The sequence below is a fragment of the Astyanax mexicanus genome, chromosome 14 (genome assembly GCF_023375975.1).
Source record: "Astyanax mexicanus isolate ESR-SI-001 chromosome 14, AstMex3_surface, whole genome shotgun sequence".
Taxonomy (NCBI): domain Eukaryota; kingdom Metazoa; phylum Chordata; class Actinopteri; order Characiformes; family Acestrorhamphidae; genus Astyanax; species Astyanax mexicanus.
The window spans coordinates 16,171,288-16,409,283 of NC_064421.1; the positions used below are offsets into that span (position 1 = coordinate 16,171,288).

The 237,996-nt window shown below is 37.2% G+C and overlaps 3 protein-coding genes and 2 long non-coding RNA genes across 21 annotated transcripts; 3 read left to right on the forward strand and 2 right to left on the reverse strand.

The window, feature by feature from the left end:
• The first annotated feature begins 39,604 nt into the window (after positions 1-39,604).
• On the forward strand, positions 39,605-109,781 carry sntg2 (syntrophin, gamma 2). Of its 7 annotated transcripts, XR_007424076.1 has the most exons (18): positions 39,605-40,141; positions 58,086-58,223; positions 58,729-58,785; positions 60,536-60,593; positions 63,301-63,344; positions 67,187-67,228; positions 72,192-72,279; positions 73,265-73,356; positions 81,345-81,472; positions 85,639-85,768; positions 90,019-90,057; positions 90,660-90,776; positions 92,471-92,542; positions 93,328-93,537; positions 101,729-101,821; positions 104,134-104,244; positions 108,152-108,287; positions 108,757-109,781. XR_007424076.1 is itself a non-coding variant. In XM_015607901.3 (17 exons), exons 1-17 carry the CDS (start codon positions 40,073-40,075, stop codon positions 108,212-108,214), a joined length of 1,551 nt encoding a protein of 516 aa, XP_015463387.1. In that variant the 5' UTR covers positions 39,605-40,072; the 3' UTR covers positions 108,215-108,354. The 7 variants fall into 7 exon arrangements, 6 of the variants coding, with proteins under 6 accessions (XP_015463387.1, XP_022528779.2, XP_049319850.1 ...); XM_015607901.3 differs by lacking the exon at positions 108,757-109,781 and having other exon boundaries at positions 108,152-108,354; XM_007257436.4 differs by lacking the exons at positions 108,152-108,287; positions 108,757-109,781 and adding an exon at positions 106,042-107,066 and having other exon boundaries at positions 39,607-40,141.
• A 101-nt stretch (positions 109,782-109,882) lies between these two features.
• On the forward strand, positions 109,883-152,264 carry tpo (thyroid peroxidase). 4 transcript variants are annotated; one of them, XM_015607902.3, is made up of 14 exons: positions 109,883-112,845; positions 112,954-113,094; positions 114,376-114,459; positions 117,837-117,924; positions 118,036-118,199; positions 120,640-120,772; positions 121,720-121,849; positions 124,452-124,658; positions 132,855-133,367; positions 140,796-141,054; positions 142,062-142,232; positions 144,752-144,989; positions 145,284-145,492; positions 149,476-152,264. In XM_015607902.3, exons 3-14 carry the CDS (start codon positions 114,378-114,380, stop codon positions 149,511-149,513), a joined length of 2,232 nt encoding a protein of 743 aa, XP_015463388.3. In that variant the 5' UTR covers positions 109,883-112,845; positions 112,954-113,094; positions 114,376-114,377; the 3' UTR covers positions 149,514-152,264. The 4 variants fall into 4 exon arrangements, with proteins under 4 accessions (XP_015463388.3, XP_049319847.1, XP_049319848.1 ...); XM_049463890.1 differs by having other exon boundaries at positions 118,039-118,199; XM_049463891.1 differs by lacking the exon at positions 114,376-114,459.
• A 12,693-nt stretch (positions 152,265-164,957) lies between these two features.
• On the forward strand, positions 164,958-166,908 carry LOC125781113 (uncharacterized). The gene is made up of 2 exons (XR_007424258.1): positions 164,958-165,374; positions 166,446-166,908. It is a non-coding gene; the product is annotated as an uncharacterized LOC125781113 (long non-coding RNA).
• Positions 165,354-170,244, reverse strand: LOC111193229 (uncharacterized). Of its 3 annotated transcripts, XR_007424256.1 has the most exons (6): positions 170,178-170,244; positions 168,825-168,941; positions 168,318-168,377; positions 168,088-168,235; positions 166,903-166,994; positions 165,354-166,552 (listed from the first exon to the last, which is right to left on the reverse strand). It is a non-coding gene; the product is annotated as an uncharacterized LOC111193229 (long non-coding RNA). The 3 variants fall into 3 exon arrangements; XR_007424257.1 differs by having other exon boundaries at positions 168,088-168,182; positions 168,825-170,238; XR_007424255.1 differs by having other exon boundaries at positions 168,825-170,238.
• Positions 170,245-179,425: 9,181 nt separating this feature from the next.
• On the reverse strand, positions 179,426-237,116 carry LOC103033015 (1-phosphatidylinositol 4,5-bisphosphate phosphodiesterase beta-4). Of its 6 annotated transcripts, none has more exons than XM_022673055.2 (39): positions 237,028-237,116; positions 234,727-234,853; positions 227,839-227,927; positions 225,246-225,326; positions 225,001-225,060; positions 224,550-224,693; positions 221,195-221,274; positions 220,875-220,928; positions 220,191-220,272; positions 219,305-219,405; positions 219,003-219,060; positions 218,331-218,439; positions 216,789-216,999; positions 214,586-214,679; positions 214,317-214,396; positions 213,972-214,056; positions 213,771-213,861; positions 212,557-212,652; positions 212,168-212,262; positions 210,608-210,688; positions 210,306-210,450; positions 209,203-209,287; positions 201,927-202,051; positions 199,250-199,301; positions 197,293-197,395; positions 196,830-196,994; positions 195,051-195,255; positions 193,792-193,880; positions 188,760-188,904; positions 188,493-188,545; positions 185,935-186,000; positions 185,657-185,772; positions 185,317-185,392; positions 185,003-185,178; positions 182,897-182,998; positions 182,590-182,647; positions 182,412-182,498; positions 182,245-182,281; positions 179,426-180,205 (listed from the first exon to the last, which is right to left on the reverse strand). In XM_022673055.2, exons 3-39 carry the CDS (start codon positions 227,920-227,922, stop codon positions 180,126-180,128), a joined length of 3,651 nt encoding a protein of 1,216 aa, XP_022528776.2. In that variant the 5' UTR covers positions 227,923-227,927; positions 234,727-234,853; positions 237,028-237,116; the 3' UTR covers positions 179,426-180,125. The 6 variants fall into 6 exon arrangements, 5 of the variants coding, with proteins under 5 accessions (XP_022528776.2, XP_007257500.3, XP_022528775.2 ...); XM_007257438.4 differs by having other exon boundaries at positions 212,168-212,265; XM_022673054.2 differs by lacking the exon at positions 234,727-234,853 and having other exon boundaries at positions 212,168-212,265.
• Between the last annotated feature and the right edge of the window lie 880 nt (positions 237,117-237,996).

A 237,996-nucleotide genomic window follows, 5' to 3' on the forward strand; every position in this document is an offset into this window, starting at 1 on the left:
ATTTACTGCTAAAAGTTCCAAAATGTCTTTTAACTTGCCAAGGACACAAAAGCCACTTCCTCGTAGTGATCATGATTTACTTCACTTGGCATTTTTATGTGTGTACATAAAATGTATTTGTTTGACAGCACTTGGATTGACCAACATACAGTATAATTGAAAATCCAAGGATCTGAGCAAAAATCTAAGAAGGATAATTATAGATTTACTAATTCAGGAATGTTTCCTGGATTCATTTCTAAACAACTGCAGATTCCAAGATCGGTTATACAGGAGTCTGGCCACTTTGGCGATATCTGGAAAATGCCCAAACCTTCTAATCTGAGATTATTGATGATCAGGAACTGAAAGAACTAAGAACTGAAATCTGCTGAAACACCAACATCATTGTACAACCAGGCAAGTTTACATTACCGTGTACTGAGAGGCTGCCATCTAAGAAAAAAGCTGCAGCTCCAAAATCGGCACATTTAAGTTTGATTTATTCAGTTTTATGGTAAGACAAAGATGTTTGAATTAGTTATGATAAGACATTCAGCCCCAAAGACACTGTTTTCAATCATCACTGATGGATTTTTAACCTTTCAGTTTGTCAAAAACTTTGCAAAGTATTGCCAATTGTTGTGTGCAAACTTTCATTGTTGTTGTTCTTGTTTGGTTTGGTAGCCTCTTTCTTCTTTTAGTTTTTTTATACTTTTATATAACATTTTACAGTATTTCTGAAAGCAACTGCTCTGCACATGTATTGTTATAACCAGAAAATAAGTAATTAAAAGCCCAGTAAATATTGTCCAGAAATGTCTGCGTATGTAAATTTCCAAAAACCATGCAAGCATGAAAAATTAAACACAAGATCAATATATGGCACGGGTCCTTTTAAGAGGGAAGAAAAGCTCTTCTGACACTACTAGAAATTATTCCAGAAATAATTGTGCAACATATTATAGGATCAGTATCATTTCTTCTGTCTTTTAATGACCACCAGATTATGATGAATGGAAGCACATTTGTGGTAGACGAGAGTCATCAAGCATAAATTATTCCACAGTGATCTACTGATCACGCAGTACGGAGGCAGAGAGATGATGGAGTGGTTTAGACTCCAAGCAGTCCTCATGGATTCCCCAGTCAGACAACTCTTTTGTTCTGTTCCAGCTTCCAACATGAGTCAGTCAATGAAGTGTCTTGAATGCAGATTACCTGCAGCTGGAACACGGCAAGAACTGAATTCAGAGACTCTAAATTAGATAGCACTTTACAGCCTTTTGGAGGTTATACCAAAACTGATGGTACAGTGTTTTGACAATTAGTGCAAATTATTCCACACAAACATCAACTAATCAACCTAACGAGAGATTCTTTATCATTGATGTCTTGATCATTGATTGATAATGGTAGATGCTCTGAACATTGCAGTGCTGTCCCAACTTCTACAATGTTAATTTGAAGCAGAAACAATGATGTACTGTAGCTACTGCTACCATGTATACAATTATTGACAATACTTTACAATATGTAATATGTCCTCTAGCTTAATTTAACCAATTTCCGCCTAAAATAACATACCAATATTTTAAGGCTTTTCACGCTAATATTAAATAATTCAAAATTATAAACTGCTCTCTTTCACTGGTGAGTTATAATAGTGATCTGCTCCTGGGAGAGTCCTTTTTTCTCCAAAGGACTGTAACCGTTATAAGAATAAAAACTACTAATTGTATAACTCATTTTGCATAAAAGCAGGTGTTTATGCATTCTCTACTCCTGAGGGAAAGATATTATGCTGTGTTTTTTCTGTCACCTGATTGGCCGACAGATTTATTTGACACTAGTTAGGACATTTTTAAACAGAACTAAATTTAAATTATTAAGAATGTTGTAAATAATAGTGATCTGAGACATAAGTTTAAATGTTTTTAATGATTAATATAATAATGTCTTAACTCGTATCAATAAATCATTAGTTGAGACATTCTCTCATAAGTACCATTAATTTATGTACAGTTATTATAAACTGTTACTCTTTTTTCATGATTTTATACTTTTTAACCATTTTTTTAGAAATTTGAGACAACTGCAGTTCATTTAGAATTATTATTGAATATTATGCTCAAGAAAGAAATGCATTTTCTGGCTGTGCGCAGTGTCCACTCACAGTGTTATGACAGAAATTTGGGCATTTGAATGCTAACAATTGGTGTTAATGTCACTAGCTAACGATTCAATATTTTTGTCACTTATTATATATTATATATAACTGTTGGCAATATCAGAATACGTTGATCTTGTGTGTTAATTAACAAATTAATGAGTAAAAAAGTAGAAATTTTATTCTGTTGTCTGACCGTACAGGTATTCTAGGCAAATCTTGTACAGACGATGACATGTATTACTGTCAGCAGCACTGCCTGAGGCTGGAACACAAGAAGATCTACATTCAGAGACCGAGCTAGCTAACATTTCACAGCTGCCTTTTGTTAAATCATACCAAGACCATTGTTATACTGACCATTGAAGTCTATTTCCACACAGCAGTTCTGTCAAATATAATGAGAAGAATTGTGAACTGATGAGAGAGGTTTATGTCTGGAGTGTTGATCAGTGATTGATCATGGTAGATGCTCCCTACGTGACAGCCCTGGAACATCTTGCGAAATGTTAAGGTGAGGCAGACGTCCAGTGGCGATGAGTAGCTAGACTGCCCTTAACAAGCCTCATCAACAGTTATTTAGCAAATGCTTTGATTTTGTGTAAAATTAGGAAAATGCTAAGGGTGATGTCACTTAATTAAACCAAGGCAATTAAACCAAACCCGTCATGTTGTAATGTTTTGATTCTTGACACAAGAAGTAGATACACAGCGCTGTCTCTGTGTCTGTGTGAGTGACAGGCTGCTGCTGCCTGTGTGACAAGCATAAGGGGGGAACGGGAGCACGAGGGAGGGCAGGAGTAAACACAAGGCAACCGCATGGCCTCCATCCACATGGTTGGGTATGTGTCAAAAGCTGTGCACCTCAATCCAGCACAGTTTTGCACAGATATTTCCAGTTACAGCTAAATTCACACTTTTAATCCCAGAAAAACTTTCTTATTTACCTTTTAAAAAGCATTTAAATGCCTGATTAAAGGGCCGATCACTGTTGTTTTGCTGTTTTCCTTGGATTTTGAGTGCTTGGCGCTGACTCAGCTCTTGATTGGCCTGGACGCCAGACAGCGCGCGGGTGGGGGCAGGGCTAGTGACATCATAGGCCCTGCATTGTTTAATATCGCAATATATATATCGTTAAGTGAATTAGTACATGCCATTTGTGTGTTTCGTTCAGCGAAAGGCATATTTTTTGGGGCCTCGCAATACCAAACACGCACTGACACGCCCTAAAACAAGTTTCTCAGTGCATAGTTGACAGCTCATCTACAGATCTCTTAAATAGGGTGCCATATGTGTTTCTTAAATTGTTTTGATGTCTTTAATATTATGGAATGCTATTTTGTGGCATTTTTGTCAATCTTTTCACTTTCAACACAAAAAATACCAAGCAGATAAGAGCATTAATGTTAGAAACACATTGTTAGGATTCCTTATGTACTGCCATGTTGGTGTAGAGTTTTAGAGTGTATACCTCGGAAATAAGTGTGGTCTTTACCAGTGAAATACTAACAAACAAAGCTCTTTCTTTCATACAAGCCTGTTATTGAAACTAACTGCTCCTTTTATAACAGTGCATCTGAAGATGTTTCACATCTGTTTCGGCAATGTGTAGCAAGTTCTGTTCTGAACTATTACATTTTATTCAACTTAATATTTTCTCTGACTTTTAGTTTGGTTTATTTATTTCTGAAAAATCCAATGATGATCAGTAATCTAATTCAGTACCACAGCACTTCCCTGTGTCTATGTTTTCCACATCCAAAGTACAGGTCAGTATACTGGCATCTATCAATAACCTGAAAAAATAATGGGTACACTGCATCAGGAAGTGAAGGATCGAAATCCAGTAGAGTAAAACATGTTGTTTATGGACGTTAGTGCAGCAGCTATCTACAGCTAATGAGAGAACAAGACACTGGGTGAGGAAGAACGTCAAGGCTGGAGTTATTTCTCATCCATATTCTTCTCTTTTTTCTTTTCTTTGTGTTTTCATTGTAAATCAGTGTATACGTAACACTGTTTATCACTCACTTTTTTACTGAATAACCTTTTTAGAAGAATAAAGTGTAAATTGTGCGTGACATTGCATCAGATCTTGCATGTGTTTTCCTGAAAAAACATATTTTTAGACAGCAGACAGACTTGCCACAGGTTCCTCCTGGTGAAAGATTGTATAGTTTGTGACCTCTTGTTGCTAATACATCATGTAGTGTGCAAACCACTAAAGGATTCCCAGTTACAAGACAAGAAGTTGTGTTGTATGAAAGTCCTGAAGTGATTGCATGGCGTGCTGTGTCTCCAGGTCATCCACAGCGTCAATATAATTTATTTCACTGTAAATCAAGCTAAATAAACTGATTTTAAGTACAATAATCAAGGTTATGGAAAATGAGACTGAGTACAAAAGAAAGGATGAGGAGTATAACCTCAGTATCTTTTCAGTATCAGTATCTTTTAGCAGATTGTATAAAGCTGAAGGGCAGACTTCTCTAGAGAAGAGCTTCAAATTAATCATATCACAAACAGACATAATGTGCCTAATATGTGAATAGTTTTATTGTATTCACAAAACAATGTAAATGTCAGCGTTCATGGATCTCTTTATAAGGTCCTCTGGCTGCACACATTTGCAGAACACTGCTTTAAAGAATCTGGACTTATTTAAAAAAAAATGAGGGGGGCATTGGGGTCTTTGAGTGTGTGATATGAACACAATGGACTGCACATCAGGTTTAGGTTCAGCCTTTGCTTTAGTCATCTTAGAGAGAAAGGTGTTTAATCAAACTGAAATTGTTTTTTTCAGGCATGAATATTACAGCATATAAATATTACTTATTATGTATAACCCCGTTATTTTGAACTAAAATTAAACGATTTTTCTTTGATAATGGATTACAGTACCAACATTTTGTAATTATTATTCTAATCACCCTTTTTTGTATCCTCTCTGGCTGCCCTCTGTGTCCAATTGGCAGATATTTTCTAGATTAGGCACAGAGCCAGACTACTGAGAGCCTGCCCACTTCCTGTCTCCCCCATTCTATTAAAACATGACTGCAAACTGCTAGAGAAAGCCCATAATAAATGGGGGTGAATTAATAGAGCTGAGCAACTAAAAATGCTAATTAAAAATAGTAACTATCCACTTGGTCAAGATATTTCTTAAATTATTGGAAAGTTTAAACAAAGAAAGCTTGCCTGAATATTTCAGATTTTCTTCAGTAGCAGATGGATCTGGTGCAACTTCACTGCACAACAAGGTGCTTGGCAATACCATCACTAATTAAAAAAAGGGTAAAAAAAAAAAAACAGCAGCACTTGTTGACTGGAGAATTTCTGATTTATTAGCAATACAAGAATAACCAACGCGTTTCGGCTCTCAGGCCTTCATCAGAGTTAAAAGACAAAAATTAATAACATTCCAGCTTTTAAAACACACATGATTACAAAACAACCAATGAGAACACACCAAATACTAATGGTCACATGATCAGCCAATAAGAGGCTGGCAGCTCAGTTCCACAGAGGAAGCACTTCCACCCAAAACTTCTTAAAAGTCCTTCTGAAATTCATAAACACAGTTAGTCATCCATTTTATGGAAAAAGACTTTTGCTCAAGAACACACACACACAGGCTAAAAACAACCAAACTGAGATACAGACACATGTTTCCCCAAATTACCTAAAGGAACTCTTTTATCGTAAAATTCTCAACAGGTTTTAGTGTCACGTCCTGGCCCTGTTTCCTGTCTGTCCTTGTGCCTGTGTTTTCCTCACGTGACCTGTGCCCCTGTGTTCTGTCTTAGTACTTTTCCACCTGTGTCTAATTTGTAGCTCCGCCCCCTAGCCCCAGGTGTTTCCACTTCCTGTGTGTGTTAAATAGCCCTCCTGTGTCAGTGTTTGCTGTTGGTCTTTGCACCTTCCCATGTTGTTTTGTCTCTCTTCGGTTTCTCTTGTTTCTAGCCACGTTTCCTCAGTTGTTTTCTAGTTCCCTGTTTATTTCCCTGTTTACTCCCTTGCCCTGTTTAGTTTTTCCTGTCTTGTTTTAGTTCCTTTATTATTACTCCCTGTTAGTTTATGTTAGTGTTATCTCTCGTCTGTTCCTTGTTTATTTCGTTATTTATTGCTCCCTGTTTATTTCTTGTTTATTCTTGTTTATTCATTTGCTTCTTATTGTTACCCCCTCGTTTGTTTTGGTTTGTTTCTTTGTTCCATGTTTATTTGTTTCTTTGTTATTTATTTAATAAATTCCCTTACCTGCACATACGTCCGCCTCCACGTCTTCCTGCCTGCAGTTCCCGACATTTAGGCTGTAAAGGCGCTAGCAATACTGCTACTGTGACCTGACTGATTGGTGAACTGATGCTGGAATTACAGTCAGAGCATGTTTGAAAGCTTTAATAAATATATCTCTGATAATATCTAAACCATTTTGAATGCTTCTGTGTTATGAAAATTTGCTCATTTTTTAGTATTACAATTATTAAATGTTTATAAACTCCATTGCTCCATATGAACCCATTCATTTTGACTTAGACTTAGAGCACCTTCTGGTGAAGCGAAAGAAAAGATTCTCCAGCGGCTATTCTCCTCCCTATAAGAGATTCTCTGGTAGGGTGTAGTAGCTTCTAGCAGGGTTTGCTTTTAGCCTAGCACCCACTTACTTCTTCCCTTCATCATGCAACAACATTGTGGCAGCGTTACCACAGTGACACTTCCTGCGGTTAACTATTCTTCAAGCACATCTTAGAGCTCAGCTAACATTTTTATGTTGTGTTTTTTTACTCTTGCTTCAATATCCTTCCAGAGCAGAGCTTAATGGTTGGGTGTGTGCAAAGACCTTATAGGCAAGTCTCAGAATGAGTTAAGTAAGACTTAAATTAAGCTTCTTGGCTTATATTGGACACAAGAATCAAAATAACTTGAGCGGTGACTTTTTGTGCTTATTTTGAGTTCTGATTACTTAAAAGGTCAATATTCTAAGTAAGGCTGATTAAGATTATTATTCATAAAATAACCAAAATAGTCGTACACTTATAATACTTATTGAGGCAAAAAATCTTATCAGAGAAAAAATAAAGTTTAGAACATTGATCATTTCTCTTGCTAAGAATTATTTTTTTTTGCACTTCACAAATGCCTTATTATATATCACTTCCTATGTACCTAATTCATATTATTTAATTATGACAAGGTAAATACAGTTTTCCATTTGGTTGAAACATATTGAAACAATTGTAAATAAGCAAAGAAATCCATTTACAGGTTACATTTTCATTATTGGGGACTATAAGATCCCAGCTATACCAGTATTAATAAATTAATACGAGTTGCAAAGAATGAATCTAAAGGCTTAGTTGGTAATCTTCCTCCATATATACCCCAACCAGAGAAGTTCTTCATATTCAGACAAATGTTTCTATTTACGCAACACTTGCATCCAGTGACACAAATATGTCACGATGACAATCATTGTCTCTTGTGATAGCTTGAAGCAGGAAATATTTAGAGCTGTCAAGAACATACAGTACATAATAAAGCAGTAAGGGAGGAATCTTCCTGTCTCAGTAGGTGCAATAAAAGTCTTTAATTACCCACAGATGAGCAGACCTTTCAAAACCATTAAGATTAAGGGTGTGCTAAATGGGCCATATCTACCGCACTGTTCACTCGTTATCACGGTTCTATTTAGGAACATTCCTAGAATCATAACGCTTGAAGAACCTGAAAAACCGAGCATTTTGGAAGCCATGTCTCTCTCGTTTTGACGCTTCTCTTGGTGTGTGAAGTTAGGGCACGTTGGATAAGGCACACTCGAGTGCCACAGATGTCATTTACTTCTACCATCACTCATGCATGCAGAATTGAGGCACCAGGGGACACGAGTGCTGGGCAGGGACAGAACATTGAGTTTTTTATTGGATTGCTCTGCACAGGGCTGACAAAATGTGGGCTAATTGCAATGGAATGGGACTAATCCAGACTTTATATAGGCCACGGTGGAGGGCACGTCTAGGTCTCACAGCTACCTGACTTCAATAATAATAGGCAATGGAATCTGGAATCATAAAGAGATGCTTCTCAAAAACGCACCCAGCCCATAACCCTGCTTTAATGCATCGTCATGACCTGTACTGCAGCCAAACTGTTAACTACACTGCAAAAAATCTATTGGCAAAAACTAGACAAAATATATGCAAATTAAGACAAATATATGTATATATATATTAAGCTAAAAAAATCTGCCAATGGGGTAAGCTAAATTTTCTTAGTAAGATTTCTTACAAAAAGCAATGGCAAAGTCTCAAAATGAGTAAAGTAACACCTAAGTCAAGCAAAAAAAGTCACTGTTTTTGGACACAAGAATCAGAATAACTTGATTGCTGCTTGAGTGTGGTTATTTTGAGTTCAAATTACTTAAAATATGGTACAAATTCTAAGTAAGAATGATTAAGATAATTATCCCTAAAATAAGCAAAATAATCTAACACTTACACAATGCTTAGTAAGACAAAAAAGTCTTATCAGAGAAGAAAATAAGATTCACTGCCTTAAATGTAGAAAATTTCACTTGCTAAGATTTAGTTTTTTGCAGTGTAGTCTTATTCTTTTAATCTTTTAATCATTTGATACAATGCAATTCTGTTGAGAAGTATATAAAGTATATAAAATATCATCTGAAGTATGAATGAGTCATGTAAACTTCAACTTCATGTCATTCCATTTTTCACTTAAAACTTGTGTCTGTACAATTATACGATTGCAGTATAAACCCTAGGTCGCTAACAGCGGGTGATTTTCACCCACACAGTTTTTTTATGTGATTTTCATTGTGTTGCTGCTGTCTGAGATGCAAGGGACTTTGGGAAGCTTCAGGGAGGTCATTGATGTCATTAATGTTATCGTTGATTCCCTCCTCCCATCTATGTTTTTTTCAAGAGGCATGTGTTCAGGTGATTTTAATCCGAAGTTAGTGATGGAGAGTAATACATTGTATAGGGAGTAATTTACCTGATGTTAGTGTTTGTTTTTATTTTATGTGATGTTGTATGTGTAAAATTAAAGAAGGGTTCCAAAACTTGTCATACAGTGTATACCCAATGTCAGAGATAAAAGCACTTACTCTCCTAACACCTCTAACAAACTAACTACTTCTAACCTCTTTTCCTTCTTCCCTTTGACCTCATTTAGGCCCTGCCTAAAACTGTTTTTTTTTACCTTGAACTTCTATTACTCTATGTACATCATTATTGTAAGTTTCTTTGGACAAAAGTGTCTGCCAAATGTAATGTAATGTAATGTTAGTAATTTTAACGTTAGTGTTCTAGGGTTAATGCAAAAAATACACTGAAATCTCAGAGGAAAAGATTCTGCCTTAATAATTTTAAACAATACAATACAAAATCAAATGCTGCACACATTACAAAGGCATGTCTGTGGACGAAGAGGGTAAGAGTAGTGAACTGACCTTCCTGGAATCTTGATCTGTCCCCAGTAGAGAATGTGAGAGAAATTTTAAAAGATGCAAAAACATTTCCTTGGTGCAAAACATTTTTTGAGTGTTGTGAGAATGAATAGCAATGTCACAAACTTGTAAATGCTTTACTATCCCAACTTTTGTGTGAGAGTTTCAGGCCTGAAATACAATATATCAAATATCCTCGGGTCATACTGTTTTTCATTGGCTTTAGCTGGTTTTCAGGTCATAGAAAACTAGACTTGTATGTAGAAAAGCAATTTGTATTTTGAATGAGGAACATTCCATGATCTGCCAAGAAAGTGATGTTTGCTTTCTTACTGAGTCTGCTCTATGTATTCACTCAAACTTCTTATATCTTGTCCTCTCTTTTTTGTAGTACTTTTTTTTTATATCTCTCTGATCTTTTTATCCTGTCTCTTTTATCTATGTGTCTGGCTAATCAATTTCACTGTTTTTTAGCAAAAGAAGCTGCGTATACTTTATGATAACAGTAAGAAAACTGTGTTATTTGGTAAATGATGCCCACTTCTGCTTATAGGTTTTGCATTAAACTCACATTTAACATCTCTTTATAACCAGAGCAACTTACAAAACGTCTTTCTTATCCACTCAGAAAATATGCCCCCAGTTTTTCTAAATATATCCTTCAACTACAATGCTCCTGAAAACAGGGGTCACAGCTGATACTTTAAAGGCTTCCTGACGCCTGCATTCAAAAACATCCAATGCAGAGATGAGATGTTTTGAAAGTATAATAAACTCTTTAAGTGGAAGAGTAGCAATCGGTCAGTGAGTGAAGGCATTAATTGAAGACAGCAAAGGACTCAGCTGTTCAAACATCTAGCTATTCATCTTAACACCTGGGTGCCAGTACAGAAAAAAGGCCTTGATTCTTGTCTTCTATGCAAATTGATGCCTTATGCCAAGCTGTTCATGAAGCTCAAATGGCTCTCGGTACAAAAATAGATTTTGACCATTGCAATCATGTTTGATGCAAATTTACAGGTTTCGTACACAACACACCATTCAAAAGAATTCGTGCAAATAGAAGTGTATTTACTAAGGAATTTGTAACATTAACACAAAGATATTCTGTGTGTGACTGAAGAAGAATTGAGAAAACAGTGTTCCTATAGCTACATTCATCTTGCTTTTATCTTCTATGCAGCATCTAACAGGTTTAGGTTAAATTAAGCTGTAGGTTACATTTAGGTTTAGATGAAGTTTAGGTTGACATACAAGTTAAGGTTAGGTTTAGGTTGAGGTGTGGTTTAAATTGAAGTTTAAGATGTTTAAATGTGGTTTAAGTTTGAGGTTGAGGTGGAGGTTAAGATTTGGTTAAGGTTGAGGTATAAGTTTGAGGTTGAGGTGTGGTGTAAGTTATAGGTATAGGTTAAGCTGCAGGCTGCAAGTTTAGTTTGAGGTGTAGGTTGAGTTTAGGTTAAGGCTACTGTGTAGTTAAAGTTTAGGTTAAGTTTAGGTGAATTTTAGATTGAGTTTAAGGTGTATGTGAAGTTTAGATGTAGATTTAGGTGTATGTTAAGGAGCAGATTAAGTTTCTATTTAGGCTGAGGTGTAGAGTAAGTTATGTGTTAGGTTGTAGTGTAGCTTAGGTTTGGGGTTTGGTTGAGATGAAGTTTAAACTTAGTTTGGCATGCAAGTTAAGATTAGGTTTAGGTTGAGGTGCAGTTAAGTCTAGGTGCAGGATCACGTAATAAAATGACACGGGTTACTTCATAATTAGTTTTTTGCGTATCTGGTTGTGTTAGTAATTTGTCCATATATTTAAGAGTCAAAGAATATTTTGCACATATGGTTTGAATCCTAGGATAGTCATTTGAGTCCAGACTGTAAATGTGCCTTTGTTTGTGAGCATCAGAGTTTTGATTAATAGATACAGTAAGCGTTATCCTCTTATAAGCTTCTTACTTAATATTTAACACATGGTGAGATTGTCAGATGATGATGACAGTAATGTTACAGTATAATAATGAACAAAGTTCCACACAATCAGTTGCAGTGCCACTTCTCTATGGCCATCGCATTGGCTGAGCTCTAAATGAAAAGTAGTAAACACTTGATGATTGTGTTTGGCTCTGTGATCTGTGCTTTAGAAAAACTCACTGTAACCAATAGAGATTTTTACAAACCCGGACAGGTTAAAGATCAAAACTTAAACAAATTAAACACAGGCCCATTACTTCCTGACCAGAGTCAGACCAGCGAAGCAAAGAAAAAGTAGAGGAAGAAGAAGAAGAAGAAGGTCAGCAGTGGTTGCCCTGCTGCAGATGGCTTTTTTAGAGTTGCTGCAGAGGTGGAGATTCTGAACAGAAGAGAGATCAGGTTGACAACCACAGTGCCCTGCATGCTTAGAGGCAGAACATGAGCAATATTTCACACAGACTAAAACACTAAAAAACAAAGACATTCTTTTCAGAATAAAACAGACAGTCAGGGGACTGAAAATGTAGTCCTGTGTATTGGATAATTTTTTTTTTACACAATTGTAGTAAGTTAAGGAAAAAAGAAACATTTTATTTAACATTACGCTAATTTTAGATCCTTTTCAGCTTTCTGACATTTTTCCTAGCATCTTTTACCTGCACATTCCCTCATAGATGGCATAATCACCAGGTACTGAACTTTACTCATTTGAACCACAGTGGTTGTAAATGTTCAGTGAAACTATAGTTTTGGGAAACACCTAAATAGCTTAAACAAGGTTCACACTATATAAATTACCAACGTGGTTATCTCTACATTTCCAACTGTGGTTTTGAGAAATAGTTGCTTTGCAACTTCATCATTTAGACTATGCAAGTTGCTGACATGTACACTATATTGCCAAAAGTATTTTCTCACCCATCCAAATCATTGAACTCAGGATCTAATCACTTCCTCGCTTTTACACACATTAGTGAAAGAATGAGTTGCTCTCAGGAGCTTAGTGAATCCAGCGTGATACCATGATAGGATGCAGCACCTGTGCAACAAGTCCAGTCGTGAAGTTTCACTACTCACTACTAAATATTCCACAGTCAACTGTCAGTGATATTATAACACAGTGGAGGCGACTGGGGAAAAAAAGCAAGCGGATGCTTAGGAGTGTCACAGACCTCCAATCTTCATGTGGCCTTCAGATTAGCTCAAGAACAGTAGAGCAAAGAGAGTTTCATGGAATGGGTTTCCATGCCTGAGCAGCTCCATCCAAGCTTTATATCACCAAATGCAATGCAAGTCAGTGAGTACTTTAGGCAGTGTAATGTACTTAGTAACTATGCCTTTGGGAAACGCACTCTGGCTAGTTAAAGACAGTATGGTATTCTTTTTTTTTTGTTTTTTTGTTTTTCATTTTTCAATTTACAAGGCCAATTACCCAGCCCACTCATTAGAATCCCTATTACTAGTGATGCCCCAACACCCGGAGGGTGAAGACATGCCTCCTCCAATACAAGTCAGCCACCGCCTCTTTTTATGCTGCTGCTGATACAGCATTGCCGAGTAACATCACAGCGCGTTTGGAGGAAAGTGCAGCGACTCGGTTCTGATACATCAGCTCACAGACGCCCTGTGCTGATTAACATCACCAGAGAACCAGCAATCTCCTGATCATAGTGCCAGCTATTAGCCCGCTGGACCACTCGGAGCCCTGTGTGCTGTTCTTAAATGTTTATTTCAGAGACTACCTTTTCTTAGCTAGTTTAAATGTTGGTACTGTACCTACAAACCTGGAAGATCAACGTTGGGCAGACCCCTGCTTCCAAGCTTAACATTTTCTTGATCACTCATCAGGATATGTTTTCAGACTCCTGTTCATTTTTAGCCTTTTCTCTACGTTGGAGGGAACTACCAGACACAACAGCGCCCTCTGATTAACCGCACTGAGACTCAGAAGTTGAAAACATTTGAACTTTGTATGACATTGCGTGTCTGTCTCTGTGGACTTTTACACAGGGAAAATCTGCATCTCTGCCGAGCATCCCGTTAAAAAAAAAAAGTGTTTGAAAGTGCAGCTGTGAATTTTTCGCGCTCAGTGTGAAAAAAAAAAAAAGGACAAATATAGAGCACGGACCTTTAAATATTAAGTACACATGCATTACTTGTACAGTACGGTAGGAGCCTTGTGTAAGAATGTATAAATGATTAGTTTACCGAAGTAAACTTCATGTTATGTGCAGTAATGCATTAGCTGTAGGAGTGTTTGTGTGCTATTTTTGAAAGTATAATGAGCACATGGACTCAGCTGTAAGTAAACTAAAGTCTGTGCCCATTTTGGACAGAAACGTAGCACAGAAGGAGAATAAATTAGCCGTGTCTGAAAAACACACGTCTATTTATAGTCTTTTAAAGAGGTCCCGGTTCATATTTAACTATGGGTGTACTTTTATCTCTGCCAAAAATTTGGATAAGATCAATTTTAGATGAACAAATTAAAATCTACTTAAAATCTTTGCCACCATTGATTTCACATTGTCATCTCAGACTCAGACTGGGCTTATAAGAGGCATGCAAGAGCCTCTCTGTGAGCAGCAGCTTAACAGATAGCCTTGCTTCCTTTAACTCTTATTAATGCTGAGTGTGTGTGTGTGTGTGTGTGTGTGTGTGTGTGCATGTGTGTGTGCATGTGCGCATGAGTGTATTTAGTGTATAGCAAGACTATATGTCCTCATTAGAATAGGTCTGTTCTTCAGGTGCATGATGAAAACATGTTTTTGTGTATAGACACATCAGTGTAGATTATTGGAAAACACTATTTCTACTCAGAGAGAGTTCTCTGTCCAGAGTGTATTTTACTGCAGTGTTTTAAAGTACTGTAACTGGGAACTGAATAATCAGGAAGGCCAGACTGTCTGCATTATGAGATATTAAACATATTATAAAATAGTCATTTTAAAAAGTAGGCTATCAAATATAATGAAGCAGTCTTGCCAGATACAGTAGATTCTGCCCAATTTCAGTTACTCAGCACATTTTGTTTTTTAGAATAAACTCCATGAGAGTTAATATCAACTCATTTTAAGTGTATATGCGTGACCATTGAATAAACTCTTTGACAGAGTTAAAGTAACTCTTTCCTGGGATTTGGCATTTTAACTCTATTTAGGAGTTAAATCTGAACTGTTGTGGGAGTTAAAATACTAAAATCCCATCTAGAGTAAAATACAGCTTTTAACTGGGTTTAATTTTAACATAAACTACTTGACATTGTTAACTGTTAATGCAAAACAATGTGTTATTAAACTAATATTATTAAAAAACATTATAATATTCCAAAACCATGGAACATTTAGGAGAAAATTACAACAAAAAGCATCATTACTGATTACAATAACAATTTCATACTCAACAAGTGTATGCCAGTGTATTTTTCCATTGCATGAGAACAGCGGTACAGAATAGAAGATGGTAACTTGCTCTTATAGCCAACAACACTTCAGCTAGGCAGACAACTATTATATAAAATATAATGAAATACCCCATGGAAGGTAGCCCTGGTGGGCAAGACTTCACACTGATGGTAAGCTAAGATTGGAGGACTCGCCCCACTCGCCAACTTCTAGTCTAAATTGGAGAATAAACTCACATAATTTAACATTTTCACACATTTTCCAGATTTTCGAACTCCAGACATTTGCTGTGTATATATAAACTATATGTAAATTGTTTACTATAAAAAAGCAACACTGCTACTGTTTACCTAAGATGCAGCTCAAAAGCATGCTTCTAATTTACCAAATAAACCATAGAAAAAAAAGAATCAACCAAATAAAACAACAGCAGCATACATTTTAACAAACAGGATAGCAGATATGTTATATTATGAACAGATATTAAATTATATTATTTCTAGAATCTATCTATTAATTCTGGTGGTTCAGTTTTCAACTGGTCATGTCTTTTCAGCACAGCTGCAGTGCCATTGACATGCAATAGTAACCTTCGAGGCTTTGGGGATACAGGTGTAAAATTGATGTTCTTAAAGTAGTTTGTAAATCATTTGTTATCTGGAAACTGATCTATATATTGTTGTGTCCCACACAGACACAAGGACAACATAGAAACTCCACACAGAGACTTGAACCCAGGACGCAGCTCTGGGAGGTGAACTTGCTAACCATTAAACCACTTTGCTGCCCAATTAACTCTTTTTATGTGTGCACAGAGAAATTACCAGCTGTAGTCAATCATGATCACCTTGATCAACTTTCAATGTCAGATTATAAAGATTTAGCACAATCTCATGGTTAAGAATAAAAAAGCTCTTTAAAGTTTAAGGAAACTAAACTTCTAAACTAATTAAACCTATTTTTTCCTTAGAACCATATGTGAACGGCAAGATCCATTTAGGAACTTTTATTAATAAGACTGTAATCCTGCTTTTCTATTTCATAGTCTCTATATCCAATAACTAGGGAGGTCTCTGAAGGCGTTTTAGCTACTTTTAATTCAGCTTTTTTAGGGTCACATCCTCTATGCTAATAATCTCTAACCCAGACTTGAGTAAATGAAATTTTGTGTCGCCGGAATGCCCTGCCTAGTGCGACAATGCCAGCAAATGCCAGTCTGATGCACAATGATTTCCCATGGCCTTTTAGCTGCGTGGTCTCCCTCATTCATTATGAATAACACTAGATCTAAGCCCCTTCAATGCTAAAAGACTTTTTTTCCTTAGCCCACTCACTTGCGTTTGATGCTACACATGTACAAGGTGTCATCAGCACGCCGCTCAGATTGGCTTTCAGATGAAAAGCTCACTTTATCTGAGAATTGCGCTAATTAAAGAGCTGCTGCTGGAATTTGCATTTAGCTTTATTCTTTCTGCACTTTCAGAGATAATTGTTATTCTTGCAGTCGTGTTATTTGGGGACAAACAATTAAAAAAATCTACTGAAGAATCTTGTAGTGTGTTTATGTTTCTGTAAACTCACTGCAAATAGACACTTTTAGGCTTTTGTACTTTGGCATAACTGCAGACATACAGATAAACATACTTTTTTTATATGCTTTATGATATTTAGTTGTTAGTAATTTATTTATTTTTGTTAAAGTAATAAATGCACCCAAAAGGACTCAACCAACAGAAATTAAACTTGGTGGACAGTAGGGCTGCAACTAATGATTATTTTAGTAATCGACCAATGTGCTGTTATTTTTTAGATTAGTCATTGTCACAATTTTTTTTTATGCCCTAAACATGTTTTATGCTCCCTATTGTTAGGGCTCCTGAGTCAATGTATGTTTTATCCCACCTTGACAGTTAAACTTTAAGAGCCCTAGAACGATTTTACAGAACATTTTATTAGTTTGCTGTACCTATATTACCCTAAAGATGACTATTATAGTATAAGAGACATTTATACAAGCCAGATGTTGTTATTTTCAGGAGAATATTTAAATATTCCTTTTGAAATATTCCAAATGAGATGTAAATATTATATAGATATTTAATAGAATTTATTTATTAGCTTAAATTTGACCATCTTTTGCTAAATATTTTTATTAGTTTCCTATATTTTTTAAGAATTATATTGAAAGGGAATGTATAAAAAGTGCTTCATAGCAAGCAATTAACCATAATAAGTTTACATTAAGTCATTTTTAATTATTTAGGTTTGTTATTCATTAATTTTTACTTTTATGTTTTACCATTACTATTATATTTCTTTGTATTGCTTTATGTATCAATGTGGTGCTGGTACTCCCTGCCTCTGTAACCCAATACCTGGACCAGTCATTTGATCAGCCACTCCTTATCCTGCTCTTTGTGCAGCAGCAACTCCATCACTCCAGAGACAGCAGGAGCACTAAATATGGGATTTAAATGCTGATAAAATGTTTACATGTGTAATGAGCTGATTTGCAGTTACTACAGTTGTTGTATTTTCCAAGACACAGAGAGAGTGAACAGAATATGTGCCACCATTTGCCCTTTTACCACGTTTCTCCACATTACCTTGTGTACTGTGCATCATCACACTTGATGGCAATGGCACATCGACAATAATATTCTGCCCCAACATCGTTGCAGCCCTAGTGAGCAGTCATCGCATTGTGACTGTCATATGGTGACTCAGCATAGCAGATGGTCGTCTTCAGTAACTAATCCTGCTTTTGCAGCAAGAGTTCTTGTTTGTAGTTTACATGCATCACACATCCAGAAGGCCTGGTGTCAGGGTGTGGGGTGCAGTTTCATAAGATTGCCAACATTAAATTAATGAGTTCCTGCTACCACTGCAACTACCTTTTCTGAAAGAAGATGCTCGTCCACAAACTGCTGCAGTCTCAACAGCTTGCTTTAAAGACACATACAGACACTATGCCATAGCCAGCAGCATCACCAGACCTTTACCTGATTAATAATTTATGGTATGCTATACTAATGGACAAGCTATTAACATTCCACCGCTACCGCAAAATCTGCAGTACCTGCCAAAGAAGGTGGGATGTATTACAGAATGCCATTAGGAACCTCTACAACTCCATGCTGAATAATAGGGCATGTTGCTTTACACATACTACACAGCTCAATAAATATAGCTGATATCAGTGTAACTGTTTAACCCTTCTGTTATGTTCATTTGTCAGGAACAGCAATGATGTTCCAGGGTCAGTTTGACCCAGTGCATGTTTAATTATGATAATTAAAATCCTAACATTTGTTGTTCATGTTGCGATCCTAACAATCGCAACATGAAGAGGAGAGATGCATCACGGCTGGACAAGCTGGTCAGGAGGGCCCGGGGCAGTGGTTGGAATGGAGCTGGACTCTCTGGTTACAATAGCTGAGAGAAGGACTTTGGATAAACTGCTTTCTATCATGAACAATGATAGTCACCCACTTCACACCACCATCATGAAGCAGAGGAGTGTGTTCAGTGGCAGACTGCTGTCACAGAGCTGCACAACAGACAGACTCAGAAAATCCTTCATTCCAAGAGCCATCAGACTCTTTAACTCCTCCCATCAGGGACTTTTTCTCTATTCTTCTGTTTTAATTTATGTTTGAATCTGTTTCTTATTGTATTGTGTTGTTGCTGCTGGATGCCTAAATTTCCTTCGGGATAAATAAAGTATCTATCTATCTATCTATCTATCTATCTATCTATCTATCTATCTATCTATCTATCTATCTATCTATCTATCTATCTATCTATCTATCTATCTATCTATCTATCTATCTATCTATCTATCTATCTATCTATCTATCTATCTATCTATCTATCTATCTATCTATCTATCTATCTATCTATCTATCTATCTATCTATCTATCTATCTATCTATCTATCTATCTATCTATCTATCTATCTATCTATCTATCTATCTATCTATCTATCTATCTATCTATCTATCTATCTATCTATCTATCTATCTATCTATCTATCTATCTATCTATCTATCTATCTATCTATCTATCTATCTATCTATCTATCTATCTATCTATCTATCTATCTATCTATCTATCTATCTATCTATCTATCTATCTATCTATCTATCTATCTATCTATCTATCTATCTATCTATCTAAAAAAACAGTGTAAATCTTTCAGTACTCCATTACTAATTTTTCTATCAACAATTAGTGCAATGATGCTCCTTACTTCTGACAGGTAATGGTTCAATTATGATAGTTCAGTCGTTTTCATAAAACAAATACATGTTCAAACTTTTTTTTAATGTTTCACTACTTTATTACTTTTGAAAGACCAAGATATAAAACAATAGTTTTACATAACACTGAAACATAACATTGCGATGTAGTTTTACTCTGTTTTTGCTTTTTCATGTTATATGCAACAGTATGTATATCACTTGGCCTTAGCTATAGAAGTAACCCAGCAAAGTACACTGCTAGAGTAAAAATGATTCACTTCTGAGCAAAGAGACAAGTTTCCAAAACAATTAATTTATTTTCCACACAAAATAGAAATCTCATTCACACTTATTTTTACTTTAATTAAAACATTGGTACCAAATCAAGAACACAATTATTCTATTAAAACAAAGGGCTCTTTATGCAACTGAACACCACTGCATAAATCCACACATCCAAGGGGCCTGGAGATACAGGTAGACAAGAGGAGAAAAAGGGAAATTTAACACCCCAAAATCTGAGAAGATATCACAGCTTAACACCTCAAACTTTAAAAAGTGACAAAACTATTTCCCTAATGTTTACTCTTAAGTCCAACCAGGCTTCCAAGAACCACTAGCAAAAGTGTAATGATGGCAGTGACTTAATACAGCCTATAAAACCTCTACTTTAATCAACTGAGCAGAACCCAAAAGAAACCCTTATATAAAATAATAATAATCAAAAGAAGCAGATAAAACAAACAAAAACCAATATACTCAAAATAGACCAAAACGATCTCAAAACAAAAATCAAAATAAAAAACAAAATCGTTACAAAACAGCAGCTAGCTAGAGGTCAGTCCTACAAAAAAATTAAATTGAAAACTGTTAAGAGACTTACATCACTTACAATATCTTGAACAAAAACAAGAACTTGTTTTTACCTTAAAACCCAAATGGCTGGGCCTACCGTACATAAAATCAAGGCAATAGTCATGAACTGATCCTAATAAAACAAACAGTCATTAAACATAAAAGATAAGAAATACTAACAAAGGACTAACACCTCTAGCTTTTAACCAAGTACTTAAAAACAGTAATCATTACCTTAAAAGCATGAACAGCATTGGCTTCAAACAGGAGCTTCCACCAGCAGCTAGAGGGGCAAATCAAAATGGAGAGCAAGGGCGCATGAGTTGTCTGCTTTAAGGAGGTCAAAGGGGCTAATTTACAGGGCCTAAGCCAATCAGAGCATGGAAGAAACCATTTTGCTAATTAGCCACTTCATGAAGGGGGGAAAACAGCAACAATAAGCATAACCAGGAAGAAACAAAATGGCCGCTCCAGAAAGTGGAACACAGCAAAAAGCAAAAAAAGGTCCATGCCATCACATATATATTGATTACACTAATTAAGGCAAGCAGAAAAAGTTTCATACTGAAAAAAATACTTTTAACTATTTTTGCAAGACCTTGAAACTTTAAAAGAACATAACAGGAGGGTTAATGTATTGTTCCTGGTAATCTTTATCTTCCTTCTGAAAAGCACTACAATCTGACACTTCCTTCTGGGTGCAACTATTTCTCTGACGATAAGTGTATATTAATTACTGATGCAATGATAACATTTTTTTTTTCCTGATACCATTATTGAACTCTTGGTTCAGCTCTTGATATTATAATGATGCAATATTGTTTCTTTTAATCTCATTTTTAATAGAAATCCTTCACTTAAGATGTGTATCTAAAAGTAGGCTAGCATGCTTTTCATACACTCAGCTACCCCACACAGAGAAACACACAGCTAACATCACAGTGCAAGTGCTTGAAGTTTCAGGCTAGACCTGTTCAGTGTTGGCTTAGATTAATTCCACTCCCCAGTGTCTGATCCAGGGTTTTCTGCTGATATTAGCCTTGTATCAAATTAATACCATCTGTCATTGTAATTTATTCAGAATATTTAAAGTACAAGTATACTTTTATTATACATATATCATCACTAAAGCCAAACCCAATGTAAAAGGTTTTTGTCTTGAGAACAAAATACATCTAAAATGTAGTTTCTTAGTACGCTAAAATAAATAAAATGTCAACCTGTATCATTTCTAAATGTACGTTTTATTAAAAGATGAGAGAAGAACATATAAAAGAAGGCATGGTGCAAATCCCTTTATTGAGCTTCACTAGAAATTCATTTATAAGAAAGATGGCTTTGAGCACTTTTGCGACTCCTATGGAAATGGAGGAATTATGCTAGATGACCAAGCTCACTGTGGGGAAAATACGCAATAAAAAACAAGCTGAGATGTTATATGAATATATTATGCTCCTTTAGGCCCAAGTTATACGAATGCTAGAACATTAATAAAAGGTCACATGCTTGCACTAAAAAGACACTAAACTGAACAACTGGGATAGTTTCTGGAGTAATATATAGGTAAAAACATTTAAAGATCAAAATCATTTTGTTTTTTCAGTTTACATACTCTTCATAAAGCCTGTGTTGATATAGTGTATTGTGTTTTGTTTATGTGAAAATGATGTCCACCTTGGATTAAATAAAAATTGCTTCAGATCCTTCCATTCCAAACATTAACTTTATTCTTAGGGATGCCTTGCCTCAGTAATCCAATACTTTTCCCTGTCTAGGGATCAGCCCTTCCTCCATATACTCTCTGTGCAGCAGCATCTTGTGGTAAATTCAGCAAACTTGCAGACTCTTACACACCTTGTTCTGGCATGACATGTGTTGGTCAGTCACTTCTGGGAAGGCTAAAAAACCTGTTAGATTTGACGGTGAATTCTCCAACACTTTAGAGCTGTTTTTAAGCTTTTATAGCCTTATGAACCTCAATAGCACTTCTTCTGAGAACCTCTAAAACCTCATTTGTTTAATTCAGTAATACAGAATAATTTTCCTCACTACATAAATGGCAAGATTAATATTTTTCTCTCATTTGTTTGATATGGTTCTCCTTCTATACATTTAGGACATTGTGATTGTGATTAAGTATTAGGTCTCCTTTAGAAACGGTTTATAAACAGCTTTGTATATGTTTAAGTCATTTATTTTATTTTTACTTTTATTTATTTTATTGTTATCTTGTGCAGTTCAGTGAATTTTTCTATAAATTGAGTAAATTGAGAATTGCATATTTTTTTTTAAATTTTGGTAGTGAGCACTTTTAGAGGTAATGAAGTGAGTAAAGTAATACACTTAACCCCCGAGCCTTTGAACCTGAAGAACCTGACACAATAAAATCGAATTTTAAAACAGATCTTGAGTTGTTTTGCTGCTTTAGAATCTAAAAAAATGACAGCTGCTTAAAAACATCTTGTTTTAGATTTCACATGAATCATTAACGAATGCTTCCACAGTCATTGTTGCTCTGAAGGGAAAGCCAGTAAAAAAACGTTGATTCTTCTTTTCTAAGAGCTTCAACATTAGCTTTGATCTTGATATATAGAACGGTGCATATTTTGATCAGTCTAGAGAGAGACGAGCAGAGGAAAGAAAGTCAGAGAAAATGTTCACTGCAGGAGGCAGTGGAGGAGAGTGGGATGGAATGAAGATAAGATGAAGTCTTGCATTGATGACCTCAGATTCATCCTTAAAATCATCATCACTATCTCATTACAAGATAAATGATGAATGAATGCTATTAGTGAAGGTTCAAAGTTTAAAGACAATACTGTTTAATGATGTTACATATTTTACATAATAACAACAACCAACCATATACACTCTAAAAAACAGAGGTACGATATGAGTACTTTTTTGTACTCGAAGGTACACTCTTTATAATTGTACCCTCAAAGGTACAATATTGGTCTTTACAGGGTCAGATTTGTTCCCTCTGAAGTACAAAGTCATTTCTAACAGCAATAAGTACAAATTTGTACCATTTAGCCAGCCAAAGGGTACATTCAGTATTCTGTATCACTGCACTAATAAACTATATATATATTTAAATTGCACATTTTTTTTGAAAGCCAGACAATTTTGTATCATCAAGTTTTTGAGCCATATTTAGTTGATGATAATGTTTATAATCTTTATGATCTTTACTGCCACAAAAACCATGGGTACAAAAAAGGACTTTCACTGAAAGGTACTTTTTTGTGCCTCAATATAAGGTACAGCCCCAGCGACAAGCTTTGTACTCTTTTAAGTACAAATCTGTACTTATATTTCTTAGAGTGTAGGGAAAGAGGTCTGAGGTACAGCCTCTGGTTGTGTTCTATCAGCAGCACAAACACAGGCTCAAGGCTCGAGAATCAAGTACTGCAACAGCCATCATGACCCTGAGCTTCAGAGGAAATTCTTACACATGCAAATAAAGATCATTTTAAGGTTTGTTTGATATGTAATAAATATAGTTTGAGCATCGGGTGGATGTACAAATTGCTGACAAAACCCAGACAAGCAGAAATCAAACAATTTAAACACAGTTCAAAATAATCAGTCTCATTTTATTACCTGGACCTCCATCTTAACCTCAACTTAAGCTAACACCTCCACCTAACCCTCAACCTATCCTTAAACTTAACCTACAATTCAACCTAAAGCTAAATTAAACTTACACCTCAAACTAAACCTAAACTTAACCTATACCTCAATCTTAACCTCAACTTAACCTAAATCTCAGCCTAACCTTAAACTAAACCTATAGTTCAATCTAAAACTGCATTAAATTACACCTTAAACTCACCCTAAACTCAGGGCTTGTGTGTTTCAGAACTTTCGAATCGGACAGTTCTTCGCGCCTGACACTCTGGCTGAAACTCCACCCTCTTTGACTAGGTCTGCCTAACAACAGAGCGATCTATCTTCTGATTGGCTCAACGAGAGTACATTATAATATACAGCCGATGGATTGGCAAGCGTGAGAAATACCATGTGTGGCGTGTGTGCGTGAGACTTGAGAACACTGCCTAAACTAAACCTATAATTAAACCTAAAACTAAACTTAACTTACACCTTAAACTAAACCTATAAGTCAAAACTGATGTAAACTTACACCTTAAAGTAAACCTATTGTTCCACCTAAAGCTAAACTAAACCTACAATATAAAACTAAACTCAAAATTAACCTATACTTCAATCTTAACCTACACTTCAACCTAAACATAACCTAAAACTAAACTTACACTAAACCTATAGTTCAACCTAAATCTAACCACTGACCAGCACCATAACCTAAATTTAACTTAATTTGACTCTTAGCTTAACTAACTTAGCTTAACTAACTAAACCTAACCTAAATGTAAACCTATGTAGCTACACTACAACCTAAACGTAAACATAAACTAAACCTTAACCTAAACCTAAACCTAACCTTCTCAACAACCTAAACCTAAAATTGACCAACACCTTAACCTAAATCCAATACACCTCATCCTAAACGTCAACCTAAGCAACCTACATCTAAAAATGCCTGCTCTTAACCTAAACCTTGACTTTATCGGCACTTCACCCTAAACTTAACTTGTGTCTCAACTTACCCTTAATCTATACCTTAACTTACACCTCAAATCTAAATTTAATTTACTCCACCTATACATGATTGAAAACCTTATTGTTTGTGTGGAATTTTATTACCATTAATTGCTTTTTAGAATCTCCATAACAGAGATAAACAGCATGAATATACATCACCACCAACGGACAGTAGTGTGAGCTGTAGTGTGAACTATAAAATATGCTCAAAATATCTTTGTGCAAATATCACAAATTTGTTGGAGTGTACTTTTAGTCATAAATGTATAAATTATATGAGATATTGTAGCTCACAGACACCACAGCAGGTTGTCCACCCCAGCAGCACTGGAGAACAGTAGGCTTCATTTAGGTCATGGTTACAGATTTGGGTAGTCATCACTCTCCTCCATGCTGCTAATCTTGGATGTTGCATGAGCAGCAGAAATGCCTCGGAGGAAAAATGTTATTGTCTTAGCGTTCCCAGACTGGTTCACGCCACACAATGAAGAAGGAACCGGGACTGGCACATTTCCAAATACATTAATTAAAAATAATGAAAAAAGGCAACAAAATAAATAAATAATGCCACCAAATGTTCACAGTGCATCATAAAGTAATGACTCTCATTATATTCATTTATGTTTTTGCATGTTTTTGTTTGGGCAGAGTGGCTGAAGTTGTAAAACATTAATGGATTTATGGCTTGTGCTGTTTGTTTTTGTTTTCCATGGCCTGTTAAAGGGAGATGAATGTAATATGAGTGAACATGAATTTATAGCAAGAATTATTAGATGCTTCTTTGCCTGGTTGAATGTTTCACTCTTAAGAGGAACATCTCTTATAGATGGCTTCAGTTGTAGAACTAGTTTTTGTATGTTCACCCTTACTAACAAGATAACATCTCACAACATACACAGGTGTGTTCCCTGCTATTTCCAGAGGATCGACACTGACATTCCAGGATTTACGGACTGCTATTCCATGACTTCTGGCTCCACATGAGAGTAGCCAATTATAGTGTGTCAAAATATATGGGGACACCCTTCTGATAAATACTTTTAGCTGCTTTAAATTATAAGTTGCACCCATTGCTGCCACAGATGTGTAAATATCACACACATACACAGCTGTAGAGAAGTATAGCCAATAGATTAGGACTCTCTCTAGCTGATAAACATGAACATATTTGCATTATGCCTAAAGACATGTGTGCCGTGAGCTGTGGAGCAGTGGAATTGAGCTTTCTAGAATGTTGTTGCTCCATCCAATACTTAAGATGAGTTAGAAAGATTAATAATAATTGCAATAAAATCCTCACAGCAGGATTAACTGTTTTTAAAACTCTTGATTTCAAAAGAAACCAAAAATAAGTAGGTGTCCCATTACTTTTGGTGTACTGTATGTTATGTCTCATATTGCTGTTTGTAAGTTTGTCTAATTTGTGTTGATGTAGCATATTGTGTTTGCGCTTTCACAACAGTAGGCCAATAAAATGAAAATGTAACTTTGTTGCATCCAGTCCTTCACGGCTGTGGAAGCTGCATGAACTGCCTCCCACAGTCAACACAATACAGAGTAAGCACTACATTTATATTCCCCCACAGTGTGACTGAACATTTGATATCAAAGAGAAACCTGACTTTGATGTGCGTCTCTGGCTGGAGATCTAACAGTTGTCTGTGACAAATGAGCACAACTGCACTGAATAACAGGACGCTTTTTAACAAAGTTACGGAGCTCGGCTGATGTTTTGCATGGGCCGGACCGAGCCGTCGTATCCTTTCATTTCATTACATGGATGGAAAACGGAAGATCACTAACACTGATCTCATCCTGAACTACATGCTAATGCTTTTTCTATCCAGACTATTCTGTGCCCCGCTCAGTATTTCCTAGTTCCAAGTGGGAAATTTCAACTAAAATGCGCCAGTAAGTTCGTACCCTAAAGTTGCTGGAGCCTCACAAACCCTGAGATCAGAATCCAGAATGACTACTCTGCACATCAACAGTAGTAAAAGCAGTAGTGCATCTTAAAATGCGATTTCCAATGTCTGTTGTAGTTTTAATGCTAAATGGGTTATATTTTCAGAGGCAGCTTGAATTCATGCATTTCCACAGACTTGATTTTGCAATCTGTTTCAATATCCTACCTATTCGTTCCTGCTTGTCAGTTGATTTATCATTATTTAATTTCAAGATGGCGGCGCCCGGAGAACTACCTCAATGTACTGTATGTATAAACAGTCTAAAAGCACTGTATTTCAGATTGCTGGAGGTGAATAGAGACAAACAAACGTTTGTTATCATGTTTCACTACACCATAATTCCATTTCCCCTTTAAAACAATGTTAAAACAAGGTGTAATATTAAATGTTTCCGAAAAGTTTAACAGAATACTTCTAAATCAACGTAATGTCTGACATGATCGTCATTAGGATTTTATTATATTTTGATTATGAAACCACTTTAAATACCTAAGGGTATTTTTCCATGGTGTGTAAAATACATATAATACATTATTATCACTGGAATTGCTTGGAATTTGGACAATGCTAAAAATTATAACCTGGGACATAAAAAGTGATATATTTTAGTTAGATTCTCAAAAAAAGAAGAAAAACTCAATTCTATTGCATGTATTTTTCCTTTTTTTTCTTCAAAATTCTAAATACAATTATTAATCGTTAACTGAGCTTAACCTATTAACTATCCAAATGGATGGGATGGATGGGAAATGGATCTCCTTCTGAACTGCATGCTAAAACTCTTTCTATCTCTTTCTATCCAGACTTATGTTGCGTTTTATTCGTACTGCACATCCACAATCGTTAAACAATAGACATCAGCAACCAGAGTCTGAGAGAGCACAATTAGCATTATTAGTGATAGAAGGAGTCCTAATGAATTGGTTGGGGAAAAGGCCTTCCAAATTGGAGAGAAAATGGGATAAAATAGATTTTTTTTTTATGCAATCGTATCCCAGATACTATCAAAAGTGGTTGAAATGAATGAAATCAGCGTGATGTCTTGCTGGTATGCATGTGCTCAGGTGTGATGTAATTCTCACCTCTGACATTCGCCTGACTTCCGTGGTAAATGGAATGCAGCATTATTATATCTAAGACCTGTTATTAACTTGATGCCTGAACTCACAGGTAGCTCCTAGCAATTTGAGGGGTTAAAGGTGTGAATCTGCAGGTGACCAGTGCAATAAAGGGCATGCAGTACGTGAAAGAGAATTCAGATTATTCTTCAAATCGCTACATACGTATCAATTACGCCTGGTGTTAAAATTCACTCTCTTTTTCTGGGTTAGTGCTCGCAGTAGCATGATAATGAGTCAGACTGTGGAATAAACTCCATATCCCAGTATATTTAGTTCCCTTTAAAAAGCAGTGGAAAGCAAAAACAAACAGAATACGTGACTGCAGCCATAAAACTATTAATGTTTTATGACTTCTTCCATTTAAAACAAATAACAATGCAAGGAGAGTCATTAATGTACAATGCAGTGAGATGTTCTAATGCGGGAGGGGATGAAGGGTGGCTGTTCTATGCCTGAAGGGACTTAATATAATGCTTTTAGTATTCCTAAATCCTGCATTCTCTGGATAAAACACAAATGTAAAGTCCAGCACTAAAAAGCATTGTAATAAAGGGTACATTAGGACATGAATGTAAAGGCATATAATGTTAAATACAAGTTATTAGGTTCAAATTAGGTACATATTGTACATAAAGTTCTGTGCCTTAAGTGTCTTAGAGTTAAGAACCCTGTTAAGAGCCTCTTTATCATACAGTATATCTTACATAAGGGCAGTTCATGGTCTCACGAGTCCCCTGGGTGTAAGCGTAGTATATTAGAATTAAGAACCCTTAAGTATCACTATCACACAGCAGTATAATGGAATAATCTTCCTCCACACCCAAAAGCGGTGAGCAGCCACATCAATACCCAGAGAGTAATTGTGGGTTATGTGTCTTGCTCATGGGGCACATCAGCCATGGATGCCATTTCTGGGATTCCAAGCCTACTTCGCTAAATCTTAGATCATAGTTGCCCAAATATCATTACAGAAAAGGTCAAAGGACTAAATGTATGCATACATAATTATATGCTGTTTTAGTTCTTTCATTCGCAAAAGCAGACAAGACATGCCATTAAATATTTATTTAAAATGAATCTTTATTTTAGAAAAGTATAGATTGGAAAACATAATGGGTTCAGCACAGAGTTGAAATAACAGGGATTGTTAAGAATAGTCAATAACTGCAGATTGCACACTTATACAGTACCAGTCAAAAGTCTGGACACACATTCTCATTCATATTTGTTAATTTTTGTATTATTTACTACTCTGTAGATTAAAATTAAAGACCTAAAAACTATAAAAGAACACATGTGCAGTTAGACATACCCAACCAAGGTGGTTTGAGACAAGTTAGAGCACAGAGTTAGAGTGCAGGAAAAGCAGTTAAGAAGTGCTCAGCTGGAGAACCATTCCAGGTTCTACCACATAAAGCTGAGAATGCCAAGAGTGGGCAAAACTGGCATAATTTTTGTTTTCTTTATAATTACATATTTTATGTCTTTAATATTAATCTACAATGTAGAAAACAATAAATATAAAGATAAAAACATTAAATGAGAAGGGGTGAGTCCAAACTTTTGACTGGTACTGTATATTAGTAAGTCTATTGACAGAAATAATTACATTATCTTTAAGTATAAAGAAAGTCTAAACTTTTAGCTATTGTGAGTGATAGTACAAACCAATTCCGAAAAAAAAAACATTACACGACCAGTCAAAGTTTTAGAACACCTCACTATTTGTTAGTAGTCCAATATCAGTACTTATGGCCCAGACAAGGTGCTTTTATTATCCCAGCAATGACCTTACTGCATCTTACTGCATTTTACCTGTCAGACCTCTTCTCTTTCTATTCACTGCTAAAACTAAGACTTAGTTCAATGTTAAGCTGCACACTAAAGGCATGTGGCCATGTGGGTCAGCCAGAAATGACTCTTCCTGTACCAGTTTTTTTTTTCTAATTTCTGAGAGTCTTTTAAAGGTGTAGGAAACAGTACTCACCACGCTCTGGCTTCATCTGTAGTTTCTCTAAGGAAAACACTTATACTTTTAAGAATTGCAGAGTTATCTGTGTTTCTGTGTCTGTTCCTAGTTATTATAATGAAAGTGGGAATGAGCTGTGTGTGAGTGTGTAAATGTAAATACAGTCGAAAGTACGGTTACATTCTGTTTCAGCACTGCTTTACTACAGAAAAAGGCTAAATTGTAATGTTTTTGCATCCATTTGTAAAGCTCAGTTTATTTTCATTGCTACAGACCAGCTGTAAGTTGTTAACCAACTACTTGTTAATTTTTTATCAATATACTGCACAATTGTAAAAAAAAAAAAAAACACGACAACAACAACATATACATTAATTAACATTATTATAGCTTATGTGATAAAGTCTAATTATATACTGAAATGTGACCTGTGTAGATCCTTTCATTGTATTAGCTGTGTTTTAGTGCTGAGGGTCATGAAAAATGTAAGCTTGCTTATAACTTGCCAGTTAATTGCAACATGCTTTAAAATCAGCTATTCATTTGTCAACTGGGATTGAAGTAGTATCATCTTGGTCTAATGATAACTTTTATATTTATGAGATTATTTTGTTTGGTGGGGGTGAGCTGAGTTCATTTCTCATACTGGAAAATGGGGGAGGGAAATTGTAATATTTTTTTCCTTTAATGAATGTCTTTAATTAGAGGTATTGAAGGAGTTACTGGGTATTTTATATTTCTGAAATAGCTGGCTGAAGGTCATGAGCTGCATACTGTCTTTAAAGAGTTGCTCCATATTACTCACTCCACTCTGTTTTCATGCTGGAAATACAAAAGGTTTCCTATTATCTGGAACATAGGGTGTTGACATATGGTGGTAAAAATAGATGGTTAGAACATTTTACATGCACGTAGGTCCGTACTTGTTTCCACCATGCAGCTGAAGTTGGGTTGAAGGTCATATTCATAAAGTTTAGGTGGCTTAAAATAGTCCTTCAGTGTTCCGCTATGCTAAAGTTATATTGTACATAATTTCAGTGTCAGATATACTGTATTTTATTAGCTACGAAATAGTAGTATTATAGTATTTATAGTATTTATCTACTATTTTTATTGTTATTTGATGTGCATACATGACTTTGCCAGGCAAGAAAAGACCTTAAATGTGATTTTTTAAATATATAATGGTGAATGATCTAATGTATGTGTAATGCACACATAGTCTGTCTGGTCTCTCAAAACCATGAATCAATTGGCAAACTGTCTTTAAACTTGGTTTGGTGGTTGCTTGGTACTTATATGACTGCATTGTGTAAAGTGTAAAGTTTGGTGGAGGGGGGATTATGATTTGGGCTCAGCCCCTTAGTTCTAGTTAAAAGAAGTTTTAATGCTTTAGCATAACAACAGATTTTAACCCTCGTGGATTAAGAATGAGATGTCACTCAAGTTCACATGTGTGAGAAGGCAGAGTAATATAGTGTAATTTATTATGAAAACTCTGAATTCAGCATACAGAAAGCTGCAAAATAATTTGTCCAGCAATGCGGGGTTGGTTGGGGAATGTTCCTTCAGAAGAAGAATCAGTGCTATTTAAAAACTATAGCATGTTGGTCATAAAAGTCACATCACCCAATTATATGAGAAATTCTTCATTAGCTGTGAGGCTTTGATACATGCATTTGCTACATGCTTCCTAAAACCCAGACCAGAAATAATCAAAAATGATTAGCTCAGAAATCAATTTATTCATTAATGGTAGATCAGGAGTAACCCATGCATGAAGATGGGGTCTCTGGGCCGCTGTGAGTGCGGTGAGCAGAACTGTGTAGATTGAAGGAGAGCCTCAGTAGAGAGTCATTCAAAAGAAACTGGGAGAGGAGGAGAAGTGGAGGGGTGTTTGAGATAGAACTGGCTTCAGTGGTGGAGATAGAGATGGCTTCAGTGGTGTTGATAGAACTGGCTTTAGTGGTGGAGATAGAGATGGCTTCAGTGGTGGAGATAGAGATGGCTTCAGTGGTGTTGATAGAGATGGCTTTAGTGGTGGAGATAGAGATGGCTTCAGTGGTGTTGATAGAGATGGCTTTAGTGGTGGAGATAGATGGCTTCAGCGGTGGAAATAGAGATGGCTTCAGTGGTGGAGATAGAGATGGCTTCAGCCAATATTTCACCAAAGTCGTCTGCCGATGGCAGGGAATTCCCTAAACATCTTGTGCCAACTGTTCCAGTGTGTTCGGCTGCAGACGGTTTCATTAGGAGCGGCTTCAAGGACATGGCACACGCTCTGTGAATAATCCTGAAATGAATTAATATGGCTGCTAGATCTCTGGATCTTAAAAAGGTATTACCACAAGTCGAATTTCAATGCAGAAGACTGGAGTGGAAGTGAGTCTGCAATGCTGGGCAAAAAGTACTCAAAGAAATTCCTCTAAAAAAAGATGTAAAAGCTTGTGGTGAGTGATTAAAAACAGATATTAGAATTTTTACACTGTAAAAAGAGGTGCTGCACAAGTACATATTAGTTTTACCAAAGTGCAAACAGTGCAATTGTTCTCCCTTAGGTATAACAAGAGAAAAAACAACTGCAAAGGAATTTGCAGTTACAAATAGTGTATTTTCTTTAACTAAAGATACTGAAGACATACTTTTAAAGGTAACTCCTAAACCCCAATGGCAAGAGATTGTTACCACCCCAGTAACAGTTTTGTATCACTGTTTTGGAGATACTGTAAGTTATTTCACTCGTAATAACAATCAAACCTATTCTGTGTAATATAGAAACAATTTTAAATGTTATTTATAGAACAATCTACATTTTTTTCTAGTAATCCATTTAGTTTAATCAGGTGTCCTGTTGGTAAAATTGAACCACTCTATTTTATTTAAATGAGGCATTAAAAGTGTTGTTCTAACTAACCCAAAATACCATAATATATAATATGTTTTTTTAACATCAACAAGAAATTAATTAGTCAGATTTTACTGAATTCATGTTTGTTTGAAACTGAGAATTGCCCACCAAACAGAAATATCCTGTGGGCAGTGTCCTATGGGCAGCATTCTGTCGGCAGCATCCTATGATCAGCATCCTTTGGAAAGCTTCCTGTGAGCACTAATGAAGAGCTAGGATTACCAACACCACTTGTAACACACAGCGCAACACACACTACTAACACACCACCACCATGCCACCAGATTCATTGCAGTGCTGAGAATGAATAATCCACCGCCCAAATAATAGCTGCTCTGTGATGGTCCTACGGGGCCCTGATCATTGAAGAAGAGGGTTAAAAGAGGGGAACAGAGTATCATGAGAAACAGATGGACTACATAATGTTTGCTATGACTGTGTGTATGTAAATGGTCCGGTGAGGTCCTGAGCTGAAAAAATGGACAGTAAGTGTTGGACATCTATATAAAGATGGCAGTTAAGTGGTAAAAAACAGAGGAAATATATGTAAAGTGTAGTCAAAGTAACCCAGTAAGAAAATGCTGAAATCAGCACTTGAAATAAGAGCAAACCAAATTCATTAGAAATGCTGCCCAAAGTATGCAGCCCCACGGCTACCGGTAGAGTTAGATTTTCTTAATTATCGCTCAACCCTAGAATCCCTCCCTCATTCCACCAACCTATTTCCATAGGCCTTTTCAAAAGATGAGGAATTACTGTGTTTTTATCACAGTACTTTCACCAAGACTGATTGCACACTCAAGAAAACGTTAAACTCATATCATTAAACAGCTCTTTTTCATAATAAGGCAGTTTTACTACAATTCAGCACTTCATTTCTGATTCTTTTACTTGCTTTCCCTTAAACCTAATGCAAACAGTTAAAACAGTTAATGTACCAGTGCTGAGTACGTGTCTATTCTGAATGTAAATATGTTTCTGAAGTTTTTAATTATTCTTTCTGTTTTAGGTCTTAAAGCTTTTGAGTTAGCCAACCCTACAATACAAATTAAACATTCTTAAAAATATAATACATAAAAGGGAGTTTTGAATGCTGAGGTAATCACTGTAGTGCTTAGTTGACCACAGCAAGGAATAGTGTAAAATGGTCTTAAGGCAACAATAATGAGACTCTGCGATTTTGTGGTTCATCACAGTAATCTGTGTGGGTTTTAGACTCCAAATCTGTCCACCTCCATTTCTCCAGTCCCAGTTCCACACTTAGGGTTGCCAGGTATAAATAGCAGCACGCAGCAGCACAGTGAAAATGGACGAGATAGCTAATTTTCTGTTGGACAGATAATCTCCAGGCTTCAGGAAGGTTGCTGAGTAATTCAGTACCACTACTAGCGTAGTAGAGACGGGCATATCTGTAAAACATATATATACAGAGTGGCAAGTGACAACGAGTCATACTCAGTAGCTGATCAGTAAATATATATATATATATATATATAATATATATATATATATATATAAAACTCTGGCCCAGAGTTTCTTGTCTGGGGAGCAGCGGGTAAGGCAATGTCTCTCCAATGTTTGGAAATTGGACTCATGTAACCATTTCATATGCTTGCTTGAATTTTATACTGATTGTTTCTTTAAAGATTGTATTTAAATTTATAGAATCATCAGAATATTACCCCATCCCAAGTTTTAATACAACCAGAAACCCTAGAACCAGAAACACTATCTTTTTAGTTCCTTTGGAACCATTTTTTCTATGGCATTTGTCCAATATCTTTTTGGTCCCTATTTTTCAAGACTGCAGATAAAAAAATTCCAAAATACATGAAAACTAATAAGTCTCTCCAAAAGTTTCCTTGCCACAGCTGATTAAACTTTACATGTTGGTATGTGTCATTGTTGTTTGAAAACGAGACAGAGATTGATAGCAGAGATGCAATATCCTCCTGCGCCTGACTACAGACTGAAACATCCTTTCTTCAGCAGTGCTGCTCACTGAACTTTTGCATCTCTCAGTCTCAGTCTTGACAGGCTCCCGATCAGTCCCTAGATTATGAAAGGCAGTACAGGATCACAGCAGCTTTTCCAGTTGAGGAGCTAATGATCTCCCTGCCTCAGTCAGAGCTGCTGTACTCTCCCATTGTGTTTTACCCTGCCCTGTAAACTGTCAGTCCCAGCATTTGGTAATCACCAAAAGCCAAACACGAGGTTGTAAGACCTTTTACTCTAATACTCATCACAATTGTGTAACTATTCTGATGACGGCTTGAAGGCATTATTCGTCTTGAATGCAGAGTTTTTTTCATTAGGTCTCAAAGAAGCTTATCACTTTGCAGAGCTGTTGACTGTGTGCGGAAGGAGTGCATTAGGGACTCATCCATGAAATTTAAACAGAAGGTCGATATCATCATTAAATGGAAAATTTCAATCTTATGTAATCCCTAAGGCTTATCTGCTATAAGATCTTTTACTGTAGAACAATACTGCAGTGTGTTTATACACTAACAAGACAGAAAAAAATACAGAATAGAAAAGCATATGTACTAACATTTGTAAGCTTCTCTCTAAAGATCTGAAACTGAAAGAATCAATGCCCCACTTCTCTTACGTTTCTACAGTGTGCAGTGCTGTTAGAACTAACAGTTCTTGAGAACTTTGGAGGTCAAGGTGAGAGCTGAAATACCAAGACAACCTTTGGATTGAACTGTTTAAATGCTGGCAAGACGAATCCCAAACCCTTGTATGACTGCAAAGAACCTGCTTTAAGGTGCATTTATCTGTCATATACAGTATATACTGTGTGTACCCTGTTCCTTGGAAGCTCTTGTGTGTGGGTGAGCATTATCCTGCTGAAAAGTAAAATATTTAGAAGCCCTGCCATGAGAGTCAACACATGTAGCCACATAGTACCCCTTGTACCACTACTAGGGGTGACTCACTGTCATATGCTATGGTTTCCACAGATTATCACACCAACAGTTGGGGCAGTGTGTTGCTCCACAGCAACAACAGGATTGAAGATCTCACAATAAGGCCTCAATACTCAAATCACATCATTGTTGGATCCCAAAGACTTAAAAGACGCTACAGTTCCACATTCAAGACACCACTATAAATTAAGATGACAGTGGATGAGACAATAGATGATGACATAGATGGCACACAATTCATTGAAACCACTATCCGTCTTCTCTTAGTATAGCAATACACTCCACCTCAATAACTGTCTACATGGCAAAAACTGTCTTTGAGTGGCAGAGGCAAAACATTAGATGCCTGCATCCTCCCTCCCAGAGCAGCGATATTTGGATCCTCGATCAAATTGGTGGTCTTTCACAAACAGACCCCTGCTGCCAGTGTAAATGAGAACTCTGCTTGGAGATGCCCAGGTCACATCCCACAGCTCCCGGATTTGAGAGGCAGCTCTGAATCCTGAGCAAGCCCTGGTTATATTCTGCGAAATGAGCACAATATATAATAGACAACAGCAAAGCAGGAGGAATGGGAAAATTCAGCATCAGAAGAAAATGTGAAAACAGTAATAAGTTTCTCTGCTGTGTTTCACAAGCCCTAACCTCAGGGGTATGCTGCAAACTCTACAAGAGCTACATGAGAAAAGCCACAATATTCTCTATAAGTCGGTGGATATGGATCTCATAAAGATGTGTGACTGCATATACCAAAGCATCTGTTAAGTGAGGTCAAATTTCTCATGTGTACAACTGTATGTCCAAAAGTGTTTAGACACTTCTTCAGCATTGACATGCCACATGTGATAGAAGAGACACTGGTATTGCGTCCCATGACTTTTGCCGTGTCCCACAGAATCTAAAGAACACTGCATTGATATGCAGGCATGTGTTTTCTACTTGCAGGATGTGATTTCTATTAGAGCCATTTGTTTGAATGCAAGGACAATTCTAGCCAGACATTGCCGGTAACAATCCTTTACCAACCACTGTGCTGTCAACTGTGGGTGATAATGCCTTCTATAATTTGTTTCCGGTATGGTGACACTGTGGATGGAGGAAGGTAAATGCGTATACAACTTCGCAAATCTGGCTGCTTTAACTACATCGTTTATGATTTTGTGGCTGAATCCAAGCAAATCGTGTCTACAAAGTTGCCAAATGTATTGTAAGCCTTTTCTAAATAAGGCTAAATAAGTGGAAAATTTTAAAAACAGATGTCATAATATCTCTTCACACATGTAAAAAAAAGTTCTACCCGCCACAGACTACAGAGTAACATGCACTGTCACTCATGCATATTTTCATGCAATTATAATTCCCCAGTACATATTAATATATTCATATGATTATGTTGACAAAAATGCCAAGTACCAATCTGGACTAATGAGTACTTGAATTGAAACACACCAAGTTAATTGTATGCAGTAATTTCAGAGACTTTCAGCAGTAGTGTAGGGTTGTTTGATGTGTTCAGTGTTTCTACACACACACACACACACACACACATATTATAGTCAATCTATAAAACACAGTTAATAACTATTTGTTGTAGATTTTCCTCACCAGGAGGTTTTTTATGTCAAGTATATCTTGATCGGTTTAAATTAGCTGGGAGCAAGTAGGGGGGAAAGTGCAAGGAGAAATGATGCTTTGATGCTAAATTGTTGATGCAGCTTTCCTTGAAAATGTGAAATTTCTCCAGGGTGACCCACATGCTCACACACGAGGAATAACAACCATCGCAAAGGAGCTGAGCAGCTGCCTCACAGTCCTATGTGAAGGTGTCTCCTACTACCTTGGGTAACTGCTTTGTCATGCTGCATGCTCCAGAACACACCAGGACAGTGGGTGGTGCGAGTCCTGGATTCCCCTCCGATATCTCTTTTCCCCCTTGACAAAGTTTCCAGAGTCCCTGGTTGTTTGTAGATGCCCTTCTGTCAGGGTCCCTGTGTCAAATGCATGTTTATCAGCAAGCACATTTGAACGATGGTGACCAACTCTTTCTGAAGCCAAGCTGCTGGATCTGTAGTTGGATCCATGCCCAGCCATGCTTTACCTCCCACACCACATCACCCGGCATGAGGGATCGCATTAGGAAAGCACGAGTGAGGTGCCGAAGCGCTCTTTCGCCATGCACCATGTTGCTTACAGCATCTCAAACTTGTGAAAGACCCTAGGAGAAAAGGAGGTCCATTAAATTTTCAGCTTTTACCTGCAGGTCTGCAAGCCTTATCAAAAAAGCAGCAACAACATCCATATTGTTTTGCACCAACTAAGCAGTGCAGTAGTAATTAAATTAGGGGTGAAATTAGGCTGAGCTGCAGAACAGTCTAGAAGCAGGCCATCTGTGGGCAATATATTATGAGCTTTAATCAATTATCATATACACATGGGATTCTGTAGCTTGTAAACAGCAGAAAAATGCCCAGTTATGTGTGCGGTCTTTAATTTAAAGGAAAAATAAGTACTAAATGACAGCGTGTGACAGTAAAATGTCTACCACATTCCAATGTTAAAACACTGGAGAGGTCTGTCTGTCTCATCCCTCCTCCACAGACATGAAGCTCATGGTTCAGCTCAGGGTTGAAGCTACACTAATGACTCCATCAGTATAACTCTGCCTACTGTTTTCTATAGCTTGATGCACAGCTGGCTGCATTAGCCAAAGCTACAAATCTGTTATCACAAACATAAAAGCCTATTGCTCCAGTAATACTGTACACACTCTGGAGTTACAGTTACTACTTTACAAATTCTAATAAAATACTGCTTAACTGTTCAGGAGAAAATTAAACATCTCTGCATCCGTCTTGTAGTTCTTCTGGGTTCTGGAAATCAGGAGGTATACTCTGCAAGAAAATCGTTTTTTTTAACAGGTTGGCCTATGCTTCTTCCATGTTGCACTGCTGATTAACATCATTCTGAACAGATTTTGGTCATTCAAGCCACTTTTTTTAATTATTACACGGTCCCTTCATTTATATGTAAAGAAGTATATCTAAAACCTATTTTTGCTCTTTTGTTTTCATTTACCTTTTACTAGAGGGATTTTTCATTTGTTGCCTTAGGGCAACATTATGTATATAGATCGTGAAGCAGTAGTTCTCTTTTTTGGACTGATATATCAACAGGGACCCACAAGGTCATAAAAAGTGAGCTGATCAACAATATGAACAAATCTAAATATCATAATATATTGGGTGAATTAGAGTATGCCCCCCTCCCAACTCAGGAATACTTATGCTTTCAATTTGAAAAAGAAAAAAAACTCTTAGGGATTGCTGCTTTTTATGCACAGAAGATATAACACATATATTGGTCCTTTAATTGAAGTAACACGAGACACACGAGCAGCTAGCCGGTGGCAGACATCTCCTTAGTGCATTATAATGTAGGTCACTTGAGAATCCCTGCACTGCAAGGAGGTGAAGACACAGAAGAGGTTGCTAGTGCCCTCTAGCAGTGCTTATGATCATGCCTCCTCGTTCAGAGGCATCCCAAAACGACCTTACTGGGGCTATAAAGAGCATAAGGCTTTTGAACAGTGGACTATAGCATTCTCTTTCATTTCCCTTCCTCTGATTTCATCCTAACGCCTCCAACTGAACGATCATCCACTTCACACGATAGAGCCTAACGCCACATCAGCCCAGGCAGGCGGGCGGGCGGGCGGGCAGGCGCTGAACGGTTAAATCGTTGCCGTAGCAAACAGGCAGGCAGGCAGGCAGCAGGTGGAGAAGAAGGCAACACGCACTGCACCCGTATTCAAATAAACCCCGCCCTCTGTGCGCGGATTGATTAGTAGTTCAGACCCAAAAGCAGCCCCCAGAACTGGCCAATCCGATCCCTTGATTTGCTTGCCAGTATGCGCTTCTGACAAATCCTCGCACAGAGGGCGGGAGTCTCTCCACCAATCAGCACGTGCGGTAGGCGGGGCTCGTCGGAAAACGGGTAGGTAAAAACTAACGTACATCAGCCCGCTCGCCTGAGAACGGCACGGCGTCGACAACTTCAGACAGCGGTTAAACGGAGCGCAGAGACGGTGGAAAAACTTCATTTTTTACGGGAACTATGTCTCTTCACAACCATTCCCCACACGAATCTCGCTAATTTACTTCTGCTGGATGTTCAGAAAGCTGGAAACGTTAGAGTGCCATTAGTAAATCGACGTTTGTAGCTTGTCGTTATTTAATTTTCCCTGTTTGTTTAAACCAGTGGTAAGTTAACGGACGCCGTTAGCTGGTGGTCAGCAGGACTGAGGAAGTGCTGTTTCAGACCGGGATGAGCGGGAGATGCTCGGTGTTCTCTGCCTTCTGCGGTGCACGGAAAGACTGCCACGGTGAAGCTCGTTAACCGAGTATTACTGGATAAATGACTGAGCAAAGTGTGTTTGACTCCAGCGGACTAAGCCAGCGGCTGCATGGGAAATGAACGTGGCCGGCAAACATCAACCCGATCTGTTAGAGCGACCTGCCAGCCTTTTAGTACCAACATGGGTAAGCGAATATTATCACTCGCCAAACTAATACAGCTGTGAGAATAGAAAACCAACTTACAGGGTTAATGTAACTGGTATCTGAATAAGACCTGTTTTTTCTTTAAATTATTAAATAAGCTAAAATTGTAACATTTTCTGCTGACATGACTAACCTAACTAACGTTAACTAACTTAACTATCTATCTATCTAGCAAGCTAGCTAACTAACTAACTGTTAGCTAACGTTAGTTAGTTAGCAAGCTAGTTAACGTTAGTTAACTTAACTAGTTAGCTAATATCTAGGTTAGCTGCCTAACGTCTGAGGTGATTTGTTGTAAGAGAGAGAACTATTAATAATAAATACGTTAAATAAAAGTAAAGTTAAGGTTATAGGTTACTTGTGTAACACTGGACGTTACAATAAGTATAAATTGATCAATAGTAACTTACTTAACGTACGCCAGAATATTGTCTCAACTAATTATGAATTTAAGTAACGTTAATCATCGCACACTTTTAGACTAGTGTTTTAGTTCATTACTATTTGCTAAATTCATAAGCATTAATATTCAGTAATGATTCATAAGGTCTTAATTAGAGTTACTTAAGACATTACGTAACCAAATAGTGTTTATTACTGTCGGAAGTAACGTTACTGTTAATATTTTTACACGCACAGAGCACACATACACACACACACACACACATATGGGAAAAAAGCTCGGGGAAAAAATAAGGGGCAACTTCAGTTTCTGACGCAGTTTCTCTGATTTTGCTATTTATAGGTATATGTTTGAGTAAAATGAACATTGTTATTTTATTCTATAAACTACGCACAACATTTATCCCAAATTACAAATATAAATATTATCATTTAGAGCCTTTATTTGCAGAAAATAAGATATGGCTGAAATAAAAAGATGCAGACTTCAGGCCTTAAATAATGCAAGAAAAAACAAGTTTATATTCATAAAGTTTTAAGAGTTTAGTGTATAATATTTGGTGGAATAACCCTGGTTTTTAATCTCAGTTTCCATGCATCTTGGCATGTTCTCCTCCACCAGTCTTGCACACTGCTTTTGGATAACTTTATGCCACTCTTGGTGCAAAAATTCGAGCAGTTCAGCTTGGTTCGCTGGCTTGTGATCCTCCATCTTCCTCTTGATTATATTCCAGAGGTTTCAATTTGGTAAAATCAAAGAAACTCTTTATACCCACTAATTTATGTTAATTGACTCTATTTACTAAGCACAACATTAATGGGCAATATAGAGATCATTGTGTGATCATCACTATATAAATGCTATGTAAATAAGTATTAGAGATATGTATACATTTCAGTGAGATTACAATTAATTTGCTTTGTTGTTTACATTTGCAAAATATGTTTTTTTTTTTATCATTTTGATCTGATAGCTGTTTGATCCATGTGACCAATATCAGAGTGAGAGACAGAGAGGGGTAGACCTCCAGCATACAATGACCTCTAGTTTTCTAGTGCAAAAGAAGAAAAACTCTTACATCTATTCTACATGCAGAAACCTGCTCTTAACATAAGACATGTATATAAAAAAAATAAGCGTCTGGAATTAACAGAAACAACCAATCAGATTGTGTATTTTTTACAGTGTAGTACCATGTAGTACAGACGACATATGGAATATTTCTGCCCTTACATCTATTCATAGAACTGTCTCTGATGTTTCCGATGAAAAAGCAGACACTGTACCTTGACAGCATCTTGAGAAATGTCCCAAAAGTCCCTTTTCTTAGAATTTAATCATATACTGGAGGTGAATTTGATAAGTGTGAAAGTGTGTCCTACCAGTTCATCAAATCACTATCTTAAAATGGAACTGCTATGGAGAGTTTTGTTGAAGGGCCATGCTCATTTTGAGGAGCTGGATTGCAGATTGAAAAAAAACACACACACATACTCTAAACCTTCAAAACTCCTATTCCTTTACTGTTTGATTAGCCATATCTAAATGTAATGCATTTAGTGCACAACGGTTGGTATGATAGGCACAATAAAAACTCTACTTCTTGCTACATTCAAACATTTCTTACAATGTATAGTATAAAAATCCAAAACAGCCCTTTAGATATCTGTGTTTACTGTCTAACTGAGTCTTTCAGCATTGACATGGTAATGAGTGCAAGGGCTGCAATGACATAATTGACAATGTAACTGCATTGCACTACAAAAAGTGATGGCAGAAACACAGTGGGAGCAGGTTAACAGCTTCTCACTCAACCAGTTTACACTCAGCTTGGTCACCAAAAAGAAGAACTCAACAGATTACATATTTTCTTATTAAATAAAAGAACATTTCACATTTAAACATTAAATAATCATTAGTTGCATGTGCAATAGACACATCATAAAATATGCTTTGTCACACAGCATTATTATGATCATGACATAATGTTAAGACCACCTCTTTTTCTACACTTACTGTACATTCTATCAGCTCCACTTGGCATATAGAAGCACTTTGTGGTTCTTTATTTAAAAATTGTAGTCCTTCTGTTTCTGTTTCTCTGCAAAGTCCTGTTTTTCAATAGTCAGGACTTCACAGGATCACCACAGAGCAGCTATTATTTGGGTGGTGGATCCCTCTCAGCACTGCAGTGACACTGGTATAGTGGTGGTGTGTTAGTGTATGTTCTCCTGATATGAGTGGATCAGACACAGCAGTACTGCTGGAGTTTTGTAAAGTCAGAGAAAGAAGCTCTAAATCTGTTGCTGCACAGTTGGTAATCTTCTATTCCTGCATCGCATCTCACAGGACACTGCCAACAGGATGCTGTTGGCTGGATAATTCTGTCTGGTGGACTATGTTCAGTTCAGCAGTGACACAGGTGTTTAAAAACCACAACAGCACTGTTGTGACTATGTGTTTAAAGTGTGAGTAAACTAACAGATTTTTACATAGTCCACGTTGCATTTGAAAGAACAAGTGATTTGTCCAACAAACCCAATGTATTCTTTTAAATTACACATTTTCTGTTCAAGCCTGGCTGGTGCACCCTAAGAGGTTGAAAATCAGTTCTGCCTAATGTTGATGCTCCCGCTGATCTAAAACAAAAAAAGAAATCCTCTGGTTGGCTCCTTCCCACCCTGCCTGTGCCTCACTAAGCCCCACCTCTGCACACTCCTTATGGACCCCCTAAAGTGTATTTTTAAAATGCGCTGAGAGGGCAGGAGACCCGCTGATTTTGAGGGTTGATGTACTCTTTGATTACAAAGAGCAGTAAAATCCCTAGGTCTAGAATCCCCAAAGCATCTTACTGCTTTAAGCTCATCTCAACTGGTAGAGAAAGAATTCATTGTAATGCTCAATCGACCATTTATGAAGGGTCTTGGCGCAAGGATGATTTAGGGAAAGCTAGTATATAATATACACTGCTCAAAAAAATAAAGGGAACACTCAAATAACACATCCTAGATCTGAATGAATGAAATATTCTCATTGAATACTTTGTTCTGTACAAAGTTGAATGTGCTGACAACAAAATCGCACAAAAATCATCAATGGAAATGAAATTTATTAACCAATGGAGGCCTGGATTTGGAGCCACACACAAAATTAAAGTGAAAAAACACACTACAGGCTGATCCAACTTTAATGTAATGTCCTTAAAACAAGTCAAAATGAGGCTCAGTATTGTGTGTGGCCTCCACGTGCCTGTATGACCTCCCTACAACGCCTGGGCATGCTCCTGATGAGGTGGCGGATGGTCTCCTGAGGGATCTCCTCCCAGACCTGGACTAAAGCATCCGCCAACTCCTGGACAGTCTGTGGTGCAACGTGACATTGGTGGATGGAGCGAGACATGATGTCCCAGATGTGCTCAATCGGATTCAGGTCTGGGGAACGGGCGGGCCAGTCCATAGCTTCAATGCCTTCATCTTGCAGGAACTGCTGACACACTCCAGCCATATGAGGTCTAGCATTGTCCCGCATTAGGAGGAACCCAGGGCCAACCGCACCAGCATACGGTCTCACAAGGGGTCTGAGGATCTCATCTCGGTACCTAATGGCAGTCAGGCTAGCTCTGGTGAGCACATGCAGCCCGTGCAGCCCTCCAAAGAAATGCCACCCCACACCATTACTGACCCACTGCCAAACCGGCCATGCTGAAGGATGTTGCAGGCAGCAGACCGCTCTCCACGGCGTCTCCAGACTCTGTCACGTCTGTCATGTGCTCAGTGTGAACCTGCTTTCATCTTTGAAGAGCACAAGGCGCCAGTGGCGAATTTGCCAATCCTGGTGTTCTCTGGCAAATGCCAAGCGTCCTGCACGGTGTTGGGCTGTGAGCACAACCCCCATCTGTGGACGTTGGGCCCTCATACCATCCTCATGGAGTCGGTTTCTAACCGTTTGTGCAGACACATGCACATTTGTGGCCTGCTGGAGGTCATTTTGCAGGGCTCTGGCAGTGCTCCTCCTGTTCCTTCTTGCACAAAGGCGGAGGTAGCGGTCCTGCTGCTGGGTTGTTGCCCTCCTATGGCCTCCTCCAAGTCTCCTGGTGTACTGGCCTGTCTCCTAGTAGCGCCTCCAGCCTCTGGACACTACGTTGACAGACACAGCAAACCTTCTTGCCACAGCTCGCATTGATGTGCCATTCTGGATGAGCTGCACTACCTGAGCCACTTGTGGGGGTTGTAGAGTCCGTCTCATGCTACCACGAGTGTGAAAGCACCACCCACATTCCAAACTGACCAAAACATCAGCCAGACAGCATAGGTTCTGAGAAGTGGTCTGTGGTCCCCACCTGCAGAACCACTCCTTTATTAAGTGTGTCTTGCTAATTGCCAATAATTTCCACCTGTTGTCTATTCTATTTGCACAACAGCAGGTGAAATTGATTGTCAATCAGTGTTGCTTCCTAAGTGGACAGTTTAATTTCACAGAAGTTTGATGTACTTGGAGTTTTATTGTGTTATTTGAGTGTTCCCTTTATTTTTTTGAGCAGTGTATATATAGCACCAAGACTGAGAAACTGAGAAACTGTTCTGTAAATAAGGTCTTCCAATTATTGAAACATTATATATGTTTCAATAATTGGAAGACCTTATTTACAGAACAGTTTCTCAGTCTTGGTGCTGCTGCCCCCCTGCTCTGCGCTTTTTAAGAATTTCCCTGCTTTAACACACCCCTGCTACTCTGAAAGGGCTTTTTAATGAGCGGATTAGTGGGATCAGGTGTGTTGGAAGCATGGAAACCCTAAATGTATGATGTTCGGTAGAGAGTGCTTTACATGAATTGCTAAATTTAGGGTAGGTACTGAATATTTAGAAACTAAAATTATTCATTTGAATATAGCAAGTAAACACAGAATTATTTACACCAAACAATGATGTATCTAAGGCCACCTGCGATTCTAATTGCATATATTTAGGCTATTTTATTTATGCACTGGTAAAAAAAAAAAAATAATAATAAAAAAACTGATTAATTGTTTGGTTGAGGCCAAAAATGTCAATTTTGGTGCATTTTTTTGAGGATTTTATATAGTTCATATTGATATCATAATTAAATTGTATTGACCATTTTAATTAATATATTATGGTATTAATTTTGGCCACATCACCCAACTCTAAAAATAGCATTAAAGTTTCACAATATTATAAAAGTATCATAATACTGCCATGTACTCTGTATTGTAATAAAAAAATCATATCATCATCCATCATAATAGCAGTATTCGGTTTGAAAGCAGTCTATTTTGTATATGTTTTAATGTCTAATTTGAAGCTATTAGGGTGTTTTTTGTATAATTGTTTGTTTGCAGTTTAGATGCATGCACTGCTTGAAATTATTAATATAAATGTTTAAAATACTGTTCATGTAAATGTAACCCTGAAATACACACTCCTTTTTAGACACATGAAGACCAAGATTTAAGTAATTAGCTGGTGATTTAAACCCAGCGTGCGAAATGCTAAACTCTGCAGTGCCGTGGTCCTCCAGGACTGGAGTGTGCCACTCCTGGCTTAACCTGTGTAATGCTGACAGCCAGAACAGTTAATCCTCAATGAGCCATCACCAGAGCGGGATGTGTGAACACTGTTCACATTTTGCCTGACAATCAGACAGAACTCGGGAGAGGAGGTGAGATGCACAAGTTTTCATCTTGTGTACGAATGTGTGATTGAAAAAGATGCCCTTTGATTACAGACTGATGATTAAAGAGGAATATGATGGCCACTGCTGGACAGGGGACTTTAAAATGGAAGGTCAGAGGGCTCTATCTTTGTATGGATGTCCTTAGATATGCAATCAGTATTTTTCTACAGCTTTCTACTGAGGAGCTGCGATATTAGATGCCTTAAATAGCACAAGCTGTAGGTGCTGCAGCTCACAGGGAAACTGGCATGGAAGGCTGTGGCCAGCACTTGTGACTGGATTGGCTTTAGGTTGTTCAGTGTACCAGTGGTTTAAATTAGATTAGAATTTTGACATGAGCATTTTTGCACAAGCATTGACAAGTCTCTAAAGATCTGCATTGATTGAGAGCAATTAGGGAGCAATTTGATGTTGCTGCACCCGTTCCTCTACATGATTTTTCAGTCTGAAAAGAATCTGATTTGAGCTTGTAGTACTGGGGCTGTAATTAATGGATTCCTGTCACATCAGTCTTTAAAATCCAAGCCACGTTTATAGCTGTCTTGTGTGAAGGATGGCTTTGTCATTTTTTTGGCCATTGTGGCTGAAACACCCCAGCATATCTATCAGAAGAACATTTATTGAAGAAATTGCACGATAGCGTAGCTTTCAAACACTAGACGTTCTAAAGGTACAACATTGATCAATCTATTTTCTAATGTGGCTAGTGCGTACAAATTCCAGTGACCAGCTGAGTTCTCTTAGAGTGCGATTATGTTTGTAGTTTAAATTGCTTTGATCTGAAGCAAAGCAGAAAAATTATAAATAGCTGTAACTTTTCTTGCAGATTTTAAGGTTCACACTGATATATTAGACATTGAATTTAAACATGTACACACATATTATGTAAGTAGGAGTGGGTGATCTGGTAAAAATATGTTATTTTTGTTCAGCAGTGGTTTTCCTCCAGGCACTCTGCTATGCAGGCCATATTTGCCCAGTCTCTTTCTCACAGTGAAGTCATGAATACCATAGCTGAGACAAGTAAGGCCTGCAGTTCTTTGAATGTAGTTGTGGGGTCTTCTGTGACCTCTTGGATGAGTTGTTGCTGTGCTCTTCGGGTAATTTTGGTCGGTCAGCCACTTCTGGGAAGGTTTCCCGCGGTTTTACATTTTTGCCATTTATGAATAATGGCTCCCACTGTTGTTCGCTGGAGTCCCTAAACTTTAGAAATTACTTTAACTTTTCCAGACTGATATATCTCAATTGATTTATCAGTGTGAAAGCAGCTTGATGCTGCACATTATATGTAAAATGAATATGTAAATGCATTATTATACTATTACAGTATCATTGTATGAATGTCACAAAGCAAGCAAGCAGTCAGGACAGTACATTTGAAGAACCTTATATTTATTTGTTTTATTATTAGAGTGTAATTGTTTTATAATGTTTTATAAAAGTGTATGCAAGCTTAATTTGAATTCTTTTATGCAGGCTCTATTTATTGAATGTCATGCAGTTTGGCAACCTACTTTTTTTGTAGAACATTGAAATTTATAAACATAAAATTGCAGATGGGCAGTTTTGTAGTGTTTTCCCAGCAAAGCAGAATTTTTCCACAGCCATTTATTAAGTCAGCCAAGGGACCGAAAAGTTTACCCCAAACAGCTGCTCAAAGATACGTGCAGATCCTGTGAAATTATGAGTATGGTGATGAGTGTTCTTGGAAAGTTAATGAACATTGTGTCTGGTCTTGCATAACGTATGTGTTAACCTCTTGATAGATGGTGCATTTGGTAACAACAAAGTCCTTCCAAACTACATTAATAATGATTTGTTCACACCTGTGAATGATTTAAGACATTTAAGACATCAGTTATTTTATACAAACTGCCAAATATTTCATACAGCTGTCTGCTGTTTCCCTAATTATCAATTGCATTTGTCATGCAGATCACAATACATTATACTTTACTCTGCAGGACTGTCCTACCCACCAAAACAGCTATTAGTTTACTGCATTGGTCCTTACATTCAGATTAGTTTAACTAGTGGTCAGAACCTGTAAAGCAGATTTTATACATTTCTATAAGTTTTCGATATTTTCAATGTTTTTTTCATTGATAATTAACTAAAGTTCTTCTGTATGCTCAGTGGAGCTGAAAATAGATAATTGATGTAGAAACATGCAGGTGGTCATAATGTTATGCTTGATCTGTGTATAATGATATAATGCTACAGTACAGTAAGTGATCTGACAGTTGCTTTGATTTTATAAATGAACATCTGATATGTATACATAACTGTATCTTGTCCAGAATAACAATGAATGCAATTTATAAAAGTATATTCTAGAATGTAAAATCATGGAACTGGAATAAAGCAAAACATACTTCTGGATGAGGCTGGCTTTATCCTAAAGAAACTTTCCAATGTCTTTCAGCAAGGCTCTCATAAACAGTAATGTTTAATTTTGTACTGCTGAAACTGATTTATGATTCACAGGAAAAAAGTGCAGAATTTTCAAATAATTCTCATTTGGACATCAAAAAATTAGTAAATCCTTATAGAGTAAAATTATACATGGCCACATGACTAATTATTTTAACTGACTTGTTTGTAATTGATGACTAAAGAATGGATGAATGGATGGATAGATTACATTTAACCTGTATGAAAAAATGAAAAAAGGGGGAAACTCTCTTTTACAAACTGGTTATCTAATACAAACTAGAGCAAACAGACAAGAGGGTGCCCTGTGTTTCCCAGATCCAGAAAACACGCTAAAGAACTGCAGTAATTTGAAGTCACACTACCGATTTTCCAGTCGCCAACTGTTTTTGTAAATTGCTAACAAAACCCTTAAGTCAAAGGCAAATCGGCAGTCACTGTGTGTGAAAGACTGAAAAATGCAGTGTGAGAGCTTGCCAAGTGATTGCTGAAGCCTCACAAGTCGGCAACAAATATCAAGCAGGTTGGATGTCTGGACCTGTCAACGACTGTAAATCCGGCAGTGTGAAAAGGGTTGTGAGTGCAAGACAAGGGGTAAGGGAAAATCTGAGGGTGGAGTTATACACACCTGTCTTTATCTATTTTCTCATCCATATTCTTTTCTTTTTTTCTCTGTTTTCATTGCAAATTCTCACACAGATCTCTTGTATCGCTTGTTACTTACTAGACACTAATTTTGAAAATTAATTATAGCATTACATCTGCTGTTGCATGTGTTTTTGGATAGTAGCCAGGCTTGCTGTGTGAAAGGCTTCCTCCTGGTGAAAGATTGTGTAATTCATAGTCCTGTCATGATAATTTTTTGTGGACGACATATGGACCCAGAAATTATTGCGATAAACGATATTTTTGTAATTTTAAGACTATTAAATGCCACTGACATAATGACAGAATAGCATAAAAATGCAAGTATTCCCTTTTTAAAGACAACAAAATTTGAATTAATCATTTGTTATAATTAGTTTGGGAATTATATACTTATTTCTTCACCTACTTTAGTCCACACTCTGTGTATGAAGTCACAGTTATTGAAACATGACTGGCTAAAATACTGTTCGTCGTTATATATGTGAACAAATATACAAAAAACACAGTAGACAACATTACGATTATCAAAAATGATTTGAGGTCATGATTATTTATTGTACAATAAATCGATATTGCAATTATTGGGACAGGCCTAGTAATTCATGATCCTGTTTTGTGTCGTGTGCAAACCATAAATGACTGACCAATTCCCAATTACAAGAAAAAAAAGTTGTGTAGTCTAAAGTGTGCACTGAACAAGTGTAAACACAACTTAAAACAGAACATAGTCTACATTATGTCTCCAACAGTTATTTTGTTTATAGTGTTCAACAACACTAACATTAAACGACTGACTTCTATAGAAGAGCTTAATTCCTGAGGTCAAGATGTATTTTAGTTTTTTATTAGAGAAAATCTGTTCATATCATGCATGCAACACAAACATCTTAGATGATAAATTAGGCATTTTTGTCAATATGTTGACATTTGTTTTACCTCTAGTGCATTTCCATACACTGAAATAATGCATTATATTTACCTGAACCTTACTTGAATGAAATGCCCTCAGTAATTGATGTAGTTCATTCTGAACTGGAATTGAAGCTGCTTGGAGGCATGAATCATTTAGATCTATATGTAGGGAGATGCATGGACTGCACGTTTTGATTCCCCTGAGGCATTATGAAATAAGACCTGCTGCCTATCTTTACCTTCAACAAAATAGAGTTTTCATTTTGTGGCTGGTGCCCTTCCAATGCATAGCAATGACTTAGCAATGAGTTCTTCAGTTATTACTGCAAATAGATTTCATAAATTCCATATTTTCAACAGTGGCCAGCAGTTGATTATTGCAAATATTGTTGCAAATGAGTTTTGTGTACTGTTTGTGACTTTGGGAGAATGGGGATTTGCTAATATGAGGCATCATGAATAGTGGTAGACTGATTAATCGGTCAGCTGATTGTTCAGGCAGACTAATTGCATTTTTGAAAAGGCAGAAAATCTTACATAGTTTTTTTTACTGTTATTTTACTTTATTATTTATTTTTTATTATTTATTATTATTTACTGCACTGCAGACAGAGGGCTTACAGGAAACAAATCAGTGCGAAAAACAGTGTTTAGTAAATGTTCGTTCAAGTTTAGCAATTTGATGTCTAAATTATTATTGATTCAACAGTATTTTATCAATAGCAAAAAAAAACAAAAAAAAACATTGATGCCAGAATTCTGTATAATCAACTTCCTCTATAAATATTGTAAATTAAACATTGTTATGCTTCTGCTGGGAGCATGTTTTTTACCCTTAGTCCTAATGTTTAATTTTGGCACATTACTACTCCAAATGTTTACCATGCTTATTGTCTTGTAGTGTTATATTTCTTGTTTTCAGGATTAGAAGTCATACTTACAACTGGGCATGTGTTGTTAGCAGGGCCCCATCCAGCAGTATTAGCTATGTGCACAATAAATCATTAGGTGTGCCATTTCACTGGCTTACGCTAATCCTCCTCAGTGGCTTTTTACACCGCTATCACACCTACAGACAAGCTGTAATAAATCTCCACCAGCAAATGATTCTGCAATTATTCCACAGATCAAGTGGATGGCACTGTATTAATGCTGTCCTCATATGTTTACTGACCCAATAAAAGGGCCTCTAGCCTTCCATCATTATTCTTCCCCGCCCCATATTTGCTCTTCTGCTCATTTCTATTTTGATTCAGGACAGGTGTGAATTTTAATGCACATCTTGGCATTTTAAAATTAAGCTTGTTGTGTCTTTCCTAAAGATGTTGATGTTTTAAAGACAATAAGAATAATTGCTAAATAAAAGATGGTGATTAAGATGACACTGGTGATGAAATCATTTGTCTTTGTCAGATTTCATATTAATATTGATTATGTGGAGGTCTTTCAAATTAAATGTCACCAGGTTGTGCACATACTGTAGTGAGGAAAGGCAATGAGATGTAAGAGGCTACATACACTGACATGATAATATCCTGTCCTATGACTTTTGATAAAGGATTCTTATTTTTTCCTACTTGCCCGTGTTGACTGCATAGTGGCAATTAGGATTAATAGGCACTTTTGAGTCAAGATTCAAGTAAAGATTAGTAATGGTATTTGTACTTGATATTGGCAGAAAAACTGGTATTGTTGCATCCATACTAAAAAGGTGCAGGATTGAAGGTGGCCGTCATTTCTCATCATCATTGTAGGGATTACCCTCTGGGATAGAGAAAATCTATTATACACTTCACAGCTAAGAGCTACCAGTTAGTCATAAAGGTAAAACAATTAGCCTCAATGCATGTGAATATTTTCCCAGTCAGATTTGGTGAACAGTTGTTGAATGTAGGTAGATCAGATTTACATTAAGCTGCTAAAGTGACTGTATATTGTTTTATATTTTTAAAAAGTCACATAGTGTGACATAAATGCCAATGATTCCCTTTTAAATGACTCTTTGGAATAAACAGTTACCTCTTAATCCTGTTGTAAAAGCTATTTTCACTTGTCCTAGCTGTGGGGAAGATGATATTCTTGGCTAAGAGAGTGAGAGAACCAGCCCTGAAGCAGTGTAACATTATCAGGTCTGATCTCCAGTCAGCAGTTGACCTCCAGTCTCCTTCTAAAATTGCTTTGATTGAGGCAAGCCAGTGCCCAGATTCTTAGAGAAGATGCTGTGACAGACTTTGCTGCACAAATCAAACAGCAAAGTGTGGATTGTTTTAATTAGCAATTATAATATAATTGCTAATTAATTATATGAACCTTTTAGCAGGAAAACAGACTCTTTTTATGAAGAGGTAGAAAACTGAGTAAACTAATTCCACGTGTGATAAGTGATGCTCACCTTTTTAGTTCATTTCATTTTTGCCAGTAAAACATAAAAGTGAACTGCCATTTGATTTGATACACAGCACCGCCAGGGGACGAGGCAGTAGGCAAGAGTGTGGGTCTTCTGCCGGGTTTAAAAAAAATCATATTTATATATTTTGTGACACCAAAAATGCTTTTTTGTCATTTTCAGTTAAAGAATTTCAGTTCCGAATATTTGGTGCACCCCAAATTAAATTAAAGACCTTAATGTGATGCTAGCTTGAAATCACGTTGTCCCTCAGACTGAGGTAGCCTACTAGATAGAAAAGCGGAGCAGAAAGTGTCAGTAGATACATGACACTTGCTGCTTGGTTGAGTTTACCACATCTGCTCCTCATCAGCTCCCATGTTTCCTATGCTGCATTGCAAAGCTGTTGCGATGTGTAGCATGGGAAACAGTGTTCAGTGTTTCTGAGCAGTGATTTTATGCAGCAAGGCCTGCTCTCTGGGGCTTCTCCTGATTCTGCACTGTCTTTATAACCTTTACAGTGAAACACAAGATATATTCAGCCTGGCAAAGAGCTGCACAATCTCTCCAGCCAAAAACATCCATCCAGAACTCATCGAATATTCTACTAAAAGAATATGATATGAGTACTGATATGGGTGTGTTTTGTAGTGGTTTACATGGCAAAACACATTCCAGACACTGTCAAATCCATGGTGGGGTGCACTTGCATCTATATTTTAAAGTGAAGGCTATTTTAAGCAAATCTAAACAATCAAAACATTTTGACCACTCAGTAAAAAAAGTCAGTATATGCACACTGGTGCAGTGGTGCATGTTAAGATCTAGAACATATAGTACTGTGTAGTAGTTTTTGGGCATCAACACACATTATCACTTTAGTACAGATGCCAGTAGTAACTGCTAACTGCACCAATTTCCTAAAGTCAGGTAGTTAAGGTAAGGCAGTTTATTAGAACTGTTCTATGAAGACTCCTTCTTTGTAGCTTATTGGTAATAGTTAAGGAACCTCCTAAGAGTGCTGCAGGAAGGCTGTAAATGACAGCAAACTTAAACTTTATTTCCCACATACATCAAAAGAGAGAGCAAATCATACTGCAGACTGAACACGTGACATATTAAGGCTGGAGGTAGAGCCACGTTTTCAAAACCTTTATTGAGCTTAAACTAATTTATTGTTTTACATTGATATTGGGATATCCACACAAGTTTTGCCCATAATCTGTACAAAATCCCAATTGCCCTAGGTGTTGGAAATCATGCATGTAGCCATACCAACATTAGTAAATGAATGGTTGGTAAAGAGCTTAATAAATCTGTCATACAATTATACAAGGATGCCACTATTGCAGCAAGTCAGCTACCTAAACCTTTTGCACAGAGCTGTATATTTGACAGATTGGTCAGGCTGGGGTAAAGACCTTTTGGCCAGACAAGTTGGAGCATGTCTGGTGGGCTGTTCTCAACTGACAGTGGTCTGAGGAGAGGTATACCATGAAAAAGTGACAGGATTTTGACCCAGTGCTCATTGATGTGTGAGAGTAACAATGCAATCTCATCTGAGTCAAACTGACAAAAAGGCTACTGTGGCTCAAGTTACATCCATTTTTAATGAAGGTTACAGGAGGAATGTGTCACAACACACAGTACACAGTACATCACACCCTGCCATGATGGCGACTGTGTAGCCACAGACCAGTCAGAGTGGCCAAACTAAGTCAAACAAATCCAATGCTGTGCAAATAAGTGTTTCTTACCACATAGGCTGGACCAAGCCTAAACCAATGTTCATGATTTTGTGTGTGTATACATTATATATTTATATAGGTCCAATTCATTTCAAACTGCAGTTTACAGAGCGAGCTATAGAACCTTCCTGCATGAGATTGTTGTCAGTTAGGTGGAAAGGGGAGTTGGATTTCCACAAAATACTGGTTGTTTTTCTTCTTCTGTTGTTAATGGGTGACCCTGTTGATTAATTGTTGAGGCAGAATATTGTTAATTAGTAGGAATGTACTGAAATAAAACTTTTTGGCTGAAAACCAAACTGTACAAAATGGAACATTGAGCCGAAGGCTGTATGCAGAATGTCATATACTCTGAATACAGCAGTGCTCTGACATGCAACACCAGGGTAGGAGACAGGCGGAGAGTGGGCCAAACACCACTGCTGAAAACTATCCTATGGTAAAAAGAAAGCTGCAATGTTATTTTGTCTGCCATTTTCAGTTACCAAATATTCGCTGCATCCCTATTAAATAGCCTTACTCAAGGTGTGACATGATAATTACAATATCATATGATGCTCATGACCCTAATAATGTTTACTAACCTTAATATTAATGATTTATTTATTTAGAATTTTTTTCATTTATATTCCAGTTTCAATGTTTGCATTGAAATGCAGATAATTGTTTTTAAAAGGTTTTATCTGCATTATTATGCTGTTATTTTATTTTATTTTACTGGCATTAAAATGACAGTAATATTCTTTAGTGCAATTATTTTTAGGACAGTATATACCGTCCAAACAAATAAAGTTATCGTGTCATGCCTACCTGCAACTTCCAGTAATTGTTCAGAACCAAGTGTCAGAACCATTGGAAAATAGAGTTTTTAAGCTGCAGACAAACAGAACAATGGTTCAGTTGAACTAGGGTTTTGGGCAGACCAAACATGGACCAAAGAGAAAAATTAAAAGGGCCAGACCAAACAAGGTAGGCATAAAAGCACCCTTAGAAACTGCATCTTGGAGCAGTGGAAAAAGGACACCTGGTCTCATGAGTCCTGTTTATTTTCATATCAGGTGGATGACAGGCATTGTTTACTCTTGGGATGTGCTGAAATAAGAAGTCCCATCAGTGGGTGTTTTACCTAAAAAAAAAAAAAAAAAAGAATCTTTATTTTAAAAGAAGCTGATGCTAAAATCTGCCACCTTCAGAGGTCTTGTGGAGTTCTACAGCGTAGTAGTAGTAGTAGGCAGGTGATGGTATGTTTATATTGGTTGGGTTCTAATCCTGTTGCCCTTATGTGATAATTGTTCATTAGCCAACAATTGTTGTTTGTTGTGAAATGATCACATGGGTCAGCAGGCCAGCAGTGAAGTTTATAATAGGGTGTAGCCTCGCAGAGATTTGCTGGAGTGTGCTAGCTGTGCCGCTCTAGCAGAGCAGTTTGAATCCCAGGAGGTGCACATACAGAGCCAACTGGTGATCCCCTAGTGCATACTGTACCAGTGTTCTCACAGAGTCAAACCATGACTCAAAACTTTGATTAATTATCCTCTCCCTCAGGAGCTAGAGGGGGAGTCACTTGACCTAAATCTCTGTGTCTCATGGGAGAAATGCTCCCGGTGCCAGGAAAGAGAACTAGGCCCGGACAAAGTGGCTCTAGATCTAGTAGCAACTACAAGAATCAATGTCATCCTCACAGGGACCTGCAAGTGTGAATATAATTAAAACATTTGTGTCACATCTATCGTTTTAATGTGATCTTTTCTATTAAAAAAACGCAGTCTTTTTGTATTGTGTTTTGTCATAGCAAGGTCAGTACAGAGACGGACAGAATTGCTGACAGCGAGGATCTCTATAAATTAGGCAGTGAGGCACAGGCAGTTGTGCTCAGATTGCTTTTGACACTCTACTTACTCGAATTCCCACTTGAAGAAAGATTGGTTCCAGGATGGGAAATCTACTTTCCTCCATTTTCTCCGTTCACGATCATTACAGACCTGTTTATATTTCACTCACGTTCTGTGGAATATTTTTCAATTTAACAGCTACAGGAATGTGCTCTTGGGATTAATTTCTGAGTGTAACTAAATTAACTCAGCCTGTAAAGCTTCTTGTTATCTGTCCTTTGCGCCTTATTTTCCTGAAACAACATTTCAAAGTGTTGCAGACCTGAAAGGGAGTTTTCTGTAGTATATTTTTAATTAACCCCTTCAAGCAGACAAGCCTCAGTCCCAACCCAGAAGAAAAATTAAGCCTCTGTGATCTGGTTGTAGTGAAAACCCAATAAATCACACCATTTACACTCAAACATGCAGTTGATGCTTCCTGTTTAGGGATATCTTGATCTAAACCACTTATTACAGTGACCATTCTAGACATAATTTATAATGGTTTCACACCAGCACTATTTGGTTTGGTTAAAACAGACACTGGTTATAGTGTGGTATGTTTTGTCATGTGTGAAAACAGTAATCAACACTCAGACACAGACCAAAACAACCACACGAGACCTGTGAGAGGGGTCGAGTCATGGTCTTGGTCCGGTCTCAAACAAACTCTGCAGCGGTTTGTTTGTGCTGAGAACATGATCTAATATAATTCCATCCTAAATTGCAATGAAATGCATGCTGGTCTGGAACACAGAACCTTCTTGTTGTATTTACTTTCTTGCTGACAAATTAAAGGACATTTAGTGTCCTCACAGTGGCATTAACATTGGCATTAAGGAAAGTTCTCAGAAGGTACATAAATGAGTTTAGTTTAGATTCTGTAAAGCACTTCATTATAAGCACTGTGCTTATAATGGAGGCACAAATAAATCATTGTATTTTACAGTTAAACAAGCTGTTGATGTGTTATGTTTGGTGGTGACCCGATCTGATCTGTTGATTAGAGTTACCGATCCAGGCCCATTTTAGTAGATTGTGTGTCGCCTAGTTTAATGCTATTCTAGTTCAGAATCTGTGTTTTAACCATAGTATCCAGAGTGTCCTCTGGTGTCTTTAAGGTTCCATTAGCTGACATTATTGCCCAGACGCTAACACTGGAGAGGAGGGTTCTCAGAAGGTAAATAAATGAGTTTAGTTTTGAGTCTGCGGTTGTACTTTGCTTATAATAGAGCTACAATTAAACCATAGTATTTTGTACTTAAACATGCTGTTAATTTATCCTGTCTAGGGATGTCTAGATCTGATTCCATTATGTGAACTGTTACTAAAATTAAAGTGATTAATCAACAGCACCTCTAATCTAAACTCTGTGGGAGTATTACTCATTCTAACACAAAGATCGGATCAGGATCGGATCAGTATCGGCTGAACCTCTGATCGGATTGGGGCAAAATACCCGGATCAGGACCTCTCTAATCCTGTTTATTGTTTTCTGTAGCTTAATTCTGGCTTGTCCACTGCAAGAAATTCTTAATATGCTTACTGCTTAGATGCTTTTCTTATTTTCAACTGGCATTTTCTCTAAATTAAGATAAATTTCAGAGGCAACTGGAAAGTGTAAGCTGTTCAATATCCTCTGTTTGCTTTTGAAAGCAGAAACATATCGCAAATGGAACGTGTTGGATCAGCAGCTATTGAGACTAATACAGTTTAGAGTGTAGAGAGGGGGTTTAATAAATGTAAAACTCTTTATTCACTGCATACTGACTAGCTCTAATCCCAAATCGTTTGACTAACGCAGCATTTTGCCCACTCTGTTCTGCAGACAAAAACCGGACTTGCCCTGCTTTATGACGAAGACGCCAATAATACCTACGACATCCGTTTAAAGTTAACAAAAGAAATGTTGATCATACAGAAACAGGATGTGGTCTGCTTAGGCAGTGTGGGACATCACTTAAACGTAAGTACTAAGGCTTTATACTCCAAAAAGATTTCATTTCACTGATGCTCTAGCTTTTTTAGATGGTTGTCAAGAGTTGAGCTTTGACCTTTAGTGAAGTACCAGTGCAGTGTTGTGAGAGAGTTGCTGTGTTATACTCACACACATTTCAATGGATCAGCAAAAAAAGCCAGGCATTAGAATATTTTTCATTACATTTGCTGTCCCAGTCAAGCAGCTCATTCGAATGCATAGTCTGTAAGAATGAGACACATCATCTTTCACAATTTACATCAATTGGCCTGTCCTCAGTACACTAGTGCTGTCTTTGCACAATGAAAGAAACACATTAGATGCATTGTGTACACTGAATTACTCACAAATATCATCATGTTTGGACTAGTACTGAGTAAATGTATAATCAGAATATGACTGTCCACTTATCTGTGTTGTCGTTGTCAGATGTGTCATCCTGATGAACCTGATTCCTTTATAATTTTACCAACTAAATTCCCATTTTTTAAAGCACAGAACCGTTGTACTCCGAAGACAGACAGCTGGGGGTCTTGGTTTGAGTATCAAAGTAGGTTTATTTTGTCTGCTCTTTATAATACATAAAGTTGTGTATATCTTTGCTCTCACAAAAAATTAGCTTGTATCTCAGTTTTTGCAGTGTTTTACTTTTCTATTTAATTAGACTACGGCAGCTATTTTGTAATTAAATTGTAATATGATCAAAATTCACCTAATAAACCAATAGAAATGCTCTACAATGTCTTAGAATAAAATATTTAACACTGATTCAATTTTGAATTTTCCTTCTCTTGTGAAGTTGCCATTTTGGAGATACATATTTTTTCTGACAGTGACAATATTTAGTCCAGGTCCTGGAAGGTCTGTGTTCAGCATAGTTTGATTTCTTTGTTCAAACATGCCTATTAAATCAACATCTTCAGATCAGTTGATTTAGGTGTTCTTAAGTTATTCATTAAACATTTTAGACCAGATTTAAAGAAAATTTCAAATAAAATAAGAAAAGCTATATATAGATATAATAACTTAACTGAAGAAAATCTCATAATGGCGCAGCACTGTGCGCAAATGGCGCAGCACACTGTAGCCGACACCGCGGACATTGTGACTGCTCAAAGAGCAGCCCTTTCTCCAGAGAATGTGAACATTCTCATCTCCATAAAGAAAAACTTGAAAATATAAAAATAACAGTTGTTTTGTCTAGCCTCAAATATGTTAATAGTTTTGGTACCTTAAGGAGCATCTTTCTCTCAGATAAAGTTAATATATCTTTGTTAAAGAAAAAAACTTGTCATTCTCAGGGACTGAAAAAGTCTTAAAGTTCTATTATTTTGTACATGTCTGTTTCCGTATTTATTTATTATTTATTTTATGTTGCACATTGCTTATTTATTAGTGCACACTGCTGCTACCAAAAAAAGCCACTAGATGGCATTGCAAATATATCCTAATTAAATTATAAAAATTTGACCCTTAGTATCTAATGTGGTGAATTACAGATCACTTGTATCACTTTGCATCACTTATATCAAGCCCACCTTTTGAAATAAGATATTGTAAATTTTATGAATCAAACCAATGAATGACCATAGACTAATCTAAAACTGTTATAGGCCTCTCTGCTGTAAAGAAAATAAAAAAGAAAATCGAGAATCGAATCGAAATGTGACCCTAAAATCGGAAATAAAATCGAATCGAGGATTTAGAGAATCGTGACACCCCTACTGTCCAGGGAAGACTTTCTAATAAATTTTGGAGCATTGCTATGAGGATTTGATTGCATTTACCCAAGTCACCTCATCCTAAACTCCCCAACTTATTCCAGAAGTATTGGAAGGAGCACCATTATTCGAGAGAACACAGTTTCAAACACAGTTCAATAGTGGGGGCTTTATACCCTTCTAGCAGATGATAATGATGAGGGTGATGATGATGATGATGATGATGAAAAACAAACTGTGCTGGAACACTGGCCTTGCAGATCTGACTACTGATATCTTCCATCTCTACCTACCCTTGACATAAAATCCTTGTAAAAAAAAAAAGTCAACTAAGCATCATTATGTTATGTTAAGATTATCAGTCTTCAGCACAGACTAGAAGGATGATTCTTTAATACGACTGTTTAATGGATCAAAGACAGCTTTGTAGTAAAGATTAAGGCTTATTATGCTATCCAGAGGAAACTTTGATGAGGCAATAGCGTTGGATGGTTCTGAAGTTATGAAGTGTAGCGTCCTTAATGAGTGGGCGGTAGGTGTACAACCAAATCACCTTGATGGACTTTTTATTTATTTCAGGGAGGAGCTGAGCATAAAGTGCCTGTGGTCATTTCGAAGATTTTCAAAGATCAAGTAGGTGAGGCACTATTGAGTTTTCTTTTTTTTAATTCCCATTTACTGCACGACTAAATTAGCTGAGGCTTGAGCGAGAAGTAGATTTTACTCCTCCAACTATCAACAGTGATTAACTGTTTTTAAGTTTGTAATTTAAAGTGTCCACAGCCCGTGCCAGAATCCAGTGGATCTGAAAAGGCAGTCTGTTTGAAAGCGTGTAATTAGAGGCCGTCACCCTAACTGGTTTGCTTATCCCAAGTGTACAGAAGCACCAGGGTTGAGTTGTGGCTCTTATGCTGCCTCTGAACCATGAAAAATGAAAGGCCTCATATAAGCATGCAACAGGAATTCTGAATATCTGGTCCACTAATAGCTTCTCTCATCCAGGAGAGAAAGGGAACAGCATCCATTACAAATTCTGTGGGTCTTCTGTGGGTGAAGGTGAAGGTATGCCTGTGTGTGTGTGTGTACACTGATCAAGTATAACATTATGACCACCTCCTTGTTTCTACACCCATTAACCTATGTTTAGCTCCACTGAGCATACAGCGTCGGGGCACACTGTAGTTCTGTAATTACAGACTTTAGATGCAGACTTGGTGATGGTGTGTTAGTGTGACTGGATCAGACACAGAAGTGCTGCTGTGAATAGTCCATCAACAGTGTCCTGTGGGCAAAGTCCTGTGGGGAGGGTCCTGCGACCCCTAATGAAGGACTAAAGGATAACCAACACAAAATGTGCAGCAACAGATTACAGAGCTTCTGTCTTTGACTTTATATCTACAAGATTGAGTAGGTAGGCAATGTGTCAGAAAGTCGACAGTGAGAGAACACAGTGTTTAAAAACTCCAGCAGCACTGCTGTGTCTGATTCACTATACCAGAACAACACACACTTACACACTACTGCTATGTCAGTGTCAGCGCAGTGCTGAGAAAGATCCACCACCTAAATAACACCTGCTGTGTGGTGGCCTTATGTTGGTCCTGACCATTGAACATGCGGGTGAAAGGAGGATAATAAAGTATGTTATGAAACAGATACAGAACCACGGTCTGTAATTAAAGAAGTACTAAGTGATCCTATATGCTCAGTGTAGCAAAAACAGTATAACGTGTAGAAAGAAAGTTACATGTTATGCTTGATCAGTGTATGTGAGTATGTGAGAACATTTTTTTTTTTTGTTTTTTTTTCTAAGTGTTCTACACAATAGCAACCACATTAGTTCTCTCATGCCAGTAATGATACTTGTCTGCAGGCTGATGGTTTTTCTAGTGGCTCCCTGTGCCAGATTCCTCATGGGCAGACACACTCAATAGATTAGATATTTCTCCCTTTATTAATGGTAGGTTGGATGCAGGCCTGCATATCGTCCATGAACTTGAGTCTTCTCTCAGCCTGCCTTTTTAAGAGCAGCCAGGAGAACCCTGCAGAGTGACTGAGTGAGCTATGGTACAGTCTCATCAATCAAAAGAAAGAGGATGAAGAAAGGTGTGAAACGATTGCCTATAGCATTAGACATTACATCTGCAGTATCTCTCAGCAAGAACTAATGACTGGAGTGCTCCCAAAGCAGGCGTGGAGCCATATGTTCTGTTGCATCAAACAAACATGCCAGTGCAGAGTATGCAGGAGCTGTTGTAGGAGCCCTTCCAACAAATAACTATATATCAATCATTTCTTCCTTTTGGGAGAAATCATTTTTTTTTCTTTATGGCTGTAAGTTATTTTATTTTTAAGTGACATTCTGTAAGTTTGGGGGATTTAGAGATTTCTCTTTTGAGAGTGTGTTATTCCACTGAGCATGGGAATAATTTTTTTTAAAGCCTGCATTGCGGTACAGAGTAGATAATTCTGAAGGACTCAGTCTTTTTCTCTTTTAACATAGACAGCTTTCTTTAGTTCTAATGTGTCTCTGTGTATCGTTTGGTTTATTGATGCATAAATAAGCAGATAAAGACTGAATTTGCTGTTTTGATATTTGACATTCACAGTAGCTTTTGTATCAGTGCCATTAGCATCACCACATTTACTCAGGTAATCAGAAAAAGCTGTCGTGGCATTTGTCTAAAAACAGAGCGGCAGCAGAAACCCATGGATGCCATTTATTTTAGTATTTTTCCCCTATTTACAAAGGAATACTACTGTTTTTATCAAGAACTGCTACTTTAAGGTCGTTCTTTAATGAATGAATATAAGTCTTGATACGGCACTTTTTTCTTCTTTAAATGTAAAGAAGATTTTCAAATAAAAAAGGAAAGAATAACCGAATTCTCTCAAAAGGAGAAATGGTTAATATTTGGTTATTTGTTAAAGAGGCTCACATAGCAAGTTTTAGAAAGCTGTTTCCTAATGGTTTGATTATGGTTTGGGAGGTTTTATAACATGCAGTAAAAGAATATTAGCCTCTCTCATCTTCAGCGTAGCTAATGCCTCTGAGACAGTTTGTCTCTTTTTAATTCATGCAAACTTTTGGAGTCGCATGGAGCTGTTCAGAAAGCTAATAAAGTCCCATTGTGTTTGTCAGTCATGATAAAATTAACTAAATTCCAGATTTCTGTGAAATTTGGATTAAATTCAGCCTTGTCTATCAGAGTGCTTAGGGCTTTATGGTGGGATTCATCAACTGCCATAGCGGATTGCCGTTTCCATCACATTAGTACATATGAAATGAGTAATTATATTCTAATGTTTCTATTAACCTTTGACCCTGTGTGTCTGGCCTACAGCGGATCAGACAGGAATGCTGTTTATCGGCGATGCCGTGTTACAGGTTAGTGCAGCGAGCATTAGCTCACTCTTATTCTTCACACTGCCCAGGGCCATAGGTGCATGTCAGAGCAATGTGCTCCCTGCATTCTAATGATTTCCTCCTCTGATTCATTTTCTCCAGGTTTGACTGCAGGTTTAACCTTTGATCTCATTATACAAATCTGAAGAATAGCCATAATGAGGCATTTGAAAAAAGGGTAATCATTTTTTGGGTCTTGTTACCTTGAGTGCCTCAAATAGAAAAGAAGCAGCGTAATGAAATGTTAAACCTTTCATCTTCTAATTTGAAAAACTGTCCTATTTTCCCCTGCACTAGTCTTAGCATTCTGAGCGTTTCTTTGCTGATACGTTAGATGTAAACTATATGGGTTTGCGAAAAATTAATTTCAAAGAGGTCAAAGTCATTGTATTAAAGCTGATTAAATGTGTGGTATATTTACATTAATGTAATCCTATATATCACATTGATTTTAAATTATGTTTCCATAATCATTTTTGCACAATTTTCACAAGTTTTATCCTGTTATATATGTTTAACATTATATAAGTAAATATATAAATATATTAACATTTATAGAGTAATGTAAGTTTGACTGTTAAAGTATGAATTTTAGTGTTATTAGAAGTGTAATTGAAAGATATTTGGGTAATCAGATGGAAGAACTCAATAGCAATAGAAGGCTTTGTTTTAACACCTCTTTGATTGGGCAGCTTATTAAGATAAATAACTATCACTCTCTTTAATTTCCCATCAAATAACAGGGGAAAGGTCCCATCTGCTGTAAATCTGCTTTTCAGTGTACTGTCCAATTACTAATGGTCTTATGAAGATGACGGGACTATGTTTAAAATGGCTGTAATTTTTAACCAGTTAAATATAGTACAATATATAAAAAGATGTGTGAATTAAATTGAAAAAATCAGAATTATTTGAATTGGAATTAAAAACGATTTTTTGGGTTAATCAGATAATGGGAAAACATTGGTTTATATCATTAAGGCAATAATCAGATTTTTTGCAAAATATTCTAAGACAAATGTTTTTCATAATGGTGTGAAGTAAACTTCATAATTGTTGAGCGCATGTAAACACACTCAATTATTCTATTGTTTTTGTTAGAACTTTTGGACAGTTACACCACATATACCTGTTTTGATTAAAATCGAAATCTCTTGAATTGTGTTTAATAAACAATAAAGATGTCCCCTTATAGTATTCATTCTATATTTAATAATACAACTCATGTTGGATAATGACAGTTAAATCCCAAAGAAGCACTTGAACTAATCCCAGATGTATTCAGTGGTGCTCTATTGCTCCAAAGCCTGCCTTTACTCTGCCCAGGAGCTCAGTGTTGGATTGAAGCTGCCAAATCTTGGCACAGGGCGCGGTGACCTTGGGCTAATGTGTGGCTGCTCCAGAGCATCTCATTCTGTTGACAGTGCTTTTTTTTGGAGATTATACATAGTGTGTGTCTACAGTGAATGACTGCATCAACAATGTGTGCATGGTAGTTGAGGTGTCTGGATAATTTGCTCATGTAATTTCACTGCATGACACTTATTCCAGTCAGTCCAAGTGAGGCTTTGACTAGCGTTGTCATATGTTACATATAGTCAGTTTTGCAGCATTTTGCTGAATCTGAGCAAAAAATCGCTCTATAGACATTGGAATTAGTTTTGTTACTTCTACCAGCAGTCACCTTCTACTATTTTTTTCAGAACTTGTTAGACTTTTATAGTACAATATTTTTTGTTTTGTAGACTCTGATAGTGAGTGTATTTACATACACTACTTAAGTAGATTATAAACAGATTATTCAGTTATCTGATAAAGAGAAATGCATTTAAGCTAAGTAAGGGTATTTCTCAGTAAATGTATACTTTTAAGTAACTTGGTTATCTCTCCTTGCTGACTTTGCTTATAGGAGAGGGGGTCAAGCAAAAGCTGCCTGAACTACAGCCCAAAGTTTTTTTTTTTTCCAGATTTTTCCCATTTTCTCTCAAATTTACACAGCCAATTACCCAACCCACTCATTAGGACTCCCCCTATCACTAGTAATCCCCCAACACACTAGGAGGGTGAAGACTAGCACATGCTCTCTCCGATACATGTGCCATACAGCCAGCCACCGCTTCTTTTTGAGCTGCTGCTGATGCAGCATTGCCGAACAGCTGATAGTGGCAGCGCTTTAAACCGCTGGACCACTCGGCGCTCTGTGATTCTCTTATTCTGAAGAAGCTAAACAACAGTATTCTTAGTTTTTCTCAGTCTGCGTATGTGTGAAAACCGTGGTAAGATAAATTAGCAAGCAGCAATTAACACAACAACCCACATGATGCTGATAAAACATTTTAGAGTGATATAAAGAATCGGAATGTCATATTGTGGCTTGATGTGTTCAAAACATGTTAAAAACATTTTTTTTAATTAATTGGTTTCAAAGCAAAAATCCAATTGTTGCCTGACTCATGTAAACTTGTGTAAAATTCTCCCATTATCCGATTACCCAAGTTCATGTCACTGCATTGATTGGGTCACTGAGCAACAAGTGCTAATCACATGTCTAGGAACTTTTCTTCAAAAACGAAATAATTCTGTGCTTACCTACATTAGTTGCCTTCCATTTTTTATGTTGTTACCAAAATGTTTAGCGGTTGAACAGTGCTAAAGCTGCTATCTCTTTTATCATGAGCTGCGAACATTTAAACCCTATGATTTAGTCGTCCAGTTTGAGCGGGAGCTGAGTAAAACAACATACAAATATGAAAATATCATACAGTGTATTTTCTGCTTCTTGCTGTGTGTGTGTGTGTCATCTGCCCCTCATTTGTAAGCGGTAAATTTGTGTGTTTGCCTGTTTAGTGTAAAACTGACCATAGTGTGAATAATTGTGAATAATTGTAGAATGACTTTAATTGTAGCTTTCCAATTAGTGTAATGATTTGTGTGTCTGATGACATATACACTAGGGGTGTGCCATATCGTATCGTACACGATAATATCGTCAAAGTTTTTAAATACCGTGAAGGATTATACCCTAAAATATTGTGCCATATCACCCATCCAATTTCCCATTATATAGCTGCTAGAGTATAATTTATTTTATTTTAATTCTGGATACATGGAGATATTTTGAGTACATTATTAGTATCATGACATTCTGGATAATTGACCTTTGTTACAAATCTGATAAATTTCTTGTAATTTTTAATATCTCACTTAGGGGTGTGCAGTATTATATAGTATGTAATAATATATATATATATATATATATATATATATATATTTATTTTCTTGCAGAGTATAGTGTATTTTTTTATTGTCATATCAACAAGAATATCGTTATCGCGGAAATACCGTGAAATATCGTGATATTATTTTAGGGCCGTATCGCCCACCCCTAATATACACATATCCACCAGTTAGACATAGCAAGAGGCAGAGGATTTAGAGAGATTCTAACTTGTGCTGTATCAAGAAACATTAAATTTAACCCTTTAACACATTCATCAATCCCAGAGGTTAAACTAACTATGATCAATTAATGCAGGACTTACTGAGACAGTTGGAAGTGAGTGAATGAATGAAAATGAATGAAAAGTAGATTAGAAGTTTTTGATGCAGAATTAAAATGGAATAAAAATGCTGTTCATAGCGTGACTTTTTATTTAATTTTGCATGGAATTTTGCAAATGTTCTGTAGTATATTATAGAGTTATGTTACAGTTCTGTGTTACTGATTACTGACTCTATGGGCTAATAGTAATAGAATACTGTCAGTGGTATTGTTTTGAAGTTTGTCTGTTGTTTCTAATGAGAACTCCTCCTGTCTTGTGTAGGTGAATGGCATTAATGTGGAGAAGTGCACACATGAAGAAGTTGTGAGTATTTGCTTGTCAGTCCTCTGTTCCTCATGCCTGCAGTGCAGAAATGACAGTGATGTATCATTGATCAAAGGTGCAGCAGATGTCTCACCAAAGCGCATGTAGTCCTTTTATATCTAACAAACCTTTCCCTTTTTTTACTTCCTGGACCTGAACCATAACAAATCGATAGGGAGTAGATTCATCACAAGCACACCCCCAGCCAGCAGACTCCTTAGGAGGGCTGTGATACCTCTCTCCCTCCAGTGCACTCTCTTTCTCTTTCTCTCTCTCTCTCTGTCTCTCACTTACACATATTTTCTCTCTGTGTTTAGTTTTCTCTTTTCTATTCTCTTCTTTATTTACTACAACATACTTTCTATTCTTTCTCTCTGTCCAAGCCCCTCACTCACTCACTTACACTTTCTCTATTACTATCTCTCTTCTTCTTTCCCTAGTTTTCTCTTTCTCCTTACTTTTGTGTGTCTTGCTCTTTCTTTATCTCACAATTTACTTTTTTGTGTCTCTCACTTTAGCATTTTCTCTTTTTTTTTCTTTGTGTTTGTTTCTCTTTCTATCCTTTTTTAACTTTTATTTAATGATTTGGTCTTTCATGTTTTCTCCTTCTTTTTCAGTCTGCTTTATCTGTCTCTCTATTTCTCCTTTCACCTGTTTTCATCTCTTCCATTTTCCATTTTCTTTCTTTTTCTGTTTTTATATTTTTGTTCTTTCTTTCTTCCTTCTTTTTATGTGTTTTTGTCTCTCGTTCTCTCTCTCTCTTTCTCTCACGCTAAACAGCTGCGTTCAGGAAGTCAAAAGACGTGATTAATGATCTTACTCTCAGAAACTACTACCTGACACAGCCGAGCTGTCTAAACACTAACAATTTCTCTGTCGCTGGAGTGACCGCTGATATGTGAGGGACAGTTACTGAGGGCATCATATGATCATTACGGATGGCTGCATCATCATGAAGACACAGTGTTAGAATAAATAGTCAGTGTAGATACTGAGCTCAGGACTGAAGGAATCCACTGAATTCATGTGGGAAGCAATTATAAAACCACAGAAAAAGAGATGCAGACCTTTGTTTACTAACATTTCAGTTACATGCTTTTGTGAAATGCTTCCTCAGGTTATGTAACCAATCTGATTCTGCAAAATTGCAGATATAGTAAGAGTTACCATGCCTAAATTGTTAACAGGGATGTACATGCTACATGTGTATTCGTGGTGCGGATGTCACGGTTCGGTAAACAGTCACGTGGAGAAGGCACAGTAATGGGATGCAGGCATTCTGAATAAACGGATTAAACCAACTTATGTTCCCTGAGCTAATATTACATGATTAGTGTTCTGAGAATACAATTATACCACTTGTAGAACCTGGTAAAATGGAGTGCAGCAATTGCGTCAGATGCATTCAGTTTTCTTTTCTTTCTTTCTTTGTATGACTCACTGTTCTAATTTCAGTAAAAATAACCAGTTATTTAAGTGATATCCTAATTTTTTTTGTTTGTTTCAAATAAAATAATGTCAAAATAATGGTAAACTGGGCGAACTGGTAGGCAGTTTTAGGGTATGTGTTCTAAAACACTCTAAACATGGAAAGTTTACGTTTTCCTGCTTAACACACAACAGACTGTACAGGGTGTTAAGGTGAACCAACTGTAATTTACACGACTGTCTGTTTAAAGTGATTAGAAATCAAAATTTGCATTATGCAGTTGAGGGGTTTGTTGGTTTGATTTGGCTGTACCGAACTTGTACTGAAATGTACTGCCCTTTTAGCTGTTTCAGGTCAGTTCCCTAGCCAGGGATTAAGCCTAGTTTTGGACTACATGGCCTGTTGAATGGAGATTTCTCATTTAAAGCAGCACTAGGTAGGATTTTCTTGATTTTTGATCTTTTTAAAGAAGTAAAATTACAGCTTAAAACGTAATTGAAATGTCGTGTCTGTGCCGGAGCTCCTCTGAGCTCAAACCAGACTCTGTAAGTTTTCTGAGGCATCCGCAACCAACGCTCCTGAGAACTGCGACCTGCTTTCCGACCTTTAGTTCTAACAGTTCTACAAGGACAACAGGTTAATTCTTTACAAACTAACATACAGACACTCTGGCAGAAGCTGGAAAGAGACCAAATATGTCTGTGAAAGCCAGAAAACGAAAAAGAGAATTTAATCCGCCTGAAACATTTATTACACTCTACAACTGTAGGGGGAGCTCGCGAGCACAAAATCTCAATCCTACCTAGTGGAGCTTTAAATGTAAAGCGTAGTCCAGGATTTGGTTTAATCCCCTGTTTGGGGATAGTTAATTAATGTTAGGAATAATTTGTAAACCTTGGGAACAATGATACCTGTTTAATTATTGTCTTAGAATAAGAACTTTATTGGTAGTGTTATTTAAACCATACTTAGGATGTGTGTGTGTGTGTGTGTGTTCAGTCGTCCTACGATATCTGCTTGTATTTTCTGACCCCTGCTTGACATTACACTGAGCACTGGAAAAGCTCTGCAGAGTACAAGAAGTTCACGTTCTACAATCTCGAGTTCCTTTATGCTACTTTGAGATGGTACAAACATCAAGGGTCTAAAATTCTTTGTGCATTGCCATTGACTTGAGCTGAAGTTGCAATGAAAGAAGATAGGGAAGGATTAAGAGACCCCTTCAGGATTTAGAGACCCCTTTAAGTGTCAGAACTGTGTTTTTGATGGAACTTTACTCCTCTGAGAAATCTCTAAGCAAGAAGGTTTTATCAGACCCAAAGCAAAATTCCTTTGCAGGGACAAATGTTAATCTGGCTGTTCGTTTAATAATGCAGTTCTGGTCTAATAATGTCAAAATCCGGCCATACTGTTTTAACCCCCTGTTAAACCAGAGTGGATCGATTTAAATATGTTCTTTCATTTTTTTAAGCATGACCTAAATTGATGCCATACTTTGTGCGGGCTCCACAGGGGTGTTTCTGGGAAAACACCCAATTTAATTTGGTGTCAGCCCTCAGTGGAAATGCTTTGCGAATACTTCAAGTTGATCAGAGAGGAGAAATTGGCCTTCAGAAGTTTAGTAATTCCTCTGTTTATGGTTATGATTATGTGATCAAAGGCATGTAGCAGATATAATCATGTACTGAAGCGGCCCTGTTAAGGGGACGAAATGTATCAGGGCTATTTGAAAAGCTTTAAACATCTGTTTAGGAAATGGAGAAGCATAAATGAGCTGAACGCTGGCTTTTCACATGTTGGAGCTGTGGTTTTATATCCTGGTGCATGCTGGTGATGCAATTTGAAGCTAGCAGACACTGAGAGGGTAATTACTTGTCTGAGCAGCAGTTAGCCAGCCTCTTACAATCACATCAAGACCCAGCTGAGGTTACAGAACTCTTTGTAATTATTCCTGGAAGTTTTCTTGAACTGTAAATGCGGCATGCTTTCTCTTGGATTACATTTGATTGTTAATCTGATGCTGTGTTCATTTACCTTGGATGTGGGATGCCAGGCCTGGGAATGACGTCACACTCGGGCAGACTGTGTTCCAGTTAAACCTTCAGATATCAGCTAGTACTGTTAGTGTTGTCCCAGGTTAGCATTGCTAGTGATACCTGTATATAACAGTGCGCATCCAAACACTAAAATCTTTAAAACACGTCCACAGATAGAAGTGCAACACTGTACTGTCTGTATAACCGATTTATTCAGACACAAATAGATAGACGTGCTTATTAACTGTAGAACACTACTGCTTTTACTAGTGGTCATGTTTTGTGCAGCCATCTTGGATTCTTAACACATGGTTTGCAAACATCTCCCAGTGTTCTAAAAAGAAAGACGGATCTGAAGGAGCATTCGTTATAATGCTTGACAATTTGGGTTTTACAATATGCCTAAATGAATTACAACAGATTTCTTAATTTCCACAGATAAAATAAAAAAAATATAGCAACATAAATAAATTACAGTAATAAACTACAGAAAATAAACCGCAATGGATGCCTGTACCTACAAACCTCTGACAAATAAGTTTGCCATTTTATGTAATGCACCCTGTAATGAATGTTAGTTAAATGACAGTTGCTGTAAATAATCTACTTCACGTCACTGTTATTTAAACTTTTTATACGGTAGTTAATATTTTGATATTGTGTTATAATGTTTTGCAAGCTAGCTGTTCCTATAACAGTATAATTAATATGTCGTATCTCATTATTAGGGCCGTTATATTTTGTATTTTGCACAATATTGTTGTTATAATTTTTAAAAATCCAAAAAACACTATCATGATAATAGTGGTATTCTGTCTTCAAAGCTTATAATAGTTATATGCATGCATTAAATATTCTGGAAAAAATTCTGGTGGCATATTTTTGTTGCATAACATTATTTGATTACTTGCATTGTTGTTACTAAACAGTATTATTTTTATATAATATATTGTATATGTTATATATGTTATAAATGTTATTTGGCAAATTAAAATATTTAGATGAAAATGGCAAAAAAATGTGAAAAGATGGAGTAATTTATGCTGAAAAATGGCTACATTAATATTAGGAGCGTTTCTGAACTTCGAACTGACTTAAATGTTGCAAAATAAATGATTAAATGCATATAACATAATTAAATTCTCAGATATTTTGTAGTATTTTTGTATAACTCCATTAAAAAATAATAAATGTATGCTATTTAATGTGCTTAATAATAAAAAGTGGCAAAAGTAATAAAACCCTCGATAATCTATGTTCTGTACTTACCCTTTGGCCAAATGTTTCATTTAGTTGGGTTGATTTTGATGCATGCCTAGCTGTCATATAAATGTTTTTAAATATTGTGGTATTATTTTAGGGCTATATCGCCCACACTTACTTCCTAATATGTAGACTGTCAGTCCTGTTATGTTACAAAGACTTCAGCCTCTATTCCCCCCCCCCCCCCATCTCACTGCTCTCTCTTTTTCCTCTCTCTCCCTCCTTTCCTGTTCAGGTTCATCTCCTCCGAACAGCTGGAGATGAAGTTACCATCACTGTGAGGTACCTCAGGGAGGCACCAGCCTTTTTAAAGCTCCCATTAGGTGAGCTCTCAAAGCACCGCTCGCAGCGCATCTTCACAGGCAGAGCTCTACAGGGGGCTACAACAAAGTTTTAAAGCACCATAAAGCTAAGACCCTTTCATGAAATGTAATGCAGGTCCTGTATTATGGCGTTTTATGGGATTTTTTCTGTTTCCCTGGTGACATAAAAGCCTTTTAAAGTGCACACATACACACACACACACACACACACATTATATATATATATATATATATATATATATAAAACTATACATATATATATATATAAAACTATACATATATAAAACTGCCGGTCAAAAGTTTTAAAACAATACCATTTTGTTTTCTCTTTATTTTACCATTTAAGCTCTTCAAGTCCAGTTAATACCCGTAAATAACAACTAATTCCACTGTACAAGATTTTTCAGTTAACTGTCTGGCATTTAGGGAAAAAACGTCAACTAAAAACAGAAAATTATTCTGTAAACAAAAATTGTTAAACAGAACAGAATATGTTTTACACTCTAGATTCTTTTAAGTACTACATTTATCTTTGAGGACAGATCTGCACACTCTTGGTATTTTAATCTCAGTGGTTTCATGACGTAGAGTCACCTGGAATAGATTTCTTAGCATTTTAAAGGAGTTCCCTGGGGTGCTGAACAAAAGTTGCTGCTTTTCCTTCATGCTGTGAAGCTCCTGCTCATCCCAAATCACCATCTCAGTTGGGTTTAGGTCAGGGGATTGTGGAGGACAAACACTTTTTTGTTTGCTATGTAATTCCATTGAAAACTTTTGACTGGTACTGTGTATATATGTTCACCTTTCATACATTATGGTAAGACTTTTTGTGCAGAAATATGGTCCTGCATTTATTTATGCCTACGTGTCCGGTTGCCTTCAGTGTTTGTGTTTAGTAAACACAAGCTGCACAGTAGTAGTAGAACAAAGCATTGTTACAGGGTTGTACTGTACTGCAATATTTAACAAGCTCTGATGTTTTCAGGCTCTCCAGGACCATCCAGTGATCAAAGTAGCAGAGCATCCTCCCCACTTTTTGACAGTGGTTTACATTTAAACGGGAACTCGAGCAACACAGTAAGTACATCTCACTTTGTAAAGCGTTTTCTGCAGGTTGTAGTGTTGTGTCAGCTGAAGCTTCCTCTGTTATTCCTATATAATGTTTTCATTCACAACAGCAGAAAGCTGAAGCTGAATGACAGAATCAGGTTGTAAATACAGCATTGCCAGGTGAAGTCGTATTGTGCGCATTGTGTCGAGGGGTGATAGTCGGCAAGAAGTGCCGTCTGTGCCGCTTGTGGCTTGTGTTCTATTTTTAACTGTGAGACCTTTGATATGGCTTCTGTGCATAGTAGTGAAAATCGTGGGCTGTGATTGGCCAGCGTTCTGAGCATAAATTTCAAACATGTGTCCCAATGTTGAGAGGTGTGAATGGGATTTCACTGGCTTGCTGAGGTGAGAAAAGAAGTGGTACTCCTACAGTACAGCAGAACAGTGTAATTTAGATCCTGCTGATTCTTTTTTTAAAACAAAAGAAGTGCTGATGAAAAGGTCTGGGGCTTTTCTCACTGACGTCTTAGTAGAGACAGTTTTAAAAGAAGGCTACAATAAGTGAACATAAATCTGTGATGGTAACATTGTCATGGCATATGAGGCCAATAACCAATAACTCTAAAGATCATCACACACCGGACCCTCAACACAGGGCAAACAAAATTCAGAACTATAGTTTATAATGCAGGTCTGTACATTGGTGCCAATACCACATATCAACATGTGTCAGCACTGAGGATCTCCAGGTCCAGTTCTCCAGTGCACTAGGCAGTACTTTTTTATTACACTGAATTAAAATTATACCATACCACCAAAAATTATATATAACCTCCCTGATAAAAAAAAATGTGCTAGCAAGCTAGCCTCCAAGCGTAGGGTCTGTTTTGTCTGGATGACCAGTTGGTCTTCAGCTGGACTTTGTTTTTAGTTTTGACATAAAATGTGCATGAAATGCAAGAATTCCAATATTTTAAAATAAACTTTTCACTGGGAAAGGACTGGTTCTTGGGCGTGTCGTACGCCTTTGTTACACAGTAATAAAACTCCATATCATGTTAACATTACTCTTAGGATCAGTCTATTTTGTATTTGTTTTGCTATTTACTATATTTACTATTTGTTTTTAATTGTTATCTTGTTATTTATATGCATGCATTTTGTGGTAGATTTTATGTTGTTGCATTATATTTTTATATACAGAATATTTTTTGTGCCTGTTGAGTGTAAAAATATTTATATTTGTCTTATTGAGTGTAAAAAATATATTTGCATTTTAATATGTATTTTGTTGCAGTAATTTATTTATTTTTTTATCTAAAAATATTGGTATCGCAAAAATAGCCTGAAATATTATGAAATATAAACGTATGTAATATAAACAAATCGGCTGTTATGGTGCTCTCACTTGAACTCCTTATTGGAAGAGCAACATGTTTGGTGTGCGATGGGCTTAACAGCAGCAGGTTGAAGCATGCCCTTGAAAAAAATAAAATTACTTCATTAACCATCTTTCCAATATTAGTTCTGACAGAAATCTTGTTATGTATAGTCTGTGTACATATGCAGCATTTAAAACAGGAGTGTGACGGTTAGTGATGGGTGGAGCCATAGAATATAACTGCATCCAATATTTTTGGGAAAAGTACAAACATTCTGCATTCATTCATGCGTTCCAAAATTATGTAGTGACTCCAGTTACTCCAACAAAAGCAGGGTGACCTTGGTTTTGAAAGAAAGAGTAGTTTAGTGATTTTTAGAATAGTGTTAGAATTAGAATAGGATGTTACTGCTGAGTAAATGTAACAAACCTGAACAACACCTACTCTGACTGTAAGATTGTTGTTTTTTCTGTCAGACATCTCTGGTAAAACCTCCAAAGAAAGCACTGTGGTACAGTACAATTGGCTCTGTTGTATACAGACCTCAAGAGCTTCACAGTCTTTTAACTTGACCCAGAAAAGCTCAGATTGTCTAGTCCACAAATTATACCCTCCACAGATTACATGCCCCTGCACCAAACAGCAGCAGTGCAAGAGGACTGAAAAACTGCACTCAAGCAGAAGTCCTGTTACTTTAGGGGGTTTTACTTGAGAAGAAAAACACACAGCAAGAACTGCCTAAACAAAAATAAAAAAGTACACAGATATAAAAATCTTACATAAAGTGTACTGTCATATTAGTTTAGAATGTTAGATGCAATTTGTGTTAAACTTTCTTTCAAGCAGAAAGCAGACTACATAAGTCTAATTAATGTACTCTACCAGATTAATCAGTGCATCAGCTTAGATTAGCTGGCCTTTGACATTATATGACAGATTATTTAGTGTTTCTATATTTAGGAGAAATACGCATTTTTTTGTAGGATAAGCCCCTCTGCTTCACGTGACTGATGTACACATTCCAGACTTTAATTTAAGGGTATTTGCATACATTTCCATTTCACCATGTTGAATTAGACATTCTTTAACATAGCTCTTTCATTTCAGGGCACCAAAAATTTTGGGACACAGCAATGATAGATACATCTATGATTCATAGATATCACCATGTGCGCATCTTCTCTGGGGATGTTTTGCCTAGCTATTAATGCAGCTTTAATCTTTAGCTTTTGCTTGTTTTGAGGCATTTTCTCTTCCACATATGGAACACATGCTCAATTTGATTTGAATCTGGTGAATGGCAAGTCGTTTAAAAAACACTGGTGTTGTTTTAATAATTTGGATAAAGTTTGGAGACATTTATTGGAACCTGAGCAAGTTTGTTTTTTTTGCATTTCAGCCTTTGCAGTTTGCAGTGTCCATGATGTTTTCTGTGGATAGAAGTTCATGCCAAATACTCACACACCTCCTGTCCGACAATCAATTGAGGATTATTCTTTATGCTAGTAAAGATTCTTCTGCTTTAATAAGTAAAGGCCTTCCTGGACCTACCAGTCCCTTTGTGTTTAATGAGCTCACAAGTGTCTTGTCTCTTCTTATTGATATGATATGATTTTGATAGTCATAAGGTTTGGCCTGTGTATTTAATGCTTTTGTTGCTGGTTTTTAGTCTTAATAATAACAACTTCTTTGATATTGACTGACTAGCCCTTGTCCTCATGTTGAACAATAAAAGATACAGACTAGGGGTGAGAATCATAAGTTATCTCGCAATACGATGTTATACGATTAATATTCGATATTATCCATGAAAATGATGATATTACAATACTGCTAAACCTCAGTAACATCGCAAAACAATACTCTGCTCTACTTTATGGCGTCTGTGATACAGAAGAGCATAAAATTTTCTCAGTTTTTGACGACCAGTACTTTTCACCACAGGTTTAATGTATTCATTTTATTAGTATTCCATTGATTTGATATATATCAAAAATCAATATTTTGTCCCATTCCTTCTGCAGACTACAAAAATGCCTAAATGTCAAAAAATGTTTTAGACAAAAAAGTATTTAGACACAAACAAATGTCTAAATGTGTGCAGGTACTGTTTAATTAAAATACAGGAATGTGTACTTTAATTAAGTTGAATTGTGACCTGTGGAGCAGTGAAACATGTCAAGGTAAATGTGTCCTTGTCCCAGCCATTATGAAATTCTCTCTCTCTCTCTCTCTCTCTCTCTCTCCTCTATATATATATATATATATATATATATATATATATATATATATATATATATATATATATATATCAGGGCTTTGTGAATAACTGCCTAGTACAGAATATTTAAAGGGGCTTTCTGATTCGAATCGGGTGCTTGTGATCAAATCAAAAGTTTGGTGCCGTCTCCAATTAGGCCTTGTCTCAGGCGTCTTTTCAAGCAAGATGCTCCCTTCTGCACTGTTTATGCACACCAGGGGTGGATAATTAAACTTGATTTGACTTTCATGTTGCGCTACGCTAGTGAGAGCCTGAGATGACAAGGAATAAAATATTGTCAGCGTGTCAAGATGGATTACGGTGACAGAATGTCTGCTCGCTACTGAGGACCTTGCCAAACGCCAGCACGGCTGACACTGTTGTCCTTCATATTAGCCTCCCTGCCATACCTACAGATATTTCTGAGGCAATGAGAGGTGCGACACTAATTATTGGAAGGCATGTAAATGAATCAATGTTCAGCCGCGGGTGCTATGAAAGCAAAACACTGTCAATCAACTCAATGTCGAAGGAGCCTAGAGGGGACGACGAGCTCTGCGAATTCAAATCACCCACAGGGAAGGAAACGCCAAAATAAAGACAGATCAAAAAAATTGAGAACACAAGAGGCCCAGTGTTTGTTGACTCAGCAATTACGCCAGCTCGTGTTTTCGCACAGTCCCGTGGCTTCCAACAGAGAGAGAAGACAAAAGAGAGAAGTGTCTGAAGAAATGCAGTCAACTGTTTGCCCTCCATGTCTGGTAATTGCTAATTGGATGTAGTGACTGCTACTCAGCGTTTAATAATAAAGGAGCCCAGATTGTAGATGGTTTGTTTGCTCATTTGTTTTCCATGAAAAAGAAACCGTCCCCTCACTGTCTGTCGCTGAGCACTGCATATTTCATCCAGAGGACTTCATTAAAACAAACCTCATTCTGCTTCCAGAGGGCATAGACGTCTCGAAAGCAGAGCCAGATGATGATTGAGCTGATTAACACACACTCACAACAGTGTCAGCAGTGCCCATGTCTCATGGAGCATTTGTTGTCTTTAGCAATTACAGAGCATCTCATTCAGCTTGCCTGTTCATTCACACGACAAAGACCATCACTAATCTACCACTGAACCTTATTACTCCATATAAAAAACACTAAATAAAGTGTACCTCTAAAGGTATTAAATGAAGTTCATAATAAATTGTTTTTTTAACATATTTAGTACCAATGAAAAGGTTGGACGCACCTTAAGTTCATGATTTTTTTTTATTATTATTGAAAAAATTCTGCATAGTGAATTAATATTAAAGCCATCCAAACTATAAAGAGAAACAAGGTAATATTTAATTTAAAAAATGTTAAACATACAAGATTATGATTTATATTTTATACTCTTTAAAGTAAGCACCTCTTGCTTAGATGACAGCTTTGCACATCTCCGTCAGCTTTATGAGGTAGAGTCACCTGGAATGGCTTTCAGTTAACAGCTGTTCCTTGTCAAGAGTTAAGAAAAACATTACTTTGAGAAATAAGGGTCTGTCAATCCGAAATATTTCAAGATCTTTGAACGTATCCTCAAGAGCAGTCTCAAAGACGATCAAACATTATGATGTAACTTGCTCTCATCAGGACCGCCCCAGAAAAGGAAGACCAAGATATGTTCCTTAGAGTTACCAGCCTCATAAGATAAGATAACCCTAGATAAGAGCCACCTAAACGCTTCACAGAGTATTTTTGTTTGTTTAACGCTTTAAAGTTTAGTATATGATTCTTAATTTATTTTTTTTTTTTTATAGTCTTGATGACTTTAGTTAATGTAGGAGAAAACATAATAATTGAATGGGGAGGTTTGCCTATACCTAAATTGTCTGGTACTGTAGACTTGGGTGGCATATGTCATGGGATAACAATATGTAAATGGACTGTGAAGTGTTAACTTGGGAACATCCACTCCGGTTGTAATGAGGTTGGTTGAACACTGGACAGGTTTCTCATGGATGGACAGGTTTCTCATGGATGGGACGTTTAATTTCTCAGTTTGTGCAGATTTATCATTGAACATTCCTTATTCCACATTGTCATGCGTGGTACTGTAGGGGAGGGTGATACTACTAAACACTACAGAGGTAAAGAATATTTAATGCATGTCTTCATGATATTATCATGTATGATGTGGAATAGCACAACCCCCTTTGTACAGGGAATATGTCATTACGACACACAGTGAACATCGCATTTGGTGGAAATGATTGTGATTGGCGACATCTGGCTAGAATTGTCCATTCAAACAAACAATGAAGTCTGGCAGAAACATTTACATTCAATGCAAGAGACCCCACATACATGTTACATATTACCGTAGTTCAGCATAGCATTCTTTAGCCATCTTTCTATGGAATATGACAGGAAGTGGTATCATTTCAGTGTAGTTCTGCATTTTATAAGTATAAGAAACTGTTAATATAAACTGACAGCGACAGTCATGCATGCGATGCTACTCATATGGAGAAAACCTCCAGAGCGTTGGTGGAACAGACACTGCGGCCGCTGCATGTTGACCTTGGCATGGCACGCTCTGTTTGGTAGCAAGCAGCCTAATAGGCTGTGTCAGGTACCTGACCCATCTGAGAGAAAGCAGGCCACACACAACCTTGTGACCTGCTGTCTTGTTATTGGTTGGTACGGTACATGATTAGGTCAGTCCCATCCGTCCGAGCACAGCCAGAGCACATGTCTGAACTGTGCTGCATTGTACTGCTAAAATTATATAGCACTGTTAGGGGTGGGAAACACAGTCAGAATTCTCTACGATATTTTACATCATCTGTGTTACTGAAGAGGATAAAAAGAAAAGAAAATGGAAAATCCAGGAATTATGGATTTATTGGTTTTAATGGACAATATTCTGCCATTTTACCATATTCATTTGATAAGCGCTACCATATGGAGTAATGAAGCAGTAATTTTGGTAATTAAATTGGGGGCGAGTCTTGGGGAGGTTAGAGCTCCTGTGTTTCAATAAAAATATCCATATTGGATGCCATGTATAATATTGTGATCTGTTCTGTTCTGTTTTTTTGCTTTATCTTGAAATCACATTAAAGGCAGCCTTACACAGCTTTGTACATTTTAGACAGACAGAAATCATATTCCAAGAAAAGAAAATGTATATAAACTATACACAATGCATATTCCCTTATTGTCAAAAAAATAGTTGCACCCAGAAAGAAGTGTGAGCTTTGTCCGGTTGGTATAATGCAGTAAATCTAAAGCTTCAACATTAGAAGAGCAGTTCATGTATTTTATTATGAAGTGAATTACATTTACATCACATTACAGTATCGGATCTCAGCTTTCTATACTCTGAAACAAAAATCGAGGCTTAATCCAGTTTAATCCTTGTTCTGAGGCGAGAGAAGAATTTAAAGAAGCTAAGTAACATTTTAATCAGTATTTGGACTCAGTCCAGACAGAGACAGAGTGCAAATGCTCCAGCATGTCTAAATACACTACAATGCTAAACATCATACTGCAACCAGCCAGCATAGGCGCTAGACAGTAACATTCTGCTGTGCAATTAGCAAATTTGCATTTGTCACAGATATTTCAGTCTGACTAAGCAGAGATGCATTTTCCTACCAAGTGTGAATGCATGTGACTAAAAACACATCAGGATACAATTCAAATACTATTCTCTTTATATAATCAGGTGTGATGAGGAACTTGTGGTAATGTGTTTTACGAGCAGAACGTGAGAATAATGTTTAGATTAAAATGAGATTTAGATAGTTCACATTTAAACAGCGTGTTTGTTTAGTGCTTGATTACTGCTTAGTGTTACACTGGCCCATTCTCTAGATCTTGGAGAGCAGTCTTCTGTCACGCTCAGTAATTTTCAAGCCCTGGACTCAGTTCTAGAGCTGGATTTTTTATAGTAGTTTTTAAAAGGCGCTTTAAAGACAAACATGAATAATCTGCAAACTAATTTGTTTTAGTCTTTCATCTTGTATATCTTAAAAGTCTCAGAAGTTCCCATGCTGTTTGCATACGCATGAAAGAGTGTCATGCCTTCATATAAAGCACCCCTCTGGTTTTCAATCAAATCCTTATTCATTTAATAAATACTCAAGGATGATGGTGTGCTAATGAGCCACAGTAGCTGTCTATGGGTGGGGAGGCAGCGTGCAGCTCCACAACTTAAAGTGCCGCAGATACTACTGAATTAGGAGACCGTGTTTTTGTTGGGCTGACTGCATGCAGATCAAAGCACAGTGAAGAGAGGCTGAGATGAGATACTTGTCCTCTCCTCCTCTCATACTCTTTCTTTCTCTCTCTCACTCTCTCTCTCTCTCTGTCTCTCTCATTTATTCCATTTAGGCCCCGTCTTCACCCTCCTCACCCTCGGCTAATGAACCAAAGTACGAGAAGCGTTGGCTGGATGCCGTCTCCCTCTCCTTGTCCATGGCCCGAGTCTCTAGACACAAAGCTGGAAGCGATAAATTAAGGTAATCCGCTGTGATGCAATACCAGCCCCAAAGTGTGCCACAAACCTGACTGGCTGTTGGTTTAGCAAGCATTTTTCATTTACGTGAGAGGATGTTAAATCCAATATCTATGCGGCGGCATGCAGCGTCTGAAAGGTCACTGATGCAGATCGCCGATTGAGGGGCACTAAGGCACAGAGGTTGAGGAGAAGTACTTCTGACTTTGGTAGACTGCTTTCGGATTGTTCGGAAATGGCGTGGATTGTTTCTGATCCAGCAGTCTTGCCAATGAGCAGCATAGCTAATCAATTAAGGAGAAAATAAATATATAAAACCTTCACATTGAAGTTTAAAGATCATCATCTCAGTATGTAAATGATATCAATTTTGCAGCGTTCATAATTGGGAAGTATGCCTCAGAGTGGATGTATTTTAGCATAATGTAATTTGATTAGGCCTCACTCTCTCTGAAAGGAATCGATTTATTAGTGCTTTGCTTCAGGCATCTATGTATTTTGTGCTTTAAATGTCCAGGTCTAATTAGTTTAAAACTGCCAGCAAGCTTAAAGGGAAGTGTCTGGTGGTACTCACATTTTGTTGAAATGACATTTTTTTACGTATAAATTACATTACATATAAAAACTTTTTTAAGTTGCAGTTGTGTACAAGAAAGTAGTATACACAATGATACACCGGTAGCGATAAATTAACATGACGTCAGTCATTTTTATCGCGAAGATGAGTTGGCTCCACACAGTGAATACACAAACAAAACACACTTTTTTACTGCTGCTTTAGTCTTTCACACCGTTTAATCAATCACATCTTTAAATATACCTTTATTTGTTTTTGCAAACAAACTCTTCATATGTATATTAGTGGCATTAAAAATGTTAAAAAAAAATCCTACAATAGTTCCTATAATAGTCTACCAGTTTTTAACATTATTTCCTCTGTAGTGTAATGTTTTCCGTATTGTTGTCTGGAACTTCACAGGTACAAAATAGCTTAGATTAACTGTCTGAAACAACTACATTATGAATATTAGTTTATAAACAGATTTGCTTTAGTAATGGATATTGGTGCACAGTGCCTTTATCTGATATTAGAAGCTTGCAGTTATCTGTTGATTATTTTATGAAGAATGAAGCTTTTCCCTCAGAAAGAATTGAGTTCTGGTTGTGTTTCCCAGGGCTATTTACTAAAGCTTATTCCCCTACTGTCCCACGGCTATTTCTTTAGAGCTGGATTTTCATTAAATTCTAATATCCATGCTGTTTTTTCCTGTGAAAACAGGCTAGCTGCTAGGTTCTGGTGGGGGATACCATAACCAAACTTATTAGTTTGCTTCAGAATAAGCAGCATACGCTCATTTTCAAACTGTATCATATCCAGGAAAAGAGAGATTCATTGATTTTATCATTTCAAAACACCTTTGTGAATCTGCCTCCCTGGAGAGCCTGCATTCACATCACCCTTTTTAGATTTGAATTATTTTGCCTTTCCCACCTCTCCCTCCTCCCTATCTTATTTGTTTCCACCCGTTCTGTTATTCTTTGTCTCTCTTTTAGAGCCCTTTCGCAATGTATGCCTGGACCCAGTGAAAATGCACTACTCCAGACTAATGGATTTTTTATTGTGTTCTGTCACTCACACAGACATTTTCTTGGTTTCACAGGACTTGGCGGCAGTCCGCTGGTAGTTCAAGCAGAACATTACATTCTCCAGGCAATTTCTATCAGAACCAGGCCAAGCAGGGAATAGTTGAGCTGCATTAATTGAAATGATGGCACTCCCAACAGCTTTATTGAGAATCAGCTACTTGTTTCACTGTACTGTAGTGTTCTGATGGTGTCCTGCCTTTTTTTTTTGTGTCCAAATGTCTGAGTGCCTCTCCTTTAATCTAATTATACACTTATCCTCACGTAAATAATTGTGGTTCACCCAGAAGTAATTAACCAAAAAGAATGAAACTTTGTGGGTAGCCAAGAATAACAGCGGGTGATCTTCTGTGAGGAATCCTGCCTTTGTTTTAGTGTAGATGACCAACAAATCTGTTGCGCAGTGGCTTGTTGTCATGTGTTGTGTGTCATATACAGCTCTGGAAAAAAATTAAGAGACCACATCAGTTTCTGATTCAGTTTCTCTAATTTTGCTATCATTGGTATATGTTTGAGTAATAAACACATTTGTTGTTTTATTCTGTAAACTAAAGACAACATTTCTCCCGAATTCCAAATAAAAATATTAGAGCGTTTGTTTGTAGAAAATAAGAAATGGCTTAAATAACAAAAAAGATGCAGAGCTTACAGACCTCAAATAATACAAAGTAAACCAGTTCTATTCATAAAGTTTTAAGAGTTCAGAAATCAATATTTGGTGGAATAACCCTGTTTTTTTTTTTTCACGATTTCATGCATCTTGGCATGTTCTCCTCCACCTGTCTAACACACTGCTTTTGAATAACTTTTTTGCCTTTACTCCTGGTGCAAAAAATCAAGCAGTTCATCTTGGTTTAATGGTTGTGATCTTCCATCTTCCTCTTGATTATATTCTAAAGGTTTTTCAATTAGGTGAAATCAAAGAAACTTATCATTTTTAAAGTGGTCTCCTATTTTTTTTTCCAGAGTTGTATGTTCGGAAGTCCTGGGGTAATGGTGTGGGCTGCCACAAGCATTTTGGCAGCCAAATGTTACGTTAATAAGAGCCTGTAAAGAGTGGCCCTACGTTTTCTGAGCGCACACTCTGGAGCACCATTTCACCAGGACAATGCTCATCCGCATGTTGCTGCCATCTCAAGAGCTTGCTTTAAAAGCACACACAGATGCGATGTCATGGTCAGCTGCATCACCAGATCTATCCTTGTGAGAAAATGTGTAGGATGCTCTTGGGCATGCTATCAACACTGACGTCTGATATACCCACTACTTCTGTATGTGTAGCTCAGTAATATAATCAAGATGATCCATATCTCTCTAAATGTTTAATCATTAATTGTTCCTCATACTCTTTATATTCTTTCCGAAAAGCATTGCAGTCTGACCCTACCTTTCCTACTGATTGCAACTTTTTTTGCTACTTTACCTTTGACTATTTCTATTGACTATTTCTATGAGTGTAATACTGTTCTTGTTAGGACAGTGCTTCAGACTTCCAAAGAAGCATTGTTGTCATCAATCTGTCCTTTGTATTGTATATTGTTTGTATTGCGTATCTTGTGCATGTATTTTGCAAGATATAATAATGCAAGAAATTATGAACTACTGCAGTGCAACTGTTAAGAGTTAGAGAGAGTGAGGTCAGTGGGTTTGAATCCGAGTGTTTGCTTCTGCTTCTTCCGTTTCATTATTTAAAAAAATACAGACATTAATCTCGAGAGCTGTTTTTTGAAGATCATGATCATGATAAATGCAGTTGCTCACCCATCATCATCCAGATATGTTTAGCCACTCTAGTCACAGTCCCGTCACTTTCTCTTGAATACAATGGATAGCTGTCATTAAATACTCAGTCCACCACATCAAAAGGAAATCCGTCTGTGCCATAGACCAAACACACACTGAAATTAAATGTCAAAAACATGCCATTAAATACAATTGATGACAAGGCTAGCTTGTCACATGCTTATTTATTTTTCTTAGAATCTGTTCCATTCTATTAAACTGTTATCAGTAGCTGCCACATATGAAATCAAAAAGTAACTACAAACATAAAAAAAAGACTTCCATGTTTTAACATCTTTGACAAGCATTTTTTCTCTTTTTATATAAAGTATGATTTATAAAGAGTATAGCCCATACCATGAATCCTCTAGGAGCAATATTTATCTCATGAGAGATACGAAAAATGATCTAGCAACTCTGCAAATGTTCTGCTAATTATTATTTCATACACTCCGCCACAGTATATAATGCCTTATTTATTTGTTGACATATCAGCAAGAGCAGAACACCTCTGTAGTGCCTTAGAAAATGGATTGCCATGGTATTGACACTCACTTTCTACCCCACATTATCAGCAGCTGAATACTTACTGCTGTAACTCGGTTATCCACAGAGAACTGCTCTTCTTAAGGCAGTGAATTATTCTATGCTGTGTATCATCAATGCACTGAATACTTCCCCCTCACTCTTTCTTTTTTTCATTCCTCTTTTCCCTCTCTCCCTCTTTCCTTCTCTTTCAATCAGGTCAAATAGTTTTGAAGTATTCGCCTTAGATGGAGTATGCACCAATGTTCTACAGTTTTGCACAGCAGCAGAAAGCACAGATTGGCTTCAAGCAATATCAACCAATATCAATGATCTGACCCAGGAGAGTGTGAGTATAGTTGAGTTATGTTTTGCATATCATTAATGAGTGTGTGAGCTGAGAAGATGCGGAATGCCCCATGTGTATTTTGTATTCTGGGACGTTTGGAAGACTGGAAATAGGTCCGCACAATATATTGTTTCAGTATCATCATCACAATGTGTGCAGAAGAATTTTTTTTTTTCTAATATTAGGGATGCACTGAATATTCAGCAAATACAATTAGGTGAAAGGAACATATAATTTATACCACAAAAAGAGGTTATCGTTGAGTAGAAATACATTTCTTTATTTCCTTTTTTTTCTGTTCAGAGTTTACAGTTTTGTATGCAAACAATAGCACAATGAAACTGTATTATTTGGAATTAATTTGATTTGATTACCAAAATATGTTCAAAGTCATTTAAACATTTACAATATGGAATATTTACTTCCATACATCTGCACGTCTGTAGTTTAGGGTAGAACATGCACTCATAGCTTTGGTGTGCACCATTTGAAAATGAGTGAAATGCACCTGCAATGAAAAGCATGTTAGAGACCACAAAACAAATGTAATTAACACTCTATGCAATTGTGTACAGTAACAGTCCTAGTCAAATATTTATTTAATTGTAGTATCAGTTTCATTAGGGGCGTGACAAGATCTCGTGGGGAATTAAAAAAAGTTTAGTATAGACTTTTTAAGCGGGATCTGGCAACACAGCAGGAGTGCACCTACGCACAGGGGGGGTGGAAGATAAGTTCTGTCATTCCTAGCCCACCGCGCTCCGCAAAACCAGCAAGCTGATTGGCTGTTTCTCCTGAGAGAAAATTTATTTGGGGCTTTAATTTGGCACCCCCTTTAGTGCAGCGCCCCTATGCATTGCATAGGCTGCATACCCCCTTTTTAAGTTTTATGTCTGGCTGCATTTTGTGACCAACAAGACACAAACCATATGTAAATACTGTAAGTAAATCCTACACGTGACTGTTTCATAGGCAGTTGTACTAATCCCTTAGCTCTGTACTGTATTTAAAAAATGTTCTGTCTCTGTTTGCACTTCAAGCATAGGCTTAATATGACTGGTTATAGTTATGCATAGTTAAATTACAAGAGATTTAGGAGAAAAAAAACACAAACCATAGTCTTAATATGACTGTTTGTGGTTTGCGCTTATTGTTTGCACTATATAAGACCTAGAAAAGTTTTATTCTTCTTCTTTTTTTTAAATTCTTATTTCTTATAAAATCAATGTTTTAGAGAAACCAGTCTGTTAAATTTGCGTTATATGATTTTGTCAAATAATACTATTTAATATAAAGTAATAATACTAGTTTTCAAGACATTTTTCATTTTGGACGTTTTCTTTAACATTTTATTTTTAAATCTCGTCGAGTTATAGTCTCGTGATTTTAGTGTCTAGTCACACCCCTATGTTTCTTTGATCAATAATAGCACACTCAGCTGGTCTGGTCTGTGGTTAATATAAGTAATTGATCTTTTTAATAATTGCATTCAAGTTTGAAGAGGATTGCTCTCATTTGCTTGTGTTGCTCTATCTTTACAGCATTTTATTTTGAAATGTATCTTCTTCATTTATAAAAGAAATTCTCCACAAACTCTCAGTTTGCATCCTGTTCTTTTGTTTTTTGAAAGGGCAGGCTTTTTGAGTTTAATTTCACTCTTAAGGTGTTTTTGATTAAACGTGGGAATTACAAGCGTTTCTTCATGTTTTGTCTACAGATTTTACAGAAGAGCTTTTGCCATGATTGATAAAAGTCTATGAGGGGCTCTTGTGTACCCAAAGCTGTTGTTTTCAGCATTATTCCTGCACCATATACCATGGGCAGAAGCATGAATCAACATGAGTAGTAAGCTCAGGCACTAAAAGATACTTTATATCTGAAATCGGATTTATGACTCAGTTCCGCAATTTTGTTCCTTTCTCAAAGGGCCCTAACTAAGTAAAGCTAACAGAAATTAGACAATTACATCTAATGCTGGTTTCCCACCCACTGGCATATTTACAGTAGAGGCTGCTGATGGGGAAATTGCAGCTGAGAGGTGAGGTAAAAGCAGTCCATTATTCTGCCTGAGCTCGAGCCACAGGAAGTGCGAGTTTCTACAGTATGTGACAATAATGATGAAAAGCCCACAGTTTTCAGCTGCATCCTCTGCTTCATGGTCAAATTCATGCGATGTTCTCTCTGCTGAAGTATCTCCAGTCTGACACATAAAATGCTATTAAGGCAGTCTCCACTATTTTCACTTGATGTAAAATTTACCTGTCTGCCTTAGGTAGGCCTGAGTATTCTGAATCTTCCATCTTCATCCCCAATTCTCCTGTTGCAGTGTTCACAACCAAGGAGGGAAATACTACAAGAATATTGCCTAATGATCTCATTTCCTGTGCAGCATCTTAATTAGAGCACTGATGATCCAGTGGGCCTTTTCTATAGCCAAGCTCAAACATGCTCTGATTTACTGCCACACAGCTGCCTGGTTTACACGCAATTACTGCCCTTACGTCAGCTAATTATGGATACAGAGACTGATTGCTAAATGTTCAATTAAGGACTGATTGTATGTGAGAGTGGGAAACGGAACTGTGGCTTTTATTGTGGTGACCTATAACCTATAAATAGACTGTGCGACACATGGCATGGCACTGACGGGTATGGGCGTTTAGAAGGATGCTATTTGACAGGTCCTGACCTGCAGTTCTCTGACGAGGATGTCATTACACGAGGAGTCGGCTCTGGCTCTGATTCAGCTCTTCATTAATATACTGTCAGTCATTTCTGAACACAGTTGCTCATTAACAGAGAAGCAGCCCAGGGTGAAACTGTCAGGTTTTTGCAGTGGCAGATTTAAATGTTGTAAAAATCGTTGAAAGGTCAAATGAGATTTAATGAATCTGCAAAAGTAAAATGCTGCATTTTTATGAAGGATTTATTTCCCTGAGAAAACTTTTCCTCCTTTCCACCCAATCCTAAAAGCCTAATAGCTAAACCTTGAATCTGAGCTATCCTCTGCGATACGTCACATGAACACTGGAGCAGAAAATATGTTGCTTTACTGGTGCATGCAAATTGAACAGAAAGGAGTAATAAAGAGAATGACAGTCCCAGGCCCGGAAACTGTCTCTCTGATTGCACTTGTAGGCATGGAACACGAGGTTGTAATTAAAGGCTGATTTTCCAGACACAGGTCTAGATCTCAACGATGATACTTTTGACAGATAATCATCTTTAACAGGACAAGAAAGCCCACAGCTACACTTAATCTACAAGCAGGAGAAGAATACAATCCTATAGACTCAGAGTGCCTCAGAGTACCTATAACAAGCATGTCTAGGTCAGTGGATAGCCTCTCTCTCAGACATGTGGTTTGTACCCTTGAGCTTGTTCCTCTAGCTCCAAATGCACCAGGTGCACCGCAGCAGGCTGACCCTTTGTTCCAAACCCTCCCACGCTTCTGTGATCATGCTAGTCAATGGTATATATAAAACAAAAGCATTCTATAGAGCTGCTCTCGATGTTTTTGAGCAGTGAAAGTGAGAGTGAAAACCCTCCGAAATACACAGCCCAGTCAGATTATTACTCATTTTATTGCCCTTTTTTAGGCTCATTTGGCTTATAGAACACTTTATAGTTCTATAATTACAGAGTTCAATTCTCCATTTGATTCTCTGCATAGTCTGCATCTCCCTTTCACCCTTTTCTTCAATTCCCGGGACCCCACAAGAGAGACCACCACAGGGCCACTTTCATATATTATTTGGGTGACACCGACATGGTGGTGGTGTATTAAAGCCAATTTATGCTTCTGTGTGGAATCTATGCTGTGGCCTACTTACCCTACTTTGAAGCATATGGCATAGCCTGACACACACCTCCCCAAGAATTACAGACAGCAGCAGCTGTAACTGGTATTCCAAACCTTGTTTGTGTTGTGCTGGTATATGTGGATTAGACACAGCAGTGCTGCTGGACTTTTTAAACACCTCAGTGTCAATGCTGGACTGGAATAGTTAATAAACCAGAAATATCCAGCCAAGAGTAAATAGAGTATATACTCAGCATGTTGCTAAATTCTTAACAGTGGTGGATCTGTTGTTGCCAAATATGTTAGATACAGACACATAACAGAATGACTCTAAATGGTATTACTGTTATACTGTTCTAATGTAACTTTACTGTATATTCGTATTCAAAACCAAATAACATTAAATAAATAAACATGCTAAAATGATTCTCTTTTACTTTTGTTTCAGATAAAAACAGCAAACAAATTCTATTCTCCTGATGAGCAGGTAGGTTTTTTAATGTTTATTACATTGCGTTTAATTCTCTATTCTTTACATATGTTATTTGTTCTGCAAATATTACTTAGAGAATACAAATCTGATTCGCTGTAATGGTGCAGAATCTTACATAGGTTTATACATTCACTTATAAAGAGAAAGAAAAGGTATACAGTACCTTTATACAGGATTCACTGTACTTTTGTTTTTAGCCTCACCCACAGTGTATTAGTTTGAGAGCTCAGTTGACAGATGTGTCATATCACATCTGTGCCTTTTGCCAGCACTGTTTTGTTGTCAATACTGTTTTATATCAGTGTCATTGTAACCTGCAGTGTCAAGGGAGAAGAAAGGCTTTTGTCTTTACCATGCTGTCATTGTTTGTTTCATGCTTATTGCTGCATTGTCACAATTACTAAAGCTTCTGAGAAGACAAAAAATTGCAGAATTACCCAGAGGCAGGCCATGACTGTTGGTGGTAGTGGTGGTGGTGGAGGGGTGATCTGCCGATGCATGTGTTTGTGCTCAGCGTGTAAAACTCTCTCAGCTGAGAGAATTTCTGCAGTTTCAGGGCAAATTGATTTTCAGCCTGCGAATGTTTCTCCGTGCAGATCATCCATATGGGTTGGGTCTGTGAGCACCTTCACGGGAGTGATGCCAGCCAGATTCAAAGCTACAAGTTTCTGGCATTGAAAGGATCCTCTCTCTACATTCTCAGGGGCCCTCCTGTAAGTTCACAGCTATACAGAGTAAAAGTCAAAACACTTTCTGCACAAAACCTGAATCATAAAGAGCACATCCTCAACCAAGGACACACAGTTGAGTCAAGGGGATATGGGGCAGTCAATCATGTGCTTGGCTACAAGTCTTCCATAAACATCCTTTAGGCATCTCTGGTCCTTTGCAGATCTCAGCGCATCCTTCATAATCATGTATAATGAATCTATTTTGCTTTTAATGGATTGTGCTGAAGAAAAGTTATTACCTCATTACCTACATTACTGGAGACAAATGTTTTATCTTTGCCTTCCTACAGTTGTGAAATACAGCCTGATACTACATTTGTATCCATTTGAGAATTACACATAACTCTCATAACACTCTTCTCTGAAATTCAGTGTGCTGTCACTTTAGTTTACACCTATCCACTCAACGCTAATGACTTTTCAGATATAGTTACGTTGCCATAAGTCATATCGTGCATTAGTAAAAAGCTAGTTTGGGATAACAATACAAGGGTGTGTACCTTAGCAGCTTAGGTGTCAGTTGTTGGAGGATGGATCTTTATGGTTGGGTTAAAGGTTGCTGATTGAGTCACAAACAGCTACAGTAACTAATTAAGTGTTAGATGGAGTAACTTGTTATGACCATATAGTTAAAGGTGAGTAAACTATAGGGAGATTAGAGTGTAGGAAAGGCCCTATGTATAACCCCAGTTGTTAGTAAAATAATACAGGATGATAAATCCTGTAACTATCACTGAGTGGAAGCAGGACAGCTCTTCTTATACACAGTCTTTAAAATTGATAGTAATATTAAGTAATATTAAATATATATAGTTATTTGAGTGAATCCATAAATTATACATTTTGTTTCAAATTGAACTGCAAGAGTAAATAACCTTTTTAAACTGGTAATAAGCCTTTATCTACCTTTTTTATCTCACTGAACCTAATACTAGATGTATTATGCATGTATTATTCCCAGTGCAGAAACCATTATGAATTATGTGGTAACCATTTCATTTATCATATTGTGTGGAGACCCATAGAGTTCTGTTTCAGGGTATCTGAAATTGTTGCTCATTGTGCTAATACGTGTATATTTAACAGTGAAGAATTGTAAGTGTGTGCCTATGCACAAAGTTTAAGGTTTTATAAAGTACACTATATGGACAAAATCATTTCCAAATTCTTTTGTTGTTATAAGCGTCTCTACCTTCCATTAGGGGTGGAACAAAATATTGATATTGCAGTATATCGTAATGATTTTGTTTCCTACTTTATCGCTACATGCCATTATATATTGTTATTTTTACTGATACATGAGTGCTTCCTAAGACTCGCCCCTCAATTTGACTCACTAAAGTCTCTGCTTCATTACTCAGTAATACTGTATTATTAGGACATTTTGACATTTAACCTTTATTTTTAATAGTGGGTACAGTGTAAGTTGTTACATACAGTATGTGTGTTTTATTTCTGGGGTCACAAGGAGCTGAACTGCACTGATATGCAACTTTATTTGCTGACACAATTTGCTGAGCAGTAGTGCCACATAGAATATTGAAAAGGAGCCAAAAACCTACATCTGCTGAGCAGCCTGTAGTAGACTTTTCCTGTACCGTTTGCTGAAGGTTTTTAACTGTGTATGAACATTAAATTGGATCTCACTGCAGTGCTTACTGTTTTTCTTGTACCAGGCTAGTACGTCAGACTGGGCTCAAGCTGATGCCACATTTAACCTCTGTGAGGTTCTCTTTAAGGTTCATAAGGTACGTCTGTGTTTTTTGTTTTTTTTTCTATTATTATTTTAATGATACAGGGGTTATGATTCAGTATATCGCAACATATTGCAGTGCTGTAGACAAGATGATATATTTTGATTGTTTAGATAACATTTTAGGAAAACTGTCATAATATAAAAACACTATAATATTTAAAACATCTGAATAAAGGAATTCAAAGACTCTCTTCTTCTACCCCTAGCCATATATATTTTTTCTAATTTACAACATAATGCCAATGCTGTAAAGCATTGTAGATAGTTGTGTTGCGATATATTGCATTTTGCAAAGTAACAGTATTGTGACATCATCATGACAATATTCCCACCCCATCATACACCATAATATCACAAAATGTGTTTAAAAACAATAAAAAACATCCATATTTTGATAATAGGAATATTCTGTCTTGAAAGCATTTTACTTTGTATTTTCCTATCATTGTTGTTTACAGTGACACTTAAAGTGTATTTTTTGTATAATTGTTTATGTTTGCAGTTTATATGCATGCATTAACAGTCTGCAGTACATTATTTTGGTTACATTATTAATATTCAATAAAAAAATAAGTCTGTAAGATACTGTTGTTTACAAAGTAGACAGAGGTTAGCATTTTATTCCTGTTAAATGTTTAAAACTGTTATGAAATATAAAACTTTGCATGAGAATATGCATGACATTTTTTTTTTTTCTTTTTCATTTTTTGTCATTTTTCCAAGAAACACAGAATCTTGTTGCAGTGTGAGTTGATTTTTGTGTGTTTGGCTCTGCAGCTGTGGATAGCAGAGGACTGCTGGATCCAGACGAAGCTGTACCCGGGCCTGCAGCAGGACTGTGAGCTGCGGGACAATGAGCCTTTCTGCTTCAGTGTGCTGGTTGGCCACGGGCAGAGCCACTGCTTCAGTGTGGAGCTGGGAACAGAGCTAGCGCTCTGGGAGAAGGCCTTCCAGAGAGCTGTCTTTATGGAGGTGCAGAGAGTAGGCGTGAGTATTGGGACCTCTGTGGAAAAGTGCAAAGTTGTCAAAAATTGTGAAACTGGTGACCAGTCAAGTGTTTTCTGAGCAGATGTTTGGAGACTTTTTAAAATGTCTAAAAATAGCCCTTTTTAAAATGTGTAAAACAGATGGGGAGTAGCCACTTAGTGAGAGATGCTGCTACGGTACAAAAAAAGGGATGACGCAAAAACTAAAATATTTAAATAATTACTCACTATGATTTACTCACTCTCTTTCTCTAATATTTTTTTTATTATTCTCTAAAAAATAATTGCATTTATTATAAAAATGTATTTATATAAAATACATTTATGCATTTAACTAATACTAGGCCTGTCACGATACTCTATCTTTGGTCAATATTTTGTCAGAGAAATTAATGTGATAAATTATTATATTGCCATTGTAAAGACTTAAGATTTTATTCACTGATGATACCATAGTGATAATTCAATAGCACTGGAATGCAATGACCCCCTTTTAAAGAACCAAAAACTTTTCATCTTTGACTGTTTAGACATTAGAATTCTATTTTTTTATAATAAAAAACATTGTGTTTAACACATTCACATTAGTAGACTCCTCAAAGCCGAGTAACAAAACTGAGTCAAAGATCGGATCATTTTTCAGATCAGCAAAGAAAAAAAGAGTATAGTAATAACTAGGCCAGGGTGGTATGGTAAAATATCTCCATACACAAAATTTATCTTGATACATGTGATAACATCCTTTTAATAGTCTTTTATTACTATTATATAATATGATAAAATAGCATCATATATTGCCCAATCTTGGACAAATTTTGCACTTCACTTACTCAGAAGTGGCCATACTTTATTGTGTGGAAATTCAGTTTTTTTTCCCCATATTGGATTACAAGCTACAGTTGTCCATGTATCACTTAAATAAACATTTGTACCACAGTCTACTCTGCCTTTTTAAAGGCAACAGCAACGTATGTCACTGGTTCCTTATAGACTCCTCCTTGCCTCTGACAGAGCGTAGGCCAAAGAACAGCACTGTTCAACTGGCTAAAATCAACATCACTACTAAATAACAAGAAAGTAAAACAACAGGCAATACTGAGGTCAGCAAAAATGATAAAGGATCTAGTTATTGTAGAATAAGCTGTAACAGAATCAATGTAACAGGCCTAACTAATACTTTATAAAACAATTAAATAGATTTGTTTTATAATCTGGTTGTATATTCTGTGTAATTTATTTTGATGAATGATTCACTGTTCTAACCATCCACACCAAACTCATCTTGAAGCTTTTGTTTCAAAGTTAGAAGCATATAATTGTCTTAAATGATCTTTGTGTTCTGTATCGTTACATTAATCTTCACTGGAAGTAAAAAGATGAACAAAACCCTAAAAAAAGCCCTTTACCTACCAAACTTTACTGTTGGCACTGTGCAGTCAGGTAGCTCTGCCAAACCCAGATTGGTCTATCAGACTGGCAGATAGAGAAGTGTGATTCATCATTCCAGACAACACATTTCCGCTGCTCCAGAGTTAGAGGAGGCATGCTGTACACCACTCAGCCTGACACTTGCCATTGCGCATAGTGATCTTAGGCTTGTGTGCTGCTGCTCAGCCATGGAAAGCCATTTCATTAAGCTCCTGACGCAGTTTGTGTGCTGATGCTGCTTCCGTGGAGCTGGTGCTTTACAATAATAGTTCTTACTGGTCTTATTGTGGTTCTATCAAGGCAGAATATTCAAGATTCTAGTGTGTCATCTTACGATGCTACCAGATTGTAAAAAAAAAAGTAATCTGACACTAATGTTTGTATATAGTGATTACTTGGCTATGTGCTTGATTTTATACACTTGTCAGCAGTGAGTCTGTAGTGTATAGCTAACGCAGGGCTGAAGTGTAGTGCATCATAATGTTTGGACTCTGGTTTTGACTACAACACTACTGGCAATGTCAGTGCGTGATGATGTACAGTACATCACAGAGGATGTACAGTATATTGCAATATATATATTGTATAGTTTTTCTTTGCAATACATTTTTAAAACATGGTGTTCTAAACATGCTGTAAATAATATTGGTTGCCAAATTATATAAAACTGACTTCAATAAATCCACAATTACTGGTATTTACGTATTTAGGAGTATTTTAGCCTGATCTATAGTAGAGAATTATTTGCAATATACCACAGTATTATTGTAATATCGTCATTATCGTGAGCAGCGGTTTGTAATAATATTATGGCATTTGATGCCCTGTAATTCCCACCTTTAATCAAAGTTGTAACATATATGTCGCCATATATTTCATTTTGGTTAATATTGCAACACATTTGTTTATATCGTCAGCCCTAAAGTAAAAGTTTAGACGTTTTTAAAACAGCTACAAAAGCAGTCCTCAACACAAGCAGTCCACGTAGACGATACAATTACAGTTTCTAATTTACAAGCCAACCATTACTTTTAATTATCCTCAACAAGTCAGTCCATAACATGCAGAAATGGAGGCAAGCCTGCGTTTACCGTCTGATTTGTTCCTTTTCAATTATTATTTATTTTTTTAATTGAATTCCTCTGAAGAACCTGTTTTGTAAGACCTCTCCTCATTGAGCCGTTAAATTGCCTCTTCTACACAAAGGTCGGCGGCATCAGTGCTCTACTGATGAACTCCTGCGGGGTAACTCTTGTAAAGTATGAGCTGCCACAAGTTCAGGGGGTGAAGGATTTAAGCTTTAGCCATTCGCTCTCCTCGTTTCTCATTTCTCAAAGTCAGTCAAGGTCACACCACCACTTTATCTCACTTACGAGTTGCAATTCATTGCTCTGGAAGATTGGCGTGCAGCCTTCAATGATGGTCGCCATGCTACAATATATAATGGCACATGGTATATGGACGCTTGATACTTACTAAGTCATGTCAGCCCTGCTAAATGTGCACTTTCACATTTGCAAAACACACGAATGAACTTTGGCATGGTTATAACGACTGCAGGTTATTGGACTCAGATTACTATTACTGCCTGATACTGTCATTTATCAAGATACTGCTTGCCAGAGCTTGCAGGCAGTTGCAGGCAGGCAGTTAGTTGCCTATCCTTGACCGAGATTTCACTTCATGGTTACTTAAGCTATCTCTTGAAAGCTGGCGGGTACAAAATATTGAATTTATTCAGTTATCAGTTATTATGTGGACTCTTGATTTGATATGGTGTCAGATTACCTTAAAATGTTCACGTTATCAGGGTTTTTTTATTTTATTTAATTTATATACATCATACAAGTGCATTTCTACATGGGGAGACTTTGCCAGATGTCAGGTCAAGGATTTCAAAAAATGGCCAGCAGTGCTAGGAATAATTTTCCTTTTGCGCTGAATAGAAGTAAAGTAAAGGTTGGGGGAAAAATGCAGCTCTGAGCCTGAGGGCTGCGATGCTTGGTACCCTTAACTAGAGACATTTATAAATAATACAAAGGAAGGAACCTGTCAGAAGAGATTTAAATCACTACAATACTCAAATGCAGCAAGGGCAAAGTATAACCCCCCAAATTCCAGGGTACGTTTCTGCTCTAATGTTCCTTACAAACTAGAAGCCACGACTCCGGCGATTGTCTGACTGAGCTTTTGCGCAGTGATTCTCTACACCAGTCGTTTACCGCTCTGCGAATCTGTAAGCTGGGAGTGCCGTAAGAAGACAGTGTTATTGGGCTATGAAAGATATAATAATCACATTATTTTCTATGGAGTATTCATGAGGAGAAGTCACTGGGAGTTCAGGTTCATGATTCATCCAAGTTCAATTTCATTCCTATTTAATCGTGAACAATAGATTCCAAGGCGGGCGCCTAAACTCGAGAGGTGGAAAATGTTCTCATTTGATATGGAGGGCAGAGTGAGGATGGTGCTGCTCTTTCAGACCATATTAAGTGAGATTAAAGACTGCTCGCTCTTAATCCACACTGGTCCAAATCCTTGTAGGCAGTAAGCACAACTTCTATCATTATTGGTTCAGCAGCATGTACCATGTGCCATTAACGAAGATGTAATTAAGATTAATGTCTCTATTAAGCGATTTGTGAAGTTGCCTCACAAAGCCAGCAGACTGTCTGCTCTACACCACGACATGGTGCCACCACCAACATGGATGTTGGTTGTTATTGTGCTTGATTAATTAGGATTAGAATTTACTGCTTTGTTTTGGTGCTGGATTCGTGGTGCTAATTCGTGGTGCCAGGAAATTGATGGCTGGCTTAAACGGCAGAGTTAATGCTCCACACAGTGTGGTTGCCATCAACTTTCAGAGGCGCTTGGGATGCTGATGAGTTTATTCTGCATGTGTGAACATACCCAGCGTGAGGATTATCCCGAGGTGTTTTTCTGGGGATGTGCTTCGGGAGAAGGCTTGCTCGAACGCTAGGCTTCCAAAGTGTAAAGCACTTCTGCACAAAAAGACGAAAAAAAAAAGAAACAACAAAAGGAGGCAGAGAAGGGTGGGTAGGTGGGTGGGCGGGTGGATGGATGGGTGGGGAGGTTGGGGGTTTGCAGAAAAAAGCCAGAAGAAAACGATCAGCCCTCTTTCCTGCCTTAATTATGTAAACTTGAGACATTGTCCTGTGGGAAGCTACTGAATGTGATGGAGAATTTTAGTTAGTGGATGATTCTCTGTTCTCCAACCAATTAGCCAACCCTCCTGTGGTCCACAATAAGTGCTCAGCAGCTCGTCTTCAACTAAGAATGCAACTCATCAAGACGCAGTGTGAAATAAACATGAGCGAAAGAGAAAGCTGGAGTCAAACCTCCTCTTTATGTTTGGGTTTGTCTAACACATTTTACCATGATGGCTGTTTTAAGTAGTGGTGTCAATCATTAAAAAAAATCTGATTAATCACAATTAATAACAATTGCTATTAATTACAATTAATAACAGGTTAAAATGCTTGTATGTCATTGTATTTTTGGGAGGGAGACCAAACAAATAAATCAGCTATAGTAAATTTTATTTTTTCATTATTATTTCATTTATTATATAACTAGTAGTGTCAATCAGTAAAACAACAAAAAAAGATTATTTCTATTCAAACTAGTGTTTCTGTCACTTGCGCTGTCTTTCCCTCTCACTCACTCATTCAGTAAAATCTCTAGTCTGCCTGATCTAAACCACACTACACTATTATTACTGCCCTTCTCAGAAATACAGGGAAATACCATCATTTGAAAAAAATCATGTTTATAATTAATTTTTAAGTGATTGACAGCACTAATATAATTTAACCTAATTTTGGTAATGTAATGCTGAAATGCATAAAACAATATGCAAAGGAGAAATATTTGTAGTTTTCACGCAAGCAATGATTTTTATGCTCACTGTTTGTTCCAACAGTGAGCATATCGGAACCGGAATCAAAAAATGTTAACAATACCAGCCCTAGTTCTGACCTCTGATTTCAAGAACAAAATGTTACAATTCATTTCTGAAAATATTGTTGTGTATATGTTGCGTCAGGATTTAACATATTTAAACTTAACATATTTAGTAATTTTCCCACAATAATAAACACACATGAATGAGCTGCTCACTAAATTGATATCATTTATATACAAATATTCAGAAATGGATCTGGGCTTTTATGGGTTAACGCCTGCAAATAAAATCCATCCGTGGTTCTTTCAATGTATTGCAAGGCACTACCCTGTTTGTGGGCATTGCAACAGTGCCAGTCAGTCAGACACTGATGATGATCAGAAACCCTAAGCACCTAAGCGTGCTGCCGCATCAAACATACATGTTCCGAGCTGCTCGAGTTATGCTTTGTTAAGAAACCAGTCGCTGTTTGCAGACAGTGCTGATCAGACTTCAGCTTCACTCAAGCTGACAGGAAGATCCTAGAGCACACCTCAGTCTGTGTTTTCTCCAATTCCCTGAGGAAGCTCTCCAATTAGCGCTGTGTAGTCTGCACTTTACATGTCACAGACAGCGCTCACACTAGGCGACAGTAAGCAGTGGAAATCCGCCTCGGCGGCATCTTGCTTTTCTTGGCAGCTGAATTTGTCATGCCTCCTAAAGCATGGCAGCACATCTAGGAGGAAAGCGTGAAGTCCTGCTCGAGTTATTGCTGACGGGGGTTGTGTGATTAGCAGTCCATCCCTGTCCATCCTAACCAGAGCATGGACATTAAAGTGCCCTCTCGAAACTAGCCTGGGTGAGGTGTTAAAAAGGAAAAAAAACATCACATAAGCTTGGAGTGGATTTCATTGCGTGTGTAACATCTAATGTGTAACATGTCTCACCAATTCAAAATTAAGCGTTCTGACATTATTCAGGCCGATTGAATTTCATTTGCACAACAATGAAACGGAAAACCGCATGTACTACTACATAGAGCAGCACAGAGGGCTATAAAACTGCACTAAAAAGGTTTATGGACTGTAAAAATGTAGAAATGTTTCTAGAGGATGTGCATCATACGTAAGCTATCCGATGGAGCTTGTGAACTTATCGACTGTGTATGTTTTATGGTTGTTAGGTTAGAAAATAATAGGGACCCAAGAGAGAACTTGAGAAAGCTGGTGCAAATAATTCATAGATTTGCATTTAATTCTCATAGTCTTAGTCAAGGATGTGCAGGAGAGCCATATGCAGTGGCTGATGTTCAAACTGCCCAGTACCCAGTAGATTTGCAGATTCTGCTGTAGGACGATAATAATGGTACCGCTAGGTAACCATAAAATCACTCTCCAGCTCTGCCTAATTGATTTGATGTGACCACTGGCTCCATTCGCATGGATTTCATGCATACAAGTGTTTCTTTTCCCTGGAGGATTTGATGGTAATTTTTAAGGGAGTTTTCACACTAGCCTTTTTCATTGTGCTGTCAAGGTTAAGGCATTAAATCATGTGATTAATCTGGGAACTTTAAAACCTTCATTTTATTTAAAAACACAAATTAATAATTTTACCAAGCTTTGCCCCAGTGTTTCTCTCTAATTACCCAACCCGCTTAGCTGCACTTGCCCTATCCCTAGTAATGCCCCTAACATTAGCAAGGTGAAAACTAGCACATGCCTCCTCTGATGCATGCCTCTTTTGAAACTGCTGCTGACGTAGCAATATCGGGTAGCCAGCATGTTCAGAGGAAAGCACAGCTTGTGTGCTTGGTTCATTTTGTAACATGGCTGCTTCAACTTATTGCATTACTATTCTTTTCATCAGTGTATGCTAATAAAGCAATGCTGTGATATATCTGGATCGAGGTTACTGTAGTAAGCTCTGCTTTGTGGAGTGTGTATTTACTGACAGCATGGTGATAAACGCTCACCTCGCACTGGAATCTTTTCATATCCTCCTGCACAATGTGGACAACATATTGTCCAAACAAATGGAGTTATCCTGAAAGGCCTAGTAAAAGAAAACCAACAATAATGAGCCCCTCCCCCAAACTAGCCCAGCACTGGTCGTGGGTGCAGACTCCTGTATTCAGAACAAGTGAGAAACACACTAAAGCTGAACCCAGCAGCTATTAAACTGTGATGGAAGGAAAAGCATTGGTCCAATCAGAGTGTGATATAACCCTTTAATCATATTGGCTAAACACACACCGCCAATAATCTAATTACAGTGGAGGTTGAGAGGGCGATTAGTAACTAACTGAAGAAAAAGAAGCACAATTACACCAGGCCTTTCTGGTTGCCACTGCTATCTTGACTCCTTTTCAATCAACGTCCATTAGCGTGTGGCTGGTATTTGTGTGTGAACGCTCGAAGAGGAGAGAAAAAAAAAAAGAGTCTCAATTAACAAAACACCCTCTGGCAGTCTGTCCTCTAAGACAGTTTACTAATAATATCTAAATTGTTCTCTATTGACTGCATAATATATTCATTAGATTTCAAAGCCTTTGATTTTTCTAATTTCCATCCCTGCTAAGACGAGAAGTGCTGGGCAGCTGTTGCCATAGCGACTAAACTATACCTGTCCTATTCCTGGGGAAAGTGACTGCTCCACTGACAGTGGGAGTGCTGAAAACATTCACTTATTTACATAAGTATGAATGAAACCCTAGGAAAGTATGAGCAGGCAATAATAAAGCACTGTGCTGAAATGCCCTTTGGATGCTGTCTTGTGTTTATGAAATTCGTATTATGAGTGTCACTTAACCGGTTTATTATTGACTATTAATATTATCATTCTCTTCCCTTGACAGTCCAAAACCTACATGTGCAGTAGCCAAGGGAAAATACTGTGCTTTACAATTGACTTTGAATCTGGCTTCTCCTGTTCTGAGAGCGCTTCAAAGGTAAGATATTTAAGAATATATCACAAGAATATGTCTTTGCGCTACAAGCCAAATTCAGAAAAGGCTGGGGTCTAAAATGCAAATACATAAATACAGTGTTTTTATTTTACTTTTACTTTGACTTGTATTTCATTGCAGACAGTATGAACCCAAGATGTTTAATGTTTGTGTATGGTCAACTTCATTTAATTTATTAATAAACATCCATACCTGCATTTCAGGCCTGCAAATGTGACAAATAATTCAAATAATTTGTGCATTTTCTGTATTAATGCTTCCTTCACAAAAGTGTGCTGACATAACCCTCGTACCATGATAGACCCTTGTTTTAGGATCAGTTGCTGACGTGTTACTGAGCAATGGTCCCTCCCAGAGACCTCTGAGCCCAGAGAAGTGGCTGCCATTTCTGGACATGGTTAACATAGCACTTTTGTTTTGCACAGTAAATATTTAATTGCCCTTTTGTGAATGAAACTCTTTATATTAGTAATTGACTAAAGTTTGCCAGAGTAATCCCTTGCCCATGTGGTTCTATCAACTGTTGTTGAATGACAAATATTCATGCAGTGATATTTGAGGGATCAGAGTCCAGGGGGTGTTCAGCTTAGACTTGCTTAAGTGTTGTTAGGAAAAAACTAAGTTTTGGTAGGAGAAACACGCCTGAAGCACCTCCCCTTTCCAATCTAAAATCCTATTAATCCCCTGAACTTCTCTTAGGTATCATGACAATTCTTTGCAACCATTTACCGCCCCACCTCTTCCCATTTCCTTCCAGAAATCCTTCCTTTTTGAGGAAGAAATTGTTTTTTAAACATTTTTAACATGTTCTCATGCATTTGTTGACAAACTTGAGCTCTGCTGCCCATTTTTCTCCTCAAAGACTCTTTTATAGGCTTCTCCAGACAATGCTTGTGTACAAATTGTAAATAGCGTCACCTCTTGATTATACCTGTTTGAAATAACAACATTATGAAGTTATTGCACCTCATTTCTGGGCCTAATTTGCCCCATTTCAGCAATTGTTTGGAATGCATTGCAGGCGTGAAATGCAGGAGTATATGTATATTAGACAATAAATTGAAGTTGAATAGACAAAACATTAAAATATAATAGGTTTATACTGTCTGCAATGTAAGAAACTCGAGTTTCTCTATCTTTACATCTGCATCTGCTCATTTTCCGGTTGGAATCAGGCAACTGGAATATTTATGTGTGCTAATTATGCTCCAAAAGGAAGCAGAGCATTCAGAGTCCTCATAGCCATCAGCTGGTGCTGAGAGTATTGCCTAAAGTACATTTCGAGGATACTTTCCCCTTATTAGCAAAACATGCTTAGAAGAAATGACTCATTATTCTATCAGGATTACTATAATCTTGACTTTTAGAGTAGTTTGAATATTAATAGGCTAACACGAGGTGATTTCAAGGCTGGCAGACTGGCCTAAGTCTGGGCTTTATTGTTAATGTTTCGAAACTAATTAGCATAGTAGTGCATGTGCCTTAGTCGATCGGTTTCACCCTGTAAGGCAGCCGTTACAATGAGCGCGGATGACGTATATGCAAACGAGGCTCGATCAGGCCTTTCAACAGCTCTTAATGAGCTTCTTTCAGCACAGACTCCAGCTGTCCGTCTTTGTTTGTGGCTAAGTACAGCACGATTTTCATGGACTGCTACAGCAGTCCATTTGCAGAGTCACTCTATATGAAGCAGGTAATTAATTCCTGACATTTAGGATGATGAATAGTGGATGCAGTGTGAAAAGTTGCTAAAAATACTGTACATATCCAGTGCAGGTGAACAGTATAATAAGTATGCATGCTTTTGTAATACATTTATGAACACATTACACTGTCTGGGGAGAAAATAAACATGACCTTTTTCCTTTAGAGCTGTCATTCTTTTCATTTTGAGAGTCAAAAGCACATACACAAAAGCTCAGGAAAAGTAATGGGTTTTGCATTTGAATTTGAATGTATTAATTTGCTGTATCCTGTGTCATTTATTTAAAATAATAATTTCCTGTTACCCCAAACATTGTCAATTTGTTGAAACATGTAATATGAGTGATGCAAGTTAAACTAGTGAAATATCTGCCAGTTTAACATTCCATTAGAACTAAATACAGAAGACCCACGTTGAGTGAAGACACCGCTCTGCCACTAGTTGGTGAAGACCAGTCCCAGAAAACTCATTGCAATTCTGTATCCTGCTCACACAGATCTGTAGTAATGGACATTAGTCAACTTTGACTTTGCTTTAGCTTCTTGACCTGCCTGCTGTATTTGATTTCCTCTGGTCTCGTCATCCACAGAAAGTCATTTGGAGATATAAATTCTCCCAGCTGAAAGGTTCCTCTGATGATGGAAAGACAAGAGTGAAACTCTTATTCAAGAACTCAGAAAGCAAACAGATAGAAATGAAGGTAAGATGCACCTTTGCAGCTCTCTATATTAATATAATATTAATATAATGTATTATACCTATTTAATTATTGCATCATGTTTTTTTAGAGATATTCCTACCAGGTTATTTTGTCTCCCTAATCCAATCCAAATTATACATGCTAATACTGAGCCGATCCAATCCTTGTGTTTGTGTAACTGACTGAATCCTCCACTGGTAAAACAGAGTGTTCATGCAATAGTTTTATATAATTGTAAATACACTCATTGTCAGTAAAATAATTGCACCTAGAAAGGAGTGTTTGATGCTGTTCGGAAGGAGGATAAAGGTTACCAGGAACAATAAATTATTAAAAATGTGAAAGATATGGGGAACATTTACACAAGTTACACAAGCAAGTTCTTGAGACTGCACCAGTATCTGCACAACCTTTGTCTTAGTGGACTGGAGTGTAGGTTTAAGAAAGGTATGGTCACTGGTTGCAGGATATCTTTAACATAAAGTTTTACTGTCAGAAGGCTTATAATGAAGACCAAAGATGATCTGTTGTTGTATGAAATTACACCCCACACCACAATACCAGGCCTTGTGGATTTTAGCATCTAGGATCTTAGCATCTTAGTACTACACACTGACTCAATTTTCTGCACCAAAGCATAAGTTGAACTGATGATCTGCAGGCTTTCTTTTTATTTTTTCTACAACAGTCTGGCATGACTACCCACCATGTTTTATTCATATCGGTTGATAATGTTATAATGCAACAGCATTTTATATAATTATTGTATTTAATCATGTAATAATTAGTGATATGTGTGTTTTAAATATACTGCCTGGCCAAAAAACGTACCTGGATTTAACTAAGCAAATGATGTGGGGTTGATGCTGCAGTTGGTCAGGTCTAGGTTCAGCAACAGTATGTGCTGAAAGAATGAGGTCAGCTGACTACCTGAATATACTGAATATAGATCAGGTTATTCAATCAATTATTTTTTTCTTCCCTGATGGCACGGACATATTCCAAGATGACAATGCCAGAATTCATTGGGGCTGGAATTGTAAAAGAGTGATTCAGGGAGCATGAGATCATCATTTTCACACATGGATTGTTCACCACAGACCTTAGAGTCCAGACCTTAACCTCATTGAGAATCTTTGGGATGTGCTGGAGAAGACTTTGTGCCGTGGTCAGACTCTATCATCATCAGTGCTGCAAGATCTTGGTCAAAATTAATGAAACACTGGATTGAAATAAATCTTGACGTTTCAGAAGCTTATCAAAACAATGCCACAGTAAATGCGTACTGCACTCAAAGCTAAAGGCAGATCAACTAAATATTAGAGTGCGTGACCCTTTTTTTTTGGCCAGGCGGTGTAGTTTCTTATAGGTTCAGAAATTATGTTTAGTTTTCATCCTCCACTGTTCCACACTGCAGAGCCTAGCTAAACTCTTTTATTTGTCTTCTGAGAACTCTCCTCAGTGCTGCCAGCTCACCAGTAATGTCTGTTAATGATGACTTGAGGCCACAACATGATGCTCTGAACACTGTAGTTAAAACAATTGAATTGAATTGACTCTGAACTGGGAATAATATAGCTGACACCCAGTCGATTAAAATATGCCTGTATCAGCCCTGATCCAGAGAGTGGATCAGATGGGATCATCCTTAGTTTTTTTCTTTTGAGTAACGATGAACATGAACCAGTGACCTACAGTTGTGGCATATGCTTCCCTCCCCTTAATCACCCAAAAATAAACCTGTCAAATGTTATTCTTAAAAATCTCTTCATGTGTTTATGCGTTTGGCCCAACCAGGAGCTGGAGTTTGCTAACCTGACAGCTCTTCTTCACTGTATCCACTCCTTCATCGCTGCCAAAGTGGCCTCAGTGGACCCACTCTTTGTCAACAATCAAACCATCACACGGAAGTACATGTACAACAGCTAGGAACACAAGTGGTGTGAAGAACATCTCGTCTGTGGATTCAGTCTGCTATTTTATGCACAATATCTATGAATATATCTAGTTCTTGTTATTTTTGTATGACTCTTATAAACCAAGAATGAAAAAAGGAAAAAAAAACTTTTGGACTAGATGATATTTTGACATGCATTGATTAACAGTTTGGTACTCGATTATAATATGTTCATTAATCTGCTTTAAATCAGTTCATGTTGATCATGTAGCAAAGCAAATGTTCATATATGGATATGGTATATGGCATTATGAGTTTGTTAATGCATGCATTGCATTTAACAATTTACAGACCAAAACGGGTGATCCTAGGAGGAACTTAGTCGTAATATGAACAATTTATATTTAACTTCTGTCCTTTTGTCTTTCTTTTTGGTTATAGACTCAATTATCCTTACACCTGTACACAGGTGCAGCTCTTGAAATATATTTTTCATGATTATAAGCTCTATTGTCTCACTTAAAAGTCTTATTTTGTCAAAATGTGTATAATACAAAAGTCACAGAGAATCAGATAAAACGCCTCAAATTTTCAGATTTTGGGAAATTCTTGCAGCATGAACTCAAAGCTACATTATTCAATTTTGTAATCAGTGTTAATGTTTTTCTCCTTTTTAAATAAAAAAAAATCCTCAATTATAACCACATTACACAGATTTGTAGTGTAGCTGTATATTAATTGTTTGATTAAAACAGTAATTAGGTCACGTAGGGTAGCCAACAGCTGTCCTGAGGAAGTTTATTCCTGTTTTTTTTTGTTTGTTTGTTTTTTAATCTGTGATGAAACTGCAGCCCCATAATTTGCAGCTCTGTTCTGTATGGTGTTATCCAGTACCTTTCCAAATAAAAACAGTTAATGAACTGTAGATGAAGATGTGTATGATCTTTTTTGTGCACAAAGAGACTGTCAGCTGATAGATCTCTTTGCTTTGTCCTTTCTCCTTTTCAGCGCTGTTGTTTTCCTTATTAAATGTAAGGAAGTATGGTAATTAGAGCTTTTACAAAAGTGAGCCTATACTTGTATGCACAGATGTGGTCAAAAGTTTACGTATGCTTATTGTGTTTGTAAATGACATGGAAATACTGAGCTTTTAATGATAAAGAGTGTACAACATAACATTAATACATGGTAAAACATTAACACGTGAACAGCACTGAGTTGCACTGGTGTGAACGGCAAGTTCTGTACATGCCTCGTTAGAATGAAGCAGCAGCGGAGACGGCATAAGTTAATAGCTTTAGTAATTATCTGGGTAATAAATCAGATAACACTGCATCTGAACAGCAGTTTAGCTCAAACATGAGGAGTATGTTTCATAGTTGGGTCGGATCGAGGTTTCCTGTATTCACTTCCTTTCTAAGATTACGCTTAGAAATAATCATCATAGGAGATTTTTGATAGTTACAAAAAAAGTATTTTGTCTGGAAGAAAATACAGATGTGCTAATTTTAGAGGATGAAAATATGAAGAATAAAGAGTTTTTTCTTTTTCAATTAAACATATGGGGATAGACAGAGCTGCACATCCAACTGTAACCAACCAGCAGAGGTAATAGACCTGTGGTGGTTTCACTTTTGAGAGTTATTGCGTTTAACAAGTTTTCTACTGTCACTGATTCTAACAAATATTTAAAACTCGTTCTGCAGATTTAGAAATACTATCACAGTTCCAATTCCAACTAGATTGCTCTGTCTGATTACGTGATTCGTGCTGATTGGGCTTGTATACAGCTTTTTGATCAGATGCGTGTTTTTCATATAATCTTCCCTAATATCTGTTTTTTTTTTCTATTAAGAATGAATAGTGAGAAAAAGGTCCTGCTTGATCAAATACACACCATCTCTAGACAAGAATAAATTTACTGTTGTTTTGACATTTTTATTTCCCGTTATTTGTCATTCACTTCCATTCATTGTTGCCCCTAATCCCAGTTTCTTCTTTGCCTGACAGAAACCGAACTGCCTGTACTCCCTTCAGGGCAGGTCCCTAAATTCTTTCCCATCGCTATACTGACTCATCTGTCTGTCATTTCATCATCTCTTGTCATCTGAGAGCAAGCACACATTTTGAAACTCCTTCAGGACAGGTAACTGAGTGTGGCTAATCCATAACCATACTGATCATCGCTCCTCTTTTCTATAGTTTTTTTTATTATTTTTCAACTTTATCTGCAATCATTATGCTTTTTTAGTTATTTTCATTATTCGTAAATTTAAATGTTACTAGTAGTTAAATGTAAATAGCATACAAGCTAAAGTTAATTACTGTAAGAAAGTTTAATACAACTAATACATATATAAAACCACATTAAAAAAACAAGATAAACATAACTGAATCAAAGTTGAATCAACGTACAATCTGTGCATATGAATAAATCCATTCTAAAGTTGGGGATCAACTTTGTTTCAATGCATTACACAATATACAAATGAACACTGGTTCAATAAGCTTTTGTTATCTGCAGAAAAAAGAAGGTTTTATGCATAATATATTTCCATGGATTATGTTTTTTCCTTTGTAATGCAATACAGTATCTTTTTTTTTGTCCATTTCAGCACTCGGTCTACAGCGTTATATAGTTTTCAGTGGGCAACATAAGCTCTTTGAACAGAAGAAGCATCTAAAGCACTTGGATGCAAGGCAAAACACTTTGCAGGGTGAATTCTAAAGTAGCAGCACTCAAGAGTTAGACTCAAAGAGCTCCTGCAGTCCAGTGGGCAGCAGGGAAGCAGTCATTAGAAACCCCAAATTGTGGTGAAATAAACACAATGGAGGAGGAAAAGGAACAAAATGAGTTGCATTAAAACAAAGACCAGGCTGTTTGTCTGTCACTAGCTCAACTGTTTTCCCTTCTGTTCCTTCTGAAGAGAGATGATGAGACTGTACCATGTGGAGCACTTCAACACCAGCCCCTCACTGCCCAATTACGCACACGTCTTCAAGGGAAAACACTCTTTACTGAAGAGTTTGCAGTGCAGTGCTCGGGCTTTACGTCATGTAACTTAGTGTTCTTAAAGTAACTCTCAACAGTGGTGGGTGAGCCACTGATGCAAGTTCTATTCAATACCAATGTGAGCAAGTTTGTCTTTTTTTTTTTTTTTAACTTATGCGCACATTAGGGATGCTCAATGATATCAGAATTATATCGGTATAGGGTAATAATCGATTTTTAGAATAATTTGGCCGATATTTTAAACCGATACTTGCAGCGATTGCAGACCATGCTGCCAAAATTGTCCAACAATGGCCACGCTACTTTAAAATCTACTAATTTGCATTTTTTCATTTTTATTAATTTTTTATTATTTTATTTATCCTCTTAATTTAAAAAAGGGTTAAAGCTGTTACCTGTTTATGTAAGAACCTGTTGGGTGAGTAAATGTAAATGAAACCAAAAAAATTCATTTCTTATAAGATTTTTTTTTTTTTTTCATAGAGTTGGTTGAAAGTTAAAATGTAAGGCAAGTAAATATGTTACATTTGTTTCTGAAAGTTTACTGGGCTGTCTAGATTCTCTAAGTGTGTGTGTGTGTACATATACATGTGTAATATGTATTTTATTAAACGCAATGTGACGAAACTTAGAGATGTGCTTCCAGACAGGACTAAAATTACCGGAGGATGACGGAGTTCAGTGAAAAACAGTAGATAATTCAGCCTAAGTGAACATCTGAGAAAACCACGTACACAAGATGACAGAGGACCCCCCATAAAAGAGAAAATTACCCTAGGACCCCCTGAGAAACAAATCTGATCATCGTCATAAGTCTGGTTGTGCACAGATCCGCCTTAACATTAGCAATATGTCATACAGCATATGTCAGTGTTTTTAAGGTGTTCACATGCTGCAGTTTGAGGCCTGATTAATGGATGCCAGATGGGGACATCCCATTTCGGAAGTCATGTGGGCATGTACCTTTCCTCAGTTCTCGGTGAATGAAGTTCAACTTATATAGCGTCTTTCTAGAAACCCAAGGACGCTTTTCAATTTATCGTTGTTGCATGTGTACCGGAAGTATTGCATAGTGGACTAATATTACCACCTTCAGTGGACAGCAGTGCAATTGTTGGATGTAATGATTGTGAAGCAAGATCTTAAGCAGCTCTCTCTGAATCTCATCCACTTTCAATGCCAAAGGGCCTGAACACATATCCCACAAGTAAGTAAAGTTTCCTTTAGTTTCTATGGGACATGGCAGAATTCATAGGATGCTAGTTCCTACCCCATTACTTGAACGTGTAAGAGTTCTCACAACAGTTGTGATTGTTAGTTAGTTAACTCAATGATATAATAGTTAGTTAACTCTCCTGATATAATTCATAGAATTCAGTGGACCTCATGGATGTCAGTGATGGGGCCCCATTAGGATCACTGATGGGATCAGGAAGGGTTAAACATGGGCCACATTTGGGTTATACACTGAACATACAGTATATTAAGCCCAATTGGATCGCAGGAAAAACACATGTACAAACCAACTAAGAGCCCCTGCCCACCTAGAACCCAGCTAGCCCACATGAGAACCACAAAATCATGTTAGGTGGTTCTAATGTCAGAGTATTTGTAGGAATTGTGCAAATGTGTTTTAAGAATAATTCATTCCTAACAGTTAGTTGCTAAATAAGGCCTATTGTAACAAAGCAGCTTCAAACTACTGCCCTCCCTCCACCATGCTTCACTCCTGGGATGAGGTTTAGGTGTTTATAAAGCAATGTTCTGTTATTTACCCTAACATTACTGTGTACCCCTTCAACTTTTATTGCATCTCCACACAGGACATTGTTCCAGTAGTCAGGTTGAACATCCTGGTAAGTCATGGCTCTGGAGGCACAAGAGTTGCCTCCAGACTCTTAGCTGTTTACGGATTCTACAGCATACCTTTGCACTGTTCTTTGTAGGACTACCAGGAGAGACGAAGAGCATCAACAGTGCAGAGCATCTTTCATTTTTAAAATATCTGTCTGACTGTGGAATGTAGAAGAACCAAATCTTTAACAATGTTATTGTAAGCCTTCTCACACCTTCACACGCCAAATGCCTGAGACAGTGTGAAGTCTCTTTTGTTCTCTAAAAATCTCTTTATTTGTGTTGAATCTAATTTTGTGGTGAAAATCAGGTAATCAAAACTGCAAAGCCGCATCAGAACTATCTGAAATACCTGATTCATTGAAAAATCCTTTTTAAGACACAATTGCCACACACTTCTCCGCCAGACAAGATAAGATAACTATATACGCCATACTTGTTCAGGGCACAGATTAAATTTGACCTCCGGCCAGACCCGGGAATCTGGTCCATAACCCACAACCTTGACACATTTACTGCTCAGTGCTCTAACCCCTGAGCCCCCATTCCCTCAGATTCTTCAATAAAGAGATGGCACTGTACATAAAATGCAAGGTAAGATGCTTGTAAATTAAACTATAAGAAGAAATCAGAAAATAAACGTTTTATACATTTATTTTGACTGTATGAACGCAAAATATTTCATATTTTATCTGGTCAGCTTCCCTTCATTTCTTTCAGGCCTGCAACACCTTCATGACTTAAGGTGTGCAATAGTATTGAGTCGTCATTGTCACATTTTTTTTCATTTAAAATTCTCCACAGACGTCCTCTATTGGGGACACCTCAGAACTATTCCTGGCCTAATCAGTCTTTTTCTGCTGCTGTGCCTTTGTAATGTGTGCAGCATGTGGTCTTGCACTGTCTTATTGGAAGACAGTATATGTTGCTGTAAGATTTTAACATTCTTTTCTGTACTAATGCTGGCTGCGCAGAATTCAAACACAATACAAATACAATAAGTTGGAGTTGGAACAGCGTGGAGGGTCCAGCATCTTTTTCGCCTGACCACAAAACACATATTTTACTGTGGGATGGTTTGTCAGATGCCTCTGAGCCCAGAGAAGTCGAGGCCACTTGTGGGTATTGGTGAATGTAACTCGGCTCAGGCTTGTGACCTTGCACTGAATTTTCTCCAAAAGCCTTTTGTGGATGCTGCTTTTGCATAAAATCGTATTTACAATCACCTTTTGTCATCTCTTCATTATTTAGTTGGATGTTTTTGCTATCTCTAATTTGTCCACGTACCAATTTTTTTTTGGAATGTGTTGCACACCATAAATGCAGGAATGGATATATTTTAACAAAATGAAATTAAGTTGAACAGATAAAATATGTTTGAAACTGTTTGACAGTAAAAGAAACATATTTGTGCAACAAAGTCCATGCTTTTTTTTTAAATGTACTGTATGTTTCTGAATGGAAAATCCATTGGAAAGTTTTTAAAGGGACCCACAACAGTTCCTTAAGGTACTTAAAGAGTTACATTTCAAATGTTCTTCACAGCTGTACTCATTAATATGAGCGTTTGGAGGTAATGCTGAATTTAAGTGTACTATTAATCAGAACAGCCTGCAAAACCTACTCTCTCTCTCTACTGCTTAAAAAAGCACAGAGATTAATGATAGACAGACCTGGAAGGAAGGATAGAAAAATTAAGTATAACGCCAAAATGTCAGAATTGAAGCCTCTGCTTTTCTTCAGGATCGCGCAGGCTGATTTCTGCCCAAGGACAGGATAAGAGCTTCAAACAGATGAAGGTTTTCTTAACTTTCATGGATTCTCATGGATCTAAATGGTAATTGGAGTGTGATTTCAAAGCTCTGACAGAAATGACGTGAAGTAAGCCGTGTGTTTATACGTACCTGATCTTTCTGCCTACGTAATGCATGTGCTTGGAGAGCAGCAGACGACTAGAAACTCAAGTGGCTTTTGTGTGGAGTCAGCAGGGTATGACTAGGCCCTCTCAGGAAGAGAAAACACCGCTGCAGACAGACAGACCAGTTAACAGTCAGACACTCTGCCAGACATCAGACCAGAGAACACAGTAAGAAATGATTTCTCTTAATTTTCTTATTAAATGTGAGTTAGAACATTTTCTGATTAATCAGATACATTTTATGTCTAGTATTCTAGCTTGTTTATAAGATAAGAAAAATGTAAACGAGTAAATGCACTGCATTCCAGAGCTGTCTCTAACATGGTGATTTTTCCGGAGTAAAAATATTTTTAACTTTAAATGGAATTAAATGTAAATAACAGTTTATTCCAATTATTTAAATAGAATTTTTTGGGCATAGTTCTTCCAGAATTATTTATTATTATTTGCAGGGTTCGAATGATAAAATAATAAAAAAACAATACAGACAAAAATGGAGATACAAGGTTTCATTGGACAGCAACAATCATAAACTATCACATGATTCAAGCTAATACTTTTTTGGTCAGTAGAATGTTTTCTGAACATTACAATTAGTGTTCTTAGAATGTTTAATCTGTGAAGGTTAATGAATATTCTTCAAGTATTTTATATGTAATGTTTTTAAACATTATGACAATGCTACCACAATGTCACTTGTGTCAATGATTCCATTTTTTGTTTTTACAGTGTTGTTTTTAACTTTTTCTCAATGTTAGCATTTGTCTAGCTTTGTCTAGTAATGTGAAAAATTATACAATAATTTTGTGGTACAAACCAATTTTATGTCGCTCATTCTCAGAAAGTTCCTGTAAAATTATTTCGCTAACGTTAGACTAATCTTCCTGGAACCTTTTCAAAATGTTTCTAAACATTCCTTTAACATTCTCTGTCAGCTGGGATGTACTGTACACTATAATGTGTACTATAACATTTTTTAATTTTAAATGTATGTATAAATTTGACCTAAAACTCATCAGATTCTAACAATACTAAAAGCAATTCAAACAAATAAGACACAAATATTAGACTTTCTCATTTATTTATTGAGGAGCATCCCAATCCAATATTACATATACAAATTCAATTCACACCTGAGTGTCAACTGATTAAAAACACCCTCAGATTTCACAAAAAAAAAAAATCTGTTAATCACAAACATTCACACACTTACTCTCAATGATGTAGTATTGGATCATTTTCATCAATAAATAAATGAACAACATGTGTCTAATTTGATTTTTCTTATCTATTTTTAGAACTTGTTGACAAAGTTTTAGGTCAAATTTTTGCTGAAATATACAACATTCTAAAGGGTTCACAAACTTCAGGTAATTACTTTTACTCTTAAATGTTGTATACAGAAATAATGCTCTGTGTTGCCTTTTTCTCTTAATTTTTCCACTCTAGCAATGTCCAGCTGGATCTACCGGATTATCTTTTATTGTGTTCTGCTTTCATGTTTGCTGATAGACACAATGACAGCAGCTAAACGTATGTCATGTTTTTTTAACTCTCTCCCTACGAACTGTTATATGTGATTATCAGTCAATATTTGAAAAATCATGTCCTGCTTTATTTATGATTTTATCATGGGTATCATGGTAATGAACATTAAAGGAACTAGTGTGTGAAATGCTTACAGCAGTCTAATTTTAAACTCTTAAAATCTTAAACTCTGATCATTCACATTGGCTAGCAATGAGCATGCTGGCCTGTGTTCAACCTTTACTTACAAGATAACACCTTATAACTTACACAGGTGTTGTTGTTCCTAAGCCAGTTCCAGCCTAAGGGTACAATAATATGCTTTTTGGTAGGAGTTTACCTTTCAGAGGTTTGACATCACTTCCATATTAATACTTTTGGCTGTTATATAAAATAATAAAGTTTAGAAAAATATATATTACAATTATAATAAATTATAAAAATGTATTTTGTTATTTTACTTCTATTGCAGTATTTACTCTAAATCTAAAACCTCTTAAATTATGGAATTGCACATAATTGAAGTTCAGTCTTTTTGGTAGTTTCATATCATTATGAACATTGGAAATTGTGACCAGTAGGCCATTTTTCTCACCCTTAAAACTACAAATAAGGTTTAATTTTACTCATACTAGATCGTCTGCAGGTCAGAATGAATTGTTAATAAGCAGAGTTTTTGTTAGCTTGGGTTTGAGTGAGAGTCTCTGCTGATTAGCTCTGATTTCTTCTTACATCAGCTACACTTTGCTGGCAACAGATGCATTATAGTTTATTCAGTATTTTCTGACATTTAGCCCACTCAGCCCAGCCCAGCTGTTGTAGCACATTTGGCATCTCCAGCAGTCCCCAGTGCTTCATTTTATTGTATCTGCTGACAGATTAGGCATCATCATATTCACATGGGATAGCCCTATAGCTGATATGTTCTCCCATATATAATCTGGACCTGCTATCTGCTGGAAATGATGCAGGATGCTGCAGCAGACGAGACTATAGTGGATCATGCAGGATGACTCATTGTGTTGGACCTGTTTTGTGATCCAGCCAACGGAAAGGAATGTATTTTGTTCGTGTACGTGAGGTCCTTAATTAGACATGGCGTAGGCAGGGTAAAATTATACCTGTTTGTGCTGTAAAAAGGGTTCGCTGTATAATGTCACGTCATTCATCTGGATCTCTCTCGCCGTGCCCTATAGTGGACGGAAAGAGCAGGATTAATTGCAGTCATGTTCAGTTTTGAGTTGGACAAGAAGGTCTGAATGACAGTGCATCAATTCCAGTTCCAGCTCCCCATCCATCTCACATAATAATACCAGGGCATTACAGTAATTCTAATTATGGGCTACATTAAGTCATTTTGTACATCAGGAGTATAGAGGGAGTAAGATTGGTTTTATGATTGTTGCATGTTATCGGGGTTTGCTTTTACTGTTATACATGACAGTGATGTAATTATATAATGCATATTTCCCAGGGAAGTTACACAAGCCTGATGATTTGAAAAGATCAGTTTAAGAGTGTCCACATCACATGCATCAGCCATGCATTAGACTAGACCACAAGAGTAAACATTATTTTTATAGAAACAAATACAATTTCTGACCTTTTTTAATATAATAATAAGTCTTAGGAAATTAAGCCTGTTCTATGTAAATCTGAATATTTACAAACGTTTTCGACTGCTCTGAGTTAGAGGAACATTTAATCTGTTGTCATTGGTAACTTCTTTTCTATTGCCTGCTGTTAGCCCCATCTATTTGCATGCTGGGTCTGTCCTCCAGTCAATGAAACCCTTGTCAGTGGGTAGTTATTCTCTCCAGGCTACCTTAGGTAAACCTGTAGAACATATACAGTATAATGATTTCAGGCTGTAAAAGTAAGTTATCATTTTCTGAGCTGCTATTATTTTCTGTGCAACAGTGTTATTTTATGGCTTTTTCTTTATTGTAACAGAATTATGTTGTCAGTTATGTTCTGTTAAAGGAGCATTCTGTAGGAAATAAGAGTGAGCGTGTGAAATGGCTACAGAAGTCCAATTTCAAAACACCACAGAGTTGTCAGCTCACTCTGGTTGCCTAGTTTAGGAGGATAAATCTAAACAATCCAGTACAAGACGAGACCATGGCAAGCAAAATGAATCAGCTAATGAATACTTTTATAGAGTGTTTTTATTGTTTGCACATTATAAACCAGTGAACTTTATCAGTGGTTAGCTAACCTAGCTTTATTAACCACTAGCTGTGTTAGCATCAGCCAAGCCTGTTATACAGCTCCAAAAAAATACACTGTAGAGCTAAAGTTACTCTTTTACAGGTCCTAGTAATATACTGCTTAGTTTAGCAGATAACATATACATCTATATTTGAGTAGCCTACCATTTTATCTTGTTGCAGCCTGATTTAGATCTCAGTTATGATTGGTCCTCACTGCTGTCAAGGGAAGCCAGTGAAGACTGGGCAGGTGCCGCAAGTAGGAGACATGAAAAAACTTTCAAACTCACTGCTAATATTTACTCTTGTTTTATTCCTTTGTTGGTCACTGAGCTTTTTTAAAACATGCCGAGGCATTTTAGGATGTGTAGCAGCTAAGGTTTCTGCTGAACCAGCCCGCTTGCTAGCTTCCATGCTGCAGCACCGCTCGCTCACTGTTGTGTATTGGCAACCTGGGGGTTGAGTTGGTGTTGGGGAATGAGCAGCAGGCGGAGTCAGAGGCGCTGCTGATAAGAGCTGCCAGTGCTTTAACTCAGAATACTTCCTGATCATTTTATCATTTAATACTGACAATATAATCCTTGTTCAGTGGCAACCAATGTTCCCTTAACATTCATTTTGTGGTTATTTCTAAACTGTAATAAAATAAACAAAGAATTGTTGTGCATTTTTGTGAGACAAAATAAAAAACAAAACTAAATGCAAATCAGTTTTATTTAACTGAACGGAACATTAGAGCTCTTAGAATTATTGTGCAATGCAATTGATGTAAAAAAAATAGTTTTTATACAAAAATACTTACAATTTGTAAGGCAACTGCTTTTCTCAAACTATTTAATTAAATTCATCCAGATTTATTCATAGTGTGGCACCATCACTGACCCTCCCTGCTTATGATGTATCCAAAAAAGCTGATATTTTTTTTATTTTCTTGGATGGATCTGTATGTTCTTTTCAATGTTACACATTATATTGGTGTAATCAGGGGCGTAGCAGCAAATTCTGGGCCCTGTACACTCTCAATGTCAGTGGGCCCCTGTCCATGCCAGTACACAATGAACGTGGATTTTCATGGGCCCCTCTTTTTACTCGGGCCCTGGGTAGTCAGGTCCACTTTTCCCCCCACTACCACGCCCATGGGTGTAATCATCTAATGCATCTAATACTTCTCAGGAAAGCCACCCAAAACTGACTGTTTGGAAACATCAGCTAAAGAGAGTCATCACATGGTCAGCCGTGCTCTAGACCAGACAGCAAAAGGGTAAACACTATTTTTTCACCTTTTTTTTTTTACACACAACAATTTTTCTCCTGCAAAACATAATACAAAGCATTTTTTAACATCTGTTGTTGTTTCTTTCATTTATAATAGCAGAAACCATACTCAGTCATCCAGCCGGCAGATGTTTACTTTCTCCAGGCAAGCACCAGCGTCTATTCAGGGGATATCAAAAGCTGCAGAGGTCTTTCAAATGACTTTGCTATTGTTAAAGGATAAAGCAAGCAGGAGACAAAAAAGATCTGTGTCTGTGTCAGGTAAGATAGTGCTTCAGTGAAATCTAAAACACACATTTATAAATCACACACTCTCGCTCTCGCACACGTTTTAGAGTACAGTGCTGAGATTCATATTCACCCAGCATTTCAGAGCTTAGCGGCAATATTATTGAGCCACAGTGAAATGTCAGCTGTAATATATGCATACTGATTGATGAAAGGGTTTACAATAAGCCATGAAACGTATTCTGCTCAAACTCAGGGGAACAGTCGACTTCAATTATTGATTGGAATTGACCTAAATATCTGTGATCTGTCAAGCAGTGTTTGTTCTTAGCAATGGCTGTGAAGTTGGACTAGCTTTACAGAATCAGCAACAAAACCACCATCAACCTAACAAGAAACTGTAGCGCACAACAATTGCCAGAGCGTATGCATTATTTAACCTGGAACACTGCTACATAACACTGACTTTAAAGTTTAGTTTAAAATGATACCTTACTGAATTTCTCTGAGATCCTGTTCTGAATCTAAACCAGACAAATTACAATTTAGCATTTTCTGCATTCTGCTATTAGCATCTGGATTACACTACAAAACACTCACTGTGGATTAGAAGTTTTGAAGGAAAATCAAGGCAGCTGAATGTATCCTATAATGTAAAATATGAAGAAGGAAAAAAAACACACTTGGAGAAAGCCTCTTTGGTCAGCTCTGGCAATGCATTTTCTGATACACTGTCCTGATACACTGCTGTATAACCTTGGCCAACGTGCTGTATCTCAGTTTCAGGGTGTTCAGGCAATATTCTTATAGCCCAGTACATCTTTGTGGAGAGCAACAGTTTAATTTCTCACATCCTTAGAGAGGTCTTTGCTATGAGATGCCATGTTGAATATAGGTGCAATGTTAAGTGACCAATATGAGGGAACTGTACCTAAACCCCAAAGTTAAAAGCTCCCACTGCTCCCAAATCAGTTAAGCACAATTTGGACATGTTCACAGTGAAGTGTACTCACTTTTGTTGCCAGCATTTCAACATCTAATGGCTGTGTATTGAGTTCTTTTCAGAAGACAGCAAATCTATACTTCTACACAAGCTGTACGCTGACTACTAAGCTGATTCCAAATTTAATTTCTATGGTGTTGTACCATGAAAAGATATAAAAAAATGTGAGGGATGTACTCACTTTTGTTGGATACTGTACATACAGTATTAACTTTATGTATGTATCTTAACCTAAAATAATGTCAAACATTTGTTCCAAGCAATTTTCTATTGGTCTTTTCTTTCATTTATGGTCACAGATTGCTACAAATGTGAAAAACAGGTGCAAAGAGCAAACTAATTATTGTGTGACAGTACATTTATACATCTATAGTTTGGGAGAAGGACTACACCCTGTTCTTACCTATTACTTTCTATAAAACCCTCCAATTCTTTTACCTTCTTGTGATAAAGAAGGTCTATTTTATGTCATGCTCTAACTTCCTAGGAACCCCCCCCCCCCTTCAATCTATCTTATACGCATTCCACCCTTTCTTGCTTTCTTGTCTGAGTCTTCCCTGAGCATGGTCTGCATGATGCAAATTAAATATTACACAGATATACCAAATGTTATGAGATATAGGACTAGTGTTGTGACTTGTCCATGTTTCCTGAATTGTATTAAAGGCACCTAATGTGGATTTGACAGAGTCACTTGTCTGTTCACATGGACAGTTCTGGTCAAACTGTGGGCGATAATATTAGTCTTCTATGACCTATTTTAGATACATATATGAGCTTGTTAAGTCAATTGACCTATTGTTGCTTTTGATTTCCTGTCCAGGGATTTAATTTAGCCCAAGACTTAACTTTCCCTTCAGTTGGAAATCTCCATTCAAAGTCTAGTCTAAGACTAGGCTTAATCACTTTCTGGAAAACTGCTCCACAGTGTTCACTGTTATGACAGCTTATGTCATATACTAATTTAAAAGCATGACATCCAATATTATAGCATTGGTCATGGATTACTTGGAATGGGACCATTATATTAGTGCAGTGGTAGAAGTGGTCCCTTTATTGGGTGAGTCTGTTCTCTCAAAAACATGATTTTCCACTTATTCTGGCTGCTGTGCCTACGCAGATCTCCACATCGAGGAGGCCTTTCCCAGGGATGTTTTCCCACCTATAACTATCATTAACCCTCCTCCAGTCATGAAGTAAACAGTTGTAAAAGACAGGCTGTCTTTTGTTGAAGGTGGGAAAACACGACAATCCATACACTTTAAGCACTAGCTATTCTATATTACCAGACATAGTCATGAAAGGTCACACATAGTCTAAGGCATGGTTAAGTCAGTGTTGCGTAGTTAGCGAGGTTAAAGTAAAGTGGTATAGCTTGTATAACGCATTTTTTTGCACACAGTGGAACATGAGTGGATCAATTAGTCAGTCTTATTAGCTCTTTTTTTTTTTTTTTTTTTTTTTCCCCAGAGCTCCTTTCCGCGGAGGATGTGAAGCTGCTAGCAAACCTGTCTGGGTGTCCTCCAGCATTGCAGCCAGCCGGCTGCCCCACAGGAGGTGACTCAGAGAAATACCGCTCTATCTCCGGAGTCTGCAATAACAGGCATGTGACCCCTTTCTTAATAATTCATCCATAATGCACTGTCCTGTGGAGCAAAAAGGCACATTTCCCAGGCTGTTCTGAAACCGCCCTAATCAACCGTCTGCGGGACCCTGGCATTTTGCTCAGGGAATGGGGCCAAGTTGATAAGATGACCCATGACAGATAGGACGGGTCAGGGCAAGTGTAGCAGATGGAGGGCAGGCTAGTCACAGCACGAGGGGTGAGAGCAGCGGGCAGAAGCAGCACAAGCATGATGCCGTGATGCACTAAGCTTATCAAGCACACAGAGAGACACTTAAAATCAATTTTTAACCCAGATCATGTGGTGTGTAGCTCACAGTGGTGTGACAGATCTTCTTGATCCTATCTGAGGTGGCTCAGATCTAAAAAATAAAAAAAAAAGGTAGTCCATCACAAATGAAAGGCTAATTAAAGTTAATGAATGGAGTGCATTATTTATTGCCTTTTTCAAGATCTCACTTAATAAGTATATAAAGATGTTATGAAAATTACATATATTAGTACATTATTCACATGCCCACACGAGACAGTGGGTCAGCTGTAAATAAATCATATACTGTACACCTCATTTCCTCTAATTAGCATTATTCCCAGCCAGCTTTGTGAAGAGAAACAGATTTACAGTGCATTTAATTCACAGTGCTGTTTAACCTTGATATGTAAATTATGTGATCATAAAATCATAATCATAAAAATAAGAATTTTACATGAGAATGATACACATTTCTCATAATACGCTTGGAAACAGGCCTCGTATATCTTTTATGTCCCTTCGTCTAGAATGAAATGCTAAACTAAAGATTACCTGGGTGGAAATGCATGCCTCGCTGCCTCTTTGCTTCACAGCATGCAAATATGTTTGTTTTCCTGTAATGCCCCCAGAAACGCTTTAGATCCAACATATACAGACATACTTTCTTATTCAGAAATAACCCTCTCTGGGGAGCAGCCAGCACCGTCTTGGCCAGATGGCTCCCGGCGGAGTATGAGGATGGAGAAAGCCAACCAAAGGGCTGGAACACCGGGCACAAGTACAGCGGCTTCCAACTTCCCCCGGTAAGCCACAGAGTGCCATCCTAATTTAATGCCTCTATCGCGAAAAGAAACATGTCGGCCAGTAATTGCATGAATGACCTGAATATTGTATGTATATATGCATATTTATGTAAGCGTATACATTATAATGCTGTTCAGCTGACATGTGGTTGAGAATATATATGTATATATGTTTATATGCTCATCATGAAAGAAATAGTTGCACCCAGAAGAAAGTGTTGGATTGCAATGTTATTCAGAAGGAAGTGGTCTGCTTATGTCTCTGTCCATGGCAAAGTGCATGTAATGAAGACCAACAGTGCAGATTCTGGAACTGAACGAATTTGCACGTCACATACATACAGCTGTGGAAAAAAAAATAAGAGACCACTTAAAAAACAAAACAAAAAAAAAAACGATGAGATTCTTTGATTTTACCAATTTAAAAACCTCTGGAATATAATCAAGAGGAAGATGGATGATCACAAGCCATCAAACCCATCTGAACTACCTTAATTGTTGCACCTGGAGTGGCATGAAGTTATCCAAAAGCAGTGTGTAAGGCTGTTGGAGAAGAAGATGCCAACATGCATGAAAACTTTTTTTTTGGGGTATTTTTGCATGATTTGAGATCTGAAAGCACTGAATCTTTCTTGTTATTTCAGCCATTTCTCATTTTCTGCAAATAAATGCTCTAAATGAAAATATTTTTATTTTGAATTTGGGAGAAATATGGTCTGTAGTTTATTGAATAAAACCACAATGTTCATTTTACTCAAACCTATACCTATAAATAGCAAAATCAGAGAAACTGATTCAGAAACGAAGTGGTCTCTTAATTTTTTCCAGAGCTGTATGTATATATGTGCAAAGTATATCCAATATTGAAAGAACATGCATGTTTTTTTGCCATTTTTCACGACTTAACACTTTAACAGGTTAGAAAAACAGTGGCAAAGCCTGCCAAGTGAGCTCCAATGGGCGCATATTAAAGAATTCCCCGTTCCAGCATATTTAGCTGCCACACACTGTCCTTTCTTTGTGGCAATCTCCCATTAAAAATGCAGCACTATGCACGCAATTTTAAATATGCAGACCCTGAGCCTCCCACTCCAGAGAGGCAGCAGAACACCACTGCCGTGCTTTTCTCTCCTGAGTGAAAGCATTTTTTAATGAGGATGAACCCAAAACATTTCAGTGTGATAAGTGCCAGGACAAACACGCAGCTCCCCACCTCCCGAGATCAGCAGCGATGGCATGAGTGCCGCTCCACAAACACTTTGATCACATATAGCGTTTATATGAAGCGGAAGTGTTGCTCAGATGAAACTTTAAGCAGATAAACAAAGGCTAAAAGCGGAGGCTGATTTCACCCATTCTGTGCAACACTATGCAATAAGATTGAGGATATCAGGCCTTCTGGATTATAGAAGATTCAATCTCTCTCGCGGTAATGAAACCCGTATCCGCGCTGTCTTAGCAAAGCCTTTTATCTTCGGAATGGCAACTTTATGGGAGAAGGAGATATGTGCTTAACTTTAATGCATTAATGTATACGCTTCTCACGATACACAACATCGATTCTGTGCCATTCATTTTCTTAATGTTGTCGTACATTTTTTGGAAAAGCATAAATAAGGAGTGGCTGACTTTGTGCCATGGCATAGCAGGATGTAAGTTGATCATTTATTGAGTTTTTGCTCAGATGGTTTGGAAATGCCCACATCTGCATAAGTTGTGAGGTGCTATCTTGTAAGTGAGGTGAACACTCATGTTGTGTGCAGCCTGATGGGTTCTAGCTAACAGAGAACGTTATAAGAACGTTTAGCAACGTTTCAAAAAGGATCCAGAATGGTTAATCTGTATATGTCCCAGGAAAGTTCTGAAATAATGTCCCAGGAAATGTCATAATAATAGTTCTCAGTCTCACATACAGTTCTCTCAAATACTAACATTATGAAAACGTTAAAAGTAACAATCCCAAAACTAAAAATTCCCAAAACTAAATAACACTGACACAAGTGATATTGCAACATTTAAAAATGTTCAAAAAACAATCAAAGAACAACTGCAAATTCTTGACAGATTGGACATTCTAAGTGTTAACAGAATGTTAACTGTAGCATTAAAAATGTGTTAGCTGGCTTGGATCTTGGTGTTTAACTTCGATTACAGACAGTCGTTTCCACAAAATCTATATTTTCACAGCTGTTTGAATATAAGTTCTATTTCAAGTCTATGTTCTGTATAAAAAAAAACAAAAAATAATTTAAAAATGATGAAAAGAAAAACTAAATCAATTGCAACAGAAACAAGAGCATAAATATGAGGTTTTGATCTGACAGCTCAGAAATGTTCCAGACTCTGAAACTAACTTTCTGGCCTTGCTTGACCATCTCTTAAGTAAATGGAAACTTAGTGTCCACATTAAAATGTATGAGCTTCGGGAGATCTCTTCCTGAAATGGTCAGAGGCCTGAAAGCTGAAGAGAGCTGCTATAAAAACAGCACAAAATTATTGAAGAAGTTTAGTGTAAGAACTGAAGACATTAATCAGATTAGTCTGGTCTGCTTTCGAAGATTTGGAACATGTCAGTCATATATATATACATATTTCATTTAAGGTCCGGGAAGTCAGCAACAGCATTATGCAAAGCTCCAGCCAGGTCACACTGAAAGATGAGGCCTATTCCCAGCTGCTGGTGGACTGGGGTCAGTACATAGACCACGATATCTCCTTCACTCCTCAAAGCTCCAGCAAATCTGCCTTTCTGGAGGGACTTGACTGCCTGCACATGTGCGAAAATTCCAATCCATGCTTTCCTATTCAGGTAAGTTCTGTGCACCACCCACAAAGGTCAGATATTGTACCAAAATTGCCAATGCGGTTTTAAATATGACTTTTACATTTTTTAGTCTACTGCATTCAGTGACCTTGCGGCTGAGGTCACCCGCTCTATATGAAGGAATTTGTTCACTGAGCACAAGCTGTACAATAAATTCGACTTGGTGGGGGTGTCAGTATTTCATCGTTGTTCAATGAAAAACATCTATCTCCACTACAACAACTTTACAGGAGAAAGATAAAACCTTCGTAATTTTCAATGGATTTTAATGTAAAATATTTTTTTACAGGTAATTTTGGAGAATTAGCTAAGTCATTAACTGCACACTACAACTTTACAACGGGAAAAGTATCCTCAAGTGTGGTCGCAAAGACTTTTAGATGTTATGATGAAACTGGCTCTCATCAGGGCCGCAAGTTAACAGCACCCAGAATAGAGCCACCTAAATGCTTCACAGAGTATTTTCTTTAGTTTAACACTTTTAATTTTGCTACATAATTTATTGTAGTAGTGTTCCTCCATTAATTTACAATGTATAAAATACATATTTTTTGTTATTGAAAATAACAACATTGAATGAGAAGATGTCCAAGCTTTAGACTGGTACTGTATATACAGATAATTTAATATGTGCACTTGAATTCTATGTTTTCAAATCGGACACAGGTTTTGATCATATTATCAAGTACTTGTTTCTTCAAGGAGAAAGTAAAACATAGTAGCCGTTCCTTTCTCTGATATCGCCAGTCTTCTCTTGTTAGAGGTGTGAATGTATCTGCCTGCAGTTCAGCGTGGTTGATTTCGAATGTGCGCTGGGGGGTGGGGTTGGATGGAGGGGTGTTGGGGCCCGTGGCAGGAGTTTCAAATTAAAAAGTATATATCTCATTGATTGCTTCTTTATCTCTGTCAAACCACAAACACCAGTGAAAGTAGCGAGTCACTGAGGCGACTCTCCTCGGATAGGGCTGCGTTTCAGACTCCTTCAGGGCAGTGACTGCTCATAGAAATATGGGGGATATTACTGAGCAGTGTTGTTTTGTAACTAATCTCAGTGTCCCCAGCCAGAGGGAAGGAGGCAAGCACCACAGATATACAAAACAGCACATTTTCTTTCCATCCATGCTGATCCCCTAGTGCACACCAGCCTCTGAATACTAATACTGCCAGATTCATCAGGATAAATGACAGGCCAGAAATATCAGAAAACCCGTTGATCCATTTAGCACACAGTAACGGACGCAGAAGGCTATCTTTGGAGTCACACAACCTTATCTCCATGCTTGACAGGGTTTAACTCCGGCACTTGTTTTTTCATTGTGTCAGAAATGTATGAAGAATGAACCGAAAGAATTTCACCAAAATAACTTGCATTGAAATTTTAGAAGCTTTTATCTTCTCCTGTACAGTTGCTGCTGTTTTGAAGCTATAAAGATTTTGCTTGACAGCAACAATATAGTCATGCAAGTTAAAAAAAAAAAAAAAAAAAAAAACCTTAGCAAATTTCTTCTTACTACCACTATAATAATATACTAGTATAGTATAATACTATATCAGTAATTAATTATACTCTTCATACTCTATACAGATTATTATAGTTTATTAATTTGTAGGTCAAAATATGGGAGCTTGATAAAAATGTGTAATATTAAGATACAGTTAGTGCTTTAGATACCTTGCTGTACTTAATTCAATTAAACATGAATAATTATGCTAGTTAAACATGCAAATGATCAATGCAGTGACAGAATTTACAGTATAATGTTCTCAGGAAAACAAAATAGGCCAGATTTACAAATCAACGTCATGCACATTTTGAGCTTTTCCCCTTGTGCTTTTTATGTGGTGTTGATTGAATGATTTTGCCATTTAAGAAGTGCATGTTACTGTTCACAGTTTTGATTTAAGTTTAACTCTGGACAAGTAGGTTATGTAAAGTTTTGCTTTTTAATGCATGAAATATTCAGAATGGGACTATCAGAAAGGGCTTACATTAAAAAAATAAGTGTCAACAGTGTTAAAAGTCAGATTTGGTGAAAAAGGTGAAAGAGGATTTGGAGAATTTAATGCATAATGTGGTGAAAGTCACCTTTCAATTCAGTGGCTTTGACTATGATATTTGTGGTCCATTTGTGCAGCAAAACATATAAAATTGGTCATTAATATATTGATTTTGATTGGCTATTGAGACATGTCTCCCCAAATTACTGTGCAATTATTAGTATAGGTTTTTGCTCTGCCCTTTACAGATGTGCTGAAACTTTGTATTCAAAGTTTTGGAGTTTGGTTTGTAACTGACTACCAGTTTTTTGATTGGTTTGTTTTGAGTTATATTAAACAAAGAGCTCGGGTTTACGTCCAGCCTCCTTGCAATATGTGACAGATCTTTCTGGCAGATTCAACCAAAAACACATTTATACTCTGTTTAATTTCACTCTCAGTATTTATTTTTTTAAACTATTCATATTGGCATGCAGTGTTGACTAATAACATTAGCCATTATGGAGGCAAAACTCCATAATGGGTAATAATCCTTTTTTATTATAATGATGATGATGTTTAAATGACTAAATCAGTAGAATAACTAAAATAATTCCTTGCTTCTCATGTATAATTTCAGAATGTATCACAATATCCAGCATCTTTATCATACTGTATGTTGCATTCTTCATTCACAGTCAAGTGCACTAGTCCCTAGTGCAAATCAATGAAGCCATTTCAGCTTAATAGACATCCATCCCAGATAACTGCCCTCTAAAGATAGATTACACAGAAGGCAAATAAACACATTTTGCCGTGCCGTAGTCGCATTTCTCAGAGCGTTTCTGTAGAGATCAAAACCGACTGCATCTTCACTATGCTAGCCTGCAGCACTAAGAAGTGCCCCGAGCAGCAGCGCTATTTCAGGAACATGCAAGCTGTGTTCCGCAGAACCACTTCACGACAAGCAAAATATAGACCAATTGAAATGAATGTGACCTGCCAGTAATCTCTGCCTGAGAATGGCCCTTTTGTCAGAAGCACTGCCCTGAACGTCTAGCCTGCAGCTATGGTAACCCTGCTCTGCGGTGTGGGGCTGAAGTCTGAGCTGGCTTGCAGAATCCTCTGCTCTGAAATGAACCCAGAGGGGATTAAACATTTTACAGGAATAAAGGGAAGGCTTTAAAGCAGAGTTTAAGGAGGTGAGGCAGTGTTAAACTGGTGAAGCAGTGTACAAACAACACACACAGGAACACAGACGCGCATCTGCATCCTATAACTCACTGTGTGAATCTGTTTACACAGTATGTATACTCATCATTTATGGTAAAACACTTAATATGAACCTGTTTACCTGCTTATATCACTGTAATATATTAGAGCTGTCAACATTAACACGTTAGCGCATGTGATTAATTAAGTTTTAAGTCTGGAGAAGCAATAACGGATTTAGCGCTCTAAACACACCATCGCCTACAGTCGAGTTCAGAAGGTAGATTACTTTATTTTTTATTTAGGATAAAATGTATTTTCTCTCACACACATACATACACACACTAGCAACTCCAGAGTTCATTCTCCCCATTAAAGCTATTTTTAACTCAGCACATTTGAATATTCTAATTTAAAATGAATAAAAACTCCCCTATAAAGATTTTATAATAAAAATAAATAAAGACTGTAGCCTGCCAGGCCTAAACCATTCTACACTATTACATTTACTCTTTCCCACAAGTACAGGGAAATACCAACTTAAATTAAAAAAAAAAAAAAAATCACGATTTGATAATTTAATAAATCACAGAATATTGTTGTGATTAATGCAATTAATTAAGCAATGTTTCCTATCAAGTCTTTTTTTTGCATTTAAATACCCATTATTAAAAGCTTAGTCTTAAGAAGAAGAAAATGTGATTAATCACAGAATTCTGTTTTAAATAATATATATATATTTTTAATGATTGTTACCCAACGTCTAACAGACGTTAATTTTAGGTTGAATGTTCGTCATGATGTCAGATGACAAACATTTTACGTATGCTCCTGACTCTAGAAGGTTCAGGATGATCACCTATGCCTCCTATGATGACCATAAGATCAGCTACTGCTTCTTTTCAACGTGAACGAAGGACCAGAGTTTGGTCAGCCTGAAAGAGGCGGTCTCAGTCAGGATGTACTGAACCATGGTCCAATTTGTCTGCAAGCCTATGCAGTCTTTAAACAATCCAGAGGAAAAAAAGAATTGGTGTAGTGCTGAAATCTGACTCCTCTTGGTGTGCAGGCACATCACTGCAGTATGAACACAAATATTTGGAATGGAAATTCATTTATTTACTGTAACAGTAGATTATCCCTTACTTATTATAGAAATCGAAGGAGCCTGAGGATAATCTTTTACACTCATTCTGCTGCTGAGCGAGCGTGCCCATGAAGTGGAGCCAGATTCTGACAGAGAGCTAGAATTTGTCACAACACCTAGCAAAGCAACTTGCCAAACTCATAACTAACATCCTACAAAACAATTAATACAATGAACAATTAACAATTAAAAGTATAGACAGAGTCTGCCCACATAGCCGATGACGACAAGAAGTAGTAAAGTTCTTTAGACTGCTCACTAAACTGCAGTGTTAAACCAAAACTAACCAGACCAAATGTACATGATGTAACATAGACACAAATATAAATGCAGACTCTTGTCCAGACTTGTCCAGTCAGATGTGAAAACTCCCTTAGGTTTCAGCTACCAGGCAAAGGCAAAGCCGCATGACCTGGAAAGTCACAATTCCTGGCTGTAGTGTCAGCATTTTGGTCTGCTGAGCCACTCGGAGCCCCTATTCAAACTGAATCTTGATCCCCAAAGTTGTATTTTTTGACCCCATGCATTAACATTGATGCCATTTGGCTGGCGGATGGTCTTATCCAGACTGAATGCAGCATTAAAACTCCTGCCCAAGCACTTTTGCTGGCATGGCGTGGTTTGCTTTCCTTGGTGTGCACTCAAACCTTAATCTGCCACATAAAAACACTGGTGTTATTTCAATATACTCGTAATTCTTCACCCTGGAGTACCCCAGCCTTTTACAGTTTCCTCCACTCCCAACAACTGGTCCAACTAATTAACAAGCCCTTCCGGAGGTGAACTGGGATGCCTTCCCACTCTGGTACCACACTCTTACCTCCCACTAACACCTCATTAGGGAGTGCCACTTAATGGGAAGTTACATTTATTTTGCCAGCTGTGGAAGGCACTCATGACAAACATTAAAACATGGGTAAACTTTGGGCATCCCATGGGATACCCTTCACTCGACAGCGAATTGAGAAGAAGCTGGGGTCACCATGGCTACAGATAGCTGTAGCTGTCTTGTCATCAACTGCTTTTTCTCTTCAGCACTTAGAAGGAGCTGTAATAAGAGCTTACAGAAGAAGGAAACATCTGAGTCATTGTGGTGCAATTAGGGCTGTTCTTCAGCTGCATTCCATTCCAGAGGGTTCCTAAGCAGAACCCTGTATTCTCGACACTCTGTGCTGAGATATGGGTTAAGGGAGCTGAGGTTGATTAAATCAGAACATTTACTGTACCTCCGGCAATGTCCTCATCCACCGATGGTGTTTTTTAACCATCTGTACTTTCTAGCCCTTTCTAGACTCTCTACAATCACAGCAACTCCAAAATTAAAAAACCCAGCTCCCTCATCAACACTTATATGCATATTTGAGTAGAGGTTTTCTGAGCAGATCATCTTTCTCTTCCAAAAGAGATATCAAACATGCCAGATGTTAAAAGACATGTAAAAATATTTTTTTCAATTGAATTATCTAACTTACCACTGACATTAATCAGAATAACCATACACTGAATTACAAGCAAGGTATGTTTTCTGAACTTTGGAATCAATAAAGTTTAATGTATCAATAATAATAATATCTTATAAATGTACAATATTTATTTTCAGTGGATCTTCTTAAAAGGTTTTTTGTCTCTGTAAACTTTAAGATACTGCTAAAAATCAAGTCTGAACTTTCCTGTTTGTGTTAGATACTGTAAATAAGCCTGCTGTCAGTTACTGTGGGCAAATACTGTATTTCTTAGCAAAAATAACAACTATTTTATTCACTGAATAACTCCATATATTTAGTCTGCACCTTCCTTTGTATTTTACAAATATTGGCAACATTGGCCAGGGCACTGCTTTCTTTTTAAGGGGCGAAGACTAATGGTACCATCCCAATTTTTAGCTTTTTCAAAAGTTCCCACGCACTGAAATTCCCAATCTCCAGTACATCCCAGCTCTAGACTTTAAAGACAAAGACATCCATGTTTATCATTTATATTATACACCAATGGAATTTGGTCTTTCACTGAACCATCACAACCCTCAACCTCTATACTAATCAATAGACATATTAAATACATAGTTAATTAGATTGAAATCCTGCATTGTGCCACAGACACTTGCCAATTTGGATGCAAAACTCAGAAAACATAAAAATGTGAGGTTGTTGACAGGATTACAGCTGTTAAGTCTAATTAGCCTCATGTATAGACATTACAGTTATGGACCATGTGCATTATGACATAATTCATTGTTTTTTCCATTTTTGTCAATTGTATTTTTGAGAAAGGGATGTATTTCCTCTTCTGGCTCTTACACTTTCAATGGGTTCAGTAAAACAGATTTGATTCTGTTTTAAATATGTCAATCTGCGTTTTAAGTGAAAAATATTCTATATAGATATAATCCCCATATTCAAGACACTTTACAGTAATTGTAACCATGTTTTAACAAGCTTCATTTCCAATGGACAAGAATGGCAGGGCTTTGGAAAGGTCACTCTTTATGTTGGATAGTGTAGATGTGAGGGCCCCGAGTGGTTCAGCATACCAATGCTGACACTATAGGCTAACGATTGTAAGTTCAAGTCTCGGTCATACTGCTTCATCATTAGCAGCTTGAGCCTGAAAGGGCACTATTGAGCATTTTCTTTTTTGTGGGTAGATGGTAGTGCTTTCTTACAGCCAACAAATTGTGGGTTAAGTTCACTTTAGCCCTACTCTCATAAGTTTTATGAAAGCATCACTTTCTACGCTTGCTATCAGTTTCCTACCTTCACAGACTTTACTATCTTAGTAAGCTGGCTGGTTTACCACAGAAAGATATCTGCTGTTTTTAGCTGGGATAGTAAAATTAGCTAAGATAGCCAGCTACTCAAGCTACTCAATTTACACTTAAGTAGCACTTCTGAGATAAATGTGATATATGACCAACATATTATTGTTAAAGGAAATTTATGACTAAAATAGCACTGCTTAGGTAGTTAAATGCGCAACTAAAGTAGCACTGCTGAGGTAAATTAGCTATTGACTAGAATCGGTTGTTGACAGGTGACGTAGCTATGTTAACAGTGTAGAGCTGAAGCTATTCTGTGGTCAAAGGCTGTTCTGCAATCAACCTTATTTTGCCTTTGTTTCATCATCTTTTTTATTATAATCGTATGCTAATGTTGTATGTCTTGGTTTAATGGGTGAAAACATAACACTACTAAATTCTGCGATGAAGATCACAGGTTCTCGTGGTTACAACCTGCTTACCTTTACTGTTAGGACAGTTGGACTTTTTGGTTTTGGTCTTTCAGCTAAAATAGGTACATGTCTGTGGGATTTGAAGACTAGTTTTAGAAGTGTTTACAGATACTGTAAAGAAAATAACATTTGTAATATCCAGGTAACTTTTTTAGGCTGGGGGCAACAGGTTAAATGGATCGCTATTGTCAACAAATGATAATTAATCCAAAAATAGTCTCTGGCATCTTTGCGCAGCTTATTTTCAGGTGCTATATTCTCACTTTTTGTTTCTGTTTTGTCCAGTTGTACTGCTTTAAATGCTCTACATTTTTAAATGTACCAGTAAGTTAGTTTCTATATGGGGAGAGCATATGGGTTTTTTTTTACTTTGAAGATATGCCTCTTAGCAGAAGCCAGTGTAAAGAGTGCTACAGTACCGTATACAGTGTTTACAGTGTTGGCACGTCGTGTGTATTTGCATGACAGTTGTGCTGACAGCTGCACACAGGGGAGGCAATTAAAGGTTAAAAGGGCATATATAAATAGAGCAATTACTTTTCTAAAACAATAAACTATCTCTCTCTTTCTCCTTGTGCGTGTGTGTGTGTGTGTGTGTGTGTGGATGTGTGCCACAGATTCCTCTACGCGATAAGCTGTTTGGACGTAAAAGCTGTCTCCCGTTCTTCCGCTCCTCGCCAGCCTGCCTAAATGCTCCAACACACACTCTGCAAGCACAACAGATGCTCCAGAGACAGCAGATGAATTCTGCCACGTCTTTTCTGGACGCCTCCACCGTTTACGGACACTCAGCGGAGTTAGAAAAGGCTCTGAGGAATCTCTCTAGCCCAGAGGGCCTGCTAGCAGTCAACAGTAAACACACTGACCACGGTGGTCACTCATACCTGCCTTTTGTCAAAAGCACTCCGTCCGCCTGCCTCCAGCAGCCCGGCACTGGGCCGAGCGAGCGGGTGGAGTGTTTTCTGGCGGGAGATAGCAGAGTGAACGAGATTCTGCCCCTCACTGCTCTGCACACGCTGTGGGTGAGGGAACACAATCGCATTGCCACACGGCTGAAACAACTCAACGTCCACTGGAGCTCATTGACGACCTATCAGGAGACACGCAAAATCATTGGAGCTTTGCATCAGGTACGAACTATCACATTATAGCACTATCTTTAGCTCTGTTAAATGATTGGCAGGACGGGCAGGGTGACTAGTGATCAGAAACAATCACTCATTTCTGCATCGCAGCACTCGTGCAGAGTCATGTGGAGGGAGAGGCATCACAGCATTTCATACGTTCTTACAAATCAACGTGCCTCAAATGGTTCTTCAGGCGATATATATATTTACACTGAATCCGTAGATGATAGCAGTGTGTAAACTGATCGTGAAGTGTCTCCTCAGGGTATTTGGGAACACCCACACCTGTATACTTTGTGAGGTGTTATCTGGAGAGTGAAGCTGAATACTGGCCATCACGCTCATGGCAAGGCAACGTGATCGTAAGTCCTGATTAGTGGGTGCCAGATGGAACAGACATTCCATTTCTGAAGTTGTGCAGACATTTCTCAATGCACAGTTTCTCATGTGTATTGGGAATATGACAAAGAAGGCATTACCACCCACAGAGGACAGCACAGTGTGTGGTAATGCTTGTGACCAGGAGTGTCTGGTGAGAATGGTCTATGAGAACAGACAAACAATTCTGTCAGAAATCTACTAACACAGCAATTTCATGATCATTTCATCACATTTTTAAACAAAAACAATGAGAACTTTATGTTCTCAAATAAACTCAATTAGATGTTTTCTGTTACCATCTGTAACTTTCCTCAATAAGGAAGTCTCAATATTTTTTGGGGGTTGGCTGCTCCTTGGGATTTATGCCGACAGTTTCGAATCCCCTGAAAGGATCTTAATAGGACTCGGTAAAGATCCAGACTTTAACTCAAATTTTTCATTCCATTAAGGCTTATCTTGGTGGATATTCTGGAATGTTTTGGGTCATTGTCATGTTGCATAGTCCATTTCCACTTTACTTTTCAGTGGACAGATTATCATAAATTTTGGACAGGTCCCGGTGCAGCAAAGCAACTTCAAACCATGACATTTACAGCTCTATTCTTCACAGTAAAAGATTTTGTGGGCAAGGAAACATCTGATTTCCTATTCTTCTTAGATTGTTTAAAATTTCATCCAAGACTCGTTTACATCTACATTCTTCTTTCTGAAGGCCATTTTTGGATCTGATCATGGTGATTAAGGTACTTCAAGTCTGAGGTTTAAATAAGACTCCTCCAATATCCTTTCTAGCCATGTTCTAATCATCTGCAGCTGATTGTAATTGTACACATTTTAAGTAGTAGTAAATGAGGGGACATTTCTTGGCAAGAAAATTGCTGACCTATTCATTTGATGTTACGAATGATATGTATATATATATATAAAGGTATTTCTTCAGATGTGCATGTTTATAGTTATTTTACTTCCATACATCAGTATTGTTCAAAAGAAAATCAGATCTCCATATGTTTAAATTGGTTCAAAAATACAGTGGTTTGAGTGTCCTCATTTTTTCTCTTGACAGTATAAAAATAATTTAAGATTGGAGTGAAGATTAAGAATTATTGCTAAGAAAGAAAAAGAAATCCTCCAGGGTATAATTAAACTAAAATTAGCCCACAGTTGAAGCTGAACAATGACTGTAATGGACTTTGACTTCTTAAGTTAATTTATGTAAAATATATTCCATAAATTACTTATGCTTCACAAATTTGACCTCCGAGGAGCGATTACTAATGATAAGCCATGCATATTTGGGTCTTATTCTCTTATTCTGGTCAAACGTACATGCCTCAGCATCAGCAGAAAAAAGGAAAGTAATGAACGATATGGTGCAAACAGTGTAACAGTGTAACACATACAGATGCACTCCAATCGTCAGAGTGCCCGCAGGCATCTTGCGAGTTGAGTTTAATTGTATCACTTTGTATCACTCTCTGAATACAAGTGACAAGTCGGATCAAATGCCATGAATTGGTCTTCCGACGTGATGTGCTGCAGTGTACTGAGAATACACACTTATATGTATATGCTGTGCTTTTCTCTTTTCTGTTAAATTCGGCATTTGCAGCTTCACGCTCTAAAGCAAAGGTTCATTTACCCCAGGCATTTTGCACAAGCAGCTAGATGGATGTAGAAGCAGATTTTGTTTGACAGCTAGCCAGCTTTATTGAGAAGAGTGTAGGAGGAAAGGTTAGCTTAGTGCGTTTGTACTGCTTCAAGTCCTTCCAGAAAAATTCCTAGATGAATTCTGTTCTTGCTTGGCCTGTAACCCTTACTGAGACTGTAGAATTCCACTTCCAGTCTTACAGTGAAGCTGATTGATTCCTTTATACTGGTTATTAATGCTAATAATAAAACAAATGACCTTCTAATTAGCTATACCCGTGGTCAAATGGTTCTGACACTGTGGTATGTGGTGGTATGCCAGATAGTCTTTGTTGCATGCACAAAAACTAATGATTAAAATATATATACAGTACCCTATAAAAGTTGGGACACACCTTTTTGTTTCTGGAGTGCTGCAGTTATCTCTTGGTATTCTTTTCTGGGGCATCCTATTGAGTGCCAGTTTCATCATAATATTTTTGATGATCTTTGACTGCAACTTTGACTTTCAACGTTCTTTAAATTCCTCAAATTGACTGACCTACATGTCTCAAAGACTTTTTTTAACTAGTTAAATAGTTAATTAGTTCTTAATTAGTTCTTGCCATAGTTTGCATTAGAATATTATTCAGTGCAATTTCAAACATTCAAATAGGGCTATTCACTGCATACCAACTCTACCTTTTCACAACACAACTGATACTGATGTTAACATATTATGCCTGCTTTGAAGAATCTAAAATATAAAACATATATTAAATGTATATGTTTATGCGTTACACATGCGTTAGTGATGTACTGTAGGTATAACTATATAACAATAATTATTATTATTATCAGTTTTACAGACCATAGAGCTCTCCACAATTCCCATAAAGTTTTGCATTAGCATTATTCTATTCTCCTGGCTTTTGGCACAATCTGGGTGTGTCCCCTAGTTGTTGTTTTTTTTTTTTTTAACAGGCTCCATCAGTGCGTAGCTACCCTAGGTTAAAGTGTAATGATTAACTGGCCTCTATGTTTAAGGCTGTAAGAGCAAGCATCATTGTCTGAGCTGGTTTAGCTGTATGTTATATTGTTCACTATAACAATATTCTTTCTCAAATAAATGTTATATGAGTATTTTAAATCTAATACCTAAGGATTCTTAAGTCTAATAAACTCAAATAAGCTCAGTTTTCAGCACAAACAGCTCCCTGTGCATGCAGTTAATACTGTTAAATGTGAAAGCTCACATCACAATAACAATAAAAATACAATTTATTTTACAGCCCTTTTTCACACCATGGATGCAGGAGCCACTACACCCCCAACCCAACTTGAATGTATCACTCTATTGTTCCAGTTAGCGGCCAGTGCAGCTAATGCTCTGGAGTGCAAACAGAAAGGTGATTCACCACACTGGGCAGAGGCAAAATTTAGGGATTAAAGGCCTTGAGCCACACAACTAAAGCCTGTCCTCTTTGAGCGGTCTCCTCTGGATCAAAGAAACATTTCATTGGCCACAAAAGGATCTGTAAGGTTGAATGCAGCCCAGGCCCCTTAAATTAAAGTGGCAGAGAAGGAGACTCTGAAGTGTTACGAGAGAAGAAGTAGATGGAATACATCAAGCAGAGTGCACTGTTTTAACAAAGTCCCAGAGGGTCTGACTTCACAAAACCAATAAAAAATGGTTTCCACTTCTTCTGCTGCTGCTACTGACACTGTTGCATTATAGCTTCATGGACAGTGAGTTTTGATATACACACGCCTGCTGTTAAAGAGACAGCGGAGGGCAACACTGCACTCAGACAGACGCGTGTCACTGTAAATCCTGCTGGAACATCTGCAGTGTGGGTGTTGAGATTCTGGAGGTGAGCTGTTTTTTATTACTGTTTTTTTTTTTAAATAAACAGTGATAAAGGAAGATGAATTTCTGAGGTATATCACAGAGGAGGAAAGCACAGGATCTTATCTTATCTCTCAGCTCAGGATGCGCCAAATTGCGATCACAGGCCCAGATTTTCGATGGCGAGTAGGAGTGTATGTTTCGACTTCTGTGAGCTTTCCTGGCCCCAAACTTGCCCTACTAAAATATGTTACCTTACAGTCATCGTAAAGAGTTTTTGAAGATCATTTGTTGTTGTTTGCCTTTGTTGTTGAATTTCAAACCCAAATGGAGTAACAATACTAAAACGATATTGGACAATCAAAATAATAAGCATCCTTCAGTTTTATCCACTTTTCTTCTAAAATAATACTTAGAATGTGTCCTTCTCTAATTCCTCTAACTTCTCGAGAGTTACTTCAGCATTAGTCATAGTTCTCCATTATTTCCCTTTATATAACTATATATTCACATCTGTTGAGTTGTCTGGTGTGGACCAGATGAGAATAGGCTTCTTTTTTAGTCTTGTTCCTTCTCAAGGTTTCTGAGGATCTGAAGGAGTTTTTATTTTGCTACTGTTACATTCCATTTGACGACATCCATTATGAAAAGTGCTATACCAGTACATTCCAACTGAATTGAAGGTTTAAAACATGCATCCATCTTTCTATCCTGTTGGTCTCTCATTCACTGTAAAAAAAAATGCTGTAAAATAGCTGCCATTCCCAATAGTATAGTTCTGATATAAAAATATGTAGTGCGTTTTTATTGTACACTAAGAGGCAATGTATCCTGTTTTAACAGCTCTATATTGATAAAATGAATGCACTGTGATGCAAGGCCAGTCCCCATCCTTCTCTGATACATGTGAAGTCAATCACTACCTCTTTGTTTTTTGTGATGTATTTTGATGTACTTGAGCTTTTCCATGTGTGGAAACATAACAAACAAACGGAAAATCAGTTTATAAACTGTCATTAACTCATTCCGATCAGCTCACAGACACCTTGTGCTGATCTACATCACCTAGGAGTGATGAGGTAAGAGAACACCATCTACCCACCCAGAGAGAGCAAGGCCAATTGTGTTCTCTCAGGGCTCCAGCAGCTGATGGCAAGCAGCATGACTGGGATTAAACTGGTGTTTTTAATGTTTTTATATGTGAAGGTGCCACTGGGTACACAGTTTACTACCTTCAACACTCATAATAGTCAGACATGTTGTCTATAAATAGAGGGTGGGTTTAACTCTAAGGGACAGTTTCCCAGACAGGGATTGAGCCCAGTCCAAGTCTTTTTTTTTTTTTTTTTTTTTTTTTTTTTTTACAACAGTAGGATATCACTAATCTAATATTGAATTTAACCCTGTAAACCCACAGGAAAATAGTGGCGATCACATTAGCTAATATATATATATTTTTTTTTATTTTTCCCATTTTCTTCCCAATTTAGCACAGCCAATTACCCAACCCACTCCCTAGGACTCCCCCTATCACTAGTAATGCCCCAACACTGGGAGGGTGAAGACATGGTGAAGACATGCTATCACCGCTTCTTTTCGAGCTGCTGATGATACAGCATTGCCGAGTAGACAGCGCACTTGGAGGAAAGCACAGCGGCTCGGTTCCGGTACATCAGCTCACAGATGCCCTGTGTTGCAGACATCACCCTAGGAGTGATGTGGGGATAGAGCGCCATCTACCCACCCGGAGGGAGCAGGGCCAATTGTGTGCTGGCCAATTTTAGCTGCTCATAGTGGCAGCGCTTTAGATCGCTGGACCACTCGGCGCCCCCACATTAGCTAATATTTTACTGTGAACTTCACATTCACATACAGCATAATGCTGTTAAATGTAATTAAATCCATTAAATCCCAATAGTAAGTATTCTCTGTAATATATAGGTGTATGGTAATTAACTGTGTGGTTTAAATCATATCAATAGTAACCATTTAAATACAGTAAAATACAGAGAATTTCAGCCACCAATATTTCACTGTGATTTTACAGAAACATTAGTTACAGTGTTTGCTAATTGATGAACAAAATGTAAAACACATTTAATAGTGGGAAAATTATGAAAAACATATTTCAGCGCGTATGCACAGAGGTCTGGGTATTTAAAGAGCCTGTAAACCTGCAAATTGTGAAACAAGACAACTCTGTCAGTTTTTTCTAAGCTGCCTATGTCTGACAGTATGCTCAGGGGGAAGACATTACTGCTTCTCTCAATACAACTCTCACAACAGTCATGTACCAAATGTACTCCTGTGATGTTCTTCACTCACGAAAACTCAGCTCCTCTGAAAAACAAAGCTCAAGTGTATAACAAAAGTGTCGTAGAGACTTGTCTGCTTTGCCAGCTGTAAGGAGCGACCTGACAGAAGCCTGTACATTGTTGCGCAGAGCGATGCTGCGGAGCTGACGAACGTTTATGTGCTGAAAAACACAGTTTAAAGGCTGCGACTGTGAGCGATACACAGTTCTACAAACTCTGCACTCCACACACCCCAAAGACAACATACAAAAGAAAACCTTTTTTATTTTATTTTAGATTAAATATTAACAGTTTGATAGGTAACAATATCTGCAGTGAAGTCATTGGTATGAAATAAAAGTTTTAGCACTTAATCTATCCTATTTCTTTTAAAGCTCTTTTCATGTCCCTTCCAGGCAGATCATGCTTTTAAGGCAGTGCTGCACAGTACAGCAGTGCACCATTATTGCTCTGTCAGATCTTTTGTTTTGGGGGTTACAGTAGCAGCATGCCCACAATTCAGTTTGAGGCAGTTTTCACACCTACAAGTCCAGTTAAATGAATTCATTTGGGCAGGTGTAAACACAGCAATTTTACTTACATGTGAACAAAAACAAAATCACTGTGGTTTTGGTCAAGTCCTAAACAAACTCTGGAGTGGTAAGGTTGTGCTGAGAATGTGATCTGACCTCGATCTGACCCAGCTATCAGGTGCAGTCAGCAATTTTTAATAAATTCCCATAACCAGTTTACCCTGATACACTGCCCAGAGAAGTATTACAGCTATGAACAAATGCCATATCTGCTGTTGCTCCTAAACTGCACAGAGAAATATGAACGGCTCCAGAACACAGGACATTTTTCCTGTATTTACTTTCTTGTTCCCACCCCAGAAAGGTCTTACCAATTAGTAGAGGGAACTTTCTTATATGGTTTGTTGTGATGTATTTTGATGCACTTTTCCATATGTGAAAACAAACCAAACAAATGGAAAATCAGTTTACAACATTCATTGATTTTCTCAATTGTTTTCTTGATCATTCAGACCAGATTTTTACATTTGGATTGAGGAAATTGTGAGTTGAAAAGGCTTTTATGTATTTATATAACCTTTCTCTGGTGTTTGCAAGAAATCCATGTTTTTTTAAATGTAAGCAAATCTAAACTTTTTAAGTCTTGCCCTTTAAATTAAAAATTACATTCACATCTACATCTGACAATATGTGTATCTTTAATCATGTATTACTTAAAATAAAGTGACATTTATTCTCTTTACAGATCATAACCATGAGGGATTACATTCCAAAAATCTTGGGAGATGAAGCATTTGAGGAAACTGTTGGGTCTTATGAGGGATATGATGAGTCTCTAAACCCTTCAGTCTCCAACGTGTTCGCCACAGCAGCGTTCCGTTTTGGTCATGCAACCATTTCTGCACAGATCAGGAGACTAAATGAGAGCTTCCAGGAGCATCCCAACTTTTCCTCCCTAAATCTGCATCAGACCTTCTTCAGTCCCTGGAGGATCATCAGAGAAGGTACATCATCCCTCCCTGGTATTGATTACTGAAGCCAACTCAAGTTCATTGCAGTCACTGTTTGCTTCTCACAAAGAAAAATTCTAAGTGAAGCTGAGAAAACTCTGCCTGATTGATATTATCTTGAATTATGCAGTAATGGCAGGACATTGTAGAAAAATAGTGAATTGATTAGAATGAATTTGTAGTTGCTCATCTGAATCCGACTCTCTGAAGTCCTTGTAGTCTCATTAAAAGAGGCACTGCATGATTTTCTCTCTTTAGTGTGTAAGAATTAATTATCTGATGCACACAAACATCGCGCTGAAGTTCGGAAGATGTCCTTAAGGCATCTTCCAAACTTCAAGTTTTTAAAATGTGGTGTATAAAAACATGGTTTTATTGATCAGAATAATTCATTTTTTCTGAGGACTCAGACAGGGAGAATTCATAATTTCATATTCATAACCTGAAATAAAGATTCGCCAGACCACAATACACATTAAAATGAAGTTGACCAGACATGTTTTGATTTGGGGTTATAGAAATCACCATTATAATATCATAAAAGTAATTAGAGCTTATTGTTTTTGATTTAAAAAAGAAAAAATCCAGTTTGGTGCACAACAGAAATGTATAGGGTAAAATATATTTTTTAAGTTCATCTGTTTACACTTTGTCGGGTTGTAGAAACACCATGTCAGATAAGATGTGTGCTTGGAACATTTTAAAAAGATGGTTAATATTGATAAAGATATTGATTTTGATCCTTTGATTTTGTTTTTATCCTGTTTTATTGATGTATGTACATAAAGCAGGGTAATATCGATCAGCTTATGAACATATACAGTATGTTTACTCTGAAATTATTCTGTTTGGAGATTTAAACATAGTGCAGATATCAAACATTAATCATTCTGAAGATGTTGCTGAGCACTCCACCTACAGTGCATCATATTTGTTGATGTGTGTAAAAGTTCAAACGCAGCCTCGCTGCCTGATTCCTGGATGCTGTTTACGCTCTGCAGGAGGATTAGATCCAATACTGCGAGGTCTCCTGGGCTGGCCGGCTGCCAGGCAGAACCAACAGCACCTGATGACTGAGGAGTTGACGGAGAAGCTGGTGGTGCTCAACATTCCAGAATCACTGGACCTCGCTGCGTTAAACCTCCAGAGGGGACGAGACCACGGCCTTCCAGGTACAGCTGCACTGTGTTGGAAAAAAATTACATTGCAATTTTTTCCAATAATTGTCTATTTCTGCAATATACTGAATATTGCAATATTAAAAATACAGGATTTTCACCAGATTTCTGCAGAAGTCAATGAATCAACATGTTGTGATATGAAAACACTCTCTGTGTGACTAAGCTTGGATTAAAATAAAATGATATTGGGCAGATACAAACTGATTCTGGTACATATGTGATAGAAAATTTGAACATTTTGAGTGTTTCTGTCAGCAACATCAAGACAAACGAAGTGGTTGATTTAGGTTGCACTATGTGCCATTGTATGTTCTGATGAAACAATACAGCTCTGGAAAACAATAAGAGACCACTTAAAAATGATAAGTTTCTTTGATTTTACCAAATTGAAAACCTCTGGAGGGCGGCACGGTGGCGCAGTGGGTAGCACTTCCGCCTTACAGCAAGACGGCCTGGGTTCCTGGCTGGGGTGACCCGGGTCTTTCTGTGTGCAGTTTGCACTTTCTCCCCGTGTCTGCGTGGGTTTACTCCGGGTGTTCCGGTTTCTTCCCACAGTCCAAAGAGGGCATGTTCAGGCTATGGATGTCTGATAAAATTGCCCCCTAGGTGTGAGTGAGTGTGTCTGTGTGTCTGTCTGTGTCTGCCCTGCGATGGATTGGCAGCCTGTCCAGGGTGTATACTGCCCCCCACCCGCGACCCTTAACGGATAAAGCGGTTGGCGATGAGTGAGTTAGTGAGTGAAAACCTCTGGAATATAATCAAGAGGATGATCACAGCCATCAAACCAAGCTGAACTGCTTGAATTTTTGCACCAGGAGTGACATAAAGTTATCCAAAAGCAGTGTGTAAGACTGGTGGAGGAGAGCATGCCAAACTGTGATTAAAAAACAGGGTTATTCCACCAAATATTGATTTCTAAACTCTTAAAACTTTATAAATATAAACATGTTTTCTTTGCATTATTTGTAGTTTATAGAATAAAACAATGTCAAGAATTTCACTTTTTTTAATCATGTGTCTAAACATATGTTCTATATATTTATGTACCAGTCAAACGTTCAGACAAACTTTTAATGTAATGTTTTTTATTATTATTTTTTTTAGGATTCTTTGCATTGTAGATTAATATTGAAGACATCGCAACTATTAAGGAACTTTGACTGGTACTGTATACTGTGTCCGTGCTCCATATCTGTTTTCAGAACAAACCTGTTCCCTAAACAACCCACAGGCTTACTGTATTATACTGTATTTCCTTATCAAAAATGTCATATAGATGATCCACCTACATCACGAGCAAAAACAGCACAAGCAAACTAGCAGCACAATCCATCATCAGATAAATTACATGCTCTACAGCACGTCAGAAAAGACAAAATCAGGTCAGATATATTTATGATGTTGCGGTGGACTGACACTAAATTTATATTGGCCACTCCTGCCACCCTGTCAGCACTGAATGAGTATGGTAACGTGTCAGTGCCTAGTTTGGAGGCACACATTTCAGTTTGAGGGTTTCTTATAATGATATAGTATGTATTCAGTCAAGGACCACATCAGATCAGATTCAGAAAGCCTAATTTGTTGTGTTCACATGGCCTAGAAAAAAAAAAACTCTGTTTTATGCTAAGATTTTATGCTCACATTCAGTTAAGAGATAGAACTTCCACATATTTCTATGCAATTCTTTTTTATATTTTTTAAGTTACCCTCATGAACTCTTGATTTAACTCCAGGCATTTAACTTAAAATAGTTCATTTAAAAACAGTTTTCTTCTGAAACAAAAATGTAGTGCACAGTCTGTATGTACTGCTTTATGCCATTTAGGGTAGATGTATATTGACTGCACCATAGGAAACAAAAGAGTAAATGTACTGTAAATGTTCAAACGGTATATATTTTTCAACCATATAGATAGATAGATAAAGAATAAATAATAAAGACAGAGACAAATGAGCAGACGGGTCACTATCTCTACACCTCATAGCTTGAGGGGAAAAAGACAAGACAGTGTGGACAGAGGAATAGGGGTGGGGTTTGGAACAGACACACAGATACCAAAGCACTACTCTTACACCTCTACAGTTCCCACTCTACTGTATAAATCCCACAGTTTACAGTATATGATTTTCAGGAGGTACATGTGGCACACTTCTTATTTTCTATTTCATAAGTAGCTACGTATTTACCCTAATAATGCGAACCATGTATTTTTTTTTTTTTTACTACTGTGAGCACTGAATTTGATCATGTACAGATCATGTACGGTTTTATGTCATAAGATCATACTGTATACTTCACCTGCTGTCATGTGATTACTTGTGGTGTGAGAAAAAACAGATGTTCATGTAAAATGTATGTGAAGTTAAATTGACACGGCTTTGATTTCAAACGCCACTGCACTCGAAACCATATTCTGCTGTCTGCTGTACAGATGTGCTTCAAGCTACACTTCAGGCCATCTATACTGTGTGCCTTTTTCATATCATCCCTATCAATTGCATTTCAGGTTACAATGACTGGAGGGCCTTTTGTGGATATGACAGAGTGGAAAGCAAAGCGGATCTGAGGGCTGTGGTACGTGACCGGGCTTTGGTAGAACAGCTAATGGATCTATATGGGCATCCTAACAATATCGACGTGTGGCTGGCAGGGCTGGTGGAGGATCCGCTACCTGGTGCTAGGATTGGACCTATCTTTGCATGCTTGATCGGAAAACAGATGAAGACACTCAGAGAGGGTGACAGGTAAGATGGTGAGGCCACTGTTATTGTAAGCAATGAATTGCTTTTCAATGCAGAGGCCTTGTCGAATGAAAAATCCCCTCCGAGCGCTTTCATGAGTAAACTGCACTATTTTACAGATCAATAAAAAGCAGAAAAGGTCATTTTCTCTCTATTTGAAAGTATTCAGACTTGCAATTCTGTGTCTACTTTTTTTAATTAAAAGGAGAATGCTATAAAACATTTTTTTTACCTTTGTTAATCTAAATCATGTGCCAATCCTAAGCTTATAGACATGATATACTGGATCTGTTTCAGGTTCTGGTGGGAAAAGTCAGGTGTGTTCTCTCCACTACAGAGGCAGGAGCTCCAGAAGCACTCCCTGTCCCGTGTCTTCTGCGACAACAGTGGACTGACGGAGGTTCCTCTTGATCCATTCACTGTGGGAATGTACCCCAAAGACTTTGTTTCATGCGCCAGTGTGCCATCTTTGGATCTGGAAGCATGGAAAGAGGACAATGAAAGAGGTAGGACATTCCCAGCTAACGTAGAAAGACTCCCGTAACGTTAGATTTTGGTCCCTCTAAGGTGTCTTATAACAAACCATTCCTAAACATCATGGCAACCTGTGGCAGACTCTTGTTTGAGACAGTTTGAAGGGCTGGGGGAACAAATAAAATAGTCGGGCACTTACTGTACAACGTAAGGCCTGTACATTCTAGAGGGGTTGTGGCTAAAACAACACAAAACTTAAATGGCTGGAATAGATGCAAGTCAGGAATGGAAATGAGTTCATACCATAATTGACAGAAATGTACTTTGTTCTATATCATCAAATACAGTTTATCCCATGATAAGATGGCACCTATAGGCCACCACATCACCTTTTTATCTTCTGTTGGGCATTTCTTTATTAGAGGCACCTTTTACTGGAAGGGCAGATAAACGTGCACTAATTAAGAGATGTTATCAAAATGTCTTAATCTAGAGGCACATCATTATAATTTATTGCAATATTTTTTTCCCTCAAGAAGGGAAGGCTGCCAATAGAGCTACAATAGGGTAGGTCCCTCTTGAGATTGCCAGTGATTGCAACATAATTTTCAACATAAATGTCAGTCAGAACCTCCTGCATACTTTTATGTTTAAGGTTGCCTTCAGGGTTTAATGCTTAGGTATATTATCCAACATTACAGTAACATTCCCAAAAGGTTTTCACATGATCCAGAGAATTATGTTACGGAAAGCTTAGAGGAATGTTCCTACAACTAAAATGCAAATTCCTGGAGAACCAGGGAACAACCAAAAATGATCCGTTATCAAAATGATCCGTTAGCATTAATTGTTAGCTAGGATATTTCCCCCAGTTGCACGTGGGTGTATGGTCCCAAAGCATGAAAATCAAAAATGGTGTTTTAAACGCATGAATACTAAAGAGAGGCTATAATTTAAAGATGATGAAATTACACAGATAAGTCAACAGGAGCGGGGGAAAAATGTCAATTTATTCTCAAAGCGAATGGCTTACATCACTCCAGTTCAATTTGCAGCGCTGAAAGACCCTGCAGGCTCCCAGGTGAGAAAGAGAATGGCTGATTTCTTCCAAAGCTGACAAATTCATTGTGTGGGATTCGTTACTAAGGTTATACCTTTGGAGGGTGCTATATACTTAAAGTATCGAGCGAACCAATGAAACCCAAAGATGACTTTGGACTTTTTTTTTCTGAACTGCTGCTGCAATTGATCACGAGTTTCTCTGGAAAAAACAGATTTCATACATTTTATAGACCAAGATAAATCAACATGTGGCCTCAGTTAAAACTTAACATTCTCAGAATGCCAGCTATTTTACCTTAAACAGGCTTATTTATGCACAGCGAAAGAAATGAAAATGTTTTCAGCACCTGGTGAGGCTATGGCAAACACTTCTGTGGCCCAATATGTTCTAATGCTTTTAGCCATGACCTGTGAAATTTCCTGTAATTCACCTCCTGGATTGTTATTGAGCTTCTTGATTAGAGACAGTTCCTGAAATCCTCAGTACCCTCTCTAAATGGTATTTTCATGAGCTTGCGATCTCTTCAGCTCTGGAATTGTGCCCACTGGCAAATACTGATCCATTAGGAAACTGCAGCAGTGCCAAGACAATGAACGTATTCACAGTTGTTACAGTAAGGCATTCATCTCTCTAATATAAATATAAAAAATAGTTGAATCCAGAATGAATCAACAGAGAGGAATGAAATTATGGTTATGTTTAACATTGTGAGACATGGGGTTTGTCACTCCTCGGTCATCTTGTTAGTGCCAGCACCATTGGCAGATGGCTGCACAGTGCAGAAATACATTAACTCATTATGATCATTACGACAATGCATCACAAATTCAGAAGGGGTGGGGTCATGGTTTGGGGTTCAGTTTTGAATGACGACAGACTAACTTTGGTCTTAATTACAGGCACTTTGACACCCCAGTGTTAAAAATACGATCCTGCAACCAATGAATCTATAGATGTCTGTCTGATTGAAACTGTTTGGAATGCTATTGGAACGCACTATAAACACTCGACTATTCCTGTAAAATTAGCAGGAACTTCAGGAATATTCAAGCTAGGACCCCATTATTACAAATTACTTCTGTATGTGTTGCCCATATAAGTCTAAATGTCTGATAATTTATTGATCCTGGTCAGCTTTCACAGCTATTTAACAGCTATTTTTGCAAATATTTCTTTAACAATGAGCATATATATATATATATATATATATATATATATATATATATATATATATATATATATATATATATATATATATATGTTTAACTTTAGTCTCCTGCACAGCTCAGTTTATAAAGAATGTAAGAAAAGGCTGTAATGTGAATCTCGACCTACTCTGTATTCTGTGTGTATAAAAGGAAGCACTTATCATTCTGCAAAGTTCTAGATATAGACGGAGACGGCAGATTTACTTTAGCCCGGTTCTTTGACCTCTTGAGGTCCTGCCACACTCTAGCCCCATCTCTAGTGTTTATTCAATCTACCTCTGCAACCCAGCTATGTAATAGGCTGCTGCCAGACCGCACCGCCATGGGCTGGAATAGAAAGAAGTGCTTCAGACACACCTCAAAAAGAATTGCACATCAGTGCTCTCTGACTCAAACTGAGACAGACTATTTAATGTATTGCAGCATCTTCTTGTTTCCTTCTTTGCAGGGCTCATATCCTTAAATATTGCTGTTTTTATGTTTTCCACTGAAAATATTTGTGTTCTGTGTAGAAAAAACAGTAGTCGTTATTCATTTTTCTCACAAATTGCCTTAAAATTAAACAGGTTGTTTTGTTAATATGCAGACTATGCGGACTACTATATAGATATACACTATATGGTAAAAAGCTTGTGGATTCCTTTTTCACAAAACAAGGTTATTAAAAAGGGAGTTTGTCCACACTTCGCTGCAGGAACTGTATCTACGTTTTGAAGTAGGCTTCCCACTAGCCTTTGGAACACTGGACACTGCTTTGAAGTTTCGACTGCATTGAGCTAGGAGACCTTATGTGAGGTCAGGCACTGATGTTGGATAATTATTTTTAGGTTACAAACTCACTCAGACTCAGCCCAGCAGTATCAACTTCTCTACAGCCTTGTGGTGGTCAGCTTTATAACCCTGTAGGTGATACCTGGCATTGGACATAGTGTGCCCTAAGGCTTATACTAAGTGCCTGTCCATGAAGGGTATAGATTTATCACAGCTAAATCCACTATTAAGAAAGGGTATTTACAAACCTTTGGTCATGATACAATATTTTCATGATACAACATTATCACAATCCGTTACATTCATCTATGATACTTCACAGCATTGTGTTACTGAAAAGGATAAAATACTCCTAAATAAGAAAATACCAGACATTATGGAATCATTGGTGTTAGAATAACAGACTTTGACAACAAATATTCTACACTGCAGGTTTACACATTAAGTAATTAAACAGTAACTTTAGTAAGTCAAGTGGGGGGTGAGAAATATTTATATTTGACTCCACATATCGGTAATGTATCACAAATGCAAGAAAACAATGCAGTATATCATAATACTAATATTTTGTCCCACCCCTAAGCTAAAGATCACATTTACCTGCCTTCTGAACATAGCACTCTTCTTTTATCTAAAATATTAACAATAATAAAACATGAACTTAGCAAAAAAGTAAATAAAAAAGATAGCCAGATGCACATTTACAGGGGACACTCTAACAAATCGACTTTTTTTCTCTGTCTCTCCTGCTGGCGGTGTGCTCAGTAAACAAACCCCAAATAACGGGGGAAAAACAGTTCTAATCGATAAATGAACTCAATGCAGAAGTAATAGAAGTCGCTTCTGTCTCCCAATGATAGTTGTTTAGAATGCTTTGGAATTGCTTTGTGTAATCAGGGCTTGTTATTTGTGCAGTTGTTGTTGTTACTGCTGCTGCTCTCAGTGGTGTTTAATTAATTTCTCTTTTTTGCAGATGGAAGAGACTCTGACAGCACAGAAAGACACATATGACAGAGTTCATCTGAGTGTCTGAAGGTGTCACCATCACGACTAGCTGGAGGTGCATCGGCCAAGGTCTGTCCGTGTTCAATCACAGCTGCAGCTAGAGACAGGACTTTAATTTAAACAGATCTAAAGCAAAGGACCAAATAATACATTCTCGCCTGAGCTTCGTTAAAAACACAAACCGCCATTAGTGATTGGACGAATTTTCTATGAGGAAATGACTGCTTTTTTTGTTTCATGTTTCACAAAGGCACTGCTTGGTGTCTGCTTTTTGAAAATAACTGGGTATGCCTGCATGCACAAATCTGCAGCAGGTGCACACATACACAGAGCATTGGCTGGTTTAATGCCCAAAGGATAAAGTAAGCCCATGTGGAAGACGAAATGATCTAAAGACAGAACGCTGCCTTTTCTTCTCTCTGGATAAAAATGAGCATGGATATATTCATAGATATGTGGGCTACATTTACATCTTAAACATGAGATGAAACTCTTTAAAATGCAAAGGCTCAGGTTTGACAAATAGGCACAACATTTACATAAAGTGATATCTTGCCCTGGTTTTGTTTCAGAGATTATAATGCCATAGCAATCAGCTGAGGAAGAAAGGAGACGACCTTTGTTCAGATCCTCTGAATTAAGTAGAGCCTGAAATTTTAGGCAGAGACTAATGCAGTGCCTGATACATTGTCCAATTACATGTTTTTCAATTGACTGGTAAATTAGAGCGGGATTTCCAATGTGTCCAGTTAGGCTTTAGAGCATCCTCCATGCACCGCATATTCTGCACCATATTGTGCTGTACTCTGGACAATAAACAATAATTAAACAAATGGCACATCTACACAGTGGTGATTTATGTTAGAGGCTATACAAAGCTACAGTTTCATTTTCATAATGATAAAAATGTATATCATGCTCTACTGCAAACTTTTCTGCTGCATCTGCTGTGTATCTGGACGTTGCATGTTACAGAGTAAATGCTGTATAGCAAATATATTTTATACAATTCCTAATTATCTTACACTGTGAATATTGGTAAATGTACTTATTTAAAATTAGTCTAAAGCCCTGTCTGGATGGGATTAGTTTCTCAGGGGGACATCTGTGAAAAATATTTCACACTTCTACTCAGTAATAAAACTCCTGAATCTGGACTTCAATTGAAAAAACATGAGAACCAGTGAGTTTTTTGGTTTTCTTGGTCACGTGACATTGCGTTCAGTAGCTCCTCCATTTCCACTCGCTGTTGTGTTTACGTGGATCTCTGTGGAAACATGTGTCCAAAGTGTAATTATGGTGTGTGGCAGTGAACAAATAGATATTTTTTTAAAACGCACGGTGACGAAACTTAGAGATGTGGATCCGGACAGGACTAAAATTACCGGAGGACCACGGAGTTCAGCGAAAAAGAACATCTGATAAAAACATGCACATAGTCAGTCCTCACAGGAATAAAATCCCAGAGGACCCCCTATAAAAGAGAAAATTACCCCAGGACCCCCTGAGACACTAATCCCATCTGAATAGGTCTTAAGTTGACTTGTTTTTAGTTTTTTTTTCTTCATTCACATTACTTACATACTTGCTACTGGGTGTGGTCCACTAATGCAGGATTAAAACCCCTGTATTTGGCAACATGATAAAGAATGTACATGAATGTTATTGAAGCTTTTTTCAGAGATTTTTGCTTTTGTTAACTCAAAGTTCACTTGAAGAATTAAGACTTTTAGCTACTCTTAGCTACTTAAAATGTCTAAATGTTTAACATGTACTGTAAGTTAACATACTTGCTGAATGAATCAAAATAAAATTATACAGTAAATTAATTGTAGATATGAATTTGAACTACAATTATGTTAGTTACAGTATACAGTAAGCTATATCTTTCCAGTAAGCACAGACTGAACAATTGGCCAGTCTGGCCTGATTAATTTGGCCTATAAAAACTCATTGTTCTAATCCTTCTGACCAAAATATGCATATCAGTTTATAATATAAATTATTTTATGCTGGCCTTACAGCTAATGACTTTTCAAACTATTGCATCATTGCAAACAGATGATATCACGATGCTGCAATGCTCTATATAATGCAAGACAGTTCTGTAGGATACTGCACAGCATCTGTGTTACTAAAGAGAATAAGTAATTAGGGATTACTGGTGTCGCAGGATTTCACAGAATATGACAACCAGTATTATTCACTGCAGGTTTACCCTATTTGTTTTATTACCTCCACCACGTAGAATAATGAAGCAGTAACAGTAGTAAGTTAAAGCGTAAGTAAGTGTTGAGCGTCTATGTTTCAGTAAAACTATAGATATTTGACTGAACATATCGATAAAGTATCGCAAATGAAAAACTATACAATATTCCACAGTATCAATATTTTATCTCACCCCTAGTGGTTTGGACAGCTTTTCATGGTGGGAAATAATCTCAAAAATAATCAAGCTGCAGTCCTGCAAAAAGTGACCCTACAAGAATTTAAAAAATCTTAATCTGTCATTAAAAACTCTTGTGAGAGAGTGTCAGACTTTAGTCTTTTCAAAGTCTGCTAGTGTATAGTCAGTATTAGCAGCCATCAGTAGTGTAAGTGCTTGTTAAATATTTTCAGCTTCCTCCAAATTAACTTTATTTTCCACACTCCCAAAAGATTGCAATCTCACAGAACTGCCAAGTTCATGTTTTTTAAAGTTTTGTCTTAGGCTTGATTACTTCATTCCACTTCAAAATACAGAAACTTTTTTCTGAATAGGCTTGCTAACTTTGTAATTAAAATGGAAGTGTGTTTACTGTTGACCTATATAGCACACACCTGCCTTACATTAAGTAGCTATCACTCAGACCTCATTGTATAATTTGCACTCTGCAGACAATTACAAAACTAAATTGGTTTCTTTGATTTAAGCAAAAGAAGACACTACAAATAAAGAAAAATAACATTCAAGGCCACAGAGCAGCTCTGTGCCAGCACAGGTGGCTTCTTGACGAATTTTGTCTGATTCAGATAAATTATCTGCTTTTATATTAGAAAATTAAGTACACATCATCAAATAAATAGTCGCAAAATAGTTGCCCTCAGACGGAAGCATCAGATTTAATTGCTATTTAGAAGGAAGATAAAGGTTACCAGCAACATCCATTGTCAATCCCTGCATTATCTGTCAGGCTTGCGGGGGGGCTGGGAGTTGGGGTGGGTTGGGTGTCAGTATACACTCTGGACAGGCTGCAAATCTACCAGGAACAATAAACACTTAAGATTAGGATATGTTAGCATGGATCTGTTGAGGTTATAATCCATCCCGTGTAGCTCTGATATTCTCATGCAGTTCCAGCAGATTTTGTTGTGTTGATAGCACGTCTAATAGCTGCCCACACAAATTTCAGTTTGGGCATGGGTCTCATGATACAGCTGGATATTGCATAGTGTCTGTGTCTTTGAGATAAGGTCCTATGTGCATTAAAAATAAAAAAACTAAAACTCGCAGGACCTCATTAACGTAACATTAGGCTGTTAATGTGCCTGTACTGAAGACCAAAGGTGATCTATCACAATAAACAAATCAGTGACCTGATAATTCGTTATTGGTGCAAACATAGACTGTGTATAGCTGCACAGAGCATCGTCTCTCAAAAGTGAAGATACCACTGGTCGGGCGCCCCCTGCTGTTCGGTTTCAGAAAGCTGTGTAATCCCACCCATCCCCATAGGTTTCAACGGCAAAACAGACAACTTTCAATCACGTTTTTTTCTAATATACTCTAATTCTATCTCTACTGTAATTTAAATGTAACCGCTAGTGTAACCTCTATTTAAAAAAGGTGTGGTTATTGTAAAAGGGCTGGTTATGGGCGGGACCAATAATAGACAGTCAGCTCCGCTCTGCTCAGCTCTGCAGCCTGTGACCTCGAGGCAGCCCTCAGGGGCGGGGTTATTTAAATGAGTAGGGTCTCTCTCACAGTCTTTCTCCCTCCTCTGGTCTCTACTGCGCAGACTCGGGTATCAGGATCGCCAACATGGCGGAAGATTTTGCCTTCGTTTTCATTGAATGAATGGGAACGGCAACAAGCGTCCATCTTTTTTTACAGTCTCTGGGTGCAACTATTTCAGACCACTATATTTAAAAAAACTAATATACATAATATACAAGTAACCTCTACTTGTTAAAACAAGATAGAAATGATAGAAGAGATCAAAGTCACAAAGAATGCTGGCGCTTCAAAAATGAAATAAATAAATGTAAACATCAAATCAACTGAATAAATATCAAAGGCACAAATTGCATGCATGTTAGCCCTGATGACAAGCACAAGAGCAATGTCATGGCAGCTTTGGGAGTGAGTAGGTGGCAGAGGGAATTTGCATGGCGACAAAAATGTAAATAAAATGCCACTCGTTTGAAAAAAATGTTCAAAAAGCACACCTGGGACTTGGCTCTAAACGTCATCTGTTTGAAATGTAACATCAGAAGCGATCATTAGACTGAGAGGAAGACTGTCACATACGTATCTGATCATCCAAAGCAGACATTAACATTCTGCCCAAGTGTTGGTGATCTCCACAGTGTGCTCTACAGAGCAATGACAAATACAAAATTCCTGTCACATCCAGCTCCTGCTTCTTATGTTCTCCGCTGCAGGATGATGCTAAAATGCAAACATTTTACAATCAGCAGCACTTGTGTATTCCTCATGTATGATGTATTCTGCCATCTGCTGTTTGAATAAGAAAAAAAAGTGTGATAGTTTTCTGCATACTTTATTAGTTGAGTAGAGTTTGTGTTATTATGGGGAAGTACAAAAAGCGCTTATAGGACCTCCTATGTTAGAAGGTAGGTATGGTCACATATAAAACCACACAGAGAGCAATAATAAATTATCTATTTTCTATTTCTGTTTTCACTAAACAATAAAAGACTTCTAAAGTGGGTCTTTTGCTTGTACTGCACTATGACTCTACTGTTATCACCTCTAAGTGTAACAGAATCTAACCAGAATCAAAAGCACTGTATTTGTGAAGCTCAATGCATTTTTTCTCAAGGCAATAGCCTAAACAAACTTTATGTCATGCTTTAGTTAAGGTCTGGGTCATTATCAGAATACTGGGCTTTCTGTCCCTTTAAATCCTGACAATTTAAGATTTGTTATGCTGTTGACTGTTCATCATATTTATATGACTTATAAAAAGATTGCAAAGATATCATATTTTCACAGCTTAATAACTTTTTATTTTTAGTTTGGATTTTCTGTCATGAATGTGTCCACCCGGTAGTGCAGCTTTCTGTGAAAATGAAAAGTGATTAGGCTTTGAAAATAGACTAATTTTGTAAAATGAGAGGTTGAATAATTTTGGCAAATGATGCATTTAATAAAAATATGGTTGACCTAGAGTTGCATTTTAAACATTTTAACCCCTTCAGACCCTGCGTCAATTACAATGGACATAATGTAGTTCATTTTTTCAAATCTTTTGTTGCACAGAACACTAATTTAGACCCAATTAACCCCACCCACTGCACTGGAGAAAAAAACAGCAACTCAGACATTAGGGTATCAGCACCACAGAACAAATGGGGCAGTGTTATACAAGCTAATTTTTACTAATTCTTTGTGATTTAAAACATTTTTATCATGTTTAGGAATAAAGAAATAAGTTAATTGGATTCATTTTAATATATATTTTATATTGGGTTAGTAGTGTCTTATTATGTGTGCATTACAGACAGAAAACGGCATTTTTGTATTTTCCCTGGAACAAAATTCAGGTCTGAAAGGGTTAAATTGTTCATGGTGACCTACTGTTTGGTTCTGTCCTCAGTATAGAGTATAGAGACAATATGATAAATGTTAATTAGTAAATTAATTGCTGAATATGGAGCAATTGTCTCTGTATTCCCTTGTGATGTCACTGATCTCAATAGTCTCTTTCTAAAAGGGGCAGTTATCCCAAAATTACAGGGTGGACAAGGAATGTTTGGGCTTGTTTATATAGCTAGATATTTTCTGAAAAAAGCTAAATGATAATTTATGAATAAATCAATAAAAAAGCTCAATGAATAAATTTACTGCTTTTTTATTCAAATATAAGGTTAAACTTGTCTCCTCTTTATTTGAAACAATGTATTAATGCAGAGTAAATTATTTTAATACACTTTAGTATGCTCCAGACACAAATCTCACATTATATTGACATATAATGTTCCACATACACACAAGTTTTTCTATTGGTGTGTGTGGCATATATACACGTACAATAGTAAAAAGCACAGTAAAAAATGTACAGCAATAATAAACTCTCTATAATAAGCTCTCTATATATTTTATTATCAAATCCTCCTACAGACATAATGTACAAACTCATCATGTACAGTATGTGCATAGTGTTTTTTGTGCATATCTTAATTTATAGATATGAGGAAAATTAGATTAGGTTGGCACCATAAAAAGCACTCAAATATCAAATCAATCTGCAGCTCCAGAGAGGTTACGGATGAGCAGACAATAATGAGCATAATCAACATCTCTTAAAGTAATTGCATGTCAGAGCATAAGACAGATGCATGCACAGGAACAATGAGTGAAAGGACGACATACTGTATTGTCACAGTAAAAAAACAAGCAATCTATAAATAACGGTAAGCCCATTTCTTTTGATTATTCTACATGCCGGAAGCACAGTTGCTGTCCTTTGGAACTTTGCGAGTTCATGATGACTGGACTGATTTACGGTTTCATGCCAAACGTCATGGACCAAGAACTAGTATTGTGTCCAATGACTTTTGCCATGTCTTATGCAAGTAAAGACCTGCAGCCGGATATACTGTATGTGCAGGGGCTTCAGGATTGTGGATGTGACTGTCTCAGTTCTTTTAGTTGCTTGTCTGATTCTGGCCAGATACCACCGGTTCCAATCATTACCACTCCCTGCACTACTGTCCACTGTGGGTGGTAATGCTTCAGAAATGAAATGTCCCATCAATCACATCACCTCACAGGGTTATCCCCATCTTCTGAGGTAACACGTCATAACCAGTTTCTATACTTCTGTCCCATGACTTTTGCCATGTCAGTGTAAATGCTTCAAAATTTAGACCTTTTTTATATTTGAATCTTTGTGAAAGTTGTCAACGCTATGTGTTCTATATAACTGTTCCACTGTACCAAATAGTAAAATTTTTCCAGGTTTACTGTTGACAGAGAGTACACTCTTCCCATCATAGTCTCTAATATCTTTGAGCAAGGCATATTTTATAACAACCTTGTAAAACATTTGGATGCTTTTCACCTCTTTACATAATCTGACTGAGACAATTGTTCTCTGTGTTCTGTCAAAAAAAAGATAAATAGACCAATAGAATTAATGTTAACACTGTTGTCCTGTCAGATTAAAAAAAAAGCTAACTAAAATAAGTCTGTATCTAATAAATAGCCTAACAAACCCCTATCAAAAAACAACTACAATTCTCTCTATTTATACTATGTATTATAAATTATATTTTTGCCGTTACGACAATAACCCACTCCATCAGTCGTAGCTGGAGAGCTGGAACAATGGAGCAATGGAAAAACAAAGCATGCAGATGCTTCCAAACAGGTGTACTGCATGATACAATTAAGCAATTAACATCCTACCATGAACTGTGGTGTGTGTTCACATGCTGAGCAGACCCAGGTGAAAATGTTCAAAAGAAATGATCTAAATGATTTTTAAAAAGGCATGCACAGAGAATTTATTTCATAGGGTTACATTTACTGATATTGACAAATTACAGTCTGATAAACTAGACCAGATTTCTTAGGTTTACAGTCAAAGATTTAAGGTCAAAGATTTTCTTCCGTATCCACAGTATCCACTGTACACATTTAAGTAATAATTATACTAAAGTGGCACATTTTATTTAATAACAGTAGCAGGATGGAAGGTTTTTTTTTTGGGTGCTAACACAGGATGTTTATGTTCTTTGTATTATCATCAAGATAATATGGCCACTGGTCAAAACATCAGTGTTAGCAGGGTCAGATCCAATTGGGTACGACACACTACAATACTAAAAGCTATACACTATATATTATTCTTTAAAGTGTGGGTTTGGCAGGTCAGTACATACAATTTTTTTTTTTGTACTAACAGGAATTGATGAAGCTTGACTCATTCTCATATTTTTTATTTATTTATTTTCCTCCCTTTTTTTCCTGACAAATACATATTTCGTATGTGTGTTATGCTGCTAAAACTGCAGTTATCTTTGCATAAAAAAAAAAAATTCTTACATAATTACCTGTGTGCTACATTTTAACAGTGTCCAGAAAAATACACACAACTGCAAAGTGAGAACCATGCCTGAAAAGATTAAAGTGGTCTCTGCGTTTAGATCTATAGGAAACACAGCAGTACTGTACATATGGTTGGAAAATGTAGTACAAATTACACATTCAATAAGAGAGACATCCATTCCTTAGTGAAAAAAACCCAGAATGCAATCAATGCGAGACGTGATCAGATTGTGTCAGCAGGACCAGCGTGTCCACGGCTACACAGAGAGGAATATTAGAGAAGCTTCTCAGTGCATAAACCTCTCATTACAAAGACCAACGACCGTTTGACAGGTCAGCGGTATACAACCACGGGCACTGCTCTACAGAGATATGAAAAAAAGAGTGATCTGGTCAGATGATTCATCCTTCACCACCAGTAGGCGAGTGCTTGTGCGGCGTACATCAAAAGAACAGGCCGGAATGCTTGACCCCTACACTGATTGGGTCCAGTGGTCCTGTTACATAAACTTGAAATGAAAAGTTTAGGAGTTAAGAATGTTGTTTATTTCTTCTTCTCAGTAGTTACAGTTTTGAAGATATGTGGTGGTGTCCCCAAAAAGAATATAATCAAAGAGTTAGGACACTCAATAAATACCTTTGCTTTAATTTGATCTCCATTTGAACAATATTGAGAGATGAAGGTAATATAACAGAAGTCATTTCAAGTAGTTTAACAGTCTGATTCAAACTTCATTCACCTCAGTTTTTTTGTTACTATTAAAAATTCCTAAAATCAGAATCAGGTAAGTTCCAAAGAGACAGAAACAAGAAACAAGTTTGCAGATGTTCAAGTCTGAAAAGTACAGAATATTTAACTGTCAGGTCTGGTCAAACTAGCAGCAGCGCAGTGAGTGGAAGTGATCAGGACTGGGGATGTCTGACTGGAACAGAGCCTGCGAACAGACAGTGCAACTCAAAGTGCAACATTCTTGTGTTTTGTTTAGTGTAGTGTAGTGTAGTGTATATCACCTGGAGGATTGATATTTATCTCATTGGTCATTCAGCACATTAGATGACTAATATCTTCCAGCAAACCAGGAGAACTTCAGGTGCTCAGACGCGAATTCTCCTCGAAATGAAGATTAAATGAGAAAATTCTTTCATCCTTTCAGACTCTCTTCTGAGTGCTCATAAAAGCACCATGTGCATTTTACAATCATCCTGTCATTTTCTCATCCCTTTCATCACCGACTGCTCTTCTTTGTTTTGTTTTTTTAACATCATTTTTATTCCACTTATAGCTGAGTCATACTTTTGTCACTCTAAATAAAAACGGAACAGGTTAAATGTTTAAATGTTGCAGAGCTAAAATGATAATTGCACACTTGCCTGCAAGGCTCACCACCAAATTCAGGTGCAATAAATGAATATATTTATATCAGTGTTCGCATGTGTTTAAATGTCAAACTATAATCTGGTAAGGGAAATAACGATGAAGTGCTTGTGACCTGATTGAAGCTCGTCCCTGTGAGTACTATTCACGCTACAATTCTAGAACTTTTTTGCTTCTGCTCTGTCTCTTCCACCATGCTGCCCTGACAAATGAGTTGTGTTCACATTCCTCCACAAGACACTTCTGTGGGTACCATCTCTAGGGCAGCAGGCCGGCAAAAGACAGAGAGAGCAAGAAAGAACAAGAGAAAGAGAGAGAGAGCGCTTCAGACCTCAGGCTGTCTATATCCTCCTTAACACACATTCTCTCTGACACATCACATGGAGTACTCTTTCCTTATCTAGTTTACACTGGCTGTGATTACATTACCCGCTTATGAAATGCTGTCAGCCGTTAGCTGGAGTATAGAGGTAATTTTGTGCACACATTTTACACAAAATAATAAAATAAAAAATAAAAAAAGATTCAAAAGGAAACAAATATTTGTTTTAATTATAAAAATAGAATTGCATATATCAAATATACACCTCTATGTTTTGTAGTCCAGTAGCAGTGCTGTATGGCAAAAAGAAGCTGCTTTTTTATTTTCTCATCTTAGCAATGACTTTATTACTGTACTTCACCTGTCAGAACTTTAATTCTTCTCTTCACTGCTGAAACTGAGAACAGTGTTAAACTGAACTAAAGGCTTTGCCATGTGGGTCAGTCAGACCTCTTCTTATACCAGTTTTCTCCACTTTCCAAGACTCTATTTGATGTGTAGGAAACACTCTCGGGACTTTAGTGAACTGTAATTTCACTAAAGAAAAAAAAAACTTTTTCAATTAATAATTTGACTGGTATTTTTTCACCTGTGAAAGATACTTGATTTCTTTGTTATTCTTTGCAGTTATTCTGAAACTATTTTTGTTTGGATTTTGACTTTGCTTCCATTTTTGTGTTTTGAGGGTTTTCCTTTGTATTTGTGTATTTTCATTTTTTTTTTAAATATATTTTTGTGGATTTTCATTTTTGTGTATATGTGGATTTTCATATTTTTGTATTTTTGTGGATTTTCATCTTTTTGTGGAATTTCATTTTTGTTTTTTGTGGATTTTTTGTGGTTTTTCTTTGTGTTTTGGTGGGATTTTGCTGCTGAAGTCTTTTGTTTTTGGAATCTCTGGTTAGTTTCTGATTCTTTTCTGAGCTTTTAAGTTTAGGCACAGTTTTCGTGGATGGGCGGGGATTAGAAGGAGGCGCTTACCTTGTATCTCTATTGGTCAGCTGATTTTGGACTGACAGGTGCCCTGAAACCTCGGCTGCGTCCGAAATCGCGTACTTAAGCAGTACGTACTGGATTGGGGTGAGTACGCACTGCTTGTCGAGCAAAGCAGTACGCTTTTTCAGTACGCCAGACCGCAGTACGCACGCAGCCTCGGACGCACTACATCCACCATCTTACCTCTGACGCCCTTTCACCTCTCACCCCTCCTAACCAGCGGCACACTTTACAGAGCTTTACCCTAATTAATTTCATTAAAATCCCCTCATTAATCAGCTCTTATTAATAAATAAACCCCCAAACTGTCCTATTTAATAAACACTGACTAAATAAAACTTAAAATTAATATTTCCTCAAATATGAAATATTTAATAATAAATATGAACAGACTGTTTAATATTCATGAAGCATATTAATAATACTAGCTTATGCAACAAAACAATTATCAAAAAGTTTCAAAGATAAATACCAAAATGTTAATTAATTCCTGCCTTTCCATTTCACCTCAGAATTTCCTTTTCTAGCCTAAATATTTAAACACATGATCCTTATTGTTATACATTATCTTTTACTGACTGCATTAAACATAAAGGCAACATATATGCATTACTGATGTAAATAAAATATGCTAGAACCAGTCAGTTTCTGGAAAACTGGGGATCATTTGGCAATAAAAAAATATTTTAGTTATTTTATTTAATATAATTTTTCCCTCACTTGCATATTTACACAAATACATTTCTCACAAAATACAAGAATGACAAGTCTTTAAAGTAGCTTTATTTATTTTTTTATTCATTGTTCATTTTTCTCCCTCTCTTCATCTTCATCCTCTCGAGTAGGAAGGATAGTTGAATCTGAAACACACACAGATTAAATCAGTTTAGCTTGGTCATTAAACAAATATAATATAAATTCTGAACAACATAAAAGTCTTACCATCCTGGCTGGTTAGCTAGCTATTTAATAAAACTAAATAAAATGGTCAGATTTTGGTTATAATTTATTAATGTGATTTTTGGCAACCAGTCTGTCTGTCTGTTGAAAAGCCTCTCTGATATCAGCAGCCTTTTTTCTCAGATGAGTTTATACAGACTGATCAGTATTAAGTTAAAACTGCCCCAGCTCCTCAGCACTGCAGCAGTATACAGGGCTGTAGTGAGTTAGTAAACGCTGGTGCTGTAGAACAGAAGATTAATAAAGAGTTGTGATAAGTTTGATAACTCTAGCTAAGCTAACTGATCTCAGTAGCACAGAGCTAACGCTGCTCAGTAAAGCAGTTCAGATACGAAAATAAAGATGTTCTGTCTGCAACAGCATTAATAACAAACCCACACCCCTATAACTCGCTACTTTAACTAACCCTCATAAATCTTTCATTTACAGCCTGATATCACAAACAACCAAAACAGTTTATATATCTGAATCTCCTCACCTCATAAACTTCTCTCTCTCTCCACTCCTCTCCTCCGCCGCTCCGCCGCTCACTGACGGGTCACTCAGCTCAGCGCGGCTCCCGGTGGATTGTGGGAAATATTAGCGGGTGAAGTGTGCTGGGCTTGTATACTTAAAAATGTCTCCCGGTGCAGTACGTCATCCGGGAACTTTTCGCGTACTCAAACTCGCCTACTGCGCATTCGGACACACTACCCGATCTCGCATACTGCTTTTGCATACTGTTTAGTATGGAAGTACGCGATTTCGGACGCAGCCCTCGTCTGAGGCTGACCACGCCCACCCGCCAGCTTCAAGCGTTCTTCGGTCATGGCGGAGCGACGGTTTGCAGTGAACAGCAGCAGCAGGAGGTATTTTTCTCAGTTAAAACTGATATAAATGCTGTGTTTAGTCGGGTCGGAGAAATGTATTATATTTCCCCTCTGAGTCAATGTTTCACCTTGTTCAGCTCACTAGAAGCTTAAAACGCTCCTGTTAGCGAGCTGTGCTAAATATTTATGCTAAATGTAGCGAGTTAGCTATAACTTTAGCTTAGCTGCGTTAGCTTAGCTTGTTATTGTGTTTCTCGCTAAAGCCGAGCGGGTAGCGGTTAGTTAGTTAACGTTACTTTATTTGTTAATTAGACTGTTTATTACTTTAGTTAACAGTTGGAATAGTTCAGCGGGTTGAGTGTAAAACACTAGAAATAACCGCGGTCTCGTGTCGGCACGCAGAAACCGCTCGGTCGCGCTTCTCTGCATCTAAACTGCAGTTATCTGCGCGTCTAAACCATGTTTTACGGTACCCGCGTTGTTCCAGGTAAATAAACGTAATTTAACAAGCTCCAATAAACTAATACACTCCAGAAACATAACTACATATCTGTAGAACAGTGTAACATAAATAAAATAAATCAAAGGGTTATGAAATAACCCCAATGAAGTTATAGTAGACATTATAATAATATTAATTATGTATGTTTCCAGTAATTATACTGAAAATCTGGATTGCTGTTTTTTATTTGGTTGTATTAAGACAAGACTTTGGATATCACACCACTAAAATTAAATATCTCATACTCATTCATTCAAGGTATGCAATGTGGGATTACTGTAGCATTTTAGAGTAATGGGATACCAAACTTAGAGAAATGTTCAGTTGGTTTTGTATAATACTGCAAAGCAGGTGGTGTGACCGCAGTAAGAAACGAGCTTGGTAAAGTTGGTACACACAGCATTCTAAACTGTATAAAATTACATTTTGTAAACAACAGAGAAAGTAACGTTACAAACTTTCCCAAACACATTTGCTGAAAATAGCCGGGATCGCAGCAATGGGCCTCAAAGATAATAAGGAACCGTGTGTAATGTACAGACCCTGATTAAAAACAAACATTCACAGCGCTAAGTAGCCATTTGTTGTTAGATATAAAGACTTAACACCCAGTAAAGATAATACACGAGGTACCATTGACTGAACTTCCTCAAATTTAATGGACCTTTAAACATGCATTTAATGCATCCCTGTAACCAATAAATTGCAGCATTGAGATGCCAATAGTTATTGAGTTGTCCATAATACAGTGTCTCACAGAAGTCAGTACAATACTCACATTTTTGCAAATATTTTATTATATTTTTTATGATGTAACAATATAGAAATCTACTCTATACTCTACTCAATATACTTTATTATTTAAATGGTCATTTTAGAGCTGGTATAGCAATATATATTTACTGTCAGAGTACATATGGGAATAAAACACTCCAGAGCTGGCAGCTCTCATGCAGCCACAGACCACAATACTACCACCATGCTTGACTGTAGGCAAGGGGCAGCTGTCTTGGTACTCCTCACCCGGGTGCTGCCAAACTGCTGTACACCATCAGAGCAAAACAGGTTTATCTTGTTCTGAATAGACCACAGGTTCCAGTAATCCATGATTTTGCACTGCTTTTCTTCAACTGTTTATGGGCTTTGTTGTATGTCAGCTTCCTGACTAGGCTGACCTCCCAATTCTTTAACCTGTGCAGCAATGCTGGCAGCACTCATACGGCTTTTTTTTATTCCAACCTGTGGATTTGATGCTGAACACATGGACAGTATCTTTTCTCACTAAATCTATACTGCTGTACAAGATGTACACTGACGACTCTAAATTATATCCAGTAATTTGTAGATGTTAGATTTCTCCCAGTTGATGTAATTTGCCAGTTTCAGCTTCCAGTTTGTTAGTTCCCCATCACACACTGCTGCCACTACTGTGAGGTTGTGTCAGCTAAGGCTGGTCCAATTAATACACATCATATAGTTTGTCCAGAATTGTCAATTTTCATTTTTATGAAAAAAGTATAAGTTGTTTTTGATTAAAAAAAAATTAGTGTGTGCAGTTCTTAAAAGAGACAACTAGAAGTGTATGTTTACTATCCTAATGCTGAACAATTGTTAAGGTAGCACTGGTCTAATTGGGCATTAAATCTCCTAGTTATAGGGCCAACTACCCACAGCCATACAACACAAAAAAAATCTGGTCTGTTTCTGTCCATCTGAAATAATGCATAATACTGAGTACACGTTGTCTTTGTATTAGATCATGCACCTTAATGGTGCTACAAAATAACAAAGCTTTTACTGCCCTGTTTTCTTCCTGGAAGGCATCAGGAATAGGGGGTGGCCCTCAAGGTAAAATTACTTATTCATTTTTATGGGTGTGCAAGGGCAATTTAACTATTTATTGTGCTGAGCAGAGGTATGTTTGACTACTCTTTAAGCAGTTATTCTTAATTCCAGTCCTTCCATCCCAAGGACTTACAAGCTTACCACAGGAAATTATAGGCCGTTGTGAGCTGGATCAGGGTCAGAGAATAGTTACATTTGTAGTGGGACTGAGGACCTCTGTTCCAAGAGAGATACAACAGTTTAAGTTACTCAGTGTAATCATATAATAAATAATCATGAAATGCATTTTTTATTTAAAAGGACAGGACAGGTGTTACATGTCAGTGTCCTCCATACCTGGATGGAATACAGGTAGATTTTTTTACTACTGTAGTCATTTTTTTATATTTGATTGTATTTTCCATTTGCTACAATTTTGAATATTAAGTTTTCAAAAATACCAGCTGATGTCTAAGATTTGGTCACTTTAGTTTATTGATTTATTACAATACTGATATTCATAGTGTATTTAAACATTAACAGCATAATGGGAAAAACTGTTCTAAAATGTTTGCATAATATATATTTCAATATCACTAGACTGAGAAAACAATTTCAGCTTACACCAATAGGAGTGTATTTCAAATTTTTGGTAGGGACTGCAAGGACTCTGGCGTGGTAATCGGCTCGGGCATCAGATGTCCGTTGTCAGACCAAGACCTGCTAGTGCTACAGACAGCCATTGACCCATCTGCTTCATTTGGTCATGACCTCAACATTCAGGCTCTTCAGTTCACACAGGTATGAGCTGCTGGACTAAACGGTTTCAGGCTGAATTTGAAATGGAAAACATTGTGTTCTTACCCAGTAAACTTAATGTTGAATATTTACATACAGAATATAGTATTTAAAATAACCAAAATTGGATTGTTGTGGGTGGGGAAATTCTCAGCACAGACATGACAAATGTCATGAGACTAGTATCCTGTGTGGGGTACTATCTCTGCTATTAAATATAGATGTAATTTCTACCAGAGCCGCTTATAACACAGTTCTTTTCAGCCACCACTGTTTACCATCATTACCACCCACAGTGGACAACGCAGTGGGTGGTAATGTCTTCCAGCACTTTTAGCCGATGCTCCCAAAAGGCTTCCAATATTACTGTTTTACACCATTAAGAAGCTCAAAGCTAACACATTTGAAACGAGGCACTTGGAATTCTACCAGGGAAGGGAAGCTACTTTGAGCTTCTTAATGGTTTAAAAATAGTGATTTCTTTGCATGGTCAATTCTATGCCCTAATTATTAACACTAAGCTAACATTAAGTTAGCATTGGCTAAAGGTGCTGTATTTCACAATGCTGGAGGTGGGTTACTCGACAAAAAGGTTTTACTCTGTCATGTTTCACTATACCCCAATTTCACACCAGAATTCTTCTTTAAAGTACACAAGTGTTTTCATTAAATGGTCCTCCATTTAACAGTGAACACCCACCTTCAGTACTTAAACATAAATGGGTCATCAATAACAAGCATTATTCTAAACTCACTAGAGTAACATGCTAGATTTTAGAATAATACTTGCTATTGATGACATTTATGTTCCAGTACTGTAGGTGGAGGGCATTAACAAAGACTACAGCATTCAAACCACTGCTCTTGTGACGTTTTACAATAACGGAACAAACCTGTTTCCCAGACTTCTTTGTTGCTTGTCTTTGGACCAGGCAAAAGAAAGTACTAAAATAAAATGTTAATTGAAGGAAATTGCTAAATAAAAACTATGCAATACCTAAATGTGCATTTTTAAATGTATTCGATTAAATACAAAATATAATGGTTTTGCACATACCTTAATCTCTTTTCCAGGGAGGAACAGCCATGTACAGAGGATTTTCCTGAAGAACCGTGAGGAGCTTTCACCAACACCCCACAACATCAGAGTCTCGCGCCTAGGAGCGCACAGGAACACTGCCCTGGGGGTTGAAGGACATGAAAACAATGATTTTGTATTCTCCTGTGCTGCTTGAGATTTTTAGAACTGACAGGTTGATGTCAGACTTGCTTCAATTTACACAGATTTTAGACTGTATGATTTCACTGCTTAAAAAGCTTCTCTAGAAGTCAGACCATATACATTATTTCTTGCAATGTTATCAAGCTGAACAGTTGATCTAAAGTTGAGGCCCCACTCCTGGAAGAACCTTGGTGCCAGTACACCCTGAGCAAGGCTCACAACTTTAAAATCCCCCAGCTGTTCTGAAGTTTAAAACATTTATATGTTTAAAATGTTACACAAATGCAGATGACAATAAATTATACATACTTGAAATTGCTGCTGTCCAAATCATTCTGTGAGTATTTGGGAGACTTTCCTTTTCTGTCATCCTCAAAGAGATGTTCTATTCCTGCAATCGTCTATAAAAGGAGGAAGAAAAAGTTTGATCTTAATGCTGCATATAGTTGTGCAAATCGTAGGCATCTGCAACACCTGTTTAAGACTAGACTGTTTCTGTACACATGTAAGAAGAAGAACATACTAGAACATATTAAAGGGATAGTTCGGTATTTTTGACATGAGTCTGTATGGCATCATCATAACCAGTGTCGTGCATCCACACTGACTTACCCCCCACAGCGTCCTGTGAGCCGAGTTCTTGTCCAGTTTAGGTCAAAGCGAAAGTAGTCCGGCATGTTTGCTGGGGTCAGGAAAATAACTCCTTTTTCTTCCCAAAGCAGTACGTGTTCAAAAGAGTGATTTATTTACATCACAAAAAACTAACCCTGCAAAAGTCACGCCTCGTAAATCACTTGGGTCCTACTTTCTCTCATTTCGTATCAGTGCGCGTCATTCTGACAGCGAGCTGCGCACGCGTCAACAAGCGAGAAGTAAACAAAGCGACCCAAACACGTAGGCTAGCTGTCAGGTTGCAGCGCTGCGCGCATTGATATGGAACGAGAGAAAGTAGGACCCAAGTGATTTACGAGGCGTGACTTTTGCAGGGTTAGTTTTTTGTGATGTAAATAAATCACTCTTTTGAACACGTACTGCTTTGGGAAGAAAAAGGAGTTATTTTCCTGACCCCAGCAAACATGCCGGACTACTTTCGCTTTGACCTAAACTGGACAAGAACTCGGCTCACAGGACGCTGTGGGGGGTAAGTCAGTGTGGATGCACGACACTGGTTATGATGATGCCATACAGACTCATGTCAAAAATACCGAACTATCCCTTTAACTCACATTTAACAGTGCCGTAAAAAATAGGAATATTTTGATTTAAAGTGTTTAAAATAATACAATAAAACTGTTTGGTTGCTGAATTCTATGTGCATTTCAACCACTGTGAATTTGTTTAGCTCTATCACATCAGCATTTAATGACTGACTGGACAAAATAGGGATTCCATGGAAACCACATAATGTCCTTTAATTGTCCTTTAGACAAAATATTACAATACTAAGCATCCAGATGACTCTTATATAATTATGAACCCTAATGTGTTTCTTACCTGAGTGCACTATAATCAATGCCAGCCTCACCATGGAAAGTTGTTTTCAGCTGCCTTTCTGGAGTTGCTTCAGACCATGCTGAAATATGGTTGCCCTTGAAACACACAGGTAAAGTCACTTGACACGGCAGCCAGAAAATCCTCCTCACTGTAAAATGTGGGACACAATTACAGATCAATACGCTATTCAATTGTGACAAAAATGAATTGTAAGGAGAAAGGAAAACTACCATTTTACTGGTTGGCCACTGGTAACAGGATCTTGACTAGGCCCTGGACGGCACTCTGGACTAAAGAAATCAGACATAACATTCACAAAGATTTAAGTTATTATAACCCAAAGAACTACAGTTCTTACAGCTTAGGTCAACAATTACTATACAGTACCAGTTAACAGTTTAGACATGCTCTTTTCATTCAAGATGTTAAATTTATACAGAAACAAATGTGGATTTATTTTGTAAATGTAATAATTTGCTTTTTTTCCATATGTAACTTTATTGTTTTGAAGTCTGTAACATGCATAATTACATTGTTTACATTTTTTACAAACTTTATAAAATGCTTGACTTGGGGAGTGAATGCAAACAAATTCTAATATTCTCATACTACTTGTACTTGCAAATGGTATTAAGACTAAAGTATCTAGTACATTAATAAATATGCTAATAAAGAACACAGACTTATTCGTTATTATTAATAATAATGACTTGCAAACAAAAAATACAGCAGTTTACCTCATGCATAGTAGGACTGTATGCTAAGCCTAGCTTGCATGTAGTGTAGCTCTTCAGTGGGTGATGAAGATTTGGCACTTTATTAGGGTTCGAAATCCGTCGCTTGACCACAGTAGACTGCCGAAAGAGTCCAGGGAAATTAAGTACTTAAATTAAGAGACATTTTAAAAGATAAGAACAGTAATTAGAAAGCCACCAAATTTTGTTATTAATGTTTAGATATTATATTACATGTATAAGAAGTCACTTCATCACACATACCCTGTCATTTGACTTACCTGTCTATTTGATCAACTTCACTGGTCATATAGGTGCACTTCTATAATGTAGGTGTACTTCTATAATTACAGACTGACCATCTGTTAGCTTTTGCCAACTGCCAGGAATACCAGTTTGCAGATGTTATTTGAGTGGAGGATAATTCTCGACACGGACATACTTTTTAAACATCGAAGTCCTTTTGGAAAATTGATAAATCCACCATCTACACCCAAAGTTTGGACTTTAAACAGTGTTTTACAGTAGCCAGGTGCATAGTGGAGCTTACTGAGAAGCTGCTTGTGCTTCTCATGCAAAGACCGAAAATGTTAAATAAATAAAATAATTCAGCTCAATAGACACAATTTAACCAGATCTAATCAACTAATAAAGACAACTTACTAAGACAACTATCCACCTGTAGAACAATAACATTTTCGAAATACAGACCTTGCACTTAAACTATTTTACTGTTTTCAGTACTGTTTCCACTACATTTTCAAACATTACGTTATGCATTGGCTACAAAAAGGTGTTATAAAAATATGTAAAAATGGATATGAAAAATTAATGCTCTATATAATTTTATGGTGCTGTGGTTCTAATATGGTTCTAATTTAAAAAATCTAAATTCTGGTCCATATACAAGCAACTAAGCATGGTTTAGACGCGCAGGTAAATACAGTTTAGATGTAGAGAAGCGCGACCGAGCAGATTCTGAGTGCAGATACGAGACCACGGTCGTTTATAGCGTTTCTCACACAGAGACCGCTGAACTATTCGAACTGTTAACTAAAGTAATAAACAGTCTAATTAACAAATAAAGTAACTAACTAACCGCTAAGTTCCCCGCTCGACTTTACCGAGAAACACAATAACTAGCTAAGCTAACGCAGCTAAGCTAAAGTTATAGCTAACTCGCTACATTTAGCATAAATATTTAGCACAGCTCGCTAACAGGAGCGTTTTAAGCTTCTAGTGAGCTGAACAAGGTGAAACATTGACTCAGAGGGGAAATACAATATATAATACATTTCTCCGACCCGCTCAGCGACTAAACACAGCATTTATATCAGTTTTAACTAAGAAAAATACCTCCTGCTGCTGCTGTTCACTGCAAACCGTCGCTCCGCCATGACTGAAGAACGCTTGAAGCTGGCGGTTTCAGGGCACCTGTCAGTCCAAATACAAGGTAAACGCCTCCTTCTAAGCCCCGCCCATCCACGAAAAACGTGCCAAAACTCAGAAACAAACCAGAGATTCAAGAAACAAAAGACTTCAGCAACAAAATCCCCCAAAACACAAATAAAATCCACAAAAATCTACAGAAAATATGCAAAAATCCACAAAAACACAGAAAATAAAAAAATCTACAGAAAAGAATTTGCCACTTCTGTCAAAATATTGCAATAAATACTGTGTATTATGAAATTTGAATTAAATATTGTACGTTTTTTGTTTGTTTTTTACGTATTGCCTCATCAGTTCTGTTCCTATGTGACTATATGCCATTTAAAACACATGAAAGAATCTGACATAGAAAAACTAATTAAAAGAACAAGGGCACTAGTGAAGTTAAGATGTTGGCTAAATCAAATCATCAATCCCCAACTTATCCCAAAAGTACTGGATGGTGCACCATCATGCCAGAAAGCACAGTTAGCCCCACTGCTCCTCAGCTCATCCTTAAGGTGCTTTACACACCAACAGACTTCAGGTCTGGCATTAGGCATGGTGCCAACAGGTTTACATGCTGCAGAGAGTCCTATTCTATTGGCAATCCTCTGTTCTCAAGCTGTGACTGTGTGTGCATGTGCACATCTGTGTCAGCAATGGGTGCAACTTAATCAAAGTAGCAGAATGCCTTCATTAGAAGGGGTGTCCACCAAGATTTAGATTTGTATAGTGTATATTCAGTATGTAGATGCAGTTTTACTGCCGAATGGCATTTTTAATCATGTCGACGACATTGTTGGTGTAATCTACATGTTGCTATAAATAATTTTTAACGAGTACATCCAACCTTAATATCCGCTGGTTTCCAGTCCTCTCAGCATATTTGTTAAAGGCGTGTTAGGGAGTCGATAACAAGGGTGTGGAGGCGTGGCTTAGTGAGGGCTGGAAAGGAAGTGAACGGGTCTCATTAGTATTGTGCTATATGGAGGTACTACATGCAGCAGAAACACTAATGAATTTAGACACTTCCTGTTTACAAACATGGGTCAACACCGGTCACAATAACACATGAGCAGCTGAACCGTGTTTCAATTTCCATGCACGCAAATAGTACAGTTAGTCAAAACATGGTGCTGTTCATTAAAATAATCTTTGACTGTTTTGTTGCTCTGCAACCTAAGCCTACTGTTAAACTTCCAGTGGTTCACAACTATCAATGGCTTATTCAAGCTAATGTTTCTAATTTAATTAAGTCTTGCACAGTAAAAAAAAGTGCAATTCACATTTACTTCATGAAGATTACACAAAGAGGAAATTATGCATTGTCACTTTACACTTTAAAGTTTCCTCAGAGAAACATGGGCAACGTTCTCATCAGTAAAACATATTTATGGATCCCCTTCAGTCACAACCAGAGACCTTTCCGCTTCTTACGTAGCTTAAGCTACAAATGGGAGCATAAACATATGGAAGAATTGCTACCCACCACCATGTCATGGTGGGAATAATCATCACTATTTCATCACCATCAATTAAGGCTGAGTCACAGATGCAGCAGAACTGATTTTTCAGCCACGTGTGAGGCACACCTGCCAGGATTGGAACAGAAAAAGTGCAATTTATTAGAAGAAAGGCTCTTTTATGCAGAGCGTTCTGTCTGTACGCTGCATTTATTTTGGCCACATTTGTGCACAATTTTTGAAAGCTTATGGATACAGACAAAATAAAGCAGCACTACTGGAATTCATGTTGGCTGACTGCCATTCTGGTATTTTGCAAAAGCAAATTATTAGCACCCTTTGGCTAGATAGCTGTTTCACGTAGGTACTAGATCTCACACTGCCTAGATTCCAGTGTCAAAGTGTTTATGCAGAATTCAGCCATAGCCCTCTGGATAGTTGCTTCACCCAGCCACCCCATCATCCTTCCTACCTCTTCTTGCTACAGTAGCAGGAGCTATAGTCTAAAAACTCTTGGTTATCAGTGACTGAAACTTCATTTGGCTCTTTATCTCCTGCAATGCTTAATCCTTAGTGTGGCAGGTGTATTGATTATAACTGATAAATCCTTAAAGACACACATGTAGTGTAATGTCTGTATCCCTGAGGCTTTGTTGCGCTTAGTCCTAAGCATGACAATCTCATACTACACAAAATCTAAAACCCAACATGCTCAGCCTTGCCTAGAGCCGTGCAAAAGCCCTGCTTTTATTTAAAAAAAAAAAAATCTTTATCTGCTGCCAGAAACACTAAGTGAATGAATTATCATAAAATATGGCCAGATACAGTCTTTAGCAGTGGGACTGCAATCACATTCTGTCCTGTGAACAAAGTGCCTGGTGAATACCTTTTGTGCTTAACCTCCCCCTCCCTCCCCCAGGGCTTTCTGTTGCTGTAGCTCAGTGCTTTTTAGATACTCTTCTTCTCAGATCCTCAGGTAGAGTCGTGTAGTTTCCTGCCTCTGTCCTTCACTGTGTGACCCCAGACTCTGTCCTTTATGGTTTATGCTGCTGCATGTCCAGAAAGAGGAGCACTTACCTTACTGGCTTGTAGTACCATTTACATTGGCTCACATACATGGACATGGCACTTGTCGTGTAACAGGAACTGGTATCGTGGCCCATGACTTTTGCCATTTTAACCTGTGGGATACAGTATGTGTGAGTCGTTAAGTCGTTTGTCTGTTTGCCAGTTGACAGTTGTAGACAGACAGCACCAATCCAAATCATTACCACCCACTGCACTCGCTGTCCACTGCAGGTGGAAATACCTTCTACATATGACAAATTACCAGCACATGTGACTCTGTGGATCAAGAAATGTTAAAATGCCCAGTTTGGAACATTTGGGGGAAAAAAAATCCAACTCTTGCCCATAATTTTTGGCATGTCAGCATGTGTGGTGAGGCTTCAGTATGTACCTGGTTGCCACCATATTTAACCTACCTAAAAGCTTACTGTTTAGCATTTACCCAGGCCACATGTTTTGTGTGCAATAGAGCAAATTCATTTTAATAATTTCATATTTACTTTTCTATTTGTTTTGCTTTCTTTTGACTAATTTGACTTTATTTTTTTACCTTCTCATTATGGCTCCTTTTCTTTTTAACCCCTTAACATGTCTTGGCCTGTTACTACAGGACACTTGGAGAGGCTGCCTGTTTTCTCCCTGATCCACTTAATAATTTCAGATTAGTAACATGAATCAAACCCAAATTCAATATATATATATATAATAGAAAAATGTTTTAGTTTAGAACGATGGGGAGGACGTAATACATACATTTAATAAAAGGGCACTTTGGGGGCAGTAAGTGCACTAAGACCCAAACGGGCAGCTGCTCAAGCTCCCTCCGCCCCTCTGTTAAATTAGTTTTTAACCATGGTCAGAATGAATATTGGAACACCAAGAGGAACTGAGATAGTTCCTTTAGATACAAGCAGGATTTATGTTTTCCCCGTACACCCAGTGCAGCTATGGAGGCATTATATGAACCAACCGCTGGTGTTTGTTGGGCAGACAAATCTGTTCTAAGCTGGGAGGTTCTGTAGGGAGTTTTACTGGTAGATGTTTGTTTGCATGGAGGCTTCCTGCTCACCCTGCAGATTCTCTGAATTTTATAAAGATGACGTGCACTCCCACTCACTCTCTCACACTCACTCACATGCTCAGTGAATTCTGGGTGAACCCCATTCGCTGTGACTTTGTTGGTATTCATCATCCACTGTGTGTCACTCTCCCGAATGTGTCACTCACTCAGAATGTCAGAGAAGAGTCGTAGAGGACGTTTGTGTAAAGCATGACTGTTTGAACTTGTGTCCAACAGCGTCACATGACTGTCCCTACATGACTCTTTTTGGCCTCTGAGATCATTTGTACTTGTGCTTCGTGTTGCTTCTGGCGGTCAGCAGGAGCTCATACAACATAAATGATTTTTTTTTCTGCTTGTGTAATGGCTGCACTTGCATAAGAGGCATGATCAGTCTTTTCCTGTCTTTATCTCAAGACAGAAAGCAGCAGCTGAAGAGCTCATTCTTCAACAAGGCACTTGGACCCCAACAGCATCATAAAATATCCTAAAAATAATGTACACTCATTATAAAACAACTATAGCCCACAGCTACATGTGAAACTCTGTCCCCGGTTCCTTAGTGCAGGTATGATTTAGAATTTGGTTTCTGTGGTAATTATAATACCATTATATTGGTTATATTACCATTCTAACTTATGCAACATCACAAAGACCACAGTGTTCTCTCATTAATAACACAACAAGCCTGTTAATCTACTAGCTATCTCTGCCTGTGACTGTACTATGTCAATCAAATCAACAAGCTGGACCTAAACATTTTGCAAATAAATTAACTTATCATCTTATCAATTAACTTCACATCTTAAATTAAATTTGCTGAAATATTTATATATAAAAAAAAATAATAATTTTCATAATATACATAAAAAAAACATTTTGGCCCAAGACCTCCTTGCAATATCTCTGCGGCCCCCTCCAATTGTGTAATTTGTGACCCAGTGTTGCCAATCAATCATGTTGTGTAAAACCCATAACAACTGAAAGACTGACGATTGCAGCAAAAAAAAAAAAAAAAAAAAAATGTGTAGTGTTAACAGCACAATGACCTGATGGCTGAAAAAGTCATGTGAACCAAGTATTAAAGAACAACAGCAGAAAGTAAATGATTTATAGCCATTATAGAGTCTTTCTAAAAATGCACACTTGCACCAAAAACCATTTAGGAAGCTAAAAGGGAGATTGTGAGACATTAATTCTAGAAGGAATAAAAGATAATGACCTTCAGTGGGAGTTCAGTGAAGGTTCTCTAGGCCTCTCTCTAGCTGCTCTTGCAAGCCAAGAACCATATAGGAACTTTATAATGCTTAATGCTTGAATTTGCAAATATAGGAATACTTTTATACAGATATAGAGCCTTTGCATTCTACTGGGGTCCTTTATGCCTGGTAGGGTTATGGGTTAATGTCTCACAGTCTTAATAATCAAGGTTTCTTTATAATTCTTGTATAACTTTTCAAAGGGCATAGAACCTTTAACCTTCTACTGAGGTTCTTAAACCTTTAATCATATCAAACCTAACATTGCACTATTAAATCCTAAGATGTTTTAATTAGCTATAGAACTGTTACTTGATTAATTTTTAATCAAATCATATCTAATATCTCATCATTTTTAAATTACAAAAATGTAGTTCTTTAATTTTTCCCATTTTCTAGCCAAGCCTTTTACCTCCTTAACCTTTCACCTTCTAGAAGGGTTTTAATCTTTAATTCTATCAGGCTGACTGTCCTTGTTTTAAAAATGAGTACATTAGTACATTGTATTGATCCTTTATGTTATACTGATAAATACAGATATTTATTTGAGGAATATTCCAGCTGGCATTGGGCGGAAGGCAGTATACACCCTGGATAGGCCACCAATCCATCACAGGGCAGACAGCCACAGACAGACACACAGACACATTCACTCACATACTCACACCTAAGGGCAATTTCAACCAATACCCAATTCACCTCAGCGTGCCGTCTTTGGACTGTGGGAGGAAACCCACGGGGAGAATGTGCAAACTTCACACAGAAAGACCCGGGTCACCCCAGCCGGGAATCGAACCCTGGCCGTCTTGCTGTGAGGCAACAGGGCTACCCACTGTGCCACCGTGCTGCCCATTGACTGTATATTGTCATACAAATTGTAATAGGTTAATAATGCTATAACACCCATTTAAAAAGAAATGAAGAGCAAAAAGAACAAAAAATCCAGTCTGGGCATCAGAAAAGACAAAAACACCAGAACCAACACTGGCTTCTGTTTGAACCTCACTACAAATCCTTGATTACTGTGGAAGACTGAGCCAATCCTATGGCAAGCACGACACAATTCATAATCCATAACAAAGAGGGTCTGATAGACAAAACAGGATTTCTTATGATCCAGGGTCAACAGTTGGGCTTTCTGCAGGAATCAGCAGGGATTCTGTAGGAAGGACAGTTTAGAAGCTGTACACCACTGCCGATAAACATACTGTATTTCTATATGCTCTAATGCATAATTTTAGATTTTTATACATTTATATGACTTGGATAAATGTACACAAATGTAGCCCAGATGAAAAGATTTATCATTCTAATGTTCAACCTGATTATTTGTTAATAGAGCCACTGCAGTTCTGAAGATGTACAATGTCCTTGGTGAATATTTCTTAGCTGCTATATAAATCACATATTCAATATTGGATATTTCTTTCTCTGCATTACTAGTTAAAAGGGCCACAGCAATTTCAACCTTCAGAAATCTGCAATATTGCCACTGTAATGCCTCGGACATTCTCTTCCCTATTTAATCAGCTGCCATGTATGTATATTTTATTTTGTCTCATATTTATGTTTTATTGTACTGCAGCTCTCTAATTCATCTTACTGTCTCTTTTTTCTATATGTAATGACTGTATTGATCTACAATCTATATTCTTCCACTATTAATACTATTTTCTGGTCACATTCTGTTATTTTTTTGAGTCATAAAGATCATTCAATCTCCTAATTGTGTAATTTAGCTTTTTTTTTAATCAGATACACAATTTCCAAATAGCAGCAGAGTTTTGCTTAAATTGTGTCTACAGAAAACAATATTGTAAAAATATTGGCACATTTCTTACATTACCATACAAATACACTAACACCACCCAAGCACCCACATAGTGTACCACATTAACCACTTGAAAACCATCTTACATAACAAGTCTAGCAACTGTCTAGCAACCAGTAAACAACACCAGGGCAACTGTCCAAAATGCCAAAGCAATCACCTTGAAACAGCATAGCAACTACTATAGCAGCTAACCAGCAACACCAATGTTACCACCTCTCAACACCATAGTATCCACACAACAACAGTGTCTGGTTAAAGAGGTGGGCAGGTCTGTGGTGAGTAACAGAAGAACCTGACTGCTGAACATCAATCAGTGTCAGGCCAGAAAGGTGGACAGTCATTGCAGAACTTGGAGAAAGGGATGGAGTTAGTTGGAGTCAGAGGGTAACAGACACAGAAGCACCCTGAGACAATGGCATCCATTGTTTTGAGACACCACCACCAGCATCTCAGTTTACAGTTACCTATATGCATGTCTGCAAATTTGCATCTGTAGCCTTATTAAAAGAGGAAACATTAATTATCAAACTACACAAAAATTAAACTAAACATGTAGAACATAATATAGAACTTGATCTTCCTCAATTATTTTGTTACATAACCTTTTTTGTCAGTACTTTTTTGCTGTTTCTTTCTATTTATGTTTTTCATTTATTTGCTTACTTATTTGTTCCATTACTGTAAATGATTACATTTGTCACTGTCTTTTTTCAGTTTTATGTTCTGCATTGAAAAATCCTTTTAACAGATTAGCCAAAGAAAAAAACCTGTGTGTAGTACCTTGATCTTAATGACTGATATCGTCTACAAAGCTGAGCAACTGCATGTTTTTGTATGTTCCAGTTTCATTATAGTGGCCACAATTTATCACAACAATAATAAACATCACCACATTGCTCACCTCTATTTGTGACTCTTCTCATTCATACTCCATTTACCAAAAGATCACAGTTCTCAGCACAGGATGAGCCTGTAAACAGAGGAATAAGACTAATGAGCAGCCATTTCATTATTTTAGTTGATGAGCACTGGAAGACGATGATGAATTAAAAAATGCAAAGTAGGCAAATTAAGTTACCAGACAGATGATTCTCATTTGTTGGTTGTTATCCGCATCATCAACAGTGTGTTCATGTGTGGGACCCTCATCAGACAGAAAGCACTCGGAGGAAACCTGAACTGCCTGATTCTGTCCGGGTCATAGCCAGCACACATTAGCCAGAATGTCACCTATATCAGTGTGGGGGAGAGAGGTACCCTGCCATGCTTTAAAGCCGCTGAGAGCATATTATAGGCAATTAGAGACTACTCTCCCGGTCCCACACGGATTGAGAATGGCACTGCCGGGACTCAAACCCGGCACTAGAGAAAATGCAGGTTGAGCCCATCAGCACTTCCCAGAACACGACACACATAGCTGAAGTGAGATCACTCTTATTAACATGACTAAGAGGAGGAGCTTGTCAGTAAAGATGGTCACGAAGAAGAAGAGAACAAGGAGACATTCAGATCTATAGGAATGATGAAACTTCAGGAAATCTGCGGATTTCCATACTAAATACATTAACAGGGTACAACAGAACCACCGATTTTTTATTTCCCTCATCCTGTTCGGGTTTATAAATGTAAAACTGTGCTTTATTTTATATCCTCAGGGTTTTAGGTATTAGGATGCTTAAAGTAAAGTACAAAGGTCATATTCCTTAACTTAACTAGTATTTATATTATTTTGCATAATACAATGATTCTAATTTGGTGTAATTAAACAGGTTCTAGGTAAAGTATATGTAATTATCCTGTTGAAAAAAATTGGTAATTTTTTTTTTTACCTTGGTTGTTGGGGTTTATAACGATATCTTTAAAATATAGTCACTTCTGCTCATGCCTAATGTTCTCCAATTGTGCGCATGGACTGATATTGTTAAAATCTCCTCTGCAAAAATCTAAATTGATTAATTAATCTTATAATGTTCACAAAGTCATACATTTCTTCATCTTCTCAGTATGGATAGTATCATCCATTCAAGATGTGAAAAGGAGGGTCCTGGTTCTCCAACTAGAACAAACTTATCTGTAGAATAAACTTGGAAAATGAAATGAATCTATTTGGAAATTGATCTGAAATGTCATTAAAACTTTGTTATAGACCTTCACAATACCTACTTTTTTCCAACTGCTCAAATGCAAGCAATAAAAGTTCTTGATGTCCTGAGTTCTTGATGTTTCTGAATGCAGTTCTTTTAGGCTCTGGAAGACTGCAAGTGGTCTCATAAATATTCATATCCTACATTGTGGTGCCCCCCTTCCAATTGTCCCATTTATTTTCAGATGGTGCACTCTGAATCACTGTATTTAGATGATGAGACATGCAGTGTCATGTCTAACAATGGAAATCAACCAGAAACAAGATAGGAAAAAAGGGGGTAGTCAGAGAGGCTCAAAAAAAGCCCCATATTAACAAAGAAAAACACATTTTCACAGAGAGGGAAGTTAAACTCTTGTGAACTCTTGGGATGTTTTAATTAAATACACATGCAATTGATAATACATTTTGCTCAGGATCATTTACTCATACAACCATAGGTTGTCAGCACAACAATCACTCTTCTGCAACACGGACTGATTGCTAAGCATTTTTATGTACTAATTTGTCTTTTTATTTATTTAATTTTATAACTGTCTTTCTGTCTGGAATGCAAGCATCAGTGTTCCCCAAACTATTTACATATTAATGATGTTTCATTTTATGCCAGAATACATTTTTAATTCTAATGGAAAAGTTATAATTAAATTATCTTCAAACAAGTGCTCTCACTCAACAACCGAATGTTTGTGAATGTTTCATAGGCGTCATATTCAACAAAAGTTTCACCCTGAGAGTGTGGAAAATACAGTGTTTACAACCTTATTACATGACAACATAAAACTTATTGTGGTGTACAGTGAATAGGTCGAACTGTAATACAGTGATGAACAATATAAAATATTTCATATAAAAAAAGTATATTATGAAAACACTTACATTAAAAAAGGTTTTATAAAAGCAATGCCTACCACCAGGCTATACTTACTTTAGGACTAAAGTAACAGAATTTAAAATGTATATACTGTAAAATACACACATAAATTTAACATTTCTGTAGCTGTGTGCACTACTTAAGTGTTTAAGTGTTCAAGTGTGCCATCTCATGTGGTCAAGCAGGTCAGGGCATCACTGTGGCTTGTGATCAGTCCTGCATCCCCTTCATGTGCTGTATTACACTGTCCTGAAAAACAACACCACCACAATGAACAGATGTGGTAGAAGTAGGGTTGGACAATAATTTTTAATCAATACATATTGTGATACATATTGTGATGTTCCAATAACGGTGATACATTTTTTAAAACAATATTTCACATTTTTTAAACAATCACTCAGAACCCGCCCAAGGCCCACATTAAGTTTTGAACTCAAAAAAGCAGTAAGCATTGCAGCTAATCTGCTCTACGACTGAGGAGGCCAGCTCGCTAGTCAGAGCTTTATAACAAGTCATGAGCTCTCTAGCCAAATAGTATTAATAAATATATAAAAAAAATAACCATCAAAAAATAAACATCCTTTTTTTTTTTTAAATGCATTTGGACTTTGCTAAGTAAATAGTTCTTATTCACCCACAGGTTTCAGAAATCTTCTCTTCTCTTTATTTTTAAAAGACAAACAGTTTGAAAGCACAGAAAGTCGTGTAAAGCCAGGATCAGGAGTAGAGGAGAGGTGAATAATTGATCTTTAGAGGATGCAGTTGTTACTAGCACTGCACTGGTAATTATTTATCACTCATTAAAACAAGCAGCGAAATTCTCTCAGAAGTGCAGGTTTGATTATTTTAATTGCGTTTGTAAGAGGAGATATTTTATAATTTAATAATTTAAAGAGGATGAAAAGTGGTCCAGATTGTATTGCTCTGCAGTACAAAAAAGTATTTTTTGACACTTTTTCTGACATAATATGTGCATTCTGAGAAAGGTGAATAACACTTATTTATTTGGTGGTGTATGATGCAGCAAGCAATTGGAGAAACTAGACCTCACACAAAGACAAATTAACATAGCTGTGGGCAGTTTCATTTCAGACTGACATGAATTTAGGTGGATATTTAATGAAACAAATTCAAATGTGTGGGACTTGACAGTCAGTCAGGACGAAAACTCTCCTGGTCGTCAAATGGCCTAAAAGAAAATGCAAGAAGTAAAATGCATTTTTATTCTCTTTTGGAAATGTAATTGAAACTAATTGACTACCAGTATTCCCTTTCTATCATGAACATAATAAAAATACTAAATACAACTTAAACAGAAACATGAGGACAGTATGGAAAATTTTAATCACTTTGTTTCTGTTATTTTACTTTATGAACCCAAGATACTTTATGTTTTTTATCTTGATATTTTTTACCAAAATATGCTTTGTATTCAGAAAAACAATGATTTTAAAAGTAAAGCTTAAGAAAGTAAAGATTTTATGATTTTTATTCATTATATTTCGACAAGTCCAGATTTACTTACATTTTGTTTTTAATTTCTATTACAATTACAATCATGATTCTGATTTTCAGTAATGTTTCTTATGAAACATAAAAAACGTTTTATGTAATGCTAGAATAGAAATCCCCAAGGTTTAGTCGTATAAAATGAAGCAGAAAATGTACAAAAATCCTGTCCTGTTAAGAGGTTAAAACATGTTTGCAGGAAGAATGGGACAAAATAACAACAGAAACAATTCATCGCTTGGCATCATCTGTGCCAAAACCTCTGTGTTGTTTTGTGAATAGGAATGAGAAATGTTTTGCTCATACGTTTTTGGAATGTGTAGCAGATCTGACAAGCAGAAATGTATGTGCTGTTATTAACAAATAAAATGAAGTTTACTTGACAAAACATTACATATCTTGGGTTTATACTTTACACTGCTTGCAATGAAATAAAAATCAAAATAAATGTAAGAAAAACTTAATTTTATTTTCATTCTGCATTTTCTGATTTGGGGTTCTTTATTATAATTGTTTAGCAATAAATTACATATTAAGTATTTCCCACCCCTGATTCAGTGAGCCGTTAGAGCCTCCATGCTCTCAGATTCTCCAGGTTCAGTGACCAGAGCAGCATTCTGCTTCAGATCGGCTCAATCGCTTCAGCAGTCTGAGAGAGTCTGAGGCACGGAGTAGCGCTACGTAGGCGTGATTCATTGCGCTTTCATAGAGCGAAATGAAAGAATCATGAGCAAGGTGAGGCACTGTAAAATTGATTTGTGAATTCAAGCTCCTACCTTGGTGCTGTGATTTTGAGTGCTGCGATTTCAATAGCTATAAAAAAACACATAAAAGCAAATAATGAAACAATAGAGACTGATGCAAATCCCAGAGAGTGGATAATAATGATATTAAACTGAAAGTGATCATTTAATTCTGCATTAAATGAACATAACTGCTCTACCTCTGCGATATATTTATCCAGCTTCTCCAGTTGTTCATGCTGGGCTGTCTGGAGCTGTTCAATCTCTTTAGACTGGCCCATGGCAAGCTGTCAATCAGTGTCAAATAGCTTATTTAACATAATTAATAAGGCAAGATATAGCCTTGGATATTTACTGTGTAGGATTAGAACACCATACCCTCTTTCTTTCTGTGAGAAATTTTCTGGTGTTGTTGCTGTTCAGTTCTCGAACTCTCCTGAGACACAAAGAGAGACACAAAGCCAACAAAACAAACAAAAAAAAAAGGAGAGAGAGAAGAACAGAATCACACTGGACTCTCTCCCACACTATTACTCTACATCAGCACAGAGTACATTGTGCTAACCCATTTATGGCCATTTGTGTTCACTTGTTTATGGCACTCATGTACTTAACCCAGGAAAACAGATGGATTTACCACAGATAAACTTTGTTGTGGCTGCTTTTTCCGTAATGGAGCCATTACCGTTCTCGTTCTGCCTTGTTTTTGATGCTTTTGTCCTGGCTGATAGCTCTGCCGTTCGCCATTGAAGACTTTGCTTGGTTGGCCCTCATCTCTTTACACTGTCTGGAAGAAAGCACAAACGAGCAAAGAGACAGGACTATTTATTAAATCAGGAGTAATATCTGAAATGGATGTGATATCAACTCGCCTTAGGATATTCAATTCCTATTAAAATTAGTTGTTAAGTTTATGGATAATGTTTATAGCCTGTCTCTACAAGATATATGGAAGCCTGTGATAAGGGAGGGAAGGGGGTTTCAGGAAATAAAACATACCATGATATTATAACATACGCCGACCACCTGAGACAACAGACTATGAATTTTATTATTGAAGGAATTGAGTATATTTATATTTTTAATGAAGAAAAAATAAACGATGATGCAGAACTCCGAATAGAGAGGATATCAAACGCCTGGATGGTGCGAGATCCGGAAGGCACGCTTGTGTTGTCATAAAACAAGCGCAGACAGCACAACCCGAGCAGAATCCCTCAGTAAAGACAGTGACCTAAGGCTATTATTTGGCACAGTGGGGAGGCATAAGGCCATTTGTGAGCTTGTGAATAAATGAAGCAACACAAAGCTACATCCTACACACGATGCATCCACACTATTAGTCCGTCTATGTACGGATGCAAAACTGGCACTGGAGTGTTTTAATATCCATAACTATATCTGCATCCAGCTTAAGCGACAAACTTTGATGATACTTGTGCAATATATGTATACATTCTTGAAACCATGAGAATACAAAACTCAGATTGTGGCCGCCAAAGACCAAAAGAAACAAAAAACAAACAACAACAGAGTCTACAGTAGATTCAGGGCCAGTTCGGGTCAGAACAGCATGTTCTACTGTTTGTTTTCTCAAGTTGTTTTTTAGACTGAAAAAGTGTGTTAAAATAGTGCTAGAAGAAGAAAAACTGTACATGTAGGCCTGTCACAATAAATCATTTTCTGGCCAATATTCTGTATTGTCCCAGATATTATTGTGATAAAAATGCTATTAAATAACAATAATATTGCTCATAATATCAATCAAATCCTTTTAAAAAACAGCCAACATATATCATATATTGAGACACTAGGATTGGAATAAATATACTATTCTAAATACATAATACATAAATATAATGAATCAACAGTTTTTAAGTGCCATATTAGCCAGCTGATGCTAATGGACTGTCCTTTTCTAAGTAAAAATAATGGACAATATTGAATCATGATCATATATTGTTCAATAAGCGTAATGCTAAAAGTGATTATTAGGCCTAAGCATATTATTATTATGATATTACCTATTGCTTAATGTTAAATAAATCAATAGTGAAATGGTGAAATTGTGGGCTTATAGTTAAATGTGCTAAATGTTTAATAAATGAATAGTGAAATAGTTGGCTAATAGTCACCTAATAGTTAAATGCTAAATAAATCGAGACATAGTTGGCTAATAGTTAAAAGTTAAATAAATTATTAGTAAAATTGTGAAATAGTTGGCTAATAGTTAAATGCTAAATGTTAAATAAATTAATAGTAAATTATTGAAATAGCTGGCTAATAGTTAAATGCTAAACATTAAATAAGTAGTAGTGAAATAGTTGGCTTATTGTAGTGCAATATTGTTTGTTTTGCAATATTGTATACTTTTTCCAAAACATTGATTTTAATTTCATTTAATTGATTTTACCTTAATTTCACTGGTGCCAGACAGTGGTTTATTTTGTGTTGTGTTTAGTGTTGTACTTAGTCTTCAGATGTTTTGAAAAGCAAGACAATTTTTTACTCAGATTTGATGCATGTTTTTCATACTACGACAGTTTTCTTAAAAATGTATTTAAAAAAAAAAATGGCTGTATATTATTTTGTATGTAGTACTGCAACATATCACAATATACTGTATGCACTCTGAACTGTAGCGGCAGTACACAGTTCTAATAATACCACTGAGATGGCGTTTCTGCAAAATTGAATCCTACAGTAAAAGAGCTTCATGCTGGGTCATCACAGTCTGATCCTGAACTTCTTCACACTGATATCTCAGTATGCTTAAATGTGAAGAGCTCACCGCTCGTGAAGGTGCGTAAGCTGCTGCGTCTGCTGTTCCTGTGTCATTAGCATGAGCTTTCGGAGCTGCTCGCACTGCTGCAGAACATGCTGATCTCTCAGCTCCTGGATCTCAGCACTGTGGGCCTTCATCATTTCAGCCCACTCGCGGGCATGGGCAGCAGCCGCATCTTTAACCTGTCGTTAGAGTAAAGAAAAGAGGGGAATGGAAGCTGCAGTCACACTGCTGTCTTACTGAGAACACCCTGAGTAACGCCGCGTAAAGCTCAGAGAGTGAAGCGCTCTGGAGACGGAGCAACAAACAGAATTCCTCACCTTTGTTTTGTGGTCTGCGGTTATAGTCTTCATCTTCATTTCGATTTCTCTTCCCATTTCACAGCAGTTACTTTCACTGAGGTTGCATGAAAAATGAAAAAGAGAACTGGTTCTGTTCCGCACACAAAACAAGATTAAAAATACATTCTGTTGAAAAATCATGAGTCCACGGCCTTCATTTTTCACTTTCCCTTTACTCTTACCATAAGTGTATGTTTTTTATAACCAGATTATATTTCACTTTCCATGACTCACAGCCCTCCTCTGTGCATGTCTGTGTGTGTGTGTGTGTGTGTGTGTGTGTAGGCTGTATTCATGAGGTGTGTCACCTAGACCATACCTGACTTTCTTCTTGTTTTTTTCCAGCTGCTTTTCCAGCACACGCTTTTCTTTTTCGTGCTGCACAACAACCTTGTCCATTTGAGTGCAATGAGACCTCTGCAATGCAGTGTGTGCCTGTACGTGAAGGAACAACATCATTGCATTAAGAGTTCACTACTCCTGCCCCGCAGGCTCGGGCTCCCGACACTACATCTTGTAAATGGCAATTACGAAACGCAGCAACAAAGTGCCCATAATCAAATTACCACACTCGAGAAAATCAAAGACCTCACTTGCCTTCGTCTGCTTCTTCTTCAGTGCATTAAGCTCCTTCACCTGCTTCTTAGCCAGCTTTAGATATTCCTGAACCATTAAAAAAAAAAAAAAAAATATATATATATATATATATATATATATATATATATATATATATATATATATATATATATTATCAAGAACGAAATTTAAAATGATAGACTAATACATTATTTAACATTGACCAATACACACAGTTCAGTACAAAGAAGAAAGAAGAAAAGAGAAAGTTGGGCAGTATTTACATCTTTAATCACAATCAAACCAATCTTTAAAAATAATAAATGAGCAAATATTTACAGGGATGCATAATCAAAACCAAGAAAGTACACAAATAAAAAGTTTGTTCAGTTCAAAAAAGTCACAAAACACAGTTTGCTCACAAAGTCACAAAACTAAGTGAACACTGTGCACAATTTTCTTAAACCTTGGGGTCCCACAGACTCATTTAGAGTCCAAACTCACACCTTGTCTTTCAGAAATTAATTCCTCAGCAATGCCTCAACATACAAGCTCAATTAGAAAGAGAGAAACTTACGGTTTCTAAAAATAGTAGCAGTATGACTGCAATTTGATGGAGCGCCTGCATATAATTAATTTTGAAATACACCAAAAAATAGATGCTACTTCAAAATCCAGGGAACATCATATTAAAGTTCAGGGAATATCGCGTCTATTTAAATCCTATTTTAAAAACAGAACTGTGATCGGAGGCATATCTTTACAAGACAGAACCTACCGTTTCTAAAAATAGCAGCATCATCCTGATTTGATGAAGCATCTGTGTCAAAATCACACAGCTTCACACAATTCTGTTGAGACTTACATTTCAAATGAAGACATATTTGAGTGAAAAATAACAATATCTGACATGTAACTGTTTACCATAAATACTTTAGAATATTTAAAATAATGAAAGTAGTTCAGACTCCCAAAATTGGGTTGGAGCCCAACTACTATCTGTCTGACAACTGTGAAGTCTTGAGAGAGGGAAGATGCTAGTTAGCATTAGCATAGACAACCTGTCACCACACAACACGTTTATGTCTGGCTGTTTAGGTGACAGATCATCACAGATGTATCACAGATGCAGCCCAGCAGTACTGCTTGTTAAACAAATAACAATTTATATTTATTAACTTCTGTTCTTACTGCATGCATTTCCACAAGTGCATCTCTACAGCTGTAATCAGAAAAGCTAAAGTATATATTAATACAAACACCTTCACAGCAGAGACTATGCTCTACAATGAAAATGCGTGTAATTACATAAATTATAACTACTTATATCTTAGTGTATCAGCTAATTATATACATTAGTATATAATAAGTTTCTACATTTGTTTTTACAAAAGCTACATTAATACGTAAAATGTGTAATCAGTGAGTACATCACAAAGTTTTGCCCTGATTATTAATGACTAAGTAATAGTAATACAACAGATTATGTCGCGTTTAGATAAGTCTTAGATAAGTTATATCACCTACAGTCTGCATTCCAACTAACTGAGACTCAATCACCCATGTTTCATAGCTACTGTGGGTCAAAGCATTCCCCCCCATTTAACATTTTAAATAGAACTTTTTTTATTATTATTATTATTATTAGCGTTATACCACCCAACCCTAACAATAACAAAAATATATCTTTTTTGTGGCCCCACCTTACAATAAATGCCTCTAATAACTTTATAGTTACAAATGACCAGATCATGCAACAATAATGTAACTATTGGTAATGTATATCCTTATGTAGTTAACTATTTAAATTAATCAATCTTTTTCATTTTGACTCTCTAAGCATTTCCAGAAGTACATCTCTACAGTTCCAATAGTTCATATTATTATACATATATAACTACACAGAAGAGAATATGCTGTTACAGCTGTAAATATACACAATGTAATGTAGTGTAAATATACTTAATATAATTATAAACATAAGTAAAAAATAGCTGATGAGTTTCTTTGATTTTACCAAATTGAAAACCTGTGGAATTTAATTAAGAGGAAGATGGACGATCGGAAGCCATCAAACCAAACTGAACTGCTTGCATTTTTGCACCAGGAGTATCATAAAGATATCCAAAATCAGTGTGTAAGACTGGTGGAGGAGAACATGCTAAGATGCATGAAAACTGTGAATAAAACAAGGGTTATTCCACCAAATATTGATTTCTGAACTCTTAAAACTTAATGAATATTAAATTGTTTTCTTTTCATTATTTGAGGTCTGAAAGCTCTGCATATTTGGATATTTTAGTCATTTCTCATTTTCTGCAAATAAATGCTCTAAATGACAATATTTTTTATTTGGAATTTGGGAGAAATGTTGTCTGTAGTTTATAGAATAAAACAACAATGTTTATTTTACTCAAACATACCTATACCTATAAATAGCAAAATCTGAGGAACATCCAGAAACATGTTTTTTTCCAGAGCTCTATATATACATTATTATGTAACTACACAGTATAGGAGACTAGTGTTACTATTAGAGATGATTAGAATTAGAGTATTAGTTTGTAAATTCTATTTACCTTCATCTGTTTCAGGTCTTCAACTGTGACTTGAGGCATGGTAGTGTCAGTATCTAAAGGTAAAAAAAATAGAAAATAAAGCAATTATGTCAGTTGTAAGTTGTGTTTTTCTACTGTCAACTTAGAAAAAGTGAAGGAATATGTAAGGAAGGGTATACAGAGCTACAGGAAGCCACGGGTAATACAGATAGTTCTACAAAATATGCTTTTCAAGTCTGCTGATGCAACTTTAAATGTATAAACAGACACAATGTGCCCTCTTTTTACCCTTTTTAGGGAAAGTGCTGGCATTCTGTCCCGATGACGTGCTGCGTGTCTCCAGACTCCTCTGAGGTGACAGTGACTTCACCTGGTTCGCTTTTCCCTTCTTACTCCGCTTGCAACTGTCATTCGGCACATCAGCTATCTCCCACTGAACAAACCAACCAAAACAATCCTTCTCAAAAATGGGAAAATGGGATTTACATGTTTGGAAAGACTGCACATGTCCATATTTAAACCTACCATCAATCATTTGAACATACCGTGCCATAAATAATTGGACAGTGATTGTTTCTGTCTGCATGTTTGATGTAAAATGAAAAATAAAGAGGTTAAAGTCAGAGAATGCCAGCTTTATTCTGAGGGACCTCTGGTTTACATGCAGCCCTCTATTTCAAGGGATCCCAGCTGAACTGCAGAAATCAATATAATCTTTAAAGCATAATGAAACTTAGTCATTTGTAACTAATGTCTACATGAAATCTGTGATCCACACACATCAGCAGATGCTGGCCATTTTCCCTGCTCATGCTCTGCTGACCCTCTAATGCAGCCATTTTTAGTTCCTACTAGTTTTGGAGCTGTTCGTATTGTTGCGTTCAGTCTCGTCCTTGGTGATAAAAACATAAAACTGACAGGAACTGGCTAACACCTTTCTGAGCACTTTAACATTCCACTGTTTGGCCCTGAAAAGCTTCACAGTTTCCTAAATACAGTGTTTTGAGATGTTGTTCTGTGGCAAGGTGAAGAATCATCCACCAAACCTGAGGCGATTGGTTCAGTCTGAGCATGCAAGAAGTCTCTGTGCATTAGAGATAGATTTTTGTTTGCTGAAATGGAGACTGAACACAATGAAACATTTGGTAGAAGGCTGAATACATAACATGATTCTTACACTGTTTTTCCACCTTTTCCTACCACTAAAATACATTTGCCTTGCTTTTCAAATAAAACACATTTGCAAAACTACAATTAAACAATATGTATGGGATACTTATTGTTTTCAATCCAGACAGCCAAACAAATCACAATACGTTTACCTTAAAAGTAGTATTACTGTAATCATGAATTTATTTCTGCAGTGCTACTCTAGTCAAACATTTAGCTACCTCAGCAGTGTACTTTTAGTCATCAATGTACCTCAACAGTGCTACTCTAATTATAAATGTACCTCAGTAGTGCTCCTAGTGACACAGTGACATTTACACAGAGAAAGGCAGCCACAACAATTGTAAAGCTTATTTTGCTAGCTAACATCACTATCTCAGCCCTGTACAGGTTGTACCTTTCAATCATTAGTTTTTTTCCCCACCTGAGTATTTGCCATTACACATTACCAGTCTTCCTTATATATTTGTATCTTTTAAATTTTCATTTTTTCCCCCAATTTACCCAAATCAGTTAACCGCATTGCTCAATCGGACTCCCTCTATTACTTGCAATGTTCTTTTCAAATCCCCCCCGATGCAGCGTTACAAGTTAGTCAACATGCTCAGAGGAAAGCACTGGATCCCCAGCTAACAGAGGTCTGCGCTGACAAGCATCACAATGGGAGGTATATATATATATATATATATATATATATATATTTATTTATATAATTATATATATATATATATATATATATATATATATATATATATATATATATATATATATATATAATTTTTAGCAGTCTCCTCCTGTAAACGATACGGTCCACTTTCCCTTTGTGCTCTCCTGCAGTGAACCATCACCATCACGCCACACTCTTTCCACTGTTTTTGTCTAATGTTTCATTCATTTAGTGAGCTAATGCTGTCCAGTGTTTAAACTGGAGTCAGAGAGGCTAGCTCTGCTTCCACTGGTCAGTCTGTGCGTTGATATTAATGCTAGTGTGCTAGACTAAGTTCTGTCTGTATGTGTATCAGATAATGCTCCTACAGCTAAAGTGGGAGGATTGTTTGATAAAAATATGTAAAAAAAATGGCCCAACAGTTCAGTATCTTATGATCTAAACAGAAAAGCTGTTTAAAATATACATAATAGTTTGTATGTCTGGTTTAAATCTAATTGATACTATATCTTCTGATATGATCCACTCACCCCTGGGAACTCCTCCATTATTTAGTTCATAGCTGTTGTTTTTTAAGGGGGGTTGGTGGGGCTGGGTGCGTTGGGTTCTCAGCACCCCTAAACCTCTGATCCTAGAATCCCCCCTGCAGAACACTGAGAATCTATGGTTTATATCTTGCTTGTTAGATGCAGCAATACATCACAGCTGGCCAAGAGCCAAACAACCACAGCATGACACTACAGACAATATAAAATAAAATAAAAAATGCAGTGTTTCATGTATTTCTTCTGACTTTATATTTGATTGATTTTTATCATTTATCTTTGCTATTTAAGCTTTTCAGGTCAAGATAAATAACCTGGTACAAAATCCAGTGACCTTAAACAATACAAAATTCAGCAGCAACTTGAAAAATTTATATATTTAATTTTTTTTTTTAAAAGTTGGATATTGTAAAAAAAAAAAAAATTGTTATGTATCAATGGAAACATCTAAACTTTAGAAACTGATGCAAAATAAAATATATATTTACAAAACTTTTGTCTGTAGTAAAGCAGCATAGAAGCAGAACAACTCTGCACATTCAGTCCTTCTTCATAATAACTAAAAAAAGACACCGAAACACATAATTCTAACTATTAAAAGTCTTTTCTTTAAAGAAAACTATTACAGAATAGTTCTGGCTGACCCACAATTTTGGACCGGTTGTGTTTTTTTCTCCACTCCTGCAGACAGAATGTAGGAAAAAAAATGATCCCCCAGACTGCACTGAATCAAGAACAGTCATTCAACAATTAAGCAATAATACACTCGAGGTTCGTGCTGTAACGTGTAATATTGGCTCTGTCCCCAGCACAGCAGTGCCAATATTACAGGTTAGTATTGTATTACTGCAATTATACCACAGTTCTATTATTGCTGTTGGATGAAAGATTTTGAGTTAAAGGGGACGAGAAAATACGATCTGTGTGGTTATAAACACTATGCGCGTTAAAATAGTTTCATTACTGCTCTGTTTGTAGCTGCGCTGTTTGGTTTATAAGCGCTGCATCGTTACTAGGTTACCTGTATGTGGTGGAGTTAGTGCTGGACGATATGGCCAAAATTTATATCACGATATATTCCTTAAATTTCGGTCGATACGATATAATTTCGATATCGATATAAATACTTTGAAGGCCTCAGAAAACTGCTAAGAATCTATCTATCGGAAATCTGTACCTACTACTGTCTGAACATTTTATTTAAGTCTTTGAAACCTCCTTTCACAAAAACTTTACTACTTACTACTAAGTGGTGGAACAGATTAGATGTATTAACATTACCGCTGCTGGTCGGCTGCACTCTCCGGCACAATTTGCAGCAAAGCGGCAAGGGAGCGGACCCGCGGCCGAGCGAGTGGACCCGCGGCCGGCCTCGAGGACCCGCGGCCGAGCGAGTGGACCCGCGGCCGGCCTCGAGGACCCGCGGCCGAGCGAGTGGACCCGCGGCCGAGCGAGCGGACCCGCGGCCGGCCTCGAGGATCCGGGGCCGACCGAACCGAGTTTACCTTAGCCTTGGATCCGCTCGTCCCGGCTCCGTTTGGCTCCAGCGCGAGACATTTTTGCTGCGTAGCGAAGCGGACCCGAGCCTAGCCATTTTAATCTAGCCTTGCCTAGTCTAGCCTGTTTGGCTACGTGCCTGTGTGGTTACGTCATCACGCACTGACGTAGCCCAGCTACGGGGGCTGAATGTGTTGAGCTCTGCGGCGAGCTGACGCCAGTAAAAAACGCCTGTCCGTGATTCTGTAAATAATACATATCGATATACCACAAAACTGATATCACCATTATTGAAACATTTCTTATCGCGATAAATACCGATATCTAATTATTGTCCAGGCCTAGGTGGAGTAATACATGGAGAGCTTTGGTTACAGTGCAGTACCGACTGATAACAGCACTCAGCCAATCACATTGCAGGGTCAGAACTAACTGTGGTATATTAGCTGATATAACTCACATAAGCAGGGAAATTCATTCACAAAATTTATCCTGGATCTTTTACCATTTTTACCACTTAAAAAACATTTCTGTACTGAATCAGTATCCCAGATATGTTTTGGAAGTGAATGTATGCTGTGTGTTCCAGGCCAAGGTTGAAAAGCACCATTCAGACAACAAGTTTTCAGCAACAAGTCGAAAAGTCAGGGTCTGTCATGGTGTTAGGTTGTTGTGTCAGAACACTTCTATGAAGGCAGCATTAACGTAGAAGAGATCTAATAATGCTGATATGATGACTTCAAGGCATTTTATTTTTGTCTGTGATATTTTAACAAGACAATGCAAAACAACATGCTGAAATCATGTTATGGCGACGGAGAAAATGGATACAGGTACTGGATTGGCCTGTCTATAGTCCTGAACTGTCTACAGTAAAAAATATGCAGAGATTTTCAAAACAAAAAAGCTTACAATAACCCTGTTGTACTGTTGCACACCTTTAGATGTATTTGTTATAAACAGAAACAGCATAAATTTCTTCAAAAATTGGCATTCTGAACTTTAACCTCAAAGTCAATGTTTCATATTAAATTCAATATGCTGGAGTACAACAGACCAAACCAACAAACACTGTGTGTCACTGGCCATTTCCTTTCAGACCGTGCTGTGCTTATTTTGAGACAAGGCAGTTCCTCACCCACACAAATTCGCCCACCAATTTCATCTTGATTAGAGCGGATGTGGGCAAAATCAAATGGCAGCGAGTTTATTATTGCATTTATATTCTCAGAAAACACTGATTTCCTCAACTATAGGTGTGCAGAAAGAAAGAAACACATTTGCTTATATTGTATCTATACCCAATACCGAATGTTTCACTTTTTAGAATGTGAATAACAGTCACTCTCTAAATGTCAGAAAATAAGGCATTGATTTATGGTAATAAGTACAACAATCAAGAGGTGAGATGGTTGAGTGCAGTAATGATGGAGCTGCTCACCGTCTCAATGCCCATGGCTCTCATTTGGTCTGTTCTCTTCTCACAGATGGATAAGAACTTTTTGGGATCAGACAGCGCATCCACAATGGCTAAAAGTAAATTAAATAACAGTTAATACAATGCATAATAACATTATGGATAGCAGCATATCAGTTATAAAACTTAGTATTGTGCTGAATCTATGTAGTGACTTGGGATTGGCATCAATCCAGGCCTATTTTAATAGATCTGGTATTGGCTGTGTTAATGCAAATCCAGTTCCGAGTCTTTGATTAAACCACAGTGTTTAGAGCACCACATGGTTTTCTCAGCACCAATAGTATACACTGGGGCAGTTTTCTGGACATGGATTAGGCCTAGGCCTAGGCATAGACTATATTTTTCTTCCAATAATAAAAAAAAAAAATCAGCATTCAGAAATGCTGTCCAGTCCAAGACTAGGCTTAATCTCTGTCTGATTAATTGCTATATTATTTGCTATATTACAGCAGCAGTGAGGAGAGCTAATAAAAGCTAATAAAAGAGCTAATAAAACTAGCACAGACACCAACAGTGCGTACACACGCACACAAACAATTATATTGTTTTAAAGAACTTGGAGCTGACTGATCAAGGCAAATCATCTTACTGGATTATAAGATATTAAACACACTATAAAGCAATAATAGAAAAAAAAGGAAGTCACTGTTAAACTAAATAAATTAGTCCAGAATGTCTCATTATATAAAGTGTTACCATAAATAACGTGATTTCATTCTTTTAGTCTAGTACTAATCAGCAGCACATCTTATCTAACAGTGTGGCTGTATTATTTATACACCACACACAAAGATCAGACTGAATTGATATTAGCTAACACACAGCATTAAGAGACTTAGACTGGACTGATATATCATCTAATACTCAGCAATAAGAGACTCAGACTGAACTGGGGGAAAAAAATATCCTAATTGAGACATCCCTAATAAGACTACAGTAATAAATTCTACAGGTACAGAGGTAACTAATAATCTTTGGGTTGTTATGTGTGAATTAAAAATATTAAATAATCAACTAATAACCAAGTAAAGCACGTATGAGAGTTTCTCTCAGTGTGGAGACTCTGACAGGTTCTGAAAAGTTTAAGGGGTCAATAACGATAATTAGCTACAAGACAGCAGCTTTGGAAACGTGTCTTTTCTTGGCAGATTACACTTTCAGTGTATAAACAACAAAGCTACCCCCCGCCTGTGAAGCAGATCCTGTTCAAACTGTCTGACCTCCAAATCCGTCGGGTACATATGTTTTGAGGACGATGTTGCAGAAGACGGTAGGCAAGGAGAGCGGCTTGTTGCCCTCGTTTCGTAGGGAGATGTGTCTGTAGCCAGCCTGCAGACCGTCCAGTGGGAGAATCCTTTGGCCAATCAGCTTATTGTTGTCATCATACACGGCTATTCTGAGCACTGCAAGGTCCGGTAGGATTACCTTTGGGTTGGCAGAAAGTGCATTATTCACTCTCTCTCTATCTATCTGTGTGTGTCTGTGTGTGTGTGTGTGTGTGTGTGTGTGTGTGTACATGAGGAATTTCAGTGATAAGCAGAAATCCACAGTGCAGTGGAGCAAAGACATGAGGAGAGTGCAGAGAGGCATGGAGAAACACACAGCAGCTTTTCCTCAAACATTGCTTTTACACTGCTGAAGCTTTCTGGAGATTAAACTTAATGATATCATAAATGTGTTACGACCAAAATGATAAATCAGCGGCCAAGCATATGATAAAATGTCCAGAATTAATAACAACATTTATTTGTAGTACTCAGCCCTAATTTTATGTTATTAGATTATATGCAAAAGCTATTTATTGCCACAGTAAGCATTAATTTTAGAGAAAAAAAACCACTAGAATATTATATATACAATAAATCACACTTGTTCTTCTTAAGACGCAGGTTTTTATAGTGGATATTTAAATGTAAATAAAAGAATGAACATAAGAAATGTAAAATGCATTTACATTTACATTAGTGGTGTCAATTAAAATACTAGTGTATAATTGTATGTTTGAGGAAAAATAAAGCCAACATACTGTATAGCCAGCTGGAATAAAGAATTCATGACAAATTGGAAAAAAAAAAATATATATTTTATTTTACTGTAAATGGCTTGATTGTAAAGACTTAAAAATTTGAATTAAAACCTAATTTGCTGAGTATAAAAGGTTGTACTTTGTTTCTCTGGTCTGGATTATTTGATATTTGTTTACTGCATGATATATTTCATGATATTTTTTTTTGCATTTTCTCCCTCTGTTTGGTTTGGTTTCACACAGGCATAAACTTAAACACACCAAACTGCGCACCAATAAACCACGTGAGCACATCGTCTCCTTTGATTGGTCAGAGCTGTCTGGTGCAGAAACAAGAAAGTAAATATAGTGAGAAGATTCTGTGTTCCAGTGCGTATATCTGTGCAGTGTGAAGCTGCTTTAACACAGAACGCTGAACATTTGCAGCTGTGCTTTAAAAAACACTGTGTTTTCAATGGGATGTGCAGTAAACGCTGCATATTACTGCATGTGTAAACAGCATGGAGCAGCAGAGAGAGCATTTGTTCATAACAGTATATTATCTGGCTATATATATATATATATGATTAAACTGCACCTTATCATCAGTTTAGCTTAATTAGAAGTATATTTGATGGCTGGGTTGGATAGAGACCACATCATGGTCTCACCACAAACTGCTCCAGAAATAAAAAAAATGTAAGTTGGGCGTTACTGTTTGCAAATGAATCATGTGCGTTAATGCTTAGGATGTGGATGTGAAAGACACACAGACAATTCTAGGCAGGTGCCACCAGTCACAATCATTACCACCCATTTGGTAATGCTGTCCACTGTAAGTGAAAATACACTCATAACACAGTGGATCAAAGGTGGAGGATTAAATGAAGAAAAAATAATTATGAAGGTTTAATATGCTAACACAGAGCAGAGATCATTTTAAACATTATCAGTGATTACTATGTAATTATTATAGGAATTTTTAAAAACGTACCTTTCTAAACACAAAGGGTTCCTCATTGTACACAGGGTTTAGTCCATTATTCATCACCATCCTGGTCCTGAACTCTTTCCTAATGGTATCTGTGGGGAGCCCATACATATCCACCTCCACATACGTGCCAATCTTCTTGTCAGACAAAAACTGGCCTGAAATCACCTTAAAAATAGAACACGGGAGATATTTCCCCAGCATTTAGAGGAATATTTGCAGGAGATTCAGGCTCTGCACTAAATAAGAGAAAATCTTACAGTCAAGTTAAAGAAATATGAGAGTTGGACTGCAGCCATTTACACGGCCTTCCTCTCCTCTCTGCCATTGTGAACATAAGTTAAACAACCTAAGTGGCTTTTGCAGGCAGCCCTGCTGCCCTATCCACAACTCTCTGCACACTTCAAAGTGATCAGATATAAAATGAGGGTTTAAAGACAGTAATTGACATCTCAAGTGGACAGACCTGGACGCTGCAAGTGGCTGCAATTACTCCGTCCACAGGAGTCTCTGAAAAAGGATCAAACATGCGGTCTGGACGACGCATGAAATCTGGCTTCAGTAAGTACCTGCCAGGACAAGACAACAAACAAACTGTCAAAAAGGCTCCTGCCTTATTTGCGTTAAGGTAGAACCGAGTTGTTCATCATCGCAGCCATTATCTTCAGTCACCTTAGAGCAATGACCCATTTAATTAAGCCCCGCTTGTCCCGTATTCAATTTACACTTCTGAACATAACGCTAATGGATACTGCACAGCTTTGCCTTGATAAATGTGTTGATTAATATGTTTAGAGTCTTCACACTATCACGGTTCTCTTCACAGCGTGCACCGCACATCGTTATTTTGATGAAAGTAATTAGCAGTATCAACTTGCTCTCTCCTATGGATTACGGGCTCTTCAAGGGGAGAAGGGCCACTGCACTCACAAGTAATTGCCACATAATCCAGAGTAAATACGCTAAAATACAAGAAACATGCACTTACTCCATTTCACACCAGTTTTTAATTAGAGTTCAGCTAAAGAGAAACAGGGTGTGAAATTGAATATAAATTTCTAAATTTATCTACGATGATGTATTATAAATATTTATATTTAATCTGTTAAATCAAGGACACTGAAATTGTAACCATACTTTAAGGCCACTTTGATCATCTACTCTGGTCAGACTCACACATTACCTACCAGGATTCAAAACCCATATCTCAAAGTGTGTGACTGCTTTACAGTGTCACATTTATAGCCGAGAATTAATAGCCCCGCTTCATTAATCAGCCACATATACAGATCCCATCTTAAATCACCTACATGTGTAATTTGCTGTGTACTCAGTACTCAAGGATAGAAGAAATGCTAGCAAAATTATATATAGGCTATGAAACAGTGCTTAAATCTCACAAAGTTAATGATTTTCTTAAAGTGCTATAAAATAGCTACTACAACATTATACTGTAAATATTTCTGCTTACATTTTTACAGCAAGATTACAGTTTAAATAAGTGAAACATGCATGTTATGTTGTATCTTAAAGGTGGAAGGGACAACTAAACTGTTTTAAAGATTTCTTTTGCTAGTTTATTGCTAACTGAAAGTCAGACAGTTAACAAAATCTATCTAAATATACAATTACAACTTTAAAATGGTGGTAACTGTCATTAAATTGACAGTTAATATGATTAAAGCATCAATAAATCACTCAAATGGCAGAAATAAGTTGGCAGGTGATGAAGAGAAGCTAAAACTTCGCCAGAATGTTAAGTAGCTAACCACACTAGCTAAATTACTTCAGTTTAGCTGCTTTTCACTGAATGAAAGACTAAATAAAATAAAATTGTGTTACACTGAAGTTTACCCCAACTGCTATAAAAATCCTTTACTGGTGTTTTATGGTGAAACTTCAGAGTATGTCACTCTTTTTTAGAGGTTAGCATGGTTAGCGAGAGCAGCCAATAACAGTGCTTTACACAGCCAAACACCATGAAAACATGTCCAAAGATAAAAGTTAGATAATATACTGTGTGTACAACTCATTTAATCAGACACAAATAGATAGAAATCACAATATACTGTATAATACAACTGATTTTACTACTGTTAATATGCAGTGCAGCCATCTTGGATTCTGAACTCAGGGTTAAATAGACGGTCTCTTGATTTCCCATGCAGAAAATCTGACTGTGGGTGCATTCCAGATAAAATATCCTATTTTGGATCTCAGAAACTCCGACATTCACATTCAAATGGAACACAGCATAATGGTTGTATGATATTAGTTTAATGCGTGCTGGTTACTGTAGTGAGAGAACCCTGATGAATGAAAACTGACCAGACTAATGAATATAAATGTTACACTGCAGAACATTTATCAAACTCCTGTTTAGGCCAGAATGTCACTTTAATGGTGATGTAATGTTCACTTACCCACATGATCCATTGTACTCAAACTTTCCCTGGTTCAGCTGCATTGCCAGATCTACAAACGCACAGCAAACAAACAGAACATCATACACTGAATTTAAATTCTCCTATACATTCACCACTGTTTGATTTTCAATACAGCTGAGTAGCTGAACCAAATGTTCTCTTTCAATCTTCTGTAGTGGCATCTGGATAGCGGTATGACCAGACATTTAAAGCTTACAGGACACTGACTTCAGAGAGCAGGTACATATACTTCAGCTAACAACCCTTGACTTTTGGTTTGATCCTATACTTGTGAAATGTTCATGATTGTCCTGCACACAGCATCTATTACTTTCTGACGCATGAAGTGTGTTTGGCATATTCTCTTTCAGAAGACAGCAGAAGTACAAACAGACAGCAGATTGCTGAGCACACACTCATCTGAATTTCAGGTATGCACAGGCTATCAGAACAGAGCCTGAAATATGGCTGCTCCAGATGTCTTGGAACGAGAGAAAGGTTTCTGGATCGAGAGTTCAATATTCAAAAAGTTGCCTTCTCAAATAAGCAGCAGGTCAGTGAGATGTGGAGAGAAGTGGTTTAATAACTGTACACTGCAATAATGTAATTCCGGTCAATCATTTCAATCATTAAACTCTATGGCCACAGGTGTATAAAACCAAGCAGCTAGGCATGCAGACTGCTTCTACAGGTATTAGTGGAAGAATGAGTCGCTCTCAGGAGCTCAGTGAATTCCAGCGTGGTACTATGATTGGAGGCAACATCTGTGCAACAAGTCCAGTCGTGAAATTTCCTCACTACTAAATATTCCACAGTCAACTGTCAGTGATATTATAACACAGTGGAAGTGACTGGGATTGAAAGTAACTAGGTAATTGGATCAGCAGATGCTGAGGAGCATAGTGTACAAAGATCTCCAACTTTCTGAATCATCAGTTACTACAGACCTTCAAACTTCACATGGTCTTCAGATTAGCTCAAGAAGAGTAAAGTGTAGAGAGTTTCATGGAATGGGTTTCGATGAAGCCCTACATCACCAAACACAATGCAGGTGAGTGGATACCTTTGGCAGCATAGTAAATGTGATTACATGTTTAATTACACAAAATTCTGTGTCAAAATAGGACAAAAATATGGCAAAATGGTGTTTCTTCTTTATATGAAATTCAAGCCTTAATACATTATATATATTTTTGGAAAAATGTATAATTCTGAAGTTTAACATTTACCAGCTCAGCAGAATCTCCATTTGTTTTTAACAAATTTAACATTAAACCAGGCTTTTGTTTTCAAACATGATAACTGAGACAAGTCTGACATGATATTTTCAATATTTTTATTGCCACTAAATATTTTTTATTTATTTTTAATTTAATTGTTTTATATTTTTATATTAATCAAATAATTAATTTAAATAAGGTGGACATAAAGACTGAGACATGCTAAATATAGAAATATCGAATAAAAAAATCAAACACTTGGAACTAGTTTTCCAGACCTGCAATAAGACTAAACCTTAAACTATGTTTAAAATTTTTTTTAATAATTTTATTTCAATTTTTTTCCCATTTTCATCCCAATTTACATGACCAAGTACCCAACCCACTCATAGGACTCCCCCCATCACTAGTGATGCCCCAACACCAGGAGGTTGAAGACTAGCACATGCCTCCTCTAATACATGTGAAGTCAACCACCGCCTCTTTTTGAACTGCTGTTGATGCAGCATTGCCGAGTAGCATCACAGCGTGTTTGGAGAAAAGCGCAGCGACCCGGTTCCAATACATCAGCTCACAGACGCCTTGTGCTGATCGACATCACCCTTTGTGGTGCTGAGGGGAAAGAGCACCATCTACCCACCCAGAGAGAGCAAGGCCAATTGTGCTCTCTCAGGGCTCCGGTAGCTGATGGCAATCTACACGAACTGGGTTTGAACCAGCGAGCTCCTAAAACGATTTCTAATGGTGTATCACCATCAACACTGCAATTCAGCTCAATACTAGGGCTATTAAAGACCCCAATAACACCTTTTAATTTCATCCCTCCTTTGTATCAAGACTCTGGAAGAGTCAACTAACAACTCATCCCAATATATTTAAGAAAAATGTTGATACAATATCATGAAAAGTATATTATTGTATTGTCAGAATTTTAAGTCAATCAATATTGATTTGTAGAACCAAACACACATCATGCTTTATATACTTTTGGATAAATCTCTATAAGAAAGTTGCACTCTCATGTCTTATGTCACTGACACTGCTAAATTATGTTTAAAAAGTGAAATAAAGTCATCATGATGTTTTTTCCTAATTAAACCTCTCAAATATGGTAACCTATATATTAGATGTGATATCAAGATATGATATATTTTATATCTTGTATACAATAAGTTGGAATGAATGGATATTTAGGATATAGTATTGCCCTAGTCCTACACTAGATCTGATATCTGTACACATTTCTAGTGAATGGAATAGGGATCCCTCAGCATTAACTCTCCACACACATAGCAGCGTGTCCTACAACCAAAAATATGGTCAAAGGTGATGCAGATGTCTGGATTGGGGCGTGCTGTGGAGAATAATGTTAGCGTTAGTGTGTAAGTGACTGCAGAGTGAGTAGAGGGGGCTGCTGCGGTGAGCCGAGGCTGCAGCAGTGGGGTCTACATTACCTGGGGTTTGAAAGTTCAGAGAAACCATCTGGCAGCCGGCATTCCAGAAGATCTGAGGCATATAATTACTGGAGTCCACTCGGCCTCCTTTGGGGTAGATCCGACTCATCTGCCGCTTGTTGTAGCTGTGCATCTCATTTAGGAAAAAAAAAACGTGGAGGGTTTTGGAGATTTAAGAAGAGTCTGTGGATTATTTATAGATCACAGCACTTTAGAAGCAGGTTGATCCTATGAGGTGTGTTCTATAGAGGCTGCTGCTTTGCAGAATAAAACTTTACATTTAAATATATCTTCCCAGAGTAGAACAGAGAAAAAGATTCTGCTCTTCTCTAGTGATGGTCCTTTCTGCTTGAGTCTTTCTTTCACACTGTTTTTCTACATGTTCCTGGAAACACCAGCTTCATAAAATGTTCTCTCTTTCAACGGCCACATAAACATCTATTTATTCTATCTTTTCTTTTCTCCCTTCAAAAAGCCTTAAAAGCCTCAGTGTGGCAGGCAGCTCTTAAGCTTGGCATTGTTTCATTTACAGCAAGGGGGCACTTACTATTCACACCGAGCTCCTCTAGCCCTTGGCAGTATTATGATATATTGAAAGTCACACACAACATTTGTAAACAGTTAGTCAGAAGCTCAGATTCAAATACAAGTAGAAGTCTACAAAAGCACACAAGGAAATAAAAAAGAATATTTTTTTTCAGTGTAGACCAAACCCAGCCTTGACAGTCATATCCAGTTCCATTTATGATCAATGTACAATTCACTGGCACACTTTTTTTTGACGAGTCCTTGAAACCTATTCTAGTAGAATTGAACAGAACTGGTTTTTGCTTTATTTCTTTTTAAGTTACCTGAACTGAACTATTATTCACAAGATTATATACAGCACTGGACAAAATAGGAGACCACTTAAAAATGATGAGTTTCTTTGATTTTACCTAATTAAACGAATATGAATATAATCAAGAGGAAGATGGATGTTCACAAGCTATCAAACCAAGCTAAACTGCTTGAATTGTTGCAATAGGAGTAGCATAAAGTTATCCAAAAGCAGTGTGTAAGACTGGTGGAGGAGAACATAGCAAGATGCATGAAAACTGTGATTAAAAACCAGGGTTATTCCACCAAATATTGATTTCTGAACTCTTAAAACTTTATGAATATGAACTTGGTTTCTTTGCATTTTTTGAGGTCGGAAAGCTCTGCATCCTTTTTGTTATTTCAGCCATTTCTCATTTTCTGCAAATAAACGCTCTAAATGACAATATTTTTATTAGTAATTTGGAAAAAATGTTGTTCGTAGTTTATAGAACAAAACAACAATGTTTATTTTACTCAAACATTTACCTATAAATGGCAAAATCAGAGCAACTGATTCAGAAACTGAAGTAGTCCCTTCATTTTTCCAGAGCTGTATACACATAATATAGTATAGTTTCACACTCAGCCGTACAAGTGACGTAAGCATAGGGGGCATTATCACTGTTCCTCAATGACTACTGTATATAGGGCCGTCCTATTGAGTGTGTTTTCCATTCTGACTCATGCTGTTGTGTTGATAGCATCATTTGCAAGTAAAGTACGCATCATAGAGGAGTGTGAAAGCAATTCCAGAAGTTGAAAGAGTTTGAGACGGGTCTCATTATTGGGCTCTGGCCAGCGGGATGGTCTTACTGATGCATTACTCGCCATACTGGTCATACGGACATTACCATAGTGTGCTGATGGATGCACATGGTAGAAAAGGCACTGATCAGCGACACAAAGAATCTGAGAATTTCATGCTAGATCACCTTTGGTCTTCATTACAGGCACTTTGACAGCCCAAGGTTATGTTAATGAGGTCCTAAAACTAGTGGTCCTACCTTTGCTGTGCACACACTCCAGTGCACTTTTCCACATACTGCTGCCACCTCAATAACTTGTCTTTTAGACAGGAATGCCATGCATGGTCAGCTTTATCGCCAGAACTATTCCCGACAGAAATTTTAGATGCTACTGAAGAGGCAATCAACAGTATACCCCTACCGCAAAATCTGGAAGAAATATTTAAAGGAGAACTCCGGTGTAAAATGGACATTTGGTTTAGTAAAACATTATGAATAGCACACCTCTGTTCTCCCGCAGCGCTCCGTGATCCAGAAATTGTAACAGTTTGTCCAAACACCCTACAGACTGGGTGACACGGGTCAAAATTATGTGTCTATGTTATTAGCAGTTTAAAGATGGCTGCACACGAAGCTAAAGCTAGCGCTATGTGATGTAAACCGGTGTTTTTTAATTAGCTAATTAGCCATTAATTGCTCATTGCTACTTTGAGTCTGGGTAACGGTGGGAAAGGCAAATTATTATGACAAATTATGATCCGTGTCACCCAGTCAAAAGGGTGTTTGGACAAACCGTTAAAATTTCTGGATCTCGGAAAGCTGTGGGAGAACGGGGGTGTGCTATTCATCAATTGTATATACTTTTTTCATGTTTTACTACACCAACAATGTAGTTACACCAGAGTTCTCCTTTAAGCTGTATAGGCATGGATTATCACAGGACACGTGCATTACACATGCAGTACACACTTTGACTCTACTTGCAGTAGATAAATATTACCAAGAATTTCCCATATCTCTCTAAATTTTTAATCATCTTTTGTTCCTGGTAACCTTTATCTTCCGTCCGAAGTTTGAAGTCAAAACACTTTTTGCTCTAACTTCAGGAATTCTCCTCACATCCTGGCAGCTGCCAGATAATATGCACAGAGGAAAACAAATCTGGCCTCTGTGGCTGCCCCAAGCTCTGTTAACAGGAGGGGAAAAAAAAACAAATGAAGCGATCAACAAAATCAGGACAGGCATATCTACTTGCCTGTCAATCTTCTTGCACTTCCACACAAAGTGGAGAGACGTAGCTTAGCCTACTGAGCTAGCGAGCTGCAAATATGAGTTCTGATAGGTCTGACTGAGACCACTGGTTACTTCTTGTAAAAATAATGGCAGAGAAAATTACATATATATTGCCAATTTCACCACTAGCTAGAATGAGCAACAGTGCCAAAACAAACCAAGAAAAGAAAATGAGCCATCTAGTGCAATGAGTGGATATTGATGTGACTTCCAGCGCTGATAAGAGCCGAGGGAGCTGAAGGGCATGGAGAGTGATGCCGACCTTGCTCTATCTCCTCTAGACAGGTAATTATTTCGCACAGCACATCTGAAGCTAACAAAGTGCAACAACCACACAACTAATTTAGCACCATCATTTAAGTGTTCTAGCCCAGGCAGCAGTCATGCATGTGTTTTGGTTGCGATGCTTTGGAACACTGATGGGGCAATGTTTTGTCATACGAGGTTAGTATGTAGTAGGTTTGCGAAATATAAATGATGCCCCCCCCTTAACTGTGGTAACAAACTATGTGCATATAGCCACAGTGTTCTTAAAAGATATTTATTGACCCAATTCCAGTAAGAAGTCCCATTTATCCAGCACCAGTACAACACAGAGAAAGAACAGCTTTACAACTCTTTAAAACAGTGAATGTTTTTACTGTGATAAACAAACTACTCTTCATTGACTTCATTGACAGTTTATCTACACAAGTAAACAGCACAATATTTTTATTATCGCCTCCTTGCTAAGGTAGGCTCTGAAGTTATTCAGAAATATTAGCTAGCACAGCACTGTGTGGCCCCACTGTGTTAGGATCAGTAATATATATATATATATATATACATACAAAATACAAAACAAGAAAACAAGTTCACCTGACATTAGTCACGAATGTAGAGGCTAATACACATAAATATGACACTTAACCTCCTTGGATAAACTAGCCAGCTCAAACAACCCTAGAGTCCTTTTAGTATTACCAAGGTTTCCCTCACCTTCTAAAGATCTAAAGTTTTAAACCATTAAGATGTGTTTACAGCAGACATTACTACAGAAACATTTTTATTTTGGCCAAAGGGTCCCTTAAAATTACATAATGATGAATTGAGGAGACTATAGGACAATGGCTAAGTGATTATATGCACATTAAGTCTGGCCGTATCAAGTGTATGCCTATGGGCTGAAACTAGCCTTATAAAGGTTCTAATCTGGCCTGCCAATAAAATTAGGATGGATGTTCTCAATGGTGACTTTTTAATCGAGTTCAGCCACCTAATGAAAGAAATCCACTCTTCATAACCGGCACAGACACACTGACCTACAGGCATACACAGGTACGAAGTCAAACTCAGCAGCAGAACTAATCAGAACTATCGTTTCAGCTGGGGGGCGGGGCAACAGGCAAGCACTTCAAGTTAGATCCAATCATTTTCTTCCCCAAACCATTTACCCAGCACCAGTTCCAGTACAGTGACAGAACTGCCTGAATACACTAATCTGGTAAAGGTTTTTTACTGGGATGCACAAACTACTGTTTATACACTTGATCACAGTTTATAGTCATATTGTGTGAAACTTAGTATACAACACAGTATTTTTCTTACTGTATCTTTACTAAGACAGGATTTGATGTTATTTAGAAATATTAGCTAACACAGCACTGTGTGGATCTACAGGGTCAAAAAGAAACCCTGATGTTAGTCTACAAAAGTTGGACAATATAACACTAGCACACTTCAGCCTTAATGTTCTAATGATAGTACAAAACTAAAGAATACATTAATTAATGTTTCAAAAATATAGATATTGTTGGGGTTTGCACTAAAAAAATTGTTCAATCTCTTTTGACCCACTGCTGTCAGTAATACGGCCCTGTTGCCTCAAATAATTGAGGAACCTCTGCTCTAGGCAGTACAAACAATTATATTATTACACAAATTAAAATTGTAGTTTCTACCATTCTTCACTTTTCACTGCATATCTCATCTGGCAGTTTTGAGATATAGACATCATCACAGCTCCAAATTTTCCAGACATAGTTATCACATAGGAACAGGTTTTTGCATATTTCTTTGCCCCATAGGATCAACAGGGTTGCAAAAATCTTGGCAAATATAACAATGATACAAATACACTTGTATCACTTAACCGTCAACATTGGGTACCACAGCAACCACTTGGCAACACCAGAGCAACCATCCTGACATCTTGAAATATCATAGCCATAGCAATCACTTTGCCACACTGTAGCATCCATCTAGCATCTACTCAACACCATTAAATCAACCACCTAGAAAACCAGAGCATCAAGCTACTGCAAAAACCACTTAGCAACATCATGCCAACCACCTGCTATATCAAAAGCAATCACTATAGCAACCGCAATCACTTAGAACAACATATCAACCACCAAATATTGAGAAGTTAATCAAATTAATGTATTTAGTCAAATTAGTTCATTTATTTGAATTGCTGTTTTAATCATGATTTCCAAAGTTAGTTAGATTTTTACGTTTAGAACCTTAACAGAGGGCATCTTTTAAGCCTGTAAAACATGCAATGAACTGTGATTTAATTTTATATTTTACACTTTTCCTTAAAAAAAAGGAGACTGGGTAAGTTGTCTTTAAAAAATACCTAAAAAAAAACTTTTATGCATATTATACTGGTTTCACAATGGTTTCACACAAGTTTTGTTGTACTTGCAAGGTTTTGATCCTCTTGAAAATAAATAATAGTTTGCATTCTGGTAACTCTAAATGATGCTGTTTGTAACTAATTTGGCACTATCTGGCAAAAAAATGCCTTTTTTTAGTTATGTAAGGACTAAAAAAAAATTGAAAATTGAAGAACATCAAGATTTTATTTGTTTATAATATCGTCCTGCCCAACAACTACTTCACAATCACTTGGAAATGTCATATTAGCCAACTGAGATACAATAACGGAAGGACCCGATTTAGCTGCGCAACCATCCTGCATTTCCTTTTACAAAATGCAATAAAAAACTTAATATAAAGGTTTCAAAACAACCTACTAATGTAACAAAAGACATTTAAGCCTTGCCTTAGAAATGAAAGCTCCCAGATGACTGAATGGAAGCAGCACTTGTAGCATGCTGTGTAACAGAGATAGCACTGTGACATGTGCACTTTAGACCGTCATTAAGAGAAGTCCAAGTCGGCTCAGAGCTCTAAGGGGTTTCCATACAAATATCCATTAGAGAGCAGGCAGAGCGGGCAATAACCTACAAAGGAGCGGCTGAGCCCTCAGAGCTGCATGCCAACTAAATAACTTCTACAATCCAGTGTGAGAGGCACCGTTTGGACAAAGCGCAGCCCCAAGCCACTCTGCTGAAACAAACGAACAGTGGGTTGCAATGCCAGTCAGTCTTAGAGTCTCGGCCTGCTTGGGTGCAGTGACAGATTACTCTTCCTACAGGGTCCTCTGTGTGTTGGCGCCCAGCGTAGCTCTGAGGAATTCAACCTTGTCACGCCACCTGCTTGGCTGATAGAGGCTAGCACAACGCTGGCAGCGGAAGCATGCAAGGCCCGCTGTAGTACAGAGCATAACAGATGTGTCCAGCAGGGCTCACACAAATTTGCTCTTTTCTAAAGCCTTCTATGGTCTGTTTTAGTCAAATACCTGCTGGTCCGTTTGTGGATGTTTGTAGAAGAAGCCTGGTTAAGAAGAAAGGTTAAGAATGTTAGCGCTGAGCTATGACATTCACTAACAAAATAAGCTGCAAATATTCTCAAACCTGTGGCTAAAAATGCCTGACAATTCAACAAAAACAACCAGGAGTGACAGAAAGAGTAGTCAAGTGCTTCTTGCACCCCACAGGTATCCCCGTAAGCATCTATAGAAGCATCTATGAGTGGGGAAACCAAGGCTTGTTAGCAGAGCACTAGCCAGCTGGGCTTATGGGGCTGCCCATGGCAACAATGGTGGAACAGTAGGACTTCCTGCTGCTGGAATGTGCGAAGAAGGTATGCTAGCAATTCCGAAAAGCACGACAGTCTGCCTGTGCAGTCAGAAAACAAAGAGCGCAGCATGGGAAAAAACGTGATGGGAGAATAGGATATTAAATGTACTGTAGCGCACAGGCTAGCAGAACTGGCGAATAAGAAAATCTCACAAAAAGTGGGTCAAAACAAAACCATCTCAGCGATAAACACTTCCTCTCCACGAGTCGGAAAAGTTCACTATCCAAGCGAGAGAGGGATTATCTAAGGCATTTCAGGAAAACGAGGCCAACTGCTTTTGCCTAAAGATGTAATTAAGTTTTTAATGATTCAGGTGAAACACTTATTTCCATAATCTGTTAGACAGGAACTCTTAAACCCATTTCTCTAAGCATGCTCCTTCATTCACCGCTAAAAGGAAAGGATACTTGACGAATTCAATGGCATTGGTCCTCAAGTACCCCAAGCCCACGGACTCATTAAAGGATGACATGTTGTGGTGAATGTTCATCTCTGCATGAAAAGAAGAGAAAAAAAAACAGGAAACACACAGTGCAAGTTAAATACAAATCGAGAGAAAAGGGACCTTTTCACTGTTCTCTTTATCCAGGACATATCTGACAGAGACAGATTATATATGGCCAACATCATTTATTTGGCTCACAACATATTGTGTTATTGTGTCATGATGTGCAACAAAAAAGTCCATACAAAATCACTGTACTGGACATGAGAGTACCTGAATAGCAGTTTTAAATACCTGCCACTGTTGCTGCATTTTGTCTGGTAAAACATTGCAATATACACATCACATATTATGAAAATGTGTTTAAATATTGTGCTCTATTTAATTTCACCATATTGCTCAGCTCAAATCACAATATACTGTATACTCAAAGGCAAAAAAAGTAAACCACTATGGATTGCAGCAAAACTCAACATGCAGATAATATGTGCCTAATATGTATCCATATATATGTAAATGATTACAGGTGTGGTCTGATCAGATAGTGAATCTTGCCACAAGTCAGGATAGAAGTTCTTTCCCCGCTGCCCTAAAAAAGGCTCTCAGAGGCTACATTTGAGCAGTGTACCTCTTGGTGAGATATTGCTGAAAACTTCCATTGCATTCTGGGCCACCTGATTTATCGGCAATCAACCACCAGGTTCTGCAAACTTTAAGTGTGCAGGATCTACAGGCTCAGCTGCAACATCTGTGAGTATTGGATGCAATATAGATCCTATTCGCCTCTATACCCACGTGTATCTCGTCTTACATCCAGGTTAGAGGCTGCCCAACAAGGTACTAGAGCTTTCTTTGAATGACTATTAATTTATATAGATATTCATTCAATTTCCACAACTCTTTCTTTGTGCTTCTTATTTATTTTGTCAATGATTGTATCTCAGGGTCAGTTCTTTTCATAATCATCGTGCAGCCCTAGTGTATGTAGTTATGAACTGTACACAAAAAGAGAACGCTGAAATAGAATGATTCAATACTAATGATAAGCAACACATAAAGACTTGCCTTCAGCCTCTTCGAAACCTAGGAATTTCACAGCCTGGGCATAGTTGATTATATTTGACAGGTATGGGTGGATATTAGTGGTGGCTGCGACGTATGTGTACGACTGAATCAAAGCTTGCTCATCAGCCACGCCCGGCTCACAAGCCTGTATAAGAGAACAGACATTAGAGATTCAGGTTAAACAGAAAACGGCATAAATGAAGCACTCTATTGAATGTAAGGAGCCAGGAGTGATAGGTCTCCAGATCCTCAAATAACTTCAAAAGAAATTTTAATGAAGAGAAAAGAAAATCAAAATGCACCTTCTTTCCATTTTCCTGACATGCGGCCTCCAGGGGTGTTTGTGCTAGTACTTCTAATCCTGCAACTTCATCTTTGTTTCCCTTCAGAAAATAAAACAATGATGAGAGTCATTAATATTAGATAAAGATGCCACTTAATTCAGACTGCTTCTTCTCAAACCAAAAGACCGACAGCTTTGACATTTTAAACGCAGAAGGACAGACTGTGATCATGGGAACTGACAGCTGTCAATTTCACATAAAAGCCTGAAGAGGATTTCATCACCATTAATCCTATTTTTGCAGCATTATTATTGCAAAGCTGTCATGATTACTTATAAAAATATCCAGAACATTCACTCTGGTTAGCAAGCGGCATGATGATGATAATGATGATGACATTGCATATTTTATAATGCCTCTACTGGTCTCATATACAGTAAAAACTGAGCGCTGGAGAATTTATTAAATTATATATATCCTTTAATAAGTTAAGGATTGCTAGTTTTCCTGTGTTAAATTTTTTGTGAGACTGTATCATGCGATCGCATCGTGAGATGGTACTTTAAGATCGCATCGTAAGATAGTATTGTGAGGTCATTTTTTAAGATTGTATTATCATGAGGTGGTATCGTGAGGTGGTCTCGTGAGGTGGTCTCGTGAGGTGGTCTCGTGAGGTGGTCTCGTGAGGTGGTCTCGTTAGGTGGTCTCGTTAGGTGGTCTCGTGAGGCGGTATCGTGAGGCGGTATCGTGAGGCGGTATCGTGAGGCGGTATCGTGAGGTAGTTGTTTAAGATTGTATCGAGAGACCATATCGGGAGATCATATTGTGAGATCATATTGTGAGATTGTTTTGTGATTCTCTCTCCTAAAATATATATATGGAATCAATGCAGATTTCTTGCTTCACCAACAACCCAAAGGGCTTTTGTTGCAATCGTGGGAAAACCACTGAAGGTTGATGACCTCTTGTCATGAGGGGCAGTGGTGGCTCAGCAATTAGAGCACTGGGTAATTGATGACAGGGCTGTAGGTTCGACACCAGGCTTGGCAATCTGCCACTGCTGTGCCCGTCAGCAAGGTCCTGAACCCTCACTGCTTCCTGTGTGCCACAGCGGCCGCTCCTGTATGTGTATGCTCACTGTGTCTGCATACTGTGAATTTTTTTTTTTTTGCATCTGTATACACTAAATACTAATCTTAACAATGTAAGTATTATTAAGAGTTGTCAATATAAGTTACTACAAGTTCAATTCCAAGCTGTACCTTTAGATTGGAGTAGATCCTCCTGTTCTGTTGTGCATTGTGGGATGATATTGTCCACCAGAGAAATTATATTTGAGTATACTCACCTTTGACACTTTTATCTATACTACATACTTAAAACTCAAAAAATAGCAAAAAGTGCACAATTCTGAATGACAAGAATTGCTAATTAGAAAACGGATTAGATATAAAGATATTCCTAATAAAGTACTTAATGATATGCATGTTTTTATAGTGTGGTCAAGTGCATTTAAGTCCATTATAAAGCAAATAAATTGTTTAAAAAAATTAAATAAAAATATAAACATGGGATAACCTTGTCGGCTGCAGGGACATCTCCTTCACTACTATTCGTCTGGCTGATGACGAGACGACCACATATCCTTTCTGGGTGAGCCTCATCCACAAGGTCTGCTAGACACACACACACACACACACAGATATAACACAGACATAAAAGGACAATGAAAATATTTCCTCTTTAAAATGAAGACTTCACTCAACTAGGTGCCCATTATTCATTTTTACTCTGCAGTTCAATCATCTGTTCTCAGAACTTCACCATCAGTCAAAGTGACTCAGCATGCGGCACAAACACCATTATATTCCAATGCATTTAGCTAATGGTCCTACAGCATCTAGGGACGACCAAGTGCGCTCCATAATTAAAGAGTGTGCTGTGCATTTTAACAATCACTGTCTTACCACAGCCAGCATCCTCCTCATTTTCATCTTCTGACATGTTAGTTGACATGTTCACATCCCCAGCTTCCATATGCTTCCGGAAGTGCTCCAGTTGCTCTACCAAACAAAACGAAAGATATCTAATTATATTCAATTACTTTTGTAATTTAAATTATTTAAATTACATTTCTACTAAAAAAAAACACTTATTTCCCTAAATCAGATATGTTGAGAAATTAAGCAAAATGCCAACAATATTAGATTTTTTTTGTGTGTCTTACAATTTCTTTTACTTTCATTTTAATGCAGTCAGTATGATATTTCCAGGATATTTCATGTTTTGTCTGGTCAAATGTTTTGGGCTACTAGGTAAAAAAAAAGATGTGATTTTAATGTAAACAGATGATTGCACTCATATATTAGTACAAAAGTAGGCAAATCATTAAACCAGCAGGAATTTCAGTGTGTAAAGGGCACAAGCCTAAGCTGAACATCAGTGATCTCTGATCACGCAAATAGCTCTGCATCAATAACTGTCATTTAACATCACACCATCACAAACAAACACATGGAAACATGAATTTTGGTCAGAGTATTAGTATTGCAGATCATATTTTGAAAGAAATAAAAGGCCCAAAGACAAAAAAATGCCATCCAAACTGTTATTAATGGCAAGTTCAAAAGCCAGGGTCTGTCATGGTATCCAGCTTTGGCAGTATACTTTTGTGATGGTAGTTTTAATGGAGAAATTAAGATTTTCAATAAGACAATGCCAAACCACATTCTGCATACATTACAAAGGCATGGCTGTGGAAAAAGAGAGTATGGGTACCAGGCAGGCCTGCCGGGAGTTCTTACCTGTCACTGATAAAGAAAATTTTGAAACAAAAATGCGGCAAAAAAATAAATAAAATATAAAACTCTTTCACATCTTGAGAAAAAAGGAAAAATTACAAAGCAGTAACTGATTTACCGCCTCAGCTTTTATTGGAATGTGTTGCAGGGCTAAAATGCAGGAATGGATGTATATTAAGAAAGGTATTGAAGTTGACCAGACAAAAAGATGAAATACCTCTGGTTCATAAGCAGTGAAATAAAAGTCAAGTAAACGTTTGTATTGATCACACTCTCTGAATCTTTTCTGACTGTGCTGAACATTTCTTCAGAACCAATATCGGCTTGTAGACAGTCTAACTTTTTTTATTATTTATCTCAAGAATAAAAATAATGCCTACTTTTTTCCACTTCAGGTTTTAATCTTCTGTTCTTAATGAGGATTTTTCTTTTAAGGTCATTTGGTGAAGGCAGAGGTTGTCCAGGCTCCAACTAAGATGAAGAAAGAGTTTGTGAGTTATTTGTGAGAACCTCTCCTGCAGGAATGCTATTAAACCTAATGAAGGACAAACCATTCATTCGATCAGAAATAAAATGCATACAGGGAAATCATCTAAAGGCTGTCTGAGGAGCGTATCTCCAAAAATGTCCTCACAGTATCTGGCCAGCTTATACTGTTGATGTCTCCTGTGGAACATGAAAGACGAATGAGGACAAGGTAAGTTTACAAGGTAAGGACTGCATTTTTCTCTTAATATTTCTTTTAAACTAAATAAAATAGGGGTTTGCATCAATTGAATATACTGACCCTGAGCAGCATGATGCAAACTATACCCTTACTATTTGATAAGCCTGAGCTGTATGGATGTACTGAATTAATTACTTTTAAATTTGTTTATTAATAAAATAATTGCTACACAGTTTTTATTGACAGTGAACATACGTACGAGCAGTGGTTCTCGAAGGACAGGATCACAGGAAACTCAGAAGAGACAAATGCAGTTTCTTCAATGGCCTGAATGACATCCTAAAAAAGATATGCCATTAACTTCCAATACACTCGAATTACAGGATTTAAAAGGCAAAATATTGATCAGTGTCTGTGTACCCAAGTCTTAGATGATAAACAAAATGATGTCACTGGATCTTAAGTGAACACTTCACTATTATGTGAATCTCCTAAGTTGCGTGTGATGCATTTCGAGGGGCTGTTCACCTTGAAAAGCACATCTGTGCACATGGCCTTGCCATGAGTGATAATAGGCTCTTGATCCTCTCCTTTTCCATCCCAGCAGTCCAGCTCCACACACCTGCAAGCCAAACAGCTGCATTACAATTCAGCACGGACATCTACACACTGATCAGTTACATTGGTTTGGTACTTATAGAAAAACAGACATTTTGTGTCTTTAAAACAACAAATTGTATCAAAGCAAGGAAAAACATTTTTAAAATTCAAATAAACTTTTTTTCCCCCATTGGTCCATTTACCTTTTAATTTAGTCACAATGTAAAGAACACCTGACAGATTCACATTATGTATTACTTACAGATATAAACTAAATCATTTTTGCTGATCTCAATATAACCACTTATATTGGAGAGCCTATAAAAGTAATCTGTATCTGTATCTAATCTAATCTGGGAATCTGTATGCTGACTCTGTTTTGAAACAGTGGTTTAATTTGAGTTATGTACTCAGATATTTAAACAATATATTAACAAGTATTATTAGTGCATTAAGAGCCTGATTTTAGCGTTCTATAGGTGAACCGTCAACCACGTACTGTGCAGCCTGATTGTGTGGCATGAAACACGCAAAAGGCAAGTCCTATTTCTCTTAATCAATAATGGGTGTCTTTTGGGTGTAACATGAAATAAATAAATCGGCGTGTCACAGCTATTCCCTTTAAAAGTCTTTAAAAGACTTTGGCAGACTGGTATTTGAACAGCGCAGCACTTCTGCACTTCACAGCAGACAAAAAAAATGACCTGTGTGTTCACGCAGTGACCGGTGAGCAAGCAAGTCATTTACTGGAACAGCAATGTTATTTTATTTTGTATTCAGTTTTTTGTTGATGTAAATGATGGATTTATGCACTACGTCATGTTTGTATTTACGTGTGTGTGTGAAACGAGCGGGGGTGTACGCACGCAGCGCGTCTGTGTAGAAAAGATAGCAATGAACATCTGATGAGTGACTGTTGTCAGGGTTTTAATCAGTCAGTGGAGCACCTGCGTTTTTAGTCGCCAAGACATCAACATGCCAGAAATTTACCTGAACACACCTAACTTCCAGACCACCACATCCATTAGTGTAGATATATTCATAAACTCCTTTGCTATTTTAACAACACAGGGGCAAGACATGAAAATGGACTGTTCGCAGGGTGAATGATAGCAATGAGCATCACAACGTGCCCCGCGCAGGGTGTAAGAAAGGGCCATAAATGTTAATATATTTTATAACAGTTATTTCTGGGACAACATATCATTCGAAAAAAAGATTATCATCATGGCAGGCCTAATGGTGATACTAGATTTTTATTAGTTTTTCTAATAGCGATAATATGCACATTCAAATTAAATAACATTCAGATATGGAATTAAATTTGATACATTTCTTGGTACAATTAAAGCAACAGTCCATACATTTTGGAGATTTGGGAATTTAGATATCTATCTGGGGTTAATGTTTTAATGCAGGTTAATGTAAATAAATAAATAAATAAACAAATAAAAACAGTTTTGGAGTTTAATGTTTTGTTTATTAAACTTTAATTAGTTGTGCAAATAAGTTAATTGGTTATTTGGACAGACGATAAAATGTCTAATGTTTGGAGAAAATCAGTCTAAATTACAATGACATGCCAGAAGTCATGGGACAGTAGTATACAAATTGATAATGAAGTGTTACCTCAGGGGAAAGCTTGAGAACACCACACCTGTTTAAGTTGTGAGGTGTTAGCTTGGGATTTAGGTTAAGCACTGGCCAATCTGCTCATGTAGTGGAGTTGGCATGAGGTCTGATAGAGGATGCAGATGGATGGGACAAATATTCAATTTTTGAAGTTGTGGAGATATTTAACATTCCTCAATCCATAGTATCATGTCAATTTTCTGTGCAAACAAGTAAATGGTGCAGTATTTTATTGCTTCTGTTGCACATAGCAAAAGTAATTGGATATGACACTAGTCCCATGTCATCTGGCATGTTAGTGTACATGTTGAGTTTATATCTCAACAACTGATTTATGTAGAAGATTATAGAATGTGTCTTTACATATAGGCTGGTTGTTGCAAATCATACTAATTAAGAATTTATTAATATATGCATGTATCTGACTACGTCATTTGCTGTTGGCAATATCTGAAAGTAATAATTAAGCCCTGTAAGAATCAGTGCAGCTGAAAATCACCTGCAGCCAGATAGCAGGACCTGCCGGTACATCTCCACTGAGGACCTCCCTCCGAACTGCCTGCCCGTCAGGTAGGTGTTGTGAGAGGAGCTGATAAAGTAATGGGCGAGCGGCTGGTCCATCTCCTGATAGAGCTCCAGCCGGTCTAAAAACACTGGAGCGTTCTCATCAGACATCAGGTACCGGCTAAATCCATCACACGACATCAGCCCTAAAAAACAGCCTGTTATTTATCCGGCTCACAAACAGCTGTAATGAGATCCTCGCATGCTCTGAATGAACTAAAGAAAGGTCAAGAGTGAGAGTCCACCATTCATCAACAGCTCACGTGTATTACCTCACACGGGGGGAAGTGGACACATGATTACTTTCCACCACTAGATGGAACTCAGTGATCAAAATATGGTCAGATCAACAGCACAAATTGATTCCGACACGCATGTAAACATCAGGCTCATTATCAGAATACTGTGCCTTCTGGCATCTCCTAGCTTAAAAAAAATATGTAATTAATTAAATAAATTACTTTATTTATTATTATTATTATTATTATTATTATTTTTTACTATTTATAAGACTCCAAACTATGCAAAAATTCCTATGCATATTTCCTCAGCTAAAAAGCTCAACTTTTTATTTCCTTTATTTCCTTGTCTTGTATGTATGTATCCACTCTGCAAGCTGCACGTCAGGGTGGACAATTAAAAAAACAAATTGGTATTTAATGAAAACATGATTGATCTAGACTTGCAGACATTGCAGATTTTCTAAAATGATTTTAATTACCTTGATATTTTACCACGACAGGGTTTACAGTTTTAGATTCACCTCAGAAAAGCGAGGTGACAATAGGAGACAATAAAGAGAAAATATGAGGCATATTATGTGAAAATAATAGTATTAATTGCTAAACATGCAGCACCTTCAGTCCCTTGAAAACACAACAATATAAAGTTGTGATCTCACTGATATCAAAGGTTACTTATTTAAAAGGGCAGTTAACTGAAGATTTGCTACATAAATAAGTAAAAATCCAAATTGATTCAAACATAACATTTTCCAAACTTTAAACAAAATCCATACAGTCAAAAGTCGAACCTTTTAATTTCAGGAATTAAATATGGTAGCTTTAAAGAAGGAAGCCATGTGCTGGGCATAGTCTAAAAGATTGCCTCCTGCCCACCATCCTTTACTTCCTGGGTTATTCAGAAATTAAATTTTCCCTTTCCGTTTGTTTCCCTTTCGATTCTGAATTAAAAATGACTTTTGACTCGTACTATACATTTTTTAAACATTGGTGTTATTTACTCGCTTAAAAGAATTATTCTACTTAACAAGACAGCACTTGCCAAAAACCCACACCCATTGAAAACTGCAAAGATGAATATTTCTCTATATCTGCAATAATGTGTTAAATCAGACTAAATATTGAAAATGTGAAATGACTGAATTTAAACAACTCTGTTGCGGACACAAAAGGCACATTATACTGATATTGACCCTTGAATTTGTTCACGGTGAACACTTTCTAGAGCATTTTACCTTTCTTTTGAAGCTTCTCATCAGTCTCGTAGCTTTCTATGATTTGCCTGGCGCGTTTGGAGTCATAAAATGGGAAAAGAATCTCATTAAGGCGGGGGTCCCGCTGGTTCTGTGTGGAAACAGCAATTTTAACATCAACAAAACAAGATTTTCTACGGCAGCAGCTACAGGGCGTCTGCTTGTAAATCTGTATGGAGATGCCAATTTAAACAAAAACCACATCAAACATGCAAGAAAGACACACTCGGAGCATTACCACAGATCACACAACGCAAAAAATGAAATGCTGTAATTATGAGAGCTAAATCTGATGTAGTGTTCTACTGCAAATATTAACAATATCGAATTAATACTGATAAAAGAACCGTGAGCCTCATAATCATCTCAATAATTGTGCACCGCTCTAGAGATAACTGGTGAGATAAATGTTATGCTCTGAATGTTAGGGCTTCAGAATACTTAATGAAGCTGCATTTAGAGGAGAGTGTGAGAACATGTGCTTAAATCAGCAGAAGGGCAGGCTTGTGGCGGCAGAGAAAGGACACAGTTGCACTTCACTAAGTTCACAGAAGTTCTCAAAGGGAGGAGAGCAGGCTGGGTGAAGTATGACTTATGCAACTTGAGAAAACAGGAAGTGAGGTTAGAACAGGTTAATGAGTGAAAATCACTTACTTCGTTCAGAAAGCTGACTAATTGGTCCGTGTTCAAGAAATCACTTTTTTCTCCACAGCTGAAAAATAGAAACAATCCATTACACACTGAGATGTTCATATAGTGGTTGTCCTTAAACAGATATAGTAATTGTTTTATACAATTCTAGCCATTAATAAAAGTCCTCCAGCCAGACACACTTCAGACAAGGTCAAACGTAAAGGTTTGCAATAAATGGACTCCCTATATTTCTCAGATTTGAAAAGAGACACAAGATGAAGTTTAACTGGACTAACATGAATCCAATAGGTAGATCTACTCACAGTTTTTTGAACAACACCTCAATGTCAGTTCTGGGGCAAATCTTCTGAGAGAGAGAGTAAAACTTCTCAAAGGTAAAAGCATCAGGCTCTAATTCATCATTCTGAAAAAAGGAAGAAACCAGTAGATATATTTTAATTAAAAAAAAAAAACTTTACCTTTCTTTCATAGTGATTCTTTAAGTGAATCAACTAAACTAAACTAAATCTAAACTAAACAAAATCTGCAAATCTGGGATTAAATATTTTTTGAAATGAAAGCATTTATACATACTATTTCATGCTTATTTCTGGTACACATGTTAAATTCTGGGAATTAACAGTAATAGTTATAAATTATTATCTGTATAGGATGTAAACTTTATTTATATTCAAAAATCAACAGAACAAACAAATTTGATAAAATCTAAAACCTTATATTACATTGTTATTTATTGCATTGTATCATAGTACTTTGGCTAGAGTGTAAGCATAGGGCTTTATAAGGCTTATGAGTTTATAAGGATTATGAGTAAAATCTTAAAAACTGCATTGCCATAATGCTAAAAATAATAGTAAAGAAAACAGAAAACATTAGCTAATTAATTATTAACATATTCTTGTAAGGTGCATTTTAGGCCCTCTGTTTTTCTGATACAGAGTTACTTATTCGTATTCTAATTACCACAAAAAGTGGAAAACAGTAAAAAAAAGAGATGCAAAGTTTTTGTATGATAGTGGCAGATGCATATATACATATACACTAAGTGCCTTTGTATAAACTGTGAATAAGATTAACATATTAATACAAGCCATATATTCAAGCACTGGCAATTGTGTTACACCAGAAAAACAAGCACTGTATCAAACTGAATTGTGTGAATTGTTACACCCATCCCATTCATTTTACCTTTCCACTGGGAAGACCAAGATCTTTTAATGCTTGGAATATCACCTTCTCTGTTTTTCCTGAAGCAAATGTTCTTGTAATGCTGAGAAAGGAGAACAAACCAACACCATCACATTTAATTCTTCATTTTTTATGCTGGAATATGAACTAATCCATAAGGAATGAGGTACAAAAGAATGATGATCACATTACAAAGAAGGCAAAAAGGTAAAAAACACAACTTTTTTCTCTGATCAGTAGGGGTGTATGAAACTACAAATATAGTAGCATTTCAAAAAATATATATTATATATTTTAATATAATATATCATATAATATATAGTATATATATAGAGTACTAGCACCCAAAACTAGGAGGGTGTAGACTAGCACATGCCTCCTCCTATTCATATACATCCACCTTTTCAGTGTTGTGGGGAGAGAGCACCACCCAGAGAGAGCAAGGCCAATTGTACTCTCTTGGACTCTGGCTGCTGATGGAGAGCAGCCTGATCTGGGATTTCAACCGACAATCCTCAGATCATAGCGGCAGCGCCTTCGTCCACTGGACCACCTAGAGTCTGGCAATATATATTTACTTGCTGACAGTATCGCAATATATTAAGATACAATAAATCATAACCCCTGTATCGGTATGTGTAACATACCACCAACACACAGCTCTAATCAGTTGGATGAATGTACCTTCTCACTGGGATTTTTCCATTCACGTTGGTCAAAAAAGACAGCCTCATCCAACTACAGAGGAAGACGAGAAAAAAAAGTCATTAACTAATAAGGCAGAAAGTTGTGTGATATGAATAGACAGGCATGCATCAGCATAACTAGCCATGGATATAATCAGATTGAGAAACAATGTTTGATCCACAGCTGAGGGCACAATCATGACCTTGAATGCTTTAAAAGACTCACAAATGAGTTGGCATACAATACATTTCTTGCCCAAAATGACTGTGGGTGACTTATTGCTGGGTTATGTTTGCTAATGGCGGTCTGGCACTCACTGCTTCCTTAGACAGGTCATTGGGCACACATTGTTTGCCCGGCTGTTGTGAATCAATGACCGCAAGCTGTCAGTCCATTGCTGCAAACAGAGGCAGAGTGGAAAATGTATGGGTAAAATTAAAGTGCCAGGAGAATGCTTCAGCAGCAAGCACAATTCTCTTATAGCAATAAGACTGGGGTCATACAGTATATATACACAGTAATAATAAATACAAAAAAATAGAACCAGGTGAGAAAAACACACTATACGGACAAAAGTAATAAGATACCTGCTCATACATTGACCTTCTCAAATTAAGGGTATTTAAAATGAGCCTTTTCTGTTCCTTTTTTGTGTGTGTGTGTGTGTGTTTTGTATTTTTCACACTATAAGGTACACTATGCGACATTAGTAAAGCCCTTAGCTAGCAGTTCATCCCACATAGCTTGTTGTAACGCGGTAAACATGCAGACTACAGTCCGATATACTCACTTTGGAACGCTACTGCTAATGCTACTCCAGCAGTGCTAGCTGGCATAAGCAGCAGGCTACAGGTCGATAATACTCACTTCTAAACAGCAAAAGAGCTAGCACTTAGTGCGCTAAGCGGCTAATGCTAATGCTGCTGTAGCAGTGCTAGCCACGGTTAGCAGCAGGCTACAAGTCGATAATACTCACTTCTGAACGGCAAAAGAGCTAGCACTTAGTGCGCTAAGTGGCTAATGCTAATGCTGCTGTAGCTGTGCTAGCCAGGGTTAGCAGCAGGCTACAGGTCAATAATACTCACCTCTGAACGACTAAAGAGCTAGTGCTTAGCGCGGTTAGCGGCTAATGCTAATGCTGCTGGAGAACTAAACTGAAACTCCTGTATAACACTACATCAGCAGAGTGGCTTTACTACTCCTTACAACCTGACTAAAACTGACTAAAATACTCCTAAATAAGCACATACCAAAATTATTTATAGGTGCCAGTTTCACACAATTTAACAACTAATATTCTTCACAGCATTTTTACCCTATTCATATGATTAGAGCCACCATGTAGAGTAATAAAGCAGTTACTTCAGTACCAGTAAGTCAAATTTGGGTCTTTTGGAGTTATAGCACCTTCCATAAAAATACAAATATAATGAAAATTAATGTACCGATATTTTTGTCCCATCCCTAGCCAGCAATGGGTGCAACCTCAGGTAGAAGGGGTTTCCACAAACATTTAGACATATAGTGTATGAACATTCAACACATTTAAAATATATATATATATATTTTTAGCTGAATTTAAAAACAGGGCATTTTTTCCAACACCGGTTCCATGCTGTTTTCATTTGGTTCTTCTTTCATACCTTCTTTTTTCAGTTTTAAAATAAATCTCTGCAGGAGAAAAACCCATGAAATTCACATTTAGATTTCGGGGGCTGAATGACTGATGGGCTGTTTTTGATGCGTAATAAATGATGCTATAAACAACTAAGCTGAGCTTTGTTTTTTCCCCCTCCTTTTTTTCCATCACTCCGCATTACAGTTTTATGAGGGAGCTATTTTTACAGAACATTCCAGGAGAGAGATGATGCCTCTTCTAAAGTGTGCTTAAGTGTGAGGTCTTCAAATGTACTCGAGACAAGCACTCTCCCCTCCTTGGAAACATAATGATGAATTGAGCCTGTGCTCCAGACAAAACAACGCGGAGAAAGACAAGCTGAGTCAAGGCTTAGCTCGTCGGAGCTCCTCGCTGCTTCAACATAAGTGTATATACAGCCTCCAGGCAATTATATATAGTAGCTCTTTTGATTTAGAAAAGGCAAGAACATCAGAGTCTTTTTGAGAGTGGTGTCTATGGGTTACCTGCATAAGCAAGATGACAGCATATAATGCCTGGTACACACAGTTTATTTATTTATTTATTTATTTATTTATTTTTCTGGAATACTTTAGTACATCAATTAATAATAGTAACAACAGCTATAAACAATAAACTAAATGGTTAAAAAAATATGTCTCAATTATTTATAAATTAACAGTATTTTTTTTGTCTTAACCAGTGTTACATATTAATTAGTTTAGACATTCTGTCATACTGTTAATTAATGTATCCTTATTGTAAAGTGTTACCTTTTTTATGACTTTTATTCTACCAATTACCCATACAAACTCTATCCCCCTTCTAACTATCAAGGCTCCCAGCTATGGATTATCACAAGTTTCAGGGTTTTCATGCGATAATGATATTCCTAACAATATAAAAAAAAACCCTGCAACATATTGTATTAATTTCAAGTATATATCCTATTGCAACAAAATTGCAAAAAATGTAAAATAAGAAATGTAAAATGTAAAATAAAATGTTTTTTAGGATAATAGTTTCAAACAAAAACAATGTACAGAAACGAAACCAAGACTGATTTTGAGTTCAAATGACCTAAAGTAAGGTAAAACTTCTACGTAAAAAGGATTAAGATCATATTCCTAAAATAAAGAAAATAATAATAGACTTACAATGCTTAGTAAGACAAAAATATGATTAATTGCTCTAAAATGAGATAATTTCACTTGCTAATATTTTTGCTATTTGTTTTGCAATGTGCAAAATTGTACAGTTTACTATCTTTTTGCATTAAGGTATTTTTTTTTTTAATCACAAAAATATTCTGAAATTGTGATATTATTTAAAGCTCATGTCGCACACCACTAGATGAAAGAGCTTTCTTCTTTTAAAAAAATAGGATATGGATGAAAACATGGATGAAAAGAAGTAAACTGGGTTTATACATCCTGCAATGCAAACTTAAGATTAATACACATACATACATACATACAGCACATAGCTTCAGTATATATAAGTTGAGGACATATAGTTAAACAAGTATCTATATTAAGGAACATGAAGAAATGTTTTAAAAAAAATCATTGTTAACATAATTTAACACAAGTTGAATCCATCCTATATATACATCTATGAGTACATCTATATGAGGTCAAAATCTTCTGAGATTTCCACCAGGAAATCAGCATCTACCCCAAACGACAGGATACAGGCTCGTAAATATTATACATGCTTCATATTTACGATTCACAGGGCAGCTCGGACTGCTGTGGGAGAAAATGGGACTAAAGGACTAAAGATTGGATTATAGACGCCACACACTACAGGTTAATCTGAGAAAATCATTGTATAGGATCACACTGAAATGAGGAGACTCTTTGCGAGTGTTGTGAAGAGCAAATCGGCCCGATTATCCTGAGGTGGTCCAGGCATAAGCATACTTTGATCTTAAGCTCAAAAGCTAAAACTGAAAGTTTAGTGATGGTTTGGGCTTTTCTGACGTGCATATTCTCAAGAAGAAAGAAGAGAAAGGATTAAATCTGGAGGGTTACCTTTGCAATGCTAATGTCTTGGGCCACAATATACATGAAGCTGAGGTTGACTAGGTCAGCGCCGCTGCATATGCAGATGATCCTGCCCTCTAAGTCACTCTCAGTCTTCCCTGTGGCCTCCAGAGCTGAAAGAATCTTCGGATCCTGCAGGGATACGAAGCAGAAAGCTGAAAATATATCACACATTATCGCAGAGCATGCACACACAGACGCACGCACTGCAGTGTGCGCTGCAGGCTAGGTCATGGATGCATTGAAAGGACAATGATTTCCACACTCTGGGCCATAGCATAACACAACCCAAACAAAATACATTAGGAATCCTCTCTCTTATCACAGGGCCAAAAATGTTTGAACTTTTCTTCCAAGCTAATCTTTATGCATGAGATCCGATTCACAATTTTCCCGTGCGTTAAGAGCAGAACGGTCTGGCACATGTTAATGACTTTACCTTAGGCACGCTGGTGCTTCGTATGCTGTTGATCAAAGAGCACTCCAGAACCTGACCTTCCTATAGTATGAAGGATTAAAACATGAACACAGCATCTGTGACAAATCCCTCATGCACAAAAGCTGAGTCATCACCAGCACACTGCGAACACAGGCAGGGAGTTAACACACAAATTGCCTCGCTAATCCAAGTGACTATATGACGTTGATAGCTTTACTGTATTAGTCTCGCAGGAATAATCGTACCTTCCCTTCACTCTTCCACGTGATGAAGAATCCAAAGGCATCCACTCGGAAAAAGCAGTTCGATTCAAAGGCAAAGGGGTCCTAGAGGTGTAGAAGCAACACAGTAGAGCCATTAGAGATCAGGTAGATATGTAAATGCTTACAGGTATGGACTGATTGGGTCTTGTCACAAGAGGGTGTAAAACTGCCTCCTTACTGCTTTGGGTAGTGTACCTCTTGGTGAGAGGTCATTGACTGTTAGACATGTCTACCTCCACAATGTACTCAAAGACTAAATTTTACGTAGTTGACAGACCCAACAATTATTTGAATAATGTAATAAAAGAAGAAGTAGAAGCAAAAGAAGGACAACAATAATAAGCATTATTTGTTTGACATTTAACAAAACAGCATTCATAAAATTACATTTCACTCAGTGAAATAGTAGCTAACAGACTTACTAAATACAAGCAGTTAAGACATAAAATAAAGTGTTTTAGCTATTTATAAAAGTGAAATCAGAAGTAAAAAAGAGAATAAAGAGCAGAGATTTAGATGTTTGAGTGAAAGTAAACAGCCGTGATAGGATCGGTGAGGATTCAGAAGCTCCGCAATTAGAGTGGCTTTGCACTCGGGAGAATAAAATAGTGTATCTGACTGTGACACATTGATAGCACCAATGCACTTCAGGCAAAAACAAACAGATGTGCAGCGGATAGTTTGTGTCAGTCGGGTCTCTGTTTGTGCTGGTATCTTTTGCGTCCCATCATTAGTACATTTTCAGCTATAGATAATGTCTTAAAAATCGATTTTTGCCATTTCTGGATCAATTCAGAATCGTGTGAGTCGAAACCAAGACGCATTTTAGAGTCAAAAATGTCCCACCCCCCATAGAACATGATACTAGCTTCTGTCCTATGATTGTCAGTGTATTTACAGTGCATTAAATAGATGTTTTTTTTTTATTATAAAACTGTAAATCTACAGAGCATGGACTCCATGCCTGGTCATCTATGTAACTGGGCACTTTAACTGGCCCAGTAGCAGACCCCTGGCCTTTCTTTCAGTAAGAGTATTTTTGGACATTAAAAGGGACGCTGTGGAAAATTCCCTTTTAATAATAGTCTTAAATAAAACTTTTTTTTTATTTATGTTGTAATGAATGCTGTAGATAAGGCTGTTTTGTTTTGGGAAAAGCTAAACACCGTGATAAACATCAACATATTAAGATCCATCACAACTAATGCCTGCTTTAGAGTTCCGTGTAATTTATGAAAGCCACACAATGGACTTTCAGAGGAGATCCTCTAAAGCAAACAAGCACAGCTAAACATCCTTTTGTACATGAACGGAGAGACAGAACTCCCAGAGCGCTCGCTAAGGCCCATGGGAAATCCATACTTTGACAGCTTGAGCCAGGTCACTCACACATCCTACGTGAGAATAGAGCCTTCCAAAAAGAGTTCAGGCCAAGATAAACTTCCATGGCTTGACCAGGAATTCTCCAGAGGCTTTTGAGAACACAGATGTCCCCAGAATCTGACGACTTTCAAAGATGCAGAATCCTTGGAATGACTGCTTCCGACCAAAGGCAACATGAGCCATAGCATATGGTGTAAATATCCAAAACAAACACAGGAAAACCAAGGCTGCTGTTCTATAAATTTCTAAGGCTGAGCAATGACGACAGTAGAAATCTCAGGAGAATTAATTGACATACGCCTTCATTAACAGCTGGCTGTGCGTTTGACCAGAGTCAGACTCAGGCTGTTTGAAGGACAGGGGTGAAAAAATAAACAGGGCACTCGCTGCACGACATGGGGCCCAACCAGCTCCCAAAAAGCTATGATGTGGGGCGCTGAGTGTCCAGTAGTCTAAAGCGCTGCCACTATGATCAGGAGATCGCTGGTTCCAATCCTGTTCATGCAGCTTGCCATCAGCTGCCAGAGCCCTGAGAGAGTACAATTGGTCTTGTTCTCTCTGGGTGGGTTGATGGCGCTCATTCCCCTCATCACTCCTAGTGGGTGATGTTGATCAGCACAAGGCGTCTGTGAGCTGATGTATCAGAACCGTGTCACTGAGTTTTCCTCAACTCTCCAGTTTTCACTTAAACACTACTGTGCCTTGTCAAGAGTTAATTACTTGTGTGAGAGCATCTGTTTTGTTATGAAGAGTTTATATACAGTGAATAGTCATATTTGAGCAATGTCCTAATCCATATTATTACAAGAAATCCTCAACTAAGCAAGGTCAGTCAATAAAAAAAAAAAAAGTATGCACTTGCAAAGAGCATCAAACGTTATGATGAAACTGGCACTAATTAGGACCAACCCTGAAAAAGGAAGACCAAGAGTTACCTCTTTTGCACAGGATATGTCCATCCTAGTTACCAGCCTCAGAAACCACAGATAAGAGCACCTAAATGCTTCACACTAGTATTTTGCTTTGTTTATCATATTTAAGTTATATTTAAGTTCTGAATTAATTCAGTATTAATGTACAATTTAGGAAAACAAAAAACATTAAAAAAGGTGTGTCCAAACTGGTACTGTAGTTGTTAAATTTACAAATCTACAGGTTTAATTACATAAAAGAAAGTAAAGGTCTTCCTTACCTCATCGAATCTATCAAAATATGCTCCCTCCTGCAGACAGTCCGGCACTGCCCGCTGCCAGTTAAACTCATATGCTTTCGCCATTTATCCTACAAGACAGAGACATTGACATTACATACTGTCATTGACAGTAACAGACAATGGTACTGTCAACAGTACAAACAATATTTATACACCTGCCTGAACACATAATCAGAAAATATGACAGGAGACAAAGAATCTGTAATTACAGTCAAGTAGAGCTGGGCGATATGGGAAAAAATCTTATCACGATATAGTTTTCCATATCAGTCGATATCGATATGTATCACGATATAAATCAAATCACTTTGTGTCACACAGAGAATAAGGGAGTGATGGAAGTTTTATCACAATATTTTTTTCTGTATCTCCATAATTATTAGGGCTGGCCCGAATAGCATTTTTTGAGCTCCGGATATTTGGCAGTAATTGGTAGCGAATATTCCAATATTAGTTTTAAAAAAAAAACAAATTAATCATGAACGCGAGCCAGAACCCGAGCTTGAACGTCAGCCTGACTCAGGCGCTGCATGAACTCGGGCTTTTTTCCAATTTTTTCCAATTTTCCATGACTGAAAAAAAAACTTGGGCTATAAGCTCAATATTAAATATTTCGTTTGTTTAGAAATTATTTTATATTCTTAAACCATGTTAAATTATATTAGATTAGTAGGGCTGGCCCGAATAGCGTTTTTTGAGCTCAGAATATTGGGCACTGATTGGCAGCCAATATTGGAATATTTGTTTTTAAAAAGACGGATTAAAAACTGATTAAAGTAAAACAAAAATTGCAACTCGGCCCCTTTAATTCACCACAAAGTTTTCCAAGACCCAGCCGGAAAAAAAAAGATTTCCCACCTTTTCCTCAGCTGGGTCGGGCTCAAAAAATGATTTGTGATAGGCTGTTTTTTGGTTTGTTTGTTTAAGCACTTAGGCTTTTGTACTGCTGCAGTGCAATATTTAGATTTTATATTCTGAAATTCGTTAGGTTTTATTTCTTTTAGCATTTTGAACTTTTTTTCCAATTTCAAATTTATTTTTTTCTGTTCGTTATGTTCTATCGGTCCTTGCGTTTTTTGTAGTTGAAGTTGAATTTAATATTGAAGTTCAATATTTCTAATTTATATTTTGAAATTCGTTAGATTATATTTATTATTGTATTTTGAGCTCACTTTAGTTGGTTATTTTCCAAATTCATATCTATTTTTCTGTTATTATTAAATGTTATTAGCTTATTAGCTTAGCTTGTCATTTAGCATACAGAACTTCTCACGGATTTTTAATGAATGTTGATTTATTAATTTAAAAGCTCTTATTAAAAGTATTTTAAGCCAGACAGACACTGTGTGATTTTTTAATGAGTTTATCTGCACTTTTAAATGGTTTGTCCTGTAGGAAACGCACACGATTTGTATGCTGACACTGTTGTCTGACTGAGGAGCTGCTTTCCGTCAAATGCAGCCTGTAGGCAGGAAAAAATCCAGCCAGAACCGACCATATCATGAGCCAGTTTTAAAGCCAGTAATTTAGTAGAGCATTAAACTACAAATCTGAGATGTACCTGCTGTACTTCTTAATCTCTGCCCCCAAAACGGTCCATTAACTTGCTTGACAGACGCGTCAAATCCCCCGCGAGCACGCGCGGCGCACAGCGCACCGATTAATTCATGCGTTGAGCTTTAAACGCGCAGCTGAGCTGTAATTGGGGAAATATCACAAACATCACAGTGTGATTTGTTACATTAAAAAAAAGACCATTTTCTTCCGCCTAATCTGAGAGGAAAGCGGTGTTCTCGACCGGCCCGAGTTCATGCAGCGCCTGAGTCAGGCTGGCGTTCAAGCTCGGGTTCGGGCTCGCGTTCAGGCAGATAATCTAAATGATAAATGATTTTGTGTTTTTGCACTTGGGCCATAAGCTCAATATTAAAAAGTTCGTTTGTTTAGAAATTATTTTATATCCTTAAACCATGTTAAATTATATTAGATTAGAGGAAAGTCATTTAGACATCATTCTTAAGGTGTTTTTGTCCTGTTACCGCTCCGCAAAAAAACCTCTTCCTTTAATCCGCGCCCCACATACACATTTTTGCAGCACCTGCCCCGAGGTCCTAATATAAATTGAATTAATTACATTTAGTGCTTAAAATTTACTTAAAATTTATTTAAAACGTGCTGAACAGTGCGGCCGTTTATTCCCAAAGTACAAACACTATGGTTGTTTGCGTGTGTCGGGCCATACTCCACTATTCTTTAGGGTTTTTTGTTGCATGCATGAGAATAACTATTACAATTTTCTTAACTATTTATTAATTTGCTCCAGCGTCTTCTGGATTGATTACACGTTGTGTTTTCGTTGTTTGCCGCGCCACTTAGACGGAAATGGAAATGAATGTTTATCGAATTCTATTGCACAGGCTTATCATCGTCATCGAGGGAAAAATTATCGCGAAACAAATCGATATCGTTATATCGCCCAGCACTACAGTCAAGTTTGGGCACCCCTAATAATCTTAATCATTTTTAGTTCCAAATATTTGGGTGTTTGCAACAGCCATTTCAGTTTGATATATCTAATAACTGATGGACACAGTAATATTTCAGGATTGAAATGAGGTTTATTGTACTAACAGAAAATGTGCAATATGCATTAAACCAAAATTTGACCGGTGCAAAAGTATGGGCACCCTTATCATTTTATTGATTTGAATACTCCTAACTACTTTTTACTGACTTACTGAAGCACAAAATTGGTTTGGTAACCTCATTGAGCTTTGAACTTCATAGCCAGGTGTATCCAATCATGAGAAAAGGTATTTAAGATGGCCAATTGCAAGTTGTTCTGCTATTTGAATCTCCTCTGAAGAGTGGTATCATACTGCCCAGTGCCCATACTTTTGCACCGGTCAAATTTTGGTTTAATGCATATTGCACATTTTCTGCTAGTACAATAAACCTAATTTCAATCCTGAAATATTACTGTGTCCATCAGTTATTAGATATATCATACTGAAATGGCTGTTGCAAACACCCAAATATTTGGTACTAAAAATGATTAAGATTAATAGGGGTGCCCAAACTTTTTCATATGACTGTATATGCAACAAATGGGAGGTAGTTAAAGTGGTCAGTTGGCCTGATTGTATCCAAAAAGCTTCTATTCAGGGTGTTTATGTACTATTGATTTTTTTTAATATACTGAACATTTCAAACTTGGATCACTTTCAATAGAGCAGGCGAGAGAACTCAACATACCTGTGGTTCTGTAGAACTATTGCTGAAGCTACTGTATGATGAACCAAAAAAACACAAATGCTTTTCAACGCCTTTATAAATTGGGGTTTTCTGCTGTTTGAGCTGACTGCTGTTGTGTGAACACAGTGTGTGCAGCCGTATAAGTGTGTGTGTGTGTGTGTCTTTCTGTGAGTGACACCCACTCTCATCTCAGAGAGCACATATGTGCCCTGCATGCAGAGCTACTGTGGTGTAAACCTAATACCCCCCTGGGAGACACTGTGCTGTGTATTGCGTATAAAGGCCTATATGGTAGATGTCACATGAAGTTACAGGCTGGCCAGATGATGATGGATTGTTTTCTACAAAACACATATGGCCAAAAATATGTTTCATTGAGGTTCTATTATCAATAATGTGAGTCTCTTTATTGAATCCTGAGGAATCAAGAGAAAACATTTCAGAGTAAATGCAAGATAAATCAAACTGCAACTGAAGCCTCTAATTATTCTCTGTTTACTGGTGCAGCAGAAGAAATCTTTTCACCAGAAAAATATTAAAATGTAAATGCTGTCTTAGGTTTAATTATCCAGTTTTTCATTTTATCTCTGTTGTAGGACCAATACTGCAGTATTTATACAATTTTATGTTTATAGAATATTAGAGTCTTGGTAAAATACTGTTTACAAAATAGACTGAATGCATGAAACTGTAAAATTAATCCTAAACAAAACTTTAATATTTATTTTGTTGCAGTAGAAAATTCTTGAAATCTATGTACAAAAAAACAATATTTTGTCATATTGCCAAGAATATGGTTATGCAATGATATCTTGATATATTGTGATATTATTTTAGAAAATAATGCCCGCCCGTACTGGATTAGGGTAGCAGTAGACTAAAATTTTAAACTGTGAGTGGGATACTATGTTAAAGTCACTATAGGAAAACGTTTGCAAAACATTTCCCATGTTTTACATTTTCGTGTATTTTTTTTTTTATTATTAAGACTAAGACACTGTTGCAGTCAGAAAAGTACATATAAAACAGTGACTTTTGTTCTGCAGAGGGGGAGAAACATTACTTTATAACTTGCATTCCTAATCCCAAGTTAATCCCATGTGATTATTTTTATTATACCACTTTAGAATTTATTACTCATCATAACATAGTACAGCATCCAGTCCCCAACACGAAAGCAGTGTAGAGAAACTTAAACATGAGTAAACAGAAGAGCTTATGTACGATAATGCTTAATTAATCATAAACCAAAGTAAAGTAGGTTTTGAGACATAGCTAATGGTTAAAAAAGGAACGGCAGAATCATGCAGTAACTAGCCATTTATACAAAACATACCAGCTTTTAGAATTTATCAATTTATTAGCTAATCACAATTGAATAATTGGGCTGAAAACTGGTCGATACTGATATATAGCAAAATAATTCTTCATAGGATAGCAGTGTTAGTTAAAAATGTCATTTTAGTTTGTTTTTTTTCATGATTACTGACCCTTACATTTAAAACCAACAAGCACATAAAGTTGTTAGTACCCTACATCAACAAAACATCTAAAACATCTAAACGCAAAAAGCTTTCCAGACACATTCACATTAAGTCGAAACTCGAAAGGACCAGAACTGATAACGCTTAAGCTTGCATATCTTGCTCTCATTGGCTAAACCCCAAGAAATACCATAAACATAGGCTGGCTTTTACAAAACTCACAGTTTGCCCAAAATTCTTGTGGCCTAAGGCAAGACTTCTGCACTCTCTCTCTGTGTTTGTGGTCATTTAGAGGCAACAGAACGCTTTATCAAAGCAGAACGGGCCAACCAGGGTCAATTACAAACATTTCAACCTGCCACGGTCGTCAAACTGCATAGTATTAGAGAGTCAAGCTGATCCAAATGTAACATGAAGTATGCTGTTCACTCATGCCCGAGTTATTCAAGCCCTCCAAGATACTGAATTAAGCTCTCAATAATGCATGCTGACCCTGCAGCAGCCGCAGCTTGCTCTTGAGGAGCTCCACAGGAAAAGAAATCACGGATTAAACCTGCAGCACATTTGCTTCCATCTCTCTCTATCACACACATTTTCTCACACCGCAGCAACGTGCTGCAGTCATGCGAGTGACCTGCTTCTCCACAGCTTTAACTCGAAAACACAGTGGAACACAATCAGGATCCCTCCCTGACTGGGTGGAGCACTCTGAGGTGAGAGGCTGACACAATGTCAATAGTGACTACCTGCGTTTATCTGATTTTAGAGCATTAACGCCCACAATACTGGACTTATTACACTTCTTATAGGAGTGCTATTAGTTTAAGCAAACACACACATTGCCACAGAAGCATTTTAATAAAATATGAATATTATTCAGTTCTTTTGCAACATGGGTGCTCATATTTGTTCCTGAAGATCTACGACTCTGGAGAGTTCAGAACCAACACACCACACAATAAACATTTAGATGTTCTTGAAGACTCCAGGGGAGGAGCTACAGTAAACTCTGCAGGGTGGTTGGCCTCCAGGGTCAGGATCAACCACCCCTGGCCTACAGCCCAGCCAGTGGTCAATGATTTCAAGAACGATAGTCAGAGGTAGAGTACCAGTCAAAAGTTTGGACACACATTCTTCTCATTTAAAGTTTTTTATTTTTTTTCTACATTGTAAATTAATACTGAAGTCATCCAGACTAAGAAGGAACACATTAGTAATCATGTAGTGAATTTAAAAGTGTTAAACAAATCAAAATACTCTGAACTCTGAGCTTTTAGGTGGGTCTCTGGGGTGCTGTTAACTTCTAATTAACTTATCCTCTACAACTCTTGGGCCCAACCCCATTCATTTTTGTATCCTTCCTCTAAGAATTGGGGGAACCTTTTTAGCACCTGATACAGATATAACTATAGTTAACAGTGGAGTGCTAAAGTTCAGCAACCTAGCTGCTGGTTAACTAGTTAACTTTAGGGCATCATATGTCTTCGAAAAAAGGGGGCAGTTCATTCCTTAACCTCTTTGTGATAAAGAGCTGAAATTAGCTTTTTATTTAATTTAATTTTTCCGTTCCACCTTAAATGCTGCAGTCTGTGTGCTCTTTTCCACCATTTAAGGTGGAACAGGATCCGTAGCTAGTTAGCCACTAAGACAAACTACTATCATTTTTATGCTTGTTATGAAGAAAAAGGCCATGAAGAATTTAATCTATAATCATGATTTTTAACAAGGAAAATATTGACATTTGTGGGGGGGTTTTTTTAGGTCCCTTGTGCCGCCATATTGCCTGTGATTCCTTCTAGCCATCTGTTTGGGTTGTGCCTCTAAAAACTCTGTTAAGAGGGTCATTGACCCATTACACTTACCCATACCCCTGCAAAGCTGTCATCTAAGCAAGAGGTGCCTACTTTAAAAAATCTAAAATTGTTTGTTCTTTTTTGTTTACAAAATATTTTTCTTCATAGTTTGGATGACTTTAGTATTAAATTACAATGCAGAAAATTAAAAAATACTGACAAAACCACTGAATTTAAGGTCTGTACGCACTTCTGACTGGTACTGTACATGCAAAAAAAAAAAACTGAAGTCAAATCAGCAATGGAACACAGCACAGTTCTGCCGAGGCCTGACTGACCTGCCTCTTCTGATAACAGGACAGGAAACATTTGCATATCAGGGGTTCCTCTCTGAGTGATGGCTGGAGCTGCTCTGCTGAGTTCAGTTGGAAGAAGGCGGCCTCAGACAGGCAGATAGACAGAAAACTGCAGAGAAAAACCTATTTATTTACAGTGGTTCAAAAACTTTTTAGACCATATACCACCAATGACCAAACTAAAACTTCTAACTACAACCTACAAGCCACTTCACAGACACACATGGTTATAGAAAGTAAGATCAGTGATCCAACATATTCATGTAGTTTTCGTCATCTTTTGCTGATTGTTCTTTAACTGTTGTGTATATATTGCCCGCTTGGTAGTCTGTAAATTATTATGAATAGGCAAGTTGTTTGGTTATTAGTTATTTCTGGTTAATACAGTATTCCTACTTCCTACTGAGATATCTTAGAAGGATATAGACAAAGGCAAACAAAGCTGTTAATTGTAATGAACTGTTGTATACTGTTAGTGACTGTTGGTTGATTTTAGTTAAATATATCATATAGCAGACGAACACAATGATATTTGTGAAGTAAAATGAAGTACAGTATTTGCAGTAAGTGTGCAATAATTAGGCAGGTGCATACATTTGGGCACCCTTGTCGTTTTATTACCTTTATCAGTAATTATTGGAAAACAAAATTTGTTTGGTAGGCTCGTTGAACCTTGAGGGGTAAATCCAAATATGAGAAAGGGTTAGGATGGCCAATTGCAAGTTTTTCACCTCTTTGCATCTTCTCTAAAGAGTGGTAACATGGGGGCCTCAAAACAACTTTCAAATGACCTGAAAACAAAGATTGTTCAACATCCTGGTTTAGACTAAATAAAAGCTATAAATAAATAAATAAAAGCTAAAGCTATCTCAGAGATTTCAGCTGTCAGTTTCCACTGTGAGGAACATAGTGAAGAAATTGAAGACCAGACCAAGAAAAATCTCAGATAAGCAAAGGCGAAGGATGGTGAGAACAGTCCTAGTCAGACCACAGACCCGCTCAAAATACCTACATCATCTTGCTGTTTGTCTTCCAAGACAAACACTTGCTACCCACAGTAAAATCCGGTGGTGGTTCCATCTTTCTGTGGGGCTGTGTGGTCAGTGCAGCGACTGGGAATCTCGTTAAAGCTGAGGGTTGCCTGGATTCCAGTTAATATCTGCAGATTCTTGAAAACCAATGTTCAAGAATCTGGATACTTTAACAAGACAACAACCCTAAACCACTTCTCAAAATCTACTAAAGCATTCATGCAGAGGAACAAGTACAAAATTCTGGAATGACCATCTCAGTCCCCAGACCTGAATGATAATGAAAATCTGTGGTGTGATTTAAAGCGGGCTCAGAAACCATCAAACCTGACTGAACTAAATGGTCTAAAATACCTTCAACCAGAAGCCAGACACTCATTGGAAGCTATAGGAAACATTTATAGGCTGTTATTTCTACAAAAAGAGGATCTTCCAAATTGTGATGTCAATTTCTGTTTGGTTTTGTGCACACTTTCTGTAAATCGTATAACTTTTATTCCTAAAATATCACTGTGTTCATCTGTTTTATGATATATTGTATAATTGAATTAACAATGATTTTAACAGGAAAATCATGAAAATTATCAGGGGTACCCAAACTTTTTCATACCACTGTAGGCTTACACACAGGTATTAAAACACAAACAAATTTAATGTTATGAAAAATACTGGTGAAAAATCTTTTAGTCTTTATATATTTTAATATTAGCAGATTTTTTTTCTGAGGTACAGTTTCTGAGAACTACTGTTTCAAAGGGGTTTGAAAGTCAGACCCCATACAAAAAACCCACATAGAGAGGCAACACTGTCAGCACTGTCTTTACCAGTAAAATAAAGGCAGCTTCAGCCTTTTTTTTACTCTTTTAGCTAGTCTCTGTCCCTCAGCATGAAAATAACTTAATGAAAACATGCAGCCCTAGGCAATAGCAAACTGTAGCTCACTGCGCATGCTCAGTAAAGTTCCTACACACAGTCCACCACACATCTATAGTTCCATACAAAATACACAGACAGCAACTTAATCTTACCACACTACTGACACTACAGACAATACAGACAAACTATAAAACTAAAGTTCCTCCGCTCCTGTAAACTTTCCTACAGCTCCAGTCTGAGTGAGAACAGCAGGCTGGAACTGTCTGACAGCCCTCATACCCCAGTATGGAGCTCCCAGATAAAAAAACAGACGAGTGTGAACATTAATCCTGGTGAAACAGTAACAGAGAGAGTTGTGTAGGTGAAGCGCACTCACCCGCTGCGCCGCTGCCTCGGAGGGAAAGTGTACATGTGGGACAGTGGTGCTGGAGTGTGTGTGAGCGCGCGTGTGTGTGTGTGTGTGAGTTTGTGTGTGTATGTGAGTGTGTATGCGCACCGCCTGATTCCAAACAGGCTGAAAACAGCGCCCCCAAGGACAAGCAGCGCAGCATTCCCCCTCAACAAACCACCTAACTCTACTAACTAGAGTGCTTAGTTCATACATTATACCTAAAAAAAACCCTAGACCTTCTTTTATTTTTTGTTTATATATATATATATATATATATATATATATATATATATATATATATATATATATATATATATATATATATATATATATGTACACTTTATATAAACTTTCACTAAATAAGGTTAATAGAACTTTCTAAAATCGTTACACATTTTTTGGAGCATCAGAAAAACATACAAAATATTAAGAAAACTAGACAGCCTTCCAATGTTTAAAGTATGTTTCTCTTCAGGATTTTTTTTTTCCTATATATATCTTGTTAACAAACTTTAAATACATTATTTTGTGACTAATGCATATGATCAGATGGAAATGGCTATAAAACATGTTTATACACAGGGAGGTTTTCTTCTGGTGGGAGTGAGACGTCTGCACAGCCTGTTGGGAATATCCAGGCACTTTAGGGAAAAGAGGGAAATGCATTTAGACTACAGTGAAGTTGAAGTAGAGTAAGCATTGATCATGTCCAGGATAATGATGCACAAACCTACACAAACTTAAGGAAAATTAACTGTAAAAATACCCAAATTCAGAAAAGGTTGGGACAGAAAATGCAAGAAATAGATAACTAAAATTAAATAAAAGGACATAGTTCATTGCATTTACTTTGACTTTACCAAAAAATGTCATGTTTTGTCTGTTCAACTTCATTTTATTAAAAAAAAAATCCCACTTAGAAAATTTGTCATTTAAAGATACATACCAAGAGCA

Bases quoted from the DNA above. Each gene is read 5' to 3' on its own strand.
- sntg2 (XM_007257436.4), top strand. From the start codon at position 40,073: ATGAACGTGGCCGGCAAACATCAACCCGATCTGTTAGAGCGACCTGCC. The intron at 60,594-63,300 runs GTGAGGCACTAT...TCTGGCCTACAG, and splicing joins GATTTTCAAAGATCAAGTAG to CGGATCAGACAGGAATGCTG. The intron at 67,229-72,191 runs GTGAGTATTTGC...TTTCCTGTTCAG, and splicing joins AGTGCACACATGAAGAAGTT to GTTCATCTCCTCCGAACAGC.
- tpo (XM_015607902.3), top strand. From the start codon at position 114,378: ATGTCCAGCTGGATCTACCGGATTATCTTTTATTGTGTTCTGCTTTCA. The intron at 142,233-144,751 runs GTACAGCTGCAC...ATTGCATTTCAG, and splicing joins ACGAGACCACGGCCTTCCAG to GTTACAATGACTGGAGGGCC. The intron at 144,990-145,283 runs GTAAGATGGTGA...GATCTGTTTCAG, and splicing joins ACACTCAGAGAGGGTGACAG to GTTCTGGTGGGAAAAGTCAG.
- LOC103033015 (XM_022673054.2), bottom strand. From the start codon at position 227,922: ATGGCGAAAGCATATGAGTTTAACTGGCAGCGGGCAGTGCCGGACTGT. The intron at 225,327-227,838 runs GTAAGGAAGACC...CTACACCTCTAG, and splicing joins ATTTTGATAGATTCGATGAG to GACCCCTTTGCCTTTGAATC. The intron at 193,881-195,050 runs GTCAGACAGTTT...ATTTACTTTTAG, and splicing joins TGTACCCGACGGATTTGGAG to CCATTGTGGATGCGCTGTCT.